The sequence below is a fragment of the Pangasianodon hypophthalmus genome, chromosome 2, assembly GCF_027358585.1.
Source record: "Pangasianodon hypophthalmus isolate fPanHyp1 chromosome 2, fPanHyp1.pri, whole genome shotgun sequence".
Classification (NCBI taxonomy): Eukaryota; Metazoa; Chordata; class Actinopteri; order Siluriformes; family Pangasiidae; genus Pangasianodon; species Pangasianodon hypophthalmus.
In genome coordinates, this window is record NC_069711.1 from 11,829,852 (window position 1) to 12,103,145 (window position 273,294).

General features: G+C 38.4%; 8 protein-coding genes and 1 long non-coding RNA gene across 17 annotated transcripts; 4 read left to right on the forward strand and 5 right to left on the reverse strand.

Moving 5' to 3' along the window:
• The first annotated feature begins 413 nt into the window (after nucleotides 1-413).
• On the forward strand, nucleotides 414-35,671 carry shmt2 (serine hydroxymethyltransferase 2 (mitochondrial)). Its single transcript, XM_026923995.3, has 12 exons — nucleotides 414-614; nucleotides 17,172-17,355; nucleotides 22,775-22,854; nucleotides 25,277-25,477; nucleotides 25,962-26,043; nucleotides 28,436-28,558; nucleotides 31,673-31,812; nucleotides 32,074-32,236; nucleotides 32,678-32,777; nucleotides 32,952-33,107; nucleotides 33,208-33,315; nucleotides 34,405-35,671. The coding sequence occupies exons 2-12, from the start codon at nucleotides 17,239-17,241 to the stop codon at nucleotides 34,530-34,532; spliced, it is 1,398 nt and encodes a 465-aa protein (XP_026779796.2). The 5' UTR covers nucleotides 414-614; nucleotides 17,172-17,238; the 3' UTR covers nucleotides 34,533-35,671.
• A 19,907-nt stretch (nucleotides 35,672-55,578) lies between these two features.
• On the forward strand, nucleotides 55,579-74,661 carry LOC113533008 (uncharacterized). 3 transcript variants are annotated; one of them, XR_003403384.3, is made up of 5 exons: nucleotides 55,579-55,774; nucleotides 66,113-66,149; nucleotides 66,351-66,575; nucleotides 71,344-71,383; nucleotides 72,828-74,661. It is a non-coding gene; the product is annotated as an uncharacterized LOC113533008 (long non-coding RNA). The 3 variants fall into 3 exon arrangements; XR_008305297.1 differs by having other exon boundaries at nucleotides 66,113-66,575; XR_003403381.3 differs by lacking the exons at nucleotides 66,113-66,149; nucleotides 66,351-66,575.
• Nucleotides 74,662-81,193: 6,532 nt separating this feature from the next.
• On the reverse strand, nucleotides 81,194-92,922 carry rbm19 (RNA binding motif protein 19). Of its 2 annotated transcripts, none has more exons than XM_034300344.2 (25): nucleotides 92,720-92,922; nucleotides 92,316-92,498; nucleotides 91,502-91,624; nucleotides 91,352-91,390; nucleotides 90,604-90,844; nucleotides 90,169-90,407; nucleotides 90,021-90,080; nucleotides 89,654-89,732; nucleotides 88,598-88,669; nucleotides 88,278-88,481; nucleotides 86,399-86,529; nucleotides 86,184-86,308; nucleotides 85,915-86,011; nucleotides 85,700-85,810; nucleotides 85,316-85,516; nucleotides 85,120-85,195; nucleotides 84,830-84,996; nucleotides 84,551-84,611; nucleotides 83,992-84,071; nucleotides 83,841-83,896; nucleotides 83,576-83,695; nucleotides 83,248-83,350; nucleotides 83,000-83,120; nucleotides 81,762-81,820; nucleotides 81,194-81,626 (listed from the first exon to the last, which is right to left on the reverse strand). In XM_034300344.2, the coding sequence occupies exons 1-25, from the start codon at nucleotides 92,753-92,755 to the stop codon at nucleotides 81,609-81,611; spliced, it is 2,802 nt and encodes a 933-aa protein (XP_034156235.2). In that variant the 5' UTR covers nucleotides 92,756-92,922; the 3' UTR covers nucleotides 81,194-81,608. The 2 variants fall into 2 exon arrangements, with proteins under 2 accessions (XP_034156235.2, XP_026771569.3); XM_026915768.3 differs by having other exon boundaries at nucleotides 81,705-81,820; nucleotides 92,720-92,921.
• A 2,355-nt stretch (nucleotides 92,923-95,277) lies between these two features.
• On the reverse strand, nucleotides 95,278-107,134 carry epha2a (eph receptor A2 a). Its single transcript, XM_026915754.3, has 17 exons — nucleotides 106,971-107,134; nucleotides 106,460-106,527; nucleotides 104,266-104,929; nucleotides 100,050-100,205; nucleotides 99,591-99,923; nucleotides 99,343-99,470; nucleotides 99,082-99,259; nucleotides 98,868-98,970; nucleotides 98,611-98,666; nucleotides 98,329-98,454; nucleotides 97,915-98,100; nucleotides 97,714-97,775; nucleotides 97,392-97,601; nucleotides 97,111-97,260; nucleotides 96,696-96,889; nucleotides 96,378-96,533; nucleotides 95,278-96,075 (listed from the first exon to the last, which is right to left on the reverse strand). Exons 1-17 carry the CDS (start codon nucleotides 107,044-107,046, stop codon nucleotides 95,964-95,966), a joined length of 2,958 nt encoding a protein of 985 aa, XP_026771555.2. The 5' UTR covers nucleotides 107,047-107,134; the 3' UTR covers nucleotides 95,278-95,963.
• An 8,623-nt stretch (nucleotides 107,135-115,757) lies between these two features.
• Nucleotides 115,758-125,022, forward strand: h6pd (hexose-6-phosphate dehydrogenase (glucose 1-dehydrogenase)). 2 transcript variants are annotated; one of them, XM_053229661.1, is made up of 5 exons: nucleotides 115,758-115,899; nucleotides 120,802-121,463; nucleotides 121,560-121,677; nucleotides 121,854-122,123; nucleotides 122,219-125,022. In XM_053229661.1, the coding sequence occupies exons 2-5, from the start codon at nucleotides 120,816-120,818 to the stop codon at nucleotides 123,553-123,555; spliced, it is 2,373 nt and encodes a 790-aa protein (XP_053085636.1). In that variant the 5' UTR covers nucleotides 115,758-115,899; nucleotides 120,802-120,815; the 3' UTR covers nucleotides 123,556-125,022. The 2 variants fall into 2 exon arrangements, with proteins under 2 accessions (XP_053085636.1, XP_026783177.3); XM_026927376.3 differs by lacking the exon at nucleotides 115,758-115,899 and adding an exon at nucleotides 118,572-118,718.
• Nucleotides 125,023-125,149: 127 nt separating this feature from the next.
• On the reverse strand, nucleotides 125,150-129,518 carry LOC117596078 (uncharacterized). Its single transcript, XM_034299710.2, has 7 exons — nucleotides 126,971-129,518; nucleotides 126,702-126,807; nucleotides 126,463-126,525; nucleotides 126,226-126,305; nucleotides 126,000-126,130; nucleotides 125,836-125,902; nucleotides 125,150-125,590 (listed from the first exon to the last, which is right to left on the reverse strand). Exons 2-7 carry the CDS (start codon nucleotides 126,773-126,775, stop codon nucleotides 125,514-125,516), a joined length of 492 nt encoding a protein of 163 aa, XP_034155601.1. The 5' UTR covers nucleotides 126,776-126,807; nucleotides 126,971-129,518; the 3' UTR covers nucleotides 125,150-125,513.
• Nucleotides 129,519-130,429: 911 nt separating this feature from the next.
• On the forward strand, nucleotides 130,430-134,021 carry cenps (centromere protein S). The gene is made up of 5 exons (XM_026917519.3): nucleotides 130,430-130,629; nucleotides 132,420-132,543; nucleotides 132,623-132,656; nucleotides 132,929-132,995; nucleotides 133,727-134,021. Exons 1-5 carry the CDS (start codon nucleotides 130,603-130,605, stop codon nucleotides 133,859-133,861), a joined length of 387 nt encoding a protein of 128 aa, XP_026773320.3. The 5' UTR covers nucleotides 130,430-130,602; the 3' UTR covers nucleotides 133,862-134,021.
• tardbpb (TAR DNA binding protein b) lies at nucleotides 134,022-139,717 on the reverse strand. Of its 4 annotated transcripts, XR_008301016.1 has the most exons (7): nucleotides 139,581-139,717; nucleotides 137,959-138,206; nucleotides 137,216-137,385; nucleotides 136,945-137,085; nucleotides 136,628-136,798; nucleotides 135,373-136,402; nucleotides 134,022-134,591 (listed from the first exon to the last, which is right to left on the reverse strand). XR_008301016.1 is itself a non-coding variant. In XM_053229663.1 (6 exons), the coding sequence occupies exons 1-6, from the start codon at nucleotides 139,586-139,588 to the stop codon at nucleotides 135,926-135,928; spliced, it is 1,215 nt and encodes a 404-aa protein (XP_053085638.1). In that variant the 5' UTR covers nucleotides 139,589-139,717; the 3' UTR covers nucleotides 134,924-135,925. The 4 variants fall into 4 exon arrangements, 3 of the variants coding, with proteins under 3 accessions (XP_053085638.1, XP_034169118.1, XP_034169128.1); XM_053229663.1 differs by lacking the exon at nucleotides 134,022-134,591 and having other exon boundaries at nucleotides 134,924-136,402; XM_034313227.2 differs by lacking the exons at nucleotides 134,022-134,591; nucleotides 139,581-139,717 and adding an exon at nucleotides 138,923-139,494 and having other exon boundaries at nucleotides 134,924-136,402.
• A 2,192-nt stretch (nucleotides 139,718-141,909) lies between these two features.
• ca16b (carbonic anhydrase XVI b) lies at nucleotides 141,910-223,987 on the reverse strand. Of its 2 annotated transcripts, XM_026918597.3 has the most exons (30): nucleotides 223,482-223,987; nucleotides 206,742-206,825; nucleotides 175,750-175,929; nucleotides 170,523-170,671; nucleotides 167,667-167,762; nucleotides 166,222-166,288; nucleotides 165,632-165,789; nucleotides 163,788-163,983; nucleotides 158,641-158,825; nucleotides 157,551-157,659; nucleotides 157,420-157,469; nucleotides 156,590-157,319; nucleotides 156,231-156,369; nucleotides 154,192-154,230; nucleotides 153,705-153,796; nucleotides 151,617-151,708; nucleotides 150,769-150,865; nucleotides 150,554-150,636; nucleotides 150,301-150,435; nucleotides 150,039-150,173; nucleotides 149,770-149,930; nucleotides 147,901-148,036; nucleotides 147,484-147,630; nucleotides 145,964-146,051; nucleotides 145,614-145,690; nucleotides 145,301-145,429; nucleotides 144,792-144,938; nucleotides 143,292-143,434; nucleotides 143,055-143,190; nucleotides 141,910-142,406 (listed from the first exon to the last, which is right to left on the reverse strand). In XM_026918597.3, the coding sequence occupies exons 1-30, from the start codon at nucleotides 223,564-223,566 to the stop codon at nucleotides 142,260-142,262; spliced, it is 4,212 nt and encodes a 1,403-aa protein (XP_026774398.1). In that variant the 5' UTR covers nucleotides 223,567-223,987; the 3' UTR covers nucleotides 141,910-142,259. The 2 variants fall into 2 exon arrangements, with proteins under 2 accessions (XP_026774398.1, XP_026774401.1); XM_026918600.3 differs by lacking the exon at nucleotides 154,192-154,230 and having other exon boundaries at nucleotides 223,482-223,986.
• Nucleotides 223,988-273,294: the final 49,307 nt, after the last annotated feature.

A 273,294-nucleotide genomic window follows, 5' to 3' on the forward strand; every position in this document is an offset into this window, starting at 1 on the left:
TTAGTTGGAATTTTACATCAAACATTTTATTCATTATCATGATTTTACCTTTAATTTTCTGACCAATGATTTGCTGTTAAGATCATTAGAAGCTTTTTGCCATTCTGGGCTTGGTCCATTTTTTTTGCCCAGGAGTGTGTATGTGTGCGTGCGTGGGCGTGCATGTGCATGGTGCCCTGCAATGCCCTGGCATCTCATTCAGGGTGTATTCCCTCCTCAGGCCCAGTGTTCCCAGGAGAGGCTCTAGAGCCACCATTACCCAGGATGAAGCGGTTTCTAAAAATGAAGGAATGAAGAGTTATGCACTCTTTTTTACTCTTGTCATTTGCAGTCTTGACATTTTATCAGTGGTAAACTCACTATCTTTTAGTTTGTATTAGCTAGTCGACGATGTAATGGGATGCCACGTGGATTGGCTCGCAAAGGGTATGCAATGACAGAAACTACAAGTCCCATGAAGCCCTTGCACGTTGCGAACTCTACTAGCGCTGGCTGTCGGGTCTTGTGTGTGTGTGTGTATAAGTGTGTGTGTAGGGAGCAGAGAGCCTGGCTGCTTGGAGCTTTTCCACCACGTTATCATCATGTTGACACTGCCAGTGAGATATTTAGTCAGGGTGAGTATAAAGCATGTTTTATTTTTAATTAGGCGCTGTTAATAAGACATGTTGATGGTTATGGATTAAAGCATGTTTGATTGTTATTCTGCTGTAGTAGCTTTGCTGTCTGTGTGTTAGCCAGCTGGCCTAACGGTAGGATTTTATCAGTAGCCTGAGTGGAGTTTTGTTCCTTTCAGTTAACAGCAAGTGCATGTTTAAAACGCTGTTAATTAGAAACGAACTAAACTCTCTTCCATGACTGCTCCAGGGTTAGCCTGCTAGCTCGCCTGTGGAGCTGTTAGCTAACTGGGTTACACATAATAACAGTCACAAGCTTATAAAGCAACCCAGTGAAACATTTAGCTGTTCTTTTCTGCAGCACGAACAACGTTGTCTTTCTTTGCTGGTGAAAAGATTTTCGTTGTCACGTGTCGTGTAGCGTGTATTAGTTACGCTGCTAGCTAAGTAAGCTAACACGAAGTTTCAAAACTGCAAGTCTGCACCTAGCTTTAACTCAGTAGCGAATGCGATAATGAACGAGCCCCTGGAATGTATTAACTTATCAGGTCAGTGCTGGTACTTTTATCTCCGCCGGTCAGAATGGTGGCGTTGTGTTGTTTGGTTTTGAGTGTAGCTGAAAAACAGAGCTGTGCTGTGAGTGAAGCCGGGAGGTAAACGATGATGCAACGCTTTCATCAGAACTTCTACAAACATAGCTCACGATACTGTACCAGCTGAAGTATCGCGATACCCTAAACGTAGCTCACGGTACAATACCACCTGCAGTATCACGATACCGTAAACGTAGCTCACGGTACTATACCACCTGAAGTATCATGATACTATGCAATATTGTGTTAATTCATCATTCAAATCTACCAAGTGAACCAAATTTACAGAAATGCATCACAAATGAAAACAGACAAACTAAAGTTTCCTCTTCATGTAGTAATTACTTTTTTTTAATTAGAATGAATAACTGGCTGTTGGAAAAAACTCAAGAACAATCATACAGTTAGCAATCATACAAATAATTCTGTGTGCCACATATTTCATCTATTGTTCCCCAGAGCAATGAAATCATGCGAATGGAACTTGTCCTCAGAGTATGAGGAATGCACACAACGTCAAGAATAAATAACTGAATTTGGAAATGAACTCCAAAAAAGAAAAATCATAAAATTGGGAATGTTAGCTCACTCACTATCAACCACTGCTAATTTTATTATTTACACATGGCGGTTAGCATAACATTAGCTCGCTCACTATCAAACACGGCTAATTTTATTATTCACAGACAGCGGTTAGCGTAATGTTAGCTCGCTGACTAGCAAATACAGCTAATTTTATTATTTATTAATTTTTAATTAATGATATTATTGACTAATTTTATTATTTACACACAGCAGTTAGCATAACGTTAGCTCGCTTACTATCAACTGGGAAATCTTTAAAGATTAAGGTAAAATATTTAGGTTAAATGAAGTATCAGTAACCTTTGTGTATTCTGCAAAAAAACAGTGAGTTGTCATTTTAGGACAAGAGTATTAACTGCCACACGTACAAAATTACTTACAGTACTACTGTTTAAACAATACAGTGGCATCGCCAGTGTTTTGAAGTATTAATATGGCTATACTACCATAGTACCTGTATACCATGCAACCCTACAGTGTTACCAGCTCTTTTCAGGGGAAAGTAGCTAGTACGTGCTCAAATAGGCGCTAGAAGTCGCCAGATGACGCCATGAACTAATATGCATACCCACTGTATATCAAAATGCGTTACGTAAAATGATTTTATGAAAACACTTGGCTGGATTAGAATTAAGCAATATCACACTCGCGTGCTGGTGTACTGAATATCAGCACGGTTGTGATTCAGCCGCAGGTAGGAAGTACGATTGTGAATATGATATTGCTTTTCTACAGCAGTTCTATAAACAAGAAATTTAATATTGTGTAACTGACATTTCAGACACAGCATGGGTAAATATTTAGTTTAATTTGCTCCATCATTGAAAATAATTCCCAAAGAAGCCACAGTTGGATAGAGTGTTGCGCGTTGCCATGCCAATGCACAGATTGACTGACAGCCCATAGTAAGTCTAGTAATGGTTGAACTATTGCTACAGTTGGAATTTTATGTAGCAAACACAAACAGTGAAATGTACCAGTGCTGTTATACTAAATATCAACACTCTTGGAACACCTCTACTCCAATCAATTTAGTGGACCAGAACTAACTGTTGTGTAATAATACATGTAGTATACTAGTGTAGCTAAAAGGAACTGTGTTGTGCTGAAATGATATAGCCAATGACATGAAAGCAGAACCTGCAGCTCAAGAGAAAGGTTTGCACGACCTGTCAATCATGATGTTTTCATTAGCTATGTTTACATGCAGAAATTGGACGACTTAATTTTAGTTTCCCAATTAACTGTTTATGTGCATCCTAAAATGGACAATTTTCATTTTATAAGCACGCTACATGTAACCTAATCCAAAGTTATGCTCATGCTGTTTCAATGTTACCATAATGAGGAGCGCATGAGTCTGGCTCGGTGCGTTCAGCTTTTTAATCACGCTGTTTGTGCTGTTAATGAGTTTTAAATGATTTCTGTCTCAGCATTCAAGAGCATGGATGCTATAGTTGTGTAAAATAACATAAATACACACATTATCCATCGGTAATATGCCTTTACACTTTGGCTAATGTTACCAACTACATAAGAAGTAAAAGCATTTAATAGAGCTTGTATGTATGTTCTGCATCCTCACTGAATATCTGATGAATTTCAAATGCTAAGCCAACTTTATTGAGGTCAATTCCCATCCTTCGTCTGCATTAAAATGTTTGTTTGATGCCAGTCTAACCTCACAATTATTTTAATAGATTAAAATCTTTAACAGGAGCCGTGTTTTCTTACACAACAGTTTTACTGCACAAATTTACATGTCTATTACCTTTCAGTTTAATAGATTAGTAATTAGTCTTTTCTCTTCAACTGTCTGAGCCTGTCTTCAACAAGACATTTGCTGTGTATAGATTTGTTCGGTATTCAATGTAGTGCATTATTTTTGGATTCAACCATTTTGTAGTGGCATCAGGAACAGGCTGAGGGCTCACGCACATGGTGCTCCCCTATCTAGCATCCTGCTAGCCAACGTCCAGTCTCTGGAGAACAAGCTCGACAACCTAAGGGCCATGGCTAAGTTCCAGAGGGACATTCTGGACTGTAAACTTCTCTGCTTCACCGAGATATTGCTGATCCCAGCAGTACCGGACCATGCCAACCAGCTGGCCAATTTCTTCCCGGTTTATTGCATGGGCAGAACAGTGGAGTCGGGGAAGTCAAGGGGTGATGGAGTGTGTCTGATGGTAAACAGCAGTTGGTGCGACAGCATGAGCATAGTTCCTCTCACACACTGCTGCATACCCAACCTGGAGGTCCTGACCATTAAATGTCGCCCTTTCTACCTTCCTCAGGAATTTAACTCGGTCATATTCAGTGCCGTTTATATTCCACCTCAGGCGGACACAGACACTGCCTTGCAAAATACATGAGGCTCTCACTCAACACCTGACTCATCACCAGGACGCTGTGCTCATTGTCACGGGGGCCTTTAACAATGCCAACCTCAGACATGCAGTGCTGAACTTCCACCAACACATCACCTGCCCCACCAGTGGCGAAAGGATACTGGACCATTACTACACTCCATTCAAAGACAGCTACAAGGCACAGTCTCCACCATCATTCGGGAAATCGGACCATGCCATCTTCCTCATGCCTAGATACAATCAAAGGCTGAAACAGGAAGCTCCGGTTCAGAGGGCGGTAGCGTGCATATTCTGATGACATCGTTCTGATGGCATTGTATTTACAGAAGCAGTTGTGGGATTTATCTGGAAACTGGCAGATGATACAGTCCACAGAACCATCAACAGAATGTTTCCCAACCAGAAGCCGCGGGTGGATAAAACCATGCTCTGAGGTTTCACACTGCTGCCTATAACACGAGGGCTCGCTTCCATGATCATGAATGAGTACAAGGCTTCCTCCTACTATGTGTGCAGAGCGGTGAAGGAGGCGAAGTGGCACTACAGAAGGGAAACTGGAGTCACAGTTCCAACAGGGTGGCTCTAGGAGCCTGTGGCAGGGCCTGAGAACGATAACGGACTATCAAACACCATCCTCTAGAACAGTGAATGTGGGCGATTGTCTGGCAGACGAGCTGAACACTTTTTACGTTTGTGTTGAGGCTGCAGCTAACATTGCTTGCGGTTCTAACAGCAATATCAGTGCTAGCAGTGCTCACAGCACTGACAGTGCTAGTGGAAGTATGCATGCGCTTTTCAACACTTTCACTGGGTTATTCAACCTCTCCCTGGCACAGTTGATAATCCCCACATGCTTCAAACAGTACATTATTGCTCCTGTCCCAAAGAAACCCCAGCCTGCCTGCCTCAACGACGATCATCACCTGACACCCTGGACCCATCACAATTTGCATACTGTCCCAATTGCTCTACCGAGGATGCCACCACACACCTCCTACGCACAGCCCTTAGCAATCTGGACATCAGAAAGGGAAATTACGTTAAAATGCTGTTTGACTCCAGTTCAGCATTTAATACTATAATTCCCTCCAAACTCACCACCAAGTTGGAGGACCTGGGACGTAGCCCACCCCTGTGTAAGTGGATCTCCAACTTCCTGACAGACAGGCCACAAGCAGAATAGGTCGGCAGGAATGTCTCACCCTTCCTCAGTACTGGAGACCCCCAGGGTTGTGTCCTGAGCCCCCACCGTACTCATTGTACACTTATGACTGTGTGGCTACTTCCAACTCTGCCACCATTGTCAAGTTTGCTGATGACACTGTTGTGGTGGGCCTGATCTCTGATAAGAATGAGAAGGCCTGCCTAGAGGAGATTAAAAGCCTGGACAGCTGGTGCCAAGAGAATAACCTCCTCCTGAACGGCAGCAAGACAAATGAGTTGATAGTGGACTTCAGCATGAGGCAGGAGAGGAGCTACCCCTCCCTAAAGGTCAGCGGGGCCCCAGTGGAGAGAATGGACAATTTCCTAAGCCTTGGTGTTCATGTCCCACAGGACCTGTCGTGGTCCTGTCACATTAACACCCTGGTGAAGGCCTGTCACCGTCTTTACCACCTTAGACACTTAACGTACTTTAAACTGCCCTCTAAGGTGGTAAGGAACTTTTACACCTGCACCATCGAGAGCTTCTGATGGGAAGCATCACAGCCTGGTTTGGGAACAGCACCAAGCAGGATAGGTGCATCTATACTGAGCTCCCTATCCTGCAGTCTACCTACAGCGAGCGGTGCTGGACCAAGGCCAGGAAGATAATGAAGGACCTCAGCCATCCGAGCAATGGACTCTTCTCTCTGTTGCGGTCAGGGAAGTGCTTCTGGTCCCTGAAGGCCGACACAGAGAGAATGAGAAGGAGGTTCTTCCCACAGGCCGTTCGGGCCCTCAACCAGGACAGCACACAGAACTAGAGCTTGGACTTGTTTGCACAATACCCACTACCTCAGCTTGATGTTGCACAGCATATTTTGCACAAACAAGTGCACAAATCTGCACCTTATTCAAAATACAATCGTGCTGTTTTCTGCAACCGACCTTTGTATCCCTGATAATCATATCTTTTTCTATATCTTTCCTTTCCTATATATAATATACAATATACAAGTAAATTCTGGTTTATGTGAATTCTGTTTTTGTCATGGACAGTCGAAAAAAGCATTATGGTTGTGTATGTGACCAATAAAATTTGAATTAGAATTTGAAATTTGTAATAATAATAATAATAATTCACAAATCCTTTTTTTCTAATGTTCCTTCTGTTAAATTTTATTTGACCACTTTATTTAATACTCTTCAACAGTGAAAACAGTGTTTTGATTATAATTAGGGCTGCACTAAAATTTCAGCCTCCAAGTTTTGGTTTGTCCAAAACTGGCCAAAAGTGACACATCCAGTTACCAGAAGAGTAAAACTGCTAAACTTCGACAGAGAAGTTACCTTACTCTTGCACAGGGACTCTTACACTACAAATTTTCTACATGCTGGTCAGTATACAGACTACAAATAATAGTTTCTTATTTTATTTTATTTATTTGTCATAGATTTGTGAAGCAGTGTCCTGTTCAAAGGATATGCCTTTTCATTACTCCGTAAAGCATTAATTAACTAATACTTTTAATTAATGCTATTTAGGCAACAGTACAAGTGCCTTAATAGTATAAATAATAATCATCATCTTCACACTGTTTTGATCATTGTAGGTTTTCTCTTATTGGTTCGTCGAGGTGAGTGAGGGGACGTAAATCTTAGCTCCAGTGCTCTTTCCCTGTGAATCAAATGACTTTTTGGATGGTCAATTTTAGCATTTCCTGCTTGGTTTTCAGCACATTTGCAGCTGGTGTGCATCATTGGAGGAATGTCACCACTTTTTAAAGCTCACTACTTTGAAGTAAATAACATTTTTGCCTGAATGGTTTGGGACATAGGCATAAAATGCGGTCTGTCGTCCCGAACCAGTAGTTTGATTGCATTCATTATTAAGTGCATTGTCTGTGGTTACTCTGATTGGAGTTAACGGGAATACTCCAGTATTTTTCTATCTAATCTCTCTCCTCCATATCTGTAGCCTATATGCAATTACCATGGACAAGCATTGATAGAAAACTCATTTCTAATGGAAACCTGTGTTTGGCTTGAGGCGATTGACGATAATATCGGAAATCACTGACAGATTCCTTCTATCGCAATAGCTATTATGTTGGACGATTTAAATGTCCGACATAATAGCTGCTGTATGCAGCTTTAAGATTCACAAATACCTTTGACTCAAGCACTCATTAAAGCATTGTATAAAAATGTTCCTGCCCAAACAACAGCCCTTAAACTTTCATTATAAGTTAGTTTGGAGTAAATGAGTTTTCAGTTATTTTGTCAGTACAGGGAAGTCTGTGGGTTTGATTTGGTTAAAAAATACTAGAGGATTCTTGATTCAAGAACAGCAAAACAAATGGTTCAATTTTTTTCCCATTAAAATGACCATTTAATGGAAAATTTGGGGCAAGAAAAGTGCAGTGGTAGAAACTACAAGTGGCTATCAATATGAAGATATCTGTTACCATAGTCGGGTTGTTAAATTGTGTTTGTACTGCTACCCAGCTAGATGAGCTGAAGACATTTATATAATGGTAAATGTATGCAAATGTAGGATTTTGTCATTTTGTTTAATATTTTCGACCTAACATTAACTCTGTACGTTTTGTTTTGGTGCAGATGCAACATCGGGCCTCCTCATTCTGTAACGCACACATACTGTGAACTTTACATACCGAGTTTCAAAACAGAGTAGATAGAGTGTTTTCTTTTGTCACGGTTTAGAGCAAAATGCATCATAAGCTGTGTGCTATAGTTAGCTACTTGTGTTGACTACTTGAGTTAAAAACATAAAGAAAGCCAACCTTACAGATGCATTTACATGTCTTCATTTAAAGCTGCAGTGGCTAGGAAAAAACCCATAATTATTGAGTCAGGGGATAAAAAAGCTCTATAATATATTCCTGAGCTGCTGTGAGTTGCCCTGACAATCCTGTAATTGTAAGTCATAGTCAGTGTTACGTGAGGCGTGATGGGTTGGAATTGGCGGGAAATTTGTACACATACGTCATGTACCAGCTCAGGTACACTATATGGCCATATAACGTTGTACTGCAGCACAAAAGTATGAGTAATGGAGTTTGTGAGAAATGTGGGTCAAGTTGAGGAGAAAAGAATCCATGTGTAGAAAATTGTAATTGAGGTGCATTGAAAATCTTTTTATAATCTAATTTTAATCCCCGAATTGTAATTGAATCAAACTGTAAGTCAAGTGACATATTTCCAACTCAGAATCTCGGGACTTTGCTTGGTGTGACAGGGCCTTAATTCAGCTGTGAGGAGGAGTTGTTGAGGAGCAGTATTAATGGCTCTAACCGAACATTCCTTTTCCTCGTGCCCCTTTATGGTTTTCGTGTGCTTTTTCTGTCTTTGTTGCTTTCATTCAATTAAGAAAACAGAGTGTCCTAGTTCGGTTCTCAGATGGGACAAAATGGTTTGTTTGAGTCCCAGAATCAAACCCGTAAATTGTTCTTCAGATTCTTCCATCAAGAAAAAGCCATGGCAGGAAAAGCCACAAACACAAACTCTAGGACAGATATCTGCAGACTAACTAGATCAGCAAGTTTATGTTTGTTTCTTCTGATATCCGTGACTGGATAAAGGTTTTTGAAAATGAGGTCAGTTGACTTGATGTGGTGTGGCTTTTGCTTTTCAAGGCACTCTGTCATTTTGCCAACTTAAAGCTTTGTTCTTCAGCCAGACTCAACTAGATGCATCTTGATCTGAAAGGCAGAGAATACCAAGACTCCTATAATACAATTTTTGATTCATTTTATCATCTGGTTGCTTTGCTTCTTTCTCCAATCCATCTGACAACTCCTGGTCTCCGTTTAATCATATGAATTAATAATTAACTTCTGCTTGTGTAATATGGATTTCAGAAGAGCCAAAGCTCATCTCTGTTGTCCGCCAATGAAATTGATGTTTTGGTCGTGCACCCACCGCTGGGTTCAGAAGAGATGGACCTGAACGTTCTGACACACAGGAAGTATTCATAATTAACTTGGCTTTAGTTCTTGGCTAAGTTTTTTGTAAGAACGTGGAGACATGGTGGATGCAGGAACAGTTGAGTGATTTAAATAAAAAACTAGTAATTTGAAAGAATAGGACTAGATTCCCCAGTCTATGCAGTGGTTAATATTTGTTTATTTAATACTAATCCTAATTTTGACATCTTTATCAGTTTCTGCAAAACTGTTTGTTGTGGAAAGTGAGATAAAGTGCCATATTTGGATCCATCTGAAGGTCACTTAATAATTGATTAGATTATATATTTGAATGGTTTCATGTTTATTTTTGGCTGTGCTCTGCAGCAGCCCCAGATTTGCAGAAGTGTACGGTTGGGAGGGGAGAGCTCCAGCTGCCCGTGTTAGCGTTGGCACGACACCGCTGTCAAATCTAGAACTGATTGAGTGCGTACTCAAAAATGCAGAGTTACTCTAGATGCATATTAAAAAGATTTCTTCAGCACCCTTCACATTCCTCTGCTCTGAAACAGCTGATGAGAAGTGGGTGAGCCGTTTCAGTGCCGGTGAGCTCAGTCTTCACCTCAGCGAGACCAGATGTGCCCCATCATGCACCAATGAACATGGGCTGACAGAGACTGACACGTTCCAGGATCGCCACTCGTATTCAACTCCATCTCCAGGATTATGGCGATAATGTTCCCCAGTCTCGGCAGGAAATTGGCTTTCCACCCTCTTGATTGTTCTGTGTCACACGGAGAGAGCCGAGGGCTAGAGGAGCAGAGCTCTCTTCCACCTTTCCATCTATCCCTCTCTGTCTCACTCTCCATCTCTCACACACACTCTCTCTCTGCCCCTGGCCTGTGTCATCCTCAGCCAAATCGGCGGGTAATTTGTAACGGCTGCTCTCCTATTAGTCCCTGACAGGGAAAGAAAAGAGCATGTGTCACTCTGACTGATTCTCCGTTTGCTGACACTTTTCAACTTGCTCTATCCCTCGTTCCACGCTCTTCCTCTGTCACCCCGTGTTACAAAGCTGATTGTCATCCAGTGAGACCTTGATGGACAGCAGTCATCTGTAAAATTGACTCCTGCCCTTGAAAACAAGAAATAGAAACAAAAAATAATAAGTCAAATGAAATGACTTTTGTCCTTTTCTTTTGGGTCACATTCTTATGTGATTCAGGAAGAACAGATGTGAAATGGCAAAATGACAAGTGTGTAGACACTGCATCAGTCCTGCCAGATGAGAGGTGTGTGGGTGTGTGTGCGTGCGTGTGTGTGTGTGTGTGTGTGTGTTGCTGTGTGTATTTGAACCCTTCTGATGTTTGGTACAAAGTTCTCACTTCAAAGTTCACCTTCAGAGCTTGCAATTTCTCTCTCTCGCTCTCTCTCTCTTTTGTTCCAAAAATAGTTCCATGACAGATCCATTCCTTAGGTCTTATCAGCTGTAATTTTCATCTTTTTTTCCATTTCAAGAATATTTAAATATCATGCCCTAGAGAGGTGTGTGCTTGTGTGCGTGCGTGTGTGTGTGTGCACACTAGAGTCATATCTATACTTTCTCTGATGAATTGCAACTTTGTGTGTGAGTGACTCAAGCTGATGGACAGACAGTTCAAAAGCTTCTGTGGGACACCTCAGTGCTTACAGCTTGTCTTAACTCACAGGTTGTTTGTGCGCACACACACACACACACACACACACACACACACACACACACACACACACACACACAAACACTTCAACATTACTCCAGTTCCCCCGTATCACAATGGCTCTGTGTCCCTACTGGAAGAGCAGACAGCAAAGGACAGTTCCTGTCAGTGAGTAATGACCTGTGCGATGTGTGTGTGTGTCTGTGCGTGCACGTGGACGAGGTGGCTCATGAGAGACAGGCAGACACTCTCAGCGGGGGTGCTGGCACATGGTGCTGGCGCTGACAGAAAGCCAGAGGAGCTGTGCCACTCCTCTCCGTATTACCGTGCCAGTGTAGCTCCCATGGGCATCTCATCCCCTTACCTCCGTCTTACTGCAGTGGAGGACAGGAACAGTTGGGGGGTGTGTGTGTTGTTTCTGCAAGGCTTGTTGCTACTACAGGTTATAAACATTTTGCTCTTTGCTCAGCTGTGGAACATCTGCAAGTCTGAAAGCTGCTCAAGCGACAGTGTATTTTCCACATGCAGTTTTGTAAAATTTACAATAAGGCACAGGACCACCCTCATTACCATGCCATGGTATCTGTCTCGCTTAACATGTCGCTCAGTGTCACAGTAAATGTGTAAACGATTCAGTGCTGCAAATCAAAACTTATTTTTCCATACCTGTACAGCCTGAGACTTCTTTCCTTATCTCTGTGGTTGAGCTTTGAACGGTGAGCTGCAAATGGGGTCCAGCTTAAGTTTGATTAAACTTGAATTGCAGTTGCAAGATATAAAATCTGTTTGTCTCTTTAAAGAAATAGTGGTTTAACTATTTTTCTCTCACCGTCTGTATGCATCTAACTGTGTGGCCGTACAGTAAAGATAGGGTTATCTTGGCTAATATACCCTAAAAGTTTAATTTACTGCTGTGCAAATATGTCAAAAGTTTAAAAGTGGAACGTGGTAGTCCATGTCAGCTGTGGCGTGTTAAAAGTGTCGCTCAGTATACTTTATTTCTCCTGTCACACTGCGCTTTCAAAACAAAGTGCTGCAGATAAAGCCTTAATGTTTTTTGGAGTACATGTCATTTTTTCATGCATATTTGAGTGGCTCAAATATGCATTCAGATCTTATTCTAGTAACGCCTTAAAAAATTTGAATAGTACATTTGCCAGTAATAACTGCTGCCTAGAAAATATTAATTCAGTAAATGCTATAGAGCTAATTACTCAGCTACACAAGTTAACTAATCTAGCAGAGGCTGTGGCTCTAACCAAGTGAACTGAGCTCACGAAGGCTATGGTGCAGAGACAGCTGCCCTACATTCTGCATTTCTAACCGTAGTGTTTTGGAGGTTATATTTGCTGTGAAGCACTTTGGCATTATTGCCATTTGTCCCAGACACAACATTCTCTAGAAGAACAACAAATGTGAGCATATCTGTATTATATAAGCTCTAATTGCTGAAATAATTTAATGCCATATGTATATTTTTATATTATAGGGCCCTAATTGTAAACCACACACCCGATCTTGTGAGTTAAGACACCAATATGGGCACCAGTATTAACTAATTCTTTCAGTTAGTTTAAAGAGATTGTATGCACTCACTGCACTCACTTTAATATGAACACTTGTACACCTACACATTCATGCATTCATTCAGTGAAACTGAAGACTGGCAAAAGTCCAGGCAATGTTTTTCTAGTCTTCCGCTGTCCAGTTTGGGTGAGCCTGTGCCCACTGTAGTGTCAGATTCCTGGTCTTGGCTGACAGGAGTGGAACCCGATGTGGGCTTTTGCTGTTGTAGCCCATCCACCTTAGGTTTTGGCATGTTGTGCATTTTGAGGTTTTTTTTTTTAGAATTCTGTGTAAACTCTGCGTTCGAAAGCAAGCAATTTCTGAAAAATTGGATAATTGCTTGAATGAGACGGGGTACAGGCATTCCTATTAAAGTGGCCAGTGAGTGTATGATTTTTGTTTCTCAGCAGTTGATTATTTGCAGTATATTACAGACTTTATTTTTTCTTAGACATTTTATTTGACATCATTTTTCTCATACACGTCATAAACCTTTTTTTTTTTTTTTTTTTTTTTTTTTTACAAGCAATAATTCTTATCTCAGCCTATAGTAATGTATATAGTTAGTTAACATTTGGCATTTTCCAGTCTATTACAGTCACAGTGCTGTAATAGCTATAACCTGTGGTATTTTCTGAACCTTATAAGACCTTACCTGGTTTGCCCTTCTGCTTGTGCTGAAGTAATAAACACTTTATTCATTGTGTCCAGTTCCCTAAAGGCTATTATGATGCCCATTAGTGTTATTTATTTACTCACAAGATTCAACCATTTACAGTATTTACTCATTATATCCCTAAGGCACCCTCGGTGCTTGCCTTACCCCATACGATGGCTCCTGATGAAGTGGCCAGGAGTTGTCCACCCGTTAAGCGAAGCCAGTCTCATACATCGTCTCCTAATGCTCCCACATCATTGAGCTAATTGTTTTTTAATAACGTTTTTTAAATGAAGCAGTCCATCACGCTCCTGGCCTCCCGTGCAGTGCGGCGCATTGGTGAGTTGGAAAAGGGATGGGTAGGAGCTCCGTTATCTTTATTACTGTTTGTTATGATGTTCTTGTCAGTGTGTTATGCACTCACATTGCCTAAGAAATTTTCACCAGGAAGAACAAGATTCCAAAGAAAGTTATTCCTAAAATTGTTGGTGAACCATTCTTGTTAAGTTAAGCACAGCTTTGAAATATTTTTTAATATGTGAAGAAGTCTAAAGAGAGCACCAAAGAATGCAAATGAGTCGACATAATGATATGGGAGAGAAAAACTGAGAGTGGAAGTGGATAATACTGAGAGGGTGATTTAAAACTCTATTCGGACTGGCTGTAAATGGGGAGGTGGGGTAATGTAATTATTACTAGTGTTTCTCTGAGAGTTCAGCCCTTTCCGAATTCATCTTTTTATTAATTTTTATGGACTGCACGTTCCCACATCTGGAAAGATTACGCCGTGTTTTGCTTACAGAATAAGATTTCCTGATATCAAGTATTTCTGATAAGTAAAGTTGCCGGAGGATACATGTAGTAATTATCGTGGATTTGCACAGTGATCTCTGTATAAATTGCAGACATGGGAGTGTCTTCATGATGTATGCATGGTTGTCGCACTAAAATTGTGCATGAGCAATAGTACGTCACATGACCATAACTTGTCTGTAGACTGTATCTGTGCTAAGAACCTAATAACTTACCTAAAACCCTTAGAAGGGCTGCTTCTATGACAGGTCTTTACAAATGCCCTTTTAAATCTCCACAGTGTGAATGCAAATGTGTCTAAATGCATCCCGGACCACAACGAAGGGCCGACTGATCGACTGTGTCATTGCCCTACCCAGATAATATGTAATCATTGCCAGACTGAACGGATAAAGACGATGCTATAACAGCAGCTGCTTTTCATATCTACGTTTTTCATCTCATCTCTCATTCAGTTAGAAGTTTTCTTAGCAGACCATGCAATTAAAACGTTTGAAACAGTCTGTACAGGTACATGAGAGATGATTTGTGGGATCTTTCTGCCTGAAAATAAATGTGTAGCAGAAGACTGGTGTAATAAATGTGCATGACAGCCTTCCTCCTGCAGAAACGATGAATGAAATCCCATCACAAGTGGTCACTGGAGACGCATTCCTAATGCCGGGTGTGAACGGCTATACGTCTCGGCTGTCCGCTTGTGATCCTATTGTGCAGGATGTGCATGTTAATGCCAGGTGTGAACGGGGCCTATAAGACGACTGACATGAACCTCATCCAAACACAAACAAGCATCCTGGACCAAAAGTCAGTTTTCCCACACAGGTTTTCTCAGCAGCTTAATATGCTTTTGCTAAGGTCATGGCTTAATCCATTGCTTTTTATTATCATGTTCTACATATCTTCCAGGTTATTTGCACAAGTAAGAACTATTAAAAACCAGAGATTTAAGAGTTTCTTTTTTCTGGCATTTTTTTCTGACCTAATCGAGTTAGGTGGGACTTTATTTAGTCCAAGTGATGTCTGTGCTACCAAAGTACTAATCCAAATGAGCCATCTGCTTACTCTATCTGCTTATACTTTGTCTGTTTATGCCTGAGCATGTGCATAATTGCATCCAGTCAGAATCCAGTTTTCCCTAATTTAGTGTAGTAGTTCATGTCTGGTAATGGTGAGTCTTTTTTTTTTTTTTTTGAACAGTGAAAGAATTAGTAAAGTGGCTGAGCTACTGTAGATATAATCATGATGTACACTTACTACTGTAAAAAGATTATCAGGCAAATTATTTTTATATAATTAACACATTTTTATAATACCTATTACAAATGGAGTTACAATGGGCACATAGAAAAAACAATACTATATTTTGTTAATAAAGTTTCACAGCAGAAACCATTATAAATGGAAAAAAAAGCTTCACCCAAACTCATGACTCTAAATGGTTAATAAGCCGCTCGCTACCGTGTGATAGCGGGCAGTTAAATGAGAGGACAGTAAAGCTCATTTGAATCTATTTTTTTAAAGTAGCAGTGGAGTTCACACAAACTGCATGAAAAGTGTTGTGCAAGCTTTGTGCTATCATTCCTGCACACATTTCTAGCATTAGGACTGTGGTGAGTTGTTTCCGTTACCGGCGAAACGGTGCTGTCAATCAGTATGTGATCTGACACACCCAAACCTGAAAATATGATTTTTTTTTTTTTTCTGGTAGATTTTAGTTAGAATTCAGTTGTAGCTTGCGATGTACATTTCTTGACCCTACCATTTGTAAATGCTTGTGTAAAAAAATATTTCTAATCATGTTTCCAGGGACTTTAAGGTGCACATCAGTAGTGCTGACTACAGCATAATTAACCCACCCCCACACATGATTCTGTTCTCTCTAATGTCTTTATTCATTTGAATCATCTTTGGGGGGGAAAAATGGTGTGCATAACAGCTGACTGATTTCTAAGAAGGATAGATAATCAATTGGAACTAATGTATTTAGTCCACGTTCCTTTATGTAACTTCTCTTGCTGTGCTGCGATGACATTTATTGCACTTCTGCAAACCTGGGTTAGCATTCAAACATCAAATCACTGCAAATAAAGATCGTACCACTGTAGGCTCGTGTCTGAAAAGGCAATTAAAATAGTATGGAAGCATCACATGCCTTCTCATACCTGATTATGCTCGCAGCCACTTACGCCCCGAAGTGCCACAACAGTGATGTAGGCTATTTCTGTTCAGACGGGCAAGTTGGCTGTGATATTACAGATGCAGCATGAATTCTTAATTTGCATTATTCTGCCTCGATCCTAAAGCCTGCGTTCTGTTTATCATAAAGCTCTCGGCTCGATGACGCTTGATGATCTCTTCCACACTCTCGGGTGTGAGCTGTGCTGCTAAAAGTGGGATGGCCCACAACTGGCTGTGAAATGAAAGTGATTAGTTACAAGACCCTGCAGTTGGTCCACATTTATCTGAGACACCCAGCGCTCAGAAAATTTTAATCATTTTAACATTTTCATAATATTAATATTCATTTGTAATGTCTGTACTACGCAGGCTCAGAACTGCACACACACACATATAATGTTAAACTTCTGCCTGGGTTTTTGAGCAAGAATCTTGTCAAAAAAACATACAGTCCGCTCCCATAATTATCTTTGGTAACGATAGATAAAAAGGTTATGAAAAAATGTGGTTGGAGTAGCTTAATCTCTTAATGACTATATGAGAGAAATCATTCCTTTAATTGAAGAAATTTTTTCTAAGAAAAATGTTTAAAAAATAAACCCGCATGGCAGTATTTATTTCCTGCTGCACTGAGTGTTAAGAAACAAGTCAGCAGTTTTTAAAATAAACCGCCCCAAAACTGCTCTGCCTGCACAGCAAGATAACCCTTGAAGCTCTTGTGTGTCTCAGGGGTGGGGAGTGAGTGAGTCCTTTAGGGACAGTTATTAGCCTTCAGTGGTCTGCCAGAAAAAGGTTTGAAGCAGTTTGTGTTTATAGGCTTTTAGTAACCAATGTAAAAAAAAAGAAAAAAAAAAAAAAAAAAAATATATATATATATATATATATATATATATATATATATATATATTGCATAAATGTTCATATAGTATTCATTAGCTGTTTGAAAACAGCCCCCGTGTTCCCACTGTGGATTTTTAGCTTGGATTTTTAAAATATTCTTTCCTCTTCCTTTTCTGTGTTTGTGCCCAGCCTCTGTGCCAGCGTGTGACTGTGAGTCTGAGAGGGCAACACTCTGCAGCAGCACAGGTACCTGATCATGATCGGCCCCTGGACCGGACAGGACAGCCTGGCACAGGATGATCCCGAGATGTGGGACCTGTTGAAGAAAGAGAAAGACAGACAGTGTCGTGGGCTTGAGCTCATTGCTTCAGAGGTAAAGAAAAACCAAATGCAAGCCCACTAATTGTTATTGGATGCTGCTATCCTTTTTGACGTGCTGTGTGTCTGAACTGTTTTAATGGTAATTTTCATTATTCTTTATTCAGCCTAATGAAATGTCATATAGTGGACCAAAACCAAAAGTGTTTAAGAATATGATTATATTATATTTTGCTGAATCAATTTTGTTGGCACCTAAAACAAATCGGTACATCAGACGAGACAGGCTTTTATGGCTCACATTCACACCTAGTGTTTTTCACTGTAAATACACAGCAATGATCACTAAGAGCAAGCTTTTTTCCTGCTTATTCTCACACTAACAGGTTTAATTCTGCCATGAATTAGCTTTTACCAGCATAAAGCTTGTGTGGCATTTTAACACAACCATAAATGACTACAATGAAAAGATGTGTGAATGTTCCCGATATCCTCATTAGTGACTGTCAGTCTGAGAAGTGGTGCAAGGTCATTTACTTGGTGCTGGGACCCCAAAAACATCTTGAGAAACGTTGAGACAGTAATTCGTCTTCACAGGAGTGGGCATTAAGCCAGCGTCTCTCCAGCAGCAGCAGCTAAGGTCATTGTATAAAAGTGGAACTTGTGGCACAGTAGCATGATGGAAACCACTGTTTGATGAAGAATAACGTCAGTGTTGTCTCACTCTCTGCCAAAAAAGCAACTGAATGGTATTAAAAGAGCAACTCCAGTGAATTTCATGTGATCGTAACAAAAATATGACCTTAGGCTATATTATGTAAGGAATAACCCACGACAGGCCATGAGATTATACAAAAATAATGCATGCTGGTGACTCCTAACATAAATGTTAAATAAATGTCTCGTAACCTCAATGATTATACATTTTATAAAACGTTTTTTAAAATTTCGTTTATTATTAGGCTTGGATTATGTGGTGCGTCTGCTGTGCAAGTCCCTGTGTATGAAGCTGTTACTACAGAAACAATAACATATTATTAGAATTATAAACCTGTCGTTCATATTAGTCGGGACGGTCCTGAGCCGAGTAGTTATATGAAAATAATTCACATCTACTGACCAATCAGATTCAAGAATTGTTTGGATAATTTCTCTGATTTTAAGCAAAATTTCTGTCACTTTTCTGTCAGAAAAAGTGGCTCTTAGGTGTGAGTCGAGGACTGTGACATAGGTTCTTCCAGGGAAGAGATTATTCATTTCCATTTGTGGTGGTCTATCAGACGCAAACATGCTGAGGTACTCGACACTAGTGAGAAAATCAGGCTACATAAGTGTTATGGTTTAGAGGTCAGCTGGTGGTGGGAGGTTTCCCAGCTCCTTAAGGCTGTTTTTTTTTTTTATTATTATTATTATTTTTATGTTTTTCTGTTTTGTTCGGGTCAAAATGACCAGCTTATAATTTTTTTTTTTTTTTTTTTACCTAAAGTGGTACCATACTAAAACTTTTTTTTTTTTTTATTAAACACAAAACTTTATGTACTTGGCTCATTTTCTCTAGTAAACAATGAAAAAGCGCAAATATACGTTTTGCTCAATCTGCTGTAAGCCCTTCATATTTATAGCACATCGTTTATGTTCAGGTCATTTTGACTTTGGAATAAAGCAAATTACACAAAGTGAAAAATCAATCAACACCGGCTGCCTTTTTTTTGTTTGTTTTTAACAAAAATAGCTGCGTTCACTCTGTTACATCACCGCCGCGTCCGCTGTTGCACTCATAGCAGCATCCTCAGCCATGTAAAGTGGATTTGTGTGTCTTTACTGTTTCCCAAAAACACAGATGTGTTCAAGGTTGGTCATTGCAAATAGTATTATCTGTGTCAGCTGCCCAAAGTCAATATGACCTGTGAAGAGTCCATTCATTGCTTAATAACAAAGACAACACGAGGAATACGTCGACCACAGTTCAGCTCCAACCATCAAAACATTTCTCATTTGTAATGTAATCTCTAATTACTGTGCAGGTCTAGTTTTTTTTTTCTCTTTTTTTCTTCTCCCAGTTCACATTACACATGACTCATTCATTCACTGGTGCGCAGAGCTTCACTTGGCTGCTTTCTCAATATGAGTAAGCAAATACTGTATATTGTCAAAATTGCCTGTTTTGCTCACACAGTCTGTATTGAAGCTATAACACTTCACTGAGCTTTTCAGCACTCCATCGCCTCACGTGTCTAGCGAAAGCAGAAGTGAGGGAGGTAGCTTGTGTTATAGAACATACAAGCTGCCAGTAAGTTTTGTCGAGGACGCAAACGAAAATGTGCTGAGCTCCCTGGAATTAATGGACTCGCTCATTTTTGGCTGTAGAGCGTTTGAGCTGTGAAAAAGACCACAATACACACCTCTTTATAGCTTCTACTGGCAGAAAAATAACATGAAGTGTATTTCTGTGTGTGATCCTCCCTCACCACTGATGATGTCAAGGTGCCCAGTGGCCGGTGAAGCAGATGGTTTATGAACACAGGCATAAAAACAGGAAAAAGGTGCTGGAGTGGGTTTTTAAGCCTGTCAGGATTTTATTCAGCTCTGTGGGGAGGTACATATAAAGTGGAACATTTGGAACACTTTAGTTCCCTTTATAGCTGGCAAAAAGCAAAGTGACTTGTCAGGTTTGTCAAGTGTTATAAAGTCTGGGAGTTTAGGACATTCAGCATGATGATGGTGATATTTGCTTTCAGCTGTAGCTGTAGGGGTGATAGCCATTCACCTCTGCTACACATCTGTATCTGTTCTCAGATGATACAGAAGCATTCAGTTGATTTACTTTTGTTATAATAAAACATGTATCATTATAAAACTTTAAGAAATAGAGTTGCACACAATGTCTCGAAAGTTAGGTACTTCTTAATATATTTTTTTTTAAATTCTGTAGTGCTCTAATTGCATTTCGGTCCATCTAATTGTGTGTGCTAATTTCCCTCAGATAGGTGAGGCATGCACAGTGACTCAAGTGGCAAATGAACGGATAAAGAAAACAAGTTTCATGTCCCCTTCTTATGGAAAGAGCAGAATCTATGCATATTATTTCTTACCTATTTCTTACCTCGCTAATGAAGATGGGCAGCGAACAGACGCAACATAAAAAGGTGTTATAAAACCTGCCTTTGCAAAACAGCCAACACGAGCAACTTGGCAAGAAAACCGTTGTGACCGAAAGAGAGTTTCAGCATGTTTTTCCTGAGAGTAATTCAGGCACTGTTAATATTTCTGTCATGACTCATGAAGATTATAACACTGAATTTGCTTATTCACATTTGCTATCACGAATGATTTGTCTAATTTTTTACGTAGCCTAATTTGGAACTAATGTTATAAAATGGTCAAAACAGAGCTAGGCATTAATCACGAAAAACACTGTAACCTTGTGTATTGATGCTGTTTAATGTTACATCCACACTGTTTAAGGCTAATTTACCGTATGCTTGCTGTTACTTACACATACGCAAAATGGCCAATGTGCGCATCCTGTGCTCATTTGGTGCACCACTTGTGCAGATCCTCAGCAATTCAGTATACAGTGACGTTCTAGAGCGGTATACCCTCCTGGGCAAAAAAATTGGCCAAGCCCAAAATAGCAAATATTAAGCTTTTAATGATCTTGACAAAAAAATCATTGGTCAGAAAATGTAAGAATTAAACAAATGCACTCCTGAGAGCTCCTGTGCCACCATTTGCTGGTTTACTTTTGCTGCAGTGAACTGTTTGTTTGGGGAAAAGCTAGAAACAGGGAAATTCACTCATATAGTCTTCTTGTACGCAAAGGTAAAATCATGATAATGATTAAAATGCTTGATGTAAAACACATAACACACTTGGTGTATAAACTATTCCAAAAATATCTTCTGGGATGTGTTTTTTTTTTTTTTTTTTTTTTTTAAATTAACCAAATAATGACTAAACTTTTATCTGCCGCACCTGATGCAGCTCATCAAGGGCCACAAGACTTCCAAGGGAAAAGCTTCTCATACTAACTTCCATTATCTATTTGTTTCATTCTTGCTAATTTCCTGACCAATGATCTGTTGTAAAGCTTAATATTTTGCCCTTTTTTTTTTTTCTTTTGGCCCAGAAGTGTATAAGTATGCGATTTGAGACACAGCGTTATTTTGTTTATTCAGTTGAGGACGCAGTGTCACATGGTGCTATGCTGCCTCCACTATTTATGTTGGTATTGCAACATGGGTTTTTTCCATATTAGTAAATATTTTTGAATGCACAGTGGGTTTTTTTTAATTGAGATGCAGATCATGGCAACAGTCACTCCAAGCGTAGAAAGTTTTAAACAGAAACGGATCTCGTCCGTCTGTTTAACGTGCACGAATTCGCTAAAGATTACAGTTTGCTTTTGTCGTATTTCTTATAATATTACTGTTTTAATCATAGGAGGAATTTGTAATTTAGCACTAACAATCAGAATTTTAGGTATTCTGTGTGTGAGTGGTTGTGTGTATTTTGATTTTTTTTTTTTTATTTCTGGGCAAAGTGCTTGGTATGGAGAATCACTGTAGTACACTTGGTATTGGTATAAAAATGTTGGTATAATGACAACACACTTAAGAAATGGCGGTCAGATAGTGAGTGCTTCACAGAACTTTTGCCACACTGTATCTTACAGAGAAGACGTGGACTCTTCATGGCACTTGTGTTTGACGTCAGTGAATTTCAGAGAATTTAATTGTTTGTTACTCTGAAAATTTCCATGTTGCTGGTTTGGATTGGCACCAGGCTGCTTAACTGAAGACAAGTTAAGTGTTCAGAATCATAGTGCTGACAGCTGTTTCGGTGTTGCCTCAGCCTGAACGCTTTTTCCTCTCATCTATACTCCGCTGTCTTGGTGTGTCTCACTCCTGCTTATCGGCGTATGTAGAGCTGTTTAGACGGGAAGATCAGAGATAAGCATAAGAGAAACTTATTGCCTTCCACCTTTCTCCTCCACACTTGTGAATTTTTTTCATCTGACTCCATGATGCATGCCCTCTCTTTGTGCTTTCTGTCTTGCTCCTTCATAAACTCTCGTTCTCAGGACTTGTGGATCCCCTGTAGCTGCAGCATGTGACGGTGCAGAAGTTCTCAATTGCATTTCCAATTTGTGTATTTGCTTTCACAGCGTGACTACAGCATGCGTTTGAGAGGTGTTGCCTGCTCTGTGGTGTCTGACAATCTGCGTCCAAACATTTAAACGTGTTTGTGTGTTTTTACGTGTGTGTGTGTGTGTGTGTGTGTGTGTGTGTGTGTGTGTGTGTGTGTGTGAGAGAGAGAGAGAGAGAGAGAGAGAGAGAGAATGTGAGTAAGAGAGGAATAAAGAGTTACAATGAGTAGAGGCTCGTCAGTATGCCACAGCGCTGATTAGTCGAGGCTTATGATAAACATCACAGATGTTAACGTGTGTGTGTGTGTGTGTGTCTCCACCACAGAACTTCTGCAGCCGAGCAGCACTCGAGGCCCAGGGCTCCTGCCTCAACAATAAATATTCAGAAGGATACCCAGGAAAGAGGTGTGTGCGTGCTTGTCCCCAAATCTCAGGCTGAGATTTGTTTAATGTGGAATAGCAATAATGTTTTTTTTGAGCAACAAGACATTTTTTTTATGCTTAAAATATATCTAAGCTATTTCTCGTCCTCCAGCAGGCAATATGACACAATACAGAAAAGATATGTGTATGTTAATAAAAAGAGTATTTGTTCCACATTAGCCTAATTTTCCATTTCTTAGTGTTTTTACAGTAACCATGCTACACCAGCAGTTCCAGGAATGTTACAAAGATCATACGCTGTCCTTAGCTTGGTGCTAACATAACATGAATTTGGGAATATCAGTTTTTTATGTGAATTACACAGTTTCAGCATTAAATCTTGCTATGTACTTACAGATCTATATTCCAGCCCTGATAGAGAAATTAAGAAGAGGACTGTAGCTCGGGTAACTGTGCAGTGCTGAGCTATTAAAGGGCAACATTTAAGGGACAAAAAAAACTAAACTGGTCTAATGCTGCATTCCACTTACCTCAGAACTGTGAAGTCACAGATCAGAATGAAGTCATTTTCGATTTCTGTGCATTTGAGCTACAGTGTGGGGGGAAAAAAAAAACTTGGACACCTCTATGTTTGTCTTTTGTTAGCAACAAGTTAGCCAGCTAACTGTGGTGAGTGATATGTATATATATATATTTTCCTCATCAACACAGCAAACTGTGTAAAGTCAGTGTTTTAGATTTAACAAGCTAATATGCTTGTATGTTGATTACACATACAAGCATATTAGTTACAATATATTATAAATCAATATATAAACACACATATATACATATAGCCACAAATATATAAATATATATGTAAAGTTGCGAGGTGGGGCCTCCATGGATCAGACTTGATGGCCAGCACAGCCCACAGATGTTCGATTGGATTGAGATCTGGGGAATTTGGAGGCCAAGTCAACACCTTGAACTCTTTATGTTCCTCGAACCATTCCTGAACAATTTTTGCAGTGCGGCAGGGTGCATTATCCTGCTGAAAGAGGTCACTTCCATTAGGGAATACCGTTGCCATGAAGGGGTGTACTTGGTCTGCAAGAATGTTTAGGTAGGTGTCAAAATAGCATCCACATGAATGCCAGGACCCAAGGTTTCCCAGCAGAACATTACCCAGAGCATCACACTGCCTCCGCCAGGTTGTGTTCTTCACAGAGTGCATGCTGGTGCCATCTCTTCCCCAGGTAAACGACGCACATGCACCCGGCCTTCCACATTATCAGACTAGGCCACCTTCTTCCATTGCTCCGTGGTCCAGTTCTGATGCTCACCTGTCCATTGTAGGCACTTTTGGCAGTGGACGGAGGTCAGCATGGGCACTCTGACAGGTCTGTAGCTACACAGCCCCATACGCAGCAAGCTGTGATGCACTGTGTGTTCTGACACCTTTCTCTCATAGCCAGCTTTAACTTTTCAGCAATTTGTGCTACAGTAGCTCTTCTGTTGGATCAGACCAGACGGACTAGCCTTCACTCCCCACGCACATCAGTGAGCCTTGGGTGCCCATGACCCTGTCACTAGTTCACCAGTTGTCCTTCCTTGGACCACTTTTGGTAGTTACTAACCACTGCATACCGGGAACACCCCACAAGACCTGCCGTTTTAAAGATGCTCTGACCCAGTCATCTAGCCATCACTATTTGGCCCTTGTCAGAGTCTCTCTAATCCTTACGCTTGCCCATTTTTCCTGTTTCCAACACATCAACTTCGAGAACCGACTGGTCACTTGCTGCCTAATACATCTCAACCCTTGACAGGTGCTATTGTAACGAGATAATCAATATTATTCACTTCACCTGTCAGTGGTCATAATGTTATGGCTGATCGGTGTACCGCATAACTCTTTTAAAGAGTGCTACTTTGTTTACTGTTCATGCTGTGAGGAGCCATGTTGATTTTACATTACTTGCTGAACTCCGAGGAACTCTGAGTTGAGGAGACCATCATGAGCTCCCTAGTAGGAATTCCGAGTTAAGCCCCAGTTGGAAGTCAGGAATTACAAGTTCCGACCTCTAGTTGAATGCAGCATGTATCACTAAAATTATTACTACCACAAACATGGGTCTTCAGAAAACTCCATCGGTGTAGTCCAAGTTAATTTTTTTGTCCCTTCAGTGTTGCCATAAATTTGCACTATATTGTTACCCAAGGCATGCTGTATTTATTCCAGTGTGAATTTCTGTTCAGGAAACACTATAATCACTTCAGTATGCCTAATGTTTCTATAGGTTGTTTTTGTTAGTTGTAATTCTGTTGATGTATTTCATCATTGTCAGAGTTTGACCCCATAAGACTTGATCTGATGTCATTATCCAAAGGCAAATGTTAAATTTCACTTGCCAAGCTGTTAAGTGTTAATAATATGAAGAATGTGTATGTGTACATGTAGGTATTATGGCGGTGCGGAAGTAGTGGACCAGATCGAGCTTCTGTGTCAGAAGCGTGCTCTTGCTGCTTTTGATCTGGACCCGGCACTCTGGGGAGTTAACGTTCAGCCGTACTCGGGCTCGCCAGCTAACTTCGCCGCCTACACAGCCGTGCTGAATCCCCATGAGCGTATCATGGGTCTGGACCTGCCTGACGGAGGACAGTGAGTGCCTCACACACAATGACACCCACTCTTGTTTCCATTGTTAGTTGTTTCAGTGTCATTTGAGTCATTTTACACAGAGTAGTTTTCTCATGCACTGATTTTCTCAATGCCTCGCTCCTTCTCTTGCCTAATTCAAAAAAAATTTTAAAAAGTGTGCATCTCTTTATTATGGTAGTGTCATGCTGGAGCTTGGGTGGTGTATTGCCCAGTGCTCATTAGGCCTGGTAATATAATGAGAGGACCCCACATCTCACCTGTTTAGCCATATAAATAATAATTAATATTAATATTAGCCACCAGTTCAAAAAGGTAGAGTGTAATACTAAGATACCTCTATAAATTTTGGCAGCTATGATGAAAACATCAAAAATGTTGACAAACCAAGGACTCATTCATGGTTTGATTCACTCTGTACTTTGGCAAATGATAAACGATAAAAATGATAAAATGATAAATTTTCCCTCTCTTTTGCTCCCTCTAGCCTTACACATGGCTACATGTCTGATGTGAAGCGAATCTCTGCTACTTCCATCTACTTTGAGTCTATGCCCTACAAACTCAATGTAAGTCAATCCTAATAATACACCATGCTTCTTCATGTGTAGTTAAGTGGTTTTTTTTTTTTGTTTTTTTTTGATGCCGATGATTTGGTTTTTTTTAGTCTCCAAATCAGTACTTAGTAATTACTTGTCATTTTATCAGCGTTCACTGCAAAACGGTCTCACTGTTAATCAGTCTCTGGCTCAGTAAAAGCAGTAGAGCTGATTGGTTAGAAGTGTCCGTTTTGTGTGAAATGCCATCTGGCAGAGTGGTTTTTTTTTTTTTTTTTTTTTTTTTTTTTTTTTCCCCCCCCATTACAGGGTTTTGTGGTTGCTACTGTTTGTTTATTTATTTAGAGCAAGCAAACGTTATACATGCACTGTAGTTAAGTCTGGGGAATGTGTGTGGTTGTGTACAGATCCTAGCCGCTGGTCCGTCTTCACAAGTGACTGTTGATGCTCTTGTGAGATCGATTGATCAGTGCCAATGTGAGTCTGTGCAGCTCATCGATGCAGGAGAGTTTTTTGGGTGATCAATGTGAAGGGGTGTGTCCTGTCTCTGTAGTCTGCCTTCTGATGGATGAGAGGGCCGTACCCTCTCTATGGGAGAGATAATAGGAAATCGACAGGCGGGCCGTGGCCTCTTTCTCACACACACACACACACACACACACACACACACACACACTTGCAGACCCTCAGAGCCCATGTCAGTGATGGAGCGAGGAGATGGACTAAGTGAGAGGGGTGCTGGAGAACTGGAGATGTGAGAGCTCCAGCTAGAGTTGTGCAGGCGATCTAATGACGTGTTCAGAGAGGAGGGAGAAGTAGACATGAGTTCTGAATGTGATGCTGTGGTTACACTATATGTATCTAAGTAGTTTGTAAGTGTTATGATGCTCAGAACATTAATTTCAAGAAACAGGTGTGGCTGCAAAGGAATAAATAATTTAGTTCTTTGCTTGTCATTAACTTTTTTATTGACTGACAGCTTGTTACAAGTTTGGAACAGAAAGTAATTTGCATATTTCTCTATAACTGTGGAAAGAAAAAAAAATCCATCTTACAAAACTGTCAAGAGCTGCCGTTCAGTTTCCATCCCCAAGTAAAAGTCAAGGATTTTTATAGGTTTCCTTTTATATGTGAAGAAATATGGCATGATGAAATGAACCCTGTAAGCATTTTGGGATGATGAGTAGAGATGCACCTCTCGGATGTCCAGGAGCAGTACTGGTCTGATACCAGCAACAAATAGTGGAGAGAAAAAAGAGTGAATTCAATCTGAATACAAACTGAAAAGATTGGAATTGGATGTGGAAAAGATTTTTATTATATTAAAAGCTATGCATTTTTATCTAAAGCAATTAATGATAAAGTTTAAAAAAAGAAGAAAAAAAAGTAAAATTTAAAGAGTAGTTTTTTTTTTAAATATTGGATGGGTATCAATATCTGCTAATACTCAAGGTTTCAGTATTAATATTTGTATCAGAAATGAAAAGTGGCATTGTGCCATCTCTACTAATAAAGGTACTTCAAGGAATAATCTGATTCCCAGGGTAAAATATGTGGTGGGTCATTGATGCTTTGTGGCTGTTTTGAGGCTAGTGTTCCACAGGCTTTTGTGAAAATTAAGTGGAAACATGAATTCTTCAAAGCAACTATAGGAAAGAATTTGAGAAGCATCACACATTATTATAATAATAATAATAATAATAATAATAATAATTATTATTATTATTTTGCTGTAGCCGTATTCCAACGAATCTCTATTGCTGGATATTCCTCTTCTTGTTTAGAGTTGGTCAGTCATTTTCACTTTGTGTCCTCTCTGTGTAGTCCATCAGCATCATGTATGTGCATGCGTACTTTCGACCTCCTGTACATTCAGTGTGAGGTATACATTTCATTACAATGTCCTTCTGTCTACACATCAGGTGAGTGGGCAGAACTACTTTGCCATGAGCAGTGAAGTGTCTGGATATTCATGCTCACGTTCAGAGCTTTGTTTCTGCGTCTTGCAAAAGTTACTTGTGTGTTAAATGCTACCCGCATTGAGAAGGAATGTTCTTTAACATTCTTTAACTTTCAGTGCTGTTAACAAAATGAAAACGACCCAAAATGGGAGTCACTCCCACCCCCAAATCCCATTCTCCATCCTCATAAATATTCATGAAGATTTCACTCATAAAGATCTGAATTTGTACCTTTCATATTCCCTGCACATGTCTGAAGCTTGGGCTGAACTGTATTTCATGTTGTTTTGCATTGCAATAGGGTAGAAATTAAAAAGTGCAAAAAAGAGTATCATGAATGTGGGAATGAGATTTCTCTCTCTCTCTCTCTCTCTCTTTCTTTTTTTTTTTTCTCCATTCTCTCTTATTCCTTTCTCCTTTTTTCTTACTTTTTCTCCTCCTAGCCTAAAACAGGTCTGATAGACTACGACCAGATGGAGCTGACTGCGAAGCTGTTTCGGCCCAGGCTGATCATCGCTGGCACCAGCGCTTATGCCCGCCTCATCGACTATGCTCGCATCAAGAAGGTGCCACACACCTCTCCCTCACTGCTTTACACTTTCTCTATCATTATAACCCTCTCCATCTGCCCTCTTTTTGCGGTCGTTCTTCCCCCCTCATTCTCTCTGTATCTTTTTCTCTTTCACACGAACACACATTTGTTAAATTGCTTATTCCTGGCACTCCTGGATTTTTTCACACTTCTCGTACATTGTCACACAGATGCTCTCTGCCACGTTCACTCTGAGACACACACGCACACACACACCTCGCATATCTCTTCGTCTCTCACACACCCTTATCCTGCTTTCTCATTCTGTCTCGCGCACACTCGTACTGTTGCTGTTATCCCATCTTCATGATGAGGATGTTTTTAGAGCTGCACCATGTGTTGTCTTTCCTCATTGGAAGAGGTCCATGAGACTCAGCCACTCTGCCTCTTTCCGGTTCACATGCCCACTTTTTGAATTTCTTGACCACAACTATGCAGCGTCAGTATTACTCTGAATTCACAAGACCAAGCCCTAAGTCACGAGGTCAGTCAAGAGATACTAATTGTTTAGTAATTGATAGAATAAGCTTAGTTTGAGAACTATCTAGTCACCACTTCTGGGAACTCCAATTCCCAGAATCCCTCACTGACCACCATACCCCCACTCAGACAGTCGAACTCATTAAACTCCAGTTTACTAAAAGCTCTCACCTGTTGCTCATTAATTCCTCAGTTTCCTGTATAAATGTCCCTCAATTTATAACCCATGTTGCTATACAGGATTATATAATAGGATATAAAAACACAATGAGTACCATAGTAGGTGCATAGCTAAAGCTCACCTGCCAGTTCACTGAAGGGGAAAGGATACGGGGTGTAGTTGTTTCTGTTAGCAGGTACTTTCTCTTCTTGCCTACGTTATGTAGGTGAACTTTGACCTTTGAAAAGATGAAACTGTGGTCTTTTTGGTCAGTAGAAATGGAGGAGATGCTTATTTTTAAATAGCAGTAGCCTTGCTCCTTTACTGTTGCTTGCCGCACATCTGGGGGGAAAAAGGCTGGATCTGAATGGTAGAAAAAAAGAGTTATGTGTATGCAAAAAGTTGCTCTTTTTTCATTAAAAGGGAAGTATTTTGCATGTGCATTATTGGTTGCTCATTAATGTGCTATGCACCACCATTTAATATTCTCTTTCAATATGTAGGCTCATTTTCTTTTATTTTAATAATTGAGTATTTAGTATTCCTGTTTGGGAAGGCAAGTTGTTTGATTTGTTGGATATTTTCCTTACATATCAGTAATATAAATAATGTTTATACTGTACTGATGCTCCAATCTACACATATCTACAAATTAGTCAGTTAAATAACAGTAAATGCCTTTCACTGCAATTGTAGACAGTTTATTGCTGTGTGGACATGTGGACATGGAGCAGACTGCAGAGTGGACATGCACGTATGTTAATATTGTAACAGTTTTATAAAGTAAGCTTATACACTCAGCTGTTAAATGGAGCAGTCATGTCCACTGACACGATGCTGTGTTTTTGTGATAAAATTCAATTTTCATGTGTCGTCATGCCACGGTGCCAACATGAATACCATACAGATTAATAAATAGTTATTAATAAGTGCATGTGCATTAGAGTTTGATTACTATTTCCTGATTCAACAGAAATACCAGTGCATCGTTCTGGCTTCTTTCCTCTAATGCAGCATGTCATATGATAAAGGCTGTGTTTTGCAAACAGCTGGTGTACCAAACGGTGCTGAAAGAATGTGTTCATCAGTAGTGTGCTAGTCAGAGCTGTAACACAGCATTATGCTAATCTACCCCTCCTTTATAGAGAAGCAAAATAGTCCTGTTCTCTATAATTATCACGCCAGAATTTGGCTGCATACGGCATAGCAGTCTGTTTGACCTCATTCTCTATATCGTTTGTCTTGTTACACTGCATACACCTCAGGAATGGATCCTTTCTTTAGTTAGTTTAAAAAATAAATAAATAAATAAAATTACAGTGTGATATAACAGTCTTACAGCACTTTTACGTAGCACAGTTCAGCATGTCAGCACTGATCACACATTTTATTACTATTTCCACCCACATGTTAGCTGTGCCTAAGTACCCATTCTGAATTTGGTTACACTTTGGGCCCAGGTACCATGCGCAGGACGTACAGGTGGAGGTAAAAATAGTTCATCACCGAATCGTACTCATTGATGTCTGCTTCTCGACCTCCACAAAATTCTTCAGTAGTAGGCTAGAGTAGTCCGCTAGAGTTTGTTTCAATTGATAAAATTCCTATTTTGGCAACACCATAGTTTTCTACAACAATTTAATATTTCAGATTTGTTTTTATTTATTTGCCCACAATTAATGTTTTCTTATAGCTGCATATTTAACTGTACAGATTTACATTTCCTCCATGTGATCAAAGTAAAATCTGTCATCAGGGAGATGGGTTCATTCCCAAATGGCTTCCTATTCACTTTATTTGTGCATAGTAGCTATGCTATACTCTATGTAGGGCATCTTATCTAGTGTTCTCATGTATATAGTGTAGAACGCCATTTGAGATCCAGCCACAACATCCATCCATCCATCCTTCTCTCCATCCATCCCTCCCTCCCCTTTCCTTTCTGGCTCTTCTTTTATGGCTCTTTATCCCCCTGCAAGGCCAGATGTGTTTCCTGTTTGTTGCTCTGGCCTGATTTTACTGCTTGATAAACATCAGCCACACACACAGGCACACACACACAGGCACACACACACAGGCACACACACACAGGCACACACACACAGACACATATATATATATGCTTGCAGACCCATGCATAAAAATATCAGTTGATAATCAGATAAAATGGAAAAATCTAGTGACTTGTGGTGATGTCACTTCCTCCTCAGTGTATGTAGACGTCCACATGATCATTTTCCTTAGAAAGCAGATTTTAAAAAGGTATTCCGTCTGGTGTTTTTATGGCGCATACTTATTCTGGCTACTGCTGGCTGTCTCTGTATCGCTCCCTTTATATTCCTCCTCAATATTCTCCTCCTGAATTTTTGCAATCTGAACTGTAAGAAGAGAAATAGAAATATTTACACTGTGTTTTATTTTTAAAAATCCCTCTCTCTCTTGTTCTAGCTGTGTACTGAGTTAAATGCGTACCTGCTGGCAGACATGGCCCACATTAGTGGCCTTGTGGCTGCTAAAGCTGTTCCCTCTCCATTTGATCATGCTGACCTCGTCACCACAACCACACATAAATCCCTCAGAGGAGCCAGGTACTGTGTGTGTGAGAGGACATACATGTGTGTCGAGCACTACTATTCACTGACCTAGGTAATGACAGAGTAATCCTTCAGACGCAGGATAGATAAACAAGATTTATTTCCCTCTAATTAATTAACTAATTAATTAGTAAAAATATCCTAAACACATTAGGTGTTAATTGTGTTTTAGTTCAGGTGAAGTTCAGTTCAGTATCTTAAGTGAAGTGCTTTGTTTGTCCATTTATAATGTAAATTCTTCTCCTTCCTCTGCAGAGCTGGCCTGATATTCTACCGTAAGGGCGTGCGCTCTGTGGATAAGAAAGGTGCTCAGGTGATGTATGACCTTGAGGACAAGGTCAACTTCTCAGTCTTCCCCTCTCTCCAGGGAGGTCCCCACAATCACGCTATCGCTGGGGTTGCTGTGGCTCTGAGACAGGTACATTATAAATACAAACATTGCTTTTCTCTTTCTTTTTCCCCCTCTCCCTTACATAGTTTCTTTTGAATTGTTTAGATGTTTACATGCAAACTAAAATGAACATTAGCCTTATGCACATTGGGCTAAAAGTACTTGGGGTCCTCAGTAATTATTATTGCAACTGCAGTAATAATAAACTATTGCACTATCTTGTTAACAGTTATTCAATAAAGACATTGATCTAACAAAATACCAACATGTTATGGGCTTAAATTTTGGGTGGAAGTGATTTCTCATTCTTGCAGTAGTCTCTCACATGTGTGTGCTCACACAGACAGATCAGTCAGTTTTTTTTTTTGGGAAAAAAAAATCAGTCATATCTATATTGGATTATACACATCTTGTGACCTTTCTGCATATCTGTTTTCCCTCTCTCCCCCCACCCCATCCTGTCCTTAGGCCAACACCCCAGTGTTTAGAGAATATATTGCACAGGTGATGAAGAATGCTAAAGCCATGGCTGATGCATTGCTGAAAAAAGGATATACTCTTGTATCAGGTGAACACACTAACCCAAAATATTTCATGTCTGAAATTGCTGGAAATGCGAGTGTTTTTATTTCCTGACTTTTTAATGACAGTAAATTAATATCAAAATCCCTAGATGGGGGCTATCTTGATTACTGTACTCTCTCCCTCTCACTTTCTCTCCATCTCTCTGTCGTTCTCTCAGGTGGGACTGATAATCACCTGGTGCTGGTTGATTTGAGACCACAGGGAATGGATGGAGCACGTGCTGAAAGGGTTTTGGAGCTGGTCTCCATTACAGCCAATAAAAACACCTGCCCCGGGGACAAGAGTGCACTCACCCCTGGAGGCCTGCGACTGGGTACGTTGCACATTACATACACACTCAGACTCCTACTCTGCAACATCCCTGACACTCATATGGTTGTTGCTTGCTCTTTTCTTTGCCTCTTGCGTACCAGGTGCCCCTGCTCTGACCTCTCGGCAGTTTAAAGAGGCAGACTTTGAGCGTGTTGTGGACTTTTTGGACGAAGGCTTCAAAATCGCTCTGGACGTCAAGAAAAAGACCAGTGAGTTCGTAATATCTTTACCATTTCTCATTTATAGGGCACTTTATAATGTTTCTATACCTGTGATTTCAAAGACATGGAAACTGTGATACACTGTAGTGTCATACAATGGATCTGGCTAGATTCCTCATTATAGGCTTCCTTTTAAACTTTTCTGGTTTGGAAAATTAGCCCCGCCCTCAGTCAGAACAGAGCTTCTCAGCTCTATGCCTTTTACATATAAGGAACCCATAAGGCTTATGTAGCTGGAATGGACAAATCATAAATCCATGAACTAGCCCATCAGGCAAGACCAGCCTTATATTTTGGTTGCTTAGAAACCTTTACCTAGGCTAAAAAGTGGTTAGCAAACAGAATGTAATAAAGTATGGCGAGCTAGTTAGCTAGTTAAATGCATTAACAGACGAGTGTATAAAGTGTCTGAGGTAGCACATTACGTTTGCATCCTTAAAAATATTATTTGAGCCTGGTGTCCTTATTTTTTCTTGACATGTTTTAGCATGAGGTAGCTGTGTGTTGTGACAACTTTACGGTGCACTTTATTTTGTTAAGTGTTTCCACATACCTTATTCTGAAAAGGTTGCATGTCATCCATGCAAGCTAATTAGTTTGGTAGGATTCAGAACGAGTAACGTTCACTATAGTTACAGCAGTGAGGTGTGTCTACCACCGTTCTTTAAATATGCAAACCAAATAAAACATTTGTTTTGTGAATGTCAACAGCGAGTATGCTTTTTTTTCCTTTCTCTTGTTGTTGAATAAAATATTCAAAAAACGGAAAAAAAAACATGAGAAAAGATTATTGACTGCTAGTCTTCTGAGTCTACTTATCTGGCGGGAGACTATGAATAAAAACTAATAGCCCAGACATGTAATCTTGTCCCAGGTGCCCAGGCTAGTGATTTGTGCACCCCTATGTGGTATCAAAAGAAAGGAAGAAAATGCCTTTCAGTGTTTTCATTGCAACAGTGATTTGGCTTACACACAGAAGTCTGCTTCTTTAATTACTGGTGATTCTGTGCTGTAGACTCTCCTCACGTCCACACTCACTCCTTCTCACCTGTCTTGTCTCTCTTTAATGGCATGTAGAGAAATTAGCGGAGTTTAAGAGCTTCCTTCTGGAGGATCCTGAGACTGTTGCACGGATTGGTGACCTGCGCAGTCGGGTGGAGGCATTCGCTCGGCCTTTCCCCATGCCAGGCTTCTCCGACCACTAACGCGGAGCCGAGACTGAGAAACGAGTGAAGCTCCACATCCATCTAGGAGCCTTTCGGCTACTCGCAGCAGCGTAAACAGTGAGAAATGTATCAGTATTGGGATAGAACACTTTTTCTACTTTATATGAGCCTTGTTGGTAAAACACAAAGTGAAATGTTGCTAGATGCTGCTTGAGTACCTTCATCACTGCACAGAATTCTGCTGACTCTAAGAACAAAATGTTATTTTTTTTTCTAAACCTAAAAGTCTTAATGAGCCCAGTAGTGCAAATAGACTATCTACAACTAGTTTTCTTCACATTGCAGCTCTCTCGTGATGTATAACAAGACCTGATGTGTGTGATTTAGTTTGGGATGCCCATGCTTTTTGATTTTCGTTTTTTAAGTGATGAATCAAGAGCCTGAAAATACTGGTACTTAAATGCAAGCTCAAGTTGAACAGGAAGTAAATATCAGACTGGCCAAGCTAGTCTGGCTTGGGCAACACAAAATAGACAGCTCTAGTTGTATGTCTCTGATAGTCTTAATCCTGGATGAACCTCCAGCTAGAGTAACCGATACTTAGCTTACATTCATTTTTATATAACTCAACAATCCTTATGAGACCTTGCACAGTTCCTGATGGATCATTGTTTTGCAAAGACACTCAGTGTTTACAAATCAATCTTAACCGTTAACTGCAGAGCAAATGTCAACCACAAATCTGTGTATGCATCAGCATGGACCATTTTCTGTCTCAAGCTAACTACTGCTGCTGTGAATACAAACAAAAAAATTCTACTTAATAATTAAATACAGTATGTTTTGAAAGTATAGAGTAATATTACAGAGCGTTTGGAGTCGTAGCTCATAGGGGGTGGGGTCAAGTACTGCCAAGTTCTTTTAACAGTGCAGTTTTGCCAAATATACACTTAATTATAACCCTTCCTTGTTAACTAAAGTGGTTATAATGGGATGAACTTGTATAACGACGTGACCAATTGTATACTGTGTTGTACTTGTCTTGTCTTTGCCCTGTTTACATGACTCATTCTCCAGCACTCTGTTCATCAAACCTTTTTATCTATAAAGTTTTTTAAGTAGACATTTACAAAGTGATTTTATAAAACTAATCCCAATAAATTTGTGCATTAACTAAACTTCCTCTGTTTTCATTCCTGCAAAAATAATGAGCGCCTTTCTGAACTGACAGTCGAATAGGAACACATCCTCATCCTGATTGGCTGGATGCTGGTGCGTCATTTAGGGTTTTTTTCCCCCCTCTCGGTTACAGCTTGAGGCACCAAAGAACCTGGAATTTTCCTCCTGAGTAGATATTATATAGACAGCTGACAGAATGTAAGGAGAATGGCAAACATTAAGAAAAGTTGAGTGTGTGTTTGTGTGTGACTAATAAAGCATGTGAGAGATGATAGCAGAAGAATGTGTCCTGTTCCACAGCTTTGCTTTAATGACAGACCAGTGGAAATTGTCCCACTCACAAAACCCAGGTGTGAGAGGAAAACACACACACACACACACACACACACACACACACACACACACACACACACACACACACTCCAGCCTATCTGCTCTGTGTCACAGAGTAGTAGCTTTCCTGTCAGCCTTGCTCTTTTGTTCACCCTAACCCTGTCACTGTTAGCATTGCAGCACCACAGCTGCTTCTCTCCTCTCTCTCTCTCTCTCCTCCCCCTCTTTTCTTCTCTCCTTCTCTCTGTTCTCTCTCTCTCTGCTGAGACAGGCAGGCACTAATTTGACAATGAATCACCACTGTTCAGCGAGGGACAGATAAGCGACAGCGCCTGCAATTAATTGGACTCGTTTATGTAGAGTGGCACGCGTCGTCGGAACTCTTGTCATAATTAAAAACGCACAGCAACATGACGCGTCATTATGGGCAGACGCCTGCTTGGGCTTTAAGTGCCATTTTAGAGTTAAGCTCCACACTGTCCTGATGCACCGTAATTATCTCATAATAAAGTGTAAGTGTCTTATAGTGCCGTGTGTGTGTGTGAGGGATGGATGGATCACAAGGGAGTAGAGAAAGTGTTCTACTCGTCAATTAACAGCTTGACAACCCCCTGGAGAGGTGATGAAGGGGAGGTGGTGAATCCTACTTACGTAACCTCATGCTTCCTTCTTCCTCTCTCTCTCTGACTGCCTATTTGTCTGTGGTTCTACTATAGTGTGATGAAACCTCTGCTCCATCACCAGCACTGAGAACTCCAGAGTACCAGGTAGAACTGATAAGAGAGTCCAAGTGTCAACTGAGGCCAGTTTAAAGCAGCTTAGAGCCATAAGTAGTACTGGTTGTCTTCATGTGCATGCAGACAAGCAAGTACACTTTTTTTGGCAGCTATGGTGATACTACAGTGGGAATGACTTCACATTCTTTCCCAAAGGTCCAGCCAAATGGGTCCATGTTCTGGCATCTCCTGCTTCCTTTTTCTCACAAGCTTTGTATACATACATGGAGAGGCAAAGAAATTGCACCAGCTAATTATGTAGAGAGCAGCGTTGCATACTGGTTTATCCTGGTCAGATTTGAGGTGGAAACGGGAACACTGGGCACAATGCGGGACTACACAATGGATGGGACCTGGAGGAAACCCCGGAGGCAGCATAGACTCCGGATCCATCGTGACCCTGAGCAGGATAAAGCAGTTACTGAAGATGACTGAATGAACAAATTTGTATTATGTTTATGTATGTTGAATGTGATTTGTTTCTTGGTGGAAAATGAGTGACTAAGTAATAACGTTACTCTCTTGGATCCATAGTCAATCTATTGTTTTCATGCTCATGAGATTTGATGAAAATAATATAATTAATGATGTCTAATCCAAAGAATGAATTGTTCTTTTCACCTATTTCCATCTGAATCAAATTGTGCGTCCTATGTGCTGGAATTTTGTGTATGCATTGTCAGTTATTGGTTTATCCTTCTCTTGTATTCTGGTTAAATTTGCTGTTTTCCTTATAACTATGGTTTTATCTCATGTAACTGGCATCAGGTTTAATGATATTGTCCAAGGTCTGCATTGAACACATAAAATTAATGATAACTAGTTTCATTGACTTTTAGGTAGTTTAGATTTGGGCTCTCGGTCAAATCAGACCATCCATAGAAAGTGAATGGATAAAATGGTATAAGAATAAGAATTCTCTCTTTGTTACTCTCACTGGCTTTCTGTCTCACACTCTCTCTATGTTGTCACCATGTTCCAGATCACTGTATTCTTCCTCACTGTGTTTTCTTTCAACACAGAGTTCTTTTTCTGATAGTCTTCTTCCTCAGCATGGTTCATGTGGGCTTCCTCCTGGTTTCCTCCCACCTCCCAAAAACATGCCAGTAGGTGGAATGGGATAAATCAGTGTGCAAATAAGTGTGATGGATGATGCCTTGTGATGGACTGGTGTCCCATTTACAGTCAGGTCCATAAATATTGGGACAGTGACACAGTTTTGGTAATTTTGCCTCTGTACACCACCACAGTGGATTTGAAATGAAGCAGTCAAGATGTGACTGAAGCGTAGACTTTCAGCTTTAATTCAAGGGGTTTAACAAAAATATTGCATTAACCGTTTAGGAATTACAGCCATTTTTTATAGAGTTCCTCCATTTTCACAGGCTCAAAAGTAATGGGACAAACTAATATAATCATAAATATTAGGATTATTTTTATTACTTGGAGGTAAATCCTTTGCAGTCAATGACTACCTGAAGTCTGGACCCCATGGACATCACCAAATGCTGAGTTTCCTCCCTTGAGTTGATTTGCCAGGTCTTTACTGCAGCCATCTTCAGTTGCTGCTTGTTTGTGGGTCATTCTGCCTTCAGATTTGCCTTCAGTAAGTGAAAAGCAGCTCAGTTGGGTTGAGGTCAGGTGACTGACTCGGCCATTTAAGAACATTTAATTTCCAAGCTCTTGGGCTGCTTCCACAGTATGTTTTGGGTTGTTATCCATCTGTACTGTGAAGCGCTGTCCTATCAGTTTTGCAGCATTTGACTGAATCTGAGCAGAAAGTACAGCTCTGTACAGTTCAGAATTCATCCTGCTACTTCTATCAACAGTCACATTATCAATAAACCCCAGTGACCCAGTTCCATTGGCAGCCAAACATGCCCATGCCATAACACTGCCTCCACATGTTTGACGGATGATGTGGTATGCTTTGGATCATGAGCCCTTCCTTTCCTTCTCCATACTTTTCTCTTCCCATCATTCTGGTACAAGTTAATCTTGCATCAGAACTGGTCAGGCTTTTTTTAGAGGTTTTTTTAGCAAAGTCTAATCTGGCCTTTGTGTTCTTGAGTGTTACCAGCGGTTTGCATCTTGAGGTAAACCGTCTGTATTTACATTCATGAAGGTGGCTCTTGATTGTAGACTTTGACAATGATAGGCCTACCTCCTCCAGAGTGTTCCTGACTTGGCTAGATGTTGTGAAGGGGTTGTTCTTCAATAAGAAAAGAATTCTGCAATCATCCACTTTAGTTGTTTTCTGTGGTCTCCCAGGCCTTTTGGTGTTGCTGAGCTCGCCAGTGCATTCCTTCTTTTTAAGAATGTACCAAATTGTTGATTTGGCAGTTTCTGCTATCTCTCTGATAGGTCTGTTTTGGTTTTTCAGCCTAATGATGGCCTCCTTCACTTGCATCAACACCTCTTTGGACGGCATATTGAGAGTTCCCATGAACAGCTACCAAATGCAAATTCAACACTTGGAATCAGCTCCAGACCTTTTATCTCCTTAATTTATCATGACATAAGGAGGAAACAGGCCACAGCTGGCCATGAAACTGCTTATCAGTCAATTGTCCCATTACTTTTGAGCCTGTGAAAATGGAGGAACTCTGTAAAAAATGGCCGTAATTCCTAAACGGTTAATGCAATATTTTTGTTAAACCCCTTGAATTAAAGCTGAAAGTCTACGCTTCAGTCACATCTTGACTGCTTCATTTCAAATCCACTGTGGTGGTGTACAGAGGCAAAATTACCAAAACTGTGTCACTGTCCCAATATTTATGGACCTGACTGTATATCTCTGCCTTGCTTCTCTGCCCTACCCAGTGTTCCCAGGATAGGCTCGGAGTCCATGATGATCAGGACCAGGGTAAAACAGTTAGTGAAATCGAATGAATAATGCAGCAATGACATTTACATTGGACAATGATCATTTACACTGCCATTTTTTTTTCAGAGTGGCATAGTTCATTTTATCTTTTAACCTGACTGAATTTCTAATGCTTGAAATACAAGTATTTTGGCTAAATATTGATGTACTATAGCAGACTAACCTTCAGGTCTGAATCAATCATTCAGTAAGGTTTTTCTATGGTATCCAGTACTCCAAATGAAACAAATTGTGCTTCTTTTACTCAAAAATGTAGTACAATTTCTGGTAAATTTAGTTTTTAAAAAATCCTAAAAGGAGTGTAAATATTATGATATTGCCTAGAAATAAGGTTGCCTTAAAAGGTCAATATAATAATAGGTACTCAAATTTTTTTTTAATGGTTTAAAAGTAGTTTCATGAAATTTTATAAAATGCTTTATAAACACTGACTCGAACATAGAACAAGGGTTAAAGAGCAACTCCATTTGCCTTTTCCTGTTGTCATGCCCCCTGTGTCCAAACACTATCTTCATCACTGGCCGCTGGGTCAATATATTATCCTCTCAATGAACATGAGAAATGAGCCTTGAATTGAGTTCATAAAGCCTTACCAAAACCTGATGGTGTGAGAAGCAGTCCAGCACCCTGTAAGTGTTGGAAGACAAGACCAGCATGTCATGTCCTAAAAGTATGGCCTGTGGTTCTGTGCTAGATTTGTGATTTCAAAACCTGCACCCTACTGTCCAGGGCTTATTTGGCAGCAGGCCCACAGAGCTACCCAGACAAACATGGCACACTGTTTAGCACACTATTTAAGGCTTTTTAGAATAGAAGGGCCCAATTATGGCAGCTTGGCAGTGCCAGTATTTGAACTCACTATCTTCTAATTAGTAGCCTTGGCATAAATGGCATGTAGTACTCACCATCCACTTTATTAGGAATCTCCTTTATTATTTGTACTCATGCAGGTTATCTAATCAGCTAATCATGTGGCAGCAGCACAATGCAAAAAATTATGCAGATACAGGTCAAGAGCTTCAGTTAATGTTCACATCAAACATCAGAATAGAGAAAAAATGTGATCTCTCTGATTTTGTTCATGGCATGTATGTTGGAACCAGATGGGCTATTTTGAGGATTTCATAAACTGCTGATCTCCTGGGATTTTCACATGTAACAGTCTCTAGAATTTGCACAGAATGGTGCAAAAAAAAAAAATCATTTTCATTCAACCTTCCTGATATTTACTATCTAGATGTGTTAAACAACTGAGAACATGGTACCTTTTGTTTGGACCCACCCAGTTTCAAGTGACTGACATGTGTTTCTTGTTGCCCAGGTGTGCCCTGTTAGATTGATTGTTTAAACAATTAATAGCTCTAAATGTCTACTCTTTAAACCAACCTGAAGACCAGAGAGCTGTCTATGGAAGAAAAGCAAGCCATTTTAAAGCTGAGAAAAGAGGGAAAATAAATCAGAGCCATTGCACAAGCATTGGGCATAGCCAATACAACAATATGGAATGTCCTGAAAATGAAACAAACCACAAGTATATTAACCAGTCTTTGAACAGGTCGGCCAAGAAAAACAACAGCAGTTGAGGACATTGTGAAAGTTGTGAAGATAAACCCAAAAACAACAGTTTTTGTCAGTGGCATCACCGACAACCTCCAAAGGGCAGCGGTGAAGGTATCACAATCCACCATTCGAAGAAGATTTTGAGAACAGAAATATAGAGGCCATACCACAAGATGCAAACCGTTCATCGGCAGTAAGAATCAGAAGGCCAGATTAGAATTTGCAAAGAAATACAGAGATGATCCAGAAAAGTTCTGGAACCAAGATTAACCTATACCAAAAAGATGGAAATGCCAAATTGTGGAGAAACAAAGGATCTGCTCTGGATCCAAAACATACAAGCTCATTGGTCAAGTACAGTGGAGGTAGTGTCATGGCTTGGGCTTGCATGGCTTCTTCTGGAATGGGCTCACTAATCTTTATGCATGATGTAACTCATGATGGTAGCAGCAGAATGAATTCAGAAGTCTACTGAAACATTCTGTCTGTCAATTTACAGAGAAATGTATCCAATGTAACTGGGAGGAACTTCATCATGCAGTAAGACAATGACCCAAAACACACTGCCAACACAACAAAGGGGAAACAAGTGGAAGGTTTTAGAGACTGGCCAAGTCAATCACCAGAACTTAACCCAATTGAGCATGCATTTCACCTCCTGAAGAGGAGAATGAAGGGAGAAACCCCCCAAAACAAACAACAACTGAAAGACGTTGTGGTACAAATCTGGAAAAGCATCATAAAAGAAGAATGCAACAGTTTGGTGATGTCAGTGGGTCACCGGCTGGTGCAGACATTGAAAACAAGGGATATGCAACCAAATATTAAGTGTTATTTACTTTAAAACTATCTGTTCCAATAATTTTGCTCACATAAGATTTGGGTGGTCTGCCATCAAAGTTGCCATGTTCTAAGTAACACATCTAGATGTAAATATCAGGAAATTAAAACTGAAATTCTGATCTATGCCCTCATATTCATCTTTTGATCTCAATCACAACTCAGACTGCTTTCTGGGCTTCTTTTTGTGCTTATTGGTTGTTTACAAACAACAGGCTGTTTAGACTGATGGGCTTGGGCCAGATTCAGCTCTGAGCCAGGATTTAAATCTGCCAACCAAGCAGGTGTCTGCACTAGCATTACTGTGCAGTCAACACACAAGATGTTTGAGTCAGACAGCGTTCTTAAGATGGTCAATGCCAAGGCAGTGGGGGCATAGCTGATGCACCTTATTGATTTTAAAGACACTCAGGAAAGTCTGCATGAGTGCAAGTCCTGTAGCATGGTTAGCAGTGGCTGTCTAGTGGCAGACATTTGTGTGGAAGGACTAGCCCTTCAAAACCAAAGAGCTGAGAATTAGTGGGAATCCCATCAAAGAATGGCAGACTCAGCAGTTAAAGGAGATGGAGCACTGACTACACAGTGCTTGTTTTCCAAGAGATTCTGTCATGATCCAGGCACAGACCCAGCAAAGTATCGGAGCCGATAAATATATGAAATAAAAATGGCTGTAGTTCAGTGACTCCAGTTTTTCTAAATGTCAACCAGTGCAGCTCCTGTAACAAATCCTCTGTTGCGACTCCAATCCAATCACATGTATTTATGTAGATTATTTAGCTGAAGGCAGCCCATCGGACCAGAGACTAGCTACAAGTTGAGAGACATTAGGTCAGAAAGGGGAAAGTTTTCAGACATCCATCAGTAAAGTGACAACGTGGCTTGTTTACAAAAACAGAAGGAATGGACAGAGAAGTATGCATTTATTCTCCGTTTCAAATTCAAGGTACTGAGAAATCACTTAGTAAGGTCTTATTTATAGCAATGAACTAGTTACTAATGTTTAAACATTAAAATATAACTATTATAAAATATAATTGTTCACACCATTCAGTCTGTCAGTTGTTTATCTGGACATTTCTATGCAAGGCATTTACAAATTTTAGTTGGCTAAATTAGGGCTAATACAACCTAATTGTTAAAAAAAAAAAAAAAAAAAAAGAAAAACAAACAGCCATTTAGGTGGAAGGAATACCTTAATGAAGAATATCCGAGGTTCATGAGGAGAAAGCGTTCAACCCCAGATGGGTACAACAGACAAAAATCACTAAAGCCTTTCAGATGATATGGTGCATACCTAAGACTGCAAAACAGAAAGCTCCATACCATTCTCATGTAGTCATATGATGGAAAGATTGTTGTTATTTGACTTCAGTTTTTATTGCAAGTACCGTGTCATATGTCACTACATGACCTTGTTGGAATATCTCCGAATGGATGCGCATGCACACAAGGAGTGTTACACACTGCCCCTGGTGGTTAGGAGAGGTGAAAAAGAACTCTCGTTCCAGTCTCCTTCCTTTCACACATTCGCCTCAGAGCTCACACTAACGCTTTTTCGCATACTTGGATCACAGCTGAGAGATGAGTGAAATTGCATGCTTCAGACACACGCTTTTATGCTATGCTTACATTCACACTAGGTTCCAGGCTGCAACTCACAGCTTGTGGTGTCTATTCTCACTTTCTGTCCTCCAGAGCATGTTGAAGCTTAAAAGAGGAAGTAGACAGAGAGAGAAGGAGAGACAGAGGCTGTAATTTTAGCGCCACGTGCCAGCCTGTACATCTCTTGCTTGCCAGTTTAGGTTTTAATCGTTTTCATGTTTGTGGCCTTTTTCATCTCTCTATATAAATAGCTTGTCTTCTATTCTCAGACTAATTAGCATAAAACATTCTCAGGGTTTGTGCAAAGTGCTTCAAGTGCTTGAATTTAGCTTTTTAAAAGTTTTTTGTTAAGATGTGCTTATTGCACATTAAATATCTTTAATATTTTATATGCCATTATAATTTTGACTGATCTATTAACTACCCTGATTGGTAGTTAATAGATCACACACACACACACATTTTAAAGTGTTTATATGAACCATGCATTCTGGTAGATATGGTGCTTATCCTAAGCTCTTTTCTTAAAAAACTTTAAAAAAAAAAAAAAAAAAAAGAGGGTTTTTTTTGGAGGTGCAGTGAAATAGTGCTATCTGACAAGTGTTTGTGCTTTTTCTGAAATTAGTAATTAACATCAGTAAATGAACACTAATGTGTATATGACAGTACTGTCACACACATACAGAAAATAGTCATTCTCACACAGACATTATGACTACAGAACTGTAGAGGTTCAGGAGTTCAGTAAAGTTATGTTCTGTAAATTGGTACTTGTTGCTATTATATATGAATGAAAAATGACTTCTTTTGCCTTCAGCCCTGGAGTATTTTCCAGTGTTTTCAGGGCCATAAAAATTAAAATACAGATAAACGTGAATATGTGGAGCACTAAACAGATACAGAGATAGTGGCGTTGCATTACACTCCTAGTACCTACAAATTCTGGGCTCTAAGCAACCTTTAATTTCATACGTTTCAATTTGTACATATCATATACAGTATTTATTCATTTGTCATATTGGAATTTTGTAGAGCCTTCTCCAACTGTGGAAACCAAGAATAGACACCATCTTTAGTGATAGTGCTGGGCCAAGTGTAGAAATTCTACTGACTAACTTTGCTAGATTAATTGGTAAGAAATGGTCTGTAAGTGTTCCAATCATGTAATGCCTGTTATGAATGCTTTATAGATTACAATAAAGTAACTTATCATGCTGCAGGGTATCTTGTTGCCTGTCAGAAAGTGTGCAGAAATATGTTTTAGATCACAACTGGAAGCTAATAAAAACAACCTCACGTAATCTTGATGTATTTCAGTTGCCACAAAGCAAGCCAGTCAACATAAACCAAACAAATACCCATTTCAGCACAATCCTGCATGTGCATGCCTGGGATTGTATTGAAAATAATTATGCAAAGGTCTGTGTGTGTGTGGTTGGGTTTTCTACACTGATTTGTATAGGTGTGCGTGTGTACAGAGTTTAGAGTTGCACTAGAGTAGTTATACGTGTGTTGGGATTGCATGTACACAGTGGTGCTGTGTGTGTTGATTGCCTGAGGCCTGCAGGCAAATAGCAATACAAAGAATAACAAATGCAGGCACTGCAATCATAATGGGCCACCAAGCTTTCCATTTTGGCATGTGTGTGTATGTGTGTGTGTGTGTACACACGATAATGCCTGGCGCATTGCCTGAACCAGCCTGATTACCTGTCAGCATGTGCTTGGACCCTGAGAGAAGCTCTGCAATTCTCTCTCATGCACACACAGACCTGGATGGAGCTTTCAGGAAATTCATGTGTTAGTGTGTAGCCTCTTACCAGACTAACTAGTGTATGAATTCACTAAAGGAATGCAGACAGGGAATCGTGTTGGAATATATCCTTTAGTGAGAAGCTGAATGGTTCATCATGGGTATAGAGCTGCTTTTCTCTCTCTCTCTCTCTGTGTGTGTGTGTGTGTGTGTGTGTGTGCTTGTGTGTGTGAGAGAGAGAGAGAGAGAGAGAAAGAGAGAGAGCGAATACTTCTCTGTGGGTGCTCATCTGTGCAAAGGACAGGCAGAGATTGCTGCTAGATAACATGTATTATACTCGCTACACCGACTCTGGCTAGCAATTCTCTCATATAATGTCCCACAAATGAGCCAGCCACAAACTTAGCAATGTTTCTGAAGCTTCATCTCCTGCTTCAAATATTGCATATTGCTGTTTTATTGGCAAATACGTAGAAAGTTATGTATATGATAATAACTATAGTGCAGTCTGTAAGTAACTGGACAGTGCCACAGTTTTTATTGTTTTGACTCTGTACTCCTGCACATTGGATTTTGGTGTTTATGTCCAAAAATCCATATAGGAATATGTTTATATACATAGTTATAAATAATTGCTGCTCACCAATGAGTCATAGTATCATTACCTTAGGCTAATATTGGAGCTAAGTTTATACAGGGTGTCCCAGAAGTAGGCAACTATATATGCCAGCACCAAGACGTCCACTTCTCGGTTGATCTGCAACACTTCCAGTCTTGTGAATTTGTTAATGTGATGTGAGAATGATTGCAATATGTTCTTCTTTTGTCAAAGGCATTGTTAAAGGGTATCTGGAAATATATATATATATATATATATATATATATATATATATCAGTTTACATCGATCTACAGGGTGTCCCATATATATATATTGTGTGTGTGTGTGTGTGTATATATATATATATATATATATATATATATATATATATATATACACACACACACAATATATATATATGGGACACCCTGTAGATGGATGTAAACTGATATATATATATGTATGTATATATATATATATACAATCTAAGTATGAAATTTTTGGAAGACATTTTGCTAAAAAGTGTTAATTTAATTTCTCCTATTTATTAATTTAATTTCTCAGATTTTTTTAGACTTTTGGGACACCCTGTAGATGGATGTAAACTGATAAATTTGCAAACACTAACTCATAACCTTATCCACTGTGGCACCACTGCCCTGGATCAATTCTTTTCTCACAACAAGAAAAACAAAACCTCAACTTTACTTTGGCAGTAAAGCAGGATATTGTATGTTGAAAACATGGAAATAAATCGAAGTTTGTTAGGCACATGGCTGAAATGTTAGGTTAGTTGTTTAGTATGTTGCTAAGAATCAAGAATGTTTGTCAAAAGATGAAAACAGAAACTCCAGCACAGTTTTCTGAATTTACATAAAACCCTGTTATATCACTCTACCTAAATCCAATATACTGTAGCTGCATTTCACTGATGCAGGAAGTAACATAGGAAATTACATCCCCTGAAATGACTATACTGTATATCGAAAGGGCTAATACTCCTCTTTAGTTAACTCAAAACAGACACAAGTAATTTTAAATTAAACCTGATGCCTTAACTGCATGTGCTGATGTATACACCTGTGTCACAGACCGCATGGGCCAAGCATTCTCTAATATGCAAATATCAGATCCATTATTATGACAAAACCGTGTTGATTTTATTTACAAAAACCCCAGTGTGCCTGCAAATGTAGACTGGGTAAGGATTTGTAGTGTCTATTTCACTGCTTTAAGTGAATCTAGAACTTCCAAACGTGATGGATGTGCTGAGTCAGCTATTGACATATCATGGCAAACAGTGGCATGGAATCAAGTGTCGAAAGGCTGCAGGGGTGTTAAAAGAGAGCAATCATAGGAGTGAAAGTGACAGCCGTTCTTTTGAGATTTCCCTGTCCCCTGAAGTCTTAAAATCCACTTGACTCATGGCCCTGATAAAGTTCGCACTCCTCACCTCTCGGTGCCAAACAAACAGTGTTGTCACATGTGGCAGCTTCTCAGCAAACTTGTTTCAGTGCGTTACTTGTACAAATACCACTTTGTGCTTCCATGTCAAAGCTCCTTGCACTTTCTTTTAATGACCACATACATGGATACTGTTTTGTATGCTCAGTTATTACAGTATATACTATTTAAATGCTACATTGCATATATTTTGCAACATACACTACATGGCCAAACGTATGTGGATACCTGACCCTCACACCCATATGTGCCCATTCCAAAACCAAGGGCATTAGCACAGACTTGGTCCGGCCCCTTTGCTGGTAGAGCAGCCTCCACTCTTTTAGGACGGCTTTCCACTAGATTTTGAAAAGTGGTTGTGGGGATTTCTGCCCATTCATGCACAAGAACATTAGTGATGTGCGCGGATAGCGTTCCAGTTGATCCTAAAGGTGGTCAGAGCTTGGGCCACACTAGGTCTTCCATATCAACCTTGGCAAACCATGCCTTTATGGAGCTCATTTTGTGTACAGGGGCGTTGTCATGAGGCAACCAGTTTGGGCCCATTAGTCACAGTGAAGGGAAATCTTAATGTTACAGCAAACAAGACATTCTAGACAATTGTGTATTTACATCCTTGTGGCAACAGTTTGAGGAAGGCCCACATATGGGTGTGGTGGTCAGGTGTCCACATACTTTTGGCCATAATAGTGTATAGCGCCATAAATGTCTGATTGTCAGGTAAGCAAAAACTAGTCTTGCCTTAGTAGTAAACACAATGCTAGTTTCATATGTAACTGTGGTTCTCTGAATACTATCCTCTCACAGTGGTATGTCATGGCAGAGGCTTGGTAGGCCAAGGTGATCATGTCTACCACCCAGTGGATTAGACAGAGTGGACTAGACTCCTCTGTTTAGACAGGGGAGTGCCTCATGTCTTCCCACTGTGAAAAATGATTAGTTGATCTGATTGAATTGTGGCCATCCGGTCCAAATAGGATGTTGGATATAGCAAGGAATGCTCATCAAGTTCTTCTTCATGGAGTGCTGTGAGGTCAATAGATTAGTTAATAAATGTGCGTGATAACATTTTGGGCAGATACCCCAAGTGCAACCACAAGTTCACCACAGAGTCATGCAAGGTGAACTTATAGCTAAGGCATATATTTTTCCCACTCTTTTTTGCTGAAGTGATTGCTATCAAAATAGCAGTCTTTAGAGAGACACTTTTCAGTTTGGCATACTGAGTGGGCTTGTAAGGGGAGGCCTTCAGAGAGTCCAGTACAAGCGAGGGATCCCACACCATGCTCTTGGTGGACCGTGGCGAACAAAGGCACCTTTCTTCCTTCAGAAATGCTTGACAAGTTTATGAGCCCCCAGTGAGACACCTTCCATGATGGTAGACATGATGTGATGCACCTCATGATGGTAGACATGATGTGATGCACTGCAATGGCAGGAATGAATAACAGAGGGGGTAAAAACACCTCGGTGGAGAGAAAGAGAAGCTAGTGGAGAAACTCAACGCAAGCCCCAGTGTGTTGTTAACAATCTGGCTAATGAAGTAGAGTAGCTATGAGCAGCTTCTCAACACGCTAGCAGCACTTAGCCACAGGCCCCGCTCAGCTAGATGGTGAGGCATGAGAAGATAGAGCGGTGACTTTGAGGGAGCGTTGTAGTCTGGCAAGTTCAACAGCAGCCAGCAGCAGTATATTGAAGGAGACCGCACAACCGCATTAGGCAAGCATTGCCACAGGCCCGCTAGTCAGGAGACAGCACAGCTGTGGGACTGAGCCAAAGCACCAAGGGAGGCCCCACTCAGTGGCGATGCAGGGGAATGGAGGGAAACCCAACTGTATGTGTGTTAGCAGAATCCTGCTAACTTCACAAGGTCACAGAAATATATCTTCAGAAATTGGCTACAGTTTTACACTTGAATTCCGTAAATACGTCTGGCATATTGGACATGTTTGTGCCTTAGTGGGAATACTTTATTGTTCAAAACACATACTGTTCTCTGCAAGCTGAATATGGATTAAAGCTACAGCATTTGCACATGTCTCAGGATAAAATCCAGACACGGACAGGGACACAGTGGTAAACAATACCACAGGAGAGTGTTTGTGTGTATCCCCAGAGTCACAAAAAGGACCTTTAAAAGTCAATCGCTTTCCTTCTTCAGATTCGTGTAGTCTGTAGTGACGGCCACCAACTGTGAAGCGAAGGAGAGAGGGGAATATATTTAAATCTACTTAGCTTAAATTAAGATAATCAGGGTGTCGACGAGAAGCGAACACACTCTAATGTGTGCATGCATGCCCGTGTTGATACTGTCTGTCTGCTCAGCCCCACTTTCGTGCCCCCTGCACTTAGTCGCTCCTAAGCTGTTTCAGAAAACCGATTTCTCTCTATGACCTGCGCTGAGTGTCTGCAACAGCTTCCACTGTCCATGGCAAGTTTCCTTGATTATTTGCATTGATTATTTGTCTCCTGAATATTGATCATTTTGCTGCCTAAACACGCACACACACACACACATTTTTTTCAGTGGAGCGTGGATTCCTGACCTTTAACAAATGTTGACAATTAAATGTACTCTATCAGAAAAATATCTTCCAGAGACACACTCCCACCCTCACCTCAGCCCAACAATCATACACACATGCACCCACACACGTAGCACTTTAGATATTTTCTATTATTGCTGATTCCATTTGCATTTTTTATATATCTTCATAAACCGTTCAAAGTGATGCCCTCGAACAGCACGTTCTGTTATTCCAGACAGGAGCAAAACATTCTTAGCAGATGAACTAGCATTAGTGAATGCCTTCCAGCTACACACATATTCTTATACAGCACGTCTAAAAGACACAAGAGCCAAACTGCTCATCTATACTGTAAATCCCAATCTGGGTATGAAGAGATTCCAGACCTTTTTGCCTGTTGCAGAATACCTCTAGAAATTTGCTTTAAAAAACTTTTTTTTGGACTGAATGTGATTATTTTTGGTCTTAGATAACTGTGAATTTTTCAGGTAATATATGGGAGCAGGAGCAGTCAGAGAGCACTTTACTTTGTACGGATAGGAGGGACTGAAGGGACTTGTGCCACGACTCAAGGTTACAGTTCCTATTCCCTGCTGACAGAATGAGGATAAGGCTGGGCCTGGGAGAGGAAAAAAAGTGGGAAGGGAAGAGAAAAAAGGAGGGGGGAAAAGGCAGAAGATCAAGATGAGCAAAAACAGAAGGAGCGAAGAGAAAAGAGATGAAGGGAAAGCAGAAGGAGGGCGAGTAATTATCACTTGAGGTGAAGGAGGGCAGCGTTTTGGCAGTTTGCCGCTCTTCATTAAACAAAGTTTGTTTCTCACAGAGGCAGAGGGGCCTGCAATAGAGCAATGCAGGCCCCAGACACCCCAGTGCAAAAATACTGTACATAAACACACATACACACACACAACACAAACAATGTGTATGCAGGGAACAATAAACAGATGAAAAGTGTGTGGAACATGGGTCTGGCACAAAAAATATAAAAGCTGTGATTTTAAAGGTATTAAAGTGGCCTCAAATTTTTCTACTCTTCATGAAGGTCTTGGCCGCTTTTCCTTTCTTTATGTTGAGCTCAGATACTTAATAACATTAAGTATCTAATCTGACCATTCAGTTAAGATTAAGCCTTAAACCTGTTTGTAGTGTGTTTGGTGATTAACATTATCATGAAGAAGCTTTGAGCAATTGCTCATTTTCCCAAGGATGTAGCATAATGTATCAAAATCTGTTCATATTGTTAGGTCATTATTTTATTGATTTTCACCATGTCCCTTATATTATAACTGGCTAGGATGCATCGCAGTACCGAGACAGACATTGTGATGATTCACAGAAAAGTGCAGACATGCAGACTTCTCATTCTCCTGTCATACTCACGCCTTTATGAATCAAAATCTCTAAATTCCAATTCTGCCTCTGGTTTTTGGTTATGCCTTAAGGTTTTTAACATAGTACAATCTTTCATACTTTGTTTTTGCACAGAAAAGATTTTTTTAGCCGTGATACACCCTCTAAGACCATTTCTCCCAGCTTTTTCTCGTAGTCAAAGCATGTATTTTGGTGCCAGGTGACACTGCCAGATGCTGAGCAAGCATTTGGCTGTGTTTCTTTCTGTACCTTAAGGAAATTATCTTTAAGCGGTAGTCTTTAGGGTGTTCATCTACTTCTTCTTACTGCCTTCGACTTGTCGACCATCCAATTTATCTGCTAAATTCCATTCCATTACTATTACACCAAGTTCTTCTAATCAGTATCTAATTACGATGAATCAGATGTGCTTGTGGTGGAATTTAACAAATGCATGGAATTACTGAAGTGCCACAAGGAGACGTTTTGAAAACCTGTGTTCTTCTAGCCACTTTTTGTAAAGGGCAGTCTTGATACTTGTTTTGTGGTAATGTTAAGTTGCACGAAAAAAATAACCACTACTCAGATAAACTGATTTAAACATAATTGTAATGGATGGCCCGAGACGTTTGTACAGTATTATGATTATATTTGTACCTGTGTAACAAACCAGACTCAGAGATGTTGTGAGAATCCATTTGGTTTATTAACAAGATAATCCAGAACTCAAATCCTATAAACCATAAACAGGCCAGGGTCATACTTAAAGATCATGGTGGGAACAGAGCCAGAGGACAGATCCAGAGAATAATCACAAAGCCAGGCAGGGTCAAACACAACAGTTCTAAAATCCAAAGGATAAGCTAAACAAATAGAACTCAGTGCCAGTGGCATTGAGGGGGATGCCTCAGCCACAAAGTCTAGTCCTTCTTGTTACTAATTTGTATGCCTAAAATACCCTTAAAATATATTTCAAAAAGAATAGGAGCTATTGAAGAAAAACTATTTCAGTCATTTGACCTTGCTGTGACCTTGACCCTGCTCGGGTCCAAAATTCCAAATTCCAAAACTCTAATCAATTCACTTGCAGGTTACAAAGATAATTCCATATAAATCCTACAAACATTAATACACTGACTCTTCAGATATCACCTTAAAGAGGTTCTCTGACAGAGGAACAACCCAAAAACATAATGCATCCACCACCTAGTGGCACAAGCATAAAAACAGGCAGGCAAGCAAGGTTCAGAGTAAACAGTGTCTCAGAGCTTACACAAAAGGTAACAATGGGCAAGGCTTCACAGTGAGTGTGCATTATATTGTGTGTGAACAAGAACTGACTGTGACAACTGAGGAAGAGTTCTTAAGGGGGAGGGTGCTCTTTGGTGGCATGGCACTAAATTGTACCAGGTGGATGTGACAACCTGTTTATGATGGGATGGGTCGGATGTTCTCCATGTCTGTAGGTTTCCTCCAAGTTCCCTGGTTCAAAGTCACTTCCAACAAACATATCAATAGGTGGATTGGCTGGATTAGCACCCAGTGTTCCTGGCATAGGCTCCCAATCCACCAAGACCCTGACCATGATAAAGCAGTTGCTGAAGATGAACAAATGAAGGAGACACAAGACTAAGTCTTGTGCTGTGAAAACTTTGTATCTCATAGCAGACATTTACATAATCCTCATGAGTTAATCTCATGAAGATGAACAAATGAATGAACAAATGCTATGTATTTTTTATGTTTTTTAACAATGAGTACTTGTTACTCAATGTACTATGTATACTCACATAGTACTATATGTAAAAATGTGTTAGTTACTATTAATGACCCTTTTATTATACTATACCACCTGACATGAAATATAAAGTCAGTCAGACCAGATGAAGAGATACTCCGCTCATGCTCAAAATTTGCTCAAAAGAAAAAATTAAACTAATCTTAGATATTTATCTAATTATTTGGGTTGGTTTCAAAATACCATTTATTTTATAATTACAGTTAATTATTATATTGTACTTGTAAAAATTCAATTCAATTTTATTTGCATAGCACTTTTAACAATGGACATTGTCACAAAGCAGCTTTACAGAAATAAATACATTCAGGATTTAAATGGTAAATATATGAATTTATGAACGGATAGTGCAATTATAAATAAATCCCTTCTATAACTGTGTACTATATGGACAATTAGTGCAATTGTGTAACCAGGAAATTCATTACAGTTTTCACATGAAGTCTGTTTCGTTGAACCTATCCACTGTCCACTGATGGAAACCTGAGTGCAAAACTGCCTGCGGCAACTGCAGCCCCAAAGCCACCACAGCAATCACAGTCCCAAGCCATCAGAGTACAACTGCCCATATGAACTGCAGTCCAAAGCCATCTCCATGGTCCCCATGTGGCACCATCCCCAACAATCCCAATGATCTTCAGGCCATCCATGTGGAGCCACCCCCAGCAGCAGCGAGTGATCAACCGATGAGATCTCCAACCAGAAATAGGCCATCGGGATGGATCAGGGAGGTCCGGAGAGCAGAAGGGGTCAGGATCACTGGTATCTCAGGAGTAGCATGTGTAGCTCAACAGAGAGAGAGAGAGAGGGAGATATTGTTAGATATGCTTTTTGTCCTGTAATGGTTAAGGACAATGTACTTTGTGTGCAGAGTGCAAGCAGGGACTCCGGCAAAACTAGCTATGACAGCATAACTAAAAGGGAGAGCCAGAAGGTAACACAGACATGAGGGTGCCCTGAGGGAACATAAAGCAGCCACCCACTCTGCAGTCAGCAAACATGAGTGAACACGTGAGAGTGGGGGGCAATAGCATCCAAACATCCCAGTTCACCACATACTCTATGCCTGTGAACTCTCCAGATCTGCTCCTTTACCTAAGAAAAAACTATTCACAAAAGGCTTGACTAAACAAATATGTTTTCAGCCTAGACTTAAACACTGAGACTGTGTCTGAGCCCTGAACACTAAGTGGAAGGCTGTTCCATAACTGTGGGGCTTTGTAAGAGAATGCTCTACCCCCTGCTGTAGCCTTCACTATCGAGGTACCAACAAATAGCCTGCACCTTTTGATCGAAGTAGGCATGATGGATCATAAAAGACCAAAAGTTCGTTCAGGTACTGAAGTGCAAGACCATTCAGTGGTTTGTAGGTCATTAGTAGAATTTAATAATCAATGCAAAATTTGATTGTGAGCCAATGCAGTGTGGATAAGATAGGGGTGATGTGGTCATATCTTCTGGTTCTAGTAAGGACTCTTGCTGCTGCATTCTGGACTAACTGGAGCTTGTTTATGCACATACTGGAACATCCAGACAGTAAGGCATTACGATAATCCAACCTAGAGGTAACAAAAGTGTGAACTAATTTTTCTGCATCGTTTAGTGACATTATATTTCTTATCTTAGCAATATTTCTGAGATGAAAATATTGATGAAAAAGGCTATCCTAGTAATATTATCTACATCAGCTTCAAATGAAAGACTGGCGTCAATAATCACACCAAGGTCTTTTACTCCTGCACATGATGAAACAGAGTGAAATAGAGGCCATCCAGAGTTACTACGTAATCAGAAAGCTTACTTCTAGCTGCATGTGGTCCTAGTACAAGTACTACTGTCTTGTCAGAATTAAGTAAAACGAAGTTAATAAGCATCCTTTACACATTCTTCAACTTTATTAAGCTGGTGTCTGTCATCCGGCTTTGCTGAAGCATACAACTGTGTGTCATCAGCATAATAGTGGAAGCTAACTGCACGTTTACAAATAATTTTGCCCAGATGTAGCATATGTAAAGAAAAGAGCAGTGGGCCTAAAGCAGAACCTTGCGGAACACCAAACTTTACCTTAGAATGCGTAGAGAAGTCACCATTTACATCTAAAAACTGATAACAATCTGTCAAATAAGACCTGAGCCAGGGTCTCTGGAGGACTAGTGGTTAGGCCACAGCACTCATGGCCTGGATTTGATTCCTGGCCAGTGTACAACAGTGCGCTTTCAGTGCTGGTCCCAAGCCTGGATGAAATTGGGGAGGGTAGCATCAGGAAGGGCATCTGGTGTAAAAACTGTGCCAAATTAAAAACGGGTCACCACAGCAGATCATTGGCCCACATATATTTTTGATATATGAGTGTAGTGGACTGGAAATTAATTGGAGTTTAAAATAGTAACAGTTTATGACGAATAAAAACGCCTCTAAAAAAGAGTAATACCCATTTCAATGAGATTCGAGCTTATTACATGCTATTTAACACTAATCCTGTAGGTGGCGCAGAGCCAGCAGTGATAGGAAAGCCTCTGGTTCTGGCAAGGGTCAAAAGGCAAAGCAATTAAAGAAAACCCCAGAGCATGTAACACGCTAATCTGTGTCCGGGTTTTCTATCACTCTGTCAGGTGGGTAAAACTGTTAAAAACTCATGAAATATAAAACAAAATATGTCTTGGGTAACTCTTAAAACTTTAAGGAGTATGTAGAGATTGTTCTAGGGAAGTATTTCGTTTGATAAAAATCATTATTTTTGGTTGTTTTCGCGAAGCTGGTTTGCCGATGTTTCTAATGAATCTGTAAAACTAGATGAAGCTAACTTGTGGAAAAAAGATACTAGTGTCTTTCTAAGTTACTACAGTAACGTGAAAGTACAATTGATTTGTAAGCAAAATGAGTTTACGTGAATGTCATGTGTTTAATGTTCAGTTTATGTATGCAGTGTAATTCACTTCACCATACGGAGGGTGCATTATTTTTCTATGATGGCTGCCTCGGTGGCATACAGTGTGCTACATACAGACCCTTCGAAATGGCGGTCGTTGTTGTAGTTGTGTAGCGTTGAAACAGTCTTTGGTAGAGGACGTATGTATTTTTACTTGAATGCCTGGCATTTACTGTTCATTTAGCACTTACTATTTTGTCAGTGATTAGGTGTGTAATGGTACATAACTGGTGAGGAACACTCAAATTTGATAACATTATTTGTGTAATTTGGAAGTGAACTTCGTAAACTTAAAAGGCATTGAACCGTTAGTACATACTGAATACCGGTTGTTATCCGTGGAAATGATAGTTTATTATTTTCTTTGTACATTATGCATTTAAGTGAAAACCTGTAAAAGAAATCATTATTTTTTAATTATTTTATTGGAAATGAATATATTCACCTGTTCCTGTGGGAATGAACATGAGTTTAGTTTAAAATAAAAGGCAAAGCAATTAAAGAAAACGCCAGAACATTTAACACACTAATCTGTGTAAAGGTTTTCTATCACTCTGTCAGTTACCCCTGCCCAGGCAACCCTGCGTGAGGCCAGTAACAGTCGGAACAACAACAACAAATAAGACCTGAGCCAGGAGAGGGCCATTCCCTTAATGCCAACAACAATTTCTAGTCTATCAAGGAGAAAAGAATGATCAATGGTATCAAAAGCTGCACTAAGGTCAAGCAGTACAAGCAAGGAGACGCAACCCTGATCAGAGGCCAGTAGTAGGTCATTTACCACTTTAACCAGTGCTGTCTCTGTGCTATGACGAGGCCTAAATCCTGACTGATACATTTCATGAATATTATTCCTATATAGCTATGAGCATAATTGCTCTGCTGCAACCTTTTCTAGGATCTTGGAGATAAAGGGGAGGCTTGATATTGGTCTATAGTTGGACAATTGACAGGGGTTGAGGTCAGGTTTTTTTTAATCAGGGGTTTGATAACTGCTAGTTTAAAAGATTTAGATACATAGCCAGTGCTAAGGGAAGAGCTGATTATTTTTAGAAGAGTTTTGTTTGCTTCTGGAATTATCTGTTTGAAGAAACATGTAGGTAAGGGATCTAGTATACAAATTGATGATTTTGATGAGGAAATTTGTGAAATTCATTTGGTCTCTTGAAGGGGAGTAAAGCATTCTAATCATTGATCTGATATTGTTATTATCTATAGTTATAAAATTGGGTTTGTTATAAAACTGTGTGGTTTTAAATTAATAGTCTGAATTTTTTGCCTGATATTTTCAATTTTGCCATTGAAAAAAATTCACTGCTATATAATGATTGTGTTCTGTTTCTGTTGTGGTCTTATTCCTAGTTAATTTTGTTATAGTATTACTTAAGAATCTAGGATTATGGCCCTGGGGGTTTCTAAATAATAATTACTGGACTCGACTGGGTAGACTTATTTTTTGTGGCTATGTATGTTATGTTAGTATAAAGAACTTCAAATGTGTTGAATTTATGACTGGGTTTTTGTGTGATGCCTAGATTATCATTATAAATAACTGTGACACCTCATCCTCTGCCAATTAGACGTGGCTGATGTATATAACTGTATCCAGGAGGACTAGCTACATTTAATGCTACATACTCATTTGGTTTAATCCACATTTCTGTTAAACACAGTACATTAAATTCCTGATCAGTAATAGTTCCATTAACAGTAAGAGCTTTAGATGTAAGAGATCAACAGTCCTAGCTTCAGATCAGAGGTGTTGGCTGTGCATTCAGTATGATCTAATTTTATGTTAATTAGGTTACTAAAAAAACTTTCTGAGTATTTCTACATTTTTCCTTAGCTCGGGGAACAGACACAGTCTCAGTATTTTGGAACCTAAGCGACGACTCAGTGCAGCTAGCAGCTAGCCTGCTTGTCTGCTCCCTGGCCTTGGCTCTGGATTGTCACCAATTAACTAGGCCTGTTCTGACTGTCAACAACATGAAACCTTTGAGTTGATCTGTAAAAGAGCATGCTTAGGTACTGACGTATCATTCAGAGAAATGAGAAAACAATTACCAAAGAATTCATTTTAAATATCCACGATACAATCTCTTCTGCAATCTCCTAAAGATTGCTGTGGGTGTTCCCACATTGATACCCTAAAGATTGTACTTTCCTAAAAGACTTGCCCTTGTTTCTCACCTGGATGCTGTGGATGAGTGCCTAAGAACTGCTGCTGTAATCATAAAAACTATGATGTTCACACTGAACCTCCTTTCAACATACTGTTGGTGGTACTGTTGGACTTTATAGTATATAACTGTAGAAGAATAATGATTTATAAGCCCAGGGTTCCAGTTTGAATCCAGTTTCTTCCAGGTTTCTTCCAGGTATTTCTGTGAAGTTGCTTAGTGACACTGGGCCCCATTAATCAAGCTGGATACAAACATTCATATCATTCATATCATTTGTATGAGCAGTTACACAAAAAATTTGGTATTTATGAAAATCGTGTAAAATTCAGAAAAACGTTTGTATCCTACTTGTATCCATTTGTAGTGCTGAGCATAAACCACAGGAGAGGAAGGTAAGGTGCACAAGTGACTCTTTATTTATAGGTGCGGGTAGGGTAGGTGGGATGCAGGGTGAAAATGCCGGCTTGGTGCTGAGCGAAGGGGCCATGGTCGTCCCTGGATGGGGTGTGGTGTAGGAGAGGTCTCTGTGCAGCAGCAGGACCCCAGGGGCTCTGCGGATGGCAGGCTGACAGGTCGGGGGTGCTCAGGGTGCTGGGCAAGTTGCCCGCCTCATCGTCTGTGAGGCAAACAGAAAACAGAGTTAGTGAGGAGCATACACCCAAGTGTGACTGCCTTAACCTTCCCGGTGGGCCCCTTTTATACACTTCTGTCTTCTCCAGGAGGGTAGGGAGCTGCCGCCGTCCTTATTGGCTGCCAGCCATGCCTGATTACTCCGCCCCTGGCAGCCACATGCTCCCGTGCTCTCCAAAACACGGGTGGTGCTTAACTGGCGCTGTCCTTTTAGTGCCATAGAGGCAGTAGAGTGAGGAGCGCTTGCTGATTTATGTGCACGGGCTGCCGGCCCGTCGTCACACAATTATACAGATAAATTAATCTGAATTGAAAATTAAATTGAAAATTGGAAAGTGTGCACTGTTAAATTCACAAAGTTAACATTTATGGAAGCTGCCATTTTGAAAACTATTGATACTACATGACTACTAGTAGTAGGAAAAAAATATAAGAAAATGGAAATTGACATTTTGGAAAATAACCCTGTATAATAAACACAAACTCTGGATTATTGGAGGAAAGTAATATGGGCTCATGAACTATGTTTTATTTTTGCAAACTGTCCTGTTTTCCCATTAGAGATCATTCCAAATATGCAGAACAGCATTCAGAGGAACTGCCTGGAATGCCTACCTCCTGTAGAGGCTTTCTACGTCTTCACTACTTATATCTATATATAGCTATGTATTTCCATCATTTTGGTTAGTCCCTGTACACACACACACACACACACACACACACACACATACATATACTGACATGGTTGTTATTTCCCCCTGTCTCTAATTCATATGGATGAGAGATGGCATGGAGTGTGTGTTAGGCTGGGTTGAGCAAGCAAGGGTGCAGCAAATGGAGAGGAGTGAGTGTGTGTGTGTGTGTGTGTGTGTGTGTGTGTTACAACTTGCACACACTGCCTGTCATACTGAGTGACAGGATCAGAGACACTCTTCAGGGGGACCTATGAGAGGAGGTGGGCTCATCTCTGGGTGTTTGTGCAGTCAGTGATAGGGATTAAAATATAAATATATATTAAGGGTTAATGTGAGATGCTGAAATAGACTGTTTTTTTTTAAGTGAGAGAGAAAGACTTACTCTTGTGCTGTGAAAACTTTGTATCCTATAGCAGTCATTTACATAATCCTCACAGGCTTAGTCTCATTAGCTTATCAAGTGTGTACAAATGATCTTAAATGTCAGCAGCATGATGCGTGCTAAAAGTTTATGCCACTCATGTTCTTTGAGGTCAGAACTGTGATAAATTTTCATGTTTAATATGTTTGATTAAAGACTTTCAGAAAGCCATTTTGCAGTAGCAGTAACTTTGCTGTATTTATGTCTTGCTTGCTGAGCACATGGATGACCAATAATGGGGTCTCCAACTGTGTGACTCTCATATGAACAGATCCATCAGGGAACAAACTCAATGGACTAATTGTGGTTATTAATAGTGGTTCAAAGATATTCTTTTTTCATCTTTTTTTTCTCGTCAGTCACATATTACTGACTATGAGTTGTCACAGACAATGTTTGTATAATACCTTATTGTAAAATCCCTCCATAAGTCCTCTGAGTGCATACAACTGAATAACCTACTGTTGTTACTGATAATGGGGTAATACTTAAATATACAGTTCTATTTTATGTATTCTTTGGGTCATTTATCACAAAAATTTATAATAAGCAATGAAGTACTTGTGTTTTACAACATAATTTCTATCTACCACATCTGTAGCATAATGTTTCAGCAACTGCCCGTAGACTTTCATTGTAGGTGTGTTTCAGGTCAATATATATATATATATATATATATATTTTTTTTTTTCTTCCCCCCAGTTTTGCTCTCAATACAAGCACATCTGGTAATTCGTATCAGCAGTAACCACACATACATTATAAATGCAATAGATAGACATTAAATTGAAAACATGCTGGAGTATTACATTAATGAGCAGGTTTATGGGTCTGGATTCTGTGTAATTCTGTGCGAGTATAATCTTCATGATTAAACTGCAGCAACTCTGTACTGGCACATCTGCTCTTCATTGAATCTCAATAAGTACATGGTTCACCCTCAAGAATTTTTCACTGTCTACATCTCACTCTGCTGGATCCCTGCAAATATTAGCATCAAGTTTATGTAACTTGTGTAATTTCACTCATTAGATGCAGTACCTAATCAGAGCACATGTTCCATCCCATTCAATCCATCCAGTATGCTATAGTGAACGCCTGGTCATAACCCCCTAACACCACATGATGGTGGTAACATAACCACTAGCCAACTTTGATTTTATGCAGTCACTCATTTTACATACAGTCAGTCAAATTCTATGATAAGAGCATGAGCCAGACGATTCTGAGTACTCTGGCCAGCAGAGTTGATAGCCACATAAAACAGAAATTAAGTCCACAGAATCATCTTACAGCCTTCAAGTAACACTCTCAAGGCTCAACTCTTTTGAGAGCCTTTAGAAGTAATGTAGAAATAACCACAGCACTTTCCAAATTACAGTATGTCTATCTAGGTGCACTTTCTTTTGCCATGATGTTCCTGTATCAGGTAACTCATCACCAATGTTCTTGTGGTTACAGATGTTACTCTGTTATTGTCATTGTTTTTTTTATTTTATTTTATTTTTAATTTAATGTTATCTTTGTAAGCTATGTGTTGCTATAGCTAGCTTTCCTGGACCTGCAAAAATGTATCAGTTGTAGTTTGACTGGCTGCTTTGGGAGTAGTGAAGTACAGTATTCCATGACCTACAGTAATCCAAGTGTTTAGTCAGGCCCCTCTGTTATTTAACAGCATTATAACAGCTATATGTATATGTTTAGCTTAGATTCTGAAATAATTCTTGAAATAATTGACTGATAAGGTTATCACTTATTACTCAGAACTTATTACACAAGATCCAGTCAAATAAATGCAAATCTAAAAGTAGTTTCCAGGTTTTATGTTCAGCTGAATGAATATTGTACAATGTCTGCAATCATGTAGCATATTTAGTACTTCAGGATTTTCCCGGTTGTTACCAGCATGACACTACCATGTGCAACAATCAGCAGCACTTTGGGAGGTGGGAACTGTTTTGTGAAGAATTTTACACCTACGCAGTGTTCATGGTCTATATCCCATAGAGAGTGTGATGCAGGTACTGGCTCATTCTGACTGTGCACATTCACAGCATCTGGTATTACATATGGTCCTAACCTGAAACAACACAAACAGAATAAACCTCCAGTTTGATGTATTAGTAGCCCAAAATGAACTTCACATTTAACACAGAAAAGAATACTTCCCGAAACACTGGGAAATTAGCAGAACTGCACTTGTACACTCATTCTATATTTATAGACTGGATTAATGATATCCACAGCTGTCAGTCTGATGCTACAGATGTCCAAACTTTTTTGTGGTAGTGTATATTGTGGCTCTGGTAATCAATGTTGGATACAATCTAATCTAGTTCACTCTATGCTGTTTGGTATGTCACAATGATTAGATGATTTCTGTGACATTTGCTTGTTTTTCATAAACTCCCAAACCAAGTTAAGTACAAGAATTGGGTCACCATGAACTGATTTTCAGAAATCTGGTGTGTGTGTGTTCAATGAATAATCTTTAAGGACATTTTTTATGCTCTTGTAACACACAAACCTGAAAATATGCCTTTTTTTTGTAAACTTTGTAATAATTTCATTTAACATTTTTAGCTCATCAATTCACACAAACTATTTCACTTTTAATGTTTGTTGCAAGTAGCTAATTAAATGTACAATCTATACATTTTTAATATTCCTCTTACACAGAGAAATGGAAATAATGGCCTATATTATTCCATAGATAAATAGACTATGGCAACTCCTGAAGAATTTATTAAATCTCCACCCTATAAGTACAAATGACTCATATAATTCATTTATTTGAAATAATGTGCAATTTACCTCATTACATTATCCCTGCTACAGAAGATTTCAGACAGAACCCAAAACACAAAAAAGGTTATCTATCCTCAAATAAATTTATGCCACAGCAAAGAATTGTTCATTTTTAATGAATAGAGGAAGTGCTACTGTCGAACGTATCATGAAATAAAATTTTTGTTGATGACTATGATGACTAGAGGCTTGAAAAATTAAGCATAATGAGACTAAATTTTAAAATCCCCTAAAGAGAGAGATATTCGTGTTAACTAACAGAACTAACAGAACTTGTTTATTGTCCTGACTATTTCAATAAGATCAGGAGTGCATGTCTCTGATTTGGTGTTCTCTGCTCATTCTCATCTCAGTTGTTATCTTCATTCTCTATTCATAATTTTTAGGGTAATATTGCAGCACGGGCATGCAGAGGGTTTGTGCTTCAAGGCTCCAGGGTCTGAGGTTCAATCCCGAGCTTACTGTCTTGACTTTTCAATGTTCTCATTATGTCCAGGTACAATGTTTTCCTCTTACCTCCCAAAAACAGGCAAACTGGCTACTCTGTTTGGCCCTAGGGGTAAACCAGTGTGTGTGTGTATAGTGCCCAGTGATGGACTGTGGAAATGCAAAGAACGAGCTTACTGTACCTCACATACAGCTATTGAGCTTATATACAAAATACACTCACTGTCCACTTTATTATTGTACACCTGCTCATTTCTGCAGTTACCCAATCAGCCGATCATGTGGCAGCAGCACAATGCATAAAATCATGTAGATACAGGTCAAGAGCTCCAGTTAATGTTCACATCAAAATCAGAATGAAGATAAAATGTGATCTCTGTAACTTTAACTGTGGCATGGTTGTTAGTGCCAGATGGGCTGGTTTGAGTACTCAGAAACTGCTGAACTCCTACAAAACTGCTGAACTCATACAAAAGTCTCTAGAGTTTAGACAGAATGGTGCGATAAACCAAAAAAAAAAACATCATTGCGCGAATGACAGTTCTGTGGGTGGAAATGCCTTGTTGATAAGAGAGATCAGAAGAAAATGGCAAGATTGGTTTGAGCTGCCAGGAAGCATATATTAACACAAATTGTCACTCTTTACAACCGTGGTGAACAGAAAAGCATCTCGGCATGCACAAAACATCAAACCTTGAGGTGAATGGGCTACAACAGCAGAATCTGAGGCAATCATGGTTCACAGGCTCACCCAATCTGCACAGCTGAAGATTAGAAGAAAAAAAAAAACACCTGGTCTTTTTCCAGTCTTCAACTGTCCAGTTTCTGTGAGTCTGTGCCTATGATAGCCTCAGATTCTTGTTCTTGGCTGACAGGAGTGGAACCTGATGCGGTTTTCTGCTGTTGTAGCACATCTATCTCAAGGTTTGATGTATTGTGTATTCTGAAATGCTTTTCTGCTCACCACAGTTGTAAAGAGTGATTATTTGAGTTACTACAGACTTCCTGTCAGCTCAGACCAGTCTGTTCATTCTCCTCTGATCTCTCTCATCAGCAAAGTGTTTCAGTCTGCAGACGCTTCGCACACAGTATGTTTTTTGTTTTTCACACCATTCTGTATAAACTCTAGAGACTATTGTGTGTGAAAATCCCAGGAGATCAGCAGTTTCTGAAATTCTCAAACCAGCCCATCTGGCACCAACCACCACTGAACAGTTAAAGTTACAGAGATGATATTTTCCTCAATCTGATGTTTGATGTGAACATTAACTGAAGCTCTTGACCTGTATCTGCACGATTATTTGCATTGTGCTGCAGCCACATGATTGGCTGACTGGATAACGACATAAATAAGCAGGCGTACCGGTGTTCCTAATAAAGTGAATGGAGAGTGTAAATCCTAATTAAGTTTGATCGCTCACTGTATGCACTAGGGGTAGAAACCTCAGGCTTCCACACAATACAATTTAAATTCTTAAGGCAACAATTCAATATTTGATGATATTACAGGACCGGCTACAATACGAAACGATTTGATTCAGTTGAATCCAATAAATATGCAACCATCTTTGTTCAGAATCTGGGGTAAACCTACTGTTAAATTTCTAATAATGATGACGTGGAGGAAGACTATTTTAAATATCAGAGTTAGAAGCACGTCACTTTGCTATCCTGTTTACACACCACTTTATAAACATGAATTATTGTTTACACACTAGTTGTCTGTCCTTTTTTGATAATATAATAATTGATAATTTAAAGTCAGTTATAATCAGTAATCAATGATTTGATGCAGTGATCCAAATTATCAGATCTTTACCCCCTAATATCCACACAGTGCAGAAGACGGTGAATAACAAAGATGAAACTGACTCCAACCCTGGCACAGATTGTCATCTCTACAGTATGTTCCTGCATATGTCCTCTTAGTGTGTGCTGTCAGGTATTTCCACAGATGTTGCAATAAAATGGACTGTGAGGAGATGATGGGATGCATCACAGAATCACAGCAATATAAATCAAATGATTATCCCCGTCTGCTTTCCTCTGATTAATTCCGGGGACCTTTATTATTGATGGTCATCGATGGTATTTTAAAATCAAGTTATTATAGAAAATCTGTCACACTAATTTATTCTGCCACACACAGTCTCACACACGCACACACAAATACAAAGCATTTTGCTGTGTCTGGTTGTTTGGGAGTGTGTGCTAAGAAAAGAGATGCACCTGCTTTTGCCCTTTGACCTGTGGGAATATTCACCCAGGTTGATTGATATAGAGAGCAGTGAGGTCAGACATACACCTCCTCTGGCGTGAGCCTGAGCATCAAAAGCACTTAACTGTTAGGCTCTGATGCCTTTAATGAGACTATTATGTAATTAAGATGTGCTTGATGCAATTAGCATTAGTGTGCCAGGGCTGGACAGATTCTTGTCATGAGATACCTCAGTGACACTTGTAATTTATTACTGTTCATTACTGCACAGGTGAGGCTTTGTCTGCCCTGCTGTACCACCCATTACACCTGAATGCTAATATTTATGAGAAGTACAAGAGCACTAGGTCATTTTTATATTCATTTATTAATACAACACTTCACATGCATATTCTGCCATTAAAGCAAAGCCAATAGTCTCTGAATGACCCCTGTAATCAATAGCTGTAGTGAAGAACCCCATGTTATTTATTATCTCTCGCATATAGGTTGATCGATTAGAATAAACTAGGAGAAAGCTACTGTATATGAAAATAGAACTATCAAATCTATCATATTTCTGCAATGTCTCCTCACAAACCTGCGTTTTAAATTAGGCAATGTCTGTCTTTGTGTGCAGGTGGATTTCTCAGTCAGACTGATGTGGAGGTGATCAGGTGATCCACAAGTAGAGAGAATGAGATGCATTAATATTAGAAAAGCAAAACAAAAATGCAGCTGCTTCCCACATCCATCTCCACTACTACTACTACTACACACACACACACACACACATTACCTATTGTTCCCTAAAGGATTGTTCCTGTCTGTTAGAAAGCACCCTGGTTGAAATATAAATGTTTTTTTTTCTGATTCAGTAGTGAGGAAAGGCCATGCATACGGGAGCATCTCTGTTTCAATGAAACCTGTTGTACATCAGCATGACCCCTAATCCTCATGAGAACGGCAGGGGTCGCGCCCTCTTCTGTGGTTAGAGACACATTAGATGACCTTGGGCACACAACCTGCATAAATGTTGGAGTGGGTGCGTGCGTGTGTACATTAGACAACCTCCTACAAAACCTCCATAAATGTTGAAAGAGGTGAGCACTGCTCTCTCTGTATGTGTGTGTGTGTTTGAGAGAGAGAGAGAGAGAGAGAGAGAGAGAAAGTTTTTGGACAGGGAGAATACAGATGCTTTCATTAAAGCAGGAATGAAAGAATGGTCACCTCAATAGCATTACCAACACTAGCAACAGTAATAACATTCTGTATATTCTCTTTATTTCTCTCTCTTTCACCTTCCTTTCTCCTTGAACTTCAAAATGCCGTGGCTATCTTGAAACAATATGATGCTATTTGCATAAACATGTTTTCCTTTATAATGAAAGCAATAATAAATTATTTAAAATTCAGACTTTAGCCCAAAGCAGAAGGCCAATGAAGACTATCCATGAAAAAAGCATGTTTTCCAAAATACATTTCCAAAATTTTCAACGCTCTACAATGATTGTTAAATGGTAAGTGTGTATCACATTGAGTATCACATTGAACAATGTCTCTACCACTTGATGATTTTAAGTTCATGATGCAAACCTATGCTACAGATTATGACTACGATGACTGGTATGCCGACAATAAACACACTGACTACACACTTGTCATGCCTCTTCACGCATATTACATCAGAGCCAGAATCATTTTATTCTCCATATACTGTACATTTACATGTATTAGGAATTTTTTCTTGGTGTTTGGTCACAGTGTGATTTACAATACACACAATACAATTATCATCCTAATATATAAATATTCCACCTTAAGCAGAAATGGTAGAAACGGTAGACTCAGTTGTAATTTATATTAGAGATAACAGCTGGATGCAGTTCAGAGTCCATTAAACGGAGTGATACATTTGAGATATACAGTAAATAATAACAATAATAGATAGTAATGACAATATTAATAAATAATATATTTACTAACTAGTCATAAATAGTAATATTTGTTAATAATAACAATTCATGTTTTTATAATAAAAAAGACTGTTCTTTGCTTATTCTGTGCTATAGACAATGCCATTATCTGTTTTTTATCTTTATCTGTTTAGTTCCCCAAATATTCGGATCTGTTCTGTTCAAATTTAAACCAGAAGTGGGTGTGGTCTGTACTGGAAGGGTTTTTTTTTTTATGTTAGCCTTATCACTATGCCTTAGAAACTCTGGAAAACAAGGCTGCTAGAAAAACGAAGTCATTTTTCATTCACAAATAACAATTTGCAGAACATAACTTTATTCCATGCCATGTGGAACTTTCTGGAAAGCTTTTTATCTTCTGTCTAATGTGCATGGATATGCAAGCTAACAATTTTTCAAAAATAGCAATGTCTTTCCCAAATAAAAAAAAAAAGCTCTTATTTAGGCTACAGTTGACAATAGCCATCTCATAATATTTTATCAGATATTTTATCATTTACTTTAGTTTTATTTTTTGTTGCATTCCAGACAGATCAGAAAAGTTGGCTGGACATTCTATCAGAATCTACTGTAAAACTGGGATGCACTTACAGCGCTGCTGTTGGTCAAAATGGGATTGTTAAAGTGGCATTTCTTTATAATTCCTGTAAGAATTTTTTGAGAATTTTTTCTTTTAATAACCAAAAAAAGAAAAAGAAAATACACGCACCCACACAATGAACGTAGTTTTACAATATATTTCTTAAATTAATTAAATGATTTATGAAGAGCCCTGCAGAGATATGCAGCTCTGTGCACTGTGTGCGGTCTGCATGAGCTTTATAGAGCAACAGCTCAATAATGTGGTTTTTTTTTTTTTCTTTTTTGGTATGTACAGAAATATGGTAGTTATTTTGGAGCTCTGAATGGCAGTTGGGTTAAAATAGTTCACGTCCCATTGTTCTCATGTTAATGAACTTTGGATTGGGAATTTTGCTGAAACCTGGCAACTCTCTTCATGAGCTTCCGCAAGCTGTTTTTTTTTTTTTTTTTTTTTTAAAGTTCAGCTCTACAGTAAAAACCTTGCAGTGGGATAACAGTTGCTGAAGTGGGTAAGCCTTATAACAAAAACAAAAAAGACTACTCTGCCTCTGAACAGTATATTCATACTTAGTCACACCCCTGTGCTTATCCCAAGTTTACCTCTCTGCAAGTGTCTATTTACAACTGTATACAGTAATGGACATAATCCAGTGTCACCCAGAAGAGGATGGGTCCACTTTTGAGTCTGGTGTCTCTCAAGGTTTCAAGGAGTTTTTACTTGCTACTGTCTCCCTCTGGCTTTCTCATTAGGGATCTAGATCTGCATCCAGATTTCTGTAAAGCTGCTTTATGACAATGTCTTTTGTTAAAAATGCTATACAAAAACAATTAATTGAATGGCTGAAGCAGTTCTGGTCCAAAGCCTATTTCTTTGCTAGTTTGCTTGCTGAGTACATGCAGTTCACTAAGGTCAAACATGGGCATATAATGGGTATGGGAATATGGGTAATGCTGAGTTAAAGATGCCTGACAACTGGTGCTGAACCGGAAGTGCTCAGCTAACTCTGCACAGCTGTGTGTCATGTCCTCTCTCTCTGGATAGTGCTCACAGGCCAAAGCCAAACTCAAGGGACAGCTAGAGCCTTAAAGTGCCACCTCTCTGACTCCTCAACCAGCCTGGAACACAAAGAGACACACAATTTCTTTCAATTATCATGATCAGGGCAGCTCAATAAATTTCAGTTTGTAGTGAGAGACACCGGGACCCTGGAGCCCGACTTGGACTAAATGAAGACTAATGTGTGTATGAGCTTGAGCTGCTGAGTTGGTCTATACTTTAATGCCTCCACAGCGATTCTATGCTAACTAGGGTCCAATGATTTTACACACACACACACACATACACACACACAAAAATACAGACACATATGCACAGTCATATTATTTTACTCTGACCATATTGAGTGACTCATATTCATCAGAGATCAGAACAGACCTCCGCTTACTCAGTCAGGTTCAGATAAAAGCTCTCACATGCATAGAGTATCCAATGCACCAGTGAGTCGATAGATATACGTTTGGGAAGACAGAATGGCAAAAATAGGGAAGCAGAAGAGAAAAGATGGAAATTATTGACTGGTTTCTTTTCAAATGAGAGACATCTCTCATCTACCAGAGGTCTCACATCCCTGAAAGAAAATCTTCATTATGTCAATAATAATAATAACTCCAATGAATAATACAAAACCCCTGTTATGACAGAATTGCTGTGCCGGGGGGTCGGCCTACAGGCCTCAGTCAGTTGATTTAGGTAGAATCCGTGTTCCTGCTCGAGCTAAGATATATTATTTACAAGTCAGAGAAGGTGGAAGGAAATTGATTTTACAATGTGGAAGTCTATCAAAGAGAATTATGGAGAGCCAGACCTGTGAGTCCCATTAAAAGGATATCCTATTGTTTCAAGTTCCCTTTGGCTTTCAGAAATGAGATTACATGCAAAAAAAAAAAATTAAATAAAGAAAAGATATGGAGGAAGGTATGCCTGAGAGCAGTGTGTGTGTGTGTGATGGAGAGAGAGAGAGAGAGAGAAAGAGAGATCATCTCAACATTAAAACTGTAAAAGCTATTCAAATAAAATAATGCAAATATCCAGGCTTGATTTTAAAGATCTTTTAGTTTTTAGGTATATTTTCTCTGTTTAGCAAATTCTTTGACATACTGAAATGCAGGAAAAGTTCAAGTTTATGACGATGCACGTTGCATCTTCATTCAAATATGAGAACAAACATTCAGTAATCGGACGGCAACTTTATTTGCATATGTGTGCATCCCAGGTTTACTTTCTAATCCATATGGTAAGGGTGTTTTTGACAGGAAAATAACGGTCCATATTATTTACAAGAAGCTTTGTGCAATCTCTAGTGAGGCATAAGGATTTAGACATGTTATTATACAAGGTTATTTTTAAGAAATTTGAAAAGGGGGAAGAGAGAGAGAGAGAGAGAGAATGGGGTGGGGGGTGGGGGTGAGCAATATATTTTTAATTCTCAATCAGACTGTGAGGATTCCTGCAGGCCATCCTATTACTGCTTGTCCAAAGAAGAAGAGTATGACATGAACACACACACACACACACACACACACACACAGAAACTGTGTGGCAAAGAATTATTTTCATTTATTCTAATAATCTATACAGATACGAAAATGAGAGGGAAGCGAAAAGACACATAATTCCATTTGTAATGACTTTCCTGAGTGTCTTCATAACACCTTATGATAATTCCATTATGATATTTTGCCATAAAGTGATAAATTCATTATCCTGGTGGATAGTAAATGGCTGCAATAATATCCTTTAATATTCAGGCATTATTCATGCTATTATTTGGAGAGGTTATTTTGCTCTCCTCCATTGTGTCTTTGATTTCTCTTTTTGTAGGAGCTGAAGCAACTGGAAGTGGATACTCTTAGAGGAAAAAAACGCAATTACAACATGTGACATTTTGGCATATCCATTAATGAGTGTTTTTCATGCCGGCACTGGAAGAGAATGTTATCTTCAAAATAACTGTAGACAGTTAAAAAAAATCTTTAATTTAAATGTGTAAAAAGTATATAAAAAAGAAATCACTATCTTTGAAACCTTGAAACCTTGAAACCAGCTTCACTCCCTTGGCTGTATCTGTACATAAGCACTCTTGTGAGCCAGAATCGGTTAAAGGCCTGGATAAACTGGGATCAGTCGGGTCTCATGGTTACTGAACATGAACCACACAGACCTTCTCCTTGAACTACATATTACTAGCTACATACTGACTAACCACTTGTTTAAATATGTCTATGGTTGTTTTTGTTTTGTTTTTTCTTCTAGATTTTACCTGTCAGCATTGGGGATATTTGGATTGCACAAGGTAAAAGAGTGCATGCACACACTGTGAAGTATTTTCTTAGAATTGTGCATTTCTATACATAAATCATGCCATGTCTATAACTAACCCAAATAGTAAGCTCTCAAATTCTCCACATTCTCATGTATTATTATATAATTCTGGTCCGATTGGCTAAAACCTCCCTACCCTCAGTGGTTTCTCAGGTGTGTACTGTGAATTGTTTTCTTACATAATTCTGTCAGGGTCCATTGATAGACAGGCGCTGAGCTGGCGTAGAAACAAACCATTAAAATGACAAAGAGAATATGTCAGGTTTAGTTAAAATAATTTAAGACTGACAGTAGCTTTGAATTCATTTGGTAGGGGTTTTTTTTCCCCAAAAACCCATAATGCATTTTAAGTTTTTTGCACATTCATTTTCAGTGATGCAATTTCTCAGTCAAGCAGAAACACTGCCTTTAATTAATGCTTTAGTAAAACAACCAGGATTCAGTTCAGCCATTTACATCATGCACCAATACATGCCGCTAAAACATTATACTTGGAGAATATTCAGAATATTTTGTAATAGGACAGCCAGTGCCTCTTGCTGTAAGCTGGCCCATGTTCCCTACCACCATTCATGATTGACAAAAAGTTACAGGCTCATATACAAATCCAGAACTGCCAAGGAACACTGACAAGCTGGAGCTTCATTCTCTCTGCCTCTCTGTCAGGGTTTCCTGGAACACAGTGCACCTTCTCCACCGAATACTCCCAATAATTGTCACATTCAACATTTCCAATAAAAACCTGGAGGGAAATAAATTGGTGACTGGGTGAAAAATAGTCCTTCTGCAAGAGTGGCACACTCAAATTTAAAATAATAAGATGTGTGTCGGCAGTAGAGCCTGTCTCAATCCCAAAAGTGCCTGTGTACACACACCCAGGCCTGAAGCATGATGAAGGCAGTAGACAGGTGACAGGAGCTATACCATCAGGGAATACTTCTAAAGGGAGTCAGGGGGATTGACGGCAAGAGAGGAAAAGTGTTAAGGGGTGATGCAGAGATAATGTGAGATACTGACAGTGTAATAGAAGCGGGGAAACTGTAGAGTTCTCCTAACACACTTTTACAAAGGTTTTCATTGGTCAATTAGGTTTCCATGCTCTTTAACCTTTTCTGTATTAGAAAGGTGCACTTAGACTGACTCAACACCATTTCTGATATGTCATATCAAACGTTTTCCATGCTCTGATAAAGATCTTTAATTAAAACAAAAAAAAAGCCTAACAGATGTCGAGAAAATATGTGCGCCCACTAATGAATGAAAAGACATGTCCAGTTGCGCAGCAACTCACACGGCAGGTTGACTATCTGAAAATAACGTGTTCGCTGTTATGGGTGCATGCTGTTATTTTGTCGACAATAGTACTTTCTTTTCCCACCAAAAGTCCCTAACTTGTCCATATTGTGACATTTCAGGTCCTGACTCACCTATTCCCAAGGCCCCTAGATGTCAGTGCTCCCTCTGTAGGGATTTAAAAGCAGTATCTGACAGCGGGCAGTGCACAAGTGGGCGCTCTGAAGGCCGATCACCAATTTGTACATAGCCATGAGGGGCATGCAGGGGAGCGAGCCACAGAGACAGCACCTCAACACACAACCCCACTAATGAGGCACAGAGTGCCAACCCCTCGTCTCCACATACATGGCTGTGCTCAGATTGTGTCAGCTGCCACATTAAGCAGCCTCTATTTCACACACATGCAAGTATATACCTAAATGTTTCGTGCTATACACAGGTAGTCTCTTGCATAAGCAGTTGAGAGCCTCAGACAATGGTGAAATGTATTTGTTCACAGATCCTTCTACATAGAATGGTGCGACCTTCCACGAACACAGAAATCTGCTTTGATTTAGATCTGTGTAAATTTCAGTTTATTGGCCTTTTGTAGTTGAAATTGAAAAAATAAAATGTTGCTGGCAGGATTACTGAGATGTGTTAGAATTGGTAAAATTGGGATTCATTTTGCCCATATATTCAGTGCACCACAATGTGCCTCCAAATACAGTATGCCAAATGAATATGTGGCAGTATTGTTAGGTTTTTAAATTATTATTATTATTATTATTATTATTATTATTATTATTATTTTAGTTATTTATTTTTTTAGATTATGAAGTTTTTATTTTTGCAGGTATCTTCATGCATATGATGCAATAATGCAGAAAACATGTGCATGTACACTTCTTCTGTTTCCATTAGTGCCATTATGAAGAACAGGCAAAAAGATTTTTACTAAAAAAGGTTTAACTAACTATATAATGAGTACAAAGGGAATGCATAAAATGTATCTGCTCTAATGCTATTTGTTGTGAATATTTTGTTGATCATTTCTCTAAAACAATCTCTCTTTTACAGCTGCACTGGTCTGAAAAGTCCCCAGTGTGAATCCTGATACAAATCTAACATATTAAATGGACATAATAGATTTGTGTTGTGCTCAAGAGCTACAGAACCTTAACAGTTCACTTAACGTGTGAGAGAGTTTTATTGCATTTCAACAAGTGAAGAACTCATGTGCTCCTTCTTTATCCAGTAGCTCCACCATGTGGCCACTGATTTTTTGAATGGGGCAAATATTTCCTGGATGTGGATATTCATCTTTCACATGAATCACATATCTACTTAAATAGAAGAGAAATATAGTTGGGTTTAGGCACATAAGGGCCAGATATGGCAATAACAAGTGCATTTTGGGCAAATGGTAAACAGACACATTTAAAGGTTTTATCATTTAGGACTTCATTTGATTTGATTTCATTTGATTCATTTTAGTTTGCAATTGCCATTGATTGTCACCTTCCCTTTCTTTGGTTACTGCTATAGTTACCATTAATGATCTGTATTAATGATTAGCTGAGCAGTTTAATTTAACATTGCTGAAAGAGTCTTTGACTTTGGTTTCTATCTTCGTTTTACACCTGTCTGTCTCTTATTAGTTTTTTTATAGTCAGTCACCGCTTTATTCAGATCATGTGCACCATGTATAACAGTTAGTGACTGCGGTTGGAGCTGCAGGTTATGTGTACTCCAATGCTAGTCCAGGTACCCATCACTCCCATACTGCCCACATGTTAGCTATGAACTGTCCCATTGCTCCCCTGACACACTGTGAATTTCCCTCTGGGATTGATCGATCAATCAATCAACCAGTATCTATCTATCTATCTATCTATCAATCATAACCACAAAGTACAATGTACAGGTTTTATTGAATTATTAACAATACAATGCATTTAAAATTTATGAAGGTCCCGTTTCATAAAATTGCTTGCTTATAAAGGTCCAGTTAAGTGACATGACTGAATATTTACCAGTTACCTTTTAATGCTTATAAAACTTAGTGAAGAGTTCATAGCTGCTAGCGAAAATAATGACGACACATCAAATATATTTTACAGCTATTGTATATGAAAATTCCTTTACAAACAAAATGAGAACTCAATGTTGTGGGTAGGTTAATTTGAAGTGGTTATTTTTTGTTTCACATTGGTGCTTCACATTAGCACTTTTGAATAGCGCCACAAACTGAACAGATGAGACAAATTGCTTTTGAATCTGAAGTGAAGAATTAACACATGCATCTCTGTCCATTCTTTTTTTTTTTTTTAATAAATATTCTGTTTTTCTCGTCAACTTTTATATAACATGCAGCCCTTTCTGTCTGAATGCCTCTAGCAATGTAATGTAAAAAATTTACATAAATGCATGTGATTTGACAAGCTGAAATAGACGATATGCTACAGAAGCAGGATGTTGTGGTTACAGGCGGTTATGGTTGGTGAAATGGCTGGATGTCCAATGTTGGCTTTATAGTTAATTGAACTATTTTTGAGGTCAAGTCTGGCTTTTTAGGGCTGGATCTTATAGTATTCTCATAGTGTTTTAACAGGCCTAATTAATCACTGACAGTCAAGAGCATGGGCCTGATGGCAGTCAAAATCTAATCTAATTAACATAAAATTAGACCACACCAGACGCATAGCCAGCACCTTTAATCTGAAGCTAGGCCTGCTAAATATTAGATCCCTAACATCTAAATGCTTACTGTAAGCAAATCTGTAACTATACAAGGATTTAATATACATTGTTAACAGAAAATTGGATTAGACCAAATGAGTGTGTACCTTTAAAATGAGGATAGTCATTCGGGATCCAGTTATATACACCCCCATGTCTAATTGGCCCTTTCAGTAGAAAAAGTTCTACTTATCTCAAAAATATTTATCTTGATAATCCACAAGATCATCTGTGTGCCGTTTTTAGATCTATATTGGACTCAGAAGGGGTCAATCCGAATATAACATAACCTCATTTGATTTGTTAACTCTGAATTTAAATCTGATCACTACCTCATTGCATTTAAAATGTGTCTTAGTCATAATATATGCACTTTGCCTCACTACTGCCTCACTACTGCCTCACTTTGCCTACTAATGATGTTCGATCATGTCAGCTACCATACCCAGCTTTATTAAAAAGCTCCCAGAAACATCTACTTTGATTGGTTCACCGTCTGACCCCACAGAGCTTGTAGTCTCAAAGAGTTTGAATATAAATGGTGTCAACCTAATCCAGTAGTTTTCTTAACCACAGAAAGGCTCTTTTTAACTACAGAAAGGCTCTTATTGCTGATAGATCAGCATATCTACACTAGAAAAGTTAAATAGTAATAAAACCAACACTAAAGCACAAATACCAGCAGTAGGTAGTAGCAATACACAATATGATAACAAGGTATTAGGAGTGTAACACTCCGGTCACGTTTCGATTAAAATTCATGATACTGGCTTCACGATTTTGATTTGATTCAATTCTCAGAATATTTTGAACAAAATTTGAATGAAGAAAAATTTTGACTGAAAAAGACTCCTTTTTTTTATTTCTGAATCATAAACGATGCAAAACAATGTGCATTTTTGTCTGTATAAAACTAAATTTTAAAAAACACTATGAACAGAGGTTAATATTGTAAACCAAATGTACTAGAGGTTCACCATATCTTAAAAATACATAAATAAATTCATAAATTCTCCCCCAAAATTTGATTGAATAAACAAAATGTGAACATCTTCACATTTTTGCATGATGATGCATCATATCGTTACACCCCTAATAGTTGAGAGACCAGCAGAGACGAATACAACCTCATTAGTAGAGCAATCAGAATCCTTTACCCCAGTCCAACAGACTGAATTAATTTAATTCAGAATTCAAAAATCATCTATTGTATTAGACCTGCACATTGATACCTACACATTTTCCTAAACAAATACTACCAGAAGCAGTGTTAAAAATAGTAAACTCCTCACTTAACACTAGCTAAATCATATAAACTGGCAGTTTAAAAGACCTCTGATTAATATCCACACTACATTGGCTCCCAAATTTCTCACTGATTATAAAATATTGCTAATGACCTATAAAGTTATATTGGTCTATTATGATGCACCATGCCTGCTTTAAGCTATAGCAGGAGGCAGAACTTCTTCCTACCCCCAGCCTTTCAATTAGTGTTTGGGACTCAGATACCTTCTCTATCTCTCTCTCTCTCTCTCTCTCTCTCTCTCTCTCTCTCTCTATACATATATATATATATATAATGTAAACTGGGATGTTTTGATGCTGTGCCCCTTGCCATTATAGTGATAGATAAACTGGAGAACATATTCAAGAGGTAATGCCAAAGATGTTAATTTTGTTAATTCCCTGAGAACTGCCGTTCAGATTGCTGCAACAAACTGTGAGTTTCTTTATAACTTATTAAACTTCAAAACTGACAGATGGTGTTCATTAGCCCCTTATTGCAAGATGTGGGCTCATTCTTCTTCTCAGTTTGTTCTGCATGCACATAACCCTCCTCAGTGGCAAACAAGCCTTCAGGGGATTCAGAGTAACTCGAATAGGCAGACTTATAATTTTATAGTTTACCAAGAGTAATGCACATCCCAAGCTGCAAAATTACAAAAATGTGCATTAGCATCAACAACCACATTTCCACTGTTAGCAAGACTAGCCTAGCCTGCACACAGAAACATAAATTAAAAACCTAGCTAATAACACAAATACTTAGCTCATTAACATTACATTCACTGGTAAGTTTCATTTAAAATACAGGGTGATTAAGACCCCAAGACCAACCCCAGACATGGCTGAGTCCACTTCAAGACAGAGACCAGACACTCATGTGCTAATTTGCTGGTTATAGTATCTTTCTAACCTGATGTTAATGTCTGTGTGTGTGAGAGCTCTGTGTTTTGGTAAAGAACAAAGTAGAGTGACGCTTCAGATTTGTGTCAATGTCTGTACCTGTATGTATGTTACTGTAAATTTTGCTCAGTTTATACATATATATATATATATATATATATATATATATATATATATATATATATATATACATCTGTGTAACTCCCCATGATCTAATGTGTATAAAGGTGTGTAATTCTAATACAGTTCAACATGCCATTCTGCTCTCTGTGCTCTCTGCCCTATAGTATGGATCTCAAACCAGCTGTCATGTTGATAATTTAGTCTTGCAAGTTTAGCATGACCCTGGGTCAAGACAAGTGTTAATTTAGTAGCACAGAGTACCACAGTGGTGTCTAAACCACAGATAGTGTGTTATATTAGGAAGCACTGAAAGTGTTATTAACACCAGCAGCAGTCAGGAGACTTGATTCCTACTCGTGGTGTCATAGGCCACATGTGGAGTAAAAAAATTTTTTTATTTAACTAGTACATATGGCAGATGTGGCAAGAAAAGAAAGACCAGAGAAAACCACATGAATGTTTGTATTTCTGTCATATTATTTTCAAACAATAAAATCAGGCATAAGCATGTTACCTTCACATGCTCATTTATTTTGCTATCATTCTAACATAGAAACCACACACTTATTGCAGAAATGTTCATTAGTATTAACAAAGAAAGTTACATTTATTACTGTGTGTGTATGTACACACACATACACACACAAAGGAAAGACGGGCACTGTGTTATGCTGTATGGGAGCATTTTGCTGCCATGGTTTGGATCCACTTGTCCCCTTACTTGTCAGTGTTTTTCTGGCTGATCACTTTTATCCTATGATGAAACATTTCTGTCCTGATGGGCATGGTCTCTTCCAGGATTACAATGTGCTAATCCACAGGGTTCAAGGGCTCACTAAATGGTTTGATGATTATGCAAAGTATGCAAATCATATGCCTTTGCAATCTCAAGATGTCAGTCCAATTGAACACCTCCAGCGCCATCAATATGTTCATCCTACCAATACAGTTCCAGAGACTTAGACCTGTTCTGGGAGCTTATGGTGGCCCAACTTCTTATTAAGGCACAATGTTATTGTCATGTTAAGAAGCACTCATTGACTACCAAAAGGAACTAAAGTTGGTTAGTGTCCAGCTGATTTAGACTAGAGGGTACTGAACACCCTTAACATGCTTTGCTATCTGTAGGGAATAGGGAGCAGGGCATTACTTCAGACCAGTTACAGACGCAAATGTTGACCATTGGTAAACACCAACCACTAAACTAACAGGTTTGTATTGCACTTAAACGATAACTCCCAGAAGACATTGTCAACAAGAGGGCCAATTAAATGCAATTAATACAAATATTACAAGTATTAGGAGTAGCATTATGTATTATTTTTTGGAAATGAAGCTCCACTGGTTACTGTGTAGGCCTGCATAAAGGCCATAAAGAAAGCAAAAATAAACCAAAGAACCAAAATGTCACATAGACAAAAGCTGTAAATACAGTTATGAAAATAACTTGACAGGGGCTTTAAATCTTAATGTTAAAAGCAACCTATGGACTTGCAGTTTTATGTCTGCTTAATGTGTATTAGTGATACTGAGTTATTTGCTATAGAACAGGACTACAATTCTAACAATATAGTTGTAGTTACTTTAGGATTGAAAAAGCATTAAGTGACTCTGATAGATTCAGACTGTGCTACACTATACAAGTTTATACATAGACTACATGACCAAATGTTTGTGGCCACCTGACTTTCACACCCATGTCCGGGCCTTTCACAATGTGTTGCCACAAAGGGGGAAGCACACAATTGTCTAGAATATCTTCGAGTTCCCATCACTAGAACTAACCGGCCCAAACCTGTTCCAGCATGACTATGCCCCTGCGCACAACGGGAGGTCCATGAAGACATGGTGTGCCAAGGTTGGAGTGGAAGAAGTTGAGTGGCCTGCACACAGCCCTGACCTCAACCCCCTGAACAGCCTCAATTCTTCGTGGCATGGATTCCACAAGATGTTGGAAACATTCCTTTGAGATTCTGGTCCATGTTGACATGATTGCATCACGCAATTCTTGCAGATTTTTCAGATGCACTTTCATGCTGTGAATCTCCCGTCCTACCACATCCCAAAGGTGTTCTATTGGATTCAGATCCAGTGACTGGGAAGGCCATTGAAGAACACTGAACTCATTGTCATGTTCATGAAACCAGTTTGAGATGACTTTTGCTTTGTGACATGGTGCATTATCATACTTGAAGTAGCCATTAGAAGATGGGTAAATTGTGGCCATGAAGGGATGCAGATGGTCAGCAACAATACTCAAAAACGCTGTGGCATTCAAGTGATGATTGGTATTAACGTGCCCAAAGTGTGGCAAGAAAACATTCCCCACACCATTACACCACCTCCACCAGCCTGGACTGTTGACGCAAGGCAGGTTGGGTCCATAGATTCATGCTGTTGGTGCCAAATTCTGACCCTACCATCTGTGTGCCTCAGCAGAAATTGAGATTCATCAGACCCGGCTACATTTTTCCAGTCTTCAGCTCTCTAGTTTTGGTGAGCCTGTGCCCACTGCAGACTCAGCTTTCTGTTCTTGGCGGACAGAAGTGGAGCCCAACATGGTCTTCTGCTGTTGTAGCCCATCTGCCTCAATGTTCAATGTGTTGTGCATTCTGAGATACTTTTCTGCTCACCACAATTATACAGAGTGGTTATCTGAGTTACTGTAGCCTTTCTGTCAGCTCAAACCAGTCTGGCCATTCTCCGTTGACCTCTCTCATCAACAAGGTGTTTCCGTCAGCAGAACTGCTGCTCATTGGATGTTTTTTTTCTTTATGGCACCATTCTGAGTAAACTCTAGTGACAGTTGTGCATAAAAATCCCAAGAGATCAGCCTTTCTAGAAATACTCAAACCAGCCCATCTGGAACCAACAATCATGCCACGGTCAAAATCACTGAGATCACATTTTTTTCCCCATTCTGATGGGTGATGTGAACATTACCTGAAGCTGCTGGCCCATAGCTGCATGATTTTATGCATCGCACTGCTGCCACAGGATTGGCTGGTTAGATAATTGCATGAATGAATAGGTGTACAGGTGTTCCTAATAAAGTCCTTGTTGAGTGTATATTATAGGTGACATTCAGTGGTCCTATAGACCTTCTGAACATTCTCTGACATGTTCCAGAATTTACTGCTGATAAATCACTGAAACACATGCAAAGCTGAAAATCTTGTGTACATTTGCACATTGGTGCAGAACTTTGTCTTTTTTCTTGGTATGTTACTGACTACATGAACATGGCTGAGAAGTTGTTTTCCTGATTATTTTCTGACTTCATTGGGCAAGAGCAACTGTACACAGTGTAGAAAAGCCAACATAGTGTCACTACAATGGTGTGCAATCAAATACATAATAAAATAAATGATCAAGTACACTCTACATTAAATGTCATTTAAATTTCTTGTGTGAAGAACCAACATGTAGAATAAAAACTGAATAATCAGAAGAATCAGAAATATTTGTTTTTATAGACAAAACCATTATTCTTTTCTTGTCCATAAATACAATACGCCTTTAACTTTGGAAAGTGAACACTTTCCCTTCATTGAATAAAAGGTATATTACAAAGATACAACACACTGCTGAACCATATAAACATGACCAAAAATACAGGTATGTCATTATTTTAAAACATCATTATTTTATAATAACAGCTGTGTTAATGGAGACCCACTCAATTACAAACGCAGGTATGGCTTACAAAGTCCACCCAAATGTGTAGGTCTTGCTTAACAAATGAACAGTTTAAACGCTTTGTGGCACTACTGTCCAAATTAGGGCTCCATGTGAATAATCAGGGACCATCGAGTTGGTACATGTAGAGCTGGGATGTGTGGAAGCAGTATTTTTATGAAACATCATTATTCTTGATGGGAAGCCTGGTGGGTGTAAAAAAAAAAAAAAAATAAGTAAATTAAATTAAATTAAATGACAGATGATTTCAATGTAATATTTACCCTGTACTTGTTCCCATATAAAAGATTAGCTGTTGTTCATTCATCTCCTTCCCCAACCTCCATTTGCTCCAGGATGCCCTCCAAAACTTGTGCTTGCTTCCGCTTCTTAGGAGCATCTAGAAAAGAAACAACAGTATCAACTCCAATTTATTTCATTATAAATAAAAGCATATTACAATATTAAAGATATAAATAACAATTTTAGTACATTATAGTATTACACCTCTGGTATTATCTAATCCTGGGCCGCATAAATGTACACTCACAGAGCACTTTATTAGGAACACCTGTACCCCTACTCATTCATGCAATTATCTAATCAGACAATCAAGTGGCAGCAGTGCAAGTCATAAAATCATGCAGATATGGGCCAGCAGCTTCAGGTAATGTTCACCTCAACCATCACAATGGGGAAAAATATGATCTCACTGAGGCTGATGGGCTACAACAGCAGAAGACCACATCGGGTTCCACTTCTGTCAGCCAAAAACAGAAAGCTGGGGCTGCAGTGGGCACAGACTCACAAAAACTAGACAGTTGTAGACTGGAAAAAAGTTGGAAAAACGTAGCCTGGTCTGATGAATCTCGATTTCTGCTGAGGCACACAGATGGTAGGGTCAGAATTTGGCACCAACAACATGAATCCATGTTGGTGGATTCATGGTAATTCATGGTAAACATGGATCCAACCTGCTGTGTACTGTGTCAACAGTCCAGGCTGGCAAAGGTGGTGTAATGGTGTGGGAAATGTTTTCTTGGCACACTTTGGGCACAGTAATACCAATCAATCATTGCTTGAATGCCACAGCCTATTCGAGTATGGTTGCTGACCATGTACATCCTTCATGGCCACAATTTAACCATCTTCTAATGGTTACATCCAGCATGATAATGCCCCATGTCACAAAGCAAAAGTCATCTCAAACTGGTTTCATGAACATGACAATGAGTTCAGTGTTCTTCACTGGCCTTCCCAGTCACTGGATCTGGATCCAATAGAACACCTTTTGGATGTGGTAGGACGGGAGATGGGCAGCATGAAAGTGCATCTGAAAAATCTGCAGGAATTGTGTGATCCAATCATGTCAGCATGGACCAGAATCTCAAAGGAATGTTTCCAACATCTTGTGGAATCCATGCCACGAAGAATTGAGGCTGTTTAGAGAGCAGTAGGAGGTTCTACCCAGTATTAGTATAGTGTTCCTAATAAAGTGCTATGTGAGTGTAAATACAGATTTATTTGTAATAATAAATCAGTTCATCCTAAGTCCGGTGGAGAATTTGTGTGGTCTTACCATGGAAGTGTTGAGCTGTTTTTCTCCGCAGTTCTTCTACACTCTCCCCTGCATCGGCCCACTCCAGCACCAGTCTCCTACCGTACAGATGGGTGCTGTGACACAGCGCAGAGAAAGCTTTCTAAAAGACAAGAGACAATTTTACTACATGCTCATGGTTTCAGTCAGTCTGGATTCTTAATAAAAATGGAGTGACAGAATGTCTGAATAACAGCATGAGAGAGAGGGACAGAAGCAGATACACTCACCTTGGCATCCTGCTTCGTAAGAAAGTCCACAAAAGCAAAGCCACGGTGAGCTCCACCAACTCCTTTCTTTGGCAGACGGACGGTCTTCAGCTCCCCAAATGTACTGGAGAAGAGAGACAGAAATTAATGTGCTGGTCAACAATTCTAATGATCCTAAGTCCTTTCTTAATTTAAACTGAGCCAATACTCTTTTATGATAACATCATATATTGTGACATAAGGTTCATATTTCCAAAAATATGAATACATTTTTAATGAATTACAATTTCATAGCAAATTTTGTCTTTCCACAAATATTATTTTACAAGATTCAGAAAAAGGCTCTCACCAGAAAAGCTCTCTAAGCTCCTTGACTGTAGCCTGGAAGGGGACATTTCGCACCAAGATCTTAGATGTTGTCTGTTTTTTAGCTGTTTGTTTCTTCCTGCTAGTGTGTGTCACACCTGACCTGAGATAAGAGAGAGACACAAATGGACATATATATTAACTTTTAATGTGACAAGGCATGTTCACCTAGACTGATATAAATATCCTTCAGAGAATCTGAGCTAGTAGACTGAAATACAGTAATGGATCAGCTTGATTTCTCTTACTTTAATTCTCTTTCAGAAATTTTCAGCTCAAGTTGATGCCCATCGACAGTACAATGCTGCAGAGAAAAAGGAAACATTTTTTTTAGAAATGTGCTGATCTCATGCAGAAATAGGAATACACAGGACTGATGCTTGTTAAAAATACACTTACTTGTAGCTGACGGATAGCTTTCTGGGCTGCTTTAGGAGTTTTGTATTGTATGAAACCATAGCCCATAGATGACAGTTTGCCTAAGAGAGATTACATACTATTTAATGATCCTTTCATACATGCAGCTTAAAAAAGCTGCAAACAGGCAGCAATGTAAACACTCAGTGCAAAATGTGTCCTCTTATATATATATATATATATATATATATATATATATATATATATATATATATGTAAAGGTTTCCCAGAAGCATCACTGTTAAATCATAGAGCAAGTATCACACTGAACACTCTCTCTACTGGGTAAGATTACCATAACCTTATGATGCTTTTGAGTTAAGGTTTGTGAGCTCATTTACAAAATAATACAGATTATGTATTATGATACGGGTTATATTGGTATAAGAATGGTATTCAAATCAGACTTCAAGGTGGTGTGATTCTGTCTACTGTTTGGACTAAAAGGGAAAACATCGGATGCATATTGCATACATCAGATGCCTGACAAATCAATTTTGCATGAAGCGTAAATAAAGCCTAAGGGTGAACATGTACATACCTGATTTATCTCTTTTCTTGGATATAGAGCACATTTTCAATGCTCCACATTTGGAGAAGATCTGTGAAATACAAACACACATACAAACAAAAAATAAGTCTCATAAGAAAATAACTCTGATACACAGGTGGTCCTAATACACTGTGATAATACAGTTAATCTCCAATCCTCGTGTGCCCATCTTGAGTTTCCACTAAAATTTCAGACACATGACCCTTCGACCATATCTGCTCCTCTCAACCCAACCCTTAACCTCGGTTCCATAAACTGTGACCCCACCTCCTGTAGCGACTCCTCAGTGGTGCTGTAGTTCAGGTTCTTAATGAAGAGTGTTGAACCAGGCAGACTTTCCTCTTCATCCTCATCTTCCTCCTCATCATCTTCCTCCTTCTTGTTTGTGTCTGTTTGCTGATCTGCCGCATTTTTATTCACAGCTTCAAGTTCGGCTGAGTGAGGAGAAAAAGAATAAAAACAATGAGCAATGAGGAATACAAACAACAAAGCTGAAAACAACCCAGAATAGACTAAAAAAACATCACAGACTTTTTTTTTTTTCCCCTAAGTTTTACCTGCTTTGTGCTGCTTAGGAGGTGTTGAAAAGACAGCCATTGGAGCCCACTCTAAATACAAGGGAACGTGCTGAAACTAGGATGAGAGAAAGATTAAAATCAAGACAAGGGCAGCTGAGAATTAAAAGGAGCTGTAAAACATACCAACCAATAAAACTAAAATTAAATTTTTATTACATTAGACAGATATATGTACCTTACTATATGCGAGTCTGGTGAAGGCACGTTTGGCTTCAGTGGGCTCCAGAAATTCCACAATAGCGGTGAGGCCAGAAGGCGGCAGCAGAACCCTCCCCAGAGAGCCATGAGGGGAGAAAAGAGCCTCCAGATCTTTCGCTTGTACTCCAGATGGCAGGTTCTTCACCAAGATCACAGAGTTACTCCTCTGGCCTGAAGCCTGGACATATTCATATAGAGCAATAGAAAAAAATGTGTTAAAGTGCAAATAGGTTAAAAAGGCATACAAGCCACAAAAAATTTAAACAAGAACATCACTTAAGTTAACCAGGTTAACTTCATTAATCTTTTAAATATTGGAATGTAAATTCTGTATAATGTATTAAAATTCACAAGTTTGTACCTGACTGAAGGAGTCCAGAGACACACCATTGTCCAGCAGGAACTGTCTAGTTTCCTGAATGATCTGTGTCTCACCAAGTGCCATTCTCACAGCCAGACTGCCCTGTGACTCCTATACACACACACACACACCCACACGTGGTTCATTTCACGAAACCAAGTTATCGAATACATTTGAAATAGCTAGGTGTGAATATTATTGATGTTATAACTCACATGATCAAGGACTTGGCTTTTGGTCGTGTTGTATTTCTCAGCAATGGCATCAGCTACTGCACTCATACCCAGGAACAGCGTGTTCCAATTATGAGAGCTGTGTGAGACAAAGAATGCATCAAAAATGTAACAGCGACCATAATGTTATTACTGCACATATAATCTGCAATGCAGAAGAGGAATATTTTACAATTAAATCCACTACCATTTAGAGAACTCACAGTGAGAATTTGCTATTAGTCAAAGAAAATGTGCTTCTTCATGCTGACCTGCCACTGGCTGCCTTATCCTTTGCATCTTTCTGCCTCTTATATGAAGAACTGCCTGGAGCATTGGGACCCTGCTCTGGCTTCTCCTTCTTTATCCTGGAGGGTATGATGTGCAATATCCGGCCCTACAGGACAAACAGCACGTAAGCAAACCAGTGTAAACCTGCAAAGGATAAAAAAATTACAATAAAACTAAAAAACAAGCATATATGTACCTGGAATATATGACCATCCAGCTGGGCTAAAGCAGTCACAGCATTTTCTGGGATCATGTAGGTAACAAAGGCAAAGCCCTTGGGTTTCTTAGTCAGAGAGTCTATGGGAAAATGGAGCTCTGAGAGGTGACCTGCAGAGAAAACACACATTTAATACACCGATCAGCCATAACATTAAAACCACCTGCCACCTGACTCCACAAGACCTCTGAAGGTGTGCTGTGGTATCTGGCACCAAGACATTAGCAGCAGATCCTTTAAGTCCTGTAAGTTGTGAGGTGGGGCCTCAATGGATCGGACTTGTTTGTCCAGCACATTCCACAGATGCTGGATCGGATCTGGGGAATCTGGAGGCCAAGTCAACACCTTGAATTCTTTGTCATGTTCCTCAAACCATTCCTGAACAATTTTTGCTGTGTGGCAGGGTGCATTATCCTGCTGAAAGAGGCCACTGCCATTAGGGAATACCATTGCCATGAAGGGGTGTACTTGGTCTGCAACAATGTTGAGGTTGGTGGTACGTGTTGACGTAACATCCACATGAAGGCCAGGACCCAAGGTTTCCCAACAGAACATTATCCAGAGCACCACACTGCCTCCGCCGGCTTGCCTTCTTCCTATAGTGCATCCTGGTGCCATTTCTTCAGGTAAGAGACACACGCACCTGGCCATCCACATGATGTAAAAGAAAATGTGATTCATCAGACCAGGCCACCTTCTTCCATTTCTCCATGGTCCAGTTCTGATGCTCACGTGCCCATTGTAGGCACTTTCAGTGGTGGACGGGGGTCAGCATGGGCACTCTGACCAGTCTGCATCTACGCAGCCCCATATGCAGCAAGTTGCGATGCACTGTGTGTACTGACACCTTTCTATCAAAACCAGCATTAACTTTTTCAGCAATTTGTGCTACTGTAGCTCTTCTGTGGGATCGGACCAGACGGGCTAGCCTTCACTACATAATTACAGTAATGGTAACACATTCTCATCTGTTTCATTCCAAGACCTTTCTAAGAGACTGTTGTGTGTGAAAATCCCAGCAGTTCTAGAAATACTCAAACCAGCTCGTCCAGAACCAACAATCATGCTATGGTCAAGATCACTCAAATCACATTTTTTCCCCATTCTGATGGTTCAGGTGAACGTTACCCAAAGCTCTTGACCAGTTTCTGCATGATTTTATGCACTGCACTGCTGCCACACGATTAGCTGATTAGATAATTGCATGAATGAGTAGGTGTACATAAGTGCAGTATATTCCTGCCTTACACCCAGTGTTCCTGTGATAGGCTCTGCATTCACTGCGACCCTGATCAGGATAAAGCATTTACTGAAAGTGAGTGAGTGAGATTCGCTGCTTTTATAACAGTCTTAAAATTCTTGTCTGTAGTAACTGCACTTTCACTACAGAGGCTGTGGATAGCGATTAGGTTAAAAATTTTACACATATAGATTAAGAGATATTGAAAATTACACTGAAAATGTTAATTTTTATTTCTGTGTTCAGTGTATAAATGTTAGCCCACTCTGCAGTTGTTGCAGTCATATAAAAATGGCATTGTTGGCATAGATAGCCCCTAACATGATGGGGCTTATGCTACATGACAGCTCTTGAAACTCACATTTTTAACAATATAAAATTCAGCCAGTTGGTTAAGGATAATGGCTATTTCTGGCCAGTGAAATTAAAGTGGAAAAAAAGTTTGAAAATCCATCCCTAAGTAACACAATACATTATGTCTAATATGCAAAGTTTGCAGGCATTTCAAGGTTAGTTTGAGAATCACGGACTTTCACTGCATCTTGTACTAATAATTCTGAGGGAGGTCCAATACGCACACAAAAACATAACATGCATGTTAATGTCATGACCTCTCACCGTGCTTAGTGAACAGCTCTTTCAGCTCTTCTTCTGTACATGTATAAGGCAGGTTCCTCACAAAGAGCCTTCCAGATTCTGCCACGTCCTCCTCTTCTTCATCCTCTTTCAGCTCAGAGATGAAGTTTTTCTCCTGTTGAGCTGCTCTCGTTTTCCTCTTGTCAATGAAGTTTGTGGCACGGAACACTTCAATATAACGTCCACCTATGAACACAATACCAAGTTATATATAACACACCTTTGACTTCATATTTTGTTTAACCATTTAAAGCTTCTTATTCAACAATATTTGTTGTGCAGAAATAAACCAACTAACTTACCCATATAATCTTTGTCGAGTTTCAGAGCTCTTTCCACCTCAGCTTCTGAGTTCAGGTCCACATACACATTACCTGAACACAGAAAACACAACCTTAATCACAGTCATACATCTCATATACAATGTGTACTGGTACTTTTGACCTTGGCAGCCAGTTACAACTCACATTTAGAGACCAAAATGTGCAGAAAGATCATTCAGTGATATTGTTCTGAAACGCTTTGTGTCTGTCTGTCTCTCCAGGAATGCTCTTCCCGATCTTCCTTTAAGGAATTCTGAAACCTTACTTTGTCGCTCAACACTAATGTCTTCTCACCTCTTGTTATTTATCAGTGTTGTCTTTAGTTTCTGTCTGCTTGTGGCTTGTGTTACCTCACATTGCAAGTTTGCAAAGCGGTTTTTTTATTTCTTTGGAGAAAAATCCTGCGCAGAGGGTTGAGGAAGTGAGAGTGGCAGCCAATCTGATTATTTTATGTGCTGTGCGTCTTGTGAGTCATGCCTACAGTAAAACCATGCCTAAGCAGAGTCAGTATGAGCATTATAAGGACAAAGTCAGAACAATGCAAACGGAAGAGACAGACAGCAGTGCAGTAGCTAAAATCTGATTACAACAACACAATTACTGAAAGTCACTCTTTATGACCCAGTATATTTATAGCCTTAGGAGGAAAAAGGAAGAAAAAAAAATAAAAACTCAAGCTGGAACAGACGGCCATGGCTTGAACTTCTATTCTCAAATGCACGCTGAGCAGGAGAAATGCATCAACATGCAGTGTGGCATAAGTACATTTGGAATTTAATTAACTTCAAGAAACATGAACAAAGACATCAAAAAAAATTACAGAGCTAGAGGCACAGAGCTAGAGGCACAGAGCTAGAGGCACAGAGCTAGAGGCACAGAGCTAGCCTACAGCTCTGTGTGCACTTCACTCTAAAGAGCTAAATCTGTTTGTTGCCACCAAGAGAGCAATAATTTTAAAGCATAAAGATACTACATAAATAAAATGTATTAGTATCATTGTTTATAGATCATGATGCGCACATGGTGGGCTCTTACCTGAGTTACGGCCTTCTTTGTTCTTGGCAATACGGATGGCCACAGGCTTCAGTGGCAGCATAAACTCTCTCACTTGTTGCTGCAGAAAATAAATGCAAGAAATCAGCAAAAATGTAAGCAGTGACAATGCAGAAAGCACCAGTTATTCTGAAACCTTTTACTTAACTCCCATTATTCTGCTGTTCATGTTTATTCCTTAAGGCTCATCATTCAATAATTTCTATTAATTATTCTGTAACTACAGTAAAACCATGTGGAAGGAAATGTAATTGCGAGAGTGAGGATTGTAAGTCTTGACCCACCAACAGGGTTAACTAACATAATCTACTAGAGAAATGGTGCTTCAGTAGCTTCATTTAGACATTACCTCTTTAACAGTGAATGGCACTCCTCGGAGCTTGACTGTGAATTCTGTAGCAGGTTCAAACTATGAGGGAAGAACAGTATAAAAATTGGAAATCAAACATATGGCATAAAATAATGTTCAGAAATGTTTCACAATGGTTAGAACAAACCTTGTTTTGTGATGATGATGATGGTGTTGCCTTCTGGATGTCTTTATCTCCACTCTCATATGCACTGTCCATCTGTTGCTTTGCACCCTCTTCTTCTTCTTCTTCTGCATTATCCTCCTCCACCAGCTCTTCATCATCATCATCCACTTTCTCATCCACTGTGTCTGGTTTCTTCACCACTTTGGAGCGGAGGTAGTCCATATCTGATAGGCCTTCCTTTAGAGCCATCTTAGCAGAATCTATTCAATTATGAGACACGAGAGATTACATTCTAATTTCAGTAAAGGATAGTAATATTAAGGATAGTAATATTAAACTGTGTGTCTAACTGTACCATAAAAGTTGTGGAAAAAATCCTTCCCTTTTTTATACAACATAAGTTAAATAAACTCATATGCACCCTGTCCTTTATGAATGAGAGAAATAAAGACACACCCTGCTTATCTTCATCCTCGGATGCACCCTGCTCCTCATCCTCATCATCACTCAGCTCCTCTGACTCATCCGAGTCAAAGTTTAAATAGTCATCTTTGGCAGCTTTCTTTTCTTTCTTTTTCTCTGTCTTTTGGGTCTTTTCCACTGCACTGGCTTCCACAGTGTCGTTGGCCCAAGTAGGCACCTGTGTGCGATTTTTGTGCACTGCCAGGAACTCTTGGAAACCTTCATCATTTTTCAGCTGAGGATTGGGAAAAAGCCAACATTTACAGAAGATAATTTCATTTTAAACACCACAGTGTGCTATATATACAGGGTTTAATGAAAACGCTGCAGAACAAAGATTATCTTGAAACGGTGGCGTGAGCACAGTAAACACTCTTTATAGCAGTTGATCACAAGCGTTTGTAGGTCCTGACTGATTAATAAACTTATAGCTTGTGTTGTATTGATCTCTGGTCACAACTCCTCAAAACAGACAAACTGTGTTACACATTAACAGTATACATGTGCATGGGACAATACTCAGGCCCTGGAACAGCATGTAGGAATTTCCTGTGATACTTTTTAAGACATAACCTGCTTAAAATTTAATTTTAAGTTTTGCTTCACTGGCAACCTAAAACAATACATTCACAATTAATGAAAATATAAACACAAACACAAGCAATACTGGAAACTGGTTACTGAATTTAAGTACAGAAAAGTAACAGTAACCCAAAAAAAAAAAAAAAAAAAATTAACTTACTTCTCCAAGAACATCAAGAGGCTTTTTCTCTTTCTTTCCCTGTGACAAAAGGCAAAATTAATTCTTAAACAAATTTTGTATCAGTTTTGTAAATTATCAAAGCTTAGGCAGCCATTTTCTTATGTTCTTAGAGAAACGTTCCTGTTTCACCTTGTGCTCATCTCTCTTTTCTCCTTCTGGCTTCTGTTCATCTTTTTTTTTGTCAGGCTGGTGGCTGTGCTTGCTCCAGGGTCTCGCTTTGTTGGGGTCTCCAAAATCTGTACAAAATTCCACCTGACAAACAAAACAAATTAAAAATATCAGCACGTTTCAGATTCCAACAGAACCTCTCGATAATTTACCCTTGGTGTTGATGATTGAAGCTTTCACGCTTTCAGTCCACCTTAAAAGGTTTTGATGCTTAGTCTATCCATCCATTTTCTGTACCGCTTATCCTACACAGGGTTGCGGGGATCCCAGGGTTGGAGCCTATCCCAGGGGACTCGGGGCACAAGGGAGGGGACACCCTGGACGTTGTGCCAGTCCATCGCAGGGCACAATCACACACACACACACACACTCACACACACACCCATTCACACACTACAGACAATTTAGAGATGCCAATCAGACTACAACGCATGTCTTTGGACTGGGGGAGGAAACCGGAGTACCTGGAGGAAACCCCCAAAGCACAGGGAAAGCATTCAAACTCCGCGCACACAGGGCGGAGGCACGAATCGAACCCCCAACCCTGGAGGTGTGAGGCAACAGTCAAAATTTTGATTTCTTTTGTAGCTGTTTAATTACTAATATAGTCTGAATACTGTAAGCATCCTCAGTAAAAGGAAATTACAGGAATAATGAACATTCTGTATGAAGTCTGTGAGGAATACATTTCTTCATATCAAAGACCCAATTTATAAAGCTTTAGATATAAAAAGTCCATTTCTGTTTCACTGATGCTACTTCGTCAGACACTCACCGTCACTCTGGACGTGTCTACAAAGCTTTTATTGAAATGTTTCAGCGCTTTGGAGGCATCTTCTTCACACTTAAATCCAACGAAGCCGAATTTCCGAAACTTGCCGTCTTTGGTGAACTTCAGCCCGCAATCTGTCAGCGTCCCGAAGGCTGCAAACATCTGACGGAAGCGCTCCTCTTTCATCTGTACACACACACACACACACACACACACACACACACACACACACACACACACACATCAAGCCACCTGCAGTACCGCTAGCATAACGCGCTAGTATTTATTCATAGCATGAAAGAGCAGAAAATCATACCAGTGTACTTCAGATACTTCACCAGTGCATGTGATGTTGTGGATCAGAACTTTACAGTACCAGCTATTGCTAAGTTTGTAAACATACTCACCCCATTCGGTAGGTTTTTCACAATAAGTCGTGACATTTTGTCTTCAGTCGTTTTATGGTACGTTTTGTTACGGTAAACAGTTTAAAAATCATTTATCAACAGTCGAGCATGGGAACCCTCACTGCGCCGCCATGTTTGCTGCGTGACGTAGTGCATGTCGTCATCACGGTCGAGCTCTCAGTGCTCTTTACTGCCATCTGTTGAACAGTGAAGCTACAGCAACTCAGTTATTAAAGCTTTGTCTTCATTAAACATACTCACACGCAGATAGCACAGCTGAAGCGGATATGCATGCTGGAGGAGATAACAGAAATACCCCTGCTGAGAAAACCAACAGAAAGCCTCACAGAATTTGTAATTGTTTTAATGGTTATAATGGCAATTGTATTGGTTTTAATGGAAACTGTAATAGTCCCTGTGGGTCTCTACTGGTAATTTGTTGCCTTGTAGTGGATACCATTAAGAACCAATAATGGTAATGGTTTTAATGGTTAGCTGATGGTTTGTAATGGTATTTGTAGTGAAAACCATTAGAATTTCTGTGATGGTTTCAGCAGCCAGGGACAGTTGCTACATAACTAATTAACCAGACACACACACACACACACACACACAGAGTTAGTTAGTTAGTTATTAGTGACATGCAAGCAATCAAACTATGAATTTTTTTCAGATGTTCCACTCAGCTCTTCACTTCCAAAATATGTACTTCATTTCCACAGATTTAGGTTCAAAATGAACTGGTTTTAAGACTGGCCTTCAGAACATGTGGATGCTCTTTTAGCCGCCATTAATTATTTACTTTACCCCATCTGGAAATTAAAACTAAACTAAAATTATGTGATACCTCTTCTATCTATCAGCCAAATACAAAAGCTAGCTGGCCATGTCAGAAGTTCAGCTATACGGCCATGCTAAGTTATTTAGCTACCAGAAAAATCTCATGTATTCGGCATTTTAACAGCTAGGCAGAAAAGAAAGCTAAGAAGCTAACAGTTACAAACAAATATACACCAAAAGTATGATGTTAATGGTGGAGTGTTTATATATGTAACGAGATAAATTATTCTAGTTTGAGGGTTCTTTAAGTTAAATCCTGCGTTAATGGGATCGCGCTTTGTATTGGTTGTGCCGGTGGCGCTTTTGCCCACTGAGCTGAACGATCTGCAGCAGAGCTAGGGAGAAACGTTTATGTTTTAGCGCCCGCTAAGAGTTAAAAATACATAATTTATATCAAATGTTGTACACAGTATGGGAAGGATTGCATACAGTAGATGATTGATTTGTAAAGTGAGTTTTCTGTGTATATGTAGAGGTATTTTTATAGTTTTTTTCTGTTTTGATGCACTCTATGATCTTTCCATAGGCGCCATTTTTCCATGTGCTTTCTAACGTGAAATGTGTTTGGAATAGGAGAAGCTCTAACATGACTACAGAAGTGACTATTTTCTGTCTGTCTTCTACTGCTCTGTGTGCAGGTAATTGTTTATGTCATGTAGATTTTAAGAATCTACTTTGTTCATATTACATTTTCTGAATTGTTTAGTAAATGATTTGTGTGAACTAGGTTTTGTAACACACTGAATTCATGGGTTGACTAAAAATAAAAATGTTATTTACATTTATTTTATATACAATTAAGAGTAACAAAGTGGATGATTTAAGCGGTGTAATAATTCTGTCTCTCATTCAAACTACTTGTTCTATTCATGTCATTTTTTAATTGATTTAAAAAAGTCTGTATAATTTTCCTGGAGGAATTATTACATTCCAGCTTCATGTTTTATTTTGTTAAGTACAACATGTCATGTTTATTGTTATACTGAGCTTGAACAATCTGCAGCAGAGCTAGGGAGAAATGCTGTAGGTGGAGCTCTAACATGACTACAACTAACTATTTTCTGTCTGTCTTCTACTGCTCTGTGTGCAGCTGTGTGTGCGGATAACTGCAAATAAATCCCAATATCACCCACGTTCGGAGTGCTTGTTGTGGTGAAGGGTGGGACTGGGTCAGATAAAGCCAAAGGTCACATATATACAGAGGTCATTAAGTGCTTCATTTTAATGGCTTCATAACTTTTGGCCGCTGAGGCGTGTCTTTTCCTTGTTGAAGATTTCCAACCCACAGTACTGTGGGGACTAGTGCTAAATGAGTGCCAAATTGCCCCAATGTAGTGAATTTACACAGTAGAAGTATTGTTAATCCTCACTGCTACTCCTTAGTTGTTTGCAGTATACTGAATTGAATGTGTATCCTGCCCAATTTAGCTTGTTTAAAAGTCTGCATTAGTTCCTGAGTCTTTGATTCTAAACTAAACAGCTTGAGTCCCAGGCTCCATTAACTGAATAAGTCCATAACCGCATGTCTTTTTAAAAAAAAAAAAAAAAAAAAAAAGTGAGAGAAATTCATTTGGATTTTCACTGAAAATAGACTATTATTGTAAGAAAATTTACAACCGCTAATCCCTCCCCTTACCCTATAAAGTTTTAACTGAGACGTACATTACTAGGCTAAATCCTCTCTCATGGACAATCGGAAAAAAATTAAATAGGCTTCATGGATTAAATATCAGCATTTAATAATTACACAATATTTATGGAACATTTGAACACTTTAGACAACAGCTCTACAAACAGACAATAAATAAAAAACACACAATAAATATTAAATAATCAAAAAAGAGCTGAAATAATATATGTAAACATATTGTCTCTCATTATGGTATAGAATATACCCTTCAGTTTAATTTTTAGACATATTCAATGGTTTAAGCATCTGCTATCTAGATTCTAACCTTTATACTACAAAAAAACTAAAATAAATCTCAACATGTTCAATGAGTTATTTGTAATACAAAACTCATAGCTCTCTTAGTTTACCACCCGCCCTTGACAGATGTTCTGTAGTGCCACACTCCTGATGTGCAATTAAACATCAAGCTAAACTTTCAATTTGGCCAGCATTTGAAATGAGGGCACACAAAGGAGTTTTGTCACAAAACTGTATACAGTTATAAAATGCACAACAGTGAAAAAATAACAGTAAAAATATCAGGTCAATTTTCAGTCATTATTCAATTGCTAATTGGTCCATTTATTCACAATGGGAGTCCATTTCAGTAGAGAGGGGCATTCTGCATATTTGTCAACCAGCCCAGTGCAAACTGAGTTTAAGATCTGAGGCCAGTTTGGCTGTGTTCATTAAGAGTTTAGTAGAATGCAGCTCTGGTGATGAATCTTAGTGTCACACTGCAAAGACATCCACGGGACCTGCAGTGGGCTCCTGAAGACCCAGAATGCTGTAGGCCATTCTTTTCTGATGACCTGGCAACCGCACCCCAATCTTCTTGATATCCCTATATAAGCAAACAAGAGATAAAAGATGGGTGAGATTGGTATGAAACAAGATTATAGTGTTATATAGTTAATAGTTTTGGTAGGAAAGTCCTTGCCCTTTAATTGCACTTACAGGCTTTCCACTAGAGAGCACATGTCTTTAAATAACTGAGTCATATACACCTTCCCTTCAAGACCATGTACTGTAGGCGTCTAACCACTGCAAGTTGTGTGTGTTCTTGAAGAAAAGTAAGCTTATTTGTGTGTGTGTGTGTGTGTGTGTGTGTGTGTGTAGGGCTGTCTGTGTGTGTGTGTTACTTACTCAATCTTCAAGTGCAACACCTGCTCCATGGTGGCAATTCCAGCATGGGCAAAGGCTTCTTTATACTGGTCCATCTTCATAGACTCTAACCATTCATCCACAGACCTGAAGGGGCTGCCATCATTTCCACTAGTGCTAGGCAGGCGAATAGACACTCTGTGGGAGTAAAAACGTAAGTAGATTGATTAAACCCATCACTTACGAGACACACCTCACACAGGCTATTTCTATCCCATAATCATTCCAACTGCATTTGTTTTGTTCAACCTTGTATAAATATTTATATTTCTCCCATATTATATGAGCAGTGACTCCTACCGTAGGTCTATGTTGGCAACTGCTGTAAGGGACTCAGGACTGCGCAGTAGTTTGTCCAGAACATTGACAATATCGAGGAAGCGTGGGCGTTTGGAGTGGTCCTGCATCCAGCACTGTAGCATTAACTGGTAAATAGCAGATGGACAGTCCATCGGTGCCGGCAGTCTGAACCCTTCGTGTATGGACTTCATAACCTGAGATGCAGACCGGAAAACAGGTCACCATCTTGCTATTTAAACCCACACCCAATGAGTAACAGCTCTTGATTAAACAACTTTAAGCACACAGACATCTCTATACACAGCCTGTATATTCATAGAATAACCCTTTGGTACATGTTTGGCTTTGTGTATTTTTCTTCATTATGATGAATCCTAAATGAAATTATCTAACATTCGGAGTAAAAGTGATGTACCTCATGATTGCTCATGTCCCAGTAGGGTCTCTCTCCAAAAGCCATCACCTCCCACATGACAATACCAAAACTCCACACATCACTGGCAGAGGTGAACTTCCTGTACGCTATGGCCTCTGGTGCTGTCCAACGAATGGGAATCTTTCCTCCCTAAGAAACAAAATGAAAACAGATTATGTAACTAAAGTGTGTTATGGAGCCATTCTATATTGTACTGTTGTTATGTACTTCTAATCTAAATTGAAGCTACAATATTAAACATAACTATTAAAGTAGCTTACAGTGGTGGTATAGGTGCCTTCCGGATAGTCTTCTAACACGCGTGACAGCCCAAAGTCTGACACTTTGCATTCCAGGTTTCCATTTACCAGGATGTTGCGTGCAGCTAGATCTCTGTGCACGTAGTTCATATCTGACAGATACTTCATCCCTGCTGCAATGCCACTAAGCATGCCCACCAACTGGTATGAGGACAACTCCTCATCATGGTCCTACAAATTAAAGTACAGGGATGTTTATTCATATGAGTTTATTCATAAGAAAATAACCAGAAATATCACAATACAGTAAATCCAAACGTGAGCTTTAGGATGTTCAACCTACCCGCAAGTACTGATCCAGAGCTCCATTTTCCATGTACTCTGTGACTATCATAGCATGTTTGACTGAAATGAAAGCAACAGAAGCATCCAATTAGAATATGACAACACAGTCATCGGTCACTGCCATATGACGTGCTTTACATGTTAAATGACTCGGCTGAGTGGGTGCATTGCGAGCCATGGTGATAGAGTTGACACGTACATTTGGTGACAACCCCCTCCAGACGAATGATGTTCTGATGGGAGAACTGGCCCATGATGCTGGCCTCGCTCAGGAATTCCTGCCTCTGCTTTTCTGTGTAGCCAGGTTTCAGTGTCTTTATTGCAACGGCCACCTCATTACGGCCTGGCTGCTTCAGGACACCACGGTACACTTCACCAAACTCTCCTATGGGACAAATAAAGAGGCAGGATTTATGAATTGCTTTTACAGTATATATAACATTAATATCAACAGAAAGTAATTGAATGCATGACTTGGGTGTTTCCTGAACTAATGGGCAACTTGGATTTTAATGAATGGAAAAACATTCCAACTCCAACCTTATTCTCCAACCTTACAGTATTCTGGTATTCGAAATAATAGTAATAATAATGTGATTATTTGCTAAATTACCTGCTCCAATGACTTTCTGCTTAGTAATGTGATTGGGCTGAATTTCACTGGCAAACTTAAGGATAGCCGTGCAGGGGTCCTCATAGGTGTGTGGGTCCACATAGGTCTTCAGAGGCTGATGTTTTTCTGTGGAACAGGAAGAGAACATGTTTAATGCCTTTAAGATATATTGTAAATAACATATAAGATAGACATATGGGATAGAGTGTATATATACATATATATATACAATCAAATATATATAAAACAACATTAATGAAGTTATACTGGGCTATGTCGTACCTGGACACGAGAAGTAGTTGCCCCCTGTTCTCTGCCGGATGCGTGAATTTAGCCTCCTGATAAGAAAAAGGGCAAAGTCGAAATTATATTTGCACATCAGTGTTCAAGCTTGTACTGTAATGAGACAAGCTTCATATTTTCATATTGCTCTTTAATGTAAACAGGGTGGAGAGGGTGAGGCTACCTTTGAAGAGGAAATATGATAAGAACATAGTGAGGAGGAGGAAAAAGGAAGAAAGCATGAAGGATTCTCTAACCTTTTGTGTAGAAGTAAAATGACCACCACGATAAGCAACATGACACCGCCTCCAGCAATGGCTCCCATGACAATCATGGAACTGCCCTGTGCATGCGACTCAGCTGTTGGACAGATACGAGGCATCTGGTTACACACAATTCTCTACTTCTGCATTATTTTAGGACAAGAATATCACCAAGCAAACACACACCCACACACATTCACACACTTACCCATGGGCAGGGTCTCAAATTCGTGTTCTGCACTCTGGCTGCTAGGATGGCCCTCTGGTGTTAAAGTCTGAACACGGAACACATACTTAGTGCCAGGTAAGAGGTCACTAATCTGCACCGAGTTCTTGTCCAACCTCAGAACATTGTATGTGGTGACGTCCTGCTCTCCCTTATTGTCCTATTCGAAAGAGACATCGTAAGCCCATGTGAAACAAGAGGCAAACAGACTTTTCAATCAAACACTGCGATTAACCTACATACCTTCATGCGGTACATAAGCTCATAGTGAGGAGAATGATGGGAAGTTGTGTGTTGGTCCACAGCCCAGGACAGAGAAAGACTACTAGGGGTACGATCCACTACTCGGAGGAATGTTACCTTAGGAGGCTCTGTGATGAGAAAGGCATAAAACAGTTTTAAAACATTTCACTTGCTAACATCGTACTGTTTCATTTTATTGAATAAACAAAGACCTACTTTTACTTAAAATGTAATGCTGAAGTTTATACCTGTGAAGTGTAGCACAGTTGTGATGCTGGCAGTTGATTTTTGAGGGCTCAAATGGGACACTCCATTCAAGGCTTCCACTTTGAATGTGTAGTTGATGTGAGGCTCAAGCTCACTGACTATAACCTCCGGCTCACGTAGAGATGTATGTGTAGGCTCGAAGCGCACCCTCCCTCCACACGGTGCACAAATGGCACCATTACAACGCTCACACACCACATTGTATACAATGTCAGTCCTGCCACCTGTGTTAGATGGAGGTCTCCAGGTCAGCTGTACGCTCCCTGCTGTTAGGCGATGAGCGGCCTTCAGGTCTTCTGGTGGAGTAGGTGGACCTGTGAGAGTGACAGATTGCGGGAGTGAAGGACTGAAAGCTATCTGTACCTCACAAACAACAACAAATCTTGAGTAAAAAGAGAGTGGGAAGTGTTAACTCAAGCTCTGCAGCCAGAAACACTCACTAGAACATGGAGCAGAGCTGGGGTCTGTGGCTGCTCGGTAAAATCCTTCCAAGCAGGGACACTGGAGTGCACCAGGACCTGAGTGCTGTGTGTTTGCTGGACAGACTTCACACGGCTGGCTGGAATCTGAGCTCTTGTAATAGCCTCCATCACATGCTAAAAAAAGATAGGAAAGGCAAGTTTTCAAACATGTCGTTCAGCCATGCAAGAGCAAACTGTGAAAAAAAATCTACCAAAACAATATTATCTTATATAAGGCTTTCCCATACTACATATGAGCCACTGAGCATGCCTTTTTCCAGTTTTATTATTGAATCTTCTCTCTCTACCTTGCCACATGGTATGCAAGAGTGGAATGGGTTGATGAAGAGACTTAGTTAAGTTGGGATTTCATCAGACTCAACATCTATTTAAGTGATAGAGCCGCAGGAGGCTGCTGTTATCCCCTCTCCCCATCTGAGAGGAACAATAGGGGCAAAAGGATTCACACCAACTAAGCTACAGGCAGGATGAATCCATCAACGACAACACAAATCCTCACAGCATATACTTATCAAGACAACAGACCTGCAGTGATTCTAGCTTCTAACAAAAGCGAAGCAGTTACGGGCATGTGAAAAAAAAAAATCATTCAGGCAAGTTAAAGCGCTGAATAAAAGAATGCTAACAGAAAGGTTTTGAGCCCTGCAGGTGAGCTATAGTGCACTGTGTGGATGTTGGTTGGACAAAACAGGATGCAGGAATTGTGAGTTTGTATAGGCTTCATCCTCTCCTCCTTTCCTTCCTGTGTCAAGGGATGAGAACATGCTAGCGCAGAGGAACGCAACAGCACTAACAATCACTAGCAAAGAGGATGTAAGGGTCATTTTGAAGCACATGAACAGTACAGAGAGGTGGTTGGTGGTGATATATGTACATTTAATGACCATGAGAAACTCATAAGCTTGCAAAAAAGTTTCTATAGAAGGGGGGCTTCTTCTGAATGAGTATGTGACCTCCCAGGGGGTCAGTCTTTCAGCCTCCGTTTTAAGGAAAAGAGTCTGAGTTTGACGAGCAGTAGGTGGTGCATGCGTGCGTGTGTGTGAATGGGAACTTGGTCTTAGGGATTGCTGACAGCAGTACTCTCAAGGGGATTTTCTGTGGGGGTTTGTGTATTTGCTGTGTGTTTGCGTTTAAGAGAGTATGAATGGGGGGGTGGGGGTGGAAGAGATGTTCGCATAAGAAAAGCAGCCTCCCTTTCCATGCTGTTTGAAGTTGGGAGTGAGCAGAAAACTCCCCCTCCATTCTTCACCCCTAACGTCCGTATCTGTTCTGAGAGAGGAGCTTTGAGTTTTAAATTAAAGCTATCTAGCTGCCATTTAAACTGATTTAATACTGCTTCTCCAGCACTGCAGAACAAAGAATTCATTTCTAATAGTTCTTGGAAATTACAAAGTCAACAAGTCCACACTTAACATTACAAATATGTAGATGGCTTACTCGTAATGCTTTTTATGTCACAACCTGAAATACATGCAGATTGTGTGAGCTTTGGCTTAAGCGGTAACATATTTGCTTTCAGCTCACTGTGGGTGGTTAAGCTATGATGAACATCACTGTGTAGGAAGAGTTTAGAAAAATGACTACGTGTTATAACACAAAATATCTTTGTTGTTGTTATCTCCTAGCAGTTTGATTCATGTGTCGGGAGACTGACAAACAAGATAAGGCTGAGCAATACTACAGATTTGGCCCTCTGAAGTCATTTCTTCACAAGACACCACACAAAGGAACTAGTCAGGGTCATGTAGGTGGAAGAGTCAACAGTTAAAACAATAAAGTTACCATTGTAAAGTGCTCTGGAAATGTCAATTTTCAGACAAATTACTGGTCTTGAAAGACATGTGAATGTTCTATTTTTTTTCTAACCTATTAACATTATCTTAACATAATGTATCTAATTAGAACAAGTTGAAGACACACCTATTGCTAATCATTACACTAATCTCTCCTAATCTTCTGATGTCATTGTTTATAGAGCCTTATCGGCATTATAAACCAGTCATCATAATGAAGCAGGGAGGGAGCCGGACGTTCCATCATAAATCAATGAAATGCTATCTTCCCTACAAAATCAGATGGCCTAAATACACTCTGATCTCTGGGAAACAGAAACATTAAGCAGCCACATGACCCACAGAATTCCCCTACTCAGTATCGCTGTAAACCTACTAATCAGTCACCACCCCCCACTCCAGCCTGGCATCCAATCACAGGAGGGCCTGATGAAGACTGGCAGGTGGCGATAAGCCTGGAAGAACAGAAGTCGCACACAAAGAGCCGCTCGTAAAACTCCAATGAGAACAATGTCACCAGCAACATTATTGTCTCCATAGTTGTTTAGGCGTAAGCACCTTCTCTTTCACCAAAAGCCTGAATGCCTTCTGCTCAAGGGTAGTTCAGCTGACCCAATTAACTTTAATGTTCATAGCCTTTTAACAAGCCAAACGCTGCAAACCATAAAGTGTTAAGTGAGCAACATAAAAAAATGAATGCAACAATAGGTGATGAGTAGAAAGCATTCAGTTTAACAATGAGTAGCGCAGAAGTGTTTGAAAAAAAAAAAAGGAAACGTGTGAAGTCTGGGCATGTACTTTCGTTCCTGACTAGTGCTATCATACAATGATAACAAGACGCTCCTCTCATAGTCACATTCCTCCCCCAGGCCTCCTCATTCAGCCATTGATTGAAGGTGGGCAAAAACATTTGGAGCGTCTCCTAGAAACAACGGAATGTCCGAAGGTTTCGGAATCTACCCTTTTCCACAGACCTGCATACCAGTAAAACCTCCCAATCCCTGATGAAGCCAGTGTCCGTTTCAGGTGCAGCTTGATGGATCCTGTTAGAGCACCAGAAGTCAGGGTCTCCAGAACATTCCTTCCTGTGTTTTGCCCTTCCGTATTATTTCAATACACTGTTGCCCATTAGGAGAATTACTTCACTTTATGTGTAAGATTTTTTTATTGTTTGCAACTGAGGGAAATGATCTTAATGCCCAACAATTTTGGAAACTGAAAAGACACACAACAATTAAAACATGTAAAATGAGGTTTTGCTTTTGATGAGCAGGCAAAAGCTTTAGGAATTTGACTTAACAATCCCTCCTTTATCCTTGATAGGATTTAGGGTTACAGTTAGTCAGCATGAGAAAAAACCAACGTTTCAACACCACTGACTAAACCTATATTTCCCACCACTACAAAAGCTATCCAGAGAGCTGAAGCCCTCAATTACATGATAACTGAGTCAGTGTAGCGAGGGTGTGCCAAGTCTTCCCTGTAATCTGTGGTAAAGTGTAGTCATAGAAACACACACACAGAAACAAGGTAGTATTCAGGTAATTCTAGGCCTGTCCACTGAGTCATATCAGCTGCCGGATGACATGAGAATTCACACCAGAGAAACGCCTGGAAAAAACCCAAATTCCTAAATCCTTCTGTCACTTTAGCCTAAAATGGATCAAACCAGCTTATTCATTTTATTACAACAAGATCTCAAATTAGAAAGAACGAGGGGATTTAGTACCCTTTGTCCTCTTTATATTCTTTCCTTTGTTTTATTTCATTATAAAAAAAATTCTGAGTGTCTTTTAGGATTCTATTCATTTTCTCTTATGTTGGGAACCTATAAAGCCAGTTCTGCCATTATTGTCTTTCTACACTGATACACTTGCACACACACAAACACACACTTCCCCACTGGTAACCTGGTATCTTTAAACTTCCTTCCTAAAGCAATAAACTCTCACGCAGATCTGAAATAAAATGCGAGCAGGTGAAAGGGTGTGGACAAGACTGGCATTCCTTTACACTGAAGTCATGTTCTCTGTCTCCAGTGTGCTCACAGGCAACTTGTTAGACAGCTCTTTGGTAACAGCATGACATGATAAGGCATCTTAGCACACACACACTTATTCAGAAACTCACACTGGCAGCCCACCCACAAAGCCCTGCAGTTGTTCCTCAACCATCAAACCACTGACTGCTTTACAAGGTTTTTTTTAATTAGAACTCAACCTTGATTTAAGGGGATTTAGTGGCTCAAGATAAAACAGTCAGCCATATACTAACTGCAGTGCTTTTACAACAAAAAATAAAAAAAGAAATAGAGTGGTATTTCACTCACTTTAAAACATTATTCAGGCACTACCCCACACACTGCATTATTACTCGCTTACCTTGGCAGGTCTGTCCCACAGCCTGATAGCCGGCTCTGCAGTAGCACTGCCCGACAGGAACCACCCATTCTCCTTCAGCTGTGCAGTACATGCGAGGAGGTGCCTGGCCAACGGTCACTGCATTTTTCACACATGATCCCTCCACCTCTGTTAGAGCTGTTGCAGTCACACGCTCAGGAAAAGTAGCCAGGTTGCGCTGGACGGCCGAACAGGTGGTGTAGAACACCCTCACGTCCAACAGAGCCACACAGGCACCTACGTCTTGAAAAGCCAGGTAGAAGCCTCGTCTAGATAGTGGTCCAATGCTCCGCGTCTCCATATTCACCCTCAGTGATGATCCTCCACCACCCCTCTTTGCTGTCACTTCATCTGGGGCCACTGTGGCGATCTTACGGAACTGACCTTTCCGGAAACTGGTGCCCACGTCCATGTCCGTTTCATACAGGTAGAGGCCGAAGGTTTCACGGCAAGAGGGCGAGGTGCCATCAAAAGTGTTGCAGTCACGGACAACAAAACGCAGCTCCACAGAGACACGCGAGGCTTCAAGAGGACGCTGGATGAAGGTGGTACGAAGCCAATTGTCCTGTTCAGTGTCAGAGGCCACATTACACACGCTGTAGGTGTAAAGGAGGGAGCCATTCACCACTGTCTGGACAACTTCCCACTGAGTGACAGAGAAAGCACAAGGCAGAGGGAAAGGTCTGCAGTTAGTATACTAATATTACTTATAAAGTATACTAATATTATTATAAGTACATTATGATGCATTACATTCTATAGTGTAAGTACAAAGAGAATAAAGCAAATTATAATTACAAATTTTTATTACATTTTTTTTGTAATTTTATATATTTCATAATTTGTAATATTGCAATTATTCTTTCATGACTTATACATTTTGTCTTTTCTCACGATGTTGCATACTGCAATTCTCACATAACAGACATGTGAGTGTGGAAATTGCATATCTAGGCATATCTTTTCTTAGACCTACTAAAGGTGTATCAAAGAGAGGAAAGACAGACTGTCCTTAATGAAACAAGGCTCTTTCTTTAGTTATCCCTACTTATAAACCTTCCACTTCCCTCAGCTCCCCCAAAAGCACTTGAACAGCAGATCAGGCCAGGCATGCAAACCTCAAAGACCTTGTGTGGACAGAGTGGCTCAAGAGCTCAGAGATTCCAGGCAAGGCCTCCAACATCAGAACAAGAAAATGACAGGACTAGTCTCCAAAGGAGTAATTAAAGCCCCCCCATCCCCACCCTGAGAGTGTGAATGCCTTGAACTTGCCCTCAAACCTACACAGCCATCTCCTTGGCTCTACAGGTTTAAGAGAACAAACTCGGAGTGTAAATCTCTCATAAGGCTCTGGAGCCACAGAAGGAATCTACAGACGATTCTTTTAATCCCAGTAGCTCACGGAAGTAAAAGAGCTCGCCGCTGCCCCTGACCATGTCTCCATTTCCTCCAGTTCCTCAGAAAGGAAACTGCATGACTAAAGATAGAGGACCGCACACTCCCTCTAACCCAGGGCTTTGGTGTCTTTCTGTTCCTACTGTATAACAGTAAAACCGTGCCATAAAGCTGTTACACATTATTATATATACATATTTACTGTTACATATTTTATATATATATATATATATATATATATATATATATATATATATATATATATATATATATATACACAATCACATTATTAAATAAGAAATGTCAGTCATGTCATTTTACATTTACATTTACATTTATGGCATTTCGCAGACGCCCTTATCCACAGTGACTTACAAAAGTTCTTTGAAGTCTATCAATAAATATATTCTGATACTGGCTCGCTAGGTCACGAACTGGGAATACCATCAGTCCAAAAGCTCTGTAGGTTAGGTAATATAGTAACAAGCGATTTTAACATGATAAAGAGTTTAACATGATAAACAATTTTAGTTTAACATGATAAACAATTTTAACATGATAAAGAGTGTTAAAGTAATATAGAAGATTTACCACCAGAGAGGACTATCTGAAAAAAATATCTGATAAGTTATTATATGTGTTTTATAAAAAAAGTCATAGCAAAAACAAAAGCCATATTATAAGCCACATTCAACATGAACAACTGGCAAGTTGGGTCTCTGACTCATAGATGCAATGGCTGGAAAACGTGAAGCTTTTCGATAAGCCTAGGCCTACTCACCCCTTCTTCATTTGGTGAAGTCAGCCAGCCCAGCTCTCCTCCAGACGCCTTCATATCCAGCAGAATGTCTAAAAGAAAAGATTTCATTGTATATGTTACAAAGACAATTAAACAATTTCAAATAAGAGGAGACATATAATACATAGGTATTGACTTTTATCTGTTTCATCTGGTGTATGATAATGGCTGTAGTTTCAAACACAAATAACATGACAAAAATACTATAGGCCATGGTGATACCAAGAAATTCACATGTAATTAAACAATAAATATTGATATTTATATTTATAGGCTTCCATTCAACAATGAATATCATCATTTAAACTTTTCAAACCACACAGTTAAAACACCACATTTCACATGACTCAGTAAAACTTCAGTGTCAGTAAAAAAAAGTGTTATGTAGACTATATTATAAAGCTATTTTACAAGAGTACACATGAATGATTTTAAATATTTTACATTTTAAAAGAACTGGAAGAGTCTTTAAAAGGTAGTATTGACTACTTACGTTCCTTGGCTTGGATTAGAATAAATATACTGTTAATAAATAAATAAGAGAACAAAGAGCGAAGGTGGTAATCCATTTTTTAGTTCCTTTTCTGTTTTGTTTTATTTTTTTATCTGAACATTTGCTATAGTCACCGAGCGGTGTGTCCGACACGCGCGCACAACTTTTCCACACTGCGCCGCGAGTCTCATTCATGAGGACTTGAATGACATTAGCTCCGCCCATTGGAATGTCGCCTCAGTGACCAATGAGGAGTGGGCGGAGTCAGAGCGGAGCGCGTGGGCGAGCAGCGCTAGAACTTAGAGATGAGAATTCCGGATCTTTTCAGTGAGTCAGATCATTTGACTCAACTCACCAATAAGAGCCGACTCTTTCGGCTCTCCACCTTAAACCGGACAGTTTGCAAACTTTTGACCAGGGATTATTCTTCTTTGTCTAACTATGGCTTCATTTATATTTTTCGTGATAACTGATTGCCTCCCTTAACACACTTGTCTACATTAGACAGTACAGTAGTGAACACGCAGCAGTGTAGCGGATCCTCCCTGCATGCTTCCTCTGTACACGCGCTCATATTTGCGAGTCGACTCTCAACGTTCACCAAAAATACTCGGTTCAAAGAGCCGATTCGCGAGCCACACATCACTAGCTCGAACTTCCTGCACGGATTCGGATGTTTGACTTTGCTCATTTCTGAGACATCAGTAAAGTCCTTTATGTACACAGACTGTTTGGCCGAAAGGGAAAGGCGGCGCAGGCTACAAACCCTTTTCCAGTTTCTTCCACCCCAATCTGAGTTCAAAATACAATTTTATTACTGCAAAAAACTTTAATCTAGACTTTATTCCAAATGTCATGGTACCATACTTTTAATATTACCGTAAATTCAGATACACTATATGGCCAAAAGTATGTGGACATCTGACCATCACACACACATATGGTTCTTCCCTAAACTGCTGGCACAGTTGGAACACACAATTGTATAGGATGTCATTGTATGCTGTAGTATTACAATTTCACTTTACTGTAACTAAGAGGCCCATACATGTTCCAGCATGAAATGCCCCGTGCACAAAGCGAGGTTCATGAAGACATGATTTGCCAAGTGGACGAACTCGAGTGGCCTGCACAGAGCCCTGACCTCAACCCCACTGAACACCTTTGGGATGAAGTGGAACACCGACTGCACGCCAGGCCTCCTCACCTGACATCATTACCTGACCTCACTAATGCTCTTGTGGCTGAATGAGCACAAATCTCCACAGCCATGCTCCAAAATCTCATGGAAAGCCTTCCCAGAAGAGTGGAGGTTATTATAATATCAAAAGTGGAACTAAATCTGGAATGGGATGTTCAACAAGCACATATAGGTGTGATGGTCAGGTGTCCACAAACTTTTGGCCATACAGTGTATATTAGGACAGTTTTTAAATTTCCAACTTGTCCAAGCTTGCTGTTAATAAAACAATACCCCAACCCATGATGCATTTCTGAAATCCTCAAGGGGTTGACTAGCTACATGTGAAGAGAAAATGTTTCTGTCGTATTCTAAAGAAGCATGACTTACCCTTGTCAAGACTGATTGAAAACAAATTTTAAGTGATCACCTGGGACAGAGTTTTGGTAATTTAGGACACATTTTCAGGTATTTTCCTTTGTCCTTAATGGCATATTTAAGATGTGATTTATTTATAACATACAATAAATAAATAAAATTAATAAATCAAATTTAAATAACAGGAAATGAAAAAAATCTTCAAATTCACCATTAACACATTGTAATATTGTATGTAGGCTAAAAAAAAGATTACATATTAAAACGTCACATTCTGCAATCTCTAAAATTATACGAATCAGTACACACACAAAAAAAAATCTCTGCATACTAGGTCTTATGTATACATGCATCATAAATAATAAATAAATAAATAAACAAACAAACAAACAAATAAATAAATAAATATATATATAATATGTGGAATGTATTGGTCATGACAATTTTATAACCTTATGTAAAAAAAATTATTATTTTGGGGTTATTTTGGGGTCAACAGCTTGTTGATTCTAGCCACACCCCCTTATGTGATGTCAGATGAATTAAGTCATGTAATTTATATCAAGCACTTCCATTGCTAGGGCTTAGTAACATAGGTTTTAACTTTTACTTACCAGGAAAATCAATGCTGCTTAGTTAAACTGTCCCAATATACCTGAATTCTACACATTGCTACTCAAGGCTACAGTTCTATTAACATAAATCTTGTTTAGCATGGTAGGAGAATATGTAGTTTTTGGACTTGTGTATTTCTTCCTGTTTACTAACCTCCAAAATCAAATTTGAAAACTTAAAGTGTTGGATCAGGAAAGTGTATGATTATTTAAATGTTTTGTGTTTGTTTGTTTGTTTGTTTTTGTATTCAGACCATTTCTGCACAGCAAGATCATATTTAAGAAGAGAAAGAGTTATTCGTATATGGTTGTGTAAACTAAACATGTAGAAAATGTGCCCCCCCCTTCAGAATTCCCACGATAAAAGGGGAAGGGGTCGAGTGGGAGTACCATCATGAATGAATCACCACTAATGACTTCAAAAGCTATGAATATGTAGACATCGAAATACGTCACACAATGGTGTCGCTGGGCAACACAGAGGAATTCTGTAGTCAGGTCTTTTTTGTTCAGCAGTCTGTCAAGAGTCCCGTGACCCGAGCGTCAAAGAGAGCTGACTTCTTCTCAAGAGCTTAGGAAGCTGCCTGCATTGTGCTAGTATTATGAATATTCATTAGACAGAAGCTGAATGAAAGATCTCTCCTGTAATTTTAGGCAAGCTCAGGCAGACGTTCATGTGGATTCGACCTGAGTGAAATAACACTTCATATGCAAGTTTTAGATGAGGGTCAAGAAAACATGTACGACTTTTCTATATTTCTTTTTCAGTGGAATGTTGGAAGTCATTTTCATATCTTGGGGTCCTAGAAGTGCTCATATAAAGAGGATGATTAATGACTTTGGTTTGTTTGGTTTGTAGGGGCAAAACACTCGTGTTACGAAGGGTGTTTTTCTTCAGCAAATGAGGTGCCACGTCCGTTGAGACATGCTCACAATGAGAAGGTCTCCTTTTCTCTCAAGGGCCATGTGTGAAGCAGGAGCCTGGGGTTTTCCACCTCACTCCTACTATTCTTCACAGCATAGCCGGCTTCTTTTCTTCTTTCTCCCCCTCTGCTGCACCCTGTGCCACACATCCACCCTTATAAAAGCGTTCGCGCCAGGAGGCTGGGCTCAGGCTTAAGGGGTCACAGAACCAACAGAGCGAGGTCATTACGCTTACCCACCCCTCCTGCCTCCCACTTGTCTCTCCTTTCCAGAAGCTCTCAGCCCAACAGAGAAACCCAGAGGCACTACTCCTTTGTGTGCAGCGTTGAGTGTGTCTGCTCCCCAAATGCTTTGTTAACAATCGAGACACACTGCTGAACTCCACTCTCGGGTGGTGGCATGAGATATGTGTTTGAGACATATGGGGGGTTGTTAACACATTTTTCACTCCATGGTTAACAAAATAGTTCTCAAGGTCTGTGCTATAAGTTTAATCCCAAATGTCAACATTGATGGGATTTTAAGTTTATAAATGTCTTTATTTTGAGGCTTTGTTGTATTTTCACATTAGAATTTCCATCAATATAAAAATTACTAAAAGCAGTATCAATGTGTATATGCAAACACATACAGTCTGTCAGTGGACAAGTCAACGATGTTTGATGTAATGGCTTTGTACTCCGGAAATCTGCATTTGAAATGAAACTTCACCAATTAAAAAATGTCATCCTTAAGTGGACATTGTGTAAAGTCATAACAAATAAATTGGGTAGGAATTATAGCCCTTTTCAAAGTTTTATAAGAAACTGGATGATTAGCTGCTAATTTTCTTGAACATGTGTGTGTGTGTGTGTGTGTGTTGGGGGGCCATTTTTTGCTTTTTGATCTTGGTGGGGACCATATGTCCCAACAAGGATAGAAATATTTGACAGTTTTGACTTTGTGAAACATTTGGCTGGTCATCACAGGGAAAACTGCTTTTTATTTATTTATTTTTTTTAAAAAAAGCACCTTTCCTTTTGGTTATGATGTTAAGGTTTTGGTAAGATTTAAGTTTAGGCATAGCATTAGTTAGCTGTATTAATCATTATGACAAGGCCATTATGGAAGGTCCTCAAATGGATAGTAAGATATGCATCTAGATATGAATCTAGAAATACTGAAGTTTCTACTTGTGGTATTTACATCTGGAATGCAGCTGTGACTCATTTTATGACAATATATTAGTAAATTGGGACATAACGATTTAAAAATCAGTAATCAGAGAAAGGAATTTCACAATTAAACACAATGGGGACAAGCAGAAAGAGGCAAAACTGCTAAAGTTGACACTGTACAATTAATACAACACACACACACTGCTATTTAAACAAGTGTACTTTAATGAGTATACACACTTTTTTGCCAGTTGTCTTGTTTGTACAACCTGTAGAATCCCTATTCACATTTCTGCACTAGCTTTGATTGAGGATTTCTAGTTAGCTTTGTTTGGGGTTTTCCTTTAATATTAGCTAGGTAGATAACTATCTATTAAAAAGTAGATAACTATCTACTTTTTAGACAGTTTTAGAAATGTTTTTAATGTTAGCTAACTAGTTTTTATTGGGGATTTTTTCTGATGTTAGATAGTTAACTCATTTTCATTGGCGATATTCTTTAAAGTTAGCTACCTATCTTTGTTTGGGGATTTTCTTGAGCAATATCTAGTTAGCTTTGTTTGGGATTTTTGTGTGCTAGTTTAGCACAGTTAATTCCTCTTAGCCTAGAACTGAACTACCAGTTAGAGTCTTTGAACAACCTGGGATACATATTACATTGCTGCTGAATTGCTTTGACTTTCAATTGTAAATTTAGTGTCTAACATGTACTTTTGAAACAGTGCAGTAAACATGACAGTATACATTCATATGCGCACTTTTGTGTACTCAGCTTGACTGGAATTTCACACTGCAGTTGGAACAAAGCGCTAACTGGAAGGAAGGCAAGTGTCAGGTTGGCAGTCGGAAACAGGGATATTGGACTGAGGCAAGAAGTGTGGGTGATCTTCAACACAATAGCCCTCCTGGTGGCCTGAATAGCTGTCTTTAACACTCACACACATACATGCGTGCACACACACACATCACACAGAAGTGCTCTGTTGCAATGGTATTATAGTGACAGCTGGGATCACTGGTTTCTTCAGAGGTTCTCTTACACTTGTCATACAAACAGGAACTCTGTCCTCTTGTTTACTGTTTTTCTCACTTTGACCTCTTTGTCACTAGCTGGGAGGCCTTACTGTGAAACCCCCACTTACACACACATACTCACTCACAGAGAGAGAGAGAGAGAGTAGAAGGCCATTAAAAATGACTATGAACATAAGGTATGACTTTCGTTTGTGCACCCTTTTGCTATCTCTTCTATCATTCTATGTTGAAAATACGTGCTGAAAAATGAACTCTTCAGCCCTACAGCTATTCAAGTGTCAGATGTCCCACTCCACTCAGGTAAAATGTCCACCTGTTCAGCTAAAGTTGGCCAGTGACAAAACCATCACTCTGAACAAAGCAAAACACTCTCTGTGCTATACTTCACCTGTAGTCAAAAATAGCATTACGAGAAATTCTTTGAAAAAAATGTGTGTGTGTGTGTGTGTGTGTGTGTGTATGTATGTGTGTGTGTGTGTGAATAATACAGCAATGAATGTTTGCTACGGTTAAAACGCTTTAATAATAATCACATAAACAAAAAGAATAGAAATTAAATTAACAGTAATTACAATAAAATTCACATTAAAAACAAAACTTTTTTAATGTTCTGTGTATATGTGTGAGAGAGACCAAAAGTGGTAAGTAGCTCTGTTCAACTTTTGTATGTTGCCTTAAAACCAGTACACAGATCAGTCTATGTGGGTTTAAGTGAGTAAATTTGTGTGTGTGTGTGAGCACAAGTACCTGAATTAGTGCATAAGGATGTTATATTTCTCAAAGCATTCTGTATTATAGAGGTCTTAAAGATATGGATCATGAAATGTCTTAGCGATTGTTGTTTTTCATTTTGCATTTGCAAATTTTGAATGTCAGGACGCTCACCATGTAGTTTTCTGTCTCCAAAAGAAGACAATACCAAGTTTGTCTTGTCAAGGTCACACCAATCAAATAATTCGATACAAGTAGTGTTCTGACAACAGCATGAAACTATTTGCAGCAATTGGCTGTGAAACTTCAAAGAGCTATAACACTCCAATCAGTCCAGCTCATTTTTCCTAATGGCTCAATTTACCTGACTTTATTATTATATGGCTTATTATTATATGACTTTATTTTTATGTAAGTATCATATTATCGTTTTATAGGCTGGCACAGATGTGCAGCTGTTACTGTTTGTGTCTCACAGTTCCATGGTCCAGGGTTCAATCCTGAGTCATCAAAAATATTATATTTTATTTTGTACACACACTTTCACAGACACTGTAGTGCTTAATGGCACTGGAAATATCACCTGTTATATGCCTGTGTCTGAACCACATATGGTCTATGGTATAAACAGGTAGCTTTAGGTTTTAGGGCTTATATTTGTCCTTCGTTTTCAGTCATTGTACTTCTCAGTACAACCTGAACATCTGTCACTTGGAGAAGGTTTCAGATGATTCTGCTATTGTTAGGTGTGTTGTGGATGACAGGAGGGAAGTATCAGAACTGATGGAGTTTTGTGGAGTGCTGTAGAGGAAACGACCTTCATATTAGCATAACAAAAAACAAGAGCGCTTCTCATTCCTTAAATTGCACCTTCCTGTTTCCTTTGCTTGGAACTAAGGACAGGAGGAATCAAGAACAAACATATTCGCCAGATGAGACGTCCTTGCTCACTGATGCATAACTTTAGAGCCACAAGTGAACTGTCTAGTTGTATTAGGCTAACTGTGTAACAGATCTGCCTATAAGCCTATACCACAGTGACTACACTCAGCTGGAAATAAAACATTATTGCATGTTTTAGTATACATGTTCTCATATCACCATTTTTAAAGCAAGACATATTTTAATTCAAGAATTTTATTTCTACACCTTTTGGCATCATTTATATATATATCATCTTATAATAGGTGTAGTATAAAAATGCTACTGACATGACTTTGTATTTAATGTCTTACATTTTCTGTCTGAAACAAGCTGCTGTTTCTGTGTCTGTCTCTGTGACTGTACTGTTTCTGTGTTTGTCTTTTCAAAGTGAAAAAGCTTTAAAATAAAATCAATCAACTTAAAAAGGAGGAGCAACTTGACATAAAGGACATTAACTTTATATTAAAAAACTTCAAATAAAATCAGCCAAAAAAAGAGAAAGAAGCAACTTAAACTCTTGTGTTGTTTGCAAATCAGGCTTCCTCTTAAAACATTATATTTATTATCATGTATTGTTATAATACATCTTTTAAACAGCCCAAATTCCTAGACATTATCACAAGATTTAAATTCCTTTTTAGAGTTTCTGGGGAATAGACCTCACTTACATGACATTATACTTGTTTTTGAGCCAAATAAGAGCAGTTTATGTTTTATGTGAGATAGTGTAGACTAGAGACAAACCTTGCTGATTGATTATCAAAGACAGGTAGGTTAGACTACTTTAGATTAGATTTTTTTTTTCTAATCTTTATCTGTTCAGTTGCCACAAGTCACAGAGTCACATGTCATACTTTTTCCTCATTCTGATGTTTGATGTAAAGATTAACTGAAGCTCTTGACCTTTTCTGCATTGTGCTGCTGCCACATGATCAGCTGATTAGATAACTGCATGAATGTGTAGGTGTACAGGTGTTCCTAATAAAGTGGGCGGTGAGTGTATGTTTAGAACACCGTTTAAGGGTTTAAAATGTTTTGGGCCACCAAATACTCAGCACAATCTGAAAGAAAGGGACTTCTTAAAATTCAAGTATTGGGATATAGCCAGCAGTAGTGAACAATGTTTTAAAAAAAATGTATATATATATATATATATATATATATATATATATATATATATATATATATATATATATATATATATATCTTTACCAGTCTAATCTACAGCTGTAACGAGTTAAGCGCGTCTGCTCTGACCGGAAGGGGCGGGACTGTCGATCATTCAGACTCCCACGTCGATTAGCTCACCTGCAGGTTTTATTATGAAAAAGGAGCGCTGTTCTTTTGGAGCATTTTTGAGTGATAACTCTTTCTAGCATAATCTAAAATCTTTATATAAAATAGGTCAAATTTGGCAGGTCTGATACAGTTAGTGAAATATTTAGTTTTTGATCATTTCCATCTGACGCCTCACCCGTGCCCCTGCAATTCCACCGCGGGCCACTAGGGGGAGCACAGCACACAGCTTGAACACAGCACAAGCGAACCAAAACTACAGTATGGCAACAAAATGCTGCAGAATAAGAGCCACTGTTTTTTTTTTTTGTTTTTTTTTTTTATTTAATTTGTCACTTATATGTCATTTTTTTTGTAAATTGAGTCAAACTGTGAATATGTTCCAGACCACTAAAATCTGTTCAGGCATTAGAAGTTTATTCATGCAAAGTTATAAGCCAATTCATACAATGCATGAATAAATTCGGGATCAAGGCTGTTTAAGTTCTTTGTTGTAGACAGGAAACCCAGGACACAATGTATTTACTGTCAGTAAGGGCTCTGTGTTGTTCTGAAATACCTGCCTTTGTGGTTCAAAAATCTACTTAACCAATACAACCAAACTACTTAACCAATAATGTGACAATATTCCGTGCTGCTTGGTGTCACGTGACCACGCACACGGAAGCGCCTGTCATGGTACACAGTGCACACTGCGCGCTGGAGCACAGGTAAGCGAACAGATGTGGGTCTCTTGCTGTTGTTAATTCCTGTTGCCACGTACAAATGAATACTTCCAAAGACATATGGTGTGTACACTGATCTTTACATGTCGGGAGCAGCCTGTACTAAGACGAATCATTAATGCATGTACAGTAAGCGTGTTATCCTGAGCAGGGTGGAGGTGCATTCAGAGCCAGTCCGGCTGTAATGATGGTGATCACAGGGCTGTTTCACTCAGCATAGATGTCTTATATAGCTACAAATAAAGCAGGGCCATAAAACTGGACTCTTATGTATGTAGTCAGTGGTGTGCAGTCCTGGGCAAAAAACAACGGGCTAAGCCCAAAACTGCAAAATATTAAGCTTCTAATGATCTTAACAACAAATCATTGGTCAGAAAGTTAGCAAGAATTAAACAAATGCACTCCTGAGAGCTCCTGTGCCTCCATTTGCTGGTTTACTTTTGCTGCAGTGAACTGTTTGTTTGGGGAAAAGCTAGAAACAAGGAAATTGACTTAGATAGTCTTCTTGTATGCAAAGGTAAAGTCATGATAATGATTAAAATGTTTGATGTAAAATTCCAACTAACACATGTCTGACTTGGTGTACAAAATTTTCCAAAAATATCTTCTGGGATGTTTTTTTTTTCTTCAAAGATTAGTCATTATTTGGTTATCTGCCGCACCTGATGCAGCCCATCAAGGGCCACAAGGCTTAAATATTTAAAGAAATCAAAGGGAAAAGCTATCCCATACTAACTTCCGTTATCTATTTGTTTCATTCTTGCTAATTTCTAGCCCCATGATTTGTTGTTAAGATCACAATATTAAAAGCTTAATATTTTTGCCATTTTGTGTTTTGCCCATTTTTTTTTTTTAATTGGGTTCGGTGCGAATGCATCAGTCCAGCAAAAATAATATTCTCTTACCATTAGAATGTCTAAAAATCTGTTCTGTCTGGATGTGACTTAGGTTAGCACAATCAATAATCAGTTTATCATTATCGCGATTGCAATACTAATATCTCACAAGGCTACTGTATGCGAATGTGCTCTCTAACAGATGACACTTTTGATTTGTTTGGCTGCAGTTTTGATGAACCATGCAACTGACATCATGAGAGAAATCACACACTCTTAGAAAGGGTAAATCTAGTGCTCTTAAGGGTTCTTTAGTTGTCCAGCTGGGACAAGTATAATCCTTTTAGGAAACTAAGAACCCATATCTAGCCAGAAAACCTGGAAGCGTGTGTGATATCAAGAGTTTTACTATACTACACGGCACATCACAATTGTAATACATATGTCAGATGTTGATTCTCTGTCTATACAGTTCATAATATCTTATTACCAGGGATTCTCCCCTTCATGAATCAGTTTTCTTTCATTTTTACACTATACAGTATATGCTATATATATTATAGGAGGTAACACCACTATCTGTACAGTTGGGGTCATAAGTTTACATAGGCCTTGCAGAATCTGCAAAATGTTAATAATTTAAAAAAATATATGAGGGATTATAAAAATTGCATTTTGTTTTTTATTTAGTACGGCCCCGAATAAGCTATTTCACATAACAAATGTTTACATATAGATATAAAAAAAACAGTAGTGTGCCTCCTATTCATATGTTTTTGCATCTGTTTAGAACATAATATCTGTTCATTTCAAATAAAGTATTCACATTCAGTTATCCCTAATATATTCAAAACATTTAGACATTTTATCCCAAATATGCAGTGGAAAAAAAGATTTGATTCTTAACATTCTTGGATTGTGTAAGATGTAATGCCTGACACACCGTAGCACCCACACAGCCTCCTCCTTCAAGCGAAAAATACCATTCTCATGGCTTATTCCAAAAAGGAGGATGTTGTAAATTCCTTACAAGGAACATCTTATATTTGCAGGCACTCGTATTTTCTATATTTGACCTCGTAGTTGTAGTTTGTACAAAAAATAGCATTTTTACAGTGAATATATATATATATATATATATATATATATATATATATATATATATATATATATATATATATATATGTACACTACTATTTTTAACATGCATCATGTTTTAGAAAATACTAGGATTATTATACATATATTCACATGGTTTTCTGATTTGCTAGGAGATAGTGACTGAAATTGAAACACACTCCTCCTTAGCCAAGGATCATTTCCAGTTAGAGGTCACTATGTCACCATGAAATATAGATTTTCCCAGTGTTTCATAGTTTAGCAACATTGGTGTAACTGTTTAGACTTATGATTAACTCATTTGCCAAAAAGAACTTAAGCTCTGTTTCAGACTAAATAAAGAGAAGGGCATCAGTTTATTATATTTTCTAGATTCATTATATATTGATATGATGATCACGTGTCGTATACACAGGTAAGCCATGTTAGATGGTTAGCAATATTTCTTTGTTAATCAAAAATTGTAATGGAATTGAGTCATTTTGGAAAGGGATTACCATTAAATGGAATGTGAGAGCACTCGATAAACATAACAAATGCTTAAAAAATTTTTATGCTTTGGTTTTCCATTTGTCTTGCATATTTAGACCTGCCTCCAGTCCGTCTTTTACGTCTTTTACTGTAACTGCCACAGTCTTTTGGCCACGGTACAAAACAATCTAAAAAACCGTGTTGGCTTAACCTTGCTTGTGTGGACTCACCTCCATAGCCGGACGTTTATCATTAACCTAAGTGTCTTCTTCTCTGGACTAGCTGATACTGGTATTAAAACTCAGGCCAAACAACCGGTGATGAGGACCTAAGTACTGATTATCTTATTAAGACACCTAAACTGCTGCTAGAACTAAGGTAAATATTTTTTGAAAGTACTCTGGCAATAAATGTGGTAAAGGGACCTGAGTGAAAAGACGGTACTTGTGATTTATAAAGCTATAATTAAAAAGCTATTCACATTGTAAGACAGCAGTACTTGCTCAGTTTATAATCTGTAATGCTGTTGAGCTACTGCTCTATTACCTTTGTGCTTAATGCTTAATTCTTTTCTCAAAAACAGGCTTTAAAGTTAAATATAAAATGTTGTCATTTTATATCAGTGATTTCATGTTTTGCTGTCAGGTTTGGCACAGGTTTTAATGCTGATTTTATTGCTTTTGTATTTTAGGGATGTGAAATTACTATCATTAACTTAAATACAAATAAAAATACAATTAGTTTGAATATAACATTAATAAATCAACACTTCAAATGGAAGAAAGACACACTGGGTTGGTTACAGTATGATTTTTATGTATAAAGTGCATTAGGGTTGGGATAGGGTTAGGAAAACATGATATTTATATCATGATAATTACATCACTGTATACTTTTTTTTTTTTGAGACAGAGCAGCTATCATTTGTTAATTGTTGGTATCTGCATCAGGTTATTTACTGATAACAGATGTCTTAAAGTGGATTATTTTGGATTTTTGTGAAAAAAAGTTGAACAGCACCACCAATAGTCGTAAGAAAAATACACCAAAAGATACAAAGATGTGACGCTAGGGCTGTTTTCTTTGTAGCCCAGAGAGTAGATTTATGCAGCCTATCAATGACAGTTGATTACACAGAGTGAAATGCCCCTAGGTTTCATGTGCGTTGGGACTGATTTTGTTCAGCCAATGATGCTGATGCATCTGTAAAACGTTATCAGCATTGATTGAAAAGGCACACGTGAAATAAAGTCATGGGTGTAATGAACACGAACGAGGTGGATTATTTACTCTATCATCCCTAAATGCCTTTGGAGGAGAAACTGAATGTTGATAGACTAAGCACACATTGTCCAGTCAAAGTACAAATTACACAAAGGACATACGACAGAACTGTAAGTTTAGTGTTTGTTGGTTTAAACGAAAGAGTTACACTTTTCTGTAAAAAAAAAAAAGCTTTACAGAGTTGAAACACGTTTTAAAAAATCAGAAATCAAAAATGCATCTGGCTATCTGCCTTGAAATGAAGTGATATACTGCATTGCTCTAACAGTTTCATTGTCGAGCTATTGATAGATATCAGATTTTAGCCCTCCCGTGTAATATCACAACCAGCCGTCATTGCTGACCGACGACGTTTTTGATTTCAATAAGAACCAACTGACTGGATATTAAAATTTATATTTTTGTGCTGAAATTTTCCATCATTTTTCACGTTCAGTTATTTATTATCGTAGACATTAAAATTAATCCATTGTTGAACCTGCTGTATAGATTTTCACATGTGTGGCAGAGCTGTTTTGCTGGAACCCTTGTAGTAAACCTTAATATTGTGATATACACTATATGGTCAAAAGTATGTGAACACCTGACCATCACACCCATATGTGGTTCTTCCTCAAACTGTTGCCACAAAGTTGGAGGCACACAATTGTCTAGAATGTCTTTGTATGCTGTAGCATTAAGATATCACGTCACTGGAGGCATGCTTAAAAATATGGTGGAAGAACTCGAGTGGCCTGCACAGAGCCCTGACCTCAACCCCACTGAACACCTTTGGAATGAACTGGAACGCCAGCTGCACCCCAGACCTCCTCACCCAACAACAGTGACTGACTGTACTAATGCTCTTGAGCTGAAGGGACAAATCCCCACAGCCATGCTCCAAAATCTAGTGAAAAGCCTTCCCAGAAAGGTGGACATTATTAAAACAGCAAAGGGGGACTAAATCTGGAGCGGGATGTTCAACAAGCACATATAGGTGTGATGGTCAGGTGTTCACATACTTGTGTATCATCAAAATGTCATTAACTATTGTGATGTGATATTGCCTGCTCCTAGTCTGCACAGTGGATAAGATGCTTCTGTGGAATGCATTGGAGAATTCAGGAATTTACTTTGTAACTTTTTGTTGGCTTAAATTTTTATTTGTTTATTAATTTTGTTTTGTTATTATGCAAAGGGTTTGGTGAAACCATGTGGAGGATAAGATGGTGTCTGCTGCTGCTGGCCACCACATGTTGGCTAAGAGGCCACACCAAAGACAGTGATGATCCTCCGCGTCCTGGGCACGTGTCTGTGGTTATTGTAGGTGGCACCGGTGACCTGGCCAAAAAATACCTTTGGCAAGGATTTTTTCATCTTTATGCCACCCAAGTAGGCAAAGGCCACACCTTCTCCTTCTATGGAGGCGGCCTCTCATCAGCTGAGAATGGCACTCCGCTGCTGTTTGAAATATTAAAGGAGCTGAAGTGCCCATCAGAACTTACGACTGAGCGTTGTGCTCTGGTTAAAGAGCAGTTCTTGCGACTGTCCCAGTACTTGCAGCTTAAGAGCATGGAGGATTATGAGAAGCTCAGTGAACAGATCCAGGTGCAGCTGAAGCAGGAGGGTATGATGGAAGCAGGAAGGCTCTTTTACATGTCTGTTCCAGCCTTCGCTTATGCTGAAATTGCAGAAAAGATCAATAGCACCTGTAGGCCCCCAGCTGGAGCATGGCTCAGGGTTGTTCTGGAGAAGCCATTCGGGCACAGTTTCAACAGCGCCCAACTTCTAGCCTCACAGCTGTACAGTTTTCTGCAAGAGGAGGAGATGTACAGGATTGATCACTATTTAGGGAAGCAGGTGAAAGCACAGCTATCCTTTTTGAGAGTTTCTGAGATCCTGAATCAAAACGAGGTTTGTATGTTAGTAAATGTTTTATGTGTTTTCTCTCTATAGGTTGTCTCCCAGATATTGCCCTTTAGGAAAAAAAATCATAAAATTCTAAAGCCAATTTGGAACAAGCACCACATTGAGAGAATAGAGATTGTGTTGAAGGAAACGTTGGATTGCAAAGGTAATGACTGTCCTACACATAGACTGCTTACTACTGCAAACAAATGACTGCAACATACAGTAAAACTGCTAAGTTTACATTGTGATTGTTATACTGCTATATTGTTTTAAAACCTAGATAAACATGCATAAGCCATCTGGCCAATGTGTTTTTTTTTTTTGCTCTGGCATTTACAGGCCGGATTCAGTTTTATGACCAATACGGGGTTATTAGAGACATGCTCCAGAACCACCTTACGGAAATTATGACCCTTCTGATGATGAACATACCTGCTAACCTCTCCAAAAGTGAAGAGGTCCTACAGAACAAGCTCAAAGTCTTCAGTGGCCTTGATTACCTTGATAAGAGCAGTGTGGTTATAGGTCAGTATCAGGGCTATAATGCAGAAGTCCAGATGGAACTCAACAAAACAAAGGATTATTTCAGCCTTACCCCAACTTTTGCTGGTGAGTATGATTTTAACTGGCTGTTTTAAGACCGCTTTTTTTTGGTTATAAAATACTATTAGTCCAGTTGTTACCAAGCTGAAATATGTTTGCAGGTGTGGTCATCATTGGAAACAGTCCTCAGTATGACGGCATTCCCATATTTATGTCATCGGGTAAGATGCTTGACGAACGTGTTGGATATGCTCGAGTTATTTTCAAAAATGACAAATTTTGCATTCAGGAATACAACAGTGTCCACTGCAAACCCAAACAGATTGTATTCTATCTCGGCCATGGGAATCTCCAGTATTCAGCAATTCTTGTTAGCAAAAATTTGTTTAAGCCAGACCTGGTAAATAGTGATTGGAAAGAAGTTACTGAGCATAAAGACATTTCTGTGCTTGGGTTACCACTCTCTGACTATCACATCCAGTCCCCAGAGGTGCCCACAGAGGCTTATTATGAGCTCATATCTAAGGTGTTCTATGGACGTAAGGATAGCTTTGTCAGTGCTGAGAACCTCATGGCCTCATGGGCTTTCTGGACACCGCTCTTGAACAGCCTCATCAATGTCGTTCCACGGCTGTACCCAGGTGGTTCCGGTAACGGTGACCTTCTGAACTTTCAGCTGCAAGGTCATCTGGTTGGTTTCATTAGTGATGAGGAGGTGAATGTGATTCAGCAAGGTCCTGAAGAGAACTTCCAGGTTATGCAAGGGAAGTTCCGCAGTGCCGACATGGTGTCTGCCTGGTCCAAAGAACTAGTGGAGCGCTTAGCCTCTGACCTGCACAATGTGGCAGAAGAGGTAGTTCAAGCTGAAGGTCAGTTCCATCTGGCCTTGTCAGGTGGTTCCAGTCCCATTGCCCTGTTTCTTGAGCTTGCACAGCACCACTACACCTTCCCGTGGCACAGCACTCACGTGTGGTTAGCGGACGAGCGGTGTGTGCCACCCACTGAGGCAGATTCCAACTTCCGTTCCATTCACGACCAGCTACTGCAGAATGTCCACATTCCTTACTTCAACATCCACCCCATGCCAGTGCAGCTCAACCAGCGCTTGTGTGTTGAGGAAGATGGGGGTGCACTCTTTTATGAGAAGCAAATAAGCCAGCTAGTCAATGGCTCTCGTTTCCATTATATACTGCTTGGTGTAGGTGAGGATGGTCACACTGCTTCACTGTTCCAAGACACCAATCTGCAGAATAGTGGGAAAAGACTGGTGGCCCTGACTGAAAGTCCAGTTAAGCCTCACCAGCGGATGAGTCTTACATTCACTGCCATCAACAAAGCTCACAGGGTAGGGGTACTGATAATGGGGAAGAGAAAACATGAGCTTGTTGTTCAACTCAGTAGAATTAAGGGTGAAACTCCCAAGTATCCAATCACAAGTGTACAGCCAAAAGATGGCCATCTAATATGGTATATAGACTATGATGCACTTTTAGGATAACCTCCTAAATAACCTCAGGAATACCAGAGTATAGTTAATTAAAATACTCAGTTTACCATAATATCAGGGACCCACTGGGTGTTTTGGGGATTTGACTAATATTCTATTATTTATAAAACACATTTTTTATTCTGCATAATAATGCAGGCAGAAACTTAATGTAGAAATATCAGCATGGAAGTGGAACTGCCTTGCAATAAGTGAGATTGAACACATTGATAATAATAGTTGTTACGTCCAGAAATCCTGTGTTGGATTTTTTATTGGGGAAAAACAGAATTGTAAAGAGAAAACTGAGAGGTCATCTTTTATTATTGTCCACTTGTCCACTTTTTCAGTCTTTGTATAATAGACTACATTGCATAATTTTCTATTTCACTGCATTACTTGTTTTCTATTTCTATGCCTTTCAGTTGGTTTGCAAACTACGACACTGTGAATATTAATATTAAAACAAAATAAATTTGATAGTTGAAATAGTTCATTGTGCTAAACTTAAAAAGAAGGGAAGTTTAAAATTTTTATGAACAACATGTTTTATTCTAAAAATCTAAAACCCTGAGTGGGTTATAGAGACTGCCTTGTAATTGCCTCATGATACGAGTATTTAAACACGCTGGTCTTCAAGGCGTGCATGCAGCCTCTGTTAGGACTGATTTTTAAGGTATACATATGGATGCATGGTCTCATAATATGTTTATAATTATAATATAATTATATGCTATAATTATATATTTCTGATAATTATATCATTGGTCTGAATGTGATTGGACTGAGTGTGTGTCTGGGAAGCTTTCTCAAATCCATTGGCTTCCCAGACACTGGCTTGTGAAATTTTGAAGGTTGCTATTTGTATATATTAATGTGAGTAGTCTTTTGACTATAGTACCAGCAGAAAGTGGCTTTCCAGTTCGCCAATTCCATATTGGCTTTTTAAGTCGGGCATTCCAGAAATATACAAAATTACTTGTCACTATGTGCAACTAAAAAAAATACCTCAGAAAAATAAGTGCCTTATCTTTTGTAATAATTATTAGTGTTGGAAGCCTGGCACAAACCCATTTATGTTCATTCAAAGGTTAACTCCCCATTTCATTAAAAAAATATATGAAATCGTACATCGTATGGAAAAACATTATTGTGGATAGCACAGGGAAGGGGGGATGACACTGGAGTAGAATTTTCATTGACATGCATAAAAATGACTTGAATATCTGATATAAAGTGTATAAGTGATTTTTATATTGGTTTCCATTTTTATGGTAGTTGAAATTATGTAGTCTGGTTCAAATGTTTTGGTTGACTAACAAATGAAATGTTATTATACCAAGTATTGTAAAATCTTAGCTGAAATCACAATGTAAAATTGAACAGATAAAAATGCATTATAGAGTGACATTCCATTCAGTAAGAATTCACTATATGAAAGATTTGTCAAAGAGTGAAATAAAGTTTTATTATATTAGAGTGAGTGAGTGAAACCATTCTTTGTGTATTAGATATCAGTGCTGAGCAGAAAAGAAGAGGTTTTTAAGAGCTGGGGAATTATGGGTCATCAACAAAGAATATCATATGCCACTTTTCATATTAATTTATCTTAATGTTAAAGCATGATTCTCAGTCATTCAGCAGAAATTAATACATTTTCAACTGCAGCAAATATTTCAATATTATTTTAATAATAATTATTATTATTGTGCAAAAGATATATTACTTTGATAAAATATTTAATTTACATGCAATGTACAGTCTACTAATCTGCAGAAGGATTTATGGTGTGCTGCTATGAAGTTCATTTTACTTTTTAGCGGTTCGTATGGCCAGCACTGTAAACCAATATCCTTTGTAACAGGAGCTAACCGAGCTCAGCGGAAGACCCATCTCAAACGCAACAGGAGGCTCTCAATAATACATGGGCTGTATGAGGCATTGAGTCAGACAGTGGCTCACACACCAGCCTAGAGCCATGTTTCTCTGTACCAGTTTGGATACTTTCTGTGGAACATCCAAAGGCAGCCTCTTATCATGAAGAATGCTGTGTAGAGATGTAGAGAAATTTTTTGGGTTGGTTTAACATTTATGATTGTAAACTCTTTCCTTCAGACTTTCTGAATTATCTTCTGTCTTCTTATGTCTTATTCTATCTTATACAATAACATTTTATAAAGGATATTATTAGTGCTATGGTAGCCAACATGATGAAATGCAATTCAGTGATTTAGTTCTCTATTAACTTACTGTATTTAGTGTTTTAAATGAGAACTGACTGCAGTTATTTACCTGTTGATATGATACAAGCCCATGAAAGTACCAGTGAAAAGAGATAGAGCTCTGGCGTGGTATTCTCCTGGAAAAAAAAAAGATATTATATTACTATAACATTATAATTCTGTGGGACCTACAGATGACTACAAGTGGCACTTACTAGAAGTAAATACACTCACACACTGGGGAGCATTGAAGGTCAGAATGATGGTACAAAGTCCCTGAGTGAATGAGAGCACTCCGAATGTGTGATAAGCTGCCCTGATACTCTTGGGCACAGGGTCAGTGAGAGTAAGGGTCACTGCTAAGCCTTCAGCAGACACAGAAATGGTGATACAGGTGTTACTTTGTAAAATAGTCGCATGATGAACATGTAGAATAATTAGTGCCATAGTGAATGACCACCTGTAGCCATGACTGAAAACACAATGAGAGCTATGAGGTTGTTCAAGAGCGGCTTTTCACAGTAGCGGGAAGACTTTGGCCTGGAAAGATATCATTTACATTTACCAACAAAGCATTAGTAGAAATGTTGGTCTTAGGTGACTTTTAGCAGTGAATGTTCAAAAACTGCCAAAACTAATTATGTTAATTAAACATTGAGGAGATGATTTTATATAGATATATATTGTTATGACTTGCCTTGTCAATATGTAAACCTGGGGTGTCAGAAAAAGAACCACAAAAATAAAAAGAACTATTTGGCTGCAAAAGAAGACAAGCACAGAATTTCATAATGTCAGGACATGAGTAAGACCATACAAAAACAAACTGCCACTCACTAAGCATCATGCCTCAATTCTTATCTATTCTGAACGTGCTTTAAAACAAGTCAAGCATTGCAAAATCTTCTGAAAGTCAGTTTCATTTCAGCAGCTTACAATTTCAGCCGCTGGTTTCGTGGAAGCCATCTGCTGCTCTGAAAAGCTGCATGAAGCAAGAAGTGATGAAACATTTCTTTCTAAGGCACAGAGTCACTCAAACAGGCTGTGGAGATGCAGAACATGCAGAAGGTTACAGGTTGATTTTGCACAAGAGAAACACACTTTAAAAGAAAGTGTGTGGACAGACACAATAAGATTCAGTACCCTGTTAAAGGAGCAAACTAACTGTAATATGAAAAAGTTAAAGAAAGAGGAACTGAACTTACCAGAATGCTGCTGATCTTCTTATGGGCTTAGTTGTAAAATAAAGGCCATTTCACGTGAACTTTGCATATAGCACCATCCTGTGGATGGACCAGGCACAAAAACAGGATTTTGTCAATTATAAATCACTTTGAAATGTAAAAATAAAAAAAATAATGTTCATATAATCAACATTTTTAGCCAAGGCAAGTTAGTTTTGTATGGGAAAAAGGACAAAAAAAAAGTCCTATAAATATGATAGATTTCAAATATGATAGACCATTTCCATATATTATATACCAAAAGTAGTAGTATAGTAGTTTAGTATATACCAGTAGTATAATATGGTGATGCTAAACATTTAACAGTGTGTAGTATATTTTGTTTTATACTAACTAAACAAAGCTACTAATTTAATAGACAAAATGCTAATTACGCATCTAACTCTATGTATCGTTTTATGTACCCTGGATAAATGCCAGGGGAGGTATGAATCACCTGGACACCTTCTTGTTTGCACACATGCTGAGACCTTCCAAGCAAGTCATGTAATGATGTGTAATTCATATTAAACTGAACTTTCAAAGAACTACAGTTACATATGTAATTAACCTCCTATTTCATCCCTCCCAACTGCCTGGGGCAGTGAGAATCACCTGGATAATGTAAGCCACAATGTAATGAGGACTGGACTAACCAGAAAGGTGCTGAAAGATGCCTGCCTCACTTTCACTGCTGGGAAGAGTCATGTTAAACCTTGTAGAGCCTGGAGCAATTGCCTGGTGATGCCCAGGTATCAGCAGTACCACTTCTTGGAGCAACATGCCTCTAAATAATGCCCATTAGGAAATGATGCTCCTTGTAGAATGGCATGCTAAAGTAGGGCCTGGGCTTCTAGCCATACTGATGATGTCCACCACCCAGTGGCCCAGCCTCTGCTTAGAAAAAAACCCAACTGATACTTCCCTCAAAGGTGTGGTTTGAGGATAGAATGGCCATCAATTGGTTTAAATAATACTTTAGGGTGTGTATTGTAGAGTGCAACAAGGAAGAAAGTTGCAAAGTCAATCTTCTGATTCACTAAGTTGGGTGATATGCCCTTGGTCAGGAATCCTGAATTCAACCACAAGGTCACCCCAGAGTTATCTGGCCACCAACGTATGCAAGGTGAGCTTATTCACAGAGCATGCAGTTCCCCAACTATTTTTTTTTTGCCAAAGTGATGCTATCCAAAGTGCTATGTGCTGCAATGGCTGCCACATATGCCATTAGCATAGATGAGGACTTGCCACTGTCTAACAATCCCTGATAAGAAGTTAGTATTATTAGAATCAGGCAATGTGATTTAGGCAGATGGCCAAAGGACAGACCCACAGGCACAGGTGACCTGGCTGAAGGTGCCAAATCTCTCTGCGTTTGGGCCAGCAGATCTGCTCAGAGTGTTCCAACCACTAGATAAAGCAGTGGAGGAAACCAAGGTCATGCCAGCCTTTTGCGGGGCCGCAAGCAGGACGCTGTGGTCTAGTTGCCAAATCCCGCACAGAGTGGGAAGAATTAACTGAAGAGGAGATGCCAGTCATGGCTAGTGTGAATACATGACTATGTGTCACACTCATGCCCTAGAGTTATTTTTCAGAATTAAATATTTATAAAATCCAAAGTAGCTTGCGACACAAGTTACTGGGAAGCATTAACACATATTTATTAATTAACAGCAATGATCCTCCTAAATTCTCTTAATAAATAAGAAACAATTCAAATAATAATATACAAGCTCCTTAAATAGCACAGCCTAGTATATTTGAAAGATTGTATTCAAGGAGTGTAACTTTCAAGGTTTTCATTTTCCACAGTGACCCATGTCCCATTGTAATTAGCTGGCATGCTTGACATCCACACTGCAGAAAGTCAGAAGCCTTCTCGATAATTTCTGCACATGTTCGAAAAAAGAGACAGCTGGAATTTAGGCTCATTTAAGTGTAAAAGAGAAGCACTGCAGTAATGTGTCATATTTCAGTTCCTGGTGCTGTGTGTGTAGTACTGTGGTGCAGAGGGTGATCTCTTACACACAATGTCTATTTAAGAGAAGTGGTTGGAAGGACTTTTGTTTGTGGCTAAACAGAAATTTTTACGCAGTTTTACAGGCTTTTTTTTTCTCAGGGGAGCTTAAGAACAATGCAATAACAACTCCCGGGTTTCTGGTTTGATCCTAGGCTTGGGTTACTGTGTGTATCGTGTTTCTGTGTATGTTTTCGCCGTGCCTGTGTGGGTTTCGTCCGGGTTGTCTGGTTTCCTCACACCTCCCAGAAACATGCAGGCAGGTGAATTGGCTGTGTGAATGTGCATTTGCATGGTGCCCTGGCATCCCATTCAGGATACATTCCCAGGATACACCCAGTGTGCCCAGGATAGGCTCTGGAGCCACAGTTGCCCTTACGCTAACTTTTCACAGGAATATTGAAAATACAACACCAACCAACAAATGAACACCAGAATTGCTGAACACATCACAAATATGTAATTAAAAACACATTTAATGTGCTTTATTACTTATATTTGTGTGTATGATCTGCGTAAACACATATTGGATGAATCCTAGTTACTGTGCATATGAGACTTCTAAATTTTATGTAGAAGCCAAAGCCTTTATTTAGATAGATAGATAGATAGATAGATAGATAGACTTTATTGATTCCATGAGGGAAATTCTTGTGTTACAGCAGCATGGTCAGTAGCAAGATGCAACACGTACACATACAAAATGTAAAGTATAAAATACAATAAGTTAAATTAAATGTAGTAGTGCAGATATAGAACACAGTTGTAGATTTGACCAGATTTACATCAGTATTTACATAAGTACACTTGTGAAAACTGGCAGTGAATAATGAATATGAAGAACCTTGAGAATGTAGAATATAATGACAGTTTTCTAAATGATAGCTTTCTTGTAGTAGTGTAATGTGAAAGTGTTATCATCTGTCACACACAGGTGAGCTGTTGTACAATGTTATTGTGAATGATAAGAATGAACTCCTGTAACGTTCTTTGTGACAACGAATTTGAATGAGTGTTTTGGAGAATGAGCTCCACTGACTCATATACATTACAGCACAGTGAAATTCAGAGCACAGGGTCAGCCATGATACAGTGCCCCTGGAGTAGAGAGGGTTAGGGGCCTTGCTCAAGGGCCCAACAGTGGCAGCTTGGCAGTGCTGGGGCTCAAACCTGCAACCTACTGATCAGTAACCACTGAGCCACCACAGCTGGTAGATAACAGTGTAGAACATTTTTTATGCAATGTTGATAAATGAGGTCATGGGGGAGAAGAGAAACTTTTGTTTCTGTTGAACTCTCCCCACCAAAAACAGTTACATTAGCGTTTTCTATTTAAATATAGTAGGGGAGGGGATGTAAACTTTTGGAAGCCACAGTCATTCATGGGAAGCCACGGGGTTTCCTCCGAACCAGCAGAGGGCGCTGCTTGTAATTTCACTGCGTACAAACCGCTTCAAAGAAAAAAAGGTGTTTTCGCGCAATTTTTAACCGGTTAAGATGTAAATTCACTTGGCCTCAGTTTTATTTTTATTTTTTTCAGAGAAACTTAGAACTGAAGCTGTAATAAAGTAGCCATTTGTTGAGGACGTGTAGTGAAATGGATGAGAAAGAGGCGTACACGCAGGTAACATCATGGAGCTAATGATAAAACTTTTGATTACAGTGGAGCTGGAGCTCACCGGCCATTTGCTTTCTTTCGGATGTGTCAAGTTAATTTTATTTTAGAATTGTCTTTTCTGGTTTAGCTAATAAATTTAGCACAAAGTGATGCACGCCAGCTGTGTGGCCATCAACACACGCCTTCATGCGGAAATAACACTGATTATTTCTTCAACCTTTTCGTTCAAGCGCTTTAAATACAGTGAAAGTTATAGTTCACTATCCCTGTGAAGCACAGGTCTTGGACAGTGTTAGCTAAAAGCTCAGTGTAGCTGTGGAGAGAGTCACTGCACACCACTTTCCTCTTTCACTTTCTATCAGGAGTACAGGGCCTCTGCAAGTGACGTCTGTGAAGCTGAGCCAGATTTTTTTTTTAATATTTACTTTTTTAAAAAATAAATTTTGTTACAGTGCTGGAAATAACAACCTATGATTATAAGTTATTATATTTACTTTTTTTTTTTTGTTACGGTGATGGAAATAACAACCTATCATTATAAGTTATTATATTTACTGTTTTTTTTTTTTTTTTTTTAAATTTTGCTACAGTGGTGGAAATAACAACCTATCATTATAAGTTACTATATTTACTTTTTTTTTAAAAAAATGTTACAGTGGTGGAAATAACCTAATAACCCTTTTTGTTTTTTTTTAAAGAGTTATCAGTCTGTTTGACTGCTCACTTGAATTGAATGGGTTTAACTCAGAAATACAACTAATGTAATATGTCATTAATGCCTAGAAGTAATGTTGGACCTAATGGCAATTTTAATAGAAACATCTTCTATAAGTGCAAAGTTCAGGAATAAATCCCTCTCTAATAAATGGCCAAAACATCATTGTACACATTTAAATAATGAACCTAATAATTGAAGTATGTTCATTATGTTCATGACATAAATCTGTATTGAAAAGCCCTGCTTTAGTAAATGCTAGGTAAACATTATAGTTCTCCATCCTTATTCCACTAACAGTTTAAAAGCCAGATTCCCAGATTGTTGAGTTCCTGACTGTATTACAGAGAGAAAGCCCATCAGCCAAGCAGAGGAACCTCAGTACAGCTGTCTGGACTCAGCCTTATTCTTTTAGTCATGACCTACATCTCGTGACCATAGGTGACAGCGAGTCAAATGAAAACCTTAAGGCATAAACTAAATTAGAATTGAATCAAAAAATGTTTTCTGGAGGGATCTGAAAAACACTTGGATTGAAGAAAAGTTGAGAAAAATTATCCACTTTTGTGAGACCTATTTGCAATAAACAATGCAAAAATAAATAAATAAATAAATAAATTAAAAAATTTGAAGTTTTCATTTGACTCATCGTCTTAGACTGACCTTAAACGGAGAGCTTCATCAACAGTGTTTGTTAACTACCAGTTAATAAACTGTCAATTTAAAAAATGTGGTTGGAGTGCACAATGCTTATGAAGTTATTTTCTAGGTTATTGGACATAGTATTCAATGAAAAGCATTTACATGACTTGAAAGACAGCAATAAATAGGAATAAAAATCATTTTGAGATAAAAGTAATCTAATTTTTTTTTGCATAATAAACAAAAAAAGGGTCATTTATTGTATGTCAAAGAGATCACCGAACAGTTGGTGCTCATCATTCCTTATGATTATGTTGCTGAATTGTATTGTTGGTGTATTAACAAACTCAGTCAATTCAAAGGTTATGAGAGCCAAAAAGACAAATATGGAAATACACTCACTTTTTTTTTAATTTAACAATTGTTGGCATTGTCTCAGAGACTGAAAGCAGCTGTCCACTACACGGTCAGTAAACTTTGCCAGAGCACAGCGGCAGATTGTGAGAAGGAGATGAGCAAGCAAGCGGTGGCCGCGATTGCTGAAACCACTTTCAGACAATGTGGTAAGTTTAACACTTATGTTTATTTCCTAATTAACATTATGGATATGTTCACCATCTTCACTGTCTTTCTACATTGTAGAGATATTTGCAAAAGATCTGGAGGCCTTTGCAAGGTAAATTTGATCAACTTTGAGCTGTACTGCATTGTTTCCCAGTCCTGATCATGAAGTAGCTATGTGCTGCACATTGCAGTGTTTTCCACTGAATAAAACACACCTGTAAACCCACCAGCATGCAGATGCTTCTTGAGTGTAAACTCTAAACTCTGTAGTGAAGGGCTACTTTTAAGTCCAGGAATGGGAAAACATGGCTAATTGTCTAAAAATTTGACAGCATGTTTACAGACCTGCGAAAACACGCCTTCTGTTTGTTGTTCTCCTTCCAGACATGCTAAAAGACACACAGTCACCGTGGATGATGTGAAACTTCTAGCAAGAAGGAGCACAGCATTGGTATGAGTCTATAAAGCACACTCCAAAACTGGCTTGCAAACAAATGTGCTTTTTATTCAGCTTTATTTTGAGAATTTAATTTGCCTCAGTGATTATACACCATCACCTAACCTCTATCCACTACATTTTGAAATATGTGCAGTACATGAATTGACATTTTCCTTTATTGAGAAAAGAGCAGATAACCTGTCTACTTGAGAAGTCACTTATGATGGAAGTCTAAGGACAACTCTGTCAAGAAATGTTTAAAATACACATATATATTAACATGAATTTAGAACCAAAAGCTTTATACTCCCACAATAGAAGTTTCTGGTAATTTAAGCTTTCCCTAAGGTTGGTAGTATTCATGAATGATCACATCAAAGCCAAGGCAGTGTTTATGTATTATAATCTGTAGTACTACAGATTATGTTGGAGTATTTTTTTATATTTGCTCAGCTTCCTAAAGAATGGCACCTTTTGAAATCATTAACAGAAGGGGAAAAAATAAAGTGGTTCAAAATTGTATGTACTGAACAACCAAATAATTAAATATGAAAGTTTGTCAGACTTCTGAGCCGTTCAGGTTCAAAGCTTAATCCTGTATAGACGACAATTACATTTAGCCACTGGTTTTTCTTTTTTTAAGAACATTAAAGAGACCTGCAGGATGGTAGCACTGATGTCATTGTTTTATTTATTTATTTTTTAAAAGATTGTGCTCTAAAAGATGTTTTATGCTACTATAGTCCAGCCACATCCAGCAAAAGAGTGAAGAACTGGCAATAAACAACCAGGAGCTGAAGGAGAAGAGGAAAAAGAATGCTGCCAAGAGAAAGAGTAAGGAGATGGAGGCAGATGAGGCAGGAGAGACAGAGAACTGATTCATGTGACCACAATCTTATTGCCTGACATTGCCATTGTCGACAAGAAGTGCACAGATATTACTGAAGGGAAAAAACACAAACACAATGTGGTCTGAAGGAATGTCTCCAGGAAATCTCTTTACAAGGAGTGTAACAATAAATTACTCACAGCCATGCATGAAGATTGTGTATTTTATTGTAATATAGAAGATGCAAAACATTTTCAGTGCCTGTGAATGTAAGAAATTTGTGACCGTATAAAACAGTGTTAATAGATTGGAAGGGTGAGACATTTGGTAAATATATCTGGAATAAAGATTTTTTTTAAACCACAAATCCCACAATTGACCCCATTTTGTCCAAAAAAAGAAAAAGAAAAACTGGAGATTGAGGCACTAGTGACAAAAGGACAAATTATTGCATTATGTAGCAAACTCAAATTTTGTACAAAACCAGTGTTTTGCCATCATTACTATTTTGCACCAGAATGTTTGGGCCATTGTTCTGGATCCAGATTAAGCCTAATTAGTCCTGCATTAAAAGATTTTCCAAGCTTGATCTGTCTCTAAAAATGAAGCCCAACATTGTGGTGACTGTTGGTTAGCTACATTCTACAGGCTGTATTTCTGTTACCAGAGACGCTAATGCTGTAATGGGGAACCAGACACTCCTCCATCTTCCTCCGTCCCCAAACGGACTTTCCACCTGGGGTTCAGACGCAACCTGCAGCCAGCCATTTTCCAGGCCCCTAAATGTGTGAATTCAGTTAGTTTTCTGATTTTTTTTTCCTTTCCCCAATTCAAATATGTTGAGGTAAATCCAGTATGGAAAAAAAATGATATTCAAATTAAGTTTTATTGGAGCACTCCCTTTTCACAAGCCATATAAATTTTTTTTTTTTTTGAAAACATTAAGCAAATGTTATCTAGAAGAAATTCATTCCACAGACATCCACATCACTCAACATACAGGTCTCACTTACACAATCACTCGTTCTCCCACCCCTCAGTGGCCACTGAAGATGTCATCCACAAGTTCACACTTACAGGTCAAATCACAAGGAAAAGCACACACACCATACAGCATTCAGATCAGTTTTATAGAAGCAAGACAAAAAAAAAATACTCATCACAACATTCCACTAGCTATTTAAACACATTGTCAGTATATGATAGGAGAAAAGCAAAATGGGAAGCCTAGGAGGGAAAATGTGATCCTTCAGGTACAGGTAAACTAATTGTCCATCTGTTCTGGGTTGTGTATAGGTGAGGCTGGGATGTGAAAACAAGCTCTCATTCACGCGCTCACAAAGCCACTCAGTCACATTTTAGCTCTTTCATCGCACTCGCATCAGTCTTTTTTCGCTCGCTCGCTTCCATGCCTTCCTTTCTCTCCGTTCGCTCACTCTTCGCCACCACCAAGCGCACTCAACAGTTGTTAAAAATGTTCACTTTTTCTGTACAGTTCTTGTGAAATCAGAAAAATATGCTGACTTAAAAAAAAAAAAAAAAAAAAAAAAGGACACCCACCGTGTCAGCGAGCCGAGCGAGGAGAGCTTTTAGACATGAGGAAGATGGGATTATGATCTCAGCCGCACAGTGCTGCCACAGAGGGCCTTCTTCTCAGGCAAAACCCACAGATGGCAACTGCAGAAGAGATTTCGATGAAGGCTTTTTAAACTTATCTTGCTGCAAATAAAACATGTACTTAAAAGACTCAAGTTTCAACCAGATTCTTCCCAATGCAAGACTTTAAAAACAAGCTTTCTGTGACCACAGATTAAACTGCATGCATTTTTAAGAATCCAGTTGAAACATTTTCTCCCTACCCCAAATTAACCAATACAGCATAAAGAGGGGGGAAAAGTAAATTACAAAGATGATGTTTGTGTAACACTACCTGTTTTAAACTTTAATCTCATTTAATATCTTGTTCAAATGTAGAAAAACATTCTGGTCTCCCCAAACTCCCCATTTGCTCCTGCTCCCACTCCCGCAATGCACAAAAAGAGTTAAGTCTCTCAGAAAATACTTACCAAACACACACTAAAAATATCAACACTTCAAAAACAAACCCCACCACTTACATCCCCCACCCCGTAGACTTCGACTCCATACTGGAGCCGAAGCTCGAGTTAAACCCACTTCCGCTGCTAGCGGCGTTAGAGCCTGCGCCCCAGCCGAGTGCAGCTGAGCTGCTGCTGTAGTTGCTGTTTCCTGTGCTGTACTGCGTCTGGTCTCGAGCGGAGCTAGCGCCGCTCGCGCTTGAGCCAGACGTAGCTGACTGACCCTGCTGCGCCAACATTCCCATCATTCCCCAGCTACTCTGCAGGGCAGCCTGAGCGGCGGCCATCATGGCCGGGTTCAGGTTGAAGTTGCTGAAGTTTCCCAGGCTGCTGGAGCTGCTGCGGCTGCTCCCAAAAGCCTGCGCGCCGAAACCATTTCCGTAGCGGACCCGATCCATCATGTGCCCTCTGCCACTGTGCTTGGGTTCAGCGTTGGATATATGAACACTCACTCCCTTGATGATTAGATCCTCTCCACACAGGGAAGCGGCAATCTGTGCAAGGGAGATGGAATGGGAGAAATTATGTTTAGTTTTAATGAAGAGCTTTAGATACAGATACAGCAATATGTTTTTCCATATATAGTGCGCTCACATGACATACTTGCTAAATATGCTTTTAATTTACATTAAAGAGAGTCTGAGTAGAGACCCATAAAATTTAAGTTTGTGTTAATGCTGTTTGACTAACCTGTACTTTAAATGGCCAACATGACATACCTGGTCATCAGCAAACGTAACAAAAGCGAAAGCTCGGAAAGGCTTGGGGATGAAGACATCCGTGACCTCGCCATACTGCATGAAGAACTGGCGCAGATCATCAGAAGTCATGTCCTCAGTGCAACGGCCAACAAACACCTTCCTGCTCCTCATTGGCTCGTCAGGACCTTGCTGTTAGACATGAGACGAAACAAGTTGTTGGCTAGGTGGCACTCAAGTGCTCACTATAAGTTGCGACTTCAGGTAACATGTCCATAGATTTGACTGTATGCAGGACATATCAATAAAATTCGAAAAAGTTACATGTTCTTGTTAACCTTAGAATTGGGCAGTTTGCAGTCACACCATCTCCCATCGATCATGTGCCGCTGGGTAATCACTTTACCCTGGGTCTCCCAGTCAGCAAATCTAACAAAGCCAAAGCCTTTCGAATTTCCAGTCTTTGCATCTCGTTTCACCTATAAAGAAAAAACATGAACTGCATTAAACTTTGTATGCAAAGCAAAAGGAATTCTTCACATTGAGATGCGAGGGTCAAGCTCCACTCGTGGACACTTTCTGCTGATGCGAGTAATATCGGAAACTTACCTGCACCATGATTACATCGCCGAAGGTACTGAAGTACTCTTTCAGGTCCTGTTCTGTAGTTTTCCATGGCAAGCCCAACACAATCAGATCTGAGGTCTTCTGGTCTCCTCTCTTGATCTTTGCAGACGAAGCATCTATCTCATCCATTTTGCGCTTGTTGTCTGCCGATTCTTTCAATTAAAAACAGCAAGATGAGTGTTACCTCTTGACAATCTCTAGAATATTTCCATCATTTTGTGGTCATTTCTCTGCACCGGCAGAATTATGATTTGTATTATGTTGTAACTCTTTTGCATTTATTATGTACTTCAGTTTGAAATCAAACTTGTGCTCTCAATGCAGACTCAAAAACATAGCCAGAGGGTGCATGCTTTATATATTTAAAAAAAAAAAAGTTACAGGGCTTAAAATCACAAGCCACAGTTTCAAATGAAATGTATCCACGAGTTCTTATGAGCCTGTTTGACTGACTTCACCTTCACCTGAAACGATTCGATTCAAAGCTCAGTAAGTGTTTGCAGATACTCAGTGCTTTCAGCTGTTCAGAGGTGTTTAGAAGTAGTTTTGGATAACACACTGATAAATGATTAAATGATAAATGATCTCGGCTGCCTCTGACCTCTTTAGGAGGCCTGACTACAACAGTCGTGTTTATAAAAAAAAAAAAAAAAAAAGTTATTTCTTTCTGTGTTTCCTGTGACTAATGATTGATGTAGAGATTTTTACGTTATTTCAACACCAACCTTTTGGGTAATTGACGACGTAGACGAGGTTGCCCCAGCCGTTTTCCGGCGCGTGCAGCACTCCGTCCACCAGGCGCACACCGCGCATGCACTGAGAAATAGGGCTCCGGTAGCGCAGGCCGCACGCGCCCGGGAACTGCGCCGCCACCGTGGACAACAGCACCGTGCCGTCGTCTTCCGAGGGAATCTCCATCGGCTCTTCATTCTCCTCCTCAGCCACGCGAATGTACATGTCGGCCATCTCTGCTCTGTTAGCAAAAAGAAATCTTTATACGAGCTGAACTGGATTTAAAAAAAAAAAAAAAAAAAAACGAGGTCCTGACTGCTAAATGTTAGCTAGTCGGCTACTAGCGCGCGCGCTAAGAACGCTTTTTGAAACTATAAAACAGTTAGTTGAGGAAAAAAAGCCCTTTCCATCAAATTTCTGGGAAATGTACCTTGTCTGTGAGAACTCGATGTTATTCTGCAGTGAAGTGAAAGTTAGCTCAGAAGAAAACACGCGAGCCGACAGCAGCTCGGCCCCGTTCTGCTCTTCCTTTGTTAGCGGTCGCTGGTCTCAGGCTGCCTCCCCCTCGCGCCTCCAAGCGTGCTGCGCGTGCTGAATGAATGAGCGAGCCGAGTGGCTAATGTTTCCTCTGCACGGCTCACACAGCGGGCGAAACACACACCCTGATCCTAACTCTGTTTGTAATCGAACGCGATTTCAAATCTCAAACCTAAAACAAACACAATTATTTGCGTTTGCGTTCCATAAACCTCACGCGCCTGTTGTTTTCCTAGCAAAAGACGTTACCTAAGTCATGGGGGAAATACGTCATCTTCGGAAGGAACCATTTTTTGGTGGGGGGCGGCGAAGTGGATACGTACAGTTAACGCATAAATACACCAATAATAGCATTTTCAAATCAAACTGAGTTACAATAAAAGTGATATAAATAATTACAAAATTCACACAACTACTTACAATAGTTGTTTCTCCTGGTTATTCTCGTATTCGCTAAACATATATTTCCCCCTGGTAATAAACAGGCCGCATGAAACCGGAAATGGCAGCCTGAAACTTGCAGGAGTCATGCGCAGTTGTCAAGTCAGGAAAAAAAAAGACTTTTATTTTTGTAATAGGTGTCTTATTCTGTCCTAGTATCTAGGGAGATTACGGTTGTGACCAGCTAAAATTAAATTTGTTGCATTTACATTCTCTATCTTTAAATAAATTGGATTGCACAACATCCAGTGTATAAAATGGAGCTAAAGACATAAATCTTACGAGCATGAGAGTAAATTTACAAATCACCCATAGCATGATAGCATAATTAAATGATTACAGTGATGTTAAAAATGTTTAGAAAACATGTTAAAACGTTTTTAACTGATGTTAAAAAAGTTTTATTCTAACCACATTTGTTATTTTTCATCTTGATCTTTTTGAAACTGAGAGCGATTTTCAGTAAAGTGCATAAAGAGTACTTAACCAAAAATGACGTCATTTCTACAATTGTTTGAATGGGACATTTGTGTAGTGTTTATTTTATGTGTTCATTTTTTCCATATAAAATATAACATTTTTTATGTATTAAATCCGTAGATAACTTTCAAAGGGAATATTGAAAGAATGTACTTACAAATCCATATCTGGGGAAGGAGACCAGATCAGTTAAAAGCATAGATCCTTCTGTGTCGCATAGTGCAGACTCTTGTGATGAAGTTTGAAATAGTCACAGCCTTGTTCCTCTAAACCCTTTAACCCTTAAAGCTTTTTAAAGAAGCCGTATTGGTTATAAAAGTTAACAGCCATGCCTGAAGATGGTGCTAATGGATCAGTAAGACTTTCCATAAACATGAGCTTCATGAGAAACTGGCTAAGGACTTTTGAGAGTCCAAAACTTACTCAAAACAACATATGGCTTAGTCTTGTCCTCAGTGGCCCAAGCCAGTCAAAATGTTTCAATTATGTCTGAATGCTTAAAAAAAAGACAAAATATTAGCTTCCAGAATATAGGATTGTACAATGTATTGACAATATATTGTAAATATACTATTTTACAGTGTGCAAAATATTTAATATTTTAAAATAGTTAGCTTCTTCTTCTATATGGTAAAATATATGGATAATAGTGATAAAATATATATAGGATAGGATAAGATAGTAATTTTTCCCCACCCCAAAATTTCACATACATTATGGTTTATATTGTGACCATATATTATTATCATCTATATAACATTTATTATAGGAGGGCTGTATACTACCATAAATATGTTTGTTTATTTTAATTTTATACACTCTATACACACTGAATTTTTATTTCCACATTTAAAGACAGCTGACTAATTGGAATTAGATGTGCATGGCACAGCATGTATTTATATAGTATAACTTTCACTGACACTAGTGTAGCTTTAATAGTTCTTAATATTTGTATACATAATAAGTGCTAAATCTCACTTCACATACCAATATTTTGACCTTTCTCTGGCCTAGCATTTTCAGGCAGTCATGTGGGCAGAAACCTCTTGCTGATGAGAGAGATCAGAGGAGAATGGCCAGACTGGTTCGAGCTGACAGGAAGGCTATAGTAACTAAAATAACCACTCTTTACAACTGTGGTGAGCAAAAAAGCTCTCAGAATGCACATGTTGGACGTGAGGTGGATGAGCTAAAACTGCAGAACACCACACCGAGTTCTGCTTCTTCTCTTATACATTAATATGCATACATTATACATATATTAATAATATACATTCACCCACTGGCCACTTTAAGAGGAACACCTATACACCTGTTCATTCATGCAATGATCCAAGTAGACAATCATGTGGCAGCAGCACAATGTATAAAATCATGCAGATACAGGTCAAGAGCTTCAGTTAATGTTCACGTCAAACATCGGAATGAGGAGAATTGTGATCTCTGTGACTCTAACAGTGGCATGGTTGTTGGTGCCAGGCAGATCTCCTGGGATTTTCATGAACAGTCTCTAGAATTTACACAGAATGGTTTGAAAAACAAAAACATCTAGTGAGCAGCAGCTCTGCAGGCAGAAATGAGAGCAGTTAGAGGAAAATAGCCAGACTGGTTCAAGCTGACAGGAAGTCTCCAGATACTCAAATAACCACTCTTTACAACCATGGTGAGCAGATAAGCATCTCAGAATGCACCACATGATGAACCTTGATGTGGATGGGCTACAACAGCAGAGGCTCACCGCAACGACAGTTGAAGAAGACTGGAAATAGACCAAGCGATCATTGAACACTGTAGGCTCAGATTCCACTGGCTTGTGCTGGTCCAAAACCTTACTTAGTCACTTTGTAGTTTTTTTTTGCTTTAATTTTTCACATGTCTGTAAATATATTTCATAGTATTTTCCAAGATGTCACAAAATATTAATGTTTCCTAACAACAGTCACAGAGCTGTGGGTCTGTGAGGTCCTTGAAGTTAAGCTGATTTCAGTTAGTTAGAAAAGCTCAGACCAAAAAAAGACAACACACTTTTTATATCAATATATTTATATATTTTACAAAACAATAGAAATTCTACCAATAACAATATATGTTCACAGTTGGTGTTATGATACCACATTGAAATAATGTCTATATAAGAGAAACCAAGGGCACACGGTGACAGTCCATCGGGCACAGTTTGATGATTCTCTGTTCAAACACATCATCTAACCCTGGTCATTAACTGACAAGTTGAGTGAGGTGTGTGAGAGCAGGGAAATAATATAAACTGAGCTGGAGTCCTGCTTTCCAGGCTGCTGTTGTGCACCCCTGAGTTAGACTGAACATGGTATATTTTAATAACGTATTATAAAGAAAAAAAAAAAACATTAATCCAACATTTCCTGTCATGAAGGTTGCATCATGAAGGTAATAAGGTGAACATGAGGATCTTTATTGTGAACAGTTCATGTGTGTATTAGGCAGCTATCTATGTGCTAGTGTGATGCTGACTTGCGGTTGTTTTCAGTCCAGTTTCACTGCTTATTGTCCTTCCAATAAAACAACGAGCTCAATGGCCAGAGTGGGTGGAAATCATCTAGGCATCAGGCAGTAACACTGACAATATAGTGCAAAGTAGACAGCTGCATTGTTGTTTGTAGGTGTGTTGAAGAATAAGTTGTGACACTCAGCAGGATAACAAAAAGCAGCAAAAATAAATATCAAAAGAATTTTTCATCAGTATACAAAAAGTCTTTAGACTTTTTTTTTTTACTTTATCAGCGAGTCTGGCAAAAATAAAGGCCTCAAGGAAAGTCTGCCAAACAAACTCGTCCCTTCTTGTTTTCCGGAACCTTCACACCAGAGACTCCATGCTCTCCGCTGGATTGGCTTTATCCGTATTCAGAATCCTCCCATGTCTGTCCATACAGGAAGAGAAAATTCCACTGTCTGTACTACCAACCAGGCTGAGCATTGCTTTGTAAAGATACTGATAATGCTCCTGAAAAAAGAGGTAGACAAGAAATGACAGAGAAATACAGATTACAGTTCACATTCAGTTTCTGATCAATGGACCTGCGTTCAATAAAGGACAAATCCACCCTGAATGACTTGCATATTAATCTTTATAATTAACATCTGATCTTCAGTGGTATCCAAGATTTATTTTATAATGAAATTCGCATTTAATTCAGGTTTAAGCTTGGACATGTTCATAACCTAAAGAGACTGATGCAGCGGTGCTTTAGTCCTTTAGTCTTTCCAGCTCTCACACATTCTCACCTGTATGCTCTGCTCAAACAGATACTGTAAGTTTCCAAAGCTTCAACTTTCATGCTAATACCGTCATCAACACCATCATGCTCACCATTTCGTAGATCACTGATCCGACTCTCTGCTCGATTTTTTCCCCCTCTTTTTCTCTATTAATTGCTATTGTAATGGCACTGGCAATGCTGATCACTAACAGAGCTGCAGATCACTAACCACTAACTGGTGCTACCAAATTAGCACCAGAATCACAAAGCACATCACAAATAATTCAATATAAACATATTGATTGTGTTTCAGGGTGGAAAGCCCCTTAAAGGCTTTGTCTATTTTTGTACGATCTGGAAAGAGACAAAATTTCACACTCGTAAAATCTTACGATGTCTGTGAAGACCCCTGGACGCATGAGATTGATCATCTTGGCCACCTGGTAGACGTCCACAGCACTCTCACTCTCCAGCTGCTGACACAGGGTGGTGAGAGCACACAGCATCCCTGCAGAAACACCTCCAAACCTGCAGAGTGAAAGCAGGAAGAGTGAGAAACCAAACATATTTTTACCCAACAGTCAGTGTATCTCCTCATCCATACTGTAGGACATGTGCAGGACACTCACTCATCATGTACAATAGTAGGACCATCTCTGGTCATGGCCTCCTCTTTGATGATGTTGATGAGCTCAAATGTGTTGCTAACAGGACCAGTGAGATCAGGCCAGTTTGGACACTGAAAATGGCGAACTTCAAGTACATAGTCATCCTCAAACACACACACACACAGAGCAACATAAGTCAACTAGGACAGTTTCATTGTCTGATTATTAGCATACTATATCTACTGTTCTTTACAGATACGAAAACTATAGTTTAAGCGATTGGCTACTCTGAACTGCCCTATGTGTGAATGTGTGTGAATATGTGTGAATGTGGTGCTTTGTGATGGATTGGCGTCCCATCCACGGTGTACCCCTGGCTAATGTCTAGTGTTATGCTGCGTTCGCGCCAAGGTTGCAACTTGTAATTACCCACCTCCAAAGAGTAATCATCAAGAAAACACCCCCTCAACTTGAAATTTTAACTCATCAACTTGGGGTGGTGTTCTCAACTACCGGTTCCTTCCCCTTTTACGGAGTGACATCAAATCAACATGGCCGCTCACACTGTGAACTTTTAAATTAGTTTATAGCAGTATTGGCTTTAGACTAGTTAACATACAGACAGAGTACTTGGTTAAATCTATAACAATGACCATACTAATCGCTGTTTTGAGAAGGATAATTATCAACATTATGAGTTATCACTCATAACTAATGTTATCACCGCCTAGTTGTTGATAAAGCTACTCTCTATTGTCTGCAGTTGTTGCCGTACTGCAATTTCAATCCACAATGTCGCATGAATGTTTGAAGTTCACTATAGTAGAACAGAACCAGTAGCCATTCAGGCCTGTAACAGTAAAAGTGCAGTTAAAGTAGCTTTTTATGAGCTTTACGTGGTCTGACAGTGCAAACAAAAGACACGCTTTTGTGGAGGTGTCCATGTGTTTTTCCACTTCGCACTTCGAATGAGGTGCGAAATGACATCAATACAACTTGCAAATTACAAGGCACCATGAACGCAGCATTAATCCAGCACCACCCTGACCAGAAGAAGTGGATAGTGAAGATGAATGAATGACCTATGGTTTGATGAATAACAATTATCGAATATTTTACAAATATCTACACTAAACCATTTTTGTTTGATTGTAGTGGATAAATTGCTTACTAATCCTTGAAATGTTGCAAAAAACTACAAATAAGAACGGTTTGACATTCAGAGAGCAATGAATTTTCAGTGTTTAACACATACTGTACATACAGTAGTTGTGGTTAAGTTAGTTTAGTGTTGCAGAGATGTTTCTATGTGTTTCAACATGTCCATTCTAAATCATCTAAGAGGAATGGTAGAGCTTGCTAAACAAACGTTCATGTTTAAAAAGATGCTTATGCTGACCATTTCTGCAAGTATTTTCCCCATTTTTAAGAAAATCAGCCTGATATACGGTAATGAACTACAGCCAGGCTGAACTCTGAACTACAAGCATAAATGTTCGTGTTGCTGAGGGAATGAAGTACTTGTGTGGCCTCGAGGATAAAGTCATGGATGATGATCTGCTCTTCATTACACAGACACAGTTTGTCAGTGTTAATGAGGGTTACGGTAAATGCTGCACAGTTCATGGGCTCTTCTCTGCTGGGCCAGTACACAAACTCGTCTTCGGTCTGTGAGAATACACAAGCCATGCCATCAATCATAAATCAGCATTTCTGAGTCTGTAGATATGAATAATTTGCCTCATTTTATACAGTGTACCCTAAATGCTAGACTTGTACTATGAGCTTCAATCACCAACATAAATATGGTGCTAAAACCAGCATATACTGTATGTAGAACTATATGTTAAATATTAGCCTCCACACACACGTCTTGAGATCTACATAATACATTTTGGTACGTGCAAGCTGGTTTCTGATACAGTTCAATTATGATATTTCAGCTGCTTCTGATCTAATTTATTATCCTAATTAAGTGACGTTATGAAACCCTTTTACTTTATACTTAAAATTTCTAACATTCTACTTACTAGACTGAGATTATCTGGCAGCATGATGATGACTTGAACATTGTGATCCCAGATCATCCTCCAGAAGTCCATGGTTGTGTGAGGCAAAGGATGCTGGGTAATAATGAACTCATTGCTTCTGTAGTAACCCTGTCATTGATTTAACAAAAATTTATCCTTAGATCCATTTACAATCAAAGGTGTGACAAAACTAAAACACACAAATGTTTGTATTTTTAAGCTTTGTCTCAAACTTTGGCTACGATTGGTGGTTTGTCTCAAACATTGTATTCAATTTCTCATCGAATTGGGACTAAAAACATTCAGTGTGTACCGTAATGTAAGAGGCATTGATGTACTCCGTGCCCTTCATTCCACGGAGAGGAGAAAGCGGGACCCGAGCTTGCTCAGCTGTGCAGAGAAAAAAATTATATATTACACCCGACTGCTACAGCTGCAATCAACTGCAGAGTAAACCACACAACGTTATCTGCTAAAGGTCACTTGAATGAAATATTTAATAATATTTGTGATCTCACTTTCTGTGTGAAAATTAAGATGAAATTGTAATGTGTGCAGAAACACAAAATGACCTTTCATCATTTCGAAAACGTGAATTTTATAACTCCAATTCTCCTGTTAACATCTTTATAATAATGATGCATGATGTTTACTGAGACTCACACGGCACCACTGAGGAGTTTCGGTTCTTCTCTTTGTTGCAGTCTTTCTGGGCGCTGAAGCACTTCTGGATGTCACACTGCATCACCAGCTGAGGAGATGTATAACAAGTAACCAGCAGGGGGAGCAAGTTAGTTTAACTGAGCAAAGAGTAAAAACAGTGGAGCTCTCAGGAAAGATCGTTCATAATGTGTAATAAAGCTGTAATGAAGATTTTACATATATATAAAACCTCTAACACACAGTATTCAAGTTTTCATGAGCTCAGTCAGTGGCTCTTCCCTGGCTCTGATGAAAGCCTGAGAATAACAGGCTGTTTTTACATTTACACATTTACATCTATTCATTTAGCAGACCCTTTTATCCAAAGTGACTTACAAATAAGGAAATACAAGCAAAGTGATATATCAAGCAGAGAACAATACAAGTATTGCTACCATACAAGATTTTTAATTGAGTGCCAGAGGAGCAAAGTGCACAGAGTAGAGGTGTAAGAGCCAGTGTAAGTGTAGATTATTATTATTTTTTTGAGTGGGGACAAGTTAGGGGTTAGTTAAGTGTTCACGGAAGAGGTGGGTCTTTAGACGTTTTTTGCAGATAGTTTTTAAAAATTATTTTGGCCAGGTTGAATTTTTATTCCGTTTTCTCCCACTGTTAAGTCTCTTCTTCAGTAAGTGCTTTATTCCGGATCCAGAGCCTATCCTGAGGACACTGGGCATGACACAGGAATATACCCTGGATGGGGCATCAGTCCATCGCAGTACACCATGCACATATACATTCTCAACTAGAGACAATTGGTCTTTGCCAATCCACCCGCATGCATGTTTTTGGAAGGTGGGAGGAAACCAGAAAACTCAGAGGAAACCCATACAGACACTAGGAGAACATGCAAAGCTCCATACAGATAGTAACCCAGGTGGGTTCAAGATTGAACTGGGGACCCTGGAGCTGTGAGTAGGCATGGGAAATATGACGAAAACATCATATCAATATTTATAAACGGCATTTCACTATACGCAATATCTATCATGATATAAAGTTTTGCTAATAAACCGCCAGCAATACACTATTTTTGCAGTTTTTGCTAGTTTATATGCCTACAAAAATAAATCTCTTATTCAGAAAAATACTTTACATCTGTAAAAACTTTAGCATTTTACAATTTTGAACATTAAGCACAAAATTTTTAACATCAAATCAGCTGCTACCAGTTTGTAGTTCAAATTATAAAAAGCAAACACAAAAATAAAAAGATATCACAATATCTCAGAAAGGTGTATTAAGACATAATTTATCACAATTTCTAGTTTGATATTTAGTATTACATTTAATATTTCCATATTTTTATATAATTTATCAACATTTTCTTATCATATTGCCCACCCATAGCTGTGAGGATGCAATGCTACCCGCTGCACCATGCCACCCAGCATTTATGTAAAATACATTTATATAATATTTATTTGTAGCTTTTCTTGGGGAATTAGTTTGCATTCCTTGATAGTAGATGGAAGGTTCACCTTAAACTGCTTCTCCATGTGAGTGGTGCCAGAAGGACTAGGGGTGAGGATGCTGTTTACATAGTTGTGGAGCTTCCAGGCAGGAACTTCAGTATTTTTACCGAGCACTGCCTCCATCAGAGCATCATGGATGAACACATACTGCTCCTGTAGAACACACACACACACACACACACACACACACACAAAAACTGTTTATTCACATTTTAATTCGGCACAATCCAACATTAAAGTAGTTCGTTTTGCTCTTAACACATGGAATAGCTTCAAAACATCATTCTCCTGGTTCTAGTCCCCATATCGTCTCCATGGCACACAACCATTCACAAGTTTATATGCACACCCATACATACACACACACACACACACACACACACACACACACACACACACACAGTTCCATCACTACATACTCACCTCTGTCTGGACGAGGTAATTGCGCTGGGTGCGGATGTGTTTGAGAAAGCCCATGACATTCACCGTTCCTTTATCCTTTATCTGCTGGAGCATGCTGTCGATCACAATATATGTGCCTGTCCTCCCAACGCCAGCACTACACAGAGGAGAGAGGAGGTGAAAGCTACAAATCCACACATGGGAAAACGTTACAGCCATTCTCACTACCAAAGATTAAAGTATTTATGTTTTTACTTTATGTTTTCCCATCTTATTTCAAACTTTCTGGACAGTGGACCATTGCGGTTTAGATATTTATCTAGGTTAATTTGACCTGCGAATTCATGACCCTCTGTCTTATGAGCCAATAAAAAAAGTGTGTGGGACTGTGGTCTATGGTCAGTAAAAAAAACCAAAAAACTCTGAGGAACGGCTAATTATTAAGTAGCCACCCACCAGACTTTTGCCTTGCTATTTTCTATCTGTCGCTAACTAATTTTACCACTGCATTCTCTCCCAAATCCTTTGCCACCATGACTACCTGTAATCACCCGATCTTGAATTGTCAATGAGAAAAATAATGTGTAAAAAAAAAAGTAAAACAAACAAACAAAAAAAATCAGTAAAAAATTGTGCTGTGCAACACCATTTAATATCTCTCAGTATGTAGGGTATTGTATACTTCATCATTTACATTTTTTAATGATTACGCATTTTGTGTTCCTATTATTGGACAGTTTTTTGGCTTGTTTGATGTTTTCCTTTCATGTAAATAATAATAATGTAAAGACATTTTAGTCAAAGTTCGTACGCTGATGTTCAACAACTAAATACGGTAATCAGCAGTAAACATCTATCCCTACACTTGTAGGCAGTTTATTATTATGTGGACATGGAATGGACTGCAGTGAGAACATGCACTTGTATTAATTTTCTGATAGCTGAATAATATAAAAGCTTATTCACTCAGATGGATGCTTATAAACCCAAACATTTCTAGTGCAACCAATACATTTTTATCATTTATTCTGTTAGAGTGGAGTCTTCCACTGACATATGCTAGGGATTTGTGGTTAAAATTGTGTTTTTTTTCAGCCTGTTAGGATTTTTTGTTAGCAATCTTACCACCTCTGGCCTTGTATTGTTTTTTTTATTGATCATGAACAGACCCTTTGCTGTGTTTGTTGTTTGCTCTTTTTGATTATTATTCTGGTTGGTTGTACTGTGCCCTACTGTGTTTGACCCTTTGTCTGCTCTACCACTCTGAGTTTTGGATTGTGTTTATCTACTCTGTTTGCCTGGATTTAAAAAAAAAAATTAAATAACAGCTCCAGCACACGGATCCTCAAACATCTCCAGTTCTCTTTAACACTAACTATTTCTTACTTGCTCGCATACCTATAAATTAAATAATGTGGTGCATAATTTACTTATATTAAATCAAATTAATTATTGCAAATCCAATTAACATATGACAGTTTTATATGCGTTTTTAGGGACACTTAATATCAACGTAATGATACATACAAAATGACTATTATTATTTTTAGGTTGAGAATATTATATGATAAACCTGTCTTACACCACGTTATAATGAAAACAGGGAACACAGAAAATGGTATTATCTTTTCAAATGGTATTATACTTGGTATTATGCTTTTTAAAACACTGTAGGTTTCATGTGTCTAATTCCAAAGGTCATGTGTACTGGACACTGAATCCGGTTCCAAAATTATAGAATTAATGTTCTGTGTGCAGCATTAAGACTGAGGAGGAGAAATATTCTGTCTTCTTGTTTTCTAATCAGCCAAATACATAATTGTAACATGTATTACAACAACAAAAATAATAAAAATAATAATAATATAAGTATTATTACTATAATCCTACCTGCAGTGCACTAGCACAGGGCCAGATTTTGGAGCACGTGCTGCAGACGATCTGGAGATGAATGTGAGAACTGGTAGTGTGTACTCAGGCACACCCATGTCTGGCCACTGAGTGTAGTGATACTGAACCACTAATCTCTCAGTCTGTCTTCCCTTTTGACTCTGAGAGGAAAAACACAGACACAAAACCATATTTTGCTTATATTTAACGAACCAAAAGGAGAGACTCAACACAAATCTATTTTGTGTCCTGCTGATGCAGTGACTGACCTTTGTTACTCTGGTGTTGCGTATGAGAAAGTGGCGAAGTGTGTACCAAGCATGCATCTTAGTGCTCTTCAGTGTCACTACTATACTTCCATACTCTTCAGTGTTCTCTGAGGGCCAGTACTGATCACATTTTCTCTGTGAAAAAAAAACAAGCCAGTCTGAGTTGAGAAATAAGCAGGTGGTTACAATCCCATATAACTTACAAGGAGTTCACCTACTCTTCTAAGAGATTGTGATTAGAATTGGGTTGCTGATGACTTACTCTGCCCTGCTCCACCAGATTGGTGATCATGACAATTACACTGATGTTTTGTTCCCAGATCATTCTCCAGAAGTCTTCAAAGGTAGACTTCAGTGGCCCCTGAGCAGCAATATATGCCCTTGGTTTGTTACAACCCTAAGAGAGAAGAGAACTTGCTAAAACACAAGCCTACAGGCATACACATACACACATGAACATACATGCTACATGCACACACACACCCACCCACCCACACACACACAGACCTACTTACATTGACATAGTTTGCGTTGATGTAGTCAGTGTGTTTGGAATCTTTTCCTGCCAACGGTTGCAACTTCACTCTGCTATGATCATCTGTTGGCCAGACGAAAATGCAGCCAATGTTTATATCACAGCTTATGTCGCACTTGTGCAAAATATTAAGTTGTTATGCACTATAATGCAAAATGCCTTGTACGCATACTAACATCTTCACTGAACACTCACAGGCCACTATGTTGATGTATCTGTTTTTATGCTTGTTGTCTGGGTGGTTCGAGTGCTCTGCTGTTATCTCTATATCACTCACAGAATGCTGAATATCCTATAGAAAGAAAGATATTGTATAGTTACTACAGTAATTATAACATGTCTCTCATGTTGCTCAAAATATCATGTTGAAAATCCATAACTGTTGATTTTTGTTAATTTATTCATTCATCTTTAGTAAGCGGTTTATAGGGTCAAAGTGGATCCAGAGCCTATCCCTCCACCTTTGATTTGACAAACAACGCTTATTCATACTGACCAAATTCATTAAAAAAAGAGCTTGAAAATAGATCTCTAGTTACTCCAGCACTTAGCTTTAATCTTGATTGTAATTTGCATAAATTATCCAATTTGTCCAAATCATTTAATTAACTCATCAACACAACTTTGACTACATTTTCTTCACCGTCACCGTAATTACCACCCCAGTGTGCAGTGACAGTGCTGAGATTCATCTTACCATATGGGTAATAGTTTGTCTTTTGTCCTAACTGGGATGTTGCAGCAGATGTTTATTACTTAAACGGATCCCCTCTGTACAAGTATGTTTTGAAAACACTGTAAGATTAAACCACTCAGGACTCATCTGTATGATGGCAGTGAGGATTTATTTGGAAGATGGCTGCAGAGGATTTGTGTCTGAGTAAAATAGAGCAGGCTGAAATTGAGTAGTGTTCCCGCAGTTAGAGGATGGCTTTAATGAGACTCTCGTCTTTAATTAGCTTTTTTTTTTCCCGGGACCATCTGCATTACGAGGAACAGTGATGCACACGCACACAATTACACTCAAATAAGTTCATACTCACATTAAATTCTTGAGCGAAGCCCTGTTGGTTATTAGAATAGAGCTCCATTACATGTTTGATGAACTGTCTGACTGAGAGTGCTTCCCGATCATCTAAAACACACACACACACACACACACACACACAAGCGCATACACACGTTTACCAATGCCAATCTCTTTTAGAGCATGTCGGTAGAATACTCCAGCCTTGATTTCCTAATATCCAAAATAAAGAGGCTAATCAGCATGTGCACTGTAATATATCATACATGCAGTTAGTGGTAGTTGTGAGGGTCATTTGTAAAGTATATTTGCGTAAATGACATCACATTCAAAGCAGGACTAGGAAACAAAAGACATTTCATTTAAATGAAAGTTTTGCATTTGCTGTTTGGTCTTGATAGCCATGGCATTTTCTGATCTCATGACTGAAACTCACCACACATATTTGTAATTATATGTCACGCAATACTCTGATTACAAATGACAAGACACATGAAAAAAGTGTAATACAGAATGTATGATAATTGTGTAGTATAGACATGATTGTGTGTTCTGCGCATCGGGTGAATGTGAATGAACACATTTTAACAGGGTGCTGTTTGAATGCTGTTGGTGTCAGAGGTGCAAATGTGTGATGGATATTTAATATAAAACAAACTTTACATCTCATTATTTTGACACTACTCTTTGGTCAAATTAATCGGCTTGTGCAATCCCTGAGTAGCTTTCAGGTTTGGTACATCATGCTGCAGGTGCTAATTTATCCTATTTGCATAGATAACACCCTGTATTTTTCCACTAGGTGGAAATGTACCCTATTTGTTAAGGCAACCAAGAAAAAAAGGACAAGACACTAATGTGAAAGAAGCACAACTCTGTGAATAATGTTAGCAAATCAACTTGCATGTCTTTTTTCTGGGAGATGTTATCAAACTTGTACAATTTTCTTGTCACAGACAATCCTTTCCTAAATTAAGGCCTATGTGTGAACTGTTGCTGAAGAACATACACAAGATATATTTACAGAGATTTTATGTATTCATGAATTCTGCTCAGTAAAATGAAGCTGTGACAAATTGCGACAAATGCGGCATACAGTACATGATGTATTTATAGAAAAGGTGGAGCTGCACAAATATGTGATTGCTGTGAAAAACTTAGATAAAAAGATTTGTAGTGAAACCAGGTACATGTGTAATATTCATTTGGTTGGTCTAACAATCGATGTGGTATTGAGTTCTTCATATAATACGTAATGATGTAGAGAAAGGTGGCTTATCAGTCCTATGAGGCTGGTCTGATCTGTTTATACCACTGAACAGCAGGAGATACTGAGTGTGGGTGATATTTAGAGGGCAGCATCTGTGTGTGGGGAACCTCATCAGTTACCCCTGAATAAACAAGGTCTGTGCCACTGGCCATTGTTATATATAATGACCCATATGAAGATATGGCTCGCTGCTGAGTGGGAAAATAGTACACAGCTGAGACCATTATTTGATTAGGCTCTGATGTATTTGAATTTGTGTTGAAGTTGTGGTTCTTTATTTATAGTGCTTACATAAATTAATGGAAGGGTCTTACTTGATCAAAAAAAAACACTTGCATACACCCACACACAAACACACACACAAAGAGAGAGCGAGAGAGAGCGAGAGAGTGAGAGAGACTTTAACAGGGCTGGCTTGATAGGTTCTCCATTACAGAGACATTAAACTGTCACCTAAAAAGTGGTGCACTCGTAAACCTTAATGGTTGATTTTACACCCTCTGTGTACACCAATATAGGCCTGTCAGTCCAGATAAAAGAGAAAAAAAGGCAAAGCATTAAGAAAAGGAGTTGAGAAAGCAGGATAGATGGCAGAAACATACTAGCAGCAGCTGGTTGATTTAACAAAATCAATTGCATGAATAGATCTATTTAAAACTCTGCATTCTTATAAACGAGATTTTATATATATGTATATTTTTTCTCATTTGTAAGAAGGCAGAGTTTTCATGTTTGTGTGTTTGTATGTGTGTGTATGAGAGAGAGAGAGAGAAATACAGTCTTTCTGTATGCGTGTGAGTAAATGTGTGTGAGATGCACACAAACATGACTCACCAGGTATTAAGAATCCAGTTAAGCTCTCATTGTGAATCACTTGAGGGGAGTTTCTGTCCTCTGTGTACATATGAGTAGTCTGGAAAAACTTCCTAAGAACACAATGATTCAGGTTAGCAGAGCACCTTTCAAACAAACCCCATCCCAGTGTCTGAATCTGGCAAAAGAGCTATTCAACACTTCAGTATGTCTTTGAACGTCTTTGAATGCAAGACTGTAATGTTAACAGCAGGTATACTCGCTCTTCAAAGAGAACCAGTTAAGACTGACAAAGCCTCTGATGGCTGAGGAGCAAGAACACTGTTTAGGCAGACATCACAAGTCTGCTTCAGTGGAACTTTCCAAGCTCCTTTGGTTTGGCACTCACACTAGACAGTAGTCTTCTCCCTTAAAATGATCTTACTATGTTCAAATAGAAATGAAGTCTAACGTATTTGCGATAGCGTATCTGTAGATATTACAGAAATGCTTTCAAAGAACACCTTACCTGTAACTAATGCAGAGCAAAGAGCAGATGCTATTCATCCTTGAGAGGTGAGATGAAAAGAGAAGAAAAGATGGGTGTTAGAATAGAAATGAGGAATGAAGGGAGGGGATGCAATGAAAGAGGAGGGCCCAGGGGATCACCCCTATACCTCATTTATATTAATGACTCTCCCTTTGAAATTATGTATTATTTAGTGCAGTTTAAGGGGTGTTTAGCACAAAGTCCATCCAAAGCTAGAGATGTTTAATATTCTTTTTTTTTTTTTAAGTCTGACTATCTTAACAACAGTAGAAATCTAGCAGATGCTGTTTCGCTGTTCTTGGTATTGAGCATTGGTGTGTTTGAGCAGACTAAGAAAAAGGCTCTAAGCCATCCAGATGTATCACAGCCCACATAACAACCTCAATAACCTATCAACTTGGCCACCTCAAAACTTTATTTCAGTTACTACAGCATACTTTCTGATAACAATTTGTAAGTGAGTTAAATGACTTTAGAGAGAGAGAGAGAGGGAGAGAGAGAGAGAGAAATATGGCATAGTAATTACATAGCAAAAATCTTACCTGAATGAATCAAAGGCTAATGCCCAAATACATGAGAACAGAGCTGTGCTGTGCGACTGCTGATAACACAGTAAAGTGCTATACAGCACAGCGTGCTCCGACATCTTAATGATAAACCAAACACATTCAATCCTCTCTTGGAAGCTGTCAAATTTCCATCTGCTTCCCTTTAGTTCAGTTAAAAGATAACCGTTCTTTAAATTCCTGACAAGCCTATTCAACCAAATTACCACTTCATTCACTTCACCATTAACTTCCTTCCACTACAGCCAGATTGCCAATTACACAGATGAGATTAACAAAATAGGTTTCACACAGATAACGATAAAATTAGGGTTAAATTAGGATCTCTTATTATTAGGATAAAAATAATAAAAATAAAAGTAAAATTAGGATCTCATATTATTTAGAAATGGAATGAATATTACATGGTTGCACTGTTGCAAAAATAATCCCCAGCAGTCAGATTTGTGTTGCTCCTTGTGGTTGTAGAATTTACATTCATTCATCTTCAGTAATAGCTTTATCCTGGTCAGGGTCATGGTGGATTAGAGGCAGGTATACACCTGGGATGGGCGGCCATTTCATAGTAGGGCATGACACACACTTCATACCTAGGGGCAATTTAGATCTGGCAGTCTGCCTACTGGCATGTTTTTGGGAGGTGGGGGAAACCCACACAGACATGGGCAGAACATGCAAAACTCCACACAGACAGTAACCTGGATTAAACCCAAGAACTGTGAGGTAGTAACACTACATGCTGTGTTGCACTGCAAAATGTACATTTTCATTTATTCATTTGGTGATTGTTTGTCTCCAAAGTGATTTACAACTGAACTGAGCAGTTAAAGGCCTTGCTCAAGAGCAAGAGTATTTGAACATCCAACATTATGATCAGTAGCCCATAGCCATGACTGTTGAAACCATCAGTGCCAGACTTTGGCTACTTTTCTAATACTAGTTACATCCAGGTTGTTGGAAGGTGAGGATGATCCAGATATTAAGCAATTTCAGGTTTCTGATGTAACCATAGCAACTAGACTATCCAACAAAGATAAGACCCTTATATATATGACAGCTACTAGCACTTCTCATTTCTCTCCCTCTCTAGGGTTACGGTTAGTGGCAGGTTAATGGCATCTTCTAGTCATCACAGCTGGTACGTAGGTGTCAAATATTTGAGCACAGCTGGGTCCTTCCTCCAAAGGCTCACTGGTACACTCTTATGGATGGGCGTGGCCATCCCAGAGTTTATGATGATAATACAGTATGTTTTAGGAGCCAGCACAGGGCTGAGAGAATGTTAATAGAAGGAGAAGACATGAAGAGCACGGATTAGAGCAGGACAATAACTGCATCATCATGATCAGAATGTAACTGAAGCTGATGGTATAATTCAGATGTTTTGAACAGGTGTATTAAGCTAGACCAACATTCGCTACATAAGAAGGACACTGTTGGTGAACATCTTACCTCCAGTAGACCAGGACAGCTAGCAGGATGATTAAGCAGAGGAGCGTAAGAGCCGATACCACCATTAAAGGGATAATCCATTCCATCCTGTTTGCTGAGGATGCGGGATCCCTGGACACCGTGGATATGCTGTTCTGATCTGAATCGTGAACACAGAAAAGAGCTCCAAAAGTCAAAACTCAGTTATATTTTTAAAAAGAAATATCTGTTCTTTTAGGATGAGTTTTAAAAGCACCTTCAGATGATGTTTAGTGACAGAAAAGATCCACAGTAATTTGAGACACAGTGACCCTTTGGGTATCTTTGAATTCTATAATGTAAGCTTGAGCATGAGCACAGGTTCTATATGTCTCACTTACCAGTGTGGATATAGACAGGCTGGCTGCTTTTCTCTTTATTGGTAAGTTTTGTGGCTTGTGTGGGGCTGCTGGCAAGCTGCATATCTGTTGTGTAATTTTCTTGCAGCCAAGTTGTTTGGCTCAAGCCTCCTGAAGGTCTTAGAGTAACAGTATAGATTTTCTCCTCTGGGGCTATAGGTACTACTATGGAGACTCCAGTATTTGCAAGTCCGCCTTCTCGCCCTCTCTCTCTAGATGGTGAAACAGAAGAAGCTGGTTCTTGAAATGTGGCCTGCTCTTGTTTCTTCTCGTTTTCTGTCATATTTTTTTCTTTCTTTTTCTTTTCCTCCACCCTATCTTCCTCATTATCATCCTCCTCATCTTCTTCTTGTTTGTGCTCTTCCTTATCCAACTCGTCAGTTATTTCTCCCTCTTCTGAGGGGAGAGGATTGTTCCCATTTTGGGTGGTCTCAAATGTAGGAGAGGCTGGTTGTCGTGTTGGTGCAGGACCTGAGCTAGGAGAATGGGTGGGCCAGAGGGATCCAGGGAGGGAGGAAATCACACCACCACTGAAGCCAAGGCCAGCCAGCAGTGTGCTGGTGACCAGAGATGCCATTGTGGTCTGCCCCCCACTGGATGGAGGTCCCATGCCTGTTGCAATGGACACAAAGGAAAAAGGGAGACCAGAAGATGACCATGTAGAGGAGCCAGAGCTAATAGGTGCCATGTCTGAAGAGGAAGACACAGTGGGCTGGAAATGGGTGAGATGAGAAATAAAGGTGATTATATTACGGTGCACACACAGCAGTGTTTATTCACATAGATATATCACAAACTGCTCAACAACTCACCATTCCAGTTTTTATAATTCTTGTCCCTTCAAATATCCTTGTAGTATTTGCTGAAACAACACAAAGGCACAAATATTTATAAAGTTTAGCTGATGTAATTATAATGCAATATAAGACATAATTATACTCACCTTTGAATAAAAGTGTTTGGCTAAAGTCACTGCGCTGGTCTCTCTGGCACAAGGCCTGCACCCTAAAGAGATACAGAGCATCTGGGGACATGTGTGTGATCACTGCCCGCTGGAGACACACAAATATAAATACACAAACTTCAATTAGGTATCATTCAAAAGACTTAAGAATGATAGGAACTATTAGTGTGTGGGAAATGATTTTGATCTTCAACATTCAAGTGTCTTTATAACACATTTCTCTAAATGCAGACAAATTACTCAATGACAACATGTCATAAACTAACAAGATAGGAAATTGACAAAATGTAATTTTCCAGCACACAAATGTAGATGCAAATTCAGATTTATGTCAACATCATGCAGGCCAAAACTGCATTTATTCCTTGAAATTTCCTGATCATTCAATTACATTCTAGGTCCCAGAAATGGGAAAGCTGCGTAGGATAGTCTCCTATGACAAAATTGTTCTTGACTCCCTAATGCAGACAACACCACAGCTCCAAATTGAAATAAAAATGTAAATGTGGTGCAGAAATGATTAGGGAGACAGAATGTGTTGGAGTCGAGAGCTGTAATTGGGCTTTGGCCGTAGCGGATGGATTTCTCCAATTGAATCCAAATCTAATTCGGCCGAGCCAGAAAAAAAAGATTGGCAGCTTTCATCACAGAAGTTTCCTCGGCTTGCTGGGCCCATCTTTGTTGTCATGGATACCACATGTAGAAGACCAAGCTGACACTGTGACTGATGGAGTGAAGAGTTTGGGGCTGTCTCATTCATCAGACTCCCAGGAAGATGGAGCACATGTTGTCTAATTCTATCAGCTGTGCAGAGTCTTTGAGGTATCTAGGGCTGCACTCAGGCTTAGGGGAATACTTGGCCTTTTTTTATTAGCTACTTCTTGGTAAATGTCTGTTACAGTGATTGAGCTAATACTGATACTCATACTAATTTTGGAGAGCTAACCTGGTCTTAGAATTACAACCAAGTTTAAGATAACAATGACCTTTAAGCCCAAAGTAATTGCCTGCTGTTAGTAATATCCTTGTCTCTTTAAGACTGCTGATGGTTATGAACTGGGACACTCACAGTGTGGTGCTCGCTGCTCTGGGTAAACATCTTCTCAATGGTCACGTCATCCTTAACCCAGCTGTAGGTGACAAGGAAGCCCACAAGAGGTGGGTGGTAGATAGTGGAAGGGCGATCCCAGGTCAGCACCATTGCTGTTCGGTTCAGAGGACGGACCTTCATGTTGTCAGGAATGCTGCTGCAGACTGAAGAAAGAGAAAATGGGAGAGAGACAGAGAGAGAAAGAATGAGACATAAAGAAAAAAAAAATAGAACGAGAGAAAGAGAACTACAACATGCAACTTGAGATCTCATCTCAACAAAAAAGTAGAGAGCCATTCTCATTTGATTAGGGATGGTGTGATTGAAGATAAATGAGGCAAATTATAGTGAGAGCACATCCATGATCTCAGGCACATGGATCCCCGGCTACAGACTGAAGGTGAAGCTAAATCTTTTATTGCTGTCTGACTCACCAAAGTGTTCTAACCAGACATAAGATTTCATCTCAGTCTGTCTCCAAGCTTTCAAACTGCTTCTGTGTGCTTGTGAGTGTGTCTGTGTGCATGTGAGTGGGTAGGAGAGAGTTTTGCCTGTGGTTGTTAGCAGATATGGACATCTGAATAACACCTTTACTGATTCACAACTTGACTCGGACACAGGACTGAAGAATAATGAAATTTTGGCTTGGATAAAAAACGTGAACAAAAAACAATTAGGATGCAGTAATGCACTAAATTAATAAACCTGCACCTTTCGCTCTGTGGCTTTGTCAGTTCCATAAATGTGTGAAACAGATATTCTTCATTACAGAAGATTAGAAAAGTTTCTAATTAAATTCTTAGTTAGAAAACTAAGAATCTGAATGCTTTCTAAAGTGCGTTAATAAAAACTTTAGACTTGACTTCAATTTCACCTCAGAAACCTCAGACTTGACTCAAACAAAAAGTGAATTCTAGCTTTTAAAATATAATAGCAGGTTATTTTGCTGTTCAATCATCAAAAACATGAAGAAGAGAGTAAATAATCACAAGATTATTAGAATGCCCATTAATTTAAGGACAATTATTTTTTTGTTACAAACATCATAGATAACATGGTTATTGTCTATCTAAAAGCCATCAAAAGAAAAAAGTGTATTAGCTATAATAATGGTGGCATTACCAATGATGAAACAAGTAATTTTGCTGTTGACGTCCCTTACCATGCACTCCATTTCTTGTTTTCATTAGGCAGGGAGGAGCATACATGTGATGTCCATTTTCTTATAAAACTAGATGTAGTATATATATTACTTCACTACTGGTCTCTCTTCACTGGCTACTGGTGAATTTTAGAACTGAACACTTGGAATACTTTACTCACTTCTATATGGCTGTTGGTCTCTATGCATGTTTTTATGAAATACCACTCTTTGTTCCCTAGAATTTCTTTTTTCCTTGTATGTTTCAGTAATACCGCTCTTTAATCCCTTGAATTAAATGAATCCTGTTTGCTTGATAGTGCATATTTGTATTTGTATTGATGTATGTCTATTTATGTATTTGTTATAGGATTATTATTATTATTATTATTATTATTATTATTATTGTAGTAGTAGTAGTAGTAGAAGTATTCTTTTATTACAGTGTTAAATTAATGTGATGTATTGCCTTGTGGAGCAGTTTATGAGTAAATATAATACAATACAGCAATATAAGTAAAGATTTGCTTGCTTGCTTGATAACAGCCCTTAAATTGGTGTATCTGCATCACAAAGCACTCAGCAATTCAGTGATAAACACATCAGCATCTGGATGGAGGAAAGCAGATAGTGAAATAGAAAAAAGGTGGAAATTTGGAACAAGAGGTGATTAAGGAAAGGGCATCAGCTGTGAAAGTTGGCCTCCCTAGAGCTCCATCAGTCTGAGTGACTCAGCAAGAGACCATTATCTTCAGCAGTTCAATCGACAGCTTTATAATCACTGCTGCTGCCGCTGTAGAGCAGTAATAAGCTGGGCACTGCAGAGCCAAACACTCTCAGAAGCAAAGTTTTAACTTTTGGATTAAACGATATAGGGTGCTCTGTTTCCTCTGCTCTGCTGATGCAAGAGTAATTTGTAGGTTAATGCTGGCACGTTGCTATTTTGTTGGGCACAAGCCAAATTTTTGCACAGTGTTGCTATTTTTGTAGTCATAAATTAATGTGGGGCAGTGCAGTGGTGCAGTGGGTAGTGCTGCCACCTCACAGCTCCATGGTCCCAAACCACTTACTGAAGAAGAATGAATGAATGAAGGAATGAATGCTCTATGCCAAATCAGGTGGAGCAGCACAAAAAGGTGGTGTACCATTCAAAATCAGCAGACTCTTAGTGCGGATGCAGAGACATTTTCCTGACCTCAAGTGTAGCCTTGTCCAATTCTGAAAAACCATTGTTTCTGGATATTAGCTAAATTCTATCAACTAAATACAACTGACTGAATTCTTTTATCTGTTGTGGCTTCTAAAGGCCATTTTACAGCAAAAGCTTTCATGAAGTCTGTTTTTGTGGACCACAAGCTTCTGTCTTAACTGGCATTTCAATTCATGCTAGCTGTGTACCTAAAAAAAATACTCCAAATCCTCAATAAAATTAATTAGCAATAATACTGATCTATTAAAATATTCTATTTATTTACCTAATAATTAGTAGCATCACTGCTGTTAGGATATCTAATCAAAGGCATTCTAATCTAATCAAAGGCACTCAGTCATCATTTTGCATCTCCCAGATTATGCCGCACTTTCACGTTCTCTCTTGCATGACCTTCATTTGAATCTTTAAAGCTGAAATAACTCAATACCTTACAGAAGTATAACTTTAAACATCTTAAAGTGTGAAGTTTTTTTTTTTTTGGAGCTGGTGTGAAGCCAATTATGTAGATGAAGCTCTCAGGCACAGGGCTTTAATTCTCTCACAACATGAAGCAAGTTGTTTCAAAAACAGACGTGGCAAAGATCACGATTTGCAGAGAACTCTTTAAACAAGTGTTTGCTTCTAATGCAATCAGACAAAAATAAGCACATATATGCAGTGATCCAGGAGCATTCAGTTCTTCTTACAAATTTTTTCCCAAAACACAATAGTTTATTGCGTATTGGGAACAAACTATTAAATATATCCCATATACTGTTATAACCACAGACATATAAAGCAGAACATAGCAAGAATATTGTATTTTTTTTATAGTATTTAGAATGAGAAACCATCCTGAAGGAAAAATGTGCTGTGTGTGTGTGTGTGTGTGTGTGTGTGTGTGTGTGTGTGTGTGTGTGTGTGTGTGTGTGTGCGCGTGTGTGCGCACAACCCTAACTCTAACCCTAACCCTAGCACACAGCTGGAGAATTCAATATATATAGTTTATATTCATCCCTGACCTTTCTTTTTAATGGCTTTTGATCGCTGCATTAGCCTGTTATCTGTTTTTTTAACCTCTTGCATTGTTTTAGTGATTCTTGTGGAGTTTGCCAATAAAAAAAATGGGCATGACTGAATCTAAGTCTCTGTGTTTGTGAAACTACCGCTAAAATATTGGCATTAAATCTAAAGACAGAGATGGAAAAAGTATTTGCTGTAAGTTCTGTTGATCAGCTGGTTATTTATACTATGGAGATATATATATAATTCCAAATAGATTAAAAAATCTGTAGATGAAATCTTATGGTATGCCATTACAAAAACTGCACAGATAATTAATGGGAAAAAAGGAGCTTATTTGATTAGTTATCGCAGCAGCACACAGCACACATCCTGAAAACAATGCCTCATTCTTTATGACCCTACTTTTTATCAACTGTGTGATAGTCATGAAGATACAATAATATACAATGCCTTCTTTTGCACATGTGCCATGATCACAAAAAGAGAATCTGGGATGAGAGGAAGTCACCCTCAGAGACAAAAAGATTTGCTTAATTCAAGAAGACTACACTCCTGGGCAAAAAAAAAAAAAAAAAAAAAAAGGGCCAAGAACAAAATATTAAGCTTTTAATGGTTTTAACAACAAATAATTGGTCTGGAAATTAACAAGAATTAAACAAAAAGATAATAGCTTTAAACAAATAGATAATAGCTTTTCCCTTTGATTTCTTTAAATGTTTAAGCCTTGTGGCCCTTAATGACTAACCAAATAATGACTAATCTTTTAAGAAAAAAAAACATCTCATAAGATATTCTTTGGAAAATATTGTACATGTACATGTAATGTTGGAATTTTACATCAAACATTTTAATCATTATCATGATTTTACCTTTGCGTACAAGAAGACTATATAAGTGAATTTCCCTGTTTCTAGCTTTCCCCCAAACAAACAGTTCACTGCAGCAAAAGTAAACCAGCAAATGGAGGCACAGGAGCTCTCAGGAGTGCATTTATTCTATTAACGCAGGAGTGCATTCATTCTTGCTAATTTCCTGACCAAAGATTTGTTGTTAAGACCATTAAAAAAACTTAATATTTGCCATTTTGGGCTTGGCCCCCCCCTTTTTTCATTTTTTTTTGCCCAGGAGTATACAAACAACTGATTGAAAAGACACAAAGAAAATGTGGTGGAGATTGTTTCATAAACTGACAGGCAGGATAGAAACTGTTGTCCATGCAGGGTTTTCACAATCTATTCTGCCACATTGCAGTCTGTTAGAATTAGATTTTATTTTTGCCACACAGTATCCATTTGCATGGCTTTATTTTTAGAATGAATATTAATGATGATTATTCTGCCCCTTGGCTGTGTTACATTGCTCCCTATTCATCACCGCCAAAAGCAATCAATTCCCTCTGCCAGGGATGGAAACAACAGTGATTTATTGCAAGAGCATTCAAGCTCCTGCCCATTTGATCTGTTTGGCCTGGCATGAGCAGTCTCTTCATGGTACTCTCTTTTATCAATTAGGATGCCTGACTGCTAGACTCCAACTCCTACTTATTAGAGAATATGCCTACTGATATTAGAAATTCTAAGTCCACCATTACCATCCGCTTCATTTGACAAGTGAAAGAAAACCTAAATAAGCATCCGCTTCTCGATTTTCAGTTTCATAGGTATGTTATGGTATGTAGCTTAGTTTAGCAATATCACAGAATTTTATTTTTTTATTGGAACATTCTATCTTTTCTGTTTTCAAACAAACTGGTTAATCTCCCTTTACCTCTGGAGGGCTCTGTGTCTGTAGAGCTACCATGCCCATCAGTCATGGGGTCTGGAAGCCAGGCATCCTTCACTGCTGATTTGAAGACAAGTCGGTTGTGCAGATCTTGAGTGGGCCGATAGTTGTTTCTGAGGTACTCCACTGACTTCACATGATCCTGCTGCTCAGTGGTAAAGATAGAGTAGAATGCTTCCAACTGTAGGGAACAAGTGATAAACAGCAGTGAAATGTTAATGGTCTGCCATACACCTGGTTCCCATGTTCACAGTATAAGCACATCTTTCTGAACACCTTAGGAACCATGACCATGTTCATACCTGACTTAATAGAAACATATTGTGCAAATACAGTTATTCACTCTGCAAGCATTGATAACCTTGGCCCCACTGTAAAATTCATAGCTTGTGTTTTGACAAGGCTGTCAATGTCTAACAGCTAACAGTGTGTCAACTATTAAGTGCACATGTCAAGAAAAAATATCAAAATGTCTTCACGTTGTCTCTGGGAAAGTGTTTCATTCTAACAGCCTTGGGTAAAGTGATATCTAATGTGAAAGACACATACAAGTGGCTAGAATAGAGAGCATGCTGTGTACAACTGGAGTGGGCTGATTGAGTGAAGTGCTTGAACACAGCAGTGCGATAATCCTCACTGGAGGGCAAAGCTGTGTGTGCATTCACACAACCTTTTAGGACCTAATTCACTAATGCATGTGGCAGAAACATAATGATCAGGGCTGGGAAAGCACTTGCCATTTAAAGATTCAGGAAACTGGATATTCTGCACAGCAAAAGCAGTGTATGCATTCACACAGTCCTAAGATGCGATATGAACTTTGTGGTTCATCATGCTGAAATTATATGCTACAACTGTTCATATGAAATAGGTCTTCTGCCTAGAATAGGGCAACATTGGGTGACGTGCTACATTTTGTATCATTCACTCATTCATTTATTCATTTTCAGTAATCACTTTATCCTTTATCAGGGTCACAATGGATTCGGAGCCTATCCCAGGACCAGAGGCAGGAATACACCTGGATGGCACAGCAGTCCGTTGCAGGACACCATGCTCACACATTCACACACTCATTCACAGCTAGGGTAATTTAGCATAGCCTTGGATGCTGGGAGAACATCTGAAACTCCACACAGACAGTACACTGAGCTCAGGATCAAACCGGGGACTCTAGAGGTGCGAGGTGGCAATGCTACACACTGCACCACCTTGCTGCTCCATTTTCTACCAAGCCTAATCTTATTTTAATTTATACTGCTTCATACTGAATATGTAAATCTGTTTATCAGCAGTTGCTTGCAGTACTGTAGATTAGAAAGTTTCAGATATTGAGTATGAGAGTTTGGACACAGTGGGAGAATGGGAATTTCAGTTTGGCTTGTGCACATTCTAGCATTTTCATATTCCAAGAAATGTTTATATACAGAACACCAGACACAGCTGGGTTACTTCCATATGCATATGTCAGTGAAAGATGGGAAGAAGGATGGGAGAAGGACTCGGAGTGGGGGTGACGTTTGCACATGAATGTATGGGTGACACTCATATCACTGTCTCTCCAGTCCGGTTTCTTTTCAACAGTTGTTTCTGTCCTGCACTGATGCTTTCTCCTAACTAAAGGCTCCATCTTTAGAGGCACGAAGTCAGACTAAAAAGCATTTTGATAATTTTGCATTTTTGTAGAATATGCTAAGCAAAATAAGTGGAAACAACATAACTAAGTCTATAAATGTGGATCTAGTGAAACATATTGTTTTCAGTTCTTTTGTACAAAATCTGGATGGACAAGATAGTGTCTGAGTGAAGAACTGTGTGTGTGTGCTTACCTGATGGTAGGAGAGGTAAACAGGTCGACTGAGGATGATCCATTCCACAACTTTACTACATGGAGGAGTAGTCAAGGAGCCAGTGTAACGATAGTAACTCCCCAAAGAGGACGGTAGCAGGTCCCTTAGGACGAAAGGTGCAAGATTCGTCTCCTTCTCTGGTGATTGCAACACATGCAACAAATATACTCAAATTAACAAAGTTTTTCATCTCTAAATAAGCTCTGGGTCATGTAGTCATTCTCACTGTGCTATAGATCTGGCCTGGTAGTTTCAAAGTAAATCTTGTAAATCGGGAGTTTATATGTCGGTAACATCCCTGTGAGTGCCAAATATCCAGAGGCGTTTATCATGCCCATTACTGAGCCAGTCTGGCCTAACTTCTGGATCATATAAGTTTGTAATTTGCAATTTAAATCAGACCTGGCCTGCCTAGACATCTTGAGTAAGACTACAGTAGCTGTCCTTTAATGTATGTTTTACATCTTTAATCCTTCCAAAAGTGAGATTTCACTAAATGTCTGGCATAGAAGGGATTTTTATGTCTTTTAAACATTGTACTTATTTTTCCAGTCAAACTTTTAACTCACCATGATGAACAACCCGTTTGAGACCAGAGATGATGGGCTCAGCAGCCACATTGTTCTTCTTTCCCACCTGCAAAAGCCAGTGACAAAATTCTCTTCACAGAACCTACACAGACCTAACTCTCTATAGTACACACTGTTACATAGTACAGAATCAATAAATGTTTACACATGACTACAATGTTATGATATGCTGATAAAAAGCACTTATCAAAGCTGGTGCAGTTCCAGCATGGAAGCTCCACTGCGATTAGCTAGGCACATCCCAGAGGAATGGACACATCCTGCTTTAAATGACTGCATTCCTCTTAGTGCCAATAGCAATGAACAATAATAAACTCACAGCAAGTGTTTAGGTACTCACAGCTTCTTAGTTTGTCAATGCCTGACAACAGACCTACATAAAACACACCTGTGCTCCACTTTCAGCCTGAGAAATAGACCTGTCACCTGAGGGACAGTACGAGAATGCAGTGCATTTGTGTGCAATGCCGTTTCTTTGTGTCAATGAATGGTTTCCAAAAACTGAAAGACTATTGCATTCACTCTCTGCATCTTCATCCCAGAAATGTATCTTTAACCAAAGCATTTAATTTCAAGCTGCTTCTGCAACAGACAGAGTGATCGTAATCATGAATCATGTCATAACTGACAGTTCAAATCAAATCACGTCTATGCAGAGAGCTCTGAAAAAATATGTATTTATGTTCAAGGCCACATAATATGTATCTATATGCATTTGTATTTCATAATATATTAAATATGTATTTCCCACTCACAGTACAGTATAGTACAGAAGTATCACACACTGCACCAAGGAACACAGAGCCAGAGCAAAACAACATGTTCAGAAAAAAATGTTGCCCTTTTGGCAATGATGCTGCATGGAAAAGTTTAGCATGATGCTTCTTCTCTCTTTTTTCCATTTCTCTATAAAGAGTTTTAAACTCAGTAACACAGACGCCAGTTGGCAGATTTATCAAACCATTCTGATAAGTGAAATTTTGGGAGGACAATTCAAGCATCATCCTCATTAACTGAAACAGGTCAAATTAATTCATTCATACATTCATTCAATCATTTTCAGTAACCAATTCATCCTGGTCAAAATAGCAGTTGATCCAGAGTCTATGGTGAACACTCTGGTGAAGAGGGAGACACCGGTCCATCACAGGCAGCAGGTCAAATGCACAAGTCAGTAATATAATTTTGTACATATTAGTTGTGCTTTATTTGAACAACTTGGTCTTGTACTACATTTGTAGCAACTGCAACAAGTGAGGATGAGTTCATATGAATGCCATCAAAAAAAAAAGAAGCTACAACTGATAACATTACCAATTTGTAACTTTTGATGCATGTTGGTCTGTGCAAATTCTTACAAATTGCAAGCTGATGTGCACTAAATCCACTTTTGTGTTTTAGAAATTGCAGAAAATGATCCTCACCTGGAAGAAGATAGCCATGGCAGCGATGATTCTCCTCTCCTTTATTGCAGTGTTGAGACTGTCAAAGTCATCTGAATTATAGAAGAAAATCTGCATCTGTGAGCACACATAGGGAAATGTGACTGGCAGTCATCAGCTTTTTAATAAACTAACAAAGCACTGAGCAGCTCACACCTATGCACAGCTTTGCAAAAAGGGCTACATTATGTTGTAGAGGAAATCCTATTTGATTGATTCACAGTTCTTTGTCATGCAGAAAATCCCATCCACATTCCTTCAGATATATGTGCAAATAAATGCAGGATCTCAGGCATATCCTCATTCAGAAGCCTATCCACATTTTGACATTTGTGACAATTAAGGATTATTCATTCTCCCAGATGATGGATTAAGAGGGAATTCAGAGTTCCCGAAAAATTCACTTAAAGATGGCACAATATGCACAGTTCACATGTGGCCTTGAACATTGTGTCAGGGCAGTCACACAAATTAGCTTAAAAAAATATATCAATCCGCAAGACGTGTGCAATGGGAAAGTAGACAGAAAGTGAGAGATATTTGAAATGAAGGAAATAGGATTAGCACCCCCTCTGTTTCTTTCTCTCACTCGCTCTCGCTCTCTGACAATCATGTTCTGATTCAACTAATTCTCTGGCATCCTCTCATCTTTCAGCATAATTCTCCACATCTTTGTGTTTGCTCACCATGTAAAATTGCACATGTTTATTCACTGTCCTCCAATGCGCCCAAAATGAAGTATGCACACAGACTGCTTGCTTTGAGACAAGAGGAAAAAAAAATCACATCCCCTTTCTTTAGCCCTTATTATATGGACCATAAAATGCAATATTTATACAAAGCTGGCAAACTTCACATTGACAGTGATTCTGTTAGTAACTTAGTTTAATCTGATAAGTGAGCAAGTGGTCCGCTTAAGCCATACAGCAATAATCAGATGAGACGCAGTGCGGCTTCTATGTTTTTTAGGCAGATATTTTTAACTGGAACATTAATAGTGATACATATCAGCAATGTCAGTCATGTTTGGGAAATGATGTAATGCCGAGCCCTCTAATGAGGCAGTGCCATAGAGAGATAAACCCAAACCAAGTGCAAAAACCCAAAACCGTTAGGCAGATCCATTTTAGACAAGACATTTTTATGTTAAGAACACTCTCTCTGTCCCCAGTTACTAATTTAGTTTAACTTTCATCTCAGGGTAATTAAAATGAATTCAAATGTAAATGAATCACATGAATCAGAATTCCACTGTCATACACTATTGACAATGTGGTCATTTTTTTTTTTTTTTTTTTGACATTGGTTAATTTTTTTTTGTTAGAAAAATTGCAGGCTACACGCTGCATAAATTCCAAACCGTACTGCCAAGGTAATGAAAGGGCGAGGTTTAAGCATGTCTCTTTATGACTTTAGGCTCTATATTAGTGCTGCTCAGTTGTGGTGGTGTAGGATCAAAGTGTATTTTTGCCTCGCACAAGAGTTAAACTAAAATCACGGTCTGCTGTCGAACCATCACAACACTACCCCTCCCCACCAGCAGAGGTCACAATCTCCTGAATAGTAACACACATTTCTGGTTCATTTCCTGTTCCAGAAGGTTTGTCTAAATATTCATTGTGAAGTCTTGCCCATTTCTGTATTGTCTAAGTTTTGAACATTATACCACTCAGTGCCTTCACTGTTTTCTTGACCTCATTAACCCCAGTCTACTTTTGGATTACCCTTTTAATAAGTTTGCCTGAATGGCATACCAAGCACTACCTGCCTTTCTGCTTTGACTACTGAATTACAACTGTCTACTATGCTTTGTACACAGTTAAACCGCTGCACATGGATCTTGCCTGATTCTGCAGGGTTACATCTGTATTTGAAACCATGAGCGGTATTTTCCAGACAAATCAACGCATCACAAGACCCTAGGGCATCCACATATGTTCCACCTGAACACCAATCAGCACTTCCATAACCTTAAAAAACGGAAAGAGGAACAGAGTCAACTTCTTGCTAATGAGAACCAATTACTCTTCCTCTGACTTTTTTATTCTTCCTGCAGCCTTTAATGGTGTCCATTTGTAGCTTGTCTGAGCATTCACAGACAGAAACATATTAGCTTGTTTTCATCAGCTTTAAATCACATTAGCCAATTTGCATACTCTGAAAAGGGTATTTACTCAGTTAGCATTGATCTGGGGTCTGATATACACCTCCACTTACACATGTTTAGTCAATACACCTAAATAAAATAGTAATAGTAATTGTACTTAAAAAATAGAAATGTGCTAGATTTAAAAGAAAGATTTAAAAGCACACGACGGCTGTATAAAATGCCACAGTGTTCTAAAGGAAAATATTAAATGAAATAGTAAAAATTTTATGCTGCTAAAAAAAAGATGTATTATAAACATCTTGTATAAGTAGATACATGTGACAGTTAAACTAAATGACAAACATTATTAGCACTTTTCTAAACATTTCTATTTCCAATTCTGCAGATTGCTTAAGCCACTCATACACAGTTCAAATGAGCCATGGGCAGAACTCATCTGAGATCTCTCTAGGATCTCATTTAAGATTGGCAGAACCAATTTAACACTAGCAGATTTACTGTGAGAGCACATGTAAGGCTAATTTCTTTTGTTAACATTCTTGGGGTGAATTCAAATGGACTGGGAATGGAATAAATGCCATAGCAAAAAACTGAGCAGGCATTGCATTGGTGAATAATACATACTGATCTGTACTGAAGTACTTTAGTGTGAGTTTGAGCCATGGCAACACAGCAGCTAGTTATCCCTTCCAAGGGTGAGTAAATAGGAGCAATATAGTTTGCCCTACCTCAACTGGAAACCGCTTTCCATTAATGCTGTGCTCTGAGCCGGCTGATCCATTGCTGTGGCCCCAGTGAAACTCCACTTTCTCTGCCTTGAACCGCCCAGGTAGACCTGCTCCTCTCACAAAGTAGTCATTCTTCAAAAGAATGGAGACTAGGAAGAAAAAAAGAGGGATGTGCAAGAGGAAAGGGGTCGGGGGGGATGACATGACAATTAATTACTGCTGCTAAGTTGAGAACTAGCTCCTTCCTTCTATGTTGAGAGCTTCCTCCATATCTAGAGGCTGGGTGGAGTGACAACAGAAGGAGCAATGCAAATCATTACTACAAAAAGGATAAGGTACTTCATTGTCACAACAACTGCAAGGATGTTAGGAATTATCTTATGGTTTTATGAAATTTTAACTTATGGAAAAGAACAACAACAACAACAAAAAAACAACTCAAGATCTCAAAAGTTGAGTTGATAACACTAATTACAAACCTTAGACCAAACACAAGGCTTAGAAATGTGATGTCTGCTGTGCCAGATAAGGGAGGCTATATATACTTGTATATACTTCCAAACATACTTATTTAGTGGTAACAATGGTAACAGTTCAGTATTCTGATGATAGTGGTCTCTAGTGGTGATTAGTTGAATGAGCTGAGATAACCAATGATGAGAGTAGGCCTGTCATCAGTTCTAATGACCTTTGAACATTTGTGTAGGGATAACATGTGCCTAATTTGTCTTAATATCTGAAAGAGAATGTCACGGAGCTCATCTGAAGCTCCAGACCGGTGGATATTAGGAGCTCTGCACCCAGGGTAAGTAGCAGCTCCAATTGCTATTTATAGTGATCTGCTACAGTTTGAAAAATAGGAGCTCCTGGATGAGGAACTCTCCCTGGCCACTGGACATAATATGAACTGTGGATCTCAGTTGCAAACCACTTTCTCAGATAACCCATGCAGTCTGCATACATTATAAAATAGATTCATCAGTTTCAACAATGGTAAGTAAATTAGGACAGGGAAGAAGTCTAATTGGTATAGTCATTAAACATGATTGATCATTGATTGGCAGTGTCACCTTGAGAATGAGGTCAGTAATAAAGTCTGTACTGGGGTGGAACTGCCGGCATTGTGGCACAGATAGAGGTTCCAGGAAACCAGTCTGTGGACATCAGGGAATCGGGACTTGGTGCAGTGGATGTGTGGATGTCTTGTATTCATGGAAGTATGGATTTACTGAAACAGTTGAGGTAATATTGCGGTAGCCGTGTATGTGTCATCAGAAAGACAGCATTACAAGCCCGTAAGGCATTTTGAGGTATTTGTAGTGGCCTCTAGAGGGTAAGAAACACTGAGTGCCATTCATCTTCCTTCCTCATAATTAAATTTGATGCATTCTTAAGGTCCACATGTTCGATGTCAGTTGGAACTGCTGACAATCTATCAGTATTTATACCACAGCAGTTTTGAATGTTCACATCTGATTGGTGAGAAGATATTGATTAATTTTCTATAACACCGTGGCTTGGACAGTAGTTCTGGCTGAAGGGGATACACTGATCAGCCATAACATTAAAACAACCTGATTAATATTGTGTAGGTCCCCCTTGTACCACCAAAACAGCTCTGACCCATCGAGGCATGGACTCCACAAGCCCTCTGAAGGTGTGCTGTGGTTTCTGGCACCAAGACGTTAGCAGCAGATCCTGTAAGTCCTTTAAGTTGCAAGGTGGGGCCTCCATGGATCGGACTTGTTTGTCCAGCACATAACACAGATGATCAATCAGATTGAGATCTGGGGAATTTGGAGGCCAAGTCAACACCTTGAACTCTTTGCCACCTTCTTCCATTGCTCCATGGTCCAGTTGTGATGCTCATGTGTCCATTGTTGGCACGTTTGGCAGTGGACAGGGGTCAGCATGGGCACTCTGTCCAGTCTGTGGCTACGTAGCCCCATATGCAGCAAGCTGTGATGCACTGTGTGTTCTGACACCTTTCTATCATAGCCAGCTTTAACTTTTTCAGCAATTTGTAGTACAGTAGCTCTTCTGTGGCATAGGACCAGACAGTCTAGCCTTCGCTCCCCACGTGCATCAATGAGCCTTGGGCACCCATGACCCTGTCACCGGTTGTCCTTCCTTGGACCACTTTTGTTAACTACTGCATACCAGGAACACCCCCACAAGACCTGGTGTCTTGGAGATGCTCTGACCCAGTTGTCTAGCCATCACAATTTGGCCTTTGTCAAACTTGCTCAGATCCTTACGCTTACCCATTTTTCCTGCTTCCAACACATCAAATTCGAGAACTGACTGTTCACTGGCTGCCTAATATTTTCTACCCCTTGACAGGTGCCAGTGTAACAAGATAATCAATGTTATTCACTTCATGTGTCAGTGGTTTTAATGTTATGGCAGATCAATGTATATCAGTCTGCTCATTCTAATGTCTGCTCCAAATAAATAGATTAAAATAATGTGTAATCTTTAAACTGTTTTTTTTAAAAAAAATTTTTAGAAATACTCACCAGGGATAGCACTTTGTAACTGTCAGAAACATGGTTATAACTTGACGTTTTCCAACATGGAAAAATCTTTAGGAAGGACAGCTTGAGGGCTTCTCAGTACCATGACAGGCTGCATTTTCTGTCTTATTAACTTCAAGAGAGAGGGGGAAAAAAAGGACGCTAGGGGAATAACAGGATAACAGGAACTAACTTGTTTTGCAGATGTTCCACAACATTAAATGTAATTATAAAGGAATAAAATGTATGATGTGTTGTTCTTTAATAAATACAAAAATATTAGTGTTGACAGTGTTGTGGTATAAGAGGAATTAAACACTTTGTGGTGGTAAGAGCCATCATATCATCCCGTCAATGATTATTTTTCTATAAGAGCATGCTCTGTTGTGTTTTATTCGTTACTTACAGGCTGACTATAATCTATATGCCATTCACCACTTCTCTTTTTTATAAATAAGTGCTCAGATGTCATGGAGAGGTGGAGGGGTGAAAGTATCCTGGTTTAAGTGAATCTTCAGTGTATTCATCCATAGCTAAATTCTTAGGAGTTTAGAAAGGATAGATTCTGTCTCATGAAAGAGTGGACCCAGGGAACAGTTTGATGTCACAAGGTGCCATTCACCTGACCTGGACTGTGTCACATAATACTGAAGATTGGCACAATGTCAATATTCAGTAAAGCTTACCGTCAATCATACAGAAAGGGTACGTTCATGGTGTCAAACACTTCAGAGCTTTCAACTGCAGTTCTGTGGCAGGGACATGCACTGTAGTGTTTGAGACAGAAAGAACTCCCTTGTGTTATTTCCTCATTGTTCCAGGAAATAATGTTCGTGTGGAGGATAAACTAGAATGGTTTGCTTTTCATGTGTAGGAATCACAAGCAGAGACATGGTCACCCACTGCTGCCACCAGTGTACAAATTTAAAATGTGTATGCAAGGCGAGTACCTTGGCGAATGTCTCAAATCTGGGATCCTACGTTTTGCTCTAAAATGAATGACAAAATGGGCTTCAAAGTTTAGTTTGTTGCTGTTCTTTGTCCAAAGGGATATGGATTTGGCTTTTGCTCTACATCAGAAAAAGACAGTGAGTTTTTCTCTGGATTAGTACTAAACCCCACAGATTAAGGTAGAAGACATGCAGTCATGGAAGCTCTATGAAGGTGAGTTGTCAGTGGATGCAGAACTGAAGTCATTCCTCCATAGGAATTGCAAAGACCACCAGGTCTCAAATTGTGCTGGATCTATGATGTACAACAAAGTCTTTTATAACAACCAGAATTCTATAACAGCAAGGGATCCAAGCGCAGAGTTTTCAAAGGGAAAATACAAGCGATAAATACAGAAAACCAGACAAACCTGGCAAACAGTGCTCAAAGATGATCTAAGAGTGTAATAAAGATAGTCCAGTGTCAAGAATATCAACAGTAACAAACCATTACAGAAAATAAATGGCTTAGAATTACAAAGTGTGTAAAGCAAGACTTCATCAACTACGTGCTGTAGTTGATGAACTCGCTGACTGCTATTAGATTAAACTAAGTACATGGTAGCTATGGTAACAGTTCAAGTTCTGGGAATGGTGGCAAAGCAGGGGGTATTCACAGCATTCATATGAGTAATGTTTACTGTATCACAAAAAGTGGGACCAGTTGGTTCTCTGCTAGGAGTCCCCACCTGAGAGAAGATGCTGTAATGTCAAAGTGACAGGAATTCATTATGGCCATTAGGTAAGCTGATAGGATGGCATTCACTGGTTTATAGTGGTCATCTTCAGGCTATGTCAAACCCTTTTAGTTAGAATGGAGCTTGGTCTTGAGCTTATGTCTATATGTAGACCTTCCTTTTTTTCACAGAATACACATAATTGCATTTAAAAGATGTTGAAAGACATTCTGTAAAACATTTAATTCTCACTGCAGATTTTCTTTTATACTTGGCACAACTTGCTGTAGATAGTTACTGACATTTCTGGAAACCCGTAGTGTTATCACCGAGTGTGTACGCCAATGGTGCGCAAGAATATGAGTCTCTGGTAGACTGGTGGTATCAGTGGACATGTTGATAGGCAATGTCAACCTTATGAAACGTGAAATGACTTCACAGTTAAATATGATATATGAAGCAGTGACCCTGGTTGATATATGCTACACATTTCTGCTCTTTATAACAATTAAAGACAACTACTCAGTTTAATTAGAGCTTTGGTGAAGGCCAAGAGCATTATGTTAAATTAAGATGTCTGTAGATTGTTTGTTATATGCACTCTTTTGCTGCTGATGGTTTCAAAGCAATCCACAAATATCTTCAATCCATTTTTTTTTTTGCTACAAAATGTCAATACATAGCAAAGCAAAGGCCAAGATCAAAAGAGAGGTTTCAGGCATTTTTGATATGTTTGAGTTCATTCTCTAACTATAAAGCAGGAGGCAGTACATGTTTTATGATGAAATATAAGGGAAAATGAAGTATTACATTTCTTATTCTTCTCTCTCTAACTGTATTATAGTTTCTATGCAGTAAAGGTCAGCAATATCAGAATACGAAGTAAAAATTCAGTAAATGGTATTATTCATCATAAGTTTTCCTATATCAACATTCATCATAAGTTTTCCAATATCAACAATCATTTTCTTTGAGTCCTTGAAAAGCCACTGAGGCCAGATGTTTACAATATGAACATCAGAAGCAATCTTATATAATGTCTTACCTGTTTTGCCTGTGTTCTTCATGGAGGTTTTGTTAGATGACTTGACTGCAAAGCCCTCCAGGGTGAGCTCCTGGTACTCCTGAGAAACCAGTGCATCTTCATCTGGGATGTTGACAGGTGACTGGTTTCTTTCCCCACACTCAGGGTACATTGATGCCCATCTCCATGGCCCATGGATCCCTTTAATCAGATACAGAACCAAAAATCTAAATAGTCATAGTTTCCTCATGTTTTTGCAAAAATAATGGGAGATGGGGGTTGGGAAATGAACCCCTATATGAAGAATGTCCATTGATGTTCCCTATCATGGGAAAGAAGACAGCTATTTAGCCCCAGTTGTCAATCACACCTTTTTAATCTTAGATTTTGAAGAAAGTTGCTTGAATAACAAGTATGATGTATTTCACTCTGACTTAAAGGGTCAGTGGGCAAAAACAGGGTCAAAAATATCAGAAATCAAAATCAGCAAAGATCAGAGGGCTAGGCAACATGACTCAGAACTTACATGATTGCAAGCAACCATTAAAACTTCACACCATAGCTAGAATCCATGTGCCTTAAATGCCAGTTACTCAGGAAATGAACTGGGTAACAGAAGAAGTCATTCAAAATTCAGGGCAGAGTGCCCTCTGGTGCTCTGGAGGGGGATTGCCTGGACTGGATATCACAGTGCCATTCAAATTGTGCAACAATTTCCTCCATAATGTGAGTTTTTATATTCTCTCTGCATCTATAGTTATAGTTGCATCTATAAACTTGTCACATTTAAGAGGGCAGGAACATATTGAAAGATAGAGAGAAGTCACTTCAGGTATGTTTCTGCCTAATTACAGTTAAGGTAAAACGTTTACAGACACCTAGGCTAAAGACCATGTTACCATACATTAACTGTGCTAAGCCAATTAGGGTATCCACTTTATTTCCATATGAGGTCATTAAAAAAAAATCGCTAAGAGACAGATTTATTTCAGATTTGTTTCCTATATCAGATTTTCAGTGGGTCCATACACTTTGTCAGTATTTGGTGAGATTGCCTTTTAATTGCTTGAACTTGAATCACTTGGGGTAGCCTTCCACAAGCTACTCACAATACTTTGATGGAATTTTTGCTCATTCCTCCTGACAGAACTGGTGTAACTCAGTCAGTATAGCGGGCCTCCTTGCTTGGACACACTTTTTCAGTTCAGTCCACAAATTTTCTGTGGGATTCATGTCAGGGTTTGTGATGGCCCCTCCAATACTTTCACTTTGTTGTGCTTAAGCCAATTTGTTACAACTTTGGAGATATGCTTAGGATCACTGTTCTGATGGAAGACCCAGTTTCAACCAGGTTTTTGCTTTCTGACTGATGTCTTGAGGTTTTGTTTTAGTATTTCTAGATAATCCTCCTTTCTCATGATGCCGTCTATTTTCTGAAGTGCACCAGTCTCTCTTCCACAATATAATACTGCCACGCTCATGCTTCACAGTTGGATGGTGTTCTTCTGACCATTTTAGTTTCATCTGAGAACCGGAGAACATTCTTCCAAAAGGCTGGTGATCACCTGCAAAATTCAGTCTGGCTTTTTTTTATGATGGTCTTAGAATAGCAGCTTCTTCCTTGCATGACAGCCTTTCAAGCAATGGTGATGTAGGACTGTCTTAAAGGTGGATGTACATACTTGGTACTTGATGCCTTCAACTCCTGCACCAGTTCCTTTGTTGGTGTCTTGGGGTTCAGTTGAAAGTTTCGGACCAAAGTTCTTGCATCCCTGGGATAATTTGTTCCTCCTTCCTGAAATGCTCTTGGTACCTTCAGTTTGGAAATTTCGAAAAATATTCCAAAGGGGGAACCAGACTTAAGTTCCTAATTTTTGTTAAGTCTTGGCTGAGTTGCTTGGAGTTTCCCATGCTAGGATTATCCCATGGTATCAAGGGCAAAAGGCAATGTCTCTAAAGATAGGCCTTTTACAGCCACAAGTTCACTCCCAGTTAACACCTAATTATTACTTGGTGCATGTAAATCTGACTGACTGGAATTCTTGTATAATGAATTGAAAGCTGTAATAAACATGTCTCTAAATGATTATTTTAAAATGTCCTCTGTTATGAGCAAAGTAGATGCTCTAATTGACTTGCCAAAATAAATGTATGGTAACATGAAATGTGTAGAGTGTAGTTAAAAAAACCCTAAATATCTGTAGCCTAAGTGTATGTAAACTTTTGGCCTCAACTGTATTTAATTTGGTTATTTCTTATCAGTGTTAGGCTCATTTTAGCATAAAAAATGGAGGTATTATTTCATTTGTGATAGGGCTGGGCATGTACATTTTACCACCAAATTATTAGTTCAGGTGAAGTTATTTAGCCAAACAAAGTCAGCTTATATTCTACTTTTCTAGGTAAATTTGCTAACAATTTAAATTCACAACAGCCTTGAAAACATTTTAATATATTTTTTATATTTGGTGACAGAAACATGTTGAATGGAAGTGACAGCATTCCTAAAAATAAACCAAAACCAAAGGTTACAAGAATGATTCAGCACTTGGTTCAGAGATTCCAAGTATCTTAGCATTTTTGCTTGTATTTCTATTAATTGGCACTTGTTTCTCAGCTGCAGTTCTGCTTCACCCATCTAACCATCAGGGGTGGTAAATATCACCTTCTTGTATGTGTGCACAAGAACAAAAGTTCATGCCTGGGTTAGATATTATTCAATAGATAGAAATTCTTCAGAAATTTCTTCAGACCTTAAAAAAAGTGCAGTATGGTGTCCCACAATGTTCTGATAGACCTCTTATTGTTCTGTCTTTATATACAGCCCCTGGGATATGTAATTCATAATTTTGCTTTCACTTTTTTTTTTTTTTTTTTTTACAGTTTTGACAAATTACTGTATATACTGTTGTACTTATTACTTTGGCCAGATTTAGCTATATAACATATAAGACTGGATTTTAAAACAAAAGCTTGGATGAATAAACTTTTTCTTGTCCTAAATAAAAAAATCAATATATAATATTGCTTATTTCATCTAGATCTTGATAAAATAGAACTTATAAGATAACTAAAATGTCATATTTTCACTTAAGAAAAATAGACAAAATAAGACACATGCTAACCCGACATGACACCAAGAAATGCTTTCATAACCTCTAAATTGGACCGCTGCGATGTGTTGCTGCTTGGCTTCCATGCTGTCTCTTTAACTAAGTTTCAGCTAGTCCAGAATACAGTCAGTCTATTCACCGTTCACTCAGTATCACATTGACTGCAAACTCCTCCTCTTGACATTTAAAGCTCATTTAAATGGTATATCCCTCTGGTATAACTTGCTCAACTTCTTAAGCAGTATAGCACATCCTGAGCATTTCATTCAGCCGAGGCAGACCTACTGTTATTTCCTAAAATCACTTGCAACTAAGCCAGTGGAAGATGTTCCAGAGAACATTAGGAATACTAGGTGTTTTTTAATCCTTAAATATTGAAAATATGTTTAGTAACTATTTAATAATTGCACTGTTGATTTGTAATAACTAACAAAGACTAGGAAACGTATTATTATTACTGCTGTGAATGAAACTTATAAATTATTTACAGATTCTTTTTCTGATAATTGCCTAATCACAAAAACATTGTCGATAAGGTCATCTAAAATAAGAGAATACATATCCTAGACTAAAATAAAGCTGAGTGCCTCAATGTAGACAAAATAATCTCCATATAATATAATATATGGAATATATATATAATTACAAGATATAATTAAATCCGTACAATCGAGTACCTCAATGTAGATAAAATAATCTCTATAGTCTCATCATTTTATGCTTGTAAGAAATTACATGTGATCAATGATAAAGCAGCTGCTGAAAGTGAGTGACTGAGTAAAACCTGTCTGAAAAGTTGCAGTTAAGGTTAAAGTAAGGTCTGGGTAAGTGGCATATTTTTTTTTTTATTATAATTTCATTCATATGAAATCCACCAAAGCTTTTCATGTTCTTTTGAATACTTAATAATATTTCGAGTGATGTGTTTCACTGAGTAACACAACTGTGTTAATTTCAATGGAGTAATTTCAGTAATGGATTGCTAAGAGGTCATAAATCCAGTTTTTTCTTCAGCATATATTGTACCTCAGTATATTTTTTATCCAGCTCACTTGTTACTATTAATTATAGTTACAGTGTTTTCAATTTATGTACTCATGCATATTCATGTAACCTTGCATGTATCCTTACCCTCCTCTATGAGGGCAAATGTATAAAGATGGTCCTAGTTTTCGCAGCATTCTAAAACCATTTATTATTCAACATATACTTCATGGTTTCAACTGCACATTCTCTGATACTTTAAGATGGTTTACTTACATTCCCCTGAAATGGAGGCTATAATGGCTTTGATTGCTATATGTATCATACATTATAGCTATAAATACCACTGTAAATAAATAATGGCACTTTAACTTCTTAATATTGCTTATTTTTCAAATGTTGTGTTTGGCAGTACAGTGTTTAAACAACATAAACTGTATTTTTTATATTACAGAGGCGCATACATATGTTTTTCTATAAAGGTACTATATAAATTCTGGGTGATGATTGTCTCAACTGTGTCAACTGCTTTGACTGGTGTAGCAAGTGAAAGTATGCCGTGACTACTAAAAGTCATACAGTATCATTTCTGGGTTTAGAGTTTCTGTAAATATATAAATTCTTAACTAGCTGAAATATAGTCAAGCTCTATAAATGTAAAAATAGCAAGACATAACCAAGTTTACTCCTTTACTGAATCCCTATTCCAGCTAAAATTTTATATTCATCAGCATGTAAGACTGCTAAGACAGAGAAATATGAGCGCAGACTCTCAGCAAACAGAAGAAGAGGCTGAGCTGATTAATGATTTCATTAGCAGTGACAGTTGATATAAGCATTTATTACATATGTACATGCTTGAAAAATGCTTTAAACATCATTTTGTTCCTGAGATTTGTTACATCCTTAAACATCATTTTGTTCTTGAAGTATTGCTTTAGGAATAATTTATCCCATTTTGCTGTGATAAAGATATATCTAGAGCAGCAAACACTTTAAGCATGGCAACATAATATAAGCGCATTTAGCCTGCCTTACTTTCATTATAAGAAAATGATTTTTGATGATCATTTAATTATAGTTTCGTAAAATTTTTAACATTTCAATCAAATGACGCATTTTAATTAAAATAGTCGACGTGATGACAAATAGAGTGCTAATCTATGAAAAGCTTTGCATTTTCCAACTTTGTGCATACCAGGGTTGATGTGTACTGCTCTGAACACTATTGCCAATTTGGAAAAGCAGAAACTGGAGACTGAAGGGAATCACTCCTATTTCATGACTGTGTCTACTCCTATTATCAGGTTAACACACTGGCTTTACCATGGCAACGACACACTCTCAAGTGAAATAATCAGAGCCACAATCTAACTATCCACTCTAATTTCATCATCATTACCACCACACACTCTGAGCTCCTCTGCTGGGCTCGATAGTGAGGGTGAAAGCCGGGGTGTGAATGGTCTCCCTTGGATTATCCCCAAATAAGCTTTAGAAGAGTTCCCATCACAATGCTCTCACAGAAACAACACCAAGACAAATCTTCAGCAACCATATGCAGTTTGATTGCAATAACTGTTAACTGAAACAGCTTCTATGCAAATGACTCAAATGCTAATAATTGGTATCAGCAGGATAAAGTCCTTGCACCTTTAGCTTTTTATGTGTGTCATGTTTATGGAACTTTGACTGAAATGTTGAAATATGAGGTTCATAAAGTTCAGAAAGCGTAATCCTGGAGTATCTTTGTCCTGCACATGTTAGTGTTTTCAACTAATCAGCTAATTAATAGCCCTTTATGAGCTCAAGTGCATGTTTAAGAGGAGAGAAAACACTAAAACTGTGCAGGGCAGGGGGTACTCCCTCCAGGAGCAGGTTGGGAACCTGTGACATAACTAATGTGTCAGTAAATTTGACTACATCATCTAAAAGCTAATTCCATTACACTTCTAGCTGTGTTAAGTTCCACCTAATTAACTTGATGATACTTTATGACGATCTCTTTAAGACGCCCTGACTGATTAAAAATCCAATACCTATATCTTCAGGCCAGGGACATGATGCTCATGGGAAAGCAAGGAAAGATTTCTTTTCCTTCTGACAGATTAAGGTCAGATGACTTTCCAATGGGAGAGAATGAAGTCATGCTTCTCTTTTGTAAAGGAAAGGTTGCTCCTTTTACCCAATTAATGAGAGGACAAGTAGGTCGTTTTACGGTTCTAGGCCCATAGCTGTGGTATGGAAGTCTTCTCAGATCTGTACTAAATGACAGCACCTTTCCACAGACATACCACTCGCTTCATACTCTATCTATTTATGTTATGAAACATAAAAACTTTCAACCCTAAATCCTTAACACATAAAAAAGGTCTCAAAAATTGACACTCTAAACAATACAGCCTTCTTTTGAAAGTGCTGGCTTTAAAATTTAGTGGGGTTTTTTTTGGTGTTGACTGGACAGTTGAAGATTAGAAAAAAAATCACCTGGTGTTTTTTCAGCCTTCAGCTGTCCAGTTTCTGTTCAGTTTCTGTGCCCATGATAGCCGCAGATTCTTGTTCTTGGCTGACAGGAGTGGAACATAATGTGATCTTCTGCTGTTGTAGCCCATCCACCTCAAGGTTGATGTGTTGTGCTTCCTGTCAGCTCAGACCAGTCTGGTCATTCTCCTCTGATCTCTCTCATCAACAAGGTGTTTCAGCCTGCAGGCCCTCCACTCACAGGATGTTTTTTTGTTTTTCACTTCATTCTGTGTAAACTCTAAAGACTGTTGTGTGTGAAAATCACAGGAGTATCCCAGGCTACTAATCCCAGGATCACTAGTTTATCAAATACTCAAACCAGCTCTTCTGGCACTAACTTTTTCCCCATTCTGATGTCTGATTAGAACATTAACTGAAACTCTTGACCTGTATCTGCATGATTTTTTTGCATTGTGCTGCAGCCACATGAATGGCTGATTAGATAACTGCATAAATGTACAGGTGTTCCTAATAAAGTGGACAGTATATATATATTTTAGCTTTATGTGCGTCATGTTTATGGAATATTGACTAGCTTGTGTGTATCGGCAAAAATCAAAGCTTGCAAAAATGGCCAAAATAACCCATGACCCCCACAGATTAATAAATGTATATTACTATTATACTGACTTTAAGGAGCACAGCTTCAGGCTGTTTGTTAAGTAGCAATCAAGAGATCAGTGGTTGGCCATTTGAAAACATCAGAAATCTGAAAGCACTTGCATGACTTTCAGCATATGCCAGTACACCAGAACAGAGAGAGCAGCAGGACTTCATGCCTCTGCTACATGTCCACTTGTTCACATCCCAGTTGGACTCTAAACCTTTTCTCTAAAGTCCCAGGGCCTCTCATCTAATAGAAATGTTCCATGGATGTTGGTTTACACTTTGCCACCACCCACTGATTTCTTCCTGGGATGCTCTGCCCCATTTTGATTGGTAAAGAGCTGGCCACTGTGGTAGGCCAGGATTTTAGATCTTTACATGCATACACTTGCCTTTATTCTACTTATTTCCCCCTATTTATCTCACAGTGTGCTGCAGGGCGACTGCACTACAGCAGGCCACTTAAAATACTGGAGTGAAACTGAATGGAGCTCACAGTATGAGACGCAGTCCTTGACTTAATCATTTCCTTTTTTGCAAACGGTTTATTTCTTCTTTTGTAATTTGTGTTCTTTCTTCTAGTCCTGAAGGTAACTAACACATGATTACCATTCAGCTGAGACTGAGTACTATAAAAACAATCCAAAAAATGTGATCCAAACTCCACCAACATCTGCTATGGTTACCCCTGCTGACTATATTATTAAGCAGCCATAAGATCAAAGAATTACACTGGTGCAAACTTTTGGATACTGTTTAACAGAAACTTTGTCAAACAGAAATATCACAAGTATAGTATATGGTTTTACATTTCAACATAAGAACTATATAATTAAGATTTTCAGAAAGGACAAACTAATACATTTTTTAAATTAATTATTTTGTTTTAAATCAACAATCTCATAAAAAGGCCTAAATATTTCTGCAAAATCAAAATCACATGGCTGTAATCTTTAATTTACTCTTATGTTAATTTATTCTTAATTTAATCATTATGTTTGTTGTATTTAATTTTTGTGGTTTTGTTATATTTCATTGTTACATTTTTGCTGAAACAAAATCATTATCTTAAAATATTGGAATGTGAAAAGTAAAATAAATCAAGATTTTTAATTTGTGGTATCTATGTTGAGACATCTAAGCTTGCTCATCCACTTTTAATGACTTCAGGAGCTGGACAGCATGCCTTACATTTTTGATTAATCACCAACTTAATTACAGAAAATGATAGTGGAGTCAACCAAACACATTTTAATTTCCAACATGTGCGAAAAAAATATCACTTCAGGCCTTCTAGAAGACCAAGACACATAGCTGACTACAAACAAGGTAGCTAGTGTGTGTTCATGACAACAGTTATGAAATCTATCAAAGTGCTGCAACAGCAGTGGGAGAACAGCCTGATTTGCCTTTGTCATTAGGAATGGTTGAGGGTTAGGGCGGTGGCACAGCATCACAGCTTCAGGGTCCCAGGCTCAATCCTGAGCTCTGGGTTGCTGTGCAGCGGCATGGATTTCCTCTCAGTTCCCTGGTTTCCTCCTACCTCCTAAAAACATGCCGTTAGGTGGATTGGTTATGATTATTTGCTCCAAGATGTGAATGTGTGTGTGTGTGTGTATGTGTGTGTGCAGTGCCTAGGTTTTTCTTAATGGTTAGTTGTTTATCATAGCTTTCAACAAGTTTCAGTTAATAATGATGACCAGAAATCTGCAAGTGGGATTTCCTAATTATGTTGAATTGTTTATCAAATTATCAAACTGTCCACCTTTCAATCTGTATACTAATCATATAGTCGTTTTTGACACCGCCATTGTCATATTTGCATTTGTAAATTTTTCTATCTCATTATTCTTATTCTTACTGTAATACCTCAGTAACACTTTAATTTCCCATTAAGGGATTAATAAAAGCTTATACTTTTTTCTTATCTTGTCTTGTTTTATAATAATAATAATAATAATAATAATAGTAATAATTATTATTATTATTAATGACTTTTTTATTATTAATGCCTTTTTTCCTATTTTACTTAGAGGCATTTTATTCTTAGCAGGGATTTATTTTATTCACATTCTTTAATTTCTTTAACTTGCTTTTTTTTTACTTCTTTTTTGCCAAAAAATTGTAAAAACAAATGTAAGCAAATGTAAATTATTTCTCTACAAAGCTGTGTGAACCAGTATTACATTATTATTATTATTATTATTATTATTATTATTATTATTATTATTATGCCATGTTATCATTTACATTTCCATCAAATAATGGCACCAATATTTCATGCCTTGCCTCTCTTTTGGTGGTGTAAAGTCACAGCAGGCACAATTACTTCCATTGTGTGTGGCTGCCTCTCCACAAATCTTCATTGGTCTGTTTAATCTTCTCCTGTCTAGGATTAAACGACTGGTTTGTGGTACCAGTGACAGAGGCACTGCATCTGTTCCACCAGCTTGAAATATACTCCCTCTACTTTGTATGACAGTGAGACTGGCATCCCTGTCGCTCCGACTGTGGTGGCATTTTTAGGAGTTTGAACACTCTCAGCGTCTAGAGTGCTATGCTGCTGTGCTCTTCTGAAGGAACAACCAAATGTGTCACAACATGAAGTCTGCTGTCAAAATGCCTCATCTGTTCTGATTATGTGAAAACTCTGCATGATGCACAGTAGTCTCTGTGAGCCACAAGACAAATGATTGCAGTGACAGAGGTTGTAGTGATATTACTGTACTTTTTAATAACTGCCTGAAGTACACAAGCCATTTCCAGGAATAACCAAGAAATAATTTATGATTGAATGACTGTAAATGAAACACAATATTAACACAAACACAGCACAAAATAAAACATAAAAAATAAATTTTTGTACTTTTTCAAGAGTCACAGACTGAATTTTAGTTAAGTGGGACAGAATAATCCATATAAAACCTGTACGCATGAGCCTGCAATGGTAAAAAAAAAAAAAAAACAGGCCCCTAGTCAACAGGGTCATCAGGTCAGAAAATACAATTACAGCCATCAAGCTAAAAATGTACATGCTCAAATTTAAATACTTGTTTTGGGTGAATTTTACACTGTCTTAATCTACATATTCAGAAAATATATTCAGCCATTTATTAATTATCAATGGTGTATTGCTGCCATATAGCACTGCCAAAAAGTGTAGTGCTGCCATAAAGTTTAAACTGGTGCTTGTCCTTTTATAGGGAGAGACACAAGAGGCGTAAGTGGACCTCCAGTATTGTTATCCAAAACTGATCTTAAGTCTAATTGCTTTAGCCTAATTACAGAGTTTGACAGTCCCTTCACAATTCTGCCTTAAACAAGTTCAATTCAGCCTGAATTTATAATATAGAGAGCTGAAGAAATAACATTTCTGTCACAGGCTGAATGAATTCACTGGCTTGACCTATTCTAACTCTAACATCCCCGTCTTCACAAGTCTTCAAAGCTTGTGTTTCTGTTGAAAAAAAAAAACAAAAAAACATATGCCTCAAAATCCCTTGTGAGAAGGAGAAGGAAAGGCTACATTCATTTATTTCCAAATTAGAAACAAGGACAATGCTACAGTTAAACTAAAAGCAGCTGAACTTGACTTGGATTTAAGTATGAAATGCTGAAAAGTTACGTTTGAAATAACTTCTATATAGACCATTCACCACACCATTAAAACAGCAAAACCTAAAAAGAATTCACAACCTCAGCAATATTCTACTTTCTTCTGTTGCTTTACTTCATTCAACTCTTGTACTGAAGGGGCCAAGTTATGAATAGAAAATTGCTTAATGTTAGTAGGTGGCATAGTGTGTCAGCGGGTAGCGTTCCCACCTCAGCTCCATGTTCGATCCTAAGCTCCCGTTACTGTATTTGCAGAGTTTCTCATGTTCTCCCCGTGTTCACATGCATTTCCTTCCACCTTATGAAAACATGCTGGTAGGTGGATTGGCCACCAAATGTGAGTAAGAGAGCAAATGTGTGTGTGCTTGTTTCCCTGCAATGAAATGTTTCCCTGCAAATCCAGGGTGCATCCCACCTTGTGCCCAGTGTTACTGGGATAAGCTCTGAATCCACTGTGACTAAAAGTGGTTACTGAAGATGAATGATTGAAGTAATGTTAGTAGAGAATATTTCGTGATGATTTTATCAGATTGTGTCTTTTGTGGTGAATGAAAGAAGACAATGATAAATAGATCCAGGATTGCTTGTTTGTCTGTTTATTTATTTATTTATTTTACCAGATCTCTGAGTAGGCTAGCCTATAAGACACGTTTTCACTCACTGACTGAGTGGGAGCCCCCTGGGATATCTATATGAAAGGTGGCAGTATATCTGAATCTCAGATGTGTTCTACTGGGCATATAGTGGATTATATAGTTACTGCAATGGCATTATGTCATACCAACAACTGAAATGCAATTTCTAAAGGAATCAGACATACACAAAATACTGTAATCCATTTAACTAAAGTTCAGTTAGTTAAGTAAACTTCAGTTAGTAATCCATTTAACTCATTTTCAGTTAAAATGGTGGTTTATTTTTCAGGCTTCATTTGTAACAGGGAAAGGTTATTCTAAATACAGAGAAAATAAAAGTATTTCTTCAAGCATTTGGATCTCTGTTTTTATTATTCCAGTTTTTTTGTCCCAGAGCCCAGTATTGCTTAGTCATCACTGTGCTGGGACACTATTGTGCACTGAGCCAGTCTTAAGATAAGCTCATTGGACAATAGTTGAACTTTACCACTATTCACTATTCATATCCAATATGCACTGCCACTTTACTTCCATTTATGTTTCTTTTTTTTTCTCATATTCACTCTGTAAAAGTCTGTATATCACTATTCATTTTATCACTGTTTACAATGTTTACATATACTGTATGTATGTATGTATGTATCTATCTATCTATATCTATCTATCTATCTATCTATCTATCTATCTATATATATATATATATATATATATATATATATATATATATATATATATATATATGTCACACTTGCTTCTTATTTTTGCAGCAAAACGCAGCAGCCTTCATTATGTTTTTTGTCTGAAAAGTGGTCTCTTTTATAACATGCTGCTTTCTTTACTGACATTTTTCTGTAACATTTAATTTTGTGCTGGAAAACTAATGTTTGGAAATCTAAAATGTTTTTGTACTGAATCAATAATGCAGAAGTCATAAAATAAAAATCTATAACAAAGTTTGTACTAAAAAAAATAGGGTGCCTAAGACTTTTGCACGGTACTATATATATATATATATATATATATATATATATATATATATATATATATATATATATATATACACACACACACACACACACACATACACACACGAAATGTATATATACATGAAACTCTTAGTATACTTTCTAACTCTAATATGTGAATTTCCATCGGGGATGAATAAAGTGATCTATTTCTCTGTCTGTCTGTCTGTCTGTCTATCTGTCTGTCTATCTATCCAGTCTAATCTAGGATAGGCTGTTTGATTTTCTGACACTTTTTCCTGGTTTTTGATTATGATTTTGGATTTGTCATTGTCTGCCTCATGAGTATTAATAAACACCCTGCACTTGTATCCAGCTCTCTGCCTTAAACTTGACATTTATTTTGAGAAATGTGGAAAAATGTGAGTGTGATGTAACCTTACGTAAGTGTAGTCAAACATTGCAGAATCTGAACCTTCAAGCTATCGATATTGGACTGCATGTTCAAAATGATCAGCTATTGGTCAGCTATTTTCATTTCATTGCATCATAGTCTATACTGATATATATCATAGTTTAATGTCTGATCAGCAGACTGTGGTCACACAGAAAATAGGTGAAACTAATCTTGTTTACATTCTGAGTACATGCATGCTTATATACAAGCTTTTTTTTTTTTAAATAACACATGCATTATCAGGGAAAGTCCTGATAAAGTATAGAGAGGTTAAATGACCATGCTTAGGAACATACCAATCCCACTCTTTCCTTTTTCTAAGCATCTGCAGACACCTTGTACAGATCTAATGCTGACATGATTGCAGCAGCTGAGGAGTTGTGACAGCATGGATTAAGACAATTTGTTTCCTATGTTTGCTTGCATGATTTGTTTTATATCAGTTAACATTACAAGCATTCACAGCATAAAATATATCAGTATATTAGCTCAGAAAATGTCAAACTCAATCAGATATTGATCCAGCATTTCAGGCCAAAAAGGCCTTTGCAGTAGCATAATGCATTGCATCTCTAATCCTGTTACTATTTTATATCGGATTGATGTTTACAAGGTTTTAAAAGAGATTAAATGAATATAACTCTGGTCTGATGGCAGACCTACAGTGGATATAAAAAGTCTACACACCCCTGTTAAAATGGAAGCTTTTGGTGAAGTAAAAGAATGAAACTAAAATAAATCATGTCAGATCTTTTCCCATGTTTAACGTGAAATTGCAAAGTATACAAATAAAGTGAAAAACAATCAGAAATGTTTTTGAAATGAAAAATAAAAAAAACTTACAATAATCTAGGTGTGTGCACACCCCTAAACTAACACTTTGTTGAAGCACCTTTTGATTTTATTACACCACTCAGTCTTTTTGGGTAAGAGTCTATCAGCATGGCACATCTTGACTTGCCAATATTTTTCCACTCTTTCTTGCAAAAACTTTCTAGATCCATCAAACTGTAAGGGCATCTCCTGTGCACAGCCTGCTTCAGGTCACCCCACAGATTTTTAGCTGGATTCAGGTCTAGGCTCTGGCTAGTCCATTCAAAAACATTGATCTTCTTTTGCTTAAGCCATTTCTTTGTCGATTTGGATGTATCCTTTGGTCATTGTCATGCCGAAAGGTGAAATTCCTTTTCATCTTCAGCTTACCTGCAGACACCTGAAGGTTTTGCACTAAAATCGCCTGATATTTATAGCTATTCACGATTCCCTCCACCTTGATAAAAGCCCCAGTTTTGACTGAAGAAAAGCAGCCCTAAAGCTTGATGCTGCCACCACCATGCTGCACCGTGGGTATAGTATTCCTTTGGTGATGTTTTTTTTGCACCAAAAAAAAACAGAATTTTGGAATTGTGGAATTATTATACCTTTTTGGAATTCTCATCAGACCATAACACATTTTGCCACATATTTTTGGGTGATTTAGTTGTTTTTGTGAGAAAGGGCTTCTGTCTAGCCACCCTACCCCATAGCCCAGACATGTGAAGTAATATGAGAGATTGTTGTCACATGCAGAGAGTGATCAGTACTTGCCAGATATTCCTGCAGCTCCGTTAATGCTGCCATTGCTCTCTTGGCAGCCTCCAAGTCTTGTCCTTGTCTTGTCCTTTTGTAAATTTTGGAGGGATTTCCTGTTCTTGGTGATGTCACTGTGATGCCCCATTTTCTCTCTTTGTTGATGATAGCCTTTATGGTCTTCCATGGTACATCTAATGTGTTGGAAATTCTTTTATACCCCTCTCCTAATCGATACCTTTCAAAACCATGCATGCTTTGTAAGCTCTTTGCGGAGCATGGCATCAGCAGGCAGATGAAACCAAGAAGATGTCAAGAAAATCCTACAGAAACAGCTGGTCTTTATTTGAGGTTAATCAGAATAATTTAATTGATGACATCTGTATGATAATTACTTTTGAACAAGAGATTGAACGTGATTGGTTCATTCTGAATACAGCAATGTCCCCAGTTATAAAAGGGTGTGCACACTTATGCAACCGGGGTATTGTAACTTTTTTATTTTTCCTATTTTTCCCTAAAATGTTTCTGAATGTTGTAATTTCATATTGAGGGTGGAAAAAGTTCTGACATGATTTATCTTGGGTTTCATTTTTTACATCACAAAACCTGCCACTTTAACATGGGTGTGTAGACTTTTTACATCCATTGTAGCAACCTCGGTAGAGAATAATTTTTTTCAAACACTTCTCATGTCAATAAAATATGTATTGCAGTCTCTAGTGGGTGACTTGTGATACTTGAAACACCACACCCTCTAATACATTTGTATTGCTTACTGATATTCTGTTTGGCCACTAAGCATTACTTGAATAAAGATAAACTACACATAACAGTGCACATAATAGATTTTTTGTGCTTATTTTTTTTTTCTTTTTCTTTCAGCAGGCCCCGAAATACTGTGTCACATCTCGCCAAGTCATATCATTCTCACTGCATTTTAATTAGTGTTCAGTACAATCTCACCGAAACAATTAGAATGCACTGAATTATATCTCAGTCTTGGAATAGCAGGCTAATTAACAGAGACACTAATTGGATTAATTCTGCATGATCTGACAGATCTGCATGATCCCAGACAGACACTGCAGCAGCTAGTCAATGATAATGAGAATGAAAATAACTTTTTATATAAATATACTTGTTTTCCTCCATGATTGTGATACTGACAGACTAATTTTTCATATTAGTCCAGGCCACTTCAGTTTTTTGTAGCCCAAATGACCACAACTCCCACACCTCAAATAGTTTCCCAAAGACTATGACACCACCACAGCTATGATGCTCACACAGTACCGAGGTTTTTGTTACAGTGCTCTTTGTGTTTTGGCTTTCACGCTTATGATTTTATGTTTAGATGCAATGAAAATGGCCACAATCACGTCCCTGTTGAGTGGGAAGGCCCTGAACTGAGTTACAGCCATCTTGGGAATAATAAGGAGGGGAAACAACATTCTTATAATGGTGTCTCTTTTATGGCCTGTGCTTAATCACTCCCCGGATGTAAAGGGGAGCTGCTGCACTGCCATGTTTCCCCTATATTTTTGCACTCTTGTGCAAAATAAGTCATAGTGGATGGAAGGAGTGGATTCCATATTGCATGGAATGAGTCAACACTGTGCACTCCAGAAAGGGTTAAGGAGGGAGGTTCAAACTAAACTGATGTGGAACAGTTCACAAACAATGGATATATCGAGAATAATGTAATTGGAAAATTTGCTAAGAGGAAATGTTCTGTGGCCAGTTTTCACCCATGTTTCTGACTTCAGACTTGGGATTTACCCATTATACCTATAGGGGAACAGAAGAAATCTGGTAAACGTGGGTTGTGCAGCTACTGCAGAGAATCTAGGGATCAGTCAGAAACTTGCGCCAAACAACCCAATAAAACCATGCCCCAATAATCTGCTTATAACAGTGCACTTCAGTGATGATTGTTTTGTTTATTAGTTGTCTTATGCTCCTCCCCTAGGAGCCACTGGCAACTTCATGGCTGTTCAGCTCAAAATGACAACTCATCCTTTAAATCCATCCATGTAGTAGGAACCATTCATCATGTGACCATGGCATTCTTATTCATACTTTCACCCAGATAATAAGGAATATCAGCCACTTCCGTGGATCCTAGCTTTGTGAATGACTGGTCTCCTCAATGTGCCTCTAAACCTTTAAGTAGTCCTCTCACCCATCTCCTGACATATTTTCCAATACAATTGGAATATACAATACAATGTTATGAGGATCTCAATGAGGTTTTCACCAGAAAAAGTGATGGCTCCCTCCCCACAGACGTCCCGTAGGGAAGTTGTAATTGACCACCTTGCTGGTACTCTGCAACATAATCATCTATCCTCTATCTGTCACAGAAACCAGAGCCATGGAAGAATACATTCAAGAAGAACTTCAGCAGGGGTTTATTAAACCTTCTATGTCACCAGATTCTGACAGAAAAAGGATAGAGAACCTACATCCTTGCATATACTATAGAGGCCTGAATACTATCCCAGTCAAATATTGTTACCCCCTCCCATTACTTCCTGCAACCATAGAATAATTTATGGACCATTTAAGGAAAATATTTTAGCTAGGTCTTTGTAGTGCTCACAATCTTATTCATATCGGAGAATTTAATAAATGGAAAATTGCTTTCAATACCCGTAGAAGGTATTATGAATACCAAGTAATGCTGTATGACCTAGTCAATGCATCTTCCTTCATCCAAACATTTGTGTGAAATGCTGGATAGACAGGTTGTGTTTATTGATGTCATTCTCACTCACTCATCCAATCTTCAAGATCTGATTATAGGCTTTTTGCAAGATATTAAGGTCTGGCACTGTTTCTACTAAAACTTTAGCCAAGTAGTCACCCCCTTATCCCGTTGCTCAAGCATAGACCGCACTTTCACCCATCTCTTTCCCCAAATTTCCCCATTGGGGACGAATAAAGCATTATCTTATCTCTTTCATTAATGGTGGAGAATAACACTGGTGGGCACAGTGCTATTCCATTGTCAAAATCAAACCCTGAAACTATATTCCTGTGCTTCTCTCTCCCATAAAAGATCACTTTCGGTACTCTTTGGAACTCTTGTGCTTCAATTTTGCACTAGTGGAGCGGAGACACTGGAGTGGTTGAGGAATAACAGAAGTCCTTCTTTATTCTGACAGACCACTATAACTTAGAGTCCATCAACATTTTGTTTCTTCACCATCTCATAATTTGAATATCACTCATGTAGTATATACAGTATATTAAGGCAAATGATTATACAATTCTGTATACAGACCAACAATTTTAAATAGGCAGTGTGAAGCTCATAATCCAACTTTTGGCCAGAGCTCATGGATTATTAGCCATAAAACCCTTTTATTGCCTGTGTATGCCTTGTCTGCAATCTGCTCCAGTCAGCCAAGTCATTTAGTTTGATAGACACCACTCTTCATCACATTCCCTCAAGTCCTGCAGCCACATGTTTGTTACTGTGCTGCAATCCCATTAACCTTTGGGATATATAAGCCCACTGTGGTTGCCAAGGGAATGCTGACAATGTGGAGATTGCCTTGTCATGTCCATTTTGTCCCTCGAGGAAAAGGAACACATAGCACACTATTTGGCAGCTCTCACGAATTTTGGCAGAGCACCACTTACGAGTCATGTTCAATCTAACCTGCAATGTTCCAGAGACCAGGCACAAATGACAGGAAACAAACACACCATGCTGACATTATTAAAAATGACAGTGGAGGGGATCGGGGTTTGGATTGTGGACCTGTAGTTATTGTCATTTTTCCTGTTTCACTGTTAGCCTCAACGAGTGACTAGGCACCAGATGGAATATATCTGTTTTAGATAAAAGTAGAATAATAATTCATACTAAAAATCACAGTAAGAAAGAAAAAAATTATTCTGTACTGCCAGTGACCATAAAATAACAAACCATTTTTCAGCAGCCAGAGATGATGTGTAGCTGTATACATCATGTATAAATGTATAGTTACCCAAAAACAATTTCATGTTGCTAAACAGATTTGCAGTCATAGATGAAAGTTTTTAAATTAGCGTTTAGAGGTCCTTTAAAGAAATCATGCCAGCTTTAACTCCATAGCATTATTTCATTACCCACGCTCAGTCAGCCTAGCTTTTAGCACTTTTCAATGATGCAGCAGTAACATTTCAGGGAAGCTTTCAAAACTGAGAGCTGATCATAATAATAAATTACAAATAATACGCTGTGCTAATTCTAAAGATATTCATAAGAACAAAGTTCTTGTAATATATATGAATTTTCATAGCTAAATATATGTGTTGAATTCAGGAAGAAGGAATATTGGTGGACCAAAGGTTTGACAATCTCTAAGGCAAACCTGATAAATACTGTGTCCTATTTTTCTGCATCCCAACGTCCTTCTTTTCATGATTTTGAGGGTCTTTTATCTCTTTCCCTGTCTTTAATCAACTTCATTTCTATATTGCCGTATCACGCATTCAGAAAGCCCTGCACCCTTAAAGACCTTCCCTTTGATACTTATTGGCTTGATCAGAAGAAAAATAATCTGCTTAGGAGAACAGAGGTATAATTTACTTCATAACATGTGAGTGATCTTCAAAGTCTTAAATTTGCTCTACCTTAGCTTCCAAATCTTTAGCATAAAATGTAGACCTTTTTGTACTAGGTACAAAAACTTCAATTTTAACACTCAAACTCCCAGCTGATTTGGTTTTAAAGCTAATTCTTCAGTCACTGCTATAGTAACTACAGGAAAATGAACAGGAAGGAAAGCTACAAGAGTAAGGAATCTAAGTCTGGACCTGTTGTAGATCCTTGGAGTGTACAAAATGAATACCTTTATTGTCATTGTACAAGTGCAAAGTGATTCACTAAAGGGTTAAAGAACCACCTAATATATATTACCTGTCTCAAGCTCTGGAATATAATTTTAATCAGAAGGTTAACAGCCGAACTTAAGTTTCATCACTGCTTTCACCACTGCTTTACATTGTTTATAGCCTTTCATATGGAGCCAGTATTATCCAGTGTGTGTAAGGTGAAGATAAACATTTTCAAATCACATTCAATTATATTAGAGAAGAATATAAAAAATAGAACAGCCCAGAAGACAAAGTACTTGCCTGTTTATTGGCAACTAATGGTAAATAAATATTTGATCTGTAAAAAAGATATATAACAAATATTATCTCATACCATATCCAAGTATATAACTGTGTTAGAAATATTCTATATGACTATCATTATATTTCTGTTCTACAACTCAGTGCAGCTGTGTTCTATTTGTAGACTTTAAAATAGCACAGAAGGAAACAATAAATCAATGACCCAGAACAGTTCCAGACAAAACAAATTTCCTTTCTGTGCTATCTGCTTCAATGTCTCTGCATCCTGTTGAAGAAAACGTCATCTCTGCTAATTGAACAAAAAAAAAACCCAACAATCTGTAGTATAAGAAAACAAAATAAACTCAATTATATCTTTTTTTTAAATATAATTTCTTAATGAGATTTTCAAATTCTGTTACCTAAACCCTTTTCTTGAAGGTAAACCAAATATTTTAATGCAAGGTTAAAATAAAGAGGATTGTCAATTTGTTTTAAGCCCTATGACAGCACTTTGCACTTTGCAAAAAGTCTTTCCAATCTGCAGCCCAAGTGGAACAATGCTTCATCAAGCCACATATAAAAAGTCATTAACTGAAAATTTAGGCCATTGCAAGAAAAAGGTCATACTTACATGTGTTACATGTGAATTCCATATGCATTTGGATATGTATGTGGGAGAAACAAAGGGCTAACATGATAAAGTCACTCAAATGCCTCTTGACTAAGACTGTCATGGCTCTTATAAAGACATTCAAATTTTATTATTAACAAGAGTTGGTATTTAAATTAGAATTCATATTACAATATCAATGATCTCATAATTTTTATGCTGTCCTAAAATGAACACTTCTATGGTTATATAGCATACACAGAATGTAGTATCTCATGATAGTTTCTCTCAAAAACACTTGTGGAAAAATTATTTTATAAAATGGATAGTTCCAGTCCTTGATTATGATTGGCTGAGCTGTGTTCGAAGCTGTTGTAAATTACTCTTTAAACACACACCTGTGACCTCATTACATCAGTACTACTGCGCTAAATAAATTGTTTCAAAGTGTCAGAGAAAGGAGACATGCCGAAATGAATGAAATTAATGAAAAGTCAAGAAAAGAAAGCCAGGACCGCTAAAAAGCCTATGTGGTCCGTTCGCTGTTTTCAGACCTGGTGTGCATAAAAAATCTAGCTATTGATTTTAAAACAATCACCAAAATGGACCTAAGCCTGTCCCTCTGTCAGTTTTATGCCACTGTGAAAAACAGGAAAGATGAACGCTATGGTTTCAGCAGTTATGTTTGCCTACATGTGGGGCTTATCTGGTTCATCAATGATCCACCGATCAGCTGATTCTGGTGTCTGTGAAACATCACGAGTTCATCACTAGTAACAACATTTTCGTGAAAAGTGAAAAAACTTCGCCGAGAAAGATGTGACAAAACATCCCACCACCAAGTGTTAATGGAGCCAGACTTTCAGAAAATCAAGCACTCTCAGGTACTGACTCCAAATACACCTGAGGGTCTTGTCAACAAAGTCTGGTTTGATGTGCAGCTGCATATGGGACACAGAGCTAAAGAGCAACCACCAACTGAAGCCAGAATCATTTATCATTCGCCAGGACGAGAACGGTCACAAGTATGTAACGCTGTCATTCAACTAATGCACAAAAAAACCCTCAAAGATGCCGGCGAAAGAAGCAAAGAGAGCCTACAGGGATTTATGTTTGAGCAGCCAGGAAACCCGCTGTGTCCTGTTGCTTCTTTGGAGAAATACCTCTCTTTGTTTCCGCCCAATCCACCGGCTTTTTATTCCATCCAAAGAGGACAAACTACATCAACGATGTATGGTAAGTTAACAATGTAACTTTAGCTAGCTTGCATGTTTTTATTTGTAGCTTATTATTCTCAGCGATATAATTTTTTGTCACAGTGTAGCTTGGTTACTCTACCCTGTAACAAAACTGATATTGCTGGCAAGTGAAAACAGCTAGGGGATAGTGAGCATAATAGTTGCCAATGGTAGATACATATGTGGTTACAATGTAACTGCAACATGATTGGAACAATTTTTTTTCTTTCTCCTTACATTAGATATACTAGAGAGCCCATGGGGGTGAACTTCCTTGGGTCCATGTTGCCACGGATTTGTAAAGCAGCCGGCACCGAGACAATCTACACGAAGCACCACTGTACAAAAACTCTCTGATGCTGGCCTAGAGGCAAAAGAAATCATCTCAGTGATAGGGCATAAATGCGAATCGTCCCCGCAATCTTGCTGGCACCCAAACTACAACGAGAGAAGATGCTGGAGCACTATCCTTGCTTCTGGCACCGCACAATTAAAATGCACCTGTCCAGAGTCAAACACTCTTGAACCAGCAAAAAGTAGTCCTAACATAATTGAACACTACTTCAAAGATTGCACAATTACCGGTGATGTTCAGATAAATGTTAATAATTACCCCAATCTTTAAGCATGCTTTCCACTGCGTCTGTGTGTTGCTGCATCTGTGTGTTGCTTGGCAACCATTCTGCTAAATGTTACTGAAGAACTACATTGCTTGGCTGAAGAATGATTATTTGTTATCAATAAATTATTGCATTTTTTTGTTGCTATGTGTTTATTTTATGAAACCTTGCCAGGTATACATAGTAACCATTTTATAAAAGCCATATGCCTGCTCGCTCTGCGTCGTGCCTAACAACGCCCCTTAGCTGTTCTAAAATCACTGTAAACCACGGCTTCTTGGGGCTCATTTCTTTAATCTCCTTTTTACTCACTAACAGCTCTATTGTGGCAAACTGAAGGGTGGAATGAACAAAGTTCCTCTTTGTTAGAGCAACCCACAAAAACAGTGTCTGAACTTCGGTAAGTACAATTTGCACTCCAGATGGAATTGTGTGTTGTTGCCAGATGATATAATAATGAATTTTATTTTACCATGTACACCACACCCCTGACCTCATAAAGGGAAAAGTAACTGATACCCATTGTAAGAGTTGGTATTTGGTAACATGTTCCTTAAACGTTGAGGCTAAACGAACTTTGGCTTGATTTTGGATAAAGGGTCTGAATAAATGCAAGCCATTTATGGCATACACACTCAAACATGCCACTGCCATGTCAATAACACTGCTGTGCTGAGAATGATTCAATAACCAATTACTGTATCAGCGGTAGTTCTTTCCACTGATAGATGGGCTAGAGGAAGGATGAAAAATGATGCAAAGCAGCAGGTGTTTACCTACTGGGAAAGAGTCCATATTTTCGTATCTTTAAAAATCAAATAATAAATTGGGTGTTTCTGAGTATTACTGAATAATAATCTCAAGAGTTGCACGTCTAGCAAATTTCAGGAAAGCGTGCCATTGATGAGGAGGTGTATGGCTGCCTCCAATTTATAAGTGGTTTGCTCTTTGCTCACCCAGTGGTTACTGCACTGCATCATTAAGATATGCTCACTGAGAATTAAGTCTGAGAAGTCTGAAAGCTGTTTATTTTTCTGGATTTATTTTTGGGAAAACATAATTTAAGACAAAAAGTCAGAGGGCCAGCCCTATCTCTCTCACTGCTAACACATCGCTGTGCAGTATTTTAGCTCACTCTCGCAGTAAATGTGTAAATGATTTGGTGCTGATGAACAAAGAAAATTTTCCCTCCATGCCTGTACAAACTGACTTCTTTTCACATCCCATACAGTGGTTTGTCTTAGTGGTTGAGCTTTGGAGGGTAAGCGGCAAAGAGGGTCAAGTTTGGCTTGATTAAACTTTAATTACAGCTGCAAGGCATAAAATCCAAAGCGGGACCACTCTCTCTATCTCTCCATAGGAAAGCCAAGATTAAGCCATCGTGAAGCGATTTTGTAGCACGTCATCTGTATGCAGCCAACAAAGTGTGTGGCAGTATATTACAGAGGTAGTTAACTTAGCTAATGAAACATGCTAACTAAGTTAACTGACTGCCATGTAAGGATGTTGTAAAGTCCAGTTTAAATAAGTACAGTGTTGGCATGTGCTGGCTGTGGTCAGTTTAAATGATACACTGCACATCCACACTGCACATCCACACTTAATAGTTTGCAAAATACATGCCATTTTGTCCATATGTGGGCATCAGTTTAAATATCTGTATACGCAGCCTTGCAGCTGTAATTAAAGTTTAATCAAACAATTTAATCAAGTTTAATGATTATTCAAATATTATTTGTATAGTTATTTCAATATTATTTTTATTATGCTTAAAAAATTGGTATGCCTACGGTACACCTCCCTGATAATATTGGCGATGAGTGTAGTTATAAGGTAGATAATGTATCTAATAAATTTTTTTACTTCATGTATGTTTGTAGGAGACATTTGCTTTTAAATGACTCAAATTATTGATGGAATTTCAGGCTCTTTTCAATGAGTCAGGGCAATCAGCTTAGCTCACCAATAAGAGCTGACTCTTTCAAATCGCAAATGGCTCCTTTCTCTTTTTTTCCCTCAAAGCTGGATTTAGAGTCACTAAACGTTAATCTATTACATAAATTGTTCAATATAATCTTACACATATTTTGCCTTTTGTTTGGTATAAAATCTATTTAAATAAATGTAAAGCCATTGTGCTTTGACAAAGACATATTACATTGACAATGACAGTAAAAATTCCTGCATTATTATATTATTGTGCCTGCTGTGTCTGCACTTACCTTTCATTAAAGTAGAATTCAAATACACTTCCTTTTATCCTGATGTTCACCTCCACAACACACTACATACAGAAGCAGCAGAGCAGTGGAATCCTCACTCTGCATCAGTCACACACAGATTTGTTATTCTGTGCCAAACAAATCAGATGGTGATAAGATTCACTGGAAGCATTTCCGTCATAATTACACTATATGTGATCAACCACATTAGAAATTCAAACAATGCTGCTAAACTTCAAAGCTAAACACATAACCCTGCCAAATACTCAGCGAGAACTTATTATCGCTCTTCAGATAATGTCCCAGTGTTCACCTATAAGAGCCAGCTCAAGAGTTGACTCGTTCAAGGCAGTTGAATACATTTAAGAGTCTGTTTATTGTAACAATCCAAACTTGCAGATAAAGAATGCACTCAGACAAGCAAAGCTCAATATATGGACAACCACAGCTACACAGAAGCGAGTCGAGTCGAAAACAAAATAGAGATCAAAACACTGGAAACAATGCTCGGAAACGTTCAATGAGCAAAACCTGACAGAGTGTGAATGAACAGAGTGGTCTCAATACAGAGGTTGATAAATAGAATGGAAAACAGGTGAGTGAATCAGTAGGAAAATGTCCGTACAGGAGTAGGAGCTGATTCTGGTCTTTTGGTGGCCCCTGGGCTGGTGGTGGATCCAGCTGTGAGAGTTTGATGGAAGATTCTAATGCACAGGGTTTTACTTGTATTGTTATTATCTAGCCCCATTAGTGTGAGTAATGTTGACTAAAAACAGTGATAGCATGAACAAATCTATTAGAACCTCAGGTTACTGTATATCTATTCTTTTATCCAGAGCTTTGTCTTTGAATGTGATTAGGGAGGTATGCCTCCAGCCCTGTTCCACAGCTTTCTAACTTATGAAACAGTAGGGTCATGACATTCTTGTTATAGTTATAAGTCCCAGAAGTCCACAATACCTTCAATGTTGGAAAAAATACAGCTCTGTGGGAGCAACATTTGTTGATTTACAGAGTAATAACTGTGGATTCTTCAGCTAATCTATAGTTTACTCTTTCTCCAGAAAAAAAAAAAAAATCCCCCACTAAAGGGGATCTTGGCCAAGGACTACAATAATATAATATGTCGTGGCAATGCATGTTTTGCAAAAGTTTCTGGTTCTGATTTTTGTTAAGCTGACTTTACAAGCTATGATTTTTTTTCTGTTGAAGACAAAAATCCAAAAAGAGAGAAAAAAATACATTGTAATAGAATCCTTTGGTCAAGAGTTGAGATCAGTGGTCTTAGAACGCATAATAGGATGTGTTCAGCATCTGAAGCCATCAATATGAGGATGTCATAAGATTACGCAAAATTTATGACAGATATAAATACAGCAGCAGCAATGGCAAAACATAAATGAAACATGCTAATGGACATAACAAAATATATATCCTTTTAGCTCAAGCTCTCTTTGTGACCCCATTTTCTGAACGAGTCCAGATTGTGCTGATGACATAAGCAGCGTATAGTAATTTTTTTTTAATCATGGGTCTATCATTAGGGAATCTTCATTGTGGAATCTGACATGGTGAACATGTGTTACTGCACAGTCTGTTCTAGAATTTGGAAAAGATTTTATTGGGATCATCCCATAACAAGTAATAATCTTAAAGGACTGCTGTAATAGAACAGTTTCTTAATCCATAATAAAACCAGTTGTTATTTATGTTTAATAGGGCAGTTTCATAATTTGGTAATGCGCCATGAAAAAGTAGACCTACGTTCCGGAGGCAAACCCACCATTAGCCTCATATCCTCTTCCTCTCAGATACAGAGATATAATCATACAAACAGTGTCTAGACTGTAGTATGGGTGGGGTTGGCATGTTTAACTCAGCATACTCCCTCCTAAACAAAGGCCATGTCACGAATTCTTAAAGACTTGTGTAATACCAGCAAGACCACACAACTCCAAGTGATCATTTTAAGTGTCACTTCATAAATGCTAAAACGTTAGAGCCACAGATCATCATCAGACACAGATTATTAGTGCTCATAACCCTGAGCACGAGTGAGTATTGGGTTTTGGTTGACTATAAAACTCTAGAAGTTTTGGCACTCCCCATTAGAATGGGAAAAAAATATTTGTATAAAACACACATTACACACAATGATTTAAATTAAGTCAAACAATTAGAGAAACTACTTACCTTTTCTTTAACAAGAAACTGTTTTCTTTTTTTTAATTAGATTGTGCTCTCTTAAAAAACATGCCAAAATTACATGACATTCCTGAAGAATATTTGAAGCTGTTTGGAAAAGTTTTACAAAAAACCTTTCCCGAGAGTATTACATGAAATGCAATGCTTGAACATTACGCGTTATTGTAACTGCTCCATCAACATGCTAGTGACTGCATAGATAAAGCACTTGATAATGGCTGTAAAATATGGTGTTGGATCGTTGATGCTTTGGGGCTGTTTTGTAGCTAGTGTGAAGATTGATGGCATCCTAGTACCTGGTTATTTTTTATAAACAGAGCTTTTTACAGCAATCACCTTGAGAAATGCTTGCTGCATAGCCTTGTAAATGACAGTAGAGCGAGGCTTCTATAATAATGTCATATTGCAACAACAGAGAGTTGCCAAACATCAATACTTTCTTTCAAGCTTAAAGTGAATATTTGCTGAAGTACAAAGAAAGCTATGCAGAGAAAGAGGAAAATAAGAAAGTGATGGAATAAGGAGAAAAATATAAATTGCACCCTTCAGTATGCAATATTATCTGTCTCTATCTGAGAAATACCTGCATAAGCAGACACTAAAGAAATAAAAATCAAATCTCAACCCCCTGGGTAACGTAATTGCCAGTGTGCGGCTAGATTCAATAACAGTATTCAGGCCCACTTATGGCAGTTTGTAGCATTTTCTCTACTTAATTACATTTAAATTACCTCCTTTATATCATTTAGATGTAATTGACTTACTGTTCCACCTAGAGTGATCATTCTCACATGTGTGATTATCACTTAAAAAACAATAAACAATTGTTCAGAAAATATAGCTGACAGAGGCATAGTTTAGATTAGAGGCTGAATAGGTCTCCAGCAGAGATGAGGCAATTTTAATTTGCAGTTGAAAGCAAAGCACAAATTAGAGACCCCAAATGAACGGAGGGAAGAGTGATAAAATTGGAAAGGGAGGTTAGGGACCATGGAGTAGCCAGTCATGTGTATGTTGTGTGTGGGGGTAGAATAAGAGTAGGAGATAGACCTGAGAAATAAAAGAAATTTGAAAAATGGCACTCCCTCATGGAGATGTTATCAATCACACCCATGGCCTAAATAGCTGAAGACACATACTTTACAGCCACTGCAGTGATTTCATAAAGCCACCCACAGATATCTGAGCAAGCACACCAGTGATCACACTGTCTGCACACAGCGTACATTGGAGGGTTGAATACAATGGGACATATTGGATATAGAGTACTGTGCAAAAGTGTTTGGCACATGTAAAGAAATGCTGTAAAGCAATGATGCCTTCAAAAGTAACTATACATTTTCTACATAAAAAATTATATGAAGAGCAATAAATAGTACTAAACTAAATTATATTTAACTAAACTATGGCTGAAGTCAATATTTGGTGTGACAATGCTTTGCTTTGAAAATACATCAGTAGTCTCAGGCACGCTTCATACAGTTTTATAAGGACATTGGCTGGGAAGCTTTTAAGCATCTTGGAGAATCTGCCACAGTTCTCCTGGAGACTTTGACTGTCACACTTGCTTCTGTTTTTTCAGGTAATCCCTGCCAGCCAGCATTTATTTTTTTGTCTGAAAAGTGGTCTATTACATAATCTTTTGGCATACACACATTTTTTTCTGTAACATTTAATTTTTGTTGGAAACATTATATTTGGAAATCTAAATATTTTTCTGATGCAGTAATGTGCAAGTCATAAAATAAACATCTGAGACAAAATTAATATTAAAAAATTAGGGTGACCAAGACTTTTGCACTGTATTGTATATGTGTGCAGGCGTGGGAATAAAGGTTAAATTTTGACCTTTTCTACTACAAACTAAAAGTTTCCCAATCAGAAGTAAAATTCTAGCATTTTAAATTGAAAAGGGGAAAATTGCATTTAAAGGTCAAAATAGGTCTCAAGGTCAAAATATATTTATGGTCCCTTAAAGACATTTCATAGTATATTACTGTCAGAAAAACTCAGAGTTTTCAGATTTCAGCCACAGCTACACCTGACGGCGTTTACCAGCCCTCCACACATATGATGGCATCAGTCTCTGATTGCCGAAAGTGGCCCGTGAACTGCCTTTTTCACTATCTACCCTTTTCAAACACATCTAAAAGTGGCCGTCAACAAAGCTTACATATTTTCTAAATACAAAAAAAACTACAAAAGATGTAGCATCACTAATAAACTACTAAGCTGACATACTTTTGATTTCACAGGAACTATGTTTGTGCTTATTTATAGCTTATAGGGTTTGGCATTTGATCATTTCCTCCTTGTTTTATGTTGCTTTTCTGTACTGAGTCCAAAGAAAATGTTTGGAACACAAAGCATTAAGACGGAGGAGCCTACAGAAATCCTCTGGCACAGAAATGATTGTGTGAGCATAAAAGGTATAACCACCTTCTGCTTTCTCTCAGAACACACACACACAAACACAGATACAAAAAGAAAAACTTGCCAATTAAGACGCCTCAAATGTCAGAGGATTTGAGAGGTTAAAACAAAAGGGCTATTGAACAGCTTCTATAAAATCTGTGCTAAGCGGATTCTGTTCGCACATTGCCCTCAAGCTGTGAGATATAACTTGGCAAAGTCAGGCATATTTTATAGTGCATTTGTTAGACTTTAAACCAAGATTGCCTGGAAACAGTCAGTCTGGCAACTATGATCAACCAAGTCTGACAAACCTGATGGGCCATCTGTTAAAGACAAATGTGCTCCATGAGGTAACCTGACGCCTGTATTTCTGTGTGCAAATCAATAGAAAGCAAATCAAACTGCTACACATGTTCTGTGCATTACAATATCTAAGATTACACAGCATGCCCACCCTAAATTCAGTCTAATTTAGTCTTTTGGAATAATCATGGAGCTGAAAGCATATACAATACATATATTTTGAGCTGATGTATATAAGTAATAAGGCTCTCTCATACTTGCTTGTCAATAGTGTTGTAGACTGGGGCATACTAACTTGCCTTTGGTTTGTGCATCTATTTTATAACTAATTTTACAGCTTTGACCCAAAATAAGAGCACGAAATAATTTTTCTCTTAACAATATTCTCAGATAGATAACATTCTCAGACAGCATGTTAAAGTTCTGCTCTGTAAAATCTGCAGTGTTAAATCAACATCTACACTAATTTGGTAAGTACCCAAACAAACACTCTTTAACAATAGGAAGATCATACTGGAATTAATCCAACAATGCAGGTCTCCAAGACAATACAGCTTTTATACGTAGATAAAGTTTGTGGAGAGAAACTAACTGGGAAAATTAACATTGCATTGATTGAGCTAGCATTTCAAAATTTTCCTTTCCAAGACTCAGGGCAGAGACCTCTTGGGGCATATCGGGCAAACACACTCATGAAGCTGTCAAGGAGAGCGTAAAGCAGGAAAGTAGAGCACTTAAAGATCATTCCCTGTTGGAAGCCTGTTGGGACCGCTGGCATAAACGTTCCGCGTTTGTAGGGAACCTCTCAGAGGGCACTCAGTAGCCCAGCAAAAAAGCAAAACAGCAATGACCTTCCATTGGAAATAAAAGTTTGCCAACATCCAACATCCAACATTAGAGAGATTAAAAATTATCTTGGGATTAGATGTAGAACAATAAGAAAAAGTTATGTATGATCTGTTTGCTCCACGGTACGGCATGTAGAATTTGTCACACATCATTTTGAAAACACTATTTTAGCACAGTAGTTTACGTGTGTTCTATTTGGAAAGAAAAGAAACAAGAACAGGAATTACAGCAGTGCCTACATTACGAAGTGATAGCTACAATCTTCAGCAGTTGCCCTAAATATTAATACCTAGCACTGTAAAAGGTGAGGATTTGGTTAATTATCCTGTGCCATCAGTGTTATTCTAAGCTGTTAAATAGAAAGACAGTGAAGCTCATTTTAAGGGATCCTTTGTTAAACCAGCCAGATGTGGAAAGTGGCACAGCTGCAACCGAGTGCACAGAAAGCTCAATTTCACCTTATTTTTGCTGTATGCTGTGAGGTACATGCTTCGAGAAACGTGTACGAATTCACCCCCGAATGTTTTTTGCCTCTCATTGAAAAATCATGCTGCTCTGTCATTACCACCATCTTTTCTGCTACTGTTCTGAAGTTGTTACAGTTACTGGGGAAATGACATTGCCAATCGATATACACGCCCACACAGTCAGACTAGAAATAAAATGGCAGATTTGTAGGGTTTAACTATGATTAATAATTCATGTTGTCATTTAAACCATATTGGTATGGTCTGTCAGAGCTTTAAAGAAGAATTCACAGAAATAGCATTTCACAGAACAAAAAAAGCCTAATGACTAATATTTCTAAAGGAGATGATTTCTTCTTTAGGAAGAAGAAAGAGTATAACAGTGATTTTGTTCAGACAAGGAAAGACAAAAATAATGTACCATAAAGGAAGTTGTGCAATAACAATGTCCATTCAAAGAGAAACTTTCTTGATTAAAAGCAGGAAAGGAACAACTCACCCGAATATGCCCAGTAGGGTTCTCCTGCCGCTCTCTTCTCTCTCTGATTTGACATTCTTCCATGTTTCGTTCTTGGTGGTGCAGCTGGTAAACACAAAATCAGAGAAGCAGAACGTAGCTTTAAAGTTACAGTCCATGAAATTGCAACCTTCTTGCTGTGTTCACTAGTTAGCACCGGATGTGTACTGCTGACCTAAGCCATCTCTTATCATTTTATCATTCTTCATCTCAGTTATTAGCAATATAAACAATATTGGGACTGGAACTGCATAATATTTCGTAGTAAGCAAATCCAACATCCAGTTCCATTACTAGGCAGAAATTGGTATTATTATTATTATTATTATTATTAAAATAAATTGGTGTATATTATCTCCAGTATATTAATAAAATGTGATATTCCTGGGAGCACTTTCTTGTTCAATAGGTTAAGTTTGAATTGGTATAATGTTCCATGTTCGTAATCTTAACACATATTGGCCAATAAAAATGAACTGTCCTTTCTGAGCCAGTAAAAACTGGTTCTTCATTTTTTTAGAGCAACTGAGTCAAAAACATCAAGTTTCATTTTATAAACTGTTTAGATTAAAATGTCCCCCCTGCAAAAAAACCCTCATACAATATAAATAATTGTATACACATCATACGTGTACTTTAGATGTATTTTCAAAGATTTTGTTAATTAACTTTAAGAATGCAATACAGGCATAGGTTTAGAAACTAACTAGTGTGGATTCTGTTGCAGAAATCTGCTGTTCCCCCTCATCTTGCTTTTGCCACTCTCTTCAATGGTTTTATTTGCACTATTAGGCACATGCCTAAATTTGGCAAGACACCAGTCCATTTTTAAAATTTTTGTTCTTGCTTCTTCTAGCAATAATATTGGAGTTAGTCTGCTTATTAGTCAGGGAGATCACAGATATGCCTGAGTGGTAGACATGCATGTTTGAATTTACCTTATTATCTCATACCACCAACAAACCCCCGCCCCCCGCAGGTTGAAATCCTTGCCTTAATGGAGCTGCCTTCGGCAGGGTAATTCATTTGTGTTCATATGCATCATCTAATTTGTCAATGTTAATTTTAAAGTGTATGCTTTGGTATTTCTCCGCAGTTTCACAGCTGCTGCACTGTTTTACTGAGCCTTTAAACATTGATGATTGCAATATAACCTTTGTACAATAATTTTACAGGGAATTGCACAGATTCTCTCTCTCTCTCTCTCTCTATATATATATATACATAGCTTTATATATATATTGAAACATATACATAAAAATATTTAAGATTTCCAAGCACATCCATAAACATTATGTAAAAAAGTGAGCAAAAGAAATTGTAGAATAGAAAAATGGGACAGTAAAGGGATGTAGAGAAAAGAGAGGGAGAGAGGTAAAGAAAGAGAGAGTAGAAATAAATACTAATCTAAAACTAGATAGTGAAGCTTGCACACCTCTACACATACATTCGAGAGCTTCATGCTGTGCAAAATCATCAGCCCACACTCCGCTAAAACCACACTTTAAAACATACTTCGTATAATTTTCCTGTGATTCTTCCCAGGGTTCGGTAATTGTCCTGTTTATCTCACTCAGTGTGTTTTGAAGCCCTGGTACACCTGTGGGAGACCCCCCCTGTGTATGTGAACGACATCTTAAAAATCTGGAGAGGAGTTAATATCCCTATATATTTTCTTTGAAGAAAAGATTTTTGAAAATAATGAAATCAAATGTTTCTACATTTTAAAAAATAGTATAAAGAGCAGTAAACAGTAATAAATGAAACAAAGTCAATATTTGGAGTGACGACCCTTTGCTTTAAAAAAATTAGTAGTCTCAGGTACAGTTTTATAAGGAAATTAGCTGGTACGTTTTACTGAGCAGCTTGCAGAACCAGCCACACTTCTTCTGGAGACTTTATATATGCGCTGCTCTGTTAGAGCTTCTATTTTCTCGCCACAATGGAGCTGGCATGTCAGAGAGAAACAACAAAACAACAGCTGACAACCTGCTATTAAAGGGGCAGCATAATAAATGAATGTCTGAATGTGATTGAATGACTGTAAACAAGCCAGTCTTTATGGAGCTTATGGTGGCATGAACCTGTTGGCCACGTCATCAAAGCTCTAGTGTGACTGTTTGCTCCTCTTGAGATTTGTTTGGAGCTTCTTCAGGGCCAAAAGGGGATTCCTATATTTATATCTCACTTCAAAGCAATCACCACCACCTTACCAGTGGTTCAGTCTCAGGGGAAGATGCTGCATTCGCATAAACACATTTTCCTATCCTCCACACTGTTCTTACCCTGGCTTGCATCATTACATTGGAGATTAATTAGAAGCTGAGCTAAGTCAATTCAGTCTGTCCCAACAATTAAGGCCGCCCTTATTGGTTAGTGAACAATTAGGCAGACAGTCATTGGCTAGTGAGCCGTTCTGCCTTGTTTGCTGTTTAATCCCCTGACAGACAGAGACTCTGATCACGCAGGCAACTGCCCTGGAACTGTAAACAATTACTTGTTTCTATTACAGCTTTGATCAAATATTCGATAGGCAGGCAGGCCATTGTTTTCTCATGACTTCAATTAGACGATAGACATAATAATATTCTCAAAATCCTGAAATGATTATGTTTTCTAATAATAACCACATTATTTAATTAATATTAAATTTTTTTAACATTAAGCTTGGGAATTATTGGCACCCTTGGTAAAGATGAGTAAATAATCTCACACTGAAAATATGAGCGAGACCCAACCTTTTATTTATAGTAAAAATATTCTAGGAAAAAAAACACCCTTATCAAAATTATTTAACCACATGTCACAATTATTGGCATACCTAGAAGACATTTTGGGGCCACCAAGCCTTCAAATCTACTGTTACAGGTCACCTCCATGCTGCATTTGAAAGGTGTGCCAGACAAGCCTTTTCTTTCATCTAACCACAAATATACGTGCCTGGATTTTTCTAGAATCTACTGGAACCTTGACTGGAACCAGGCTCTATGGACAGATGTGATAAAAACAGATGAGTTTTCTGCCAACAAACACTCAAAGTAGGTTTGAGTCTAATCTAATCCCCAGTGTTAAAGATGGTGGAGGTTCTGTAATGTTGTGGGGTTCCTCCTCCTCCTCCAAAGGCCCTGATAACCTTGTTATCAGGCATCATGGCATCATGGTTATACATGGCATCATGAGCTCCATAAAGTAACAGAGAATTCTAAATGAAAATCTGGCTACCTCTGCCAAGAAGTTACAACTGGGTTGTACAAATCCACACAAAATTTGTTCAGTGACCAGAGAATTAGCGTTTAACATGTCCATTCCTTTCCCTTTTGCTAAACCCCACCTGCAGCAGAAGACTCAGTTAGTTAGCTAAATTAGTGGGTGCCAATAAGAGCGACAATATATATTTCTGTCACTATATTTCAAATAATAGATTTCTGGTAATGGTTTTTCATTTTCTTGTAATAAATTTACTTCACTTAAAGGTTTTCAGTGTGAGATTTAACTAATTAACCAATTTTTTTCATTTTTCATCTGAACAAGGATGCCAATAATTCTGGATCTGACTGTAGCTGTAGTTGATCTTCTTTTTATTCACAGCACTACTTTGCATTTTATATTTTTACTATTTTATTATGAATTGTTCCAGCAAATATATTAAAACATTAATCACCCTTTTCCCAAAAACTGGAAGGGAGTGCCCAAATACTGTTATCTAAATGGTTCTTCTGGAGGGCAGATAATAAGTTTCAGCACACAAACACTGTAGAATAATAACTGGAGAAAAGATTCCTGTAGCTCAAGAAAGACAGTTATGTCCAATTTAGTGCTCCAGTCCCATTCAAAGTTTTTATATAGCCTAATCTGATATAAATAAATGTTTTGAAGCTTTTCAACACTCTGGATTGACTTGATAATGCTATGTGTATGGTAATAAATGCATGCAGCCCCCTGTTGTTGACCCTGCTCCCGCATACATATTGAGAAACAAAGATCTGCAGTTCTGCTGCTGTGGAGGCTGTCTAAAGAGCTCTGCAGTCTCCATCCCTTGGGTCTTGTAACGATGGCTACAAGTCGACGGCCTCCACAGGAGCGTGTGCGTGTATGGGTCGGGAGTTGGACAGTCACAGAAGGGGAGTGAGTGTGCAGCAGTAAGGAAGAAAAATACAGCAGGCTTTGAATTGAAAGTGACAGCATAAAGATGCAGCCATATTGTTCAAATCCTATGTACAGTATGTCTGCCTCACTCCGGCTAGACACAAGATTATGACTAACACTCACAAACCAGCATGGGTTTAAGAGCACTTGTATGAAACTCGGATAATTTTATTGTTACAGAGCACGCAGCTAATAGCGATCAGCATCACCAGCCCTCTGGGTATCAACTGCACCTCTTTCGAATGCATTTTTGTTCTTGCGCCTTCCTTTCACAGTTTAAGCCTTATTTACCTTAGTTTGACCAATTCTCTTGTTTATTTTTTCTTCTATTACTCTATTAGTTACTCTCCCTGTGTACACTTATTTGTCATTTACCCTGTTTTTTGCCTGCACCTGATTTCAGTTTCAGAACTTTCCCTGCAATTATATCTACCTTGCCTGCTATATAATTATAATTATACAACAGTTAGTTCCAGTCTACTAATTTGATTAGTCGAGCGGCGTTCCAAGAGTGTTTATATTTAGTATAACTGCACTGGGACATTTCACTGTGTGTATCACTCCGCTTGTCTGTGTTCACCACATACAATTCCACTTCCTAGTTCGAAATGGTTGCTACATTAAAGTTAACGACATCATCAGTGGCTATGGCAACTGATACATTTTTCAGGAATATAACTTTTGAGTTAAAAAATGAAAGCTCATCAGATGAAGATGAAAAGGAAGAATGGACACCAATTTCACTGGAAGCACCTGTAACGGGAATATATAAATCAATGTGTGTGAGCTAGCGAGCTAGCAGACAGGCTATAAAGTGAGTGTAGCTTCTTCTGGATCTACTTCCGCAAAAATAAACAAAACATGTTAGTCTACATGCCTGAAATGTCAGTAACGCAATATTAATCTTGTTTATGGAACTGTTCTAAGTGGCTATACTGAATATCAGCAATCACAGTCATGAAGATATCCAGTATAATCGTTCTCACTGTTGCTCATGCGATATTGCTTAATTATAAAGTAATTATAAACTATTGGAAAATATTTTCACAGTCTCTAAATTACCATTTAGTCATTATCATTTAGGCCATAACCAAACAAATGACACACAGAACAACGAGATAAATACAGTATGCAGTGTTTAATCTAACAACCCTGCAGCATTGGACAGATACGATGTAGTAATTGTCTTGCATACATACTTCCATTAATCAAAACTCCATCAGACTGTAGCCCACTCAGCAAAAGTCTGAAAATGCTCAGCTATGGACATAAGGGAGCACTTATTTGGATAACCTAACACATAAACAACCCACAGTCCCAACAGGAAGCTTGAAACTAGGTTTCAGCCTAACATGGGAACTTACAGGCTTAATTACGCTTAAACAAGCATTATAGCGCTGTTAAACAACTAAACATAGGTTTAAGAGGTTTGAGAGGTTTTGAGAGGTTTAAAGATGGCCATACTTGCCTTCTAACATACTGAAGGAGCACAGAGACAGAAACAGAGCATTTTTAATCCGTCTTTATTCTGTACAAGTCACGGCAACTAAGCTAAGTCTCTCTCCTGTGTGAGCTAGTCTCGTATTGAAAAAAAAAACTTTTTTCCATGTTTATCAAAGGTTTCTAAATCTGTTGAACAAACAGGAAGGAGAATAGCACAGCACATATTTACACTGTGCTCCAGAGCAAGTTCTTAAAGGCCAGAGGCAGAACACACACACCTCAGCTGAAAAGGTCACAAAGACTCATGGCTACATTAAGACTCTCCTGGCCATCATCAATACCTGTCCCAGAGTATTTTAAAGTCCTACTGTTCATACACACATCAACTTTGGTGATAACCTACTGGATAAGTAGTCTAGGTGTTGATATACCTTTAACAAACTATCCAACTTCTCAATGATTTTTCTGTGTGTGTGTCAACAATGGTGATATATCTGCTTTAGTTACAGTGGCTTTGCACCAAGCTAGTCGTGAGCTCCTCTTCTCTCTTATTCAGTCAGCCTTCCACTTCCCACGCTAGCTGTTTAATCTCTTTTTGTGACATTATCTAGAGGGAAATTTCCCTAAACAAATGCACAAGGTTATAGAGACAGCCTGATGAATTTGTGTGTGTGTGTGTGTGTGTGTGTGTGTGTGTGTGTGTGTAACACACTTAAATGGTTTATGGAAAGAAGTGGTCTCAATTACTCTCACTTCAAGTCAGTTGAGCATTGCAGGCTACATTACACTGACTCTGTACTGCATATACAGCAACTGTTTTTCTACTCTTTCTATATTTTTACTCAGTCTGTAAGAGAATGCAAAAGTGGAACATAAGGCATTGCAAATGGAGGCTATAAACTGAGTGAATAAAACAGTGATTAGCAGAGCAGAGAACATGGATAGAAAATGAAGGACACACATCTATCGTCTTGTGACTGTGACTGGCAGACATGTGAGCCTCTGCCCAAGCAGCTGATTGACAGCTTCTGTGTTTTGTGACTGTCCGCCTACACTAAGAAGTATACACAGAGGAGGAGTAATCAAAGCTAGAGGAGCAGTTAATCCAACCCGACAAGCTTTGTGGTAAAAGTCAGCCAAAAACATCCAGTAGAGTTAGAATCATGCCAAATTCAAATGCAAATATCTTAATTTAAAAGTAATTATTTTTTAATCATACAATATAAAATTTGAACTGAATTTAAATTTATAGTTTAAATGCTTGAAGATTTTAACTGAACAGTCCAGATCTTAAAATTAAGAATTAAGCATAAATGGTTAACTAAAATAGCATGACATTGTATCAGGTTTTAAATGAGCCAAATTCTTTAGTTAGTATGGGTCAGTTACTGGGTTCACTCACTCACACAGGAATTTTTTTTTGTACAGCACATTTTTCTATTTCAATATTGTGTAGAAAAGCAAATCTTATCAACATTATCAAAGTCAAAGGTAAGGAACAAGATGGACGTCTAGCCTTCTTGTTTGGCAAAGTGGACTCAAAGCAATGAGGCCCATATTGTTTGCATAAACTAGCAACATCCTGGCTTTATCCTGTATTCATGGACTTTAGGCATTAGCCTATTGTCTTAGTTTTTCGTAAAAAGTATGGCCTATTTTAAACGATAATACAGGACTTCCTGAGAGGGAAAGTCATTAGTGAATGGACCGCCATTATAACTATTCAAATGTTTTCAGCTTCACATAACAGGCTAGTTAGTATGATATTCCTAAGAGGATCATTTATGGGTGAAATTATTATGGCAAGTATCTTGTCATTTGAAGAACCAGATGACTAGAGTGAAGGTCACCATATGCCATATGCGTGAAATGATAACTCTGCAATCAAGATCTCTATGGGCCAAGACTCTTAGATCCAAAGCTGCCAAAGCTAACGCAATAAACATTAAACTGGCCCATGGTCCACTAACCAAGTCTATCAAAGCCTTTAGGTAAATCTATTAGCAGAATGAACTATATGTTATAGGTTTATGGAAAGAGCAAACATATCTCTGCTTTTTATATAACACCATTTAAAGGGGCAAACATTATCACATAATCATGTAGGATTCTATTAAATGATTTTCATGACGATCTTAAAAGTCTCACATTATGTAATTGGGGGAGATCAAAGTCAGTGCATGGCCAACATCATTCACTGCTTGGTAATATAAAAAAATAATAACACATATTGACAAATAAGTCTTCATTTAGTATTTACAACATGTCATTAGCAAGAGTGAGGCAATTATAGTTTTCCCGCTTGGTAAAACCTCTTGCTGTGATCAAATACATTTTAGTTTCTTACATTAGATCAGTTAAAATAGAGTTCTTTTTCCTTCACTTTTTTCTCAGTCTGATTGGGTGCACAGCAGGGCAACTGCGAGTGAAAGAAATAACACATCAGTTCCAAAGCTTAATTACAGCACCAAACTTTGGCCCCCACAACAAACACAATTTTCTCTGATTACCAGCTTGCAGCTTTACCTGTTCAAAGAAGCCGACACTGAAATTCAGTCAACAAATTTTAATGGTCATCATGTTGGAATATTCAGGCTTATCTTGACTGGACTAGTCAAACCTTATAGTTGTTGCCACATCCCTAATAAATAAAATAACTAATGTGGGGTAAAAGTAAGACAGAGAGAGACAAATGAACAAAATATTCAGGAAAACATGTGGCCTTGAATATGTGAAAAAATATTACCTGGACACACACACACACACACACACACACACACACACACACACATACACACACACACACACATACAAAAAAACAGTGCTAACCATTTTAGCTGATTGAATGAATCAAATAGGCTTAAATTATTCATTATAAGTCATGACTCATTATGACTGCTAACATAACACAAACACTGATACAGTGGCATATTTCAGAAATGTCAGTAGCAGATCAGATAGCACTTTCCACTGAAGCCATCAGATCCAAGCAGATAACATATACTCAATTCCAAAAAGCAGACATCCTGGTGGAACTGAACGAGCTTTATACAAACATTAGTCAGAAAAATTATAGTGCACATTGTATGTGAAATTATTATACAGTTATTAATAAACATGTGCAATAAATTATTCTGCGAACAGTATAATCTAGAATGGGCCAACAAAACAAAATTTTAAAAATGTAAAAAAAAAACAAAAAAACCCCAAAACCTAAGGGAACTGATCGAGTAATGTTTGGAATACTTCCTCACCTAGTTCTTAGTGTTATCTAAGGCTTGTCATATTGTGCAAGCTCAGAATTAGATCACAATTCTCAGTAGAAAACATAAACACAAAAGAAGTGCTTACATTTGCTAATTAATCCCTTAAACTCCTAGGAACTGTTGATGAGTCCAGACTTACATTCTTTTCCTATTAGTTACTGAATCGATCACAACACTTACTGAATAAAATACTTAAAGATAAATATTTAAACATATAGGTTGTTTGGTCACTTGTCTTGTAGATAGATCACCATATAACCATATGATCTCAACATCTGCAGTGTTTTAACATGCTCTTCAGGGAGTTTTCTACATATTCATATACACATTCACTTATTTCATGGCTTACTCACATCCCAGTAATAACTCTATCTTAGGAATCCAAATTAATGGAGCACAGCAGCATGAGACCACGCATATGCAACCTAATTAATAAAAGCAAATTAGTAGGCATTTTGGGAGGCATTGCTTTAACTCGCAATACTATTATACTTCCCTAAGAAAGAATAATAAGGCTGATCAATTAATAAAATTAATAGAGTGTATGATAATCTCAATTATCTTTTTTTGCAGTTATTGTCTTCATTTAAACATTTTCTCTATTTTGTTTGATTTAATTCCCAGAACTGACTGGCAATGTAAGGAGACTTACATTTCTCCTTCTCCTGATTAAATACCTTTCCTATTAGGTTTACTGTAGTTACTGGAGAACATCAATACTACAGTTTAAGTTTAATAACGTAATGAAAAGCTGGGATGTTTAAGGAATTATTGGCACAAAAGTAAAAAGTCTCCAGTGTTAAATAAGACTTTATAGATTTTCTTTCACTTAACAAATAAATGTTCACAAATAATTGCCAGTAGAATGATAACACTAATGCTATTATTAATAAAGTTAATATAACATTACTAAAATGTATTGCTATTATTATTATTATTATTATTATTATTATTATTATTATTTCTTTTATTTCTTCCATCTCTGACTTACTCAAGAGGAAAACATTACTCACACTCCTCAAAAGAGGAAGAGCTGAGGAAGACTTTACTCACTCAGTGCCATCACTACAGCATCCAAAACACTTCAACCCTCTATAAGGCGCAAAGCACTTAAAAGAAAAAGAAAAAAAGCTAAAAAGCCGAGTGACATGTGTAAAAGTCACACCCATCTTGTGGATATGAAATATGGATCTGGATCACTGCATTCCATTAAGTTTAATGCTTCCTTTGTATTGATTTTCACTCTCCGCTTTCAATTAAACGATTTATGGGCTCTTTTTATGCAGGTCAGGGTATTGAAGATAGACAGATTAGAAAAAGAGAGGGAGAAAGAATTCCTTTCTGATTTCATTACATAGACGACCATTCAATCACTGAGCAGAGGAGTGCTCATTAGAGGAGAGTGAGTGCTGCTGGCGAGAGTGAAGGGCAAGGTAAAGCATTAAAAACCTAGCGTCTTCTGACAAGTGGCCCTTGATGGATTCGGTTGTCAGGCTGGAGCTTCCAGCAGAGCTTTATGCCTATTTGACAGAGGAGCCAAGAGTCAATCTCTACAGGGCACTGTGATCTCTGACTTACCTTGCACACACACCATTTTTGCCATTTATATCCACCATATGGGTGTACTTTGTAGGTAAACAAAAAGAACTGTAGCCTATTTGTTACTATGCACAATGCGTCAGCTCCCCTCATTTCCTTCCATCAGTAAAAAGGAACCAACACCCATAATTCTGTGGGAAATGGCAAAGGCAGTACTACGAGAAAAGAAAATCTCATATAGAAAATAATTTAAAACAAAAACCGAAATGCCTTCTAGATTCTCACATGGTATCAGGAAATCAGAGAGATAAAATTGCAATTAAATAATAGAATCAACAAAAAGTCCATTTGCAACAACTCTTTTAATTAAAATAAGCATAACAATAAATCAGGAAAATATTCACCGAACCAAATTAAATGTGACAAAGAAAAGATTCAGCAGGCCCAGCAGCAATAAATAACACTTTCAGAATATATTACAATACATTGTACACCCCTGAAAATATATGTACCTCATCAGAAATTGAAAAAAAAAAACAATTTGTCAATACTTTTATTTTTAACATTACTTAAAGAGAAAATGAAAACTTTAGAAGCTTCATTAACACTTGAACACTTAACACATGAAAGCAACACCCCAATAATAAATTACCTGGCACTGATGCCTTTCCTGTTTATTGCTTTAAACACTATGAGAAAACTATTTCACCAATTTTCTTAAGAATAGTAGATGAGATAAAAAGGTCAGCTTTCATCCCACCACTCGAACACTGCTTTCATCTCAGTGCTGCTTAAGCCAAACAAGGATCAACAACAGGCTCAGTATTTACTAATGGAATAACCACACAAACTTTCACACTCTTCCGAGACACCATGTAAGGATGACCACTCTCTCCATTACCGTTCATATTATTCACAGCTTCAGTAATAAGACAAAATGAAAATAAAACAATATCACCAGCATCACTTCAAAAAACTTTCTACAATCAACTATAACTGGAAAGTTGTAATTAGAGACTAAACACTAAATTCATTTCAAGCACAGGTAATATCATATATCTCAGCAAAAACATCTCCTCTGTCGGAGTTATTCAAACTTAACTTTACAGCGCTTATCAAAACAACAGAAGATGACTTAACCCGCTGGAATATACTAGCAATATTTAATAATAATTATAGGAAGTATTGCACTGACTTGGATTTTAATTCACCTCCTAGCTGGCTCTGTTACAACAAATAAAAAATGCAACTCATTTGTCATACAGAATCTTACCAAATGAGTGCATGAAACTCCAATGCATCATCCATGGATGGGCTTAAAGCAAGCTCACTGCCAGAACATATCAATCAAGGACCTGCTTTTTTAAGCACTTTTTAAGCCTAGTGGAATATAAACACAACCGTGTAAGTCTGCACTGACACCACGCGCACACCCCGTCTGGGGTTTATCCAGCCTTCTTAATAAACAAATATCCAATAAAAGAACAAATTTGAAAGAAAATACATTATACATCTGCAAAATGAAACAAATATATTTTCTTTATAAGAAATAATCCTTAGGTGTGGAATAGGTAAAGACCATCTCCATAGTATATTCAATTTTTAAAAATGCAATCAAATAAAAATCTATTACATCTAATAATTCCTTCGAATCTCCTACATTGATAGAAAAGATCGGCACACTGGGAAACCCAATTAAAGCTCTCTGTAAACTATATAAATTCTATCATCCAATGAAGACACTATATCACTCCAAGCTAACAAATGGGGGAAAATAAATCTGAAACTGATCTCAACATTTGGACTCAATTTTGTAAATCCATATTTAATATGACAAAAGTCATTAACATTCAGCTTCTTCAGTGTAAGATTATTCACTGAACACATATCACGCTGAACACTGTGCATGCCACGGGGTTTACAAACCACATGCTTGACTCTACTAACAACTAAATGATAGAAAGCTATCATTTAGAAAGCTGTCATTACATTCTACATTCTCAAGGTTCTTCATATTCATTATTCACTGCCAGTTTTTCACAAGTGTGCTTATGTAAATACTGATGTAAATCTGGTCAAATCTACAACTGTGTTCTATATCTGCACTACTACATTTAATTTAACTTATTGTATTTTATATTTTATATTTTGTATGTGTACGTGTTGTATCTTGTTACTGACCAAGATACTGCTGTAACACAAGAATTTCCCTCATGGGATCAATAAATGCTATCTATCTATCTATCTATCTATCTATCTATCTATCCATCCATCCATCCATCAATCCATCCATCCATCCATCCATGCATTATTGTTATCCACACCAGTTATTAAAAAGTTCAATATACAACATAATATATTTATTCTCATCACCCTAGTTATCACCAAGAAAACAATATTAATGCACTCAAAATCCAGAAATGAACTAACCATATCACATGGTCTGAATATTCTTACCAACAATTTAGAACTTTTTTTATTTAAAACAAAACATGGCATTACACAAGAACCAAATCATGCATTCAGGTTTACACTAGCTGACATGTTGATGCTCATAAAGGAATAACTTTGAGTATTCTCACACACACACACACAAATCATAAGTATATATTAGCTTTTATGAACACTCATATATAGCACATAACATTCTGTACGTAGCTGAACAACACATCAACAAAACCTTAATATTTAATACTGTTCAGTCTGCGAGTCTCTCCACTACTCACTTGCCGCATTATATTTGTTTTTCCCTTCTTTTTTTATTTTATTTTCTTGCATGTAGTTGTCTGTTTTGCTGTCCAATTATATTTCTGTGTAAACCAAAAACTGTCAGTTTTTTTTTTATTTGTTTTTGTGTACATGAATTTATTGTCTCCTTTCTCTCCTTTTTGTTTATTTGGCATCCAAATGTATCTGGATGATGAACAAAAGGAGGAAAAAAGAAGACAAATAGAAAGATATGAATTTAAAGAATTTAATACAATCATAATTGTAATACACTACATGTCACCCTTGCATTAATATTTATAACATGTGATAGATCATTATGCGGGCGGGTTTGACAAAAACGATTTCTAACAGTAAAGCACATAATATTTAATTCTCAATATTTAATACTGTTCAATCTGTGCGTCTATAAACTACTCATCTCTCCCTTGTAATTTTTGCTACCCAATATCTTTCACTCACCCTGTTGTACTGTTTTTCTTTCTTTTTTATTTTCTTTTCTCGTGTGTATTTGTCTGTTTTGCTGTCAAAGTCTATGTTGTTTTCGATTTGTTGAGATGCATGTGCACTGTTTTCTCTCCTTATTGTTAATTTCTTTCTTTTGAGCTCTTCCTTTTCTTTCCTTCTTTTTCTCCCCCTCTCTTAAGAGTCCATAAAAATGTAATTTTTATATTGCTACCACAGGACCACCACAGGACTACGGATGCAAAAATATCATTTAGTGGTGGAGCATTTCAACAGAGCAGTTTTGAAGATGTTGAAGATGAGCTGTATTGTCTAACTGTGTGCCTAATAAAGTGGCCGATCAGTAAACCAACCTGAAGTATTGCTTTGGCTGGTAGACTTGTACGGGCACCAGACACGCTAAAAGTGCCAGATAGTCCACAAACCCAATTAACACTGATCAGCTGTGGTCTTAAGTTTGTCCCTTTTCATAGATGAATGGCACGACAAATTGTTCAGATCAACAAATCAGCTCCGAAGTGCCCTCATATGGTAAATGTCGCTACTGTTACAAGTGTATGCTTCTTCTTCTTCTTCTTCTAGTAAACAGGCAACTCAGTAATATATAACACATGTTCAACACAGATACATGCTTGTAGCTTAGTGGTGTTCAATAAATGCTGTGCACAAGACTGTAAAAATATATCATATAAAGTGAAGACATCTAATCAAATGTGACTCATATACAGTTATTGGAAGTTCATTTTGCTTCTTTCCACAGAGCAAGACAATTTCAAGCTTGAAATTAGTAAAAATGTCTAGACTTAGGTTTAATCATCTTAATCATATATTAATATATTTGTTGTATCAGAATCCAAATAAGAAATATTACATACATTTGACTATACTCAAGATATTTTCACAAGCTAAGATATGATTTTTTGCTTTGAATCCAGTCAAGAGTTAATAGATCCAAGTGATTCTATCTCTACGGGAAACACGCATTCATAAAGACACATTAACAAACACCCATATCCACACTGGAAACATTATAGAACAAAAACGGAATTCCAACTCAAGCAGAATTACGTAATAGGAAGTCCCAGCCCTTCCAAATAATTCAGATTTTTGTGTTCTTTTGAAGAAACAATGAGTGGCTGAGGTCATGAAGTGCCCCATTGTGCTTTTTAGTACACAGTAGCCACCCTTGGACAATATCCTTTGAACAGCCTAAATATGTCTGAACCTCTGCATAAACTATACTACCAAAAACTTCTTCCAGCAGGACTATCCATAGCCATTGCTGGCCAGAAGAAACCTCCACTTATACGCTTATATACAATATGCAATATACTCTGACACAGTTACAACCCAAACTCATTCTCTATATAAAGCCTTCAGTATTTAGAAGTTTAGAAGTATTTAGAAGTAAAATTTGGTCTAAATACCCAAGACACTGAAGCTCAGTATGTCATGTGAACAAACTCATTGTAAACAATGATCACTGCAGTGGATGCAGTTTACAACCCCTCATAATATATGTTATAAAACTTAATACTCTATCAGCATTTTTGTCATTTTGTCAAACGCTTCAGCATAATGAACTATTGCATTTTATAAATAATAATACAAAGGTGACATGTAATGTAGCAAAGCACAGGTCGTGACAATTGTGGTTGCATTAAATTCATATCATTCTGTTTATCTTGTATTTTTTCTGAACCTTATGTACATTTTGTTCATCATCTAAATACATTTATTTTCCATTGTTGTTAGATAGCAGACATTATGCTTCTAGAGATCAAGCTCCAGATTGTAAATGTCTTTAGAATGGCATCTTCAAAGCTCTGGCTATAAATTTTGACAGAGCAAACCTTCCTCCAATTCTGAGGTCACCGCATTGTTTCCTTCTGAAATACCTTACTGCATGTTCAATAACACAGAACAGAGTATCAGTAAGATTGGACCAGGAAGGAGAAAAACTGATGAAGAATGACAATAGCCAGGTGACTAAGCCAAGTGCAACCTGGTGCATCCTTAGATGACAGGGCCTTTTAGCCACAGCATTTATCAGCCCTATAATAAAGCCATCAAAGCCCAATACAGAAAGCAGAACCTAACAACAATATGACTCCTTCCAGGTACATTAACGTAACCTGCAGATTTGGGAAGCATTTGTGGATGAAACAAGACAGCACCCAACTACGTATATAAATAAAACATATTTGAAAGGCAAAAAAGGGATTAGTGAGAGTGTGTATTCCACCTCAGTTTTTTTTTTTTTTTTTTTTTTTTACAGGACAATGATGGTGTACAATACAGAGCAAACATGACTGAGTATTTTGGCAGCACATCCCTTTCTGGGTGTGATCATATACCTATAACTTTTATGGTCATTCAGCATCCATATACTATATAGGTTCGTGTACAGTATAAGGATGCCTAATGATCATAAACCAATAATAATATCTGTTAATGTAAAGAAAATCTTGTAAGAGATTTAAAGAAAACAGCAAACGTGACATGACTCCATGCACAGTCCAAATTGTTCTGTTTCTCATTAGACTGACGTTATGATTATTTTGTCATATTGTAGACTACATGTAATGCAAATAGATCTAATTTCAAGAGGCAAATAAATCGAACAGTAAGTGCTCCTGATGGATGATCTCAGACATCAATAAAGACTACAGCAGAGTAATGTGTATCGTGAGCACTTACTGGCTCCTGACCAAAAATTCTCAACGTTACATCACCTGCAAGGCTCTAAAAGCAAAATACTGTACTGAATAAAAACCTATAGTCCTGAATTACCACACAGAGCGTTCAGTGAAGTTAGGCTGGGCTCAGATGATGAATAAACAGCCTGTAAATGAATTGCCCCTGTAGACTTGGCTGTGGTCCAGCAGCCTTCCATTTACCCCTACAGCCACTCTTGCTCATGTCTACTTCTCTCTGTCTGTTTGTATATAATAAATATATGGAGCAGATGTCATGAAGAATCTGTTTTTGCCGTTGATTAGCAATGTCTCTAAAATCCTTCATTCATATTTTCTTGGGTCGAAGTAAATGTTCATTACAAGTCCAGCAACTTTTTTTTGTTCTTTCCGAAATTGTCCAGTGAAATGAAGTATGAACTGTGTGTATGTCCACTTACCGGGATGCGAGCTGATGGACTGCATGAGGAGCACAGACAGACCCCAACACAAGAGTGTGGAACGGTGCGGGTTTCTCACACTCATGTCACTCTGACCAAGAGGCCGAACAACCAACGAAACTGACAGTCAGTTCTGAGGAAACGCCGTGTTTCACCGCCAAGCGCGTCTAATGCAGGGTCTGCACAGAAGAGCAGTTTAGGGCTGCAAACGCTAAGCAAGTAGTAATGTTGTGGGACATATCGCGCATCCCGTGATCAGAACACACACTTCACATTTCCGAGATTAATCCCGCACTTTAAATCGCTCGTGTCTTCCGTTTCTCCCCCGCACAGCTCGCGCTCTGCGTTAAGCGCGCTCGCGCTGCTTCCTGCACGAAGTTGGGAACTCGAGCGCACCAGCACAAATCTCTCTCTCTCTCTCTCTCTCTCTCTCTTTCTCTCTCGCTCTCTTTTTCCTTCAACATCAGCGAGGCGGGAAGGCAAAGCAGAGTCCTCCCCCTCTGGATCCTAGCGCCCTAGGCTGTACCCTGATGTCTGACTCAGGCACATGCAGAGCTGGTGGAGATATAAAAAGAAAGGCCGGCTTTTGCATACCGTCCATTTACAACACGGAAGGAAGTCATGCACGTTTGGGTGCGTCAGGTCTTAACTGTAGCCGTGCTGGTGGAGGAAACTTCACCATTTCCCATTCCAAGCTGCCCTTTTCCCCGCCCAGAAACAGATGCACAAACACTACATGCGTGATCATTCAGGACATTCTTATTATACTGATCTACTCGATCGAGCCAAATCTAGGAGGCAGTCTTAAAGGTGTGGACAAAAATATCGAAGAGACATGCTCTTCCCGTGTTTAATAACTGAACACTCAGCAATGAACTGCGCTGTAGTTTTGTTAATAATTATTCCTTCTTAATAATTATTCCTGTTCGGGTTCCCTTCATCTTAAACCACAGAGGCCGGCGCTGTCCAAGGTGCTGAAATTGTGCCAAGCCTTTGGCTTCCGGAAGGCCTGCCCTCCCCCATAGTGCTACAGCATGTAGAGTTCAGTTTTTCCTGTTTCTGTAAGGCAGGAGCATTTGTCACTATAGTGTATAGATGCTAAATTAAAGTGCACATATTTGTGCATTTCAAATCCGGAAATGCATTGCTGAACAGGATAAAAATGTTTAAAAACATATCTCAAATGTGTACTGGAAATCAAAATGTTAAAATGGGAAGCATTTCTTCTTAGCAATCATCCTCAGAAAATGTGTCCTTATGGCATGAACTGAAGAACCGATTCATCAGTAAAATCTTTTCTCAGTGTTGCACATCTGATAGCTTTTTCACAGTATCAAATAAAAGCTGACATGCAGATCAGAGAAAGAGAACAGAACAAGAGAGACTGCTCTATCCTTCATATCAGTTTGTTACACTATGAGAAGGGTAACTTAAACTGTTACTGGCACCCCGACTCTACACATGAATAGAGTAATTCTGCGCACTTACAAAAATTTCCACTTCCTGTTGCTCAGGTCAGTTTTGTGAACAGTTTCAGTATCTACCTGCCCTGTCACAACCGTGAAGCCAATACTTTATCATTAATTATCAGCTCCAGGCTGTCTCTCTGCAGCAGGTAGGGGTTTGTGTTGTGTGAGTCATCTACAGTGAGCTCCACAGACAGCTCATACAAAGGAGAGGTAGTGGGGATGATGAACAGCAGGAGAGTTTGGGAGAGAACCCAGCTGGACTTTAATTTGAAGAATCTGATTAAATTCAGTATTTAATTACCCTTTTCTCCGAGGAGCTGTTGGGGACTGTCACAGTGTTCTGAGTGTGTAGACTGTGAGCCATCTGCCTGCATTTCTGGAACTCTCTCTAGTGACCCCAGCAAAGCATGCACACACACACACACACACACACACACACAGCCAAAGAAAGGTTTTACTAAGATTTCTGATATTATGCAGGTAGATGGACTGAAAGTCAAGGCTATCAGAGATAATTGTGACAAAATCCATGCATTGCATACCCATTTTATTAGGCTATAAAACCTACATTAAAACCTTGATTAGTTCCTTAAATAGTCCCCAAAATGTTTTGCCATGAGACATGCATCTCAGTCAACATTAATTAATATCGACACCTCTTTCAGAGTGTTTCCATGTACAAACACAATCTCACTGTTCCTCCATACCCTCCCTCCACACTACCCTGTGCCTCTATATTTAGCAGCACTTTATTTTTTTCTTCAATAATTTGTCCAGTGGTTTGACAGTTTATGCATAATATATGGTGGAGTATATCAATTGTGTATCACTTATTCAGGCAACAACACTACAATACAAGAAGTACATTTGATCCATATATTGTAACTTTGTCTTGGGGCCAAGATTCATGTTTTCATGTGCCTATTAGATTCGCCCTTGGATTATGCATTGAGCATATTTACAAGGTCCAAGGGCCTAGAGTGCAGATTTTAAGTATATTCAAAACACATAATTTTATCTTAAGCCATTTTATGTGCCTCATTTACTGTTGCATTTCTTAGGATTTATGAAGTCCTTCAAAGAACAGCTCAGTTGATGGCTTGCTAATAGAACAGTCCATTAAAGACTTCCTACTGATATTCAGGTGAGTCAGAAACCACAGGGGGCTTCTTATTTTCGTTATCTCTTTCAGCAGATGCTATCTCTAGTGCTGATGCTAATCAAATACTGATCTGAAAGCCCTATTAAATTATTCATTTAGCTGTGTGCATCTCTCTACATTCAGGTCACTTCTGTTTTGAATGGCATCTGAATGTAAATTATTCTTTGGTTGAAAGGTTGAGGCTAAAATGAGCAACTGGTTGACACAGACTGGGTTTAAATAGCGGAATTAAATATAATGGGTACATTCCACAAGTATGGAAAATTCAACAGAATGATCTGAGTTATATAGTTTAATCTGCATGCACTTCAGCACTGTAGTATTGACTGTATACTGAATGATCCGTTTAACTTATACTTCAGCATGTCAGAATAAGACCTACTAACAGCTACTATCCTGGGGCAACTCTTCTAAATAAGGAGGAGAAAACAGCAGCCCTGTTTCTGGCAATTTGATGTGATATATTCTGTAATTAGGTCATTTTGGGATTATGCAGCTTAGATTTTGAATTTCAGCAGAAATGTGCTGGCAGATCTGCTGTTCCTGGACTGTTTTACATTTCTGCTTTTGCTTTCCAGCACCTCCAGGCACTATGAGTTAAGCATTTAAAAGACGCTAACTTGCTTGGTTAGTATCTGAGGGAGGGAAACCAAAAACCAGGCACAACCTAAAAGCCTGGAGGGGAACAGCGTGGGGTTCTTCAAATTCGTCTAAACTCAGACTTGTTGAAAAAATGCTGAGGTGTGGAAACATGCCCAAATACATATTCACATCCTAGGAAGTGTTTGCAAGATTTGGTTTAATGCAGCATTGGCAGATCAGCAGTTCTGTGTGAAACCCTGAGATTGTTTTCTCCAGTATAAAAAGGGAGCTCAGGAATGGTCAGGAAAAGCATGTAAAAGTATTTAAGGTTTCATACAGATGTCCAAATTAGAAAACCTTATTAAAATATTAACTACATACAGTCAGGTCCATAAGTATTTGGATAGTGACAAAATTTTTGTCTCTTTGCCTCTGTACACCACCTCAATGGATTTGAAATGAAGCAATCAAGATGGGATTGAAGTGTAGACCTTCAGCTTTAATTCAATGGGTTAAACAAAAATATTGCATTAGGAATTACAGCCATTTTTTGCAGAGTCCCTCCATTTTCACAGGCTCAAAAGTAATTGGACAAACCAACAATCATAAATGTTAGGATTATTTTTAATACTTGGATGCAAATCCTTTGCAGTCAATGACTGCCTGAAATCTGGAACCTATGGACATCACCAAATGCTGAGTTTCCTCCCTTGAGATGCTTCGCCAGGCCTTTACTGCAGCCACCTTTAGTTGCTGCTTGTTTGTGGGTCTTTCTGCCTTCAGTTTTGCCTTCAGTAAGTGAAAAGCATGCTACATTGGCTTGAGCTCATCAGACATTTAAGAACATTTAATTTCTTTGGGTTGATTTCAGGATATGTTTTGGGTCATTATTCATCTGTACTGTGAAACATTTTACTGAATATGAGCAGAAAGTATAGCTCTATATGCTTCACAATTCATCCTGCTATTTCTATCAGAAGTCACATTATCAGTAAACACCAGTGACCCAATTCCATTGGCAGCCATACATGCCTATGCCATAACACTGCCTCCACATGTTTGACAGATGATGTGGTATGCTTTGGAAAATAAGCCCTTCTTTCCTTCTACACTTCTCTTCCCATCACTCTGGTACAAGTGAATCTTGCATCAAAACTGCTCAGGCTTTTTTTAGAGGGATTTTTTTTTTTAACAAAGTCTAATCTGGCCTTTCTGTTCTTGAGTGTTACCAGTGGTTTGCATCTTGAGGTAAACCGTCTGTATTTACATTCATGAAGGCTTCTTGATTGTAGACTTTGACAGTGATATGCCTACCTCCTCCAGAGTGTTCTTGACTTGGCTGGATGTCGTGAAGGAGTTTTTCTTCAACAAGGAAAAAATTCTGCGAAAAATTCTAATTGTCTTTCGTGGTCTTCCAGGCCTTTTGGTGTTGCTGAGCTCTCCAGTGCCTTCTTTCTTTTTAGGAATGTACCAGATTGTTGATTTGGCCACTCCTAATGTTTCTGCTATCTCTCTGAAAGGTATGTTTATTTTTCAGCCTAATGATGTCCTCCTTCATTTGCATCGATACCTCTTTGTATCGCGTATTGAGAGTTCCCATTAACTGATACCAAATGCAAATTCAACACTTGAAACCAACTCTAGAGCTTTTATCTCCTTAATTTGTCATGAAATAAGGAGGAAACAGGCCACTTTTGAGCCTGTGAAAATGGAGGGACTTTGTGAAAAATGGCTGTAATTCCTAAATGGTTAATGCAATATTTTTGTTTAACCCCTTGAATTAAAGCTGAAAGTCTACGCTTCAATCCCATCTTGATTGCTTCATTTCAAATCCATTGAGGTGGTGTACAGAGGCAAAATTATGAAAATTGTGTCAATGTCCATGTACTTATGGAACTACCTGTAATAAATACATTACTATATGACTGAGTTTGAGCTATCTTCTGTCAATTATGCAATGACAAATCAAAGAATTTGCAGCAGATTCATTTTAAATTACATACAAAGCCCTCAATAAGGAATCAGACATAGGAACAATCCATTTTGTTCAGTGAACATCATACTAGTGACTTAATCTATGCATACTGTCAGTGACATCCCTCCTGAACACTTGTCCCTCTCAGCTCACTGACTGCAGTATCAGTTTGTCAATATCCTTAGCAATCAGTTCTCCCAAGGACATATACAGGAGGGTCAAACACAGCTGCTCAACTTAATTATGCTGATGGTGGTAGGCAGCTAAAAGCTGAAAGGTTGTTAGCTTCCAGGAAAAGTCCCTTTGCTCTCCTGCAAAAAAAGGCAGACACTATGCATTGGCAATTGCAGCTCATACATTTTTATTATAAGAGCCTCTCATAATAGGCCCACTGGAACTGAGGTTAACAGTGAGTGCTTGTGACAATGACACATATACATTGGCTGAATTGGAATATCCTAAGACAAAATGTTGTACCAGGCCATTTAGGATGTGGAGTTGTTTCAGTGATTGATTAGAAGCCCTATATTTAGAAAGATCTATCCTTGAACCAGTAGCTGTGAAAATGGATCCATGCTTGGTCCCCAAAGTAGTAATAATTGAATACAGTGAAAACATTAGGGCCAAATGAAAGCTGTAACTTTTTTATTGAGGCATGGCCAATTTTAAGAACCCAGAAGAGCAACTTTAACTTGGCTATTTATCAGTTTGAAAGCATCTGACTCGATGACCAGGTCTGTGATATATGACTTTGGGATCTCACGTGGGGAAGTGCAGTATTCTTCCTTCACTTATGTTTCCAATGGGACCAGCCTAGCTGGAAGCCTTGCTGTCTTGCTGTATTTGTCTTTTATTTTAAATAGGTGAAGCCATATGCTAAATCCATTTTGTTACCAGTTGGTCTAGAGGACACAACTGCACCTTCCTTTTAGATAGGTATATTTTAACTTACAAAAAGGGTGTGTGACTAAGAACTCCGATATCTTAATCTTAATAATAATATAGTAATTTAAATTACATTAAAACCCAATTTAAAATAATATAGGGTTTAAATTAGCTCTGTTAAACCAAATATTGTTTACAGCTAAAGCTCAGTGTATTATGTATTTACTGGCGATAGGTCAGAGGAATTAATGAGGGATGTTAACATTTGTCATTCACTGGCGAAAGGGAGCATTAACAACAATTAACATTTCATGCAGAGATAAGAGTAAATTAGCCTGGGGCACAATCATAGTGCACAATGGATATCTGGCCTTTTTTTTTTAACCCACCTATTACCTATTCAAAATAGTACTCATTCTCTTTATAAACTTACAAAGGGGACATAGAATAAGAGATAATTTTCTGCAGAAAATAGCACCAGTATAAAAGGAATATGAACTTTTAAACTTCACTACTTCATTGCATTCTTAGTTTATGCACAAGGAGACAAGCAGCCTAGAGTTGATTATAAGAAGAGGGTTTGGATCAAGAGTATGCAGTTTTTGTCTTTCATCATGAAAATGAAAAATCAGAATAAATAAATGAGAAACAAAACATAGGTGGTTCACAATAAACTGCTTGGTTCATTCAACCATGTAAAACCACAGAACACTAGATATTTGAAGTGATGACAAAATTTATGATGAATAGAGTAGGCACACTGTTGTGGATGTCGAAAGGATGGGTCAAAGATGATCATAAAGATAAAAATACAACAACATGTCCTCAGATGGGTTAGAGAAAGATCATAACGAAACTCTTAATAAACTTTAAGATCAACATTTGTCTGTACATTTAAAACTTACAGCAGCATTAAATCCTGCCAACATCTGACACATAAGACCATCAACATAGCCAAAGAGTATAACACATAAAGAAAAAGAGTTTAGTGTTACCGTAAATGCACATTTCTACAAAGTTATCTTGTTCAGGGTCAGCCCTGATATGGCACCGCTGGAACAGTGAGGGTTAAGAATCTTCCTTAAGGGCCCAACAGTGACTTGGCAGTGCTTCAATGTGTATGCGAGCAGATTCACAGTTTGGTTATACAGAAGATTGTAAATTATTTAGATGTTGACAACTAGCAAAAGAAAGTTGAACTCAAACAACTTGAATGTGTAGCATCTAAAGCTGAAAATAGTCATGCATGGAGAATTGTGGCAATAACTGGAGAAATTCAGAAGACAAAATAATAGTGTCAAATTCATTAATGGGTACTATGCTTTGCTTGTATCCTTCTATAGGTCACAGACCCAGACAGATATAACAGACATGGTGGAGTCCAAAGCTGTACATAAATATCTCTGATTATGTTTGAATGTTGCACTGGCATCCTATCCAGGGTGTGTTCCCTCCGCACACCCAGTGTTCCTGGGATAGGCTCCGGATCCACTGCAGCCCTGACCAGGATAAAGTGCTTACTGAATTTGAATGAGTGTTTGCAGATGTGCTACATGCACCCAGTGTAACCATGGTGAAACCTCCAGTGTAAGAATGAGACAGCAAACTAGACAACTATTTACACTGTTACAAGGAGAGCTCAAAGTCATTACCATTACCAGACTGTGGTTGAAAGAATGCATGCTAGTAATTATAGAGCATTTAACAAAGCCAGTGGAAGCATCCCCAGCTGCCCTTCACACAGTCGCTGTTGGGGTTGAAGTATTATTGCCGGATATAATTCCCAGGGTGCACACTTTATGAGGAGAATTATAAAAAACAATATGGCAAGCACAGGGAATTAAACAAAAGCTTCACTATTAATTCCAACAGAGCCTGGCTGAGTGTACAAATCAGAGCCTGAAAAAAAAAGAGCTAACAATACAGCTCTTTTCAGTTGTAGGCCAGGGCTGGACAACAGCCTGTAGTATTTCTCTATCTGAAATCAATCAGGCCAGAACTCCCCTCTAGTTACCTAGTTGTTACAGTCAGGTATTCAAGAGAAAGTATAAGTATGTAGGTTCTGACATTGCACTGTAGGTAGTAATTACTACATCCACAGCAAATAGCATTTCTATAGCCATCAGTTTTAATCATAACTCAATACAATTGAGTTATTCCATCTGTACCCCTTTTCTTTGTGTAAAATTTCAGCCTACTTACTACCAACGCTTCATTTTTTCTGCATACTAGAGAGACGTTTTGTAAATACTACGTAAATAGGTGGTTTGACTCTATTTTGTAAATATGTATATATTTAGTTTGTGGTGCCTCAAAAAAACTTTTCTTTCTATAAGAAATAGATTATAGTCTATTATTTGTTTATTCTGATAAAACTCTATTCTATTCTAGTAATATCCAGCTCAGACATTTCCCCTCCTGACCTCCAGTGAGCAGCTTCCCCAGAAGTCTAACTCACTTCTTCTGTTACCTCACCCAAGTCCTGTTTCCATGCTTTAAAAAGCACATGAAATGAAAAGACATTGAATAAGATGTAAAGCATTGCAGTTTGCCTTTAACCTAATAAGTTCTGAGCTGTAGTTTTCTGGATGGCCTTTTGTGGATTTTGCCTAGCCCTTATTGTTCTGATGCTGTTGTTAATATCTGGTTTCGATCCTTGCCTACCCTTTTTTGACTATTCTCTGGTCTGTGTATTTTTGGATTTGCCTGCCCTGATGGTGTTGATAGTTTCAACCCTGGACTGTGTTTTGACTCTGTCTTCTGACCCAATGAAACCTTTTGCAAATGGATCCCTATTCTGTACCTGAGACTCCTTTATTACGTGTCTTCAGAAAATCTTCCTTCTTCGTGTAACATGATTTGATATGCAAATTAGTCTATGGCATCATCTGGCGACTTCTAGTGACTTTTTGAACATGCATTATCTACATTCCCTTGAAAAAGAGCTGCCAGTGCTGATCCTGGTAGTTCCTGACTTCACAGCTGAAGCTGCTATTCCAGCTCTCCATAACTTGTAATTAGAGCCAGTTTGTCAGTCATGGACAGGATTTGGATGCTAGTGCAGGGTTTTGCTGAATGAACGAGTGGAATACTATGAATAAGACTTTGCAAAGATTCTATGAAAATTTGGATTATTTATGGGAACAGGTGGTTGTAATTAGAAGTCTGGGGAAACTAGAACAAGATAATGGATCATTTGATGGGTCATGTGACAGGATTTGTAGATAGTCGTTTGAATTCTGGGAGGTCATGTTTTTACGGGGAGCAGATGTGATACAGGTTAGTCTTTAGTCTTTGCATTTAGAGCAATAAAAAAAATGGAAGCTCTAAAATGGTAAAGGGTGCCTGTGACCTAGGGGCAGTTGACCTCTAGCATTTCAATTGGGGTTGCTACTTTGTCACTTTGCTTCTGCCAATTTATATGGCCCTGATTAATAAAATCAAAAATTAAAAAACAAAGAATGCATGTTAATTTGCATGTGCAAGGGATAAACTGTGCATGCAAAAAAAGGGCATGTGGATGAGGATGATTTACAGAAAATAATTGTGTGAATTACATCATACACAAAGTAGGATAGAATACCTTCTCATTTTTAAAACTAGTGATAAGATTTTGACTTCAACTGGCTGGAACAGACTTCCGCAAATTTAATACATGACCACCAGATGTATTAATTTATGCATGCAACTGCAGTTGGATTGATTCTATTTGGATCGACTCCATCCTATATTTTACACTTTTAGTTAAAATTGTCCCAAATTGCATATTTCTTATGGCAGACATAAAATTGGACAACACTATGTTATTTTACTCATTTGAAAGATGAAGTCCTTTGTAGACCCTGCTAGTAAATCAGCTTGCACGTTTTTTGCAGGTGTTATCAACTTAGCACATTTTTTATGCACGAAAACCTTAGTAAATCAGGACTCATATGTATTACAAATATCTTTCACAAAGAATTTAATAACAAATATGTTAAATGTCCAGTGGCAGTGTAAGATTCCCTAATGGGGTTGGGTCTACCCAGAGGTTTTATATCAGTAAGCATAGTATTCTCCTTGTCACTGACGCATTGGTCTTGCTCTTTTGGGTAGTAGGCACCAGATACAATATGCTGAAATATGCATGCAACTATGACATACATGTGCAGAATGACACATTAGATAGTACATTTAGGAATGTCATTTATACTATGCTAAGGTGAAGAGTTTTTCTTATCACAAAACAGGGGACAGCAATATTCAAGATTGTAATCAATATTACTTTGAATATGAGTGCGGAATATTTTGCATTAGCTACAATTTGTCAGAAGAGCACTTACCATCATCTCAGCTGAGACTAATCAACATTTAGCACTAAATCACCTACACCATTATGACTGGGCAGCAGAGATGCATTGCACTGTGGCCCCATGGCTCTGTTGCTAATTTCTCTTTTGGCAAACTGTGCCTGCATATAAATGGTATTTTCAAGCTATGGGATGCTGGTGTTAAAATGAAGTTGTAGAGGAAATTTCTGCATTGATCTAAAAATTGCATGAAAATCTGAACTCAGAAACCCTATAAGGAAGAAACTTTGACTCTCTCAGGTCTGCAGCAACCTTACCCATTTAAAATTTTTATAAGGCTATAATGCACTATCGAATATAGTTATAGTCCTGTTTTGACTGACAACTGCAGTGTGTCCAGTCACTGAAGCCAGACAATTCAATTAGTGTGAGGAAGCAGGCTGAAAATGTAGCATTCATCAACACTACTCTGCTACTTGTTTGATAAAACTACATTTTAATTGTTTAGCTTCTTACACGCTACTTCTTTTATAAAGTAGTAACACCTTATCACTTTACTACTGGGGAATGTAATAAATCTAATAGTTTATCTACTTGTTGCAATGCTACTGTCAATTTTGTTCTTGCTATGATCAAAGTATAGTTGAAGAACTATGTTATTGGTTAGTCAGTCACAGAACATCAGTTAAAACTCAGTAAGTAGACTTTGGTAAAACATGTAGACAGGTCAGCTAACATTACTGGGTCTCTTTTTGTGTTACTGGTGTCAGAATTCTCCTTGGGCATTTACATAGAGGTGAGCTAAAATAACCAGCTAGATTTTGAAATGAAATTTTTTTTATGTAGCTAAACAGTCAATTCTGGAATTTTATAATAAATAAGTGATTTATAAATGAATTGATTTGTTTGCACACTTGCCTTTTCAGATCATCTTTTTCACTAATAGAAGTATAAAGATCTATTAGAAGTATAAAGAAAGCCTACACCAGCTCAATTTCAAAATTGAGAGGCCAGCTTAAATACAGCACAGAGAGAGAGAGAGAGGTAGAAGAGAGGGGAGACAAGAAAGAAGCAGGCCTATGGCTGGCTGAGTCAGGGAGTGTTATCACCTCTGACATTGGTGTGTTCTGTTACGGGAATAAGAAATGCAACATATTCAGAGCAGCCCTAGGCATAACCCTGTCATGAAGCATGTGAAATATAACACATGACTGAACATAAAACTTTAGCAAATGATCACATAATCTGAGGCAACTAATCAAAGACAAATAATTACAGGAAATAATTCTTCACTCTGGATCAAAACAACTGGTCAGTCTCACATACTCAATAAACCTTTTGTTTGTTGTTCGAGTAAAAATATCCCACTCCTGAATGACTTCCATGCCCCTTGATGCTTAAACTTCCAGGCTGACTTCCAGGTTTCTTGAATACTTAAACTCTGGAGCTTCAACTGAACTAGCAACTTCATTAATCTGAACATGCCCATTACCAATTAATAGTAAAATTAGCAGACACTGGTAATTTACGATCCAGGTACAATGACATTTCAGCTGCACTGTGTGGCTTTTTGACCTCATTAAGATGTAGAAAATTAGCAAGGACCACCTAGTGTCCAATTAAATACAGCACCTTTTAATTTAGTCCTAATGTAGAACCCAGCTGTGACTGACTCGTTCTGGCTACTTTTCACTAGACGTACTGCATCTGTTTGTTGTAGTGGATAAGGTTAATCACCACTAAATCAAGACTGTATTAGTGAGGCATTTTGAAACATTTATATCATGGCCAACACTTGCTTCTATTTATTTTGTGTCACCTCCAACAAAATAGTAATAATATTAAGCTCATTGCAACATTTTGTTGTTGTTGAAGTAAAGGCAGAATGAGGACAGCTAATTTTTCAGTTGGTGGATTTCAGTCTCTGTCTCACATTTTTGCAGACCTCCCGTATGAATAAAAAGGCTCAAAATTATATCATTGCCCTCTGGGTCTGAGTAGACAACAAGGCAATTTCCCTGTTTACTTCATTCTATCATTTTTGAAATTCTGCCAACACATCCAATTACACAAGTAATCCAATTACTCAGGTACACATTGTTTCTGTGCTGTGTTTGTATTCTCATAGAAATAGACAGGGATGTTTAGTCACATTTCTATTAAGTAGATTAATACAATTGGTTTGCTTAAAGTATCTGCTTACAGAAAACCTTCGCATGAGCAACCATGTGATAAGATCAGTACCTGAACTGTCAGATACTGCTACGTGCTACAACTCAAAGGTCAAGAGCTGACCCTAATCTAATTTAACGAATCTAATGCCTGCTACTAAAGTTGGTATGATGACACTGTATCCAGATATACTTTTGCTTATTTTATATTACTTTAGATTCTTAGTAGCTATATGTGGCAAGGTTATACCTATAGGTTAGGTTTAACCTAGGTTTTAGATTATACCTAATAAAAGTGCCAAAAAAATGCTGTTTTGCCAAAGGCCATTTTGTTACTACATACTCATCAAAATGTAGAATTTGCAAATGGTATTAGAGATTAAAATTAATCACAAAATGAAATTACGTAATTGTACTAGATCTTTTGTGATGTCTTACATGATAGCTTCTGGTAGATAGCTATCTCTTGCCTCCAGTTTGTTTTTTTTAAGAAGTGAATGATAAAGCAAAACTTTCAAATTCCTAGACTGCAATCTAAACAGAATAAATGAATATAAGAACAAAAATCTGTAAAACCATTAGCATTATAAAGATATTGAGATGGACATTTTACTTCACCCTTACATTCACTGAGACTGTTGAACAACATGGTTTTATCCAGAGCTTATTTTCTAGTGTACATTTCACACTGCTTACTTTAGTCACAAACGTTACTTTGTATACTCTTTAAGTGGTTCCAACCTGGTGTTTTTTTTTTTTCCAAACCATGCCCTATATTGTCAGATTAGATTACTATTTTCATTACAGAAATAATCTATGTTTATCATCAAATGTCCTTTATACATCTTGGAGCAAATACCAAATACTCTTTCAATACAATCTTTCATATTTGAAAGTCTTCAGTCTTTTCAGTCAGTCTCAATATGATAAACATAAAACAATATATTATAAGATGTTCCTGCTGAGAAAGAGTCATCTGTAACAACAAAAACTTTAAAGTCCACCTGTTTTTTCATTATGGTACAAATCAAGCCAGTTTATTCCCAGTTTATATAGTGATTGATGGCATTCAGAGTTATTCTCTAGTAAAACTGGCTTCCAAGATTATATCATCATTCTTAATTACATAGCCATTCAAGTGAGTTGGCAACAGTTAATTGAAAACTAATTCCCTTAAGTAGACAAGATGGATTGCTGCTGAGAATGAAAGAAATAGAAGTTTTAACATTAAGCTAATATTCTCTTCACTCTAAAAAAAATACTGGGTTATATGTAACCCAGTTTGAGATACTTCTGTTACCCAGTGCAATGTACAGTATATCAGAACAAATATTCTGGGTTAATTTGATTGCACTGGTGGGTTACGTCTAGAAATCAAGATGCTGGGTTGCTTTAACTACCCAACAATTGCTTAATTAAGACCCACCCATAGGTCCTATTTACTTATTTCTGAGTTGTTTTACATGCATTTTAATCAGAAAATTAACAAAATATTTTTCTTAAATGTATTTAGTTGCTTAACATAAATTTAGAAGAACCTTTGTCTATGTTAAATAATCCAGTTAATTTTAACCTCCACAACCAAATGCAACATTACATTTACATTTGTTATTTCTTTAAAATGTATTAAATTAATACAATTTATTTAGCAGTGCATTAATCAGAGTACAATTAAAAACTATGTTTTTGTTCCTCTTTCGGAACCCCCGTTAGGGGTCGCCACAGCGGATCATTGGTCCATGTATTTGATTTGGCACAGTTTTTATACTGGATGCCCTTCCTGACGCAACCCTCCCCAATTTTATCCTGGCTTGGGACCAGCATTGAGAGCGCCCTGTTGCCTACCCACTAGTCCTTTAGGGACCCACAATTAAAAACTATATAATGTTATTTATATGTCAAACAGAACATCTATACTATGCATGAAAATATGCATGAAAAATACATAAATAACATGTATATGTATATGTATTTTTTTTTTCTAATCTTGAACTGTCCAGTTTGGGTGAGTCTGTGCCTATGATAGCCTCAGATTCTTCTTCTTGGCTTCTTGGGCTTCTGCTGTTGTAGTCCATCCAACCCTAACCCTCAAGGTTCGATGTTTTATGCATGCTGAGATGCTTTTCTGCTTACCACGGTTGTAAAGAGTGATTATATGAGTTACTATGTCCTTCCTGGAAGCTCAAACCAATCTGGCAATTTCCCTCTGACCTCTCTTTCCACCCACAGAACTGTCACTCACTCAATGTTTTTTGTTTTTTTGCGCCATTCTTTGTAAACTCTAGAGACTGTTGTGTGTGAAAATCCCAAGAGATCAGCAGTTTATGAAATACTCAAACCAGCCCATCTGGTACCAACAACCATGCCACGGAGATCACACTTTTTCTTCGTTCTGATGTTTGATGTAAACATTAACTGAAACTCTTGACCTGTATCTGCATGATTTTTTTTGCATTGTGCAAGTGGACAGTGAGTGTATGGTATAATATAGGTTAAGTAGTAGAAAATTTTGGTTTATATATTTTTTGCCTGTGTGTAGGGAGAGAGAGACCACTGCTAATAAATTAGAGTTAGGGCTCATCCCATTGGCCACGGAGAGAGTGATCTATAACTCTGCCTGTTTGAATTTATGAGTGCTAAGTATGGGGCCGTCATACTTGTAATTTCAAATTGCTGAAGATATATGCAGGCCACTATAATCCTATTCAGTGTGATGGATGTTAATGCCAAATCCAGGATTAGAATGAACCCATTTATTTTCAGGAATGTGAATAGCATAAATGTTCTAGCACAGAACATGAATAAAGTGTATAACTAACTGCTTTCATGGCTAAGCCACTGAATTAGCTGTGGGAACAGGATGTGGCCTAAGGACTCATAAATAATGCTAAAGCAAAAATCTTTCAGTGTGTCTCTATAGCCACATTTTGTATTTGCATCAGTGACATCAAGATATGCTTTTACATAGAGCTGAATTAGTTCTATGGATTGTAATAAACTCTCTGAATCAGTGACAAGAGAGGATATTTAAAGGTATTTAACATTCTACATACAAAAAGGAAAAAAAATACCTAGATTAAAAGAAGAGTAAATTCACTTGCAGTGTATAAAATAATGTACAAACCCCATCAAAAAAGCAAGATTACCAAGGCATATAATAAGAGGCTTTGAAATGCAGCAGGAAGGCGCTTTTCATCTTTTTAAAATCTGTCATTTGTCCATTTTGGCCTTCACGTTGTGAATATCTCTTTTTTAGTTAATTGTTTACTCTGAGTTGAACCAACCTGACAACAGGCAGAATACCACAGAGGGATGAACTGTGGCCATTTAAATTGAAGATGTTCTCTATGGAAATGAAATGTATCCAAAGAAAATATAAGCAAAGATTCACATGGTATAGCAGGTGAAAACAAATTGCTATTACTTTGCTTTTAGAGCTCAGACTTCGCTCAATGGAACACTGCTACACAAAACAGTGAGGGTCAATAGAGTTTACAGTAACTCTCTATATTCAAATTAAGTAATATATTAATAATAAATTAAATAGGCAACAGGCCACATTTTTACACCCATTTTCAGGCTCAATTAGAGTGTATTCTCCCTGAAAACAAAACAAAACAAAACTGGCACACAAGCTTATATGTGCAGTTTATGCATTATTGGAAGTGTAGATAATTACACATCCCTTGTGCTTTATTAAAGTGTGGGTAACTAGCAGGTTTTTCACATTTTTCACATTTCACATTCAGCTTTTCTCCCAAAGGCAGGTGTAAATTACCAAGATTCATGTTGCTTGCAGCAGTATAGCCAGTGTTGCCAGATGTGGATGTATTTTTCTGTATACAGCAGTCTTTTCAATAAGCTATAATCAGTTATGAATCTAATGACATATCAGCCTTAATTATTTTCCCCCAATGTATACTTGTTCTGACAAGTGTCTCCGTTTGACAAGAACTTTGCGTATTTACAAATTTATCTCATTGTTAATGAACTTGCATTTTCTCTTTAGCCCTAAGCTTTTTGACAGCATCACACACATCAACAATACTAATTGCAGTGGTTGAACATAATAATACATAACATACAACATTCACTGAATGATCAGTACATTGCTTATTCTATTCTATTCTATTCTATTTCCTGCATAGCCTGAAAAAATAAAAAACTGCTTGATTGATACAAATTGAGTATTATGTGTTCATGACAGGAGGATAAATCAGCTGGTTTTATATCAATGTTTAAAAGTGGTGGTTAACCGAGTGTAATGTTCCACTCCCAGTTTTCTTTGCAACACTGCAAGACCTCAGCATGCAGTAGGTTTTCCATCCTTCTTATAGGTTATACCCAGAATTAGGGATTTGTATCTCTTTATTTCTGTAACTCCTGATCAAGTCTGTAGTCAGTTCTATCTCGCTAAGCAATAAGGCAATTTATCGGCTAGCTAGCTTAACTTGAATATTTGGCAACGATCACTGCAGTTTTTAGTTATTTTAAACTACATGGTTCGTGAGCCAGCAAGGAGGCCATTAATATCACAAACTGCCAAACATTCATGATTGCAACCCGCTACATGTTAGCCTGTAAAACCATGTGAAAAGTAAACTCACAATTTCTAACAATCAACCATTCAAAAGTAGCCTAGCTATCCACATCTTATTTTTTTCAAGATGAACTAGAAGTAATCTAATATTTTGTACCAGCAGTAGCAGGAAGTGTGATGCATAAGTAGGAATGAAAATGCTGAAGTGACAAAAACAATTATTCTTTGTGTGTGTGTGTGTGTGCCAACATAGTAAATTGAAAGCACAACTTAATGTGACAATGAGATACAAATCTGAGGTCATGAAATCATAATGTGTGATGTAGTACTTTTTTATGCTGTCATTATGCTATTTTAGAATTAATGAATTGCGCTCAAGTTATGGTTAATTGGTGGTTAATTGGTACTCTTTTATGCCCATGGTTTTATGGACAAGCTGACCAGACAGTGATCTGCTATGGTTACAGAGCTCTTTAAGTAGGCTTAGGCAGTGTTCTTAATTTTATTATAATAATAATAAAATTCAGTCCTCCTAATGAAAAATGTTGTCTCCAAACAAGATGCCATCTCATCCAAGCTCTGTGTGCGCAAAATGAAAAAAAATCATGTCCTCCTATAGGGACAATTCATCTGATTGTTTATTAGTTTATAATGTCATACTATCAAAATATTTAATATTGTTCTCTGCCCACAAGATGTTTCAGGGTGAAATACTAGGCTGAAACCCTTGTCAGACAAGAGGATTTAATAATGCTCCTCTATATTGCACAAGAAAAATTGGTTTAAGTTCAATGTCAGAATTGCCCGTGACTGACAGGGTCATTGAGAGGAAATCTGCTACAGTCACATGGTGCATGATGGTTGCAGTGCATTGAAACCTGGCTTGCTATGCAATGGTAAAAGTTAATTCATTATGCAAATGAATGCAGCCATTTTGTTGCATTTAGACAATCTGGCGAGAGCTCAATGAAAGGGGCCTTTTAATTTTATTTATCGTTCATCTTCAGTAACTGCTTTATCATGGTCAGAGTCACTGTGAATCCCGAGCCATTCCTGACAACTAGGTGCAAGGCAGGAGAATTCAACCCAGATGGGACGCCAGTCCATCATAGGGCACCATACGCGCACACACACACACACACACACACACACACACACACACACACACTCACACACATACACATATACATAGAGCAATTTGATGTAGCCAATCCACCTAACTATATCTTTTTGGGACAGTGAAAGGAAACCAAAGAATCCAGAGAAACCCACCCCAACACGGGGAGAACATGTAAATGTCTGCATAGACAGTAATCCGAGCTCAGGATAGAGCCCAGGATCCTGGTGCTATCATTGCTACCCACTGAATCTCCATGCTGCCCCACCTTTTGATTTGCCATAAGTAAGTCTAGGTCAGTGTATTAGGATGCACTGTGTTGTTGCATGCAGCCACAAACTATGCAGGTAGACATGTACCATTAATCCATAGTTACACCTAAGGTCTGAACACTGATGTGTGCCATTTTGGTATTAACTCCTCACTATGCAGTCAACTCTGAATACAGCCCCTTGTGTTTAGTTGCGCTCCTATCTGTTCTTCCTACAGCAGTTATGCACTTGCTTCTGATCACCACTTGTATATCAGGACCACCAACAGCATGATGCTTAGATTGCATCCTGCTTCACTTGTAAGCTGCTTTAAATAAAACTATCAGCAAAATGAATAAAAAGTGAATATAAATATATGTAAAGTAGCAGTGTGAGATAAAGAGATTCTGTCAGGCAGGTGAGAATTCTTTCTTTGCTCTGGACCTGTGGTTAGAGACTGCACTTGGTAACATGACTGAACCTGAAACATGCACTGCAAAGCAATAATTTTACCAGGTGCTTCCTCAGAGGGGGATAAATACAGGTCTAATTAGTGAATTAGAGCCCACTGTCTAAAAATAGCTTTAATCAAGCTGGAGTCTAAGTTGCTCACTGGTTTTTGAAAGAAAAAAAAACAGCCCAAAAACCAAAAAGGCATTTTCAGTAAAGAGGGTAAAGCACAACCCAAGATGATTTGAATAATGAAACAATCAAATGTTCTGGGGGAACAACTGCTTCTTTAAATGCATACTGTATAATGTAATATTCAAAGAAATATACTTATTTATGATTTGGTAGAGGTAAAAAGGTGCATAGAATCATGGATAAATGCAGCTGGAAGCAGAAGGGGCGTGTGATCATGATATACATCCAGATAAATCTGATAGTTATTGTCCAACAGTAAATGCATTGACCTATATATGGAATATCATAAAGATTAAAGGCAGGGGAAGACATTATATATCACGAACATCTAACTCCCTTGAGAAAGTTAAGACTTAATTTCCAATTCCATATGTCAATCCATAAACTCCATATATAGCATTCAGCCCAGACTGTAATAGGACACCCAGTCTTCAATACTGTGTGTAGAATTAAGCATTATCACATGACGAAGAGTGCTGAATATCAGCACGGCTGTATTCGGCAATAGGCACAAGGCCATAGACAACAAGTTATACAACAGTTCTATTAACAAGAAATTAATATCAAGTAACTGTCATTGCAGACACAATATGGTCAAATATTTTGTTAATTTTTGTTCCATCAACAAAAATAGTTGCCCAAGAATTCACAACTGGATAGAGCATTGCGTGTTTTCATGCCAATGACAAGACTGAAAGATAGCCTGCAGTAAGTGTACTAATGGTTTCAATGTAATGAATTGTTGCTAGAATCGAAATTTTATGTAGCGAACACAGACAAGTGGAATGATACAAACAGTAAAATGTACCGGATATTATCCTAAATATCAGCACTCTTGGAATGCTGCTTGTCCAATCAAATTAGTGGACCAGAACTGTTCTATAAAAAAAATGATATGGCAATCAACTTATGATTGCTACAGAAAATATTAACTCTTTAAATGCCCAGGAGACATCATCAGATCCAGACATTTTCACACTTTTCTTATTAGTTTTTGCTGTAATTACTTGATAGTACTTACTGATTCATAATGCTGAATAATGAGATTCGTTTTTAAAGCTTAAGGAACAAGTTCTCTGAGCCTCAGGATGAGGCATCAAACAACTTGAAATGCAGCTGGTTGGAACTGTGGCATAGACGGCTAAGGGAATTCAGCTTGGTGCTATTGAGACTGGAACTCATAATTACAAGATACAAAACCCTTTATTGTCACACAACAGTGTTGGTGGTAATTTGGTATGGTACAGCTCAACAATCAATAATCAACAAACAATACACTAAATAATGTGCAAGACAGGACAACAAGATAATCATGTGCATGAATGAGCAAGCTGAATCACTGCAAAAATTAGCCACAAAAAAATTGCAGTAGTATTTATGGCAACCAGTAGCAGCAGTCGTGGTCAGAGAAGTGTAGCAGTAATGACTAGGAGTGCAGATATAATATAGTAATACAGTACAGATTCTGGGGGAAAAACATTATGGCACTGCAGACTGAGAGAGCCATATCAGCAGCATCTGAGGAGAGAAGAGTTGATTTCTCTGAAGGCAGAGGGAAAGAAGCAGCTTGTATTTGACATCAGTAGTCTGTGTCTGTATCTGCCAAGGGCTGAAATATGACAGAGGCTGGATGGAAGGGGTCAGAGGACATTTTTTCTGGATGTATTTTATGTACAGAGATTGCACTGGTCATGTCCAATTATTTTTGAGGCCTTACACATGATGCCTTCTAGTTTTCTCTTGGTGTGGGAGTCAAATTCACCTTTGGGACACCAAAATAGGTCTGACTCCTGAAGAAAGGTTTTAAGAAAAAGGAGAGGCTCTGCACTGAGAGACACCCAGGGTTAACAGTTTCATAGCGAGCAAAAACACTCCAAGCTGTTCAGCAGGTCCAGTTGAGGAATATAAAGCCTAACATTGGTTATTGTGTGGCAGAGGGTATTAATGGGTGTTAGATATAATTGAATGATGCTCTTGAGAGTTTGCTTTGCTCTTGCTTAGCCAAGACTGTGGATTACTTTGCATGTAGAGAATGGATGGTTACACCCAATAAAGGTTGTGCCTTTGGGAGGGGAGTTGATCAAGAATATATGTAGTTTGTCATTTTCAGAGGGAGATATGCATAGGGACATATACAGAGGGAGATATGCATATCTTGCCTGTCTCTACCAGGACTTGGGGTTAGATTGTTCTCTTTATTATTTTACAAAAACATACAGTATTTATCTTGATGTCAACCCCTGCAGATCATTAGTAATATTCATTTTATTCTACATTTTGAGGTGTTTTTTTTTTTTTGCTTGTTTCATTCTGTTTTCCCCCCTTAATCCTTTTCCTGCACTGCTGATGGTCACAGCTTTCCATGGTCTAGATGAGTCAGTGATGTATCTAAAGGCAGTTGGTGATTGCAGGTCATGTAGGACATTTGCTGTGTATGTATAATGGAAGATCAGGCTACTGTCTTCCAGCAGTAAAATGATCTTCATTGACTTTCATCCTTGGTGTTTGTTATTCGGGGTAATCATGGCTGAGAGAGACCTGGTGAGACAGCAATCTGTAGCGCAATTCCATTTAAGCATGCTGTGCATATTTCTGTTCTGATTAGTTTGTTGTTCAAAAGTGGACACCTTTTAAATGTACGTGACAAGTCAGATGAGAAGTCTGATTGCTGACAATTTATATCTTGGCTTTATGCTCATGTTGTACTTCAGGAAGAGCCACAAAAAGGAAAGTGCATAAGCTTATATTGCAATCACTGTTACTTAGCCATTGGCCCTGCTCATTTGAATAGTCTGACTATATTTGAATATATTTGAATAATTCTTTCCATGTACGCATCTGATTTACAATTGTAAGGAGGGTGTGCGAAAGATTAATGAACAAAGCTGTGGATAAAATTGGATGTTTCAGGTTAATTATGATCTGTCAGTCACACTACTGTGGATTAGTAATGACTATAAGGCACCCTTGATAGATTTTTTAGACTTCTAGCAAACAGGGTTATTAAAAGACTGAAAGGTTTGTACATTATTTTTTTTTCAGGAAAATGGTAATTTTCTGAACTTTTCATAGAGCAGTGTTTATGTAATAAAACTTTAGTCTGAAGAATGAAGCATGTACAAAAAGGAAATGAAAACTACACATAATGAGCTTTGTGCACAATTGTGCATTCTTGAACAATGGGAAAATTGCCAACATCACCTGCTGCATGCCTTCATCACTCACAAATCCACAGGGAAGACTTTATGAGTTTATGCTACTCTAATCATAACGTGTCTCAAGCTGTCATCAGTGGCACAAAGATCATTTAGTGAGCATATGGAAACTATTAAGTTTTTAATCTGTGGCTCCAATGCACACTTTATAGACAATTAAATGTAAATTATGTATAAACAAGAGCATGCAAGCTGTCATAATGTTTCTACAAGTCTTGCTATTCAATGCACAAAACTTTTAATAGCATTATGCTAAAAAAGAAAGAGGAACGAGAAGACTTAGATCAACTGCATAACTAAATTGTGAACTTTATGTATTTAAAAATAATTTAAACTTAATTCACTCTAACTTTTCTATTTCTTTTTACTATACACAACATCCCAAGGCAGCAAAATCTGGATCCAGACACAAACGGGCACCTAATGAGCAATAGAAAAACTCCCTGAGGGTTAAGAAGAAACTCTGAGAAGAGCCAAAACTCAAAGGGGAACAAGCCCTACTCTGGATGGCACCAGGTTGTAGAGCTATAATCAAAGGTAAAACTCAGAATAGGATTAGAACATATTCTTCAGTGCCAGTGACCAAGGTTAAAAGTCTTCCAAAGATCTGTTTGACTGCTGGGCCTTAAACATGTAAAGAATAAAATACAACAAGTGTGCTGTTATAGGAAGACAGGAAGCAGAGGACCATTACCACTCCAAAATGGATTATTTTCCTATAACGGCACATCCTGAAGCTTTTTATTCATCTTATACCACAGCAAATTGACAATCATTATATTTTTAAATTTATTTATGAACTTTTTTAACAGTTTATAATTACAATTATTGTTATAGAATGTCCACAAGCCACATTCCTGTTATCATTTATGTTATAGCATTTATAAACAGTCATTCCCTTGCCAGCATCTCTTTTTTCTCTCTTTCTCTTCAATTTAATGAAACAAAACAAAACAAAACAACAAAAAGAAAAAACTGTCTTACTGACAGTTACAGAGCACTGACACCCAAGACCCCTACCATTACTGTTCAATAAATGTGTCCTTACAGTATATGATTTCTTTGTTAAATAGCACATTAAAAAAATTCAATTTATTATTAAACCTATATTTTGTGAAGATCTGAGATACAAGTCCCTGTGAACAAACTGTAACTATAAAAAAAATCACAATAATAAGTGCATTAATATAAATCTCTCGTCAAAATTACAGCAGAAAATATTGTTGGAGCAGGTGGTTATAGAAAATGATCAACACCTTCTAAACAATCAGATTCAAGAATTCAATGTCATTGCGGCTAAAACCACATTACCAATGAAAAACTCACTGAAATGCACGCCCTCTAATGCCTTATGGTTTTTAAAAAATAGCTACAAAAACAAGATCATTAAATCCAGGAGTTCAATAAATTTAATTTAATTAAATAAATGAATGATTTAATTTTAATTTATGATGAATAATATTTGCAATAAACAATTCTTCCCCCAAGCAGTGTATCTGTTTACAGTACGCTTTGGTTGCTAAGCAAAATAACAGACAAAGATTCAGGTATTCTGTGGTCAGAACACATTTATTGGTTTAAAACTTGGTGCATTAATACAGAATTCAGTTATTGTGATGTGGTCTCAGGTGTACGTATGTCACGGATTTTAACACGGCTCAGACACTCAGATTTTACTATTTTTTTTATTTCACGAATTTTATTACTTTATTTAACTATCCATTTTTTTAAAATATAGAATATTACAGTACATATGAGACTATTAAATATATTACATATATTATGAACACTTGCTAACAACATCAAGCAGGCATTACATATGAAAACAGCATTCTTTTGGAAACAACAAATATCTAGTAGGATTTGTTTTGTGCCCTTTGCACAGTAATTTTAGAATAGCTGGCATCTCTGACAGTTCATATAACAGTTACTTCACAGGTCACTTGATGCAGATGATGCAGGAAGATGAATAAAACAGAATAGAGTACCACCATCTGAGCCAGTGAGAATTCCTATGGGACTCCACACCTCTTACAGACTACCAGATAAAAACTAACTGCTGCGGTCATCACTTAATTATGCACCTTCACATAATAATGGGTAAGAATGCATGCTGGTTAACAATTATCACCATCAGATAGGAGAGATAGAGTATAAATAACACTTGCAACACCAAATGAATTTAAATGTTAATTAAATAATAGTTAATCATTTATTGATTGTATTCAGCTCCATAATAAAAGTAGGCCTACTGTGAAGATGGAAAGCTACTTGTTGATTTAATAGCATTATTGTATGTTTTGACAAAGTACATGAAAGCATATTCTGCAACAATTTCTGTGTTACTTACAGTAAATTGGGTATAGCTCACATTTCAGTATATTTTCCATGGTGAAACAGAATTATAATTGAGTAGAATAAAAAGGGCTCGCAAAATAAAACAATGTGCACATAGCTGTCCTATGAAGGGTAAAACTATTTATTTGTCAACAAAACCATAAGAGCTTCTACAGACTACTAATACGGCATTAATCGAGGCTGCCCTAGTAAGGCAATCATATGTCACACTCATAGAAGACCAAGATACAGGAAAAATGATAGCAAGTGAAAATATATAGAAAAAAGGAAAAGTTACAGTTGAGGTCAAAAGTTTACATACCCCTTTCAGAATCTGCAAAATGTTTATTATTTTACCAAAATAAGAGGGATCATACAAAATGCATGTTATTGTTTATTTAGTGCTGACCTGAATAAGATAAATGTACACATCTCCATTCTGTTCAAAAGTTTTCACCCCTCGACTATTACAGAAGGTTCAAATGCTCACAGATGCTCCAGAAGGAAAAACATGCATTAAGAGCCGGGGGGTGAAAACTTTTGAACAGAATGGAGATGTGTACATTTTTCTTATTTTGCCTAAATATCGTATTTTTTCATTTAGTACTGCCCTTCAGAGGCTACAGAAGATAGTTACATGTCTCCCAGAAGACAAAATAAGTTAAATTTACCCTGATCTTCAAATTTAAAAAGTTTTCACCCCCCGGCTCTTAATGCATGGTTTTTCCTTCTGGAGCATCAGTGAGCATTTGAACCTTCTGTAATAGTTGCATATGAGTCCCTCAGTTGTCCTCAGTGTGAAAAGATGGATCTCAAAATCATACAGTCGTTGTTGGAAAGGGTTCAAATACACAAAAAATGCTGGAAAACCAAAGAATTTGTGGGACCTGAAGGATTTTTCTGAAGAACAGCAGGCAGTTTAACTGTTCAGGACAAACAAGGGACTCATTTTTATAAATTCAACTATTATTTTCTCTTGTGGACTATATGTAAACATCTTTTATGTGAAATATCTTATTCAGGTCAGCACTAAATAAACAATAACATGCATTTTGTATGATCCCTCTTATTTTGGTAAAATAATAAACATTTTGCAGATTCTGAAAGGGGGATGTAAACTTTTGACCTCAGCTGTATCTAATGTTTCTCATTATGGGATTATTGTATAGCAAACATAAGATCATCAAGCCTATTTATAGACATATTTACTCATTATATTTTACTTCTTTCTAGACATAAATGCTTGAAATAAGCAAAATTATCTGCCAATAGAATAAGACAATTTCAAGCTTGAAATGAGTAAGCATTTTTAGAAATATGATTAATAACCTTATATTTGCTTAAAAACAATCTAATAACAAAAATATGTTAAATATGCCTTTATTCAAAATATTTTACTTGCTAAGATATTATTTTTTGCAGTGTATGCAAGTATTTAAAATGTTTGTGGACCAGGTGAAGCAAAAAGTAATATATGACGATGGCTGAGCTTCCCAAAAGCATCGCATCACAAACATTACTCTTACATCGCAGAGTGAGCATCACATTAAATACTTTTTTCCACCAGTCAAGACGATCATCAATTTACAATGCTTTTGGGAACATGGGCTGACTACAAGAAATGTAAAACAGAAAACAATAAATGACATAAGGATTCTGCTTGATGTGCAAAATATGACTGGACAGACAGTCTCATTTTTAGATACTTGTTTAGCATCTTGTTCTTGTTTATACTTAAATACTTTTTTTTTTGGCTTTTGCTAACTATCTACCTAGTTAACCTGTCTCTTATCTTACCCCTGTGATTCTTCATAATTTATAGGGATTCTTCAAAATATGTAATCCATATATCCATAATGACATACATGATGACATTATATGTGGTATTTCAAGACTATTTTCCCAATGATTAGATTCAGCCTGAAGTCTTTAGGCCTGAATATAATGAAATAGTAGGTTTGGAAAGCTGTTAGACTCTGCAGCTTTGTATTCAGAAGGGCATGTCTATGCATACACAGTACTGTTTTAGTGCCAACATATACAGTAGTAATGAAATTACCCCAAATAATATACTGGATGTACGGTATGAATGGATAATATATTAACCATTCATATGTATAATAATATACTGGAAATGAACTGTTACACATTGTCAATAGAACTAGCAAATTTCCCATTTAAAAATGCATATAATAATAATAATAATAATAATAATAATAATAATAATAATAAACTTTTATAGTATGTTTCATTTACCTAGATTTTTTATCCAAGAATTGAAAACATGTAACATTATAGCCTGTACTGCACAGTGAGTGTCAGATAAAACACCAAATGAAATCAAGTGTGATGTGATGTTGATCCAGAAACACTGGGGAGTTTGGAGGTAGCGCATAAATTTGAAAAAAGCCAGTGGGCTATATGGAAGAAAATAAAATGAAATTATTAACCGGAAACAAAGATTTCAAATGATTGGTTCTGTTCCATTCTGTTTTTCTTCTAGTAAAATATAAAAAATATGTTTCTGGTTTCATTTTCATTCCTTGAACAAGTTTAATCCACTACTCAAATATAAAGAAGAGACTTTATCTACAGCAAAGTTTTGAGGTCAAGCTTATTTTTCGTGATTTTGTGATCTTCGGTCTCTATTCTGGAATTCTGGCTTACTAGGAACTTATTTTACCCAGCCCCTGTGGTCACCTTGCAGCAGACTGACAAGCAGTGCTCATCAGTTGTGTACAGTAATGTTAATATATACAATAAAGCAGAATAGTGGTGAAAAGGTCAGCCTGCATTTGGGAGCCACCGTTTCTCCTCTGTAAAGCCGGCAGCTGCAGACAGAGACATTACTCTTCTCCTGGGCAAGAGTGTGAGAGAGAAAGGACTCTCTGAGTGTAGCAGAGGAAAGAGGGGAATTCAGGAGAAATGAGCCTCCGGCTCAAAATTCATCTTACACACTTCACTGGACATGAACTGCTACATTGTGAGGTCCATTTGCTTTCATTGATTGGTATGTTGATGGAGAATATACAGCAGTAAACTTGCTACCTCAAAGATTGATACATGTGTGGTAATTATTTTATATTTGACAGATCCTTGCTTTGGGAAATGCTGATATCCTTATAGCTGTACTTTATGAGTGAGTCTAACGCTTCAGTGTCTATTTCAGAGACACAATCTTCTATGAACTGGGTTAGTCAGAATCCACAGAAATACTTCTATAAAACACTTCTATATAGGATGAATCAATCCAACTGTAAGCAGGCATAAAACTTGTGCATAAAAATGTGTGTTAAATTGTGGGAGAAAACAAAATTATTACAAATGTTGTGATAAGTTTAAGATTTAAACGTGCCTGTATGCCTGTTTTGCATTATGATCTTCCTGCAAATGTCTACAACTGCAAATGTAAGCATAAATGTAAGCATCATGTAGCTCTAGAGTCAGGGAGATTTTCAGGTGGCAGTACTCCTACCATGCATTCCAGCTTGAAGGTCTTTTTAATCCTCCTTGAGAATACTCTGATTAATGTGTTCATCCCTTTAATGTTTTTTCCCCCTTACCTTTATCTTTATATCTGACATTACACCTGAAAGTAATCTTCACTATTCTTTGTTTCCAAGCCTTCCTGTTTGGCTTCCAGTTTTCCTCTGGCAGGAACCCCACCCTTGCCACATGTGTTGGCTTATTGTTTTCATCTGTGTGCAACTGGTTTCAGCTCTCTCTCTCTCTCTCTCTCTCTCTCTCTCTCTCTCCCCTCTCTCGGGGTTTTCCCTAGTCTCTTAGTTCTATGATAACCCTCGGCAGATGTGCCTAAATCAGCTAGTAGTGGAGGTAGCAGTTATAATGGAAGCCTAAGGGCAGATATTGAAATAATATGCAACTACACTGAAAAATAAGGAATATGTTGTGGGTCAGATTTACTGTAAGAGAACATATGTATAGTTTATATAAAATTATTAGGTTTCTCATCAAAATGTAACTTCACTGCTTATACTAAATTTAATTTAATTACTAGTTTGAAGTATGTAGAGTGAATATGATCAATTCATGTGGTATTAACATGACCCAATTACATTATAAAATATAAGATGTGAAGAAATAACTATAATATATTTTAGATACATTAGATATATTAGATATATTAGTATATACAGTACTGTGCAAAAGTCTTAGGCACATGCAAAGAAACACTGTAGAGCAAAGATGCCTTCAAAAATGATTAAATTAAATGTTTCAACATTTAAAAAAATACTATAAAGAGCAGTAAACAGTAATAAATTAAACAAAGTCAATATTTGGTGTGATGGCCCTTTGCTTTAAAAAAAAATAGTAGTCTCAGGTACAGTTTGTGCAGTTTTATAAGGAAATGAGCTGTAACTGTTACTGAGCATCTTGCAGAACCAGCGACAGTTCTTCTGGAGACTTTGACTGTCTCACTTACTTCTTATTTTTGCAGCAAAACCCAGCAGCCTTCATTATGTTTTTGTCTGAAAAGTGTCTCTTATGTAATATGCTGCTTTCTTTACTGACATACAAACTTTTTTCTATAACATTTAATTTTGTGCTGGAAAAACTAATGTTTGGAAATGTTTTTGTACTGAATCAATAATGTAGAAGTCATAAAATAAAAATCTATAACAAAGTTTGTACTTTATATATATATATATATATATATATATATATATATATATATATATATATATATATACATATATATATATACATATATATATATATATACACATATATATGTATGTATATTAGTTCAGTGTCTCACTAAGTTTAGTGTCTCAGTTTTTTTTCAGTATACATAACAGAAATTCAAAAATTCAAAAGGTCCTACAACCACTACACTATAGGAGCAAATGTGTTAATATGAGTCAGATATGAGAGAATGACTTAACAAGCTGTTCTTTTGGAGATTTATTTAATTTTCAGATACCAGAGCAATACACTAAGCAAGAAAGTGATCTCAAAACATTTCACTGGTCTGCAAAGATTTATTTTTATGATCCTGAAAATATTGACAAGCTACAACAGATTTTAAATGTCTTGGAGCTTTGCAACACTTCAGTAGAATAAAATCTTCTTTTTCATGTGCCTGCTGTATTTAACATATGTAGGTCTAGGTAACAAGCTAGATAGCTAGCTAACATTACAGAAACAACTGCTACAAGCTAGCTAGGTCAAAAATACTGTAATGTACTTGAATAGCAACCTGAAGATTTTTTTTTTTAGCCTCAGCTCCAGTGTTCTATTCAGAATAAAGCCCCAGTGCTACATTCTTTCAAGAAACATGGTCAAGCTGATATTCATTGCCAAACCTGATTTAGGATTGGCTTGTTAGAGACAAGTGATTTCTAAGAGCCTATCCAATCTCAATATGACAATGAAGGCCATAAAATTATATTAGAATATATGAAACTTTTTCACAACAGCTAAATAAGAAGCTGATCTTAACACAAAAGGAGACACACTGTTACAATAGAAGTAGAATAATTTATTTATCACAACCAATACCAAGCACAGAAAAGCGACCAACGACCAGAGACCAAAGCAGAAAGCAGGAGTAAATCTTTATTTTACTTTATTCTTATTTTACTTTATGTATCTACAAAAATTATTAACTAAAAGTCTTGTATAGCTGGTTTCTAAGAATAGCTGCTAGCTCTGTGGCTCTCTTCCAACTGATTACTAGTGGCTAATATTATCTGTCAATTTGAAATTCATTTTGAAATGTAACATTAGTTGGTTTGGTACAGTCATGTGCTAATGAAAGATGACAGAGAGATTACATAAATAGCACTTTCTAAGAAGATGTGAACAGCAAACACTCTTAATCAGTAGTATGAAGGTTCTTGACTTGCCTTTACAACCATATGGAAAGCAAGTGCCCATGCAAAACTGCAAAATGTCAGCTGTTGACTTGTTGCGGTGGTGGAAAAAACAGGGAGGCAGATGGTAAGGAGTGTAGGCAGAATATAAAGAAAGCAACCAAATGTACTTTTTTAATCTGAAAATATTTCAGAATAGATGAAGTCAAATGAACAAGACTATGATGGGAAAATTCTTTCTTTCTTTTCTTTTTTTTTGCTTTAATGTAACATTAACACTTTGATATCACCGTGCATGAGGGGAGAGGTATGCGCAAGACTGTTTTTTAATCCCACTCCCCGCCTGCTCCCATAGAAATTCCTCCTGCAGTTGTTTTTGTTGTTCATAAAGCTAAATACATTTTTAATTTAAATCCTTGCACTGTGGCCTAGTGAATTCTGTTGTAACCAGTGTTGTATTAAAGAGCACTTTTGGAGCTGTGGGGTGCACATCACTATCTAATAAAACAGCCTAAAGAACTAACTAAAAAACGGAAAAGATGAGTCAACTTCTTGTTTGAATTACTGGCAGATTAGTAAAAATTTGTTGTTTTGCATGTTGTACATGACTGATGATTCCACTTATTTGAGTAATTATATTGATACAGTTTGGAAAAGTACAAGCACTAACCATTTTACTGCTAAGAAGTTTAATGCAGATTGCACTGCAGATATATACTCACTGAGCACTTTATGAGGAACACTATACTAATACTGTGTATGGCCTCCATTTGCTCTCAAAACAGCCTCAATTCCTCATGGCATGGATTCCACAAGATGTTGGAAACATTCCTTTGAGATTCTGGTCCATGATGACATGATTGCATCATGCAACTTCTGCAGATTTTTCAGGTGCACTTTCATGCTGTGAATCTCCTGTTCTACTACATCCCAAAGGTGTTCTATTGAATTCAGATCCAGAAAGAACACTGAACTCATTGTCATGTTCATGAAACTAGTTTGAGATGACTTTTGCTTTGTGGCATGGTGCATTATCATGCTGAATGTAGTCATTAGAAGATGGGTAAATTGTGGCCATGAAGGGACAATACTCAAATAGTCTGTGGCATTCAAGCGATGATTGATTGGTATTATAGGGGCCAAAGTGAACCAAGAAAACATTCCCCACACCATTACATCACCTCCACCAGCCTGGACTGTTGACACCACATTCTCTCTCATCAGCAAGGCAATTCTGTTCGCAGAACTGACACTCACTGGATGTTTTTTCTTTATTTCATATAACTCTAGAGACTCTTGTGTGTGAAAATCCCAGGAGATCAGCAGTTAAAGAAATACTCAAAATCACTGAGGTCACATTTTTTCCCCATCCTGATGGTTGATGTGAACATTACCTGAAGCTGCTGGCTCGTAGCTGCATGATTTTTTCCATTGCACTGCTGCAACATGATTGGCCGATTAGATAATTGCACCAGTGAGTAGGTGTACAGGTATTCCTAACAAAGTGTTCAGTGAGTTTATATGATAATTAAGTGCAATTTTTTTTACTTTTCGTACATTAAAGATTAGTCCTTAGTTGGTGGAGCATTTGATGTCTTATGTGCCTGAATAGCTGTCAAACTCCTTTGAAATGTGCTTTTTTACTGCTTAGTTGCTCTTGCTTTTTTTTGACATCTTTATAACATGGAACTGGCCTCTGGTGAAGAACTTTTCGGTAGCCATTGCTTGTTTTAAATGCTGGCAAACCTCACATTTCTCTCAAAAACTGCATTAGAGTGAGTTTAATACAGGGAGTTCATTGAAGTTTAATACAGCACAAAGGTTGCATGCTTTGGGCCAGAAAAATTGAGATGATATGGGGAGTAATGTTTTAGCCTAATGCTCTGAGAGGAAATTTAATTCTGTGATAAATGTGTGCCATAATGTTTCCAGTAATACATCTATTTCTTCTTGCATGTGAAATAAAAGTTTCTAAAAGATATGTGCTTTGAGGAAGGCTAGATGGTCACCAATATATCATCATCTGCTAAGCCCAAATATGGCCAAATCACTGACCATTTATCTTATCAAACATGCCCTGGAAGTAGGGCATCCAGCTAAGTAGCAGTGCAAAAAATAAATTAGTACAAGGAATATGCCAACATTTGGTAATGTCCATGTTTTAAAGACAGTCAAGTATTGGTAATAGCTTTAACAGATAAGCTAAGATCATAACCAGGAATTATGTGTCACTTTAAATGTTACCTACAAGGCACTCTCTTGCTATCCATAACTGCGTTTAACATTAATTCTCCTGTTATTTATGTGACTACATATTAAATAAAAGTGAAAACTTTATAAAATAAAACTGTAACTAGCAAACTGATCACATGTTACTATAAACTAATCCTACTTCAAGTAAATTATTTTTTATTGTTTTGTTATAGTTTGTGGGAAGGTAAAGTTACATTACAGCAATAACATTTTGCCAGTAGATAACTGGATTTAAAAAAAAATTAATATTATTGTATTAATCCGCAGGAGTTGCATGATGCAATCATGTCAAACAAGCATAATTTCTCAAAATATAGGTGAGGAAAGTTAAGGTGGCAGTAGAGTTATCTATGTTTTCTTTTTTTTATGAAAAAAATATATTTTTTTCTGTTTATCAGTAGATTGTTTTGTATGCAATGGTTATCAGTTCATCACATAGTCTAAACTGACTTGGTCAGAGGTCTGACAAAATATTCTCACCCCTGAAGCAGTTGTGATCCTACGAAACTTAGTTCCTTCCACTGATGCACATCAGGAGGGAGTTTTCCCAGTATTCAAACCGGGAAATCTCTCACTATACATTATATGGACAAATGTCCGTGGACACCTGACCATCACACCTATATGTGCTTGTTGAACATCCCATTCTAGCTTTAGTCCCCCTTTTCTGCTATAATAACCTCAACTCTTCTGGGAAGGCTTTCCACTAAATTTTGGAGTGTGACTGTGGGGATTGTTCATTCAGCCACAAGAGCATTAGTGAAGTCAGTCCCTGATGTTCGGTGAGGTGGCCTGGGGTACAGTCAGAGTTAATTCCAAAGGTGTTCAGTGGGGTTGAGGTCAGTGCTCTGTGCAGGCCACTCGAGTCCTCCACTCCAACTTTGGCAAAACGTTACCTCTGTTCCCTGAGATACGGGAACGAGTACTCGCTAGGGGGAAAACTCCTTTTTCTCCGATGACTGAAGTCTTTACAATCAAGCTGTGAAACTGCATGGCCATTGGTTCGTGCAGTGCAATAAAGCGAACCAATAGCTTGGCAGCAGAACTGCACGTGCCTATGGCAAGGAAGCCTGCCAGGATGGGCGGAGCTGTCTGGCTATATAAGCGAGCAAAGCGCCATAGGATCTCAGGTCAAATCGACTGAAGCGACGACTCTGAGTTGTGGAACATTATGGCACGGCCTGCAACATAGTACTCGTTCCCATATCTCAGGGAACCAAGGTTACGTTAGTAACCTAGTACATTCCTTTTCGATACTACACACGTACTGCGTCGCTAGACGCTATGGGAAACCAATACAATCACGCTGTGCCATGAAAGTGGAACGATAGGCACGAACCGGCCTTGAGCAATAAGGCTCAGAGGGACCAGTTTAAGAAGGGTGAAACCCGCAGGAGGCAGGAGGGCTGAACTCACCGAGGACAGCCCAGCCTAAGATAATCATTCCAAAATAATCCTGTGTCGTCTCAGCACTTTTTAGAAAGGGCCAAGAAAGCACAAGGAATACGCCTGTCATAAACAGGTGCGTGCCCCTCAGGCAGAAAAGATCCGAGCCTGCAAGGCCGGAACATCCAGGCTATAGAACCTGGTGAACGTGGACGGCAAGGCCCAGCCGGCCGCTGCACAAATGTCTGCCATGGACACCCCGTCTGCCATGGACACCCCAGGGAGGAGTATGCTAGCGCAATAGCTTCAACTAACCATCGAGAAATTCTCTGCTTTGTGACTGGAGACCCTTTGGTGTGGCCGCCAAAGCACACAAATTAGTTGTTCCGACTGCCTGAATGGAGCGGAACGCTCGATGTAAATTCTCAGCGCCCTGACAGGGCAGAGAAGGTTCAACTCCGGGTCTTCCTCTGATGGAGGAAGTGCCAAGAGAGTGATAACCTGTGCTCTAAACGGGGTGTAGAGCACCTTAGGAACGTAACCATACCTCGGCTTTAGGGCAACCTTAGAGTCGTTAGGCCCAAACTCGAGGCAGGCAGGGCTCACCGAGAGTGCCTGTAAGTCACCTACTTGTTTTACTGATGCTAACGCCAGTAGCAGGGCGGTCTTTAACGATAGAGTTTTTAGGTCTACAGACTGTAGCGACTCAAAAGGGGACCTCTTGAGGGCCCTCACGACTGTGGGTAGGTCCCACACAGGGATGGTAGGGGGCCGGGGAGGATTAAGCCTCCTGGAACCCCTAAGGAAACGAACAACTAGGTTGTTCCGGCCCACAGACTGTCCTGCTACAGGAGCATGGGAAGCTGCTATAGCTGCCACATAGACCTTGAGCGTGGAAGGGGAGCGACCCTTGTCCAACAGCTCTTGTAGAAAGGACAATATCACTGATATGTCGCAGGAAATAGAGTCTTCGCCCCGGGTTGCGCACCAGGCAGAGAAGACTGACCATTTAAGGGCATAGAAGCGTTGGGGGTGCCAAATTGTCCTGTTCGCCTGAGAGAGGAGGTCCCGCTTTAGGGGAATGGGCCACGGGGCTGCTGTAAGCAGCTGAGATAGCTCTGAGAATCAAAGTTGGTTTCTCCAGAGTGGGGCCACTAGGAGGACTCTGTATTTGTGGTCCCTGATTTGTCTGATTACCTGAGGGATCAGAAAGATCGGGGTAAAAGCATACAGGAGGAGGTTGGGCCAATCATGGGCCAATGCATCCTCGCTCTTTGAAAAATACATCGAACAGTGAGAGTTGTCTTTTGAGGCGAAGAGGTCGACCTCTGCCTTGCCAAAGACCTCCCAGACTTTCTGAACCGTCTGCGGGTGGAGCATCCACTCCTCTGAGGGGACGTTGCTCCGAGATAGCATGTCTGCTCCTTGGTTCAGCATGCCAGGGACATGTGCTGCCCTCATTGACCACAGATTGAGATGTGCCCACTCCAAGAGGCGTTTTACCATCTCGAAAAGGCGTTTCGAGGAGAACCCGCCTTGGCGATTTATATAGGCGACCACTGTCATGCTGTCTCAGTGGACTAGCATGTGGTGCCCCTTCAGGTCTGGCAAGAAGGTCTGAAGGGCTCGACATACTGTCATTATCTCGAGGCAGTTGATGTGTAGCCAACCTTCTGCGACTGACCAGGAGCTGAAGGCCGGTTTGCCCTCGCACAGAGCTCCCCAACCCGTGTTGGAAGCATCCGTCGAGACAACCTTCCTTCTGTGAACAATGCCCATGGTTACACCCTGCTTGAACCATTGGGGGTCCTTCCAGGGGGCCAGAGCCACTACGCAGGCCTGGGTCACCCTGATACAAAGGCAACTGTGACACCACGCGCTGGGCGGCACTTGTGGTTTCAGCCAGTACTGAAGGGGTCTCATGCGAAGCAGGCCCAACCGTAGTACTGGTGATGCGGAGGCCATGAGGCCTAGTATCTTTTGAAACGTTTTGAGGGGGTGAAGGGCTCCAATTTTGAAGGAGGCCGCAAGCTGCTGTATGGCTAGCACACGTTCTGGTGCGACTGCCGCCCCCATGCGGGCTGAGTCAAAAACTGCCCCCAGGAATGAAGTTCGTTGGCTGGAGGACAGTGAGCTCTTGGCGAAATTGACCCTGAGTCCTAGACACTCCAAGTGGCTGAGGAGGAGGGATCTGTGGGACACTAGCTCGGCCTCTGACTGGGCTAAGATGAGCCAGTCATCGAGATAATTCAGAATGTAGATTCCTTTCTGTCTCAGAGGGGAAAGAGCCACATCTATGCACTTCGTAAAAGTGCGAGGAGCCAGGGACAGTCCGAAGGGCAGGACCGTGTATTGATAAGCCACTTCCTCGAAGGCGAATCTCAATCATCTGTGCTGGGGGGCTACCTGGATGTGAAAGTATGCATCCTTCAGATCCAGAGAAAAGAACCAGTCCCCTTGGCGTATTTGCGAGAGGATCTGATTCAAAGTAGTCATCCTGAACGGCCGCTTCATGAGCGCGTGGTTCAGGTGGATCGAGGATGGGCCGAAGGCCGCCACCCTTTTTGGGAATGAGGAAGTAACGGCTGTAGAATCCTGACTCGCTCTGCGATGGCGGGACCGTTTCTATGGCACCCTTCACCAGTAGGGCCATTACCTCGGAGCATAGGACATGAGCGTCTTTGCTCTGTACTAAGGTGGGAACCACACCGCTGAATCGCGGAGATCTTTGAGCAAACTGGAGTGAGTAACCTTGTTTTATAATCCCCAAAACTCAATCTGACACTCCGGGGATGGCCTGCCAGGCCTCTGCCCATGTGGCGAGGGGTTGGATTGGTTCGAGTGGCAGATCGCCATAAGGGGACCTGAAACTCGTTATAAGTGGAAGAGGAAATTTGCTCGCTGTCTGAAAATGTTTGTTTTATTTTTCTCGCTATAACACCAGCTGCTTGTGTGGGCGCTTTCAGAACCGGTCCAGTGTCCACAACAGCATTTACAAACCCATGCCCACTGCCACCAGCACCCGGAACAGAACGGGGTGCTTGGGGGCATAACAGAGATCGTTTTGGGGGTGGTCCGGCGATGGCGAGATTTTGCCCCCTCCTCCTCCTGTCTGGTAGATCAGGACGACACCCGAGGAGTCTCATGAATGAGTGGGGTCTGGCTGAGCGGGAGCGCTGCGGAGGCTCAGGCTTTTGAGTAGGCTGAGCAGGCACAGGCGCGGGTCTAGCCGGCTGCTGCGTTGGAGCAGGTTTGGGGCGACTGGTGACACACGCAGAGCTTCAGAGCTTCAGCAAGAAGTGTTGCAATGCCTGGGGCGACTTCTGTGCAGCAGTTTGCTGAGCAGCAAACCCTTTGACGGCGGGTCCGAACAGCCCCATGGGAGAAACCGGAAAGTCGAGGAAAGGAACCTTGTCCGCCTCTTTGATCTCCATCAGGTTCAGCCATAAGTGACGCTCCAACACCACCAAATTGGCCATTGACCTCCTGATGGCCTGAGCCGTCGCCTTTGTAGCTTGAAGGGCCAGGTCCGTCACACTGATCAGGCCCAGACTTGTCCATAATTTGGAGGAGTTTGGCCTGAAAGACCTGGAGCACGGCCATGGAGTGCAAAGCTGAGGCCGCCTGCCCGGTGGAGGAGTAAGCTCATCCAGCAAGGGCACACGTTGTCCTGCACGGTTTCGAGGGGTGCATGACCTTCGCTGTCCATCCGATGGCAGTGGGCGGGCAGAGGTGTGCGGCCACTGCCTCATCCAGCGGAGGTAGTCTTTCATAGCCCTTTTCGTCCGTGCCGTCAACCGTGGAGAACGTGGATGAAGCGGACGTGCGAAGGCGAGCCGAGTAGGGAGTACGCCATGACTTCGTGAGCTCGTCGTGGACCTCTGGAAAAAAGGCACGGATTGCTGACGAGGGTCCTGATAGCGCCCAGGCAGGAACCATTCGTCCAGACGGCTCCAAGTGGGCTCCTCCGGCATGGACCACTCTAATCCCAGCTCTTCCACCACTTTAGAGAGTTTGCAACAACGCCACTTTCTCTTTTAGAGGAAAAAGCTCTTTTAGCGCATTTTGCTCTTTTTGCTCGCCAGATGGCGGCAGGGGGCGAGCTGGTATCTGCGCCGAATGCTGGCGGTGGCTCGAAGCTCGGCGGGAACAGCGGGACGGTGCAGGCGAGTAGCTCTTGTCCGCAGCAAGGCGTGTCAACGGCGAGTGGCTTCAGTCTCGTAGCTCAGCGGAGAGAAAATCGTCCCTGAAGAATTGATCTGAGATCCTATGTCGCTTTGCCCGCTTATATAGCCAGACAGCTCTGCCCAATCCTGGCGGGTTTCCTTGCCATAGGCACGTGCAGTTCCACTGCTGAGCCATTGGTTAGCTTTATTGCACTGCACGAACCAATGGCCATGCAATTTCACTGCGTGATTGTAAAGGCTTCAGTCATCGGAGAAAAAGGAGTTTTCCCCATAGCATCTAGCGACGCAGTACTGGTTCCCATATCTCAGGGAACCGTGTCTTTATGGATCTCATTTCAGTTCCAGTGAAGGGAAAACTTGCTACAGTATACAAAGACATTCTAGACAAAAGTGTGTTTCTACCTTTGTGGCAACAGTTTAAAGAAGGCCCATACATGGCTGTGATGGTCAGGTGTCCACAAATGTTTGGGCATATAGTGCACGTGTTGCAGACCAAATTCAATCACATGCACTGTAAATGTTTCATTTCATCAAACACATGCATACAAACATGCAAAAAAAATCTACATAACAATCACCTTGTTGTAAAAAAAAGCCATTCATTAAAGAGACTGGACAGCACAACGGTGGGCAAACCTCTAGGTACAACAAAAGTGCCAAAACAAAATGCACCAATTGCTATTACAGTCAATTACAAATCACTGACATGATATTGTATTTCATGTGCATATAGCGATGAAAGTAGGACATCAATAAATGAGTTTAACATTAAAATTCCTGGCAAAAATCTGCACCATTTGCCATTACATTTAATTATTTACACATTTGTATATTCCAAGCATCTGTAATTTTACATAACCAATTTATACATCAAATGGCATTCAATACAGATTTGATTTCTGACTATTCTCATAATACTTCCATCTTTTCAGTAAGGATGGATGCTCCTAGAGTAGACCTTATCCCTAAACAACAGGATGAACAGAAAAATGCTCGTTTTATGGTTTATTTTTTATAAAGTCTATATTATTCTTTCAACTCAGTGTTTATGCACTTATATGTTTATCTTCTTTTTCATGATGAACTATCAGCCACTCCTATATATCTCTGCTATATATTTCTGCTATTTATGACCCTGTCATAAAAAGCATTAATCTAAAGGTATAGACAACTTTAAGGCAGGAGGATTATGTGTTTTATATAATGATAATAGTACTTGTACTTTTTGCATAATTATTTCACAATCTATTTGACACATATTCGCACATTCGCATGTAATATGTCAGAATATATTTAAGATCCAAACTTGCCAGAGACATCAGTGAAAAGGGTAGAACTTTTCTAGTTGATTTTGCTTCTGAGGATGCTGCTATAAACTATAAGGGAATAGGATAAAACTATCAACTAAGATTTTGCATTTTGGAATTGCCAGAATCTCCTATGTCGGATACCCACCTAGAAACAAATCCAAAATCATGAAAACATAAATTCAGATGCTTGTCATAGTGTCACATGTGGAATCATGCACAAAATGTGTTGTATTTAATGGTTAGGCATTTGACTTTGTATATAAAAGCAAACTGCCACAATGAGCTGACTAAAGTAGCATAAACCCCTAAATCCCTAGCGTAATTCAACAAGACTTTAAATATTTAAATATAAGTAGAAGTGAACATGAAGAGTTAGAATTCTTTTGTAAGTGAAAAGCCTGCCCACACATCGCCTTATTAAGTTGCTAGAGAATAAAAATGTCTCTTTGGTCCATTGTCATGCCTGACACTGTAGCTTTTTATCTTTGCATTTGAACGATTTAAATAATCCCATGAAATGATAGGAAAGTGCAGTGTATTGTTTTCTCTTCATTTGTAATGTCTTGAGACAGATCTAGGTTATTTATGTGAAAGACAGACAATGTAGTACCTTTAATGATTGAGGAACTAGACACAGTTTGGTGTGGAAGAACATCTCATTAATGCCAGATACTAGTATTTGAGTCTGAAGTGCTGACTTGCTTTTATCACTACTTCAGACTGAACTGTCAAGTCTTCCGCAGCAGCGAGCCTCACTGTTGTCTAGCCTGTTGACTTCTGAGCTATTTTTAAAATTCTTTGGCTCAATAGGCAGTAATGGAAAACCCTTCAAATAACAGCAGAGCCACTTATACTGAGCATATACAGTACAGATGTAAATACATTTTCTCTCTTACAGTACTTTATTACTTCCATGGAATTTTTTATCTTTTTTCTGCTTTTTATATTACACCCAAATGTAAAACGTAGGTAATTTATAAATGTGTGTTTCTACATTCTACTGTAGACTATCCATATAGACACTACTGTTAACTGCAATTAGCCTAACCATAAATAAACTAGCAGATATATATTTATTGTCTTCAAAAATCAACATAAAATCCAAATACAAATTTACAAAAAAAACTACAGTGCAAATTTTTTTTCTGAAGAGGTGTGTGAGAAAATATTTATCATTAACAGAGGTCTGCAATAAGCTTTGGAACATTTCATGGGTGAAGGGGCAATTCACACTTCTGTCAGACTGGGAAATTATTAATGTTTCCAAGAGACTTGGTCCCTTCTGGACCACTCTCCTATCTGTTAAAAAAGAAAAAAATCTGCTTTTCTGTCAGTGAATAATTTACACTTTATTAGCAGTTGGTGCATATGCAGTGTGGTGCTGAGAAAAACAGCTTTCGCTCAGCTTGGCATCATCTGGGGACCAACATGCTGGAATAATTTAACAATTTTGAAAGCAGCTTTATTTACTATTGCTTTCATTAAAAGCCTGTTCGTAAGTGTAAAAAGTTGGATGTTTCTGTGATGCCCTATCAAAGGAGTTTTTATCAAACTATGGCTATGGAACTGTGGAAAATTTGATTAAATAGCACACAGGATTTGGTAGGGTAGAGTTTAGACCTTTTGTGTGATTTGAGCAAAATAAATGGTTTATGTGCTTATACCTTCTATAGTTAGTGGTAGTGGTGTTTATTGGAGGGGAGCATATGGAAATTTACCATATGTATTGAGTGCTGTGCCAAAAATAGCTTAAATATTATTGCACCAAAGCATCAGAGTCTCACAAAATTTAGTAGTTACTTATGTAAGCTGTGGGTTCTACCATCGAGTTGTAGGTATTCAGTGTAGAAGCATGACTATTTCTTTACCCAGGTGTATAGAGAGATGAAATTAAAAAGCTATAAAGCTGTGTTAAACAAGCATGCTATAGAACAACAAAATATTGTGTATACCTATAGCCCACATAACAGTTCGTTCATTCTTCAAAGTTGCCTGAACTATGAAGTGTAGCCTCAAAATAGCTATGAAAGTGATTTTTTTTATTAATGAAATCCTGTGTACAGGTTCAGATATGTTGACTTTTTTAGGAGTGAAAGTAGAAAAATCACCAGGGGTCCCAAAACTATCTCAGTAATTAGGTGAAAGTCTTTCCCAGGAAATGTGTTTGGCTAATTATAATGCAGTACCAATGTGCCAGCTTCCTAACAACCCATTAAAAGCTGCTTTTATACTTGATGCATGGAGTCTCATGGTGTAAAATGACAAATTCTGAAAAATTATGTTCATCATTTTCACTGTAGAAAGCCTTAATTGAATTCAACTTTTAGATACTATTAGAAAACCAAACATCAAAGTAATAAAAATAACCCTTTTATCTAATTAGAAAATAGAATATTGATATGAATGATAAAACAGTAATATGGTCAAAAATTTAAGCATACTGGTATATAATAAAGCAGAGTCACAGTCACAAGAAAAACACTGGTAAACAGCTCAGTCTTCACTAGGAACTGCAAACTTTGCAAAGTCAAAGAGGAATACAAGGACTACAGAAAAAACAAGACACAGGTTGACACAATGACTAATTGTAACCCATTAGTCCAACAGTGCGGAGCAGTGATAGGCAATTACAGGTGTAATAGCAGCCAAGGGTGTGACATGACTACAGTTTTTATTGCTGTTATTTTTGTTAGTCTATTAGTTACTTTGTTTATATACAAAAATATTTGGACTATAGGTAGGTTATACAGTATAAAGAAATATTGAAACATATTTGATCTTTCATGGAAGCAAACCTAATTTACATTATTTAGATTTTAAAATCCAATTTAGAAAATAGTTTGGCTTTGCAATACCATTACTACTGAGATGCTTAAAAAGATGCAGCTTGCAAATGCAGAACGTTATCCTCTTCGAATTACTACAAACTGCTCATATTTTATTTTCTGAGTGCTTCTGTGAATTCTAATTGACATAAGTTTCCATAAATGGGTACACAGATCCAAAAAATAAACTGCACAATTTCTTCATTATTCAAAAAAAAAAAAAAGCCTCTTTGCTATTATCCTTAATCTGGTGGAGGCATTAATTTTTCAGGTTGCCTGTGTGTCCCTGTGTGCCTTAGTATTTGTCCCTAATTCCATCCATGCGTCTGTCCATCTGAGATTCTAATTCAATTCGATCTGATATTGAGTAGATAATGAATCATTGAATGTTTGTAGGATTTATATGGAATTATCATTGTAACCAGCAGATGAACTGTCAGTCTATCAGTAGGAAATTCTTGTTAGTGCAATATCTTAATATCAAAATAAGTGGTTAAATGTAGGATTTGTGTTGACTTATCCTTGGTACCACCAGATGAACAGATTACATTTGGCATTGATCCAAACCTGGTCAAGGTATATTTTAAGGGCATTTTAGACATACAAATTAGTAACAAGAAGGACTAGACTTGCTTGTGTTAGAGGCATCTCCATCGATGCTGTTTGTGTCAAATTCTACTAATTTTAACAAACAATTAATATTTCATTACTTTGTACACTTTGAGATGCTCCAGAACCTGGTTCAATATGATCATGCACATGTAGATGGGGGCTTTATGTGCTCAAGCACCTGTACATTTTCATGGTGACCTTTTTAGTAAAACACCTTTTTTTGTAAAGGCTGAAGGGTTAAGTTGCTGGTAGTGGTTGAATTGTTATATTATCTCTTTTCACATCCTCCTGCTTCTTTGAATGAAGGATGCATTAGCCAAAAGAAATTAACCACATAGCCACCAGCTCATGTGTACCTGTGATGTTGAAGAAGCAGCAGTGAGTGACACTAGCTAACAGAAAGGTAAGTAATTTCTTCTTCTCAGTAACTGCCTGTTTAAATTAAAATCTGAACTGTTATAATATTTGATGTGATATAGCCAGTGAGCTATTGAGTGTTTCATAAACAGGTACTCTCTACTCACATTATATGTAGGCCTATAGTACTACAATTCATCTGGAAATCATGCAGTAGTTTAGTAGCCAGCCAGCAATACAGAGTGTATGAAAGAGTAGGGTAAAACTACATATATTTAATTTTGTATTTATTGTTAACAAAATATGCTCTCCATAGTCACCCTTATGCTCTATATATTTTCTCAGCCGCTGTATCATGCTTTTGTGGATTTTGCTCAACATATTCCCACTGGTTCCTACTTTTCTGAGGCCCTGTATAATTGGTCCAACCCAGTCTCACAGAAAAAAATGTTCACTTACAAATTATCTGCAGCACCTTCTATACATTGAATATCAATGATCTGTCACAAGTATACACTGTATATCAACACATCGAATTTTCACATGTTTTGTACCAGGATAATTTATCCATGCTCACCTCTACCAATATGCTATTTGAATAAAATTATGTAATAAATAATTGTACCTCTATTTTTAAACAATTTTGGGCCTCATTTATCAAGCTGGATATGAACAGATTTTATTTGTAAATCGTTCATATGAGCATTTATACAAGAAAATTGGTATTCATGAAAATCCTATGAATTCAGAAAAACATTCGTATCCTACTCATGCTCCTGACTGTGTGTAAATTTACACATAAGAGGACTAACTAATGTAAACCTAGACTTGATTGAAATTGCTTATTTTTATTACTTGTACATCATTTAGCACCTGCCCTTATGCAGAAGTGCTTTGGTGTCTCTATCAAAAACATATCCTCATGCTAGTTCAATACATCAGGGATCGTCAAGAAAATTTTGTAAAATCCAGTTGTTTTTTATTACTGGCATTAATTAAACACTATTAAAAACAAAGAACGTGAGCCAATACAACCCCATAAGTTAAGAAAAATAAAAATAACCATTCAACTATGACAGAAGAAATGCCCCCATATAAACAGAGGATGCACTGGCCTGTCTGTGCATAGCCATAAACAAATGCTTCAGCTGATTTAATGCTTGTTTATTATTATTAATATTATAAATTAAATATTTATATTGGCATAGAAGTGACATAACCTACCTCTATTTCTGCCTTTCAGTCTTTATCTTCATCATATATTTCATGCTCCCAGCTGTCTGTGCACTTTATGAAGATTTATGGGCGTCACTATGTACAAATGAGTTGTGTCAGGAACATGCGTTGCTCTTAACTGGTGATCGACATATGCAAGCAAGTACTAAGAAAATCAGTGTTACCAAAACCTTTGTAAATCCTGTAGAAAATTTGATCTGATTTTGAATGTCACATTTTAGACTAGTTCTCTGATCGTTTTGCTAACTAGGTTGGACAGCATGTGCTTAGTGATAAAATGCATTCCATATATTTTACATTTGAGAGAAATAACAATTTCAAGAAATTATACACAAATAAAGACGTAGTTGGTGTTCTGTCATCTTGATCCATGGGCCCCTTTTTAAATTTGAGCATCTGCCCCCCTAAAGGCCTCTGCACAGTCCTGAATATTATGATGATAATAGTGAGTTCAGCTTTCCCTTTTTGTGTGCTGCTTCTGACAGTTTGCTGGATGAATGTTACTACATGAAAGGTGTGGTTGTAGGTGCATACTTTTGATTCAATCACATTCACTTAATTCTACAAATTCACTCAGTGTAGCAACACTATGTTTTTTGATCTGTAATCATATATGCAACTCCTTCCATGAGGAAAACAAGCCTGCACCAACACTGACACTTTCAGGATCATGACATTCAAACTACACTGTAGTCCTCCTCTGTAAAGAGAAATATCAAGAAATGTATGAGTCATGTATTTGTCATGCACATATACCAATCCAAATGATGACATTTTGCACACTTTTCTGTGTAGAGTTGTAATACATCTATTTAGATACCCATGACCCCATGAATGTAAATTGTGTGTATGAATTTTTCAACACTGTCTGGGATTTATCAAAAAGAACAGTGTTAACTCTTGCATATGCAAACAGATAGTGGTGAAAAACAAGAACATAAATGTAATGTGCGTGCTCAGGAGCACTTTATGTAGGGGATTGTCAAATCGTTGAATTATGTATGGAAGTAATTAATGCTAAAATAACAAGTTTCTGCTTATACTCATCCCTTTAAAAGCTATCACAGTTGGTACATTGATGATTGCAGCATGACATCTTGTTTTATGGAAGCATGTTGCACATTGTATCTGCTGAAAAATCCAGATTATCCAGAATGTGTGAAACAGGACACACACAGTTAAAATGCCATCAGAAAATGAATTCAGTTATATAAATATGATGTGCAATGTGCATTTGTTTAAATTCTTTACACTTATTAAAAATGAAAGAGAGTTTTCCAGAGAAATGAGCAAGTATATATACATACAGTATATACAGTCTGTATGTGTTTATATATATATATGTATATATACAGTATATTTGCATCTACATGTGTTAAATAACTTAGAACATGGCAACTTTTGTTTGTGATAACAATTTCAAGTGATATTGGAGCCTGCAGCTGCTGGCTAACAGGGCACAGGTGAAGGTATCACATTCCACCGTTTGAAGAAGACTTCATATCGGAAATATAGAGCGCATATCTGAAGATGCAAGCCATTCATCAGCAGTAAGAATCAGAAGGCCTAACTGGAATTCACAAAGAAATACATAGATGAGCCACAAAGGTTCTGGAACCAAGATTATTCTTTGCCAAAGTGATGGAAATGCTAAAGTGTGGAGAAAGAAAGGACCTGCTTATGATCCAAAACATATAAGCTCATTGGTCAAGCACAGTGGAGGTAGTGTCATGGCTAGGGCTTGCATGGCTGCTTCCGGAATTGGATGCTTCTTCTAATTGAAAGGAACTTCATCAAACAGCAATGCAATGACCCAAAACACTACCAACACAACAAAGGACTTTGTCAGGGATAAAAGTGGTTTGGACTGGCCAAATCAATCACCAGACCTTAACCCACTTGAGCATGCAATTCAGCTCCTAAAGAGGAGATTTAACAGAGAAAACCCCCAAAACAAGCATCAACCGAAAGAAGCTGTGGTACAAGCCTGGAAAAGCATCACTAAAGAAGAATTCAAAAGTTTGGTGATGTCAGTGTGTTGTCAGCTTGATGTTTTTTTTGCAAGCAAGGGATATGCCACCAAATATTAAGTGTTATTTACTTTAATTTACTTGAAGTCTACCTTCTCCAATACCTCTGCTATATATACACCTTGGGTGGTCTACCACCAAAGATGCTATGTTCTAAGTTGTTTATCTGGATGTAAACACCAGGAAATGAAAGCTGAACTTCTGATCTACCATCTCATATTCATCTTTTGATCTCAAACCCAAATGTTTTCAGTGTATAGTAAAAACAAAAGAATTTTCTTCTCACCTCCCAATATGTGTGTGCATGATGCCCTGCAATGGATTGGCATCCCATCCTGGATGTATTCCCGTTTTGTGCCTAGTGTTAAGATAAGATTTATTTATCATTATCATTTATCATTTATTTATTACATGTACATAGGAATTCTTACAGAGAACACTCAACTAAGTAAGACAAAAATTAAAGTGCCAACTGACAAGAAATACAAGAAAAGTGTACATGAAACAAAAATAATTTAGCTGCCATTCTTTCCAGTGTAACAATGCAAAGATGTATAGATGTATTGCAACAATGTTAGCGCAGTATATATAGTAATGCAAATTATAGTATAAATATACTACTAATTACAGTAGTGCAAGGAATCTTGACACAAGAGTATATATGTAGAATATGAGGTAGTGCAATAGGTGATGAGGATGAGGAGTGAAAGTGTGATTATCACAGTATGCTCACAGTTATGTGGGCAAGAGCAGGAGGCCAGGCTGTGTGTGAGACTCGCTGATGATTTGGATGCGTTAAACCCTGCCTGTATGTCTTTTACCACCTCTTACTGCCATGGGAAAACAAAGTTTTGGTGAAGTGGTTCCTTTTTGTGGTGATGCTTTCTGGTCGGTTAATTCTGAGATTATACTTGGTATCTCTCCAGGTGAACAGGTCGTGTCAAGGGTGGTAAGGGTTCGTATTGATGTGCCCTCTTGCAACAGTGATGGATGGTGAGAGCCTTGATTGAGTGGATAGCTATACCAATGATTTTTTCTGCAATGTGTATGATTTTTTTTTAAATAGAGATTTCCTTTCTTTCTTAGTGGCATTTCCAAACCATACAGTTATGCCTCTGGTGTGGTCACTTTCAATTAGTCTACAGTGAAAATTTATTATAGGCTGTTTACTCAGGCCTGACTTCTTAAGGTGACATTGAAAAGAGAAATGCTATTGTGCCTGTTTGATGGTGATTGTGGTGTTTGTGTTCCATTCCAAGCTGTTTGAAATGTGTAGACCCAGGAAACTGTAGGAGTCGACATGTTCTATCTCCATGCCTTTGATGTAGCGGAGGTGCTTCCCTCCTGAAGTACAGGATCAGCTCCTGTGTCTTCTCTAAGTTCAACACTAGGTAATGCTTTTGCCCATATACTGACATGTTGCTGACCAGGTGATATGAGGTTTATCATTGTTGTACACTAAGCCCAGGAGAGTGATGTCATCTGCAAATTTAATAACCAGATTGTTGCCATGAAGGGATGAACAATCATGTGTGTACAGTGAGAAAAGTAGCCTTGAGGGGTGCCTGTATTGATTGTCATCCCAGCAGAGAGTCTATTCCCCACCATCACCTCCTTACTGCAACAGGTCAGTAGTCTTTAAGACAGCTACTCTGGCTTTTCTTTGGCCAAAGGATAAGAGTGGAGTGTTTCAAGCAGTTTGGAATGATCTGTTTGGTGAGTGTGATGTCCACGTACAGTCCAGACAGCTGTTCAGCACAGGTCCTCAGTACCTTTGGTGGAATGCCATCGGGTAAATACACAGACTAATCAAGGCGAAACAAGGGGAAAACTAGGAACAGGTGTGAATGAATAGGACACATTAGGGACCAACCAATGACAAGACATGTGTGGAGACAGGACAGAAACCAAAACAAAAACACACATGGCAATATAAACAATGTCATGTCAACCCGGAAGCATGTGCTGTCGCGCTACAGGCAGCTTAAGCATGCTGAGCACTCCAACACTCAGCGCAAGGGGGAAATACCCGACAGATCCCCAAGGGCCTAGAAAGGAACAGAAATTGGGAGGCTGTGCTGTTGGCCTCTAGCAGGAGCAGGATTTGGGAGGCCATGCCATCAGCCTCAAGCTGGAGCAAAGTAAAGTCCCCCTTTCTGTAGATCACCCTCCTGAGGCATACAAACTTGGCCACACTTCCCAGGCTGAGGTTACCTGTGGTGATCAGGAGATCCACCCATTGGCGAGCTGAGCCGACGAACCAGGACAACATGAACCCACTGTCCCTCTTTGGGCTTGGGGTCAAGCAGACTCTCAAAATAAATCTGGCACTGAAGGAAGAATCCATTCAGAGGGCTTTCAAAGCCATCGAGGGGTCCAGAGTATTGATGTCCAGCCACTGAGGAAAGCACACTGAATCAAACGCCGGCATCGTCCATCCAGCGAAATACTCCTTGTGCTTTCCTGCTGCATCCATAATTAGGGGAAGTATTCTGTCACAAAGTCCAGGGTGAGAGATGGATGCAAATGCAGTAAAAGCTTTATTTAGAGGCAGGCAGACAAAATCCAAAACGTATGGCAAAAACATAGTCAGAAACAGGCAAAACAGGGAAAAAAACAGAATCACAAAACCAAGAACGAGAACAAGATCAAAAACCAGAAAAGCGAGACACAAAACAAAACAGCTTGGTACAGATCAGGCGCAACACACTGAACAATACTGTGCCTCAAACAAAGACACACAGGGGTTTTAAATAAACAGACTAATCAAGGGGAAAACTAGGAACAGGTGTGAATGAACAAGACACATTAGGGAGCAACCAATTACGAGACAGGGGTGGAGACAGAACAGAAACCAAAACAAAAACACACATGGCAATATAAACAATGTCAAGTCAACCTGGACATAAGTAGTGTTGTGAAGCGATTCTGCTATGTAAATCATCCATTTTGGTATCCAGTGACTGTGTGTTAGCAAGCACAATGAAGGGAAGCCTGCCTAATTTAGCAAGCCATCTCAGTTGCCGCTCCACTCCTCCCCTCTTGCCATGCATCCTACTTGGGAACCATACGCCATTTGAATCTGCTGCTGCAGCTACTGTCAGCCTTGGTTTGGCTTGTTGTATCTCTGGAAATGCTAGTA

What these genes read in the sequence shown, in the direction of transcription:
- tardbpb (XM_034313227.2), bottom strand. Translation starts at nt 139,032, where the DNA reads ATGACTCCTGCAAGTTTCAGGCTGCCATTTCCGGTTTCATGCGGCCTG. An exon ending in GCGATGTAATCATGGTGCAG is followed by an intron (nt 137,086 to 137,215) that starts GTAAGTTTCCGA and finishes TTTTCTTTATAG; the next exon opens with GTGAAACGAGATGCAAAGAC. An exon ending in TTACGTTTGCTGATGACCAG is followed by an intron (nt 136,403 to 136,627) that starts GTATGTCATGTT and finishes TCCCTTGCACAG; the next exon opens with ATTGCCGCTTCCCTGTGTGG.
- epha2a (XM_026915754.3), bottom strand. Translation starts at nt 107,046, where the DNA reads ATGGATTACCACCTTCGCTCTTTGTTCTCTTATTTATTTATTAACAGT. An exon ending in ATTTTACTTCTACACAAAAG is followed by an intron (nt 98,667 to 98,867) that starts GTTAGAGAATCC and finishes TTTTCTTATCAG; the next exon opens with GAGGCTAAATTCACGCATCC. An exon ending in GTGTTGCACTTGAAGATTGA is followed by an intron (nt 96,076 to 96,377) that starts GTAAGTAACACA and finishes TTGCTTATATAG; the next exon opens with GGATATCAAGAAGATTGGGG.
- h6pd (XM_053229661.1), top strand. Translation starts at nt 120,816, where the DNA reads ATGTGGAGGATAAGATGGTGTCTGCTGCTGCTGGCCACCACATGTTGG. An exon ending in GGAAACGTTGGATTGCAAAG is followed by an intron (nt 121,678 to 121,853) that starts GTAATGACTGTC and finishes TGGCATTTACAG; the next exon opens with GCCGGATTCAGTTTTATGAC. An exon ending in CCTTACCCCAACTTTTGCTG is followed by an intron (nt 122,124 to 122,218) that starts GTGAGTATGATT and finishes ATATGTTTGCAG; the next exon opens with GTGTGGTCATCATTGGAAAC.
- shmt2 (XM_026923995.3), top strand. Translation starts at nt 17,239, where the DNA reads ATGATCGGCCCCTGGACCGGACAGGACAGCCTGGCACAGGATGATCCC. An exon ending in AAATCCCTCAGAGGAGCCAG is followed by an intron (nt 31,813 to 32,073) that starts GTACTGTGTGTG and finishes CTTCCTCTGCAG; the next exon opens with AGCTGGCCTGATATTCTACC. An exon ending in AGGATATACTCTTGTATCAG is followed by an intron (nt 32,778 to 32,951) that starts GTGAACACACTA and finishes TCGTTCTCTCAG; the next exon opens with GTGGGACTGATAATCACCTG.
- rbm19 (XM_026915768.3), bottom strand. Translation starts at nt 92,755, where the DNA reads ATGTCACGACTTATTGTGAAAAACCTACCGAATGGG. An exon ending in TGGATGGTCATATATTCCAG is followed by an intron (nt 86,309 to 86,398) that starts GTACATATATGC and finishes TTTGTCCTGTAG; the next exon opens with GGCCGGATATTGCACATCAT. An exon ending in GAGCTTAGAGAGCTTTTCTG is followed by an intron (nt 83,351 to 83,575) that starts GTGAGAGCCTTT and finishes TCTCTTCTCCAG; the next exon opens with TACATTTGGGGAGCTGAAGA.
- ca16b (XM_026918597.3), bottom strand. Translation starts at nt 223,566, where the DNA reads ATGAGTGTGAGAAACCCGCACCGTTCCACACTCTTGTGTTGGGGTCTG. An exon ending in AGACACAGAGCCCTCCAGAG is followed by an intron (nt 158,826 to 163,787) that starts GTAAAGGGAGAT and finishes CTCTTTCTTCAG; the next exon opens with TCTGCAGCAGCATTCCTGAC. An exon ending in CAGGGGTCTTCACAGACATC is followed by an intron (nt 142,407 to 143,054) that starts GTAAGATTTTAC and finishes CTCTTTTTTCAG; the next exon opens with GAGCATTATCAGTATCTTTA.
- LOC117596078 (XM_034299710.2), bottom strand. Translation starts at nt 126,775, where the DNA reads ATGTTTCATCACTTCTTGCTTCATGCAGCTTTTCAGAGCAGCAGATGG. An exon ending in GTTTTCAGTCATGGCTACAG is followed by an intron (nt 126,131 to 126,225) that starts GTGGTCATTCAC and finishes TGTCTGCTGAAG; the next exon opens with GCTTAGCAGTGACCCTTACT. An exon ending in GGCTTGTATCATATCAACAG is followed by an intron (nt 125,591 to 125,835) that starts GTAAATAACTGC and finishes ATCTCTACACAG; the next exon opens with CATTCTTCATGATAAGAGGC.
- cenps (XM_026917519.3), top strand. Translation starts at nt 130,603, where the DNA reads ATGGATGAGAAAGAGGCGTACACGCAG. An exon ending in AGAAAGAGGCGTACACGCAG is followed by an intron (nt 130,630 to 132,419) that starts GTAACATCATGG and finishes GCATTGTCTCAG; the next exon opens with AGACTGAAAGCAGCTGTCCA. An exon ending in GATCTGGAGGCCTTTGCAAG is followed by an intron (nt 132,657 to 132,928) that starts GTAAATTTGATC and finishes TTCTCCTTCCAG; the next exon opens with ACATGCTAAAAGACACACAG.